At 37.9% G+C, this 288,358-nt stretch overlaps 3 protein-coding genes across 6 annotated transcripts in view; 1 reads left to right on the forward strand and 2 right to left on the reverse strand.

The window, feature by feature from the left end:
- Positions 1 to 18,803: 18,803 nt before the first annotated feature.
- Positions 18,804 to 174,788, reverse strand: GSTCD (glutathione S-transferase C-terminal domain containing). 3 transcript variants are annotated; one of them, XM_061419470.1, is made up of 12 exons: positions 174,563 to 174,787; positions 161,506 to 161,946; positions 160,378 to 160,845; positions 148,492 to 148,743; positions 142,858 to 142,951; positions 56,937 to 57,052; positions 56,732 to 56,776; positions 54,494 to 54,622; positions 38,040 to 38,173; positions 35,805 to 35,835; positions 31,349 to 31,418; positions 18,804 to 27,246 (listed from the first exon to the last, which is right to left on the reverse strand). In XM_061419470.1, the coding sequence occupies exons 2-12, from the start codon at positions 161,923 to 161,925 to the stop codon at positions 27,110 to 27,112; spliced, it is 1,896 nt and encodes a 631-aa protein (XP_061275454.1). In that variant the 5' UTR covers positions 161,926 to 161,946; positions 174,563 to 174,787; the 3' UTR covers positions 18,804 to 27,109. The 3 variants fall into 3 exon arrangements, with proteins under 3 accessions (XP_061275454.1, XP_061275455.1, XP_061275456.1); XM_061419471.1 differs by lacking the exon at positions 174,563 to 174,787 and adding an exon at positions 171,074 to 171,649; XM_061419472.1 differs by lacking the exons at positions 18,804 to 27,246; positions 31,349 to 31,418; positions 35,805 to 35,835; positions 38,040 to 38,173 and adding an exon at positions 49,195 to 54,280 and having other exon boundaries at positions 174,563 to 174,788.
- A 32-nt stretch (positions 174,789 to 174,820) lies between these two features.
- Positions 174,821 to 199,201, forward strand: INTS12 (integrator complex subunit 12). Of its 2 annotated transcripts, none has more exons than XM_061419473.1 (7): positions 174,821 to 174,947; positions 181,840 to 182,004; positions 184,536 to 184,688; positions 185,726 to 185,913; positions 187,365 to 187,524; positions 194,845 to 194,991; positions 198,514 to 199,201. In XM_061419473.1, exons 2-7 carry the CDS (start codon positions 181,849 to 181,851, stop codon positions 199,096 to 199,098), a joined length of 1,389 nt encoding a protein of 462 aa, XP_061275457.1. In that variant the 5' UTR covers positions 174,821 to 174,947; positions 181,840 to 181,848; the 3' UTR covers positions 199,099 to 199,201. The 2 variants fall into 2 exon arrangements, with proteins under 2 accessions (XP_061275457.1, XP_061275458.1); XM_061419474.1 differs by having other exon boundaries at positions 174,929 to 175,014.
- A 4,131-nt stretch (positions 199,202 to 203,332) lies between these two features.
- ARHGEF38 (Rho guanine nucleotide exchange factor 38) overlaps positions 203,333 to 288,358 on the reverse strand; it is a 156,704-nt gene continuing 71,678 nt past the window's right edge. Inside the window, exons 3-14 of the mRNA XM_061419469.1 lie at positions 279,151 to 279,274; positions 259,164 to 259,311; positions 252,089 to 252,106; positions 238,307 to 238,506; positions 234,820 to 234,953; positions 228,756 to 228,860; positions 226,489 to 226,611; positions 222,437 to 222,748; positions 217,644 to 217,787; positions 216,620 to 216,818; positions 216,216 to 216,475; positions 203,333 to 207,268 (exon numbers count right to left, since the gene is read on the reverse strand). Coding sequence (XP_061275453.1) covers positions 207,083 to 207,268; positions 216,216 to 216,475; positions 216,620 to 216,818; positions 217,644 to 217,787; positions 222,437 to 222,748; positions 226,489 to 226,611; positions 228,756 to 228,860; positions 234,820 to 234,953; positions 238,307 to 238,506; positions 252,089 to 252,106; positions 259,164 to 259,311; positions 279,151 to 279,274 — 1,953 coding nt within the window. The 3' untranslated portion in view covers positions 203,333 to 207,082. The remainder of the gene's footprint in view (positions 207,269 to 216,215; positions 216,476 to 216,619; positions 216,819 to 217,643; positions 217,788 to 222,436; positions 222,749 to 226,488; positions 226,612 to 228,755; positions 228,861 to 234,819; positions 234,954 to 238,306; positions 238,507 to 252,088; positions 252,107 to 259,163; positions 259,312 to 279,150; positions 279,275 to 288,358) is intronic.

Raw genomic sequence — 288,358 nt, forward strand, 5'->3', positions numbered from 1 at the left:
GAAGCAAAAAGAGCTTTCTTCTCATGCACGCCGTCATTTTATGAGGAGGGACATCCTCCCAGAAGCTGTAAGCAGACTTCCTCTCATCTCTCACTCCCAAACAAGAACTGGCTCCTAGCCCTAGACCCACCATGGGCAGAAGAGAATGAGACCCATGACTGATTTAGGTCCATTGTAACTCCTCCCCTGGGTTGGCACATGGCTGCCTCAACATAACCAGTGTTCTGTTGGCAAAACAGAAAGGCAATGGCTATTTGGCAGGCCACTGGTGATGACCACAATAAAAATGATCAACTGGGTTTTACTATCTGCCCAGAAATGTTGTATATTATGTAGTTAAGTAAATACACTATAAGTACTATGTCATGTATCATTATATGAGTATGCCATATACATGGTCACATACCTGTTTGTATGTGTATACACAAAAATATCCACACATGATACTTGCTTAGTATCTTACATTTTTAGATAAATGAAGTACCCTATGCATAGTGCTTTGCATACAACTAACACATAGTTGGCTTTCCTGGTGGCTCAGATAGTAAAGAATCTGCCTCAATGCAGGAGACACGGGTTTGATCCTTGGGTCGGGAAGATATCCTGAAGAAGGAAATGGCAACCCACTCCAGTATTCTTGCCTGGAGAATCCCGTGGACAGGAGAGTCTGGTGGGTCACAGTCCATAGGGTTGCAAAGAGTCAAACATGATTGAAGCGGCTTAGCACGCACACACACACTTTTAAAAGAGAATGTGGATCATTTTCTAGCAAACACTAAATTTTATTTTACTAGTACTTTAAAAAATTATGCCAGCACCTTTATTTTGGACTGTTGAATATTCTTGAGGATATTAGCTGCATAGCTCCTTTTAAGAGAGATAAGAATTACTGTGGTCAGCAATAAATTCCATTTAAACATAGTGAAATAATTTTGTGAATAACTGCTAGGTGACTGAATGTTTACTTTCTGATGACTATCTAGCCACAAATATTTTCTAATCATGTTAATATGCAGGCAGAAGTAAGAAGTTAGATATTAAACATTTTTTGGTGTATTTGCATAAAATATTGTGTTAGCAAATGAATTTTGCATTATTGACAGGCTTTTTTTGCCTTTTCATACTGTTCATGCTGATGCTGAAGCTGAAACTTCAATACTTTGGCTACCTGATACAAAGAACTGACTCATTGGAAAAGACCCTGATGCTGGGAAAGATTGAAGGCAGGAGGAGAAAGGGATGACAGAGGATGAGATGGTTGGATGGCATCACCGACTCTATGCACGTGAGTTAGAGTTAGCTCCAGGAATTGGTGATGGAGAGGGAAGCCTGGTGTGCTGCAGTCCATGGGGTCGCAAAGAGTCAGACATGACTGAACAACTGAACTGAACTGATAGGCTTTTTGCAAGAAAAAATAACTTCTCTACTATTTGCCTAATTTATGCTGCACAGAGAATATGAGAGTTGTCTGAGAAAATCTTATTGGAAGAGAAAGCCATTATAGATAATTTGTGTGTGTGTAAGTCACTTCAGTCATGTCTACTCTTTGAGACCCTGTGGACTGTAGCCCGCTAGGCTCCTCTGTCCATGAGATCTCCAGGCGAGAATACTGGAGTGGGCTGCCATTCCTGTCCAACCCAGTGCTTGAACTCATGTCTCCTAGGTCTCCTGCATTGGTAGGTGGGTTCTTTACCACTAGCGCTACCATAGATACTTTAAGTAAAAGCAAAACATTTTCTTCAAGTATTTGACATAATTGGATGCAAATCTGTGGGAGAAAAGGGAGCAAAGGAGGGTGGTCTCCTTAGTTATCTCTGAACTAGTGTCCTGACCAGGAGTCTCAGGTAGGTGAGTACTGTAATGAGTCTGGCTTCAAGTTGTCTTTCCGTTGACCTCTTATAGTCCGTAAGGCCAAGTTGTAAAATGGCTTGTATTTAAGGTAAAAACTATATCTTTCAATCCAAAATATATAAATAGCTCATGCAACTCAATATATATATATATATATATAAAACTCAATCAAAAAATAGGCAGAAGACCTAAGTAGATATTTTTTCCAAAGAAGACTTACAGATAGCTAACAGGTACATGAAAAGATGCTTAACATCAATAATTATTAGAGAAATGAACATTAAAACCACAATGAGGTACCACCTCGTACCACTCAGAGTGAGCTATTAAGGAAAAAACCCCCCAAACCACAAATAACAAATGTTGAAGAGGATATGGAGGAAAAGGAACTATTGTACCCTGTTGGTGGGGGGGGGGGGCATATAAATTGGTATATCCACCATGGAAAAACAGTAGGGAGTTTCCTTAAAAAACCAAAAATCAAACTACCATATGGCCCACAATTCCACTTCTGAGTATGTATGCCGAAAAAAATGAAAACACTAATTCAAAAAGATACATGTACCCCAGTGTTCACAGCAGCACTGTTTACCATAGCCAAGCTAGAGAAGCAAACCAATTAATTGCCCACCGACAGATGAACTGATAAAGAAGATGTGGTAGATACATATACACAGTGGAATATTGCTCAGTCATTAAAAAGAATGAAACTCTGCCATTTGCAGCAACATAGACAGACTCTGATATTATGCTTAGTGAAGTAAATTAGAAGAAGACAAATACTGTATGATATCACTAATATGTAGAATCAAAAAAATACTACAAATGAATGTATATGGAATGTGCATGGACTCACAGACATGGAAAACAAATGAGTAGTTACCACTGGGGAGAGGAGTAATTTAGGGGTATAGAATTAAAAGATACAAACTACTCTGTACAAAATAGATAAGCAACAAGGCTATATTGAATAGAACAAGGAATTATAGCTATTGTAATAACTTTTAATGGAGTATAATCACTAAAAACACTAAATCACTATACTGTACACCTAAAATTAATATAATATAGTAAATCAACTATAATTTTAAAAAATCTTTAGCCATGTTGGCATTTTAACACGCCACACACACAGAAAAACTGTATCTTTTTGTCTCCCTTTCTCCTTGTTTCTCATCATTTGTCCTAAAATAGATTGCTAACTATGAAAATATGATTATACATAAGTTATTTAATGGCTAAGACTTCATGTTTTTTTACTTACAAAGCAAGTGGGTTGAATTAAATAACAGCTAAAATCTCCTCCAGGTCTAAAATTCCAAATGAAAATCAGTGATTCGAGAAGTTATTGGTCATCAGAATCAACTGGAGCCCTTATAAAAATACAGGTTCCTGGATTCAACCTTCGGACATTCTGATTTATTCGTTCATCAAATGATTATGGCAGGCCATAATGTGTGTAATGCATTACATCCTGGGTACACAGTGATGAATGTAACAGATGGAGTCCCGCCTTGCCCCATCCAGCCTCTACAGGAGAACTGAGACTGAGGCCAGTAATCTGTGTTTTAAAAATGCTCTCCAGGCAATTCTGACAACTGGACAGTTTAGAAGAGCAATGTTTCAGACCAAGTGCAAAAAGAGACATTTCTGGGGGATTGTTCTAATTCTGTTTGGGATGAACTCAGATTTACACTCTCGAAAGACTTCTATATGAAAAAATCTTTAGCTTCTCCAAAGTGTGTATGTATCTTAGATTGAAACATAAATGTTAACAAGAAGAAAACACACACCAGTTGTAGTTACAGAATGCTAGTATGGGTGAGATTTTAGCAAATTAACATTGCTAATTCATACACTAACTACAGACACCTGCACAAGTTAAAAAATAATATTTGATTTGAAATACTGAGAGTTAAAGCTCAGATGCTTATGCAAATAAATGAATTATTCATTTTGAATTCTATTACTGACTTTGATTTGATCTTTGAAGAACTTTAAAGCCTTACCTACTTTAATGTCCAACAGTTTGATATTTGCTTAACTTTGACTTAATGACCAATGAATGTTGAGATATACAAATATACAATTTATGCTTGCTCTGATCATATGACTCTATTTTTCTTTAAATAATGCCAGACTTAGAATTTACCAAAAATGAAATTAATGAAAGAATCCCTGTTTGTGTGCCACTAGATTATAAAACAATTTGACCTAACTCCAGGAAGTTAGGTAATTCTAGGACACCATAAGGATAAATGTTAACAAAGGAGCAATTAATAGTCAACTTTTAATTGTTTCATTTTTAAGTTAGTCAGACTCTTTATCACAAGTTTTTTGCCCCCATCAACATCTACATTCCAATATGGCCATTAAAAAAGAAAAAGATACCATTTGAAGCAGTCCATGTCTACTCATTGAAGTTTTTTGTATCAACCAGGGTTCCAGCAGGTGGTTCAAATGAAGAGGGATCACAAGCAGCTGAAGGCTGGGGGAAGGGAATAAGGAAGGGATGTGAGAAGACAATTCAGTTCAGTTGCTCAGTCGTGCCCGACTCTTTGTGACCCCAAAGACTGTGGCACACCAGGCTTTCTTGTTCATCACTAACTCCCGGAGCTTACACAAACTCATGTCCATAGAGTCAGTGATGCCATCCAACCATCTCATTGTCTGTCATCCCCTTCTCCTCCTGCCTTCAATCTTTCCTAGCATCAGGGTCTTTTCCAAAGAGTCAGTTCTTTGCATCAGGTGGCCAAAGTACTGGAGTTTCAGCTTCAGCATCAGCCCTTCCAATGAATACTCAGGATTGATTTCCTTTAGGATTGACTGGTTGGATCTCCTTGCAGTCCAAGGGACTCTCAAGCGTCTTCTCCAACACCACAGTTCAAAAGCATCAATTCTTCAGTGCTTAGCTTTCTTTATGGTCCAACTTTCACATCCAAGGAGGTGGTTAATGTGGAGGAAATAAGGAAAATCCCCAGACTCTTTAAGAAGACAGTTTATAGTGGTTGTTTACAACTCTGCGGCATGCTTCATGCATAGACTATTTACTTTGTGGATCCAGGACTGTTTTCAAATCTAAATTCTGTTTTTGGTTTCAAACAACTTTTTATTTTCTGTTTTCACTAAACTCTACCTGCAAGAATTACATGTTTTTATGCTGCCTCCTCTTCACATTAGTTATTATATTATTAGTAGTAAATTATAACAGCCAAATCTAATACAAAAAATTATTTTGGATTAACTGTAAATTGCTCCTTTAATTAAGTAAAGATAATCCAGAATTTTATTTTGGTGATTAAAATAATAGGATTAAATCATAATTCAGCTTATACGTACATTCTCTCTTATTATGGGGAGTTGGCCGCGTGGTTACAGAACCTCCGTCACTTGTGTGGGTGTGGGCCTGAGTCAACACTCACACAAAAGCTTGTCTCCTTGAATGCCTGGGTAATTGAAAATGCCAAGACACATTTTATAAATTCAACAAGGAAAAGAGTAATCATCGTTAATGTTGCTGAAAACCTGGAGGAAAAATTGGCTTTGATAGGCTGCAAGATGAAATGACAGCAGCTCAAATGTCATTGCCTAGAGGAGGACAACCAGAGTTAGGCTAGCTGCCACTCATGTGGCTTCACGAAAGGTTACCCAGAAGGGATGGCACCCACTGCAGGAAGCAGAAATGTCATTGTCAGGACCTGACGTTCTTGGAGTGCAGGATATAAAAAACCAAAGGCAATTTGATCCAGAATTTGATAGATTGTGCACCATATAAACTGATCTATACATCCGGAAAGCAAGAATACCTTTCCCAAGAAAACACGTGAACAAGAGCACGGGAACACTAGTATCAAAAAGAAAGATGCTAGTTACTAGTTTTAAGGGCAAAATTTCCAAATTCTTTTTCTCATGTGTGAAAGTCACCACAGGTAAAAGGCAGAGGGTGGGCTGTAGGAAAGCCCATTCAATTCTATTCTATTTGCAAGTTTAAAATTTAAGGTAGATTTTGGCCATATGTATATTTACAATTATTTTCAAGTAACCTTAGCAGACTTTATTTCACAATTATTTCATTGTGAAATAATTACATCGTGAAAAGTTTAAGGCTTGATTCTGTTTGCAGCAAATGTTTCCCATTTTTTAAAACAAATACTTCCATCCTTCACTCCCTTCCAAGAACTCAATGGCTTCTCACTGCCAATAAGACTGTCACATGATAATGTATTTAGGAATTAGTTAATGATTTGGTTCTCTTTACCCAAATAGATTCAATAGGTTCTCTTTACTACAAATAGATTCAAGGGTTTAGATCTGATAGATAGAGTGCCTGAAGAACTATGGATGGAGGTTCATGACATTATACAGGAGGTGGTGATCAAAACCATCCCCAAGGAAAAGAAATACAAAAAGGCAAAATAGTTGACTGAGGAGGCCTCACAAATAGCAGAGAAAAGAGAAGCGAAAGGCAAAAGAGAAAAGGAAAGATATACCCATCTGAATGCAGAGTTCCAAAGAATAGCAAAGAGAGATAAGAAAGCTTTCCTAAGTGAACAATGCAAAGAAATACAGGAAAACAACAGAATGGGAAGGACTAGAGATCTCCTTAAGAAAATTAGAGATACCAAGGGAACATTTCATGCAAAGATGGGCTCAATAAAGGACAGAAATGGTATGGACCTAACAGAAGTAGAAGATATTAAGAAGAGGTGGCAAGAATACACAGAAGAACTATACAAAAAAGATCATCGTGACCTAGATAACCACGATGGCTCTCATCTACAGCCAGACATCCTCGAATGTGAAGTCAAGTGGGCCTTAGGAAGCATCACTGTGAATAAAGCGAGTGGAGGTGATGGAATTCCAGTTGAGCTACTTCAAATCCTAAAAGATGATGCTGTGAAAGTGCTGCACTCAATATGCCAGCAAATCTGAAAACTCAGCAGTGGCCACAGGACTGGAGAAGGTCAGTTTTCATTCCAATCCCAAAGAAGGGCAATGCCAAAGAATGTTAAAACTACCACAATTTCATTCATCTCACATTCTAGCAAAGTAATGCTCAACGTTTTCTAAGTCAGGCTTCAATAGTACGTGAACCGAGAACTTCCAGATGTATAAGCTGGATTTAGAAAAGGCAGAGGAACCAGAGATCAAATTGCCAGCATCTGTTAGATCATAGCAAAAGCAAGAGAATTCAATAAAAATATCTATTTCTGCTTTATTGACTGTGCTAAAGCCTTTGTGCAGATCACAAGAAACTGTGGAAAACTCTTTAAGAGATGGGAATAGCAGACCACCTGACCTGCCTCCTGATAAATCTATATGCAGGTCAAGAAGCAACAGTTAGGACCAGACATGGAACAATGGACTGATTCCAAATTGGGAAAGGAGTATATCAAGGCTGTATATTGTCACCCTGCTTATTAACTTATTATATGCAGAGTACATCATGAGAAATGCTGGACTGGATGAAGCACAAGCTGTAATCAAGATTGCTGGGAGAAATATCAATAACCTCAGATATGCAGATGACACCACCCTTATGGCAGAAAGCAAAGAGGAATTAAAGAGCCTCTTGATGAAGGTGAAAGAGTGAAAAAGGTGGCTTACAATTCAACATTCAAAAAACTAAGGTCATGGCATGAGGTCCCATCATTTCATGGCAAATAGGTGGGGAAACAAGGGAAACAGTGACAGATTTAATTTTCTTAGGCTCCAAAATCACTGCAGATGGTAACTACAGTCACGAAATTAAAAGTTGCTTGCTCCTTGGAAGAAAAGCTATGACAAACCTGGATATGACAGCATATTAAATATGACAGCATATTAAAAAGCAGAGACATTACTTTGTTGACCATCTAGTCAAAGGTATGGTTTTTCCAGTAGTCATGTATAGATGTGAGAGTTGGACCATAAAGAAGGTTGCTGCTGCTGCTGCTGCTAAGTCGCTTCAGTCGTGTCTGACTCTGTGCGACCCCATAGACGGCAGCCCATCAGGCCCCGCCGTCCCTGGGATTCTCCAGGCAAGAACACTGGAGTGGGTTGCCATTTCCTCCTCCAATGCATGAAAGTGAAAAGTGAAAGTGAAGTCGCTCAGTTGTGTCCGACTCTTAGTGACCCCATGGACTGCAGCCTACCAGGCTCCTCCATCCATGGGATTTTCCAGGCAAGAGTACTGAAGGGGGGTGCCATTGCCTTCTCCCTAAAGAAGGTTGAATGTGAAAGAATTGATGCTTTTGAGTTGTGGTGTTGGAGAAGACTCTTGAGAGTCCCTTGGACTGCAAGGAGATCAAACAAATCAATCCTAAAGGAAATCAATCCTGAATATTCATTAGAAGGACTGATGCTGAAGCTCCAATACTTTGGCCACCTGATGTGAAGAGCTGATTCACTTAGGAAAGACCCTGATGCTGGGGAAGATTGAGGGCAGGAGGAGAAGAGGACAACGGAGGACAAGATGGCTAGATGGCATCACCGACTCAATGGACATGAGTTGGGCAAGCTCCAGGAGTTGGTAAAGGACAAGTAAGCCTGGCGTGCTGCAGTCCATGGGGTTGGAACGAGCTGGACACGACTGAGTGATTGAACAACAACAACCCAAACCCATGTATTACCCTCCGACTCCACATACACACACAAATGACCCCGTTTGTATTTTTTCTTTTTGGCATAAGGGTTTGTTTAGGGCCTAAAACAGATACAACTTGAAAATAACCCTCTTTATTTCTTTTTTGAAAGCCTGAATTCATTGTTAATGCAGAACTATTTATCAAAGCCAAGGAGGGGAGGAGAGGAAAAACTCTGAGGAAGGCACTGGTGAGAGAATTTTCTCCAGACTCACTTTGCAGTCAGTGAGTTCTTTGAAGAGCAGAACCCTCTACTCCACTCTCTAGAAGTGATCTGAGTTCAGAGGGAAGAGTTGTGTACCTGTCCTCATGGGGATGGACCTCAAGCCTTGTGATGCCTAGTGGAGCCACAAGGGAAGATTTTTCTCAATTTTAAAAGTAGCATTAAACTCCTTAGCAACATGTCATTGACAATGTATGATAATGTAAGAATCTTTGGTGAGGAGGGTGTGTGGTACACAGTCCGAGGAATCATACGCTATTTCAAATCTTACTATTACTCGCTATTGTTAATAATAAATTTTGTATTCTCAGTGAGCCTTAGTTCACTCTTCTGTAAAATGGGGTATTAAAATCCATCAGGCAATGTTGTGAAAATAAGACATCATGAACAATATACGGCACAGAATCAATAGAAACAAATGACTTAACTCTGGAGTGTTAGGAAACTGTTTCTCTCACACACAAAATTCCCTTAGACAACAGTATTTACTAACTTCCCCATCCTTTCAAAAAAACCTTTGGGTCAGTTTTTCATTTATTATTATTGTGGCAGGAACTAATGTGAGATCTACCCTTTTAGCAAAATGTTAAGTGCACCATGCAGCATTGTTAACCATAGGCACAATATTATTCATCAGATTTTTAGACCTTATTCATCTTGGATAACAGAAACTTTGTACCCAGGACCAGCAGCTCTCGTTTTCCCTCCTCCCCAGCCCCTGGCAACCATGACCCTGTTCTCTGTTTCTGTGAGCTTGACTAGTTTGGATAGCATGTATATCTGACATCGTCATTCAGCATTTGTCCTTGTGTGCCTGGCCCTATCGCCACTTGGTACAATGTCCGCAGGTTCATCCATGTAGTCACAGATCACAGACTTTCCTTCTTTTTTAAGGCTGAATGTTATCAATATCACATTTTCTTTATCCATTCATCTATTGATGGGCATTTAAGTTTCTTCCAATCCAATAGTTTGGCTATTGTAAATAAACACTGCAATGAACATGGGAGTGCAGCTATCTCTTTGAACAACTGATTTCATTTCTTTCTACACTCAGAAGTGGGATTTCTTGATCATATGGTAGTCCTATTGTAATTTTTTGAGGAAACTGTACTGATTCTGTTAAGGCCACCAATGCTGTACAATGGTTCCAATTTCTCCGCACTTGCCAATACTTAGCTTTTTCTTCTTTTTGGATAATAGCCATCCTAACACATCTAGCATGACATTTCATTGTGTTGAGTCAGTTCTGTGAACTGCTATTTCTTTTAGACCATTCATTTTTTAAAATATAAATTTATTTTAATTGGAGGCTAATTACTTTACAATATTGTATTGCTTTTTTCCATACATCAACATGAATCCGCCATGGATATACACGTGTTCCCCATCCTGAATCCCCCTCCCACATCCTTCCCCACACCATCCCTCTGGATCATCCCAGTGCACCAGCCCCAAGCATCCTGTATCATGCATCGAACCTGGACTGGCGATTCGTTTCTTATATGATATTATACACGTTTCAATGCCATTCTTCCAAATCATCCCACCCTCTCCCTCTCCCACAGAGTCCAAAAGACTGTTCTATACATCTGTGTCTCTTTTGCTGTCTCGAATACAGGGTTATCACTACCATCTTTCTAAATTCCATATATATGCGTTAGTATACTGTATTGGTGTTTTTCTTTCTGGCTTACTTCACTCTGTATAATAGGCTCCAGTTTCATCCACCTCATTAGAACTGATTCAAATGTATTCTTTTTAATGGCTGAGTAATACTCCATTGTGTATATGTACCATAGCTTTCTTATCCATTCATCTGCTGATGGACATCTAGGTTGCTTCCATGTCCTGGCTATTATAAACAGTGCTGCGATGAACATTGGGGTACACGTGTCTCTTTCAATTCTGGTTTCCTGCAATCATTCAAAAGAATAAATAAACAATATTCACCTAAATTATTAGTTCTTAACACATTTTGGGTCACAAGACCTCTTGGAAAATCTGATAGACACAGGACTCTTTTACCAGTAAAATGCACACATAAAATAAAAAATACAAATCATTTCTTGGAATGACAGATCCTAGATACATACTTATGAACCCCAGTTTAAGGTCACTTACCTAGATTAACTGATTCTCCAGCTTTTTTGACACCTAATAATCAAACTCTGGGATTGGCAAGCATATTCTTTAAAAAGTAGGAGGCTACATATTTTCCACCTTTGGGAGCCAGCCTCTATCCAAACTGCTCTGCATTTGTAGCACAAAAATTGCTATAGAACATATATAAACAAATGAACATGACTGGAAATAAAATTTCCAACAAAATTTTATTTGTAAAAATAGGCTGTGGGCTGGGTTTGGCCTTTGGGCTTCAGTCTGGCAATCTATGATTAATTATTTCAAAAAGATTGAATGGATTGCACTAGTTAGAAACTGGGAAATTGAATACACACACACATACACACACACACACACACACACACAAATATGAAGGCCATACAAACCCACCATAAGGGTAGAAGCTACTATATTTCCTTTCCTCTGGAATGCCTAGGATGGGATAAGAAACCACAGGGATGATCTTCCTCTCCTGTTGTATTTGATAAGAATCTTTTTCATTTGCATCCGATGGCAACTGGTATCTTCTTTCAAATGTCTTGGAACACCACGAGAGCCATCTGTTGGTGCTTGCTGTCAGTGACATAAAGTCATGTGCTTAGTCGTTCAGTCATGTTTGATTCTTTCCAACTCCATGGACTGTAGCTCTCCAGGCTCCTCTGTCATGGGGTTTTCCTGGAAAGATTACTGGAGCAGGTTGCCATTTACTCCTCCAGGGGATCTTCCTGACCCAGGAATTGAACTTGGGTCTCCTGCATTGCAGGCAGATTCTTTACTGCTGAGCACTTTAATTTCTGACTGGAGAGATAGGATTTAATGCACATTTGTCTACAACTACATCCTACCATGTCTTGCTAAGGACAACATGCCTTCTTTTAGGAGTCTGTTCAGGGTTCCATTCTATTCTCTACTTTCTATTACTGTTCCTGAAATTTGTTCTTGAAAAGCACTTTTTATGACATTCACAGGAAAATCCTCCAAAAACTTTAGCAATGTGAGTATAAATTCTATACAATAAATGTCTGTACATTTAAACATCATTGAAAGAAAAACTTTCAAGCATCTTGCTGATAGCTGCCAGCAAGTCCTCATGAAGAATAAACACTGTCAGACTAACCTGATATATTAGGATAAAATTCCCAAGTAGATCAAGAAAAAGAGATAGTTCTAATTTATCATGGCTCTAGGAAGGTTAGGTGATTTAGTTGTATGAGGCAATAAATTTAGAAAACATGGTCCAGACAGCATAACTATTAGGTGAGAATACAAATTGCTAGAGGGTCAAAAAAATAATATAAGGTGTTTTTCAAAGTCAGTTAGGAGCCTAAGTTTTTTTTTTTTTTTTTGCCTTTTTTTTTAAGTTTTCATCACCAGCATAGATAAAGAAATAAGAAAGTCAACCCAGACAATGTCTTAGAAAAATACACCTTAGGAAAGAGATTTAAGAAGAAATGAAAAAATCTAAATATGCCAATAATCACCAAAGACATTAGTAAGCAGGTTAAAATCTAATTCCTATTAACCTGTCCCCAGATATAGTACATGGTTTTAGAGGCCAGGGAACCAAGCATTTGAAAAAGACAACCTCTAGCTTATAAAAACAGTTCTAGAGAATAGAAAATGATATATTTTCCATATCAGTTAATGGTGCTAGAGTAGCCTTTATCTTGATACCTAAATCAGATCAGGATAACATCACAAGATGATTATCACATGATAATAAGACTTATGAATAAAGGTGATAAATTAAAAATAAAACATTAGTAACTGGGGAAAAAAAACCTCATTTTGAGCAATTTAAGTTTTTTCCCAAGAGTATAAGGACAGCTCAACATTAGAAAATATGTTAATGGAATTAGCCTCAAAGGTGGGACTTTCTTTGTGGTCCCCTGGCTAAGACTCTGAGCTCCCAATGCAGGGGCCCCAGGTTTGATCCCTGGTCAGGGAATTAGATCCCATGTGCCACAGCTAAGAGTTCACATGTCTCAGCTGAAAGATCCTGCATGCCGCAAGTAAAGATTCCAAGTGCTGCAACTGAGACGGGGTGCAATCAAAATTAATAAGAATTAAAAAAAAAACAGTAAAAGGAGGAAAACTAGATGATGATCTCAGTGGATACAGAAAAGGCATTTACTAAATCAGCAATCTATACAAGATCAAGGTGGAATTGAAGGGAACTACCTTCTTTATGTGCTTTCCAGGTGGCACCATGAACTTCCAGATGTTCAAGCTGGATTTAGAAAAGGCAGAGGAACCAGAGATCAAATTGCCAACATCCTCTGGCAAGAGAATTTCAGAAAAACATCTACTTTTGCTTTATTGACTACGCCAAAGCCTTTGACTGCATGGATCACAACAAACTGTGGGAAATTCTGAAAGAGATGGGAATACCAGACCACCTGATCTGCCTCCTGAGAAATCTGTATGCAGGTCAAGAAGCAACAGTTAGAACTGGACATGAACAACAGACTGGCTCCAAACTGGCAAAGGAGCACATCAAGGCTGTATATTATTACCCTGCTTATTTAACTTCTACGCAGAGTACATCATGTGAAATGCCAGGCTGAATGAAGCACAAGCTGGAATCAAGATTGCTGGGAGAAATATCAATAACCTCAGATATGCAGATCTGCAGATTCTACCACCCTTATGGCAGAAAGCAAAGAAGAACTAAAGAGCTTCTTGATGAAAATGAAAGAGGAGAGTGAAAAAGTTGGCTTAAAACTCAACATTCAGAAAACTCATGGCATCAGGTCCCATCACTTCATGGCAAATAGGTGGGTAAGCAATGAAAAGTGTGAGAGACTATTTTTTTGGGGCTCCAAAATCGCTGCAGATGGTGACTACAGCCATGACATTAAAAGATACTTGCTCCTTGGAACAACAGACTGGTTCCAAATAGGAAAAGGAGTACGTCAAGGCTGTATATTGTCACCCTGCTTATTTAACTTCTGTGCAGAGTACATCATGAGAAACGCTGGGCTGGAAGAAGCACAAGCTGGAATCAAGATTGCCGGGAAAAATATCAATAACCTCAGATATGCAGATGACACCACCCTTATGGCAGAAAGTGAAGAGGAACTAAAGAGCCTCTTGATGAAAGTGAAAGAGGAGAGTGAAAAGGTTGGCTTAAAACTCAACATTCAGACAACTAAGATCATGGCATCCGGTCCCATCACTTCATGGCAAACAGAAGGGGAAACACTGAAAAGAGTGAGAGACTTTATTTTGGGGGGCTCCAAAATCACTGTAGATGGTGACTGCAGCCATGAAATTAAAAGATGCTTACTCCTTGGAAGGAAAGTTATGACCAACCTAGATATTAAAAAGCAGAGATATTACTTTGCTGACAAAGGTCCATCTAGTCAAAGCTATAGTTTTTCCAGTAGTCATGTATGGATGTGAGAGTTGGACTATAAAGAAAGCTGAGTATCAAAGAATTGATGCTTTGGAACTGTGGTGTTGAAGACTCTTGAGAGTCCCTTGGACTGCAAGGAGATCCAACCAATCCTTAAGAAATCAGTCCTGAATATTCATTGGAAGGACTGATGCTGAAGCTGAAACTCCAATACTTTGGCCACCTGATGTGAAGAACCAACTCATTGGAAAAGACCCTGATGCTGGGAAAGATTGAAGGCGGGAGAAGGGGATGACAGACGATGAGATGGTTGGATGGCATCACTGATGCGATGGACATGAGTTTGAATAGGCTCCGGGAGTTGGTGATGGACAGGGAGGCCTGGTGTGCTGCAGTCCACAGGGTTGCAAAGAGTTATGACCAAGTGACTGAACTGAATTGAGGTGGCACTAATGGTAAAGAATCCACCTGCCAATGCAGGATACCCAGGAGACTTGGTTTGATCCCTGAGTTGGGAAGATCCCCTGGAGGAGGGCACGGCAACCCACTCCAGTATTCTTGCCTGGAGAATCCCATGGTCAGAGGAGCCTGGCATCCATGGGGTCGCAAACAGTCGGGCACGACTGAAACGATGCAGCATGCATGCACGTACCTTGTTCACATACACTATGCTCAGAAATAAGACTGGACATTGTTAAGATGTTAATTCTTCTGCACGCAATCACTAAGTCCAATAAAGGCTTTTTCATGGAACTTGACAAATCAATGTTAAATTTTAGATGGGAAAGAGCAAAAGGGCAGGAAGAGCCAAGATTATTTTGAGGGAGAATAAGGCAGGGCTTCTTTCTGCCAGACATCAAGACTAAGAAAGCTGTGTGTAATTAAGAGAGTAATTAGCATTAATGATTCTGTTCAGATTGTTTCTGTAAAGCATCCAAAATTTATGGCCAAGGAGGAGGTGGAAATTGGGCTAGGTTTGGAAGCGAGCCTTAGAAATAATGAAAGACTTAGGACTCAAAGGGTAAAATCAGGAATCTTTAGTCTGATGATTCTAACAATACTGTACAAACAATGATAAACATGTTAAAAGTAATACTTTAGAGATATATCCAAATTTAAAGCAACGAAAGTTAGTTCATAGCTGATGTTCCTTTCCACTGACATAAACACCTGAGATGCCTTTTAAATGTAGTACCAAGAAATTTGGCCAAAATAGAATTTCTGTGAAGTGAGATATGGAAAATATAATAAAGATTTACTGAGAAAGGAGCTAAAATGTCTTGCTTTGGATGTCTTCAAAAATCAGACTGACTTTTAGTCTGTCAGGAAACGTCGGTGTTAAATTTACTAAAGGTGTTGAAAGTCATGTTTGGCTACGTCAACTGTTTCTAGTCATGAATTCTAGGTATAATGTGAAGATGCTCTCTTTTGTTGAGACTGAGGGGAAAATTGAATTGCACTAATTTATATACATTGTTTTATCTCTCCCCATGACCTTCTTTCACTTCCCCAAATACAGACACACACATGCTTTTCCAAAGTAACTGCTCTCATTCAGCAGCAAACATGTCTCCAGGTACTCAGTTAAAAATCTACTCAAGGAGTATCATTGTCATCCCTACATTGTGGAAGCTCTAAACTCAAAATATAATAAGGGAAGGACAGACACCATTTACCCAGGCATGTACTTACGTATTTTTAGTCTCATTAAATTCAAAGCAAACTGTGGGATGATTTATGAAGGATAAATAATAGGTTTGAAACAAAGAAGTCAGATGATTATTTAAAATTTGCAGTGAAAGTAAATTTGGTTATATAGAAGTCACCTTTGTTACTATTATATATAATCAACATCTAGTTGGTTATGTATATAAACCATGGTTTTAACTATCTATGGTAATTTTTTACCCCATACTGGATTTCTTTGCCTATCCAAGAAGTTCTAGCTAGCTTTTGTGTGAGTTACTCGCTCAGTCGTGTCTGACACTGTGATGTCATGGAGTATAGCCCACCAGGTTCCTCTGTCCTCAGAATTTTCCAGGCAAGAATACTGGAGTGGGTTGCCATTCCCTTCTCCAGGGTATCTTCCTGACCCAGGGATTGAACTGGGTCAACCACTTTGCAGGTGGATTATTTATCATCTAAGCCACCAGGGATGGAGAAGGCAACGGCACCCCACTCCAGTACTCTTGCCTGGAAAATCCCATGGATGGAGGAGCCTGGTAGGCTGCAGTCCATTCTAAGGGTCAGACACGACTGAGCGACTTCACTTTCACTTTTCACTTTCATGCATTGGAGAAGGAAATGGCAACCCACTCCAGTGTTCTTGCCTGGAGAATCCCAGGGATGGGGGAGCCTGGTGGGCTGCCGTCTATGGGGTCGCACAGAGTCGGACATGACTGAAGTGACTTAGCAGCAAGCCACCAGGGAAGTCCCTAGTTGGCTTACTTTCCCTAATTCTGAGAACTTTGCTGTTCTCAATAAAGTATGTGCTGCTTTCCAAACTTATACTGGGCTATCTATTATTCTCAGATAATTGAGCAAGCTATATTTTATGCAAAGGAGGAACCGTCATACAAGGAAAATAGTCTGTGGGACTCCCAGGCTGTGCATATTCTTCTCTTCTGACTGAAATGCAGGCAGATGGTGAGAACTGATCTGTGATTTGAGCCCAGTCATCAGACATGTGAAAAGTAAGCAACTCTTTTCTCATTGAAGCAGCCCTGGTGACACAGAAATACTATCTTCCTACAGACTGCATGGTCCCTGGTTTTATTTTTTTAATGGTCATTCAGTAACACTGATTTAACATCTATTTACTCATCACCTTGTGTGAATCTTGCTCTAGGCTGGGACAGGTTTATAATGGTCAACATCCACTGACATTTATGAGAACCTTCTCTTCTCACTCCCTGGTGGTCTAGTGGTTAGGATTCAGTGCTCTCACTGCCGTGGCCTGGGTTCGATTCCGGGTCAGGGAAACCTTTCTGAGGGGCTTCCCTGGTGGCTCAGATGGTAAAGAATCTGCCTGCAATGCAGGAAACCTGGGTCCAGTATTCTTGCCTGGAGAATTCCATGGACAGAGGAGCAAGATCACAAAGAATCAGAGATGACTGAGCAACTAATACACTTTCTCTTCTCACTTTAGCTTAAGCATATTCACTTTTTCCTTTCCTCCTTAGGCAGGGAAAATAATTTACCAGTAACTTCTGCATAAAAACTATTCAGATGACATAGGCAATAACAGTCACTGCTTACTCTTCTTTAGAACTGGATTTGCTAATTGAGTTTTAAGAAAAAAAAACAAAATAAAAACAACATTAAGCCCAAACAATAAGAAAAGTCCGCAGGCCTGATGCCTGGATATGTCTATAGATGGTAAAGGAAAACCTTATATGTATTTTTACGCCACGTGGAAGGTATTAAAATATATTATTCATTCTGTGAACAGTTACTGAGTTCCTACTATGTGCCTGACATTGGACTAAGTACTGAAAGTGTAATGGTGGATAAAACAGACTGCTTGGAGCTTAAATTCTACGGAGAGACACATGATAAACATACACAAACGTATTCCATGGAGAAAGCGAGTAACCAGGAGAGGCCACTGTGGATTAGCTGGGCAGAGAGCTTCCTTCTAGAAAGTGACAGCAGCTAACACAGTATCTGACTCACATTATAGAAATGTTCAGGACACTGTAGATTAGTCATCCAGTAAATATTCTCCTCTGTTTGCTGCTGAATTTTGTTTTCTTGCTTAATTATAAACTGTTGTTGTTTAGGTCAGATTAACTAGATCTAAAAGCAAACAAACAAATACAAATGAACAAAACCTGGCTTCTTGAGAGAGCTATGAAAAAGAAGTCAGGAAAAGCAAATAATGATTCTTTTATCGTAAATATTGAAGAAAGATTTTAGTATTTGGCTAATTCTTTCTGGTAGAACATTGAGTTCTGTTACATTTTTGCTTCCTTTCGATCAGTGATAATGTTATTTGGGGTCATGGATTCTTTAGAGAATCCAATTAAGAGTCTAATAAAGACTAGGAAAACACATGTCCATTTGAAACATGGGGTGCAATTTCAGGAGAGGTTCACACATTATCTGTCTCAGGTCACAAACCCTTTAAATTACTACCAAAGATAAAACTTACCTTGCTAGATGTCAAACCGAGTGTGATTCTGGCTGGTACTAGAATTCAAATGGAAAGAATAAAAATGAAGAAAGCCTAACACATACTTAATATTCTAAAGGCATCTGGAATAAATGGAAAAAGTTAGATTTTTATAATAGTATGGGGAAAAGTAACTAATAACATGAAAAGAAATATTGAATTTCTACCTCAAACTACCCCCACAAAAGAAATTCTTGCTGAGTAAAAGTTTAAATGTAAAAACTAAGAATTAGAACATCAAAAATATAGGTATTTTTTTTTAATCACTGTGTGTGAAAAATCTTTCTAAGCAGAAATCACAAGAGTGACAATATATGAACAAATGTGTATTTTAAAATTTATAACTAAACAAAAACAGACACAACTCCTTCCTCTGGAAAGGCCAACTTAAACTGCAATATAATTAACAAAAGTCCTTAATCCATAAATAAACCTTTCAGTTCAGTTCAGTTCAGTCGCTCAGTCATTTCCGACTCTTTGCGACCCCATGAATTGCAGCACGCCAGGCCTCCCTGTCCATCACCAACTCCCAGAGTTCACTCAAACTCATGTCCACCGAGTCAGTGATGCCATCCAGCCATCTCATCCGCTCTCGTCCCCTTCTCCTCCTGCCCCCAATCCCTCCCAGCATCAGAGTCTTTTCCAATGAGTCAACTCTTCACATGAAGTGGCCAAAGTACTGGAGTTTCAGCTTTAGCATCATTCCTTCCAAAGAACACCCAGGACTGATCTCCTTTAGAATGGACTGATTGGATCCCCTTGCAGTCCAAGGGACTCTCAAGAGTCTTCTCCAACACCACAGTTCAAAAGCATCAATTCTTCGGCGCTCAGCCTTCTTTACAATCCAACTCTCACATCCATACATGACCACAGGAAAAACCATAGCCTTGACTAGACAGACCTTTGTTGGCAAAGTAATGTCTCTGCTTTTTAATATATTATCTAGGTTGGTCATAACTTTCCTTCCAAGGAGTAAGCGTCTTTTAATTTCATGGCTGCAATTACATCTGCAGTGATTTTGGAGCCCCCAAAAATAAAGCCTGACACTGTTTCCACTGTTTCCCCATCTATTTCCCATGAAGTGATGGGACCAGATGCCATGATCTTCGTTTTCTGAATGTTGAGCTTTAAGCCAACTTTTTTACTCTCCACTTTCACTTTCATCAAGAGGCTCTTTAGCTTGTCTTCACTTTCTGCTATAAGGGTGGTGTCATCTGCATATCTGAGGTTACTGATATTTCTCCCAGCAATCTTGATTCCAGCTTGTGCTTCTTCCAGTCCAGCATTTCTCATGATGTACTCTGCATATAAGTTAAATAAGCAGGGTGACAATATACAGCCTTGACATACTCCTTTTCCTATTTGGAACCAGTCTGTTGTACTGTTTATCAATTATACTCCAATAAAAATTAAAAAATAAAACTCATACTATATACTAACACATATATATGGAATTTAGAAAGATGGTATCAATAACCCTGTATGTGAGACAGCAAAAGAAACACAGATGTATAGAACAGTCTTTTGGACTCTGTGGGAGAGGGAGAGGGTGGGATGATTTGGGAGAATGGCATTGAAACATGTATAATATCATATAAGAAACGAATGGCCAGTCCAGGTTGGATGCAGGATACAGGATGCTTGGGGCTGGTGCACTGGGATGACCCAGAGGGATGGTACAGGGAGGGAGGAGGGAGGGGGTTCAGGATGGGGAACACGTGTACACCTGTGGCAGATTCATGTTGATGTATGGAAAAACCAATACAATATTGTAAAGTAATTAGCCTCCAATTAAAATAAATAAATTTAAATTTTAAAAAACCTCATAAATACATATATAAATATATACAAAGAATAAACCTTTACTAATCTTTATGTAAAAGATGAAGGTACTAGATAAAAAATGAGCCAGAAATATGTACACAATACTTGGTCTTAATGCAAGAGGTCAACATATGTGTTGATTAAATGAATAAGTTGATGAATAGGCAGAATTTAAATGGCCAGTAAACATATGAAGAGTATGCAATTATGTGAATAATGTCAAGAATGAATATCAAAAGAAAATAGGATTTTGACCATCAAATTGGCCAAGATTAAAACAAAATTCTGATAACACCTATGTTGGTTAAGGGTGGTGGTGGTGGTTTAATGGCTAAGTCGTGTCTGACTGTTTGTGACCCCATGGACCGTAGCCTGCCAAGCTCCTCAGTCCATGGGACTTACCAGGCAGAAATATGGGAGCAGGTTGCCATTTCCTTCTCTAGGGGAACTTCTCCAAACCAGAGATTGAACCTGCTTGGAAGGTGGGTTCTTTACCACTGAGCCACAAGGGAAGCCCCAGTTAAGGGTACAGGGATATAATCTTACATTCCTAGGTGTGTAAACTCATACCTTACGGAAGGAATACCTGGCATTATATAGATCAAGCACTTTAACAAAGGAGGCAGAATTTGCAAATCTGAAACTCCTTTTAATAGAAATTTCTCCAACCTTTGGCAACAATAAAAACAACTCCTTTGAGTGTTTCTTTCTGGAAAATTCCTTTCTGAAAGTAAGTATGAAAAGTCCAGGGACTTCCCTGGTCGTCCAGTGTTGAGAATCCACCTGTCAATGCAGGGGATACAGGTTTAATCCCTGGTCCCCGAAGATACCACAGGCCATGGAGCAACTAAGCCTGAATACTACAAGTACTGAGCCCATGGGCTGCAACTACTGAAGCCCTTGTGCCTAGAGTCCAAGCTCTGCAACAGGACAGCTACTGCAACGAGAAGCCCACACACCACAACAAAGAGTAATTTGGGTTGCAGCCCGAATTTGCTGCAACCAGATTTAGACACTTTCTCAACTGGAAGATGCAATGGCCTTTTCTTTGTTTACTTCTTCCTTCCTTCCTTCTTTTCCTTTTCTTCTCTTTCTCCTTCAAATACATTGCTGACGGTACATTATTGTTTGAAATTACCTGCAACCTCCACCCCAAAGGGTTTATATATGTATCTCCCCACCTTAAACTCAGGAGGGGCTATGTAATTTGCATTAGTCAACAAACTGAGGGAAGGGAAGTACAAGAGACTTGAGCAGAATCTTTAGTAGGGGGCTGATAGTGGGCCATGTCTTTTCTTCTTTGCCACCAGACTAGCCATGTTCCTGGTAGAGGCTGCTTGGTCAGGCATGATAGTGTAGTCAGCGCTAACTTGGATGGATATGTAGTATAAGCAAAAAATACATCTTTCTTGTGTAGAACTTCAAAAGGTACAAGGATTTAGTTACCATAGGTTGTTTCAGCCAATCCTAAGAGGATTGTTGAGGAGCCTGAATTTGAATAGTATCTCTGCCAATTACTGGTTAAATTCAAACCTAGGTCTGTTCTTACTATGAAACATTGGTCTTAGTTCTGTAAGATGGGATTACTAATGGTGGCTACCTTTGAGGGTCATTATGAGGATTGAATGACTTTAAAAAGAGACTAAGGTATTTGTAAAGGGCTTAGAATAGTACCTAGCAAATACAGTATTGTTGTTTTTTAGTTGCTAAGCTGTGTCTGATTCTTTTGTGACCCCATGAAGAGATAGCTCACCTAGCTCCTCTGTCCATGGGATTTCCCAGGAAAGAATGCTGGAGTGGGTTGCCATTTTCTTCTCCAAAATACAGTATTCAGTTCAGTTCAGTTCAGTTCAGTCGCTCAGTCGTGTCTGACTCTTTGCGACCCCATGAATCACAGCACGCCAGGCCTCCCTGTCCATCACCAACTCCCGGAGTTCACTCAAACTCATGTCCATTAAGTCGGTCATATTATCTAGCCATCTCATCCTCTGTTGTCCCCTTCTCCTCCTGCCCCCAATCCCTCCCAGCATCAGAGTCTTTTCCAATGAGTCAACTCTTCACATGACGTGGCCAAAGTACTGGAGTTTCAGCTTTAGCATCATTCCTTCCAAAGAAATCCCAAGGCTGATCTCCTTCAGAATGGACTGGTTGGATCTCCTTGCAGTCCAAGGGACTCTCAAGAGTCTTCTCCAACACCACAGTTCAAAAGCATCAATTCTTCGGCACTCAGCTTTCTTCACAGTCCAACTCTCACATCCATACACAACCACTGGAAAAACCATAGCCTTGACTAGACGGACTTTTGTTGGCAAATAATGTCTCTGCTTTTCAATATGCTATCTAGGTTGGTCACAACTTTCCTTCCAAGGAGTAAGTGTCTTTTAATTTCATGGCTGCAGTCACCATCTGTAGTGATTTTGGAGCCCCCCAAAATGAAGTCTGACACTGTTTCCACTGTTTCCCCATCTATTTCCCATGAAGTGATGGGACCAGATGTCATGATCTTAGTTTTCTGAATGTTGAGCTTTAAGCCAACTCTTTCACTCTCCACTTTCACTTTCATCAAGAGGCTTTTGAGTTCCTCTTCACTTTTTGCTGTAAGGGTGGTGTCATCTGCATATCTGAGGTTATTGATATTTCTCCCGGCAATCTTGATTCTAGCTTGTGCTTCTTCCAGTCCAGCATTTCTCATGATGTACTCTGCATATAAGTTAAATAAGCAGGGTGACAATATACAGCTTTGACGTACTCCTTTTCCTATTTGGAACCAGTCTGTTGTTCCATGTTCAGTTCTAACTGTTGCTTCCTGACCTGCCATATAGATTTCTCAAGAGGCAGGTCAGGTGGTCTGGTATTCCCATCTCTTGAAGAATTTTCCACAGTTTATTGTGTTAAATAAATCTGTGTGTGTGTGTGTGTGTGCAGAACAAAGTCTAGGAAGGAATATAATACAGGATTAACAGTTACCTTAAAGTGTTTCCTCTTTTTGTTTACCACATCTTTTAGTTTCTGCCCAACACACATGTATTTCTGGTATAATTTCAAAAATCTATTCAAAACTACTTTTTTTTTAAATTGTACCTAAAAAAATGTATGTTTTATTACGATTTCATTACTTCCACAGGACTGTATCTCTAATTGTGAAAATCAACAGGAAAACAGGTGTCACTATATGGAAGTTCTATTAATGCCAAATTTCTGGAACCATGGAGTAGGCAGCACTTGAAGCCAAAATCTTGAGAAGGAGGTGAAATAATTATCATCACATGCATTTCATTTTGCATGCATGGACTGAAAATACTGTTTTCTAATAGAACTGAAATTTGTCTCCTTAAATAAGATAAGGTTGTTTAGTCATTAATAATTATATCCCTGCTTCTCTGGGCCAGGCTCAAAAGTCAATAAACATTAAGCTCTGGCTTCTAATATTACCACCATGGCAGGAGATAAATTAGTGAGGAGTAGCATTATTTTTGATGGACGGAGGTAGGGGTGAGACCAGGTCACTTACTCAGATTGCTGTCACTGCAACAGCCTTCCTGTTGCCTGCATCCAACTCTTTTTATTTGCTCTGGCTGAGAAGAAATCCTGGCAAGAATTTACACAGAAAAATCATGATCCAAGGGCAATTGTTAATACCCATGTCTAGGACTGGCCTCAGCCATCCCAGCTGGAAAACCTCAAGGTGACAGCATCAAAACTATTGATATCAAATAGTAATAAACAAAGCATCTACACTGAAAATTACAAAATACTGCTGGGAGTTATTAAAGAAGATCAAAATGCATGGAAAGGCACGTTATATTCATGGATTGTAAGATTCAATATTGTTAATATGTTCATTTTCCCTAAATTGATCTAAAGATTCTAGGCAACACCAAAAATCTCAGCAGGCCTTTTGCTTTTAAAATAAACTGATAAGCCAATTAAAAATTTATATGGAAAAACAATGGATTTAGAACAGACAAAATAATCTGGAAAGTAAAAAAAATTGGAAGACAAGCTATCTAATGTCAAGACTTACTATAAAGCTCCAGTAATCGAACAGATTAATGGAACAGACTAGAGAATTTAGAAACAGATGCATACATATACATCAGCTGATTTTCAACTGAAGTGCCAAGTAAAGTCAATAAGGAAAGGTTTTTAAACAAATGCCACTGAAACAACTGTATGTTCCTCAAAGCCTACCTGTGTAAGTGAATATTGATTTGAGATGAATCACAGACCTAAATATAAAAAGCTGGAACCATAAAGTTTCTATAAGAAAACACAGGAATAATTTTTATAATCTTAGGATAAGTAAAGATTTATTAGAGAGGACACAGAAAATATTAACTATAAAAGGAAAATACAGATAAATTAGGCTTATTAAAAATTGAAACATTCATTATGAAAATGAGTAAGTAAGCCACAGACTGGGAAAAATAGTCTCAATATATGACAAAAAGACTCAAATTCAGAATACATGATAATTAAAAAACCCCAAATTACCTGTTTAAAAAATGAGCAAAAGACTTGAGAAGACTCTTTAGAAATGATACTTCACATGCCAGTTATCAGAGAAATGAAAATTAAAACCACGATGAGATATCATTTCACATCCACTAGAGCAGAGAAAGCAATGGCACCCCACTCCAGTACTCTTGCCTGGAAAATCCCATGGATGGAGGAGCCTGGTAGGCTGCAGTCCATGGGGTCGCTAAGAGTCGGACACGACAGAGAGACTTCACTTTCACTTTTTTACTTTCATGCATTGGAGAAGGAAATGGCAACCCACTCCAGTGTTCTTGCCTGGAGAATCCCAGGGACGGGGGAGCCTGGTGGGCTGCCATCTATGGGGTCGCACAGAGTCGGACACAACTGAAGCGACTTAGCAGCAGCAGCAGCACAGTGGTAAAAATTTAAAAAACTGACAACATCAAAAGTTGGTGAGGATGTGGAGAACTAGAGCCTTTATACATTGCTGGTGGGAACATATTTAAAATGGTACAACCACTTTGGAAAATTGTTTGGCAATTGACATTCACTTCCTCAGCAACCCAGCAATTCTACTATGGGGTATTTATCCAAGAGAGAGGAAAATATATGTCTACATAAAGGCTTGTAGAAGCATATTCATAGACCTTATTCATAACATCCTCAAAGTGAAAACAATCCATATAAATACAAATAGGAGAATGCATAAACACATTGATACATTTATACAATGAAATAACACTTAGGAATAAAAAGAAAGCATTGATACACACAACAAAGTGGATATTTCTCAAAAAATACCATGTTGAGCAAAAGAAGCCAGACACAAAAGACAGTATACTAAATGATTTCATTTACATGAAGGACAAACATAGGCAAAACAAATGTAGGATGATAGAAATCAGAGAGTGGTTGCCTTTGGGGTGGGGGAAATCGGACAGAAAGCAGATGAGAGAATTTTTGGGCTGACAGAAATCCATTATATCTTATTTCTGGTGGTGGTTGCACAAACTGTATTAACTATACTTAAGTAAGAATACTTAAAATCTGTTATTTTATTGTCTGTAATTATACCTCAATTTAAAAAAAGACATTCTAGGATAAAAGAGCATGGTATGTTTACCGGTGCAAATGACTAAGATACTTAGGGCTGATGGTTGCTTTTTTAATTTAATTTTAGCCTAGAAAGCAAGAGTTCAAACCCCTGTCCCTGTGATAAATTATTCCTGTGTTTTAATCCACAGTAATGAAATAGTTATTTATTAAAGCCCTTTCTTATCATGATACGTGTCATATAGGGGACAGGGGTTGAAAACATCAAAATCTATGAAATAAATTTTATCTCAAGTGGAATACTCAGGACATGTAAAAAAAATAATCAGCAGCATGTGAGAAAGGACATGGCAGCTGGTTTTAAAAACTCTGGCTGGTGGAATAAGAACAATTTGAGTGGGGAGAATTACTCAAATAAGCCTCTGTACTCTATTACTTCTACCTCCAAGTTATACTCAGTAAGTTTTACCCCCCCAAAAAAATTAATAAAAAATGATTGGTATCTGAAAAACAAATCCTGGGACCACACATTACATTACGATATAAAGAACTTCATTCATGAACCTTTCTTTTGAATCATGATTTACTTCTACAGGCAAGGCACTGTGTCTCCTGCAACTCATCTTTATATCCTTAGAAGAACCTAGGCCAGCATCTTGAAATTAATGGATCTGCAATAATTATTTATTGACTTGAATTAATAAATCAATGTACTGACTAATTAGTTAGAATTTAAGTCCCAATTACATGTTCTTGTAATGGGAAATTTACCAAAATTATTTTATAATATCTTCATGTAAATTGTTTGAACCAGCAATGATCTCATTTGGTAATTTATGAGAAGTATATTTAAAAGGAGTACATGAAATGATATAGAAGTCCAACTCACCCCAGCTTAAAAATACAAGCATACTGTAACTATCTGCCTGGGTTTTTGAAAAAAAATTATTTAAAAAGTACAATTGCTAAAAATATAAAAAACAAAAAAACCCACCGAGTCAAGTTTTGGTCTCCATTTGAATCTCTAAATGATTATAAGAGTGTGAGTACACTATTTTGCACTGAATACCACACTGGCAAGATCAGAAAAGCTGTGAGATGAGAAGGAAATTGTTATTCCAGTGATGGAACCTCCTCTCCTGAGTATCACTCTGCCAGCAGCTGAGACTTCAGAGGATTCTCACTATGAAAATCAGCAGTCCTTTAATCACACATTACAAGAGCATTTGTGATGCTTCGCAGGCAGCCCTCTTCTAAGACTTTCCTGCTGGGTTCTTTCCTGAGCACAATAGGATCAAGATGGCTACTGCTGTTTCCTAGTTATGCTAAGACTCTCCTGAATGCCACCGGGCTTTTATCACGGAGAGGGATGGCAAAACATCAAATGTGAATATCTTGCTCTAAATGGGGACTCCCACGATCATGTTATTTTTGGGAGAGCAGCTCTCTGGCTCCATGGATATCACTTGAACAGAGAAGCCATGTTCTTCTGCAGCTCTTGCTCGATCCAGGTCCACCAGGCACATGCACTGTTTTCCTGAAATATGTAAAAATGGTATCATGAGATGCCCTTCAGCTAACAGTGCAGAGTCAGTCTGTTTAAGGGGCTCTACACAATGACAAAATCTATTATGTACAATGATGTTTGCCCCCACATCCTGTTTGGTCTCTTTCAATTTAATTCTTGATCAGTATGGAGAGAAGACAATAACAAATATAAGACAATTTCACAGATTTATTGCTGCTAGTAATTTAAACAACATTAATCTTTTAAGATGTATTTATAAATAAATCTCAAATAAAAAAACTACAAATTCCCCACTTTGGTAAAAATCCATGTTAAGACCTTTTCTCTTCACCCTCTATGAAAAGACATTATCTGCCATATTGTAGAAAAAGAAAAATCTGTCTTTAAGAATGTCCAAAATAACATCCAGACAAAGGGACACTTCGAAGACATATTATATTTTGCAGTTGGAGTTTTCAGGATACAATGAAGAAATGAGAAATAGAATATATTTGAGAAAATTCTCAATTGTGTGTTGATTATTTCAGGTGGATGTGTAATGCTGAGTGTAATATTATCTTAATTTAATGGAGTGTCCACACCCCTATGAAACAGTGGTATTCAATTTTCTTTTTAATCTTGGAAAACAAAAAAGGAAACCTGACTGGCAAGTAAAGCAGTTATTTTGTGTCCTTTGGCAAATGCAAACTTCTATTTCAAAGTAGCTAGGGGAAAAAAAAAAAACAACGGACTGATTTGAGGTTGAATACATTCAAAGCTAAGGTTTGCTTTTATACTTTCCATTTCTTTAAATTCAATATATAAACTTTTCATCATCTTGGAAAAAAAGGTTATTGACTATGCGGAACTTCACTCCATTTTTTCCTCAACAATTATAATAAGGCCTATGCATCATTTTAAAATGATTTGTTTGAATGACCGTAGAAATTGCTAAGCTAAAACAGCCTTAGAAGTGAAGGCAAAACTGAAATAGAAAAGTTCTTCTGTGGAAGACATGAATCCGCCCAGAAAAACAGAGGAAGGTGAAATTGTTAGGGGAAGCACACTGATTGAAACCGCCCGCCCTGGCCAGGCACCATAGTAACCATTTGCATGAGTTGTTTTATGACGGGAGATCCTGGTAAGGAATACGGAACTAATAAGCCACCACCACCTGGAAGAGTTCGGGAAAGGTCGAAAGGAGACACCGCGTGTGTCCGTCCACTTCCCAGAATCCCTCTTGCTAGCATCCATCTTGGCTGAGTGATGCGTGCGCCACCAGGAAAGACTCTGAATTAGAACGATTGGCCAAAGACAACCCGGAAACTAATCCCATCACCAAAAAACCGGAGACTGCGAGCCACGTGGCAGAGCAGTTCTCCTGGGTTCCCTTACCCTGCTGCTCTCCACCCGGGTGCTGTTTCCCAATAGGATCTCTTGCTTTGTCAGCACATGTGTCTCCTCGGACAATTCATTTCCGAGTGCTAGACAAGAGCCCAGTTTCGGGCCCTGGAAGGGGTCCCCCTTCCTGCAACAAAATCAGTAGCTAAGAAACTGACAACGAAAGATTCAAAATATTTTGTATATTTCTCTTAAAAGGCCCCATGCCATAAAGGATGGACTGTGATGGAAATGTTATAAAAAGAGATGTCTAGAATTCCATTTAGGCTAAATGGCCCCTTCATCAACAGCTGCATGGCTGTCAATTCTTTTTTTTCCTTAAAATATTGTTCCTCCTTTAAGACATCTGTAAATGTGTCCCCCTCCACCCCACCTACCCTTCAATTTAAAATGAAACATTCTCTGTCAGAAAGGGATGCTCTGCATTCCTTCAGTACCCACCCTAGGTTTACACTGCAGCTCATTTACCCTTGGCTTTGATCCCAGTCTGGATAATTTTTCCTTTTGCATTACATGGAAGAGTCTCTTGTTTTTACATGTTGAAGAAGTGTCTTCACAACTGAAATTCAGATGTTGGTAGTCTACCTTTTAGGGTCTGGGGAGCTTCCTCAAATGTTTACGGAACAAAACTATGGCTTGTGCCAAGAAGAGATGTAGAATTGATGGAGTCAGTGACTTTGAACCTGACTTTCCCTGCCTTCATGCCAGCAATCTTGCCAAAGGCTCTTCCTCAACTCCAGCAATTTCCCTTCCAGCCACTCCCTTCTCATTTGATGCCTAAAACATCAACAGGTACACCCCCACCCACCACACCAATTATTCTTTCATTGAGTCTAGTGGAGTTGTAGCAAATGTAACTTGATATATATGTATAAATGGTATCTCTCTCTCTCTATATATATATATACACATATATATGTGTGTGTGTGTGTGTATATATATATATATATATATGGAGAGGGCAATGGCACCCCACTCCAGTACTCTGGCCTGGAAAATCCCATGGATGGAGAAGCCTGGTGGGCTGCAGTCCATGGGGTTGCCAAGAGTAGGACACGACTGAGCGACTTCACTTTCACTTTTCACTTTCATGCATTGGAGAAGGAAATGGCAACCCACTCCAGTGTTCTTGCCTGGAGAGTCCCAGGGGTGGGGGAGCCTGGTGGGCTGCCGTCTATGGGGTCGCACAGAGTCGGACACAACTGAAGTGACTTAGCAGATATATATATATATATATATTTGACTGCATTTAAATATGCATTCAGCTACTCAAAATGTGAGGATGGGAAAAAGAGGAAGAAGGAAAAATAATCAAAGAGGGAGATTACAAGCTTCTTCCGTATGTTCACGCCCTAGAGTGTGAGACAAAGAATGAAATCTCTTGTCCCTTCAGGCTCAGGTCTCAAATGCCTCTCCAACCATGATGATACAGCTATGCTGACTTGGACTTTAGAGTTTACAGATAACTATTTCACGTACAATGTGGTCTCTGAATGCAAGCTAATTACTACACCCAGCGCTGGGCCAAAGAATCAGCAATCCGTTTTCTGCTCCATCATGACAGTCTTCAATGGGCGGCCTTTTGAATCATTTTTAAGATTAGTTTTGACTCCATTTGATCATGTTAAGCCCTAATTTTGGAACCTAACCTTCCAGTAATGTCACTCTGTCACTGATGGTCACTGCAGAAATGGAGCTTTAAGTCTAGAATCAAATAAATTGGGTTTACAGTGTGGCTTCACCATCTACCAGTCCTGGGCAAGATTTTGCCCCATTCTCCTACCTGTAAAATGTGAAAAAACAGCACATATTCCACATGTATTTTTATAAGAATTTACTGAGATAGTGGGTGGAGGACATTTAGCTAAGCTAAAATGTGCAATAGCTATTAGCTGCTGCTGCGTCACTTCAGTCGTGTCTGACTCTGTGCGACCCCATAGACAGCAGCCCACCAGGCTCCCCCGTCCCTGGGATTCTCTAGACAAGAACACTGGAGTGGGTTGCCATTTTCTTCTCCAATGCATGAAAGTGAAAAGGGAAAGTGAAGTCGCTCAGTCGTGTCCGACTCCTAGCGACCCCATGGACTGCAGCCTACAAGGCTCCTCCATCCATGGGATTTTCCAGGCAAGAGGATTGGACTGGGGTGCCATTACCTTCTCCTGTTAGCTGCTATTATCTTTCTAAACATGATTTCTCTTTCTAAAGCAAAGTCTTGGATAAATTCATTACTTAAACTTGAAATACTATTTTTCTTCCAAGTTAGGTAATGTTTAATATTATAAATGTCAAATAAATTGGTCTATGATTAATATTATACGAGTATATATTTTCTGTGAAAGAAAACATTATCATCCTTGTTTATACATTTTGTAATACATCAATTTTGGTACGCATAGTTGATTTTTCCATCTTTAGTATTTTCTTCTATGGCTTTTGAGAGATTCTTCAGTTTGTTTGTAACAGTAAGAAAAATATTTAACATAAATCTACTCAACATATGAACACTGAAAATACATTTGGAAGTATTAATATTAACAAAAAATGGGATAAAATATTCTTATAGTTAGAGCTCTTTTCAAGTTGGATTTTTTTTCTGGGAAAAACAACTTGAGTGTCTCACTGATAAATGGACCATGCAGTGGCTTCCCACTTTCCCGTATAGCGTTGGTTCATTCATTCCTAGGCATCGTGGACATAATCTACGCAACAGCTGCTCTGGGAAAACCCATACCTATGAGCCTTCGCTGGGGTGGAAGCTGGACAGCTGTCTGGTCTGCAAATCTGCATAGAATCATGTGTTCCTGAAAGAAAAAGCAATAGAATGTGGCTTTTAAAAAAATCTTCTTTAAAGTTAAAAAAAAAATTCACTTATTTTTCTGGAACTCTACATCGCTTAATTAAATAAAGTGCTGCACAGATCGCATTTTCAGAAAACAGCACTCAATAATTTTTCTCCCTTTAAGTAGAGTGGTCTTCAGATGTAGTTCTTAAGAACAGATGCATGGAAGGTCCTCAGGGCTCTTTAACCTGCTGCTTTTAGCCAAAATATGGTTACAATTTGTGGTTATAGTGTGTTAAACTCAAAGACCTAAAAGTCACTTATATTTCCCTTTTAATAAAATTTGAGTCTCAGGAACATGGCTCCAGGAAGACATTCTAAGTGGCTTTTCCTCCACTACAAGAAGGAAAGGAAGTACTCGAGAAGATCATGGCTGTGGCCTCTGCAGTTCTCCCACGTCCCGGCACAGTGCTGTACCCTTCTGTCCAGTCAGTCCCTTCAGAGGAAAGGAGGCTGGCTCACCCTCCTCTCACTCACTCCAGAGGCTGCAGGAAGTGCATCTATTTAGATGCACATAGATGTGCTTAGCACCTCCCAGGCGGCACTAGTGGTAAAGAACCCGCCTGCCAACGCGGAAGACATGAGATGCTGGTTTGATCCCTGGAGGAGGATAGATCCCCTGGAGGAAGGCGTGGCAACCCACTCAGGCACGCAGATGCACTGTACATAGACTGTAAAGGGGACTGAAAAGAACGGAAGGGACATTATTGCTTTTGCTTCACAATTTTAGGAAAGATTACCTTACTGAAGAACAAGGCTTTAAAGGGACAGAGAGGGGAAGGGTCTGCCCTGCACTCTTAAATCTGCAACTACACAAAGGTGAGTGATTAGGAGCTAAGATAACTGCAGTGTTCCCATGACAACTGTTCATTCCGAGCAGCTGTGGTTTCCAAGTGTGTAAATGATCTTACCTGACAGTTTAGCAAACTCGCTACACTCAGATCTATCATTTGTCTCCTTGGGTTTTTGGACATTCAATTTGAGGACTCATTTTTTTCTAAAGGGTTATTCTGATTAACTTATTAAATACGTTTTTGTGAGATGCTGTTTCTTTTTGAAGGGTTACTTTTGTCTCAACTTTTACACATTAAAAAACAAAAACACTTTAATGCTCACTATAAAATTTAGTGGTAATGGGTGGTGGTTTAGTCGCTAAGTCGTGTCTGACTCTTGTGACCCCATGGAGTGTAACCCATCAGGCTTCTCTGTCCATGGGATTTTCCAGGCAAGAATACTGGAGTGGGTTGCCATTTCCTTCTACAGGGGATCTTCCCGACCCAGGAATTGAACCCGGGTCTCCTGCATTGCAGGCAGATTCTTTACCAACTGAACCATGAGGGAAGCCCGATACTAATAAAATGATTCAAATGAATAACTTTTATTAAGGTCCTGCGAACTGGCATAAACAAAGGGGAAGAAGAAAAGCTTATAACTCTATAATTGGAAGAAAAGTCAATGCAAAGCCTGCCCTTTGTCCACATGTTTATAAATTAAGATTCACTTTAAGTAAAGATGATGTTGCAACAATCAGAACCTCATATGAGGTTCGTTTCCCTTGTCCTGATAAGTCTCACCATATTTTATTGGAATTACCTGTGTATGTGTTCTTCCCAGTAGAAGTAAAATTCTGAAAGGGGAAGGCACATAGGAGGTACTCAGTAAGGGTTTGCTGGTTAAATTGGACTGTGGAGAAAAACACTTCCAAAGTGACTCTCAAGATAATAGGGCACTAAGTCCATTTGGTTCTGCCTTCCACCCACCTGCCATGGTTAAGAAATACTGAGATATCATCTTGCAGCAGCATGCAAGAGGTTTAAAACTTCATAGTGCATTCACACTTAAAAGATACTCAAAGGGCAGGTGGGGTGGCCAAGCAGATTTGGGGTGTTGGAGGAAGAGGAAATAAACAGAACTGGGGTACCAGGGAGTTTTATGTTCTCTGAAGTGCCTGGGTGCCCTGTGCCTTCTGACTCCAGAAATGTTAGATTTCTTTTCCCAGACAATGAGGCTGTGGCACCCTAGGTTTTTCACTTAGCATCGAAGAGGAGGGATTCAAGCAAGGCTCTAGTGTTTGTTCTTTGTTTATTTTTCAGTTCATTTTTTATTTTAAGGCCTTTGGCAAAAAAGATGAGGTGTTTTAAATATTATGAAAATAAAGTCCCTGAGGTCCTGATGTTTCCCAAAAAACCTATAGTTCTCTAGAATATGAAGATTTTAAACCCAGTAAGCAAAGATGAAATAATTCTGGTTCTGGATGAATGCGTGAACACTCAAGTTCCGTACTTGGATGGATGGGGGTGGGAGAGCTGGGGAAGGGGGAGAGGTGAAGGCAGGCAGGAGACAGAACTAGAGACGGGTGTTTAAGAGTTGCAAAGTAGAGGTGAGGGAGACATAGAGGCCAAGGTGGAAGAAATGAGCATTTTTAGGTTACTTTATCTCACAGTTTCTCTGTTGGAAGGGGAAGAAGGTAAAATTCCTAGAAAGCAGGGGCTGGTATATAAAATGAGACTGAGATTGCATATTTTTAGTGAGTCTGTGCAAGAAGTGGAATTAACCAAACCAAGAATACAGACTAATTTATTAGCTTTTAATGGGATTATTTGTATATTTCTCTCAAAATCACCATTTCTTAGATTGTATTACATCAACATCACTGATCAATTAATTAGTTCATAGTGATGGTCAGAAAGCTGCAAACTGTTTTGCTCAGACTGGTGACTCAAAACTGTGCAATGTTCTGACTCTTGCTGGAAGACAGTTCTCTGTGGGTCTCTTGTGTTTCTTTACATCTTATGAGAAGAGGCACTGTCTTTGTTCCAGACCAGGAACTGGCAAACTATGTCTGGCCCATTGGCCAAACTCAGTCTATGAACTGTTTTTGTATGGCTTGCAAATTAAGAAGGGTTTTCACACTTTCAAAGAGTTGTATACCAGTAACAACAATGACAAGGAGGATGTAGAATATGTGGGAGATTTCCAAGTGCCCAGCAAAGCCTAAAGTATTTACTACCTTTTACAGAAAAAATGTGCCTCTGTTCCAGATAATCCTTTCAAAGTGAACAGTCCTGGAAACTATACAGACTTGGAAATTCCCCTCTCTCCCTCTGCAGAAAAGGGGAGGCATGCTTACTTAAAGATTACATCTTAAAACATTCGGGTTTCCTAGCTCAGGTTTCCTCCTTATAATGCAATTCACTGTACATGTAGGTGTCACCTGGCCCTTTCTGTGCCGCCCTGTGGGAACGGGGGCTCAGGGAGTCACTGTGAAACTGATGACAGTCCAGCTACTCCTACTGCTCTGAGCAATACTGCCCTTTGCCTCTGACTCAGGGGTTTCCTATCTTCTGCTAGCATCCATGAAAACTGTGCCAGGCCAACTTGTTAGCCTCTGAGTAGGGTCAACTCTCAGACTTTTTGCAAATCTTGTCAGCTACTTGAAGATTAATCTTGACTGGCCAAAAAGAAAAAAAAAATCTGTGTTAGATGCTCATGAGTGATTCAAGTGTAAGTAGATTATATACTCCATTAGAAATTTGAGAGAGAAAATATAAAGAAGGGATAAAAAGTATATGAGCAAAACATCTAGATCTTTTAAAAGTTTCCTTGTATGATAGTGTTCAGTTTAGTTCAGTTCAGTCGCTCAGTCGTGTCCAACTCTTTGCGACCCCATGTATGATAGTGTGTTCGACCCAGCAATCCCACTGCTTGGCTGACACACTGAGGAAACCAGAATCGAAAGAGACACGTGTATCCCAATGTTCATCGCAGTACTGTTTACAATAGCCAGGATATGGAAGCAACCTAGATGTCCATCAGCAGACCAATGGATAAGAAAGCTGTGGTACATATACACAATGGAATATTACTCAGCTATTAAAAAGAATGCGTTTGAATCAGTTCTAATAAGGTGGATGAAACTGGAGCCTATTATACAGAATGAAGTAAGTCAGAAAGAAAAACACCAATATAGTATATTAATGTATATATATGGAATTTAGGAAGATGGTAATGATGACCCTGTATGCGAGACAACAAAAGGGACACAGATGTAAAGAACAGACTTTTGGACTCTGTGGGAGAAGGCGAGGGTGGGATGATTTGAGAGAATAGCAGTGAAACATATATATTATTATATGTGAAATAGATTGCCAGTCCAGGTTCAATGCATGAGACAGGGTGCTCAGGGCTGGTGCACTGGGATGACCTTGAGGGATGGGCTGGGGAGGGAGGTGGGAGGGAGGATCAGGATGGGGAACACATGTACACCCATGGCTGAGTCATGTGAATGTATGGCAAATACACAATACTGTAATTAGCCTCCAATTAAAATAAATAAAAAAAAAGTTACCTTGTATGATAATGTTTTCTTGAATAGTTCACTGAAATAGAAAAGAAAAATGAATTACTTAAATACCAACGATTAAAGAGTGGAAATAGTCTTGCAGAAATTAAACTATAAACAAAAATATGTATTTTATCTGAAGGGTATCATGCTATCCTGAACTAAAAACAATGCCAGTTTGAAGTATCTTCATAAAATGACAAAAGCACATTATCTGTATGTGATTCATTTTAAAGAATTTCTTTCAAAGATAGAGAAGCACAATCACTATTTTCTCTTCCTTGCATGGGTGCACACAGATTCAGGCATGTTAAAAATGTAGGTTTTATTGTTATTCAGCATAGGGGCTGTCCCAAGTTGTCTGGTACCTGGCCCTAGGGTGATTAGGGCAAGGGGACAGTGGGGCCTGGAAGTGGTTCCCCTAATGACAAAGGGGGCAAGTGTCAGTAAGTCCACAGAGAAGTGGAAAAGTTGACAGACACTAAACTGAGACTTTAAAATCAGTTAAGTGAGATTGTAGACTGAACAACTCAAAGGAACATATTTAATCTATCCTATATTTAACAGGATATTTAATATCCTATATCAACATTCAGAAAATGAAGATCATGGCATCCGGTCCCACCACTTCATGGGAAATAGATGGGGAAACAGTGTCAGACTTTATTTTTCTGGGCTCCAAAATCACTACAGATGGTGACTGCAGCCATGAAATTAAAAGACGCTTACTCCTTGGAAGAAAAGTTATGACCGACCTAGATAGCATGTTCAAAAGCAGAGACATTACTTTGCCAACAAAGGTTCGTCTAGTCAAGGCTATGGTTTTTCCTGTGGTCATGTATGGATGTGAGAGTTGGACTGTAAAGAAGGCTGAGCGCCGAAGAATTGATGCTTTTGAACTGTGGTATTGGAGAAGACTCTTGAGAGTCCCCTGGACTGCAAGTAGATCCAACCAGTCCATTCTGAAGGAGATCAGCCCTGGGATTTCTTTGGAAGGAATGATGCTGAAGCTGAAACTCCAGTACTTTGGCCACCTCATGTGAAGAGTTGACTCATTGGAAAAGACTCTGATGCTGGGAGGGATCGGGGGCAGGAGGAGAAGGGGACGACAGAGGATAAGATGGCTAGATAATATCACCAACTTGATGGACATGAATTTGAGTGAACTCCGGGAGTTGGTGATGGACAGGGAGGCCGGGCATGCTGCGATTCATGGGGTCGCAAAGAGTCGGACACGACTGAGCGACTGATCTGATCTGATATTTAACAGGCCTAATATGATCAGCTGGATTCTCAATAACCATAAATCAAATGAAATGTCATAAACACCAAGAATGGCCCTCCACTAGGGGGAGTGCAGGGCCTTCCAGGTGGCTCAGTGGTTAAGAACCCGCCTACAATGCAGGAGACATGGGTTTGATGCCTGGGTGGGGAAAATTCCCTAGAGGAGGAAATGGCAACCCGCTCCAGTAATCTTGCCTGGAAAATTCCATGGACAGGGGAGCCTCGCGGGCTACAGTCCATGGGGTCACAAAGAGTCGGATGTAACTGAGCGTGCGCGCAGGTTGACTTAAAGTGATGACAATGCAAATGTCTCCCTTTTCTGTGTGAGGTAAGGAGGACAGTAAATATGGCCATTGAGCTTGCAGGTTAATCATCACTAGCCTCGGGAAGAATTTAAACTATTGCTGTAGTTAGCAACAGCTCGTGTTTACTGAGTACTTACTCTGTGCCACTTCTAAGTGATTTACGTGTATATCATTCAATTCTCATAAAAACCCTGAGGTAGATATTATTATAATCTCCCTTTTGTAGATGAGGAAAGTAGGCAAAAAGAGTGAATTTAAGTGAATTGCCTGAGGTGGGACAATTTACAAAAGAAGGAGGAGCCAATATCAGTACCAGGACAGAAAACTTTCAGCACTTGACCACTGCCCTCTATTGCCTCTCACGGGTGATGATTTTCTCCGAGTACAGAGGAGTGCTGACTGCCAGTCAGATCTGCTCTTCCTCGACAGATGTGTTCTAAACTTTGGCAAGAGCTGGATCCAGGAGTAGATATGGAGGGGCAGACATGGAGGAGAGCCTCTCTTCCTTATGCAGCTTATAAACAATGCTTGCCATTGTGGAAAAAGGAAATGAGCTGGAGCCTGAGATCTCACTGCAACTTTATATCAAAAGAGTTTTGTGTATTGGCTTAACATCCATATTGATACCTTGTGGCAGAACACAAGATTTCACCTTTTGGGAAAATTGACCTTGGAGGTGTTCTGAATGAAACCGTAACAGCAAGGGCACGTGACAAAGGAGGCCCGTGTTTTGAGGCAGTGTTCGATCACCATGTCTGTCGCCACTCCACACGCGTGCAACGCCACCTGGAAAGTAAGACCAGACCTCAGCACTACGTTCTTTTTAACTAACAGTGCTACTTTGTGCCATTAGAAAAAAAACAACAAAACTGTAAGGATTGTTCCTGAAGAGGTTTCCCGTTACCAGAAAGTTATTTCAGAGTAGTTTAAATAGTTCTCATTTGGACATGCCAAAGGACTAATTAGGTATTTGTATTAATTAAGAAAATTAAGCAAGAGGTTGAAATATTACAAATGGAACATTTATAACGGAGCATAAGATTCATCCAATGGAAAAGTTGATGTCATGTTAAACATGGAAGATTCAATATGTATGCAAGTCTAAACTAATGCTCTTACTGATTGAAACTTTAGTTCAGCTGTGGCATCCTGGCAAGAACTCTACTTGGAAATCAGAATTTCTAGTTCAGAACTCTAAATGGCTTAGTGATTCTGGGCTGCTTGAAATTTAAAATCTTTGGGCTTCAGTTTCCTCCACCACAAACTATGGTTAATAATACTAACACATCACAATGCTGTTGCAACACTAAACAGAAGTGTATTTGAAAACACTTTTTCAAATGCCGTCTGAATATATTCTCATCAGTGTTGTACAAAACTGATCAAATCATATTTATGGAGCTCCTTTTTATATTCATAGAATTACAATTCTTAACACTGAATGATGATTTGTGTGAAATATTCTTAAAGAGTTTATTTAAAAAGGAAAAACATTGTGGACTGAAGTCATGATTAGTGCATCAATAATTCATGAAAAGAAAAAGAAAATGATTTTAAAATGTTTTTAGAATAAATGCCTTAAATGTATCTATACTGTACCATTATCTAAAGTAGACCATTTTGAAAATTATTAGGCTAAATAAGGAAAATTAGGACTCCAAAAGGAAATTAGATGTAGGGATCCTGAAAGATGAAGCATTTTGTCAGAAAAATGCTCAGATCTCATTCTGAACAGAGGCAAGTTGTACTGGATTATAATTGTCCTTTCTAGACACAAATCTTTCAACTTCAGGGTAGGGAGAGGGCTGAAGGGCTTTTAGGGTGAAGACAAGGAGGTTTTCTGGAAATTCCTGGATATTAAGTAGTGTAAGTCAGATTCCCCTTTTGAACTGGCAGACCAAAGACAAAGCTGTATTGAGAAGAGGAAAGCAGGCTCTCTGCTCTCAGCCCTGCTTCTGAATTCTCCCCTCCTTGCAGGCTTCCCTCAACTCCACAGAGGTCAACTATCTCCGTGGTTGCTGTCAAACCACCGTTCCCGCCTCACTCGCGAGTATCACCCAGGCAGGCTGCTGTCCAGTGAAGGGAGCAGCAACTAATGGATCGAAAAGAACCTGGATTTTTTCATCTGCCCACTTTTTTAAAAAATCAGTTTTGCAGGGTGAAATTCAGGCTAGTTCTTATTCGCATTGGGTGGCTGGAGAAAACCTCATAGTAAAAATTATAGATGCACCTTCCCCTGGAGGGAGAGAGAAGAGACCAATACTCACCCCGTGCCCTTTATGTGTTGGCAACTATGCTGGGTGATGGCACACACATCCTCCTATGCTCACAACAGCCCTGAAAGATTTTATTATCTCCATCCAAGAAGTGAGGAAACTCAAGCTTGGGGCAATTAAGTATATACTCTCAACAAAGCAGCTCCTGAGGGGCAGGATCCTGACCCCCAGCCTGACCCATGTAGTTCAAGGGTCAACTGTACTATGCTTATTCCTATATTGGTGGGGGGAGAATGTATATCGCGTGAATACCCTGGACAAAGGAATGATTCATGTCCTGGGCTGGTTGGAGGACAGTGTATAATTTCAAATTTAGGAATTGGGTTTTTTTTTTTTTTTTTTTGAATTTTCCATTTAATATTTCAGACCATAACTGACCACAGGTAACTGAAACCAAGGAAAGCAAAATTACAAAGATGGGGGTTGGGGGTATACTGTACATTCCTTCTCATTTTCTTTATCTCACTGGTCCTACTATCCTCTGGAATTACACCACCATAGGGAACTAGCATGTATTCAGTGTCTGCAAGATGTAAAAATCTTTACATAGATTTTTTTCTTGTTTTAATTGCTTGATTCTTTTCTTTTTAAAACTAATACTTTAAATAGCTCTTACTATGTCTCTTGCAACATCATGACAAGGTCACCTAGACAGCAAGCATTCCAGATGAACTCTGAATCCAGGTCTGAAGCTCACAGGCTTTCCACTACATCATGCTATGCCTTCCCTGACCAACTTATCTGGAGCTGGAAGGACCCCTTAGAGACCATCTGTTTCAATGAAGAATTTCTGGGTGTCACGCTTAGGTTCACCACTGATTTAAGAGAAGAAGGAATGGAACATGTTCTAGTTACACATAAAGGAGTGACAAGGGAAGGAAGAGACAAAGAGAAATACATCTAATTTTTTTTTTCTTAAACCATTACTATTTACAGAAACTGGTATGAAATCTAATTTCTAAGTACATTTTAAACATATGACCAGAGAGTTTGTAATATAATATATAAAGGATGAATAGATTTATTAGTATATACACTGGATAGATCTGACAACTGTAGAAAGAGCATAAAACATAAACTATGAGTATCTAATAAAGGTTACCGTGCTGGGGGAAAACACCATACTTAATCAACAACTAGTGGAGAACACAGCAAACAAGTGCTTCACTGATTCCCAAAATTCGGTATTGTGGTTCTCTGTAAATACACTGAATTCTAACAAAAGATAAAAGTTGAATTGTAAAAGTATCCATCGGCCAAGGTAATGCACATTCCAAAGTATATGTAAATATTATTGATCCAAATAAATGCTGAAGAATTCAGAGACTATAAATTAAGGGCTTTTCCCTTACTTTTCCTTACTTCAATTAATCTATTTAATACATGTCCTAAAAATTCTAAGTATAACACATCCTATGATGTTAGCCAGTGAAATATAACTGAACAGCCAAGAAACTTCAAACCATGTATCTTTGCTATATGTGGTAGTAAATAAAAGAAATTAATCATCACTCACTCTCAGAATGTCTTTCAACTGGCAGCTTCTAAAAAACAAGGCAAGATTCTAGGCAAAGCTGATTGATTCTTCTCTAAGAAAATATATGTTGATAAAGACACATATATTCTAAAAGAATATATGTTGGTAAAGACAGTAAGCCTATGCCTTATTCATACCCCCAAAACTAAGCTTGTGCTAGATTTATGATTTTACTAGGCATCCTATCCTTGGGGTTGTTTTTCTTTGCTTTGTTTTTTTTTTTTTTTTTTTAAGATTAATTTAACATTTAATAGTCTTTTCTTAGTCCAAACCACAGATATAGATGTTGTATTCCCCATTTTACAAAAAGACCAAGTGGCTAATCCAAGGTCATAAATGACGAAGACAAGATTTAATCTCAATCTCTCTGACACCATTATTCTAATTCTCTATGTTCCTTGTCTACTTCTTTCTTTAGATGTGAGGAGCAAACAGGAAGTCACTCCAATCCCAGCTCTCACATTAACTTGCTACGTTCCTCTTCCCCAAGTGCAGCCTCAACTTTTGTATCTACAAAAGGAGAAAGCTAAACTGAATCATCTCTAAATTTGCCTCAACCCAATCATGCTCTGAGCCACTGCTTCTCAAAGAAGGATTCTTAACCAGATATCTTAGACAGAAGCAAGCTTGGTCTCAACTGATCTCCTGTTTTCCCTCTTTAAAAACTTTCACGTAATATATTATAGGCAATTGGCTTTAAAATTTAAATAACGCTAAGGAGGGAATGACAAAAACAGTTCCTTGTTCTGTACACACTTCACTCAAAGAGAAAATCTGGTGAACAGATAGTGCTTTTCAACTCATTTGTTTTCTTTCCTGAAATCCATCTCTGTTTTTCTATACAATAAATGTATATTGCTTCTTTCAAATCAAAACTATAGTGAGGTATCACCTTACTCCAGTCAGAATAGCCATTGTCAAAAAGTCTACAAATAATAAATGCTGGAGAGGGTGTGGATAAAAAGGAACCCTCCTACACAGTTAGTAGGAAAATAAATTGGTGCAGACACTATGGAGAACAGTATGGGGGTTCCTTATAAAACTTAAAATAGAGTTACCATATGATCCAGCACTCCCACTCCTGGGAATATATCCACAGAAAACCATAATTTGAAAAGATACTTGCAGCTCAATTTTCACTGCAGTACTATTTATAATAGCCAAGACATGGAAGCAACTTAAGTGTCCATCAACAGATGCTGCTGCTGCTAAGTCGCTTCAGCCGTGTCCGACTCTGTGTGACCCCATAGATGGCAGCCCCCCAGGCTCCGCCGTCCCTGGGATTCTCCAGGCAAGAACACTGGAGTGGGATGGACAACAAAGATGTGAGATAGGGACTTCCCTGGTGGTCCCGTGGCTAAGACCCCAGTTCCCAATGTAGAGGGCCAGATTCAATCCCTGGTCAGGGAACTAGATCCTACATGCTGCTACTAAGTTCACATGCTGCAACTGAAAGATCCCAGATGCTGCAATGAAGATCAGAGATTTCAAGGGCTGAAACTAAACAAAGACCCAGCACAGCCAAAAAAATAAACATGTTAAAAAAGAAAGAGCTGTCTGCCCTCACAGCTCTTTCTGCAGAGGTTCTGACACCTGAGGGCAATTCTGAAAAACAAAAAAAGAAGATGTAACATAGATATAATATATATACACACACACATTATACATATATATAACATATACATATAATATATAACATAGATATGTTATAATTTATTATATAGATTTAATATATTATATGATATATGTGTGATTAATATAATAAAATATTATATACTAATTATACATTATATATTAATATGTATGTATATGTGTGTGTGTGTGTGTATATATATATAAATATATATATAAATATATATATAAAACATATGGGCTTTCCCGGTAGCTCAGCTGGTAAAGAATCCACCTGCAATGTGGGAGACCTTGGTTTGATCCCTGGGTTGGGAAGATCTCTTGCAGAAGGGAAAGGCTACCCACTTCAGTATTCTGGCTTGGAGAATTCCATGGACTGTATAATCCAAGGGGTTGCAAAGAGTTGGACAGATTGAGCAACTTTCACACATACATATAACATATACATATAATATATAATTATATATGTTATATATATATGACCCCTGATGTGCTACAGTCCATGGGGTTGCAAAGAGTTGGACACACTTAGTGACTGAACAACAACAATGTTCTATATAATATATACAGTGGAGTATATACATTGCTTAGCCTTTAAAAATGAGATAGCATTTGCAGCAACATGGATGGACCTACAGATTATCATGCTAAGTGGAGAAAGTCAGGCAGAGAAAGACAAATACATGATATTGCTTATACGTGGAATCTAAAAAATATATATATAAATGAACTATTTACAAAACAAAAATACCCACAAACAGAAAACAAACTTACAGTTATGAAGGGAAAAGGAGGGATAAATTAGAAGACTGAGATTAACAGATACACACTACTATATATAAAATAGGTAACCAACAAAGACCTACTGTATAGCACAGGGATCTTTACCCAACATTTTGTAATAATCTATAAGGGAAAAGAATCTGAAAAAGAATATGTGTGTATATATATATATTTACATAAATATATGTATATCTGAATCACTGTGCTATATGCCTGAAACTAACATGACATTGTAAATCAACTATACTGCAATTAAAAAACGTACACTGCTCTTTCGATTTGTAAATATTAGACACCATCTATTGATTTTCTGTTTCAGGAGATAAAGTGGGGTGTTTTTTTTTGCATAATTAATATGCCCTTTCCCTTTGGTCATCCTCTTAATATTACCTCTAAATTTTAGTTAAGTGTTCATGCAGTGTCTTTTATTAATATTTCTTTGTATATTAACCATATGTATAGTTCACTGCTGAGCTAACTATGCTGTAAAATTTTTTCTTCTTAACATCCAAGACTTTCCCTGCACAAAAGTTCTGTAAAATGTTCTATGGTACAATTTTCCACTATGTGAAAATTGTCAAATAATTGGCCTGTTCCATTTTTTTTTCCTGAAGACATCTTTCCTGGGCCTTCTGACCTTTTACTAAAACCTGGATTCACAGCTTTCTAGGCCTAACACCTAGCTCTGTCTGGTCCTGTGACTTTCCTTTGCCATCAGACTAAGCAGTCCCTTCACCCACTCTTGTATTAGATACCACTTATTCCTTTTCACTTTCATGCACTGGAGAAGGAAATGGCAACCCACTCCAGTGTTCTTGTCTGGAGAATCCCAGGGTTAGCGGAGCCTGGTGGCTGCCATCTATGGGGTCACACAGAGTCGGACACGACTGAAGTGACTTAGCAGCAGCAGCAGCATTCCCTTTTAGTACATCTTTCATCCAGCCAAAGACGGAGAAACCCTGTACAGTCACCAAAAACAAGACAGGGAGCTGACTGTGGCTCAGATCATGAATTCCTTATGGCCAAATTCATATTTAAATTGAAGAAAGTAGGGAAAAGCACTAGACCATTCAGTTCAGTTCAGTTCAGTCACTCAGTCATGTCTGACTCTTTGCGACCCCATGGACTACAGTACGCCGGGCCTCCCTGTCCATCACCAATTCCTAGAGTTTACTCAAACTCATGTCCATTGAGTAGTCTAGTGGTTTTCCCTATTTCTTCAATTTAAGTCTGAATTTGGCAATAAGGAGTTCATGCTCTGAGCCACAGTCAGGTCCTGGTCTTGTTTTTGCTGACTGTATAGAGCTTCTCCATCTTTGGCTGCAAAGAATATAATCAATCTGATTTTAGTATTGACCATCTGGTGATGTCCATGTGTAGACTCTTCTCTTGTGTTGTTGGAAAAGGGCTTTGCTATGATCAGTGTGTTCTCTTGGCCAAACTCTATTAGCCTTTGCTCCGCTTCATTCTGTACTCCAATGTCAAATTTGCCTGTTACTCCAGGTGTTTCTTGACTTCCTACTTTTGCATTCCAGTCCCCTATAATGAAAAGGACATCTTTTTTGGATGTTAGTTCTAGACCATTCAGGTATGACCTAAATCAAATCCCTTACAATTATACAGTGGAAGTGAAAAATAGATTCAAGGGATTAGATTTGATAGACAGAGTGCCTGAAGAACTATGGACTGAGGTTTATGACAATGTACAGGCGGCAGTGATCAAGGCCATCCCCAAGAAAAAGAAATGCAAAAAGGCAAAATAGTTGTCTCAGGAAGGCTTACAAAGAGCTGTAAAAAGAAGAGAGGTGAAAGGCAAAGGAGAAAAGATATAAACATTTGAATGCAGACTTCCAAAGAATAGCAAGGAGAGATAAGAAAGCCTTCCTCAGTGATCAATGCAAAAAATAGAGGAAACAATAGAATGGGACTAGAGATCTCTTCAAGAAAATTAGACATACCAAGGGAACATTTCATGCAAAGATGGGCTCAATAAAGGACAGAAGTGGTATGGACCTAACAGAAGCAGAAGGTATCAAGAAGAGACGGCAAGAATACACAGAAGAACTATACAAAAAAGATCTTCATGACCCAGAGAATCATGATGGTGTGATCACTCACCTAGAGCCAGACATCCTGGCATGTGAAGTCAAGTAGGCCTTAGGAAGCATCACCATGAACAAAGCTAGTGGAGGTGATGGAATTCCAGTTGAGCTATTTCAAATCCTAAAAGATGATGCTGTGAAAGTGCTGCACTCAATATGCCAGCAAATTTGGAAAACTTAGCAGTGGCCACAGGACTGGAAAAGGTGAGTTTTCATTCTAATCCCAAGAAAGACAATGCCAAAGAATGCTCAAACTACCATACACCTGCACTCATCTCACACGCTAGTAAAGTAATGCTCAAAATTCTCCAAGCCAGGCTTCAACAGTACATGAACCATGAACTTCCAGATGTTCAAGCTGGATTTAGAAAAGGCAGAGGAATCAGAGATCAAATTGCCAACATCCTCTGGATCATGGAAAAAGCCAGAGAGTTCCAGAAAAACATCTACTTCTGCTTTATTGACTATGCCAAAGCCTTTGACTGTATGGATCACAACAAACTGTGGAAGAGTCTTAAAGAGATGGGAATACCAGACCACCTTACCTGCCTCCTGAGAAACCTGTATGCAGGTCAAGAAGCAACAGTTAGAACCAGACATGGAACAATGGATTGGTTCCAAATAGGAAAAGGAGTACGTCAAGGCTGTATATTGTTACCCTGCTTATTTAACTTATATGCAGAGTACATTATGAGAAATGCCAGACAGCATGAAGCACAATTTGGAATCAAGATTGCCAGGAGAAATATCAATAACCTCAGATATGCAGATGACACCACCCTTATGGCAGAAAGCGAAGAAGAACTAAAGAATCTCTTGGTGAAAGTGAAAGAAGAGAGTTTAAGTTTAATCAGCAGTTTAATTTGGCTTAAAACTCAACATTCAGAAAACTAAGATCATGGCATCTGGTCCCATGACTTCTTGGCAAATAGATGGGGAAACAGTGGAAACACTGACAGACTTTTTGAGGGGGGGGGGGCTCCAAAATCACTGCAGATGGTGACTGCAGCCATGAAATTGAAAGACACTTACTCCTTGGAAGAAAAGTTATAACCAACCTAGATAGCATATTAAAAAGCAGAGACATTACTTTGCTGACAGAGGTCCATCTAGTCTAAGCTATAGTTTTTCCTGTAGTCATGTATGGGTGTGAGAATTGGACTATAAAAAAGCTGAGTGCCGAAGAATTGATGCTTTTGAACTGTAGTGTTGGAGAAGACTCTTGAGAGTCTTTTGGACACCAAAGAGATCCAACCAGTCCATCCTAGAGGAAATCAGTTCTGAATATTCATTGGAAGGACTTTTGATGAAGCTGAACCTCCAATACTTTGACCACAAGATGCAGAGAACTGACTCATTGGAAAACACCCTGATGCTGGCAAAGATTGAAGGCAGGAGGAGAAGGGGACGACAGAGGATGAGATGGTTGGATGGTATCACCGACTCAATGTACATGAGTTTGAGTAAACTCTGGGAGTTGGTGATGGACGGGGAGGCCTGGCATGCTGTAGTCCATGGGGTCACAAAGAGTCAGACACAAGTAAGTGACTGAACTGATTCCTTTTTATTATTATTTATTTATTTTTTTTTAGGATATGATAAGTCCAACTTTTTTTTTTTTTAATTTAATTTTATTTTTTAACTTTACAATATTGTATTGGTTTTGCCATATATCGAAATGAATCTGCCACAGGTATACATGTGTTCCCCATCCTGAACACTCCTCCCTCCTCCCTCCCCATACCATCCCTCTGGGTCGTCCCAGTGCACCAGCCCCAAGCATCCAGCATCGTGCATCAAACCTGGACTGGTGACTCATTTCATATATGATATTATACATATTTCAATGCCATTCTCCCAAATCATCCCACCCTTTCCCTCTCCCACAGAGTCCAAAAGACTGTTCTATACATAAGTGTCTCTTTTGCTGTCTCGTATACATGGTTATTGTTACCATCTTTCTAAATTCCTTATATATGCGTTAGTATACTGTATTGGTGTTTTTCTTTCTGGCTTACTTCACTCTGTATAATAGGCTCCAGTTTCATCCACCTCATTAGAACTGATTCAAATGTATTCTTTTTAATGGCTGAGTAATACTCCATTGTGTATATGTACCACTGCTTTCTTATCCATTCATCTGCTGATGGACATCTAGGTTGCTTCCATGTCCTGGCTACTATAAACAGTGCGGTGATGAACACTGGGGTACACGTGTCTCAATTCTGGTTTCCTCAGTGTGTATGCCCAGCAGTGGGATTGCTGGATCATAAGGCAGTTCTATTTCCAGTTTTTTAAGGAATCTCCACACTGTTCTCCATAGTGGCTGTACTAGTTTGCATTCCCACCAACAGTGTAAGAGGGTTCCCTTTTCTCCACACCCTCTCCAGCATTTATTGCTTGTAGACTTTTGGATCGCAGCCATTCTGACTGGCGTGAAATGGTACCTCATAGTGGTTTTGATTTGCATTTCTCTGATAATGAGTGATGTTGAGCATCTTTTCATGTGTTTGTTAGCCATCTGTATGTCTTCTTCGGAGAAATGTCTATTTAGTTCTTTGGCCCATTTTTTGATTGGGTCATTTATTTTTCTGGAGTTCAGCTGTAGGAGTTGCTTGTATATTTTTGAGATGAGTTGTTTGTCAGTTGCTTCGTTTGCTATTATTTTCTCCCATTCTGAAGGCTGTCTTTTCACCTTGCTTATAGTTTCCTTTGATGTGCAGAAGCTTTTAAGTTTAATTAGGTCCCATTTGTTTATTTTTGCTTTTATTTCCAATATTCTGGGAGTGGGTCATAAAGGATCCTGCTGTGATGTATGTCGGAGAGTGTTTTGCCTATGTTCTCCTCTAGGAGTTTTATAGTTTCTGGTCTTACGTATAGATCTTTAATCCATTTTGAGTTTATTTTTGTGTATGGTGTTAGAAAGTGCTCTAGTTTCATTCTTTTACAAGTGGTTGACCAGTTTTCCCAGCACCACTTGTTAAAGAAATTGTCTTTAATCCATTGTACATTCTTGCCTCCTTTGTCAAAGATAAGGTGTCCATATGTGCATGGATTTGTCTCTGGGCTTTCTATTTTGTTCCATCGATCTATATTTCTGTCTTTGTGCCAGTACCATACTGTCTTGATGACTGTGGCTTTGTAGTAGAGCCTGAAGTCAGGTAGGTTGATTCCTCTAGTTCCATTCTTCTTTCTCAAGATAGCTTTGGCTATTCGAGGTTATTTGTAATTCCATAGAAATTGTGAAATTATTTGTTCTAGCTCTGTGAAGAATACCATTGGTAGCTTGATAGGGATTGCATTGAATCTATAAATTGCTTTGAGTAGTATACTGATTTTCACTATATTGATTCTTCCAATCCATGAACATGGTATATTTCTCCATCTATTAGTGTCCTCTTTGATTTGTTTCACCAGTGTTTTATAGTTTTCTATATATAGGTCTTTAGTTTCTTTAGGTAGATATATTCCTAAGTATTTTATTCTTTCCATTGCAATGGTGAATGGAATTGTTTCCTTAATTTCTCTTTCTATTTTCTCATTATTAGTGTATAGGAATGCAAGGGATTTCTGTGTGTTGATTTTATATCCTGCAACTTTACTATAATCATTGATGAGTTCTAGTAATTTTCTGGTGGAGTCTTTAGAGTTTTCTATGTAGAGGATCATGTCATCTGCAAACAGGGAGAGTTTTACTTCTTCTTTTCCAATTTGGATTCCTTTTATTTCTTTTTCTGCTCTGATTGCTGTGGCCAAAACTTCCAATACTATGTTGAATAGTAATGGTGAAAGTGGGCACCCTTGTCTTGTTCCTGACTTTAGGGGAAATGCTTTCAATTTTTCACCATTGAGGATAATATTTGCTGTGGGTTTATCATATATAGCTTTTATTATGTTGAGGTATGTTCCTTCTATTCCTGCTTTCTGGAGAGTTTTTATCATAAATGGATGTTGAATTTTGTCAAAGGCTTTCTCTGCATCTATTGAGATAATCATATGGTTTTTATTTTTCAATTTGTTAATGTGGTGTATTACATTGATTGATTTGCGGATTTTGAAGAATCCTTGCATCCCTGGGATAAAGCCCAACTTGGTCATGGTGTATGATCTTTTTAATGTGTTGTTGGATTCTGATTGCTAGAATTTTGTTAAGGATTTTTGCATCTATGTTCATCAGTGATATTGGCCTGTAGTTTTCTTTTTTTGTGGGATCTTTGTCAGGTTTTGGTATTAGGGTGATGGTGGCCTCATAGAATGAGTTTGGAAGTTTACTTTCCTCTGCAATTTTCTGGAAGAGTTTGAGTAGGATAGGTGTTAGCTCTTCTCTAAATTTTTGGTAGAATTCAGCTGTGAAGCCGTCTGGACCTGGGCTTTTGTTTGCTGGAAGATTTTTGATTACAGTTTCAATTTCTGTGCTTGTGATGGGTCTGTTAAGATTTTCTATTTCTTCCTGGTCCAGTTTTGGAAAGTTGTACTTTTCTAAGAATTTGTCCATTTCTTCCATGTTGTCCATTTTATTAGCATATAATTGCTGATAGTAGTCTCTTATGATCCTTTGTATTTCTGTGTTGTCTTATTTTGGTGAAACACATCTTCTACATAGTTTCCTGATGTACATTTTCTTGAGATCTTGACATTTTCTTTATTACTTGCATACATGATTGTTGATTGGTCAGGCATAACATTTTAGGTTGGAAAGTGTCTTTTAGAATTTTGAAGGCATTGCTTCAGTGTCTTCTAGCTTTCTATGTGGCTATTAAGAAGTGTGATGGCATTTTGATTTCAAATTTTCTGTTTGTGACCTATTTGTTTTTTCTCTTTGGAAACTGTCAGGAACTTCTTTTTATCACAACAGTCTTCCCCTCCCCCCGCCCCCCAACAATGTGCCTTGCTTTTGGTCATTTATTTAAGTGGGCTTTTTCAGATAAAAGAAACATATTTTTCATTACTTACACATTTTCTTATGTTAATTCTTTGATATTTTTCTCTCCATCATTTTATCTGTTTTCTATATCTGGTTCTCCTATTATTGACGTATTGGATTCATAGACTAAATCTCTATTGGAAAAAAATGCTTCTTTCAGTCCATGTCATTTTTTTGTCCTGTTTTTTCAAATGATGTCCTATACTTCATGCTTTAGATTTTCCACTTGCTTTTTATTTGAGCTAGCATGTTTTATTCTTTCTTGTTCTCTGATGGTTCACTTCTTTTTCATTTTACCTTTGTTTCATTCATGCAGTATCTTCTCTGAGCTCTCCTTGAATAAAAAGGAGACGCTTTGTCATGGTTTTTGCTTTGATCTCCTCTATTTTGGAAGTTTTCCACACTTGATATTCCTCAGTTGCCTGTTCATACAAGAGTGAATCTCTAAAAAGTTGATGGAGGTTTGAGTGAAAGGCTTGAAGGTAAACTTCCTTAGTGACTGTGTAATCAGGTGGTCAGCTGTTTTTTTCTTTTTTTTTTTTTTAATTATAGCTATAGTATTTTCTCTGGGGATTGTTCTGATTCTGTAGAGGAGGCTCTTTTAACCTCTTTGATTAAGGAGATGATTCTAGCTTCTGAAGGAATCCTGGAATTACAACGAGTAAGTGGCAACTCTGAGACTTTAGCACAAGTTAAATTCAATTTTAAAATGCATTCTCTTAACCAATATGTTTCCTCGGAGTAGGAAATGGCAACTCACTCCAGTATTCTTGCCTGGAAAATTCTTGCCTGGACAGAGAAGCCTGGTGGGCTACAGTCCATGGGGCTGCAAAGAGTTGGGCACGATGAGTGAGCATGGATGCACAGAACAATTATGTTAATAAAAATTTCTCTGTTTACCATTATAACTAACATTTCATGTCATTAACAAATCATTACAAATATCATGTTAATGAAAAGTTTCAAAGCTCCTATATGATGTGGGCTCCTCACAGAAGTCTTACAGTCAATGAGTAATATTTTTAAAATCCTTGCAAATACTAAGAACAAGAACAGAATATCATTGTTGTTCAAGTTGAAATGCATTTGGTTACTAGAGACTTTGAATGTTTCTAATAAGCATATTAGATATTTGTATTTCTAAGCAAATACATTTCTCAAATAAACACAAGGGAAAGTCAGAAACTACAAATGCTCTTTGGAATATGGTGTTACCTCACTGATTCTGGTTACAAGGGGGAAGCACAGCCCTTGGGGTGATGGAAGACCTTGTTGAAAGACCTAAAAGTATTTAGATTTGTTTTCTTCCATTATTTCAAGTCACACTAGTTTTACAAAGTTAGTAAATCTATTCATTTTTGCCTGATACAGGTCATTGTATTAATGGAGATAAGACAAATAATAAGTATTTCAATTCTTACATATAATTGATTTGTTTGACGTTTCTAAAGATAGTTGGTTTGAGGACTTTAAAAATCTCCCTTTAAAATCTTGTTTACAGCATTGATTTTTATGTCCAGAGAAAAATAGCAAAAGAAAAGGCATTTACTAAGCAAAGATAAACACTAACTAAGCCCTTATTTTGGAGAAGGAAATGGCAACCCACTCCAGTATTCTTGCCTAGAGAATCCTGTGGACAGAGGAGCCTGGTGGGCTGCTGTCCATAGGGTCGCACAGAGTCAGACATGACTGAAGCAACTTAGCACGCATGCATGCATTAAGAAGGAAATGGCAACCCACTCCAGTGTTCTTGTCTGGAGAATCCCAGGGACAGAGGAGCCTGGTGGGCTGCTGTCTATGGGGTCGCACAGAGTTAGACACGACTGAAGCGACTTAGCAGCAGCAGCAGCAAACCCTTATTTGAAATACCACAAAACTGAATTAATAGAGCTTTACTACATTCCCAATACCTGGTTATTCTGATTTCCTCTCTACTTACAGTGTTTTCACTAGAGTCTATTTCATATAAAAGAGCCACTGATGCATTTGGTTTGATTTATCTACTGACAATACTTCAATTAATCCTCCTAGGCAAATTATATTCTTAAATCTAATTTTGGTTTAATCCTCCAAGTAATTTTAATTTATTTTCCATATATCTTAACAAAGATAATTATGAAAGAAAAAAAAAACCATTATGGGTATATTATTATGAGATATAGAGAAAAATGTCACTTCCCAAAAGACATATACTTTGCTAGTTGGTGTTAGTGAATTACACGACCTTGAAAGGTATAAGAATGTGCCAGAATGATTTATCACCTACAAGCCATGGAAGGGTAAAGAGATACATGGTTGATCGGCTGGGAATTTTGTGATTTGAGAGGTGAGTAAATGCTACCTTATACACTCTTCCTGGTGTACTGGTAACATGGGCATTGGTTTAATGGCCTGTTTTAGGGAGAAGCTTTATCTTCCACCTCAACATTTATGTAAAATTTAGGTGGTACATAAATATATATTTAATTTGAACTTGCTGTACCAGATATCTATATTTTCCTGAATATCCTTCCTAACAGGTTTCTTAAAAGTTTACTTCTCTTTCCATAAGCTTTGCTTGAGATAACCAATCTATATTATATCCACAAAGGAAACACATTGCATTCTTTTCAGGCTATATAACAATAAGTCTCACAATTTTACAGAAGTTGGTATTTAAGAAATGAATTTCACTGACTGAACAAAAATCAAAAGTACTATGAAAGGTCTGGACTTCTAAGATTGGACAAGAATTTCAACTAGACAAGCCCATTGTATATGCTATGTGACCATATCCAGTTGGGAATGCAAGTTAGCACAACCTTCCTGTAAAGTGATTAGGCAAAGGAATCAAAAGTCTTAATTGATACATCATTAGACACATATAATAAATAACAAGTATAATAACAATAGAAAAGGAACATGATTAATGAGTAGGGAAAGTATTTATGACAATTTCAGGTAAAGCAGGATCTCAAGGTGTATGTAAATATGCATTTGTTTGTGTGTATAAATACACAAAGACCAAAGGGTTTTGATAGTATTATCTCTCACTAGCAGAAATACTGGTGATTCTTCCTTATATTATTATGTAGCTTTCTACATCAAGCATTTAGTACTCTAAAAATAAGGAAAAACATTCAAAACAGATACAAGAACAGCAGCAATGCTAACATCTTATTGAAACTCAACTTCCACCAGAGTGTACAACCCTGGATTTAAATGAACTGACACAATCACATTATCTTTGGTCTTCTAGTGGTATCAAACAACAACAATCTGATTTGAAGGTTTCAAAAACATCACCGATACATTTTATACTAGAAGCTCAGAATACATGAAAATATCAAATCCTTGCTAAAGAAAGAATTATCTGAAAGCAACTCAAGTATTTGCAGCTTATTTTTTTTCAATTGGAGTATAGTTGATTTAAATCTGTTAGTTTCAGGTGTTCAGCAAAATGAATTAGTTACACATATAAACAAACTCTATTATATTCTCTGTTTTTCTTTCACTACCTTCTAAAAATGTAGAATAAACCAACGGAAGTCATCTTCATTAGAATTCATTCAATTAGTGACTATTTTTAAAGTACTTGCCATGTGTCAAACATTTTTTCAGGCACTGGGGATTTTGCAGTGAAGAAAATAAAGTTCTTGTCTGGTAGAGGAACAAATATTATCTTTACCATATAATAATAAAATGCTGTGAATGAAGTAATATTCATTAATAAGGTATACTTTATAGATAGTAGAAAACAAAAGTTATAAATTTCTTGTTTAGCAAAGAAAATAAATGTATCTCCTTTATTTACTCTAGGACATTTCATTTCTCTTATTTAGTTAAAGAAACTGAAATTGCGTGATTACTTACCCCAATATTAAACATCCCTGTAAAATACTCCATATTTGCTTGAATGAACCAAATGTTGCTTAAACCTAGTTCATCACTTCTCTTCTTAGCACGAATTAATGATAATTCCTTGTTTTCTATTAGTATAACCTAGATTTCACACAGGAAACAATAGTATATTCAGTAAACTAGTTTAGACATTAAAGCCAACTATTATTACTGTATTTACTAGCTTTAATAATGTTGATCATATTATGTTGATCCTTATTGTTGTGCTGTGGGAGACCTGGGTTGGATCTCTGGGCTGGAAAGATCCCTTGGAGAAGGGAACAGCTACCCACTCCAGTATTCTGGCCTGGAGAATTTCATGGGCAGAGGAGTCTGGCAGGCTATACTGTCCATGGGGTCGCAGAGTCAGACACGACTGAGTGATTTTCACTTTCACTTCATTTTCTCTATCCTGTGCTAGGACATATGCCAGATAGTACAGTACAAAAGCAAACAAGGTCCTTGAACCCTTGGAGCTTATAGATATGGTGATACAAGTGAGACAGGTAATTATAATACAGCGAGCGGTGAGTGCTTAATCAAAGACATATAATGTGTTATCAAAGCATGTAAACTTGATGACTAAGAGAGGTTTTAGTCATTTAATATTAAAGAATAACATATTAATTGAGGCCTGAAAAATGAATAGAAATTAGCTGGAGGAATGAAGGAGTGTTTCTGGTGGAGAGAGGGACATGTATAAAGGCCCAAGGTGAGAAAGATACAGTGGGTTTGAAGAACTGAGAAGACTGGTATAGTTGGGGTACAGTGAGCGATGCTGGAGCTTGGAGTGGGGAGACAGGGTGTGGAGAGTAGAAATCAGACTGGAGAGGTAATGGGAGTCAAGATCACACGGGATAAAAGGACAACCAGTTGCTTGCAATGCATAGTATGGATTGGTGGGGCCAAGGCAAAAGGCACGGCAGCAAGTTACAAATTTCTGATAGTAAGCCAGGCCAAGGAAGACAGGAGACATCACTGATTTGGATGAAGAAAAGTGGGCAGACTTAGGTCACTTTCATCATTCTCATTCTTAGTTTGGTCCTTATTTTGTCCTTACTTTTGTCTTTATGGAAAAATTCTGGACCTTTTTGTATAAAAAGCTTGTCAGAGGATATTTGGTGTCAAAGGTTTCCAGCCTTTATTCTAGCCAAGATTTTCCTTCTCCAATTTCAACATCTCTAAGTTTCCAGACCTTTTAGGAAGGGAAAAAAAGACACCAGACCCTGACTCTGCATCTCCAGGATTCTGCTCTGTGAGCTCTCTTCCTCTTACTCCAACCATGAAATTGTTGTTTTCCTTGGTGATGAAACAGATGCCTGCCTCTTTCTCCTCATAGTCCTCATTTATTTACTAAGAAAGATAAAGAATAATGTCTTCCACTCTCTATCATTCTGGCCAGTTTATGAATTCTTCCACATTTTTCCTTCTGAGAATAATCACTTTAATTATTTTGTAATTTCCAGAGAGCTCACAAGCAAAGAATTGTAATTTGAAAAAATGACATTAAGTTCTAGCTTTTATGCTAAAAGCTGGGAGGAAATGATTTACTATGACAAAAGACTAAAAATGGCACAAACTTCTAACAAATGGTGATGGTGATTGTATAAATTACAGTACATTTACTCAAAAACATATTATGAAGTCACATTTCAGTGATGATATTTAAAACTACTTGCAATAGGAAAAAAAACATTTATGACATAAGATTGAGTGAAAGCAGGTGGTTGAAATTGTATTTGCGGTCTTAGAATTTGCAGCCACAAGCATCCTTCTGAACAATGGTTTAATGAGCACATGGGGGGAAATGCATTTGGTGGATCAGAGTGATAGAACTGGGGTTTATCTTTTTCTTTAAAAAATATTTTTACAATTCTGATACAATGACTAAAAACCAAGGCACCAAAGAATATGCTCAACAAGTTCCAGAAGCTAGTATTTCAAGTACAAAATAATGTTGACAATTAAACTGGTTTCATCATTAATTATTTAATAGTTAAATAATTATTTCTTTTATAAAAAATAAAAACTGTACGTGGCCCTAACTCTTTCCCCCTAAGATTCTGAATCTCAGAAGTGTAGTTCAACGAAAAATAAAATGCCTGTGCCTCATATCTGACCTCAGTGAATGATTATCAACTCAAAGAGGGATAAGCCAGACTCAGCTAATTGAACTGTGCAGTTTCTTATCATCTATCATTCAGACTTCACCTGGCATGATGGCAGCACGTGAGCTAGGACAATCCCAACATGGCCCTGAAAAAGGCAAGAAAAGGAACAAGTTAACTTTGGTCTCTCAGGCTTTTGTTTATTCTGAGACAACAATCTTGTCATATAAAAACATGTCCTTGAGTGTAAGGTAGTAAAGTCACTTCGTCTTGGAAAGGCTAAAGAGAATAAAGAAGAGATACGATACCCCACCACTGCAGAAATCCACAATTCTGTCTCCAGGTTTGGCTTGATTTGTCACCATATAAACAAGGTTGTTCAACTGTTGCTGCTTCCTCAAAGCTCGATCACTGGACATTTTACCTGGGAAAGGGATGAAGACAGTGACACATTAGGTATTGCAGGGACTGGGAAGGCACCGGTGCACTAGACCAGCAGCATATAGGAAGACTGGCACAGACGTAAGTGAGTACCATTCCATGTGACCCACCACGAGAGGATTAGAGAACTGGAACCCAGAGGTGAAATCTCTTTTTGCTTAATTTTACTTTTATTCTTACCTAACTATTCTTTTCGAGGAGGAAATGGCAACCCACTCCAGTATTCTTGCCTGGAGAATTCCATGAACAGAGAAGTCTGGTTGGGCTGCAGTCCGTGGGGTACCAATGGGTCAGACGCGACTGAGTGACTAACACAACTATTCTTTTAATTGTCATTGACAGAAAAATCTATGAAAAAATGTCTTTGAAAGAGAGGAAAGAATAAGTGTAAAACTAACTTCAGAGTCATAAATAGTTTAATAAATGTTCAGTTCAGTTCAGTTCAGTCACTCAGTCATGTCCAACTCTTTGCGACCCCATGAATCGCAACACGCCAGGCCTCCCTGTCCATCACCAACTCCCAGAGTTCACCCAAACTCATGTACATCAAGTTGGTGATGCCATCCAGCCATCTCATCCTCTGTCGTCCCCTGCTCCTCCTGCCCCCAATCCCTCCCAGCATCTGAGTCTTTTCCAATGAGTCAACTCTTCACATGAGGTGGCCAAAGTACTGGAGTTTCAGCTTTAGCATCATTCCTTCCAAAGAAATCCCGGGGCTGATCTCCTTCAGAATGGACTGGTTGGATCTCCTTGCAGTCCAAGGGACTCTCAAGAGTTTTCTCCAACACCAAAGTTCAAAAGCATCAATTCTTTAGTGCTCAGCTTTCTTCACAGTCCAACTCTCACATCCATACATGACTACTGGAAAAACCATAGCCTTGACTAGACAGACCTTTGTTGGCAAAGTAATGTCTCTGCTTTTCAATATGCTATCTAGGTTGGTCATAACTTTCCTTCCAAGGAGTAAGCGTCTTTTAATTTCATGGCTGCAGTCACCATCTGTAGTGATTTTGGAGCCCCCCAAAATAAAGTCTGACACTGTTTCCACTGTTCCCCCATTTATTTCCCATGAAGTGATGGGACCAGATGCCATGATCTTAGTTTTCAGAAAACGGAACTTTAAGCCAACTTTTTCACTCTCCTCTTTCACTTTCATCAAGAGGCTTTTGAGTTCCTCTTCACTTTCTGCCATAAGGGTGGTATCTGTTACTGGAGGAATAAAAATTAACAGTAATAGTCTCTTCCCTCTATCCCTCTTAGAGACATAGTATAAAGATTATCTAATTTCAGCACATATTTAAATCTCCTTGGAGAAGAGAGACCTATAATAATAAAAACATTTTTATTCTCTAACTGGCACATCTGTGAACTCTTAATTCTTCTGGTTAAGACACTTGGAACACAGGTGTCACATTGTCTAAAATACATCAATTGTTATTGCATTTAGAAATAAATTAGATTTTCTTATTTCTGCTTTGAAGCTTCCTTTCCTCATGAGTCAGACACAGAAATTTAATGTAATTAGAGATAGAAGATAGGGCATTTCCAAGTACGAAACGCCTTGGGCCTAGCAATATGAAAACATCTTAACTTTCCTTTCAAAAGCCATCGGTCAAGTCCACTAAAATATCTTCAGAAAAATGAATACAAGTATTTGTTTTAACATATTTCTAATGCACTGTTCATCAGAGCAAGATTTAAAAAATATAAGGGTAGCTTTCAGTGAAGTGTGTGTGTGTTAGTTGCTCAGTCTTGTCCGACTCTTTGCGACCCCACAAACTGTAGCCTGCTAGGCTTCTCTGTTCATAGAATTCTCCAGGCAAGAATACTGGAGTGGATTGCCATTCCCTTCTCTGGAGGATCTTCCTAACCCAGGGATCGAATCCTGGTCTCCTGCATCACAGACAGATTCTTTACTGTTTGAGCTACAGGGAAGTTCAGTGATAAATATAAAAGGAAAAATGCAGATAATCTTTTGGGCGTGATCAAAAATTATTTACAGATAACAAGTTTCCCCACTCCATTTTCACAGAAAAATATTATGCTTTTTTCTTTTGTATTTTCCTTCTTTTTTCCATTACTAGAATTAAAACATTGGGAAACTTTTAGGAAAAAACAGAAAATGTGAATTTAAAAAGATCTATATGAGATAAAAGTCATTTTTCTATGTACTTTTCTATTTTTAGTATATGTACTTCCAACTATACCCGTAAGTTCATAATTTTCTAGACAGCATAGAAAACATTATAAATCTTTCTGTGTCTATGAATTTGTTTTTACACTGTAAGTTTTAATGGCAGTGAAAATTTTATTAACTACCTATACCCAATTTATTTAACCAATTTCCTACTGTAACAACATGGTCATTATCATACACCTGACTCATTGTGTGCATTCTTAATTATTTAGCATGGCCTAATGTGAATTTCAAACATGAAAAGCATTGAAATCAATAGTTTGGTGACTTCATTTGTGAAGACTGTTTCATGTACTTATTTTAATTTTTATCTAATAGCAAACTATTTAAACAGTTAGTAAAAGCCCCTGTGATTTTGTGGACAGCCATTCCTAAGAGGTTTTATTATGACAGTTTTTAAACACAAGGCAAAGTTGAAAGAATCAACATTCAGTGAATGACTTTGTACCCTCTACCTAGATTCTACCATTAACAGCCTACTAGAGTTGGCAATGGCACCCTACTCCAGTACTCTTGCCTGGAGAATCCCATGGACAGAGGAGCCTGGTAGGCTGCAGTCCATGGGGTCACTGAGGGTCGGATACGACTGAGCGACTTCACTTTCACTTTTCACTTTCATGCATTGGAGAAGGAAATGGCAACCCACTCCAGTGATCTTGCCTGGAGAATCCCAGGGATGGGGGAGCCTGGTGGGCTGCTGTCTATGGGGTCACACAGAGTCGGACACGACTGAAGTGACTCAGCAGCAGTAGCACCAGAGTTGGTTCATCACACTTCTATCTTTCCATCCCTCTATGCATCCAGTCATAAATCCCCCTAATTGTCTATTTTTATTATGGCAGTGTAGTTTTTATTTGGCAGAAGAAGAATAAGAACAAGGAAGGGGAAGAAGGGGCAGGAATCAGAAGGCAAAAAGGAAAAGTACTTTTGAGGCCCTTGGGAGAGTGAGAGTCACAACTGCTGCTATTAAATGGAGCCATCAAGCGGCAAAGAAACTAGCACTGGCATTTGAGTCTTTGGTGTGTTTGCGGATTTCTTAACAATTCTTAGCCAAAGGATTTTCAAAAAAGAAAGTGAAAAGGAATTATCTTTTGTTAAGAATAAGGAGATAAGAAAATAAAACTTACTTAATGGAATATCTAACAGTAAGTTCTGTACTGTACTTCTATCAGATATTTAGAATGGCCTAACTTTCTCAGGTTTGTTTCAAAAGCAAATGTTGATGAAGATCTGTTTTACTTGCTAAACCTGCCTCTTTGCATATGAAGAATCTGTGCTTAAATAAAGGCAAAAAGGGACCTTTCAGGGTTCTGTTTAAATACAGAGACTATTAAATTGCCCATAACATTCACAGGTTGAACTAAAAATACAGTAGCATGAGGCCTAGGTGCTTCATGGAAAAACTGCATCTAATAAAGAATTCCTCCTCACCATTCTAGTTTTATAAATATTATGAAGCTCCTGGAAACATGAATAGGATCTTTAATATGTTAAACCAGGTAAGAAAGTGGTATTTTGATTATGCTTTGTCAGATGACAATACATTAATAAATTTGGTGTTTTAAGGGCTGTTATAACTCTAATAAAGAAACTAAATCAGAAAAAAAAGAAAGACATATTTTGAGATATGGTATTCATTTAAAAACCAAATTGTACTTTTTATTTAAACCCAATATTCTTGTGCCTGATGCCATTTACATGTATAAAAGTATTTTTTTTTTAACTTGACTAAAAATGATGGTTCTTTAGGTGTCATCATGAAAAAACAAAACCCAAGAAGCAAGTGTTTTAATATAAATGATCCTATTTATCCTGCAATGTAAATTTTTCTACAGTAGAGTCTGTTGTCTAAATCAAGTTAGGAGGAACCTGATTATTTAGACAACTTCATTGTTCGCATTACACAAAAATAAAGTACAGGGTAAAGGAGCCAATTTTTAAACTAAGGAAGCACCATATTAGGATACTGGTATTTTTGGTCAGTTCAAAGCATCAAATAAAGCAGGACCGAAAAAAAAAAAAAAAAAAAAGCCATGGATGGAAAATGTGCATGTGTGCAGTCAGGACACCTGCTCAGTCTAGCATCAATAAATAGTGCTCAAGATCAGGCAGCTTTTTTAAAATAAATTTTTTATTGCAAGATATTTGCTTTACAATATTGTGCTGGTTTCTGCCATACACCAACGTAGGCAGCTCTTAATTTATTCCTTCTCGGTCGGAAGCAACAAAGTACCTTGAATGTTATAAATTACTGGTAAAAAGGAAAATGGATGGGTGCTTGGATACATTTTAGCCTTAAAAAGATTCATTTGCTGTTTTGTTTTCTAAGTATTTCTTTGAGATGTAGCACACCACTCTCATTCTGTGAAATTTTTTTTAATCATTAAATATGGAGATAAAGGAGATGGCTAAAACTAATGGTGCAGGGATTTTTTTAAAATACATTTTTGTTTGGAAAGTTATCAAATCAAGAGGGCAAGAGTAAATTTCCCCAGCAGAGACGCCTGTAATAGGTTGCAGAGAAGGTACGAGACAGATGAATACACAGGGTGCACCAATAGGGCCTTTGGCAGGTGAGAAGGAACGTAATAACTACACATGTTCATGTTTTCAAGAAGCCCAAAACATTAAGACAAATATCATGTTTCAAAGGGTAATGGCCAGCGATGCCCAAATTCCACCTTCAGGGTAGCCGTGGTTTTCATGCTGCGAAGAGTCACTAGGCTCCAAGTATATGCCCAGGAGTTGTCTACAGGCTGAGGACACAATGCAAAGTAAGACAGTCCCTGTGTCTAAGAAGTGCCTAAGAAGGGTGCCTAAGAAGACGGTATGCAGCTATGGGTATTCATTATGTGCAAAGTATGTGCACTGCAGATACAGAACTACCTGTTTGAGACATCACTCGGGATTTTACTGAGATGTGGGGTATCTCAGCTGAGTCTCTGAGGAAGAACAGAAACCTGCCAGGTAGAATGGGTGGGGAAAGCATGCTAAAAATGACACGGCAGGGACTTCCCTGGTGGTTCAGTGATAAAGAATCTGACTGCCAATGCAGGTGACACAGGTTCGATTCCCGGTCCAGGAAGATCCCACACGCCACTGAGCAACTACGCCCATGGGCCACGAGTTCTGAGCCCATGTGCCCTGGAGCCTGTGCTCTGCAACAAGAGAAGCCACTGCAATGAGAAGTTCACACGCAGCAACAAAGAGTAGCTCTGACTTGCGCAACTAGAGAAAGACTGTGCAAAGCCACAAAGACCTAGCACAACCAAAAAAATAATAAAATGAAAAAAAAATTTTTTAAGTGTGATATGGTATATTTAGGGGAGAAACTGCAATTAGCTCACTTGTGCTTGAAAATGAGGATCCATGAGAAAGTGGTAGAGCATGGGATAGACCTGAGAATTTGGCAGGGCCAGATGGGAAAGGGCATGCTTGTTATCTTGTCTCTTTGTGCTGCAGAGAAAACAGTCTTACTTTATACTTAACATGTATGCTTAGAGCTCCTTACAGACAAGTTCTCTTTGAATAGACAGCTTTGTTATTTTTACATTATTCCATATTAAGATGTTCTTTTATACTGCTCTCCTGCAACATTTTAAATTCTGGATAGAGTATATCCACAAATCAGATAGAATTATTCATAAATTCATGTGGAGCATTCAACCTCAACTGATACTAATGTCATTAAATGATGTAATTAAGAAAATAAAATTAAATAAATTGAACTCACTGAATCATTTCAAGCTCTGCTGTTCTAGACCAAGAATGCCTTTGGATCCTTACTGGATTCTTCTCACTCTCCTTCCCAGGCTTCTCTCCCCATGGCGGTCCCTGAAATGCTGTGCACACCAGGTTCTCTCTCTCTTTCATAGCTCATCACTATGGGTGATTTTCTGGAGTATATTACTAAAAAGTCCCTTCCAAAACTACCCATGAAAATACCTGTCCTTACTTAAAATACTTTTAAAGGTTCCCCTCTGCCTTATGAAAAAAGGCCTAACTTCTTGGAAAGAAAGCAAGGCCTTTAATGATCTGGGCCCTGTTAACTTGCCGACCCTCTTTCTGCTACGTTCATACTATACCCTCTATGTTCCAGCCTCTCTGAACAATGGCTATAGTTCCTTGAATATATCACTGCCGGTGAGTCAGCTGCTTTATAAATTTTGTTCTCTTTGCTTGAAACCTATTCTTCACTCCTGGCTACATGGACATGAATTCCTATTATAATAGGTTTTTTTTTTTTTAAAGACAAAAACAAAAAAGTTACTTTTTTAAACTCCTTGTCACTATCCAAAACACTTTTATACTATAAAGGCTGTTTTTTTTTACATTGTAAAGGCTGTTATTATTAACTACTGAAAAAAGTTTTCTTATTTTAAAATGATTACTAAGGCATTATTCATTATACCAACTATCCCAAAAAGGACTGTTAGCTGAAATTGCTTCTGTTTACATGAAATAGATACAGATGATTTTTTCTGGAATTACATAAATTTGGGCCCAATTAAATGGAAAGACTATTAGGAGACTGACAGGCACATAACACGTGCTCAATAAAAGTTTAATGAATGAATTTTCTCTATAATTATGACTTAAACAGCATTTTAAGGCAGTTAACTTGTGAAGGTACTAAGTATGAAAACAAATTCAATCATATTTGAAAGTATACTGTACTGAAATAGAAAAAGGAGTCAACTATGAAACAGTGTTTTAGGTGGGGATGGAAAAGTTTCTGAAAACTTTTAAGAGGAAATAAGAAAGCTGCCGTTTAAAGCTATACCAAAAACTAGAAAAGCATGAATACAATTCCTAAAGAAATGCCTGAGAAGATGCATGAAACTAAGCAGCAATGTGAAGCTTATACTTTAGGTTAGGGGAAACTTGTTTAAATTTTGGAAATTACTTATTGGAAATACTGAAAATTAGAATTGTCTGAATTTGCAATTTTTAAAGCCAGTTGCAGGTTTCACTAATCCTCTTGGCCATACTAACCTCAGAGTGGCAGTATTCTTCTAACAATAGACACTAATCATCTATTACCTTTGCCCTCTGTCTCCCACCCCCAGCCCATCCACACATCTCACAGTGCAGTCTATGAAATCAACAATAGTGTATCAGTGCGAAGGCATTTTCACTCTGATAGTTTTGTTACAGATATTATTAGAGCAATAATTATTAGTTAGAAATTCAAAATGCTAAAAGAAGCCAATTTATTCTTCTCTAAATTGAGGAATATTGACCTCATAAACTACCTCAATCAATCATTTAACCAACAAATCAACCAACTAAACTGACCTACACAGACTTGTTCTAGACAACGTTAGGGACACAAAGATGCCTATCACTTGATTTCTGTCCTTCATGAACTTACACCTTATTTAAAATAGTACAAAAACCATTACATTTGGCCTTAGGAGACGAATATTATTAACCACATTGTACAATAATTTTATGACATTTTAACAGCCCTAACTTAAAAATTCATAGTTCTTTCATTAAAGTTTCTAAGATGATTGATAACAGTTTCTGTTTATATGATGCTTTGCAGTTTATTAAGCACCTGCACATTTGATAGAGCATCTAACTTCAAGACTGTTAGGTTGTCAGGTGGATAACCTGTTTTTCACAAATGAGGACACAGCACTGAAGAGACTGCTCAGACTTAGCACTTGCTAAAGACACACAGCTGATAGGCAGAGAAGCTGGGTTTTTAACCAAGGATTTCTAAACTTTCAGTTCAGTTCAGTTCGTTTCAGTTGCTCAGTCATGTCCGACTCCTTGTGATCCCATGAATTGTAGCACGCTGGGCCTCCCTGTCCATCACCAACTCTCGGAGTTCACTCAAACTCATGTCCATCGAGTCGGTGATGCCATCTAGCCATCTCATCCTCTGTCGTCCCCTTTTCCTGCTGCCCCCAATCCCTCCCAGCATCTGAGTCTTTTCCAATGAGTCAACTCTTCACATGAAGTGGCCAAAGTACTGGAGTTTCAGCTTCAGCATCATTCCTTCCAAAGAACACCCAGGACTGATCTCCTTTAGAATGGACTGGTTGGATCTCCTTGTAGTCCAAGGGACTCTCAAGAGTCTTCTCCAACACCACAGTTCAAAAGCATCAATTCTTCGGCACTCAGCTTTCTTCATAGTCCAACTCTCACATCCATACATGACTACTGGAAAAACCATAGCCTTGACTAGACAGACCTTTGTTGGCAAAGTAATGTCTCTGCTTTTCAATATGCTATCTAGGTTAGTCATAACTTTCCTTCCAAGGAGTAAGCGTCTTTTAATTTCATGGCTGCAATCACCATCTGCAGTGATTTTGGAGCCCCCCAAAATAAAGTCTGACACTGTTTCCGCTGTTTCCCCATCTATTTCCCATGAAGTGATGGGACCAGATGCCATGATCTTCATTTTCTGAATGTTGAGCTTTAAGCCAACTTTTTCACTCTCCTCTTTCACTTTCGTTAAGGGGCTTTTTTTAGTTCCTCTTCACTTTCTGCTATAAGGGCGGTGTCATCTGCATATCTGAGGTTATTGAGATTCCTCCCGGCAATCTTGATTCCAGCTTGTGCTTCTTCCAGCCCAGCGTTTCTCATGATGTACTCTGCATATAAGTTAAATAAGCAGGGTGACAATATACAGCCTTGACATACTTCTTTTCCTATTTGAAACCAGTCTGTTGTTCCATGTCCACTTCTAACTGTTGCTTTCTGACCTGCATACAGGTTTCTCAAGAGGCAGGTCAGGTGGTCTGGTATTCCCATCTCTTTCAGAATTTTCTACAGTTTCTTGTAATCCACACAGTCAAAGGCTTTGGCATAGTCGATAAAGCAGAAATAGATGTTTTTCTGGAACTCTCTTGCTATTTCCATGATTCTAACTTTAGGTTCAGTCTTCTTTCCAATAGAGTTCTATTTCTTACACAGATGACTTTGTGATTTCAGAATCCCAGGCCTGGTTCCCTTTCTTATGTGTTCAAGGAAACAAGGTTATTTTCTAGCAGAGAAATGAGGGAAACCTCTAACAATCATATCTTAGGGAAAAAAGGTTAATTCTTCAGAATCAGTCATAAAATGTATTTTATTTCAGTTTTCCTCTAAATAAAATTTCCCAAAAGCAGGCTTACCAGTAAAAAGGATCAATTTAAGTTCTGAACTTCAATATTGCAGAATATATCACTAAGGTATTATCTGAAGGTCTCATAAGTCACTCTGTTTAGTGAGTTGACCTTTGGTTGTCACCCTTTCCAGAAAAAGACCATTTCCTCACCTTGTACCATAGCAAAATTTTAAATTTTATAGAAAAGTGACATGGGGAGGCTGAGCAATCAATTTGTTGCAAAACTGGATTATCCAGGAGAAAAAAAAGAAAATAGATTGGGATGATCTTTCATGTTATAGTACTATAGATGCTGACAAATATAGCATGCACCTTCACCCTTCTATATCTAATTCCAGAGCATCTTTTTAAAAAATAACTACTAAAAGTATTCAAGCAAGATACAGAATTGAGGGATGAAAATCGAAGAAAGTATAGCCACATTGTTTGCCAAATCAAAACTTAGATACATTGAATAGTGGACATTTTTTAAAAAACTTCTTATTGCTGCTATTTTCTTCTCTAAGATGAATAAAACTTTTGACTTCAGAATACCACAGTTAATTGAACACATATATTTTCATTTCATTCAAATGTTATTTACACCACACAAAATAAACATTTCTTTGCCCTGGAATTTAGTGAAAAAAAAAATTCACAATATCTTCCAAGTTGCCCACAAGACCAAATTGAAATGCTTTAAAACAACGAAAGTTAACTCTAGAATATAAGTATTTATTTCTTTTCCAGGGGATTAAATTAACAAAAGTAAGAGCTTTTAATACTTCCATTAACTTTTGAGATCATTCAAGTAATCCTCAATTTGACTTTTCATTTGATGTTTCACTGTATTTAGGTTAAATGATACACTAGTAACCTGAATAGTGAGTGTTAACTTTCCTGAAGTTAAACTTTCCTATTTTTAAAAATAGCTTCTCATGTGCATAGTATTCCAACTTCTACTATGATACTACTCATAGGTTTTCTTGTTTGATTTTTTTCAAATATTTCATTTTGATTAAAAAAATGAAAATGGTGTATATCTAAGGTGGTATGGTCCCCAATTCTTTTATAATATTAATACTATATTAATATACAGTATTTCCCTCAAGAGGTGGCATCCATGTCTGCTCCCTTGAATTGAGCTCTGTGCAGATTTGACTGGCGTAACCGAGAAGAAACACTGTGCACGCTTCTGGTCGGTTCCACATCCTATCTTTTGAGACACTTGCTCTCGGAACACAAACCATGCTTTAGGAAGCCAACTCTCTCCAGCTGATGATGTATGAACAAACAAGTTCTACCATGTCCTACCTGAGTTGTGTGTATGTGTTCACCTGCTCAATTGTGTCTGACTCTTGGTGGCCCCATAAACTGAAGCCCACCAGACTCCTCTGCTCATAGAATTTTCCAAGCAAGAATACTGGAGTGGGGTGCCATTTCCTACTCCAGGGGATCTTCCTGACCCAGGGATCAAACCTGCATCTCCTCTGTTTGCAGGAGGATTCTTCACCGCTAGTACCAACTGAGATGACCTTCTGAGTTGAGGATTTGTGAATAAAATACATAAGTGTTGTTTTCAACTCACTAAGCTTGTTGGTACATTTATGCAGCTATAGATCATACGAATGACATCCTAACACTGGATTTGTGAGGATTATCATAATTGAACAGTATTTATTCAGGCATCTACCTATACATGAACTGTGAAGTTGGAGAAGACTCTTGAGAGTCCCTTGGACTGCAAGGAGATCAAACCAGTCAATCCTAAAGGAAATCAATCCTGAATATTCATTGGAGAGACTGATGCTGAGGCTGAAGCTCCAATACTTTGGCCACCTTATGCAAAGAGCTGATTCATTGGCAAAGACCCAGATACTGGGAAAGATTGAAGGCAGGAGGAGAAGGGGACAACAGAGGACGAGATGGTTGGATGGCATCACTGACTCAATGGACATGATTTTGAGCAAGTTCCAGGAGATGGTGAAGGACAAGAAAGTCTGGCATGCTGCAGTCCATGGGGTTGCAAAGAGTCAGACATGATTGAGTGACTGAATAACAACAACCTATACAAGAAATGGTGCTGGATACTATGACAATAACCAAAATAGAGGACTGTTATTATACATAAGAATTAATAGCCCAAGGCAATGGTATTCATTACAAGTTAAGAGAGGGACTCCTCTATAAACCTCAGAGGTAGTCTTGAATTCCAGTCCTACTATTTCTTTTCTCTTTCTGATAGTCCTAAACCTTATGAGCCTAAATGTAAAGAATGTTGGGATCTAAGCAGCAAGGGATGGTGGAAAGAAAAAGACAATGGTAAGGAACCCAGGTATAGGCATGCGTAGAGATGGGGACAATGATCCAAATACATATTCAAGAGATACCAAATGTGGTATCGATATTCACACAGGTCTAGAGAGAGTGGTCACCAGCAGACCAACGGGGGTCTCCAGACAGCAGCGTTGAGGGAAAAGTAGGTTTATCAATGGGCACTTGTGGGTGGCAGAACTTATACTAAGTCACAAGAGATGAAAGATCTAAAAGAATAAGGCTGCACTGAAACTGTTCCATTTGGGAGGTTGGAGTTTACTGATATATGGATACACTAGTTCAGGGCCTGGGTAGAGCAGGCGAAGGCGGCTGCAGCTGCTAAGTCGCTTCAGCTGTGTCCGACGCTGCGTGACCCCATAGACGGCAGCCCACCAGGCTCCCCCAGCCCTGGGATTCTCCTGGCAAGAACACTGGAGCAGGTTGCCATTTCCTTCTCCAATGCATGAAAGTGAAAAGTGAAGTGAAAGTGAGAAGTGCTCAGTCATGTCCAACTCTCAGCGAAGGCAGGTACTGACATTTTTCCCTAAACTGGAATTTCGTTATCTTCCTCCCTCTCTCTGGTTCTTTCATTATAACCTCTGCAGAGTAGTTATTAATTTAGCAAAAAAATTTAAGCACTCATTATATATCTAGTCCTGATCAAGGAGCTAGAACTCAATGGAAAGCAAGAGAGATTCTGATATTTCAAGGAAGAGAGTTTGACAACAAACAGTTAAATCAAGTGATAAATGATATGAAGGAAATGAAAATAGAATGATATGGTTGAAATTGACTTGGTGGAATTTTAGATTAGGTGGCTAAGAAAAGTCCTATTGAGCAACAAACAAAACTGAGATCTGAACGACAAGAATCTAGCCATGTGAAACAAGAGGAAAAAACACTTCATAGAGAAAGAACTACTGATGTGGTCATCAGGGAAAGAATGTTTGAGGAAGATAATTATAATTATACAAATATATATTTCTTCATCACTAATATATAAATAAAGTCACTGATGAGATATTCTTATTTGTTGGTATTAGCACAACTGAATGATTATTATGTGCTAAAAATGTTTTATTTATTGTTTCAGTCCTTTGTCAGGAGGTTGGTGCTGTTACTTCATTGTGAGATGAATAAATCTTACAAAAAAAAGAGTAACTTGCCTCGGTCATATAGTTATACCACGGTACAGCCAAGGTTAAATTCTGCCAGTCTCACTGCAGGGCCTAGGCTCCTACCCACTACCCCAGGAATGACAAATCTTTATAAGATTTTTTGAACAGGACACAAATATATACAGGGCTATCTATCTGTTAAACACTGTTTTGTTAAAGTTACTGTCTTTTTTAGAAAAAACAAATACAACTTTTTTTTTTTCTAGTTTAGTATACACTGCTGCTTTCTTTGTGTGGTATAAATATATATTTCACCTGTATTTCAACACAAGATTTCTACTCATCATTATTGAATATCAGTCTTTCGTATTTTGGTAATATACAGCATTCCAATCTCAAAGTCAGCGTGAAATGCATGCTAAAGTCAACTTTTAAGAAGAGTGTCATGCAATGAGAGTGCTGGAGTTGAATCATATGTACATAAATGTCTTTAACATAGTAAAATAACTTATTCAAAACTTGACTGGGTGGTTACTGTATATTCAGGGAAAGTGTTTCTTTTGGTCATAACCAAAGTTTGATAAATATTATTTGTAGGTTTTCATTCAAATCCCTAAGAAAGGCAATGCCAAAGAATGTTCAAACTACTGCACAATTGTACTCATCGTTAGCAAAGTAATCCTCAAAATTCTTCAAGAGAAGCTTCAACAGTACGTGAACTGAGAAATTCCAGATGTACAAGGTGGATTTAGAAAAGGCAGAGGAACCAGATACCAAATTGCCAACATCTGTTGGATCATCGAAAAAGCAAGAGAGTTCCAGAAAACATTTATTTCTGCTTTATTGACCATGCCAAATCATTTGATCGTGTGGATCACAACAAACTGTGAAAAATTCTTAAAGAGATGGGAATACCAGACCACCTTACCTGCCTCCTGAGAAACCTGTATGCAGGTCAAGAAGCAACAGTTAGAAGTGGACATGGAACAACAGACTGGTTCCAAATAGGAAAAAGAGTATATCAAAGCTGTATATTGTCACCCTGTTTATTTAACTTTTATTCAGAATACATCATACGAAATGCTGGGCTGGATGAAGCACAAGCTGGAATCAAAATTGCTGGGAGAAATATCAATAACCTCATACAGGCAGACGACACCACCCTCATGGCAGAGAGCGAAGAGGAACTAAAGAGGCTCTTGGTGAAGATGAAAGAGGACAGTGAAAAAGTTGGCTTAAAACTCAACATTCAGAAAACTAAGATCATGGCATCCGGTCCCATCACTTCATAGCAAATAGATGGGCAAACAATGGAAACAGTAACAGACTTTATTTTCTTGGGCTCCAAAATCACTGCAGATGGTGACTTCAGCCACGAAATTAAAAGATGCTTGCTCTTTGGAAGAAAAGCTATGACCATCCTAGACAGCATATTAAAAAGCAGAGACATTACTTTGCCGACAAAGGTCCATCTAATCAAAGCTTTGGTTTTTCCAGTAGTCACGTATGGATGTGAGAGTTGGACCATGAAGAAAGCTGAGTGCTGAAGAATTGATGCTTTTGAACTGTGGTGTTGGAGAAGATTCTTGAGAGTCCCTTGGACTGTAAGGAGATTCAATCAGTCAATCCTAAAGGAAATCAGTCCTCAATATTCATTGGAAGGACTGATGCTGAAGCTGAAACTCCAATACTTTGGCCACCTGATGCAAAGAACTGACTCCCTGGAAGAGACCCTGATGCTGGGAAAGACTGAAGGCAGGAGAAGAAGGTGACAACAGAGGATGAGATGGTTGGATGGCATCATTGACTCAATGGACATGAGTTTGAGCAAGCTCCGGGAGTTGGTGATGCACAGAGAAGCCTGGCATGCTGCAGTCCATGGGGTCGCAAAGAGTCAGATACAACTGAGTGACTGAACTGAACTGAATGGAATACTTCTAGCTGTACATTGCTTAGACTTTCAAGTGCAAAAGTCATGGTCAATAGTGAATTAAAAACTACAGTGTGTGAGTATGTACAAATGTGCATACACAAAACCAACCAACCAACCAACCAAAGAACCAAAATAATCACAGCATGCTTGACATTTACTTGTTAAAGGAACGCTTCCTGGATTCACATAATCATTAAAAAGAATTTTCAGAAATTCAGAACAGAAGAACTTGGAAGTAAATTTGAAGTAACTCAGAATGGGTAGACTTCTCTTATTACAAAGATGTTTCTTTTCTCTCCTTCCTCCGGTAGTTTAAAATTCCACATCTCTAGCAAAGACATTCAAATCTATAATTCAGCTAACGCTGTCCTCTGAAACTGTGTATCAGATCTAGATCAAGTTTTCTAATTACATCCTACCTATCTCTGTTTATGCCATTCAGGGACCTCAAACCAAACATATCCATGAATCAAACTCATTTGGCTTCCATTATGAAACCTGTTTCTTTTCTGGAATCCTATTTGTTAATGATACCACCATTTTATTCATCACCCAAAGCCATATCCTCATTTCACAGTCTTTTTATTTCTCACTTTTACTACTGCCACTGACTCAGAATTAAACACTGTCCTATATTCTCAACCTTTCACACCTATCCTTGAAAAATGCCAGTGTATTCGTGCTGCTTCCCTTCTTGCAAGTCTTCAATGGCCTGGCAGAATAGATGTTGAAGATCGAGACCTCATTGTCTGACGCAGTTTACTTCCTGCCGCCTCTTTGATCCTGCACTCTCACCATTCTTTGGTCTGATGGAACACTTAGATATTGTCTGAACGTATCATGCTATTTCACCTTTCTGAGTTTTTAAATGTATTGTTTTGTCATGCATACTACTGTCTCAGAAATCACTAACTGTTTCTGGAACATTAGCTCCTCAAGATATTAAGAGCTACTGGGAGGGAAACAAGGTCACATCCACAATCAGGTAGCCTTAGGCAATTCATATATTATTTAATTTTTTGGAGAATCACAATGCTCATTAGCATAGTGAAGGCTCTACAGAGTCTCGGAGTAGAAATACAGTGTTCTCCCAAATTATTTGACAACTGAATACCTTTACTATCTGATTCTCCTTAGGCACTATTTTAAGAACCCACTTCAGAAAACATTGCTTTATCTACTTCTTCACTTAGAAATGCCTATTCATCCTTCGAATTCACTTCCAATGAATGCAGTGAGAAAATGAAGACACAGACCAGATTCTTCAGACTACAAACTGTCTACCTCAGGACAAGTGTATCTCTTCCCACGGACATCCAGAAATTATTAGTATACAAAACTTAGTCACATACTAGTTAGGCTCAATTCACTAAGTCAGCAACAAAAAGCAACAAAAAGCACCTAAAACATATTCCTTGAAAGTGAGTTATGAAAAATATATTTAGAAGCATGAAGACAATAGTTATTACAATATTTCTTCCTAAATATTAATTTAGAAAAAGAACATGGCATATTTAATGTAAACTTCTGAAATATTCTGAGAACACAGAGTCATAAGTAGTGGTCACCACAGTTAAAACAGATGCTTTGTTTAGTTATATACAGAAACAACGAATTCCTTATGAGAACCCTTGAAGATAATGTTTAAAACTTAACTTTTCTAGATACCCAATGAAACATATATGTAATATAAACATCAAAATATCTTCCCTAACAAACAGCCCCCAAATATATCATCTGACGTTTGTGATATGGACATGGTGGCATAGGGCATTTATGAGTAACACCTACACATTTCCATACCCACAAAACAGGCAAGTGAATCTCCTCATTCTTTAAAACAGGGAGACATATCTGGGTCACTTTCAAGAATTGTTAAAGTCAGGTTTGAACTCATGTATTTCCACCTATTATTTAGAACACACATATACGATAGTCAGAGACACCAAACATACAGAACAAAAAACATCTGGAGATGGTAGTTAGTCAAAATTTCCATCAATTTCCATTAGTTTACTCAAATCTTACAAGCCTGCGATTAGTTTCTACTTTCAAGTTAATAAAAGAAGTGAGAACTGCTCTCTTCATAAGCTAGTAAGAAACAGGTAGATCTCCTAAAGAATGGGACATTAAAATAAACAATTGTACTGATGGGCTTTAAAATTCACATATGGATGATTTAGCAAAAGACTTTGTACTTCCATTTATAATAAAAGAAACAACACAATGTTAACATTTGAGAATTTTAGTTGCCTTTTAAGGAATTATACCCAAACATCAAGAAAAAACATACTGGGATTAGGAATAAGAAGCAGCAAAACTAAAAATAATCCATTAATTTATACAACCCACAAAAAGTAATTTCTTTGCTAAAGTATATTTTGAAACATTGCAAACATTTCAAGAGGAAAAGAACAGCAGTTATAAAACTAAAACTGTCACTAGAAGTAGGGGAAAAAAACCCAACACATTTTCTTTCTATCACTAACAGACAAGTAAGAGAGCCATTTCAACAGCCAACTGACAAATATTTGTAGGGTGCTAAGCACTGACTCATCGGAAAAGACCCTGATGCTGGGAAAGATTGAAGGCGGGAGGAGAAGGGGATGACAGAGGATGAGATGGTTGGATGGCATCACCGACTCAGTGGACATGAGTTTGGGTAGGCTCTGGGAGTTGGTGATGGAGGGGAAGCCTGGCGTGCTGCAGTCCATGGGGTCACAAAGAGTCGGATACGACTGACTGACTGAACTGAACTCAACTGAAGCACTGCTCTCAGGGTTGGGAATATAGCAGTTCGGGCTGCCACAGAAGACGTACTCCAGTGAAGGTAGACAGATGATACACACAAAACAAACATATTGCATCAGGGCTAAAAAGAAACATAAACAGAGAAAGGGGTCAAAGAGTAAAAGAGAGGAGACTTATTTTAGACAGGATGGATGATCTGAAAGGCACTTTCTGATAAGGTGACATGCGAGATCTGAATGAAGTGACCGAGTCAGCCATATGGATTGTTTGGGGAAGAGTTTTCCAGGCAAAGGGGATAACAGATAGAGTTAGTAAATAGGAGATGGACAGAAGATCAAAGAAATAGCCAGGGGTCAGAGTACGCAGGACTGTAAAATCTATGTAAGAACTTTGGGTTTTGAGTTAGATGCATTTTGTGACATTATTTGACATTTTAGAAAAAAATCTCCCAAGTGGCGCAGTGGTAAAGAATCCACTTGCCAAGGCAGGAGATGCTAGAGATGGGGGTTTAATCCCTGGGTTGGGAAGATCCCCTCGAAGAGGAAATGGCAACCCACTCCAGTATTCTTGCCTGGAGGACCCTGATGGACAGAGGAGCCTGGAGGGCTACAGTTCCTGGGGTTGCAAAGAATGAGACACGACTAAGCACGCATGCACCCATGTATTATAATGCAGGGCAAGTGTGTAAAATTCATTCTCTTTAAAAACGTGAAGACAACAGGTGCTCCAGGCCTCAGCAATTCAGGACAAATCTGATACAAGGTCAAAAAGAATCACAGAATCTCAGATTTGGAAAGACAACTAAAGATAATTTAATCCAACCACACCTCTAACGCTGTTACTAAAACCAATCTCTGTCTCTATAGTTTCTTCAGGATACAGTTGATGATAATTCACTGCCTGATATTAAAGTCACTTATGGAAAAAAATATATTGAAGATGGCGGAGGAGTAGGACAGGGAGAACACTTTCTCCCCCACAAATTCATCAAAAGAACATTTAAACGCTGAGTAAATTCCACAAAACAACTTCTGAATGCCGGCAGAGGACATCAGGCACCCAGAAAAGCAACCCAAGTCTTCGAAAGGAGATTTTGAACTTTTGCTTTTTGGTATTTGTTATCAATTTTATACCTATATTTTCTTTATAATTTTTGCGACTTTGTTTTTTTTTTCTCTCTTTCTTTTCCTTCTTCTTTTCTTTAACATTGTATTTTTTAAATTCCAAACTCTACTCTAGATTTTTAATTTTTGCTTCTATGTATTTGTTACCAATTTTGTACGTTTAAGAACCCAACCTTCAGTACCCATTTTTCACTAGGGAGTGAGATTACTGGCTTGACTGCTCTCTCTCCCTTTGGACTCTCCTTTTTCTCCACCAGGTCGCCTGTGTCTCCTCCCTAACACCTCTCTACTCTACCCAACTTTGTGAATTTCTGTGTGTTCCAGACGGTGGAGAACACTTAGGGAACTGATTACTGGCTGGATCTGTCTCCCTCCTTTTCATTCCCCCCTTTTATCCTACTGGCCACCTCTGCCTCCTTCCTCCTTCTTCTCTTCTCTGTATAACTCCATGAACATCTCTGAGCATCTCTGAGTTGTGGAGTGCACATAAGGAAGTGATTACTGGCTAGCCCACTCTCTCCTCTTTTGATTCCACCTCATCTCATTCGGGTCACCTCTAACTCCCTCCTCCCTCTTCTCCATGTAATGCTGTGAACCTCTCTGGGTGACACTCACGGTGGAGAAACTTTTCATCTTTAATGTAGATGTTTTATCAATGGTGCTGTATAGAAGGAGAAGTTTTGAAACTACTGTAAAAATAAGACCAATAACTGGAAGCAGGAGGCTTAAGTCCAAACCCTGACTCCAGGGAACTCCTGACTCCAGGGAACATTAATTGACAGGAGCTCATCAAACGCCTTCATTCCTACACTGAAACCAAGCACCACACAAGGGCCAACAAGTTCCAGGACAAGACAAACCAAACAAATTCTCCAGCAACAAAGGAACACAGCCCTGAGCTCCAAGATACAGGCTGCCCAAAGTCACCCCAAAACCATAGACATCTCAAAACTCATTACTGGACACTTCATTGCACTCCAGAGAGAAGAAATCCAGCTCCACCCACCAGAACACTGACACAAGCTTCCTTAACCAAGAAACCTTGACAAGTCACCTGTACAAACCCACACAGAGCGAGGAAATGCCACAATAAAGAGAACTCCACAAACTGCCAGAATACAGAAAGGACACCCCAAACTCAGCAATTTAAACAAGATGAAGAGACAGAGGAATACCCAGCAGATAAAGGAACAGGATAAATGCCCACCAAACCAAACCAAAGAGGAAGAGATAGGGAATCTACCTGATAAAGAATTCCAAATAATGATAGGGAAATTGATCCAAAATCTTGAAATCAAAATGGAATCACAGATAAATAGCCTGGAGACAAGGATTGAGAAGATGCAAGAAAGGTTTAACAAGGACCTAGAAGAAATAAAAGACAGTCAATATATAATGAATAATGCAATAAATGAAATTAAAAACACTCTGGAGGCAACAAATAGTAGAATAACAGAGGCAGAAGATAGGATTAGTGAATTAGAAGATAGAATGGTAGAAATAAATGAATCAGAGAAGAAAAAAGAAAAACAAATTAAAAGAAATGAGAACAATCTCAGAGACCTCCAGGACAATATTAAACGCTACAACATTTGAATCATAGGGGTCCCAGAAGAAGAAGACAAAAAGAAAGACCATGAGAAAATACTTGAGGAGATAATAGTTGAAAACTTCCCTAAAATGGGGAAGGAAATAATCACTCAAGTCCAAGAAACCCAGAGAGTCCCAAACAGGATAAACCCAAGGCGAAACACCCCAGGACACATATTAATTAAGTTAACAAAGATCAAACACAAAGAACAAATATTAAAAGCAGCAAGGGAAAAACAACAACTAACACACAAGGGGATTCCCATAAGGATAACAGCTGATCTTTCAATAGAAGCTCATCAAGCCAGGAGGGAATGGCAAGACATACTTAAAGTGATGAAAGAAAATAACCTACAGCCCAGATTATTGTACCCAGCAAGGATCTCATTCAAATATGAAGGAGAAATCAAAAGCTTTACAGACAAGCAAAAGCTGAGAGAATTCAGCACCACCAAACCAGCTCTCCAACAAATACTAAAGGATATTATCTAGACAGGAAACACAAAAACGGTGTATAAATTCAAACCCAAAACAATAAAGTAAATGGCAACGGGATCATACTTATCAGTAATTACTTTAAACGTAAATGGGTTGAATGCCCCAACCAAAAGACAAAGACTGGCTGAATGGATACAAAAACAAGACCCCTACATATGTTGTCTACAAGAGACCCACCTCAAAACAGGGGACACAAACAGACTGAAAGTGAAGGGCTCGAAAAAGATTTTCCATGCAAATAGGGACCAAAAGAAAGCAGGAGTAGCAATACTCATCAGATAAAATAGACTTTAAAACAAAGGCTGTGAAAAGAGACAAAGACGGTCACTACATAATGATCAAAGGATCAATCCAAGAAGAAGATATAACAATTATAAATATATATGCACCCAAAACGGGAACACTGCAATATGTAAGACAAATGCTAACAAGTATGAAAGGAGAAATTAACAATAACACAATAATAGTGGGAGACTTTAATACCCCACTCACAACTATGGACAGATCAACTAAACAGAAAATTAACAAGGAAACACAAACTTTAAACGATACAATAGACCAGTTAGACCTAATTGATATCTATAGAACATTTCATCCCAAAACAATGAATTTCACCTTTTTCTCAAGCGCACATGGAACCTCCTCCAGGATAGATCACATCCTGGGCCATAAATCTAGCCTTAGTAAATTCAAAAAAATAGAAATCATTCCAAGCATCTTTTCTGACCACAATACAGTAAGATTAGATCTCAATTACAGGAGAAAAACTGTTAAAAATTCCAACATATGGAGGCTGAACAACACGCTGCTGAATAACCAACAAATCACAGAAGAAATTAAAAAAGAAATCAAAATTTGCATAGAAACGAATGAAAACACAACAACCCAAAACCTGTGGGACACTGTAAAAGCAGTCCTAAGGGGAAAGTTCATAGCAATACAGGCATACCTCAAGAAACAAGAAAAAGTCAAATAAATAACCTAACTCTACACCTAAAGCAACTAGAAAAGGAAGAAATGAAGAACCCCCCCGGTTAGTAGAAGGAAAGAAATCTTTAAAATTAGGGCAGAAATAAATGCAAAAGAAACAAAAGAGACCATGGCAAAAATCAACAAAGCCAAAAGCTGGTTCTTTGAAAGGATAAATAAAATTGACAAACCATTAGCCAGACTCATCAAGAAACAAAGGGAGAAAAATCAAATCAATAAAATTAGAAATGAAAATGGAGAGATCACAACAGACAACACACAAAGGATCATAAGAGACTACTATCAGCAATTATATGCCAATAAAATGGACAACATGGAAGAAATGGACAAATTCTTAGAAAAGTACAACTTTCCAAAACTCGACCAGGAAGAAATAGAAAATCTTAACAGACCCATCACAAGCACGGAAATTGAAACTGTAATCAAAAATCTTCCAGCAAACAAAAGCCCAGGTCCAGACGGCTTCACAGCTGAATTCTACCAAAAATTTAGAGAAGAGCTAACACCTATCCTACTCAAACTCTTCCAGAAAATTGCAGAGGAAGGGAAACTTCTAAACTCATTCTATGAGGCCACCATCACCCTAATACCAAAACCTGACAAAGATCCCACAAAAAAAGAAAACTACAGGCCAATATCACTGATGAACATAGATGCAAAAATCCTTAACAAAATTCTAGCAATCAGAATCCAACAACATATTAAAAAGATCATACACCATGACCAAGTGGGCTTTATCCCAGGGATGCAAGGATTCTTCAAAATCCGCAAATCAATCAATGTAATACACCACATTAACAAATTGAAAAATAAAAACCATATGATTATCTCAATAGATGCAGAGAAAGCCTCTGACAAAATTCAACATCCATTTATGATAAAAACTCTCCAGACAGCAGGAATAGAAGGAACATACCTCAACATAATAAAAGCTATATATGACAAACCCACAGCAAATATTATCCTCAATGGTGAAAAATTGAAAGCATTTCCTCTAAAGTCAGGAACAAGACAAGGGTGCCCACTTTCACCATTACTATTCAACATAGTATTGGAAGTTTTGGCCACAGCAATCAGAGCAGAAAATGAAATAAAAGGAATCCAAATTGGAAAAGAAGAAGTAAAACTCTCACTGTTTGCAGATGACATGATCCTCTACATAGAAAACTCTAAAGACTCCACCAGAAAATTACTAGAACTCATCAATGATTATAGTAAAGTTGCAGGATATAAAAACAACACACAGAAATCCCTTGCATTCCTATACACTAATAATGAGAAAACAGAAAGAGAAATTAAGGAAACAATTCCATTCACCATTGCAATGGAAAGAATAAAATACTTAGGAATATATCTACCTAAAGTAACTAAAGACCTATATATAGAAAACTATAAAACACTGGTGAATGAAATCAAAGAGGACAGTTATAGATGGAGAAATATACCATGTTCATGGATTGGAAGAATCAGTATAGTGAAAATGAGTATACTACCCAAAGCAATTGATAGATTCAATGCAATCCCATTCAAGCTACCAACTGTATTCTTCACAGAGCTAGAACAAATAATTTCACCATTTGTATGGAAATACAAAAAACCTCGAATAGCCACGGCTGTCTTGAGAAAGAAGAATGGAACTGGAGGAATCAACCTACCTGACTTCAGGCTCTACTACAAAGCCGTAGTCATCAAGACAGTATGATACTGGCACAAAGACAGAAATATAGATCAATGGAACAAAATAGAAAGCCCAGAGATAAATCCACACACATATGGACACCTTATCTTTGACAAAGGAGGCAAAACTATACAATGGATTAAAGACAATCTCTTTAACAAGTGGTGCTGGGAAAACTGGTCAACCACTTGTAAAAGAATGAAACTAGAACACTTTCTAACACCATACACAAAAATAAACTCAAAATGGATTAAAGATCTAAACGTAAGATCAGAAACTATAAAACTCCTAGAGGAGAACATAGGCAAAACACTCTCCAACATATATCACAGCAGGATCCTCTAGGACCTACTCCCAGAATATTGGAAATAAAAGCAAAAATAAACAAATGGGACCTAATTAAACTTAAAAGCTTCTGCACAACAAAGGAAACTATTAGCAAGGTGAAAAGACAGCCTTCAGAATGGGAGAAAATAATAGCAAATGAAGCAACTGACAAACAACTAATCTCAAAAATATACAAGCAACTCCTACAGCTCAATTCCAGAAAAATAAATGACCCAATCAAAAAATGGGCCAAAGATCTAAATAGACATTTCTCCAAAGAAGACATACAGATGGCTAACAAACACATGAAAAGATGCTCAACATCACTCATTATCAGAGAAATGCAAATCAAAACCACTAATGAGGTACCATTTCACGCCAGTTAGAATGGCTGCGATCCAAAAGTCTACAAATAATAAATGCTGGAGAGGGTGTGGAGAAAAGGGAACCCTCTTACACTGTTGGTGGGAATGCAAACTAGTACAGCCACTATGGAGAACAGTGTGGAGATTCCTTAAAAAACTGGAAATTAGAACTGCCTTATGATCCAGCAATCCCACTGCTGGGCATACACACTGAGGAAACCAGAAGGGAAAGAGCCACGTGTACCCCAATGTTCATCACAGCACTGTTCATAATAGCCAGGACATGGAAGCAACCTAGATGTCCATCAGCAGATGAATGGATAAGAAAGCTATGGTACATATACACAATGGAGTATTACTCAGCCATTAAAAAGAATACATTTGAAATGAGTTCTAATGAGGTGGATGAAACTGGAGCCTATTATACAGAGTGAAGTAAGCCAGAAAGAAAACACCAATACAGTATACTAACACATATATAAGGAATTTAGAAAGATGGTAACAATAACCCTGTATATGAGACAGCAAAAGAGACACTGATGTATAGAACAGTTTTATGGACTCTGTGGGAGAGGGAGAGGGTGGGAAGATTTGGGAGAATGGTATTGAAACATGTATACTATCATGTATGAAACGAGTTGCCAGTCCAGGTTCGATGCACGATGCTGGATGCTTGGGGCTGGTGCACTGGGACGACCCAGAGGGATGGTATGGGGAAGGAGGAGGGACGGGGATTCAGGATGGGAAACACGTGTATACCTGTGGTGGATTCATTTCGATGTTTGGCAAAACCAATACAATATTGTAAAGTTTAAAAATAAAATAAAATAAATAGGGATAATAACACCTAAAAAAATATATATATATATAGTTATCTTTCTGAAAATTGGAATGTTTTTGGTATTTGTTAGCTTTAAATTTTTTAAGTGTATTATGATTTTGTTCAAAATAAAAATTCACATTGGTTCTAAAAAAAAAAAAAAATAAAGTCACTTATGAAACTAGAATCAAGTGCACCCAAAGTTAAATAGCTGGCTTCCCAGATGGCTCAGTGGGTAGAGAATATGCCTGCCATGAAGGAGACATAAGAGATGCAGGCTAGATCCCTGATTGGGAAGATCCCCTGGAGGAGGAAACAGCAACCCACTCCAGTATTCTTACCTGAAAACATCCTGTGGACAGAGGATCCTGGCAGGCCACCGTCCATGGGGTCACAAAGAGTCGGACACGACTGAGCAACTGAGCGGAGCACACAAGCACAGAGAGGAATATAAGCCACCCACTGGAATCCTCTGACATGACAGTGCCATGATAAGTACTTTGTCTACACCATCTCCTGTGCTGAAAACTACTTATATAAAAGGTATTGGGGACATATGTATACCCAGTGGCTGATTCATATTGATGTTCGGCAGGAACCAACACAATTCTATAAAGCAATTATCCTTCAATTCAAAAAAATAAAGTTTTTAAAAAAGGAATACATTTTACCTTCGATTTTCCATGTAAATAAAGGAGGTTCAAAAAGTTTGGATACTATCCCCAGAGTCATATAGCGATTTGCATCAGTTGATGGAATTTACATGTGTGCTGTAGTTATTGCAATCTTATTTTAAGGACTTCTCAGTAAGACTTCAAACTTTAATCTTTTCCAACTCGATACTGATTTCATATTCCCTTGTACCTAGTGGATTTTCAAGTATGCCTATTGAATTAAACACTTCAGCAAACTTAAATCTCTTAAGAAATCTACGACTATTCAGGACATGGTGCTGATCACCAGGTACTTAAGAGGAAAGGAGAAGTGAAAGAAGAAGAAACAGTAGCAAAAACTGAAGAAATGAATATTATACAGAATCAACCTAAGTTTCTCCACTGATTAAATACACAGATGAAGTAAAGTGGACTCTATGTTGATATTAAAAAATATCTAACAGTAATGAGAACATTTCTAAGAAAACAGTGTTTCATACATACATGGACAATAAAGGCTTACATGCTCAGAGGCAAGCTAGAGTAGGCAGAAGGAAGGGGTCTGAACTAACTGGTAATTTATAAATTCTCACGTAACAAGGGAGAGCTTAAAGAGTGAAACTTTCATTGCTTCACTTTAGTGCAGTGCCAGTCTTTTAATCCCTTCCTGACCTATTTTCATTCAGTGCTGAAAAGGGTACATTGTTTGATTTGGGTATTAGCTTTTAAGGAGATTAGTTTCCAGGGAAAGTAAAGCATTTTGCATATAAAGAGAGAACCTCATACAAGGCATCAGAGTGCACTCTTTTCCCAAATCACCTGTTAAAAACAAATAAAAACAAAACAGTATTCAATATTTATTCCCTCCCAAAATTAGAGATGAAATTAAAATTATTTTGTATGAGAAAATATTTCTCAGTGAAAAATATCTGAAAATCTTGCAAAATACATATGTGCTTTTTAGCATTTTAACCAGAAAGATGAATTCGTTCATGCATAAGCAGGAAATGAAAATTAATAGATCTATCCTTTTAATCATGGATGTCAATCTGCATTAATTATTAATTATGGATTAAAATGCAATTAAAATTCAAACAATGGGGAAATACATAAAGCTTCCTAAATATTCACATAATTTAATTTTTCTTAGAGACTTCTGGCTTGATCTTAACCCTTCAGAATAATTTGTCCATATATCTAAGTGGGTACAGATTACTTTTTTCTCAGCCCTAATAGTTTTAATACCTCTTTTATAACAAATATTTTATAATATACTCCTTAACTATTCCAAAGTAAAATGCAAAGATAATATAGCTTGAAAGTGAAGTCGCTCAGTCATGTCCAACTCTTTGCAACCCCATGGACTGTAGCCCACCAGGCTCCTTAGTCCATGGAATTTTCCAGGCAAGAGTACTGGAGTGGGTTGCCATTTCCTTCTCCAGAGGATCTTCCAAACCCAGGGATAGAACCTGGGTCTCCCACAGTGCAGGCAAACGCTTTACTGTCTGAGCCACCAGGGAAGATCTATATAATCTAAATAAAAATAATCACTTGACTATAATATAAAGACATATATGCTGCTGCTGCTGCTAAGTCACTTCAGTCATGTCCGACTCTGTGCAACCCGAGACAGCAGCCCACCAGGCTCCCCCATCCCTGGGATTCTCCAGGCAAGAACACTGGAGTAGGTTGACATTTCCTTCTCCAATGCAGGCAAGTGAAAAGTGAAAGTGAAGTTGCTCAGTCATATTCAACTCTCAGCGGCCCCATGGACTACAGCCTACCAGGCTCCTCCACCCATGGATTGTCCAGGCAAGAGTACTGGAGTGGGTTGCCATTGCCTTCTCCGAAAGACACATATAAAGACACATAAATATAGGACAGTATTGTAACATGCTCAGTCACTTCTAGGGACCAAAATGGCCACTCAGATTTCTAAAACATCCTCAGGGCTCAATATTAAATATCATAACATGTAAATTCTTTGTATTGGGTGAACTTTTCTCTATAATTTAAGGGGTATTTTGTTACTGGAACTTTGTTCCTTATTCACCCAAAGTACCATAAGTTATAGAAAGCAGATTTTCTCAGAACATATCATAATAATTTATGGGATTTGACTTCTATTTCAAAAATTTCCCCCTATAGAAACCACCTTCTGTACATTAGTACTCAATGGTCTAATATAAAGGAGGTATCTGTAGGTAAGTAAACCAATATATTTTGTTTTTTAAATGAGCTCCCTGATATAGCCATCTGGTTATTTTTATATTTCTTTTGTAATAATAATAATAATAATAATAATGAATCACATATCTGAAACCTTTGGAAATATTTCTCATAAACCAAAATTTTCTAGATAACTAAAACATAACCTTCTTAAAAAGTAAAATTTGTGTTATTAAATATCCCCTACGTAAAAATGTATTTTATATGCATATATTATAAATAACACTATTGGTAATAAAATGATTACTGGATATCCAATGTCCAGCCTAAGAAATAAAACATTACTAATACTCTTAAATCCTATATATATTTCCCTACCCAGTTGTATCTCCCTCATCTTTCCCTGCCCTGAGACTGTCACTATTCTGAATTTTGTGTTTATCATTGCACTGGCTTTCTTTTTTTGCTACATGCATGTATAACCCTAATGCTATATTATTTAGTTTTGAATACTTCTAAACTGTAGGTAAATGGAATTGTATTTTATACATAATTTATGCAAATTTCATTTCTTGCTGTTTTCTAACATTCATCCATGTATATATATATAACTGTACTTTGTTTTTCCATTGTAGAGTTTTAATATAATTTATCTATTTTCTTGTTGCTAGTCATTTGAAATGTTTCATTTTTGCTTTTGCTTTTTTCAATTACAAACAACTGAAAACATCTACAATTTTGGAATTTTTTAAGCTGGCTGCATATTTGTTAACCTTTTAAAAACTTGAATATAATTTAAACTTTCTTTACTGAGGCCAAGACTATGACTATCAATTTTACACAATACAGCATTATAACAATGCCTTCAGAGGTTATAGAGATGTATTTTCTAATTTTTACTAGAATTAGTATATTTAGTCTGCTTTTTGTAGTTCTTCTCTCTTAATCTTCAGCTATTGGCAAGAAACTTCTCATTGCTACAATGTTTATTCTAACATTCTCTATTTTCAATTTCCTCTCCATAGACCTGGAGCCTAGCCAATGAAATGTGAGTGCAGTGCCAACAGGAAGAAAAAATAGGTTATGACTGAAAGGCCAAATGGGAGCTTTTCTAGAGGGAATGTGTACAATCATGAGATAAAATGGTATTATGGGAAGAACAAAGATTTTGGTATTTCAAGTCTGGCTCAGGCATTTATTAGTTGTCTGACTTTGTTGTTACCAAATCTTTCTCAGAGTATCTGCTTTCTCATCTTTAAAATGCACATAACAATCCTATCTGATAGAACTATTGCAAGAAATAAATAGCACCATAGCATACATAGTCCCAGCTAAGTCACTGGCTTTCAGTAAATGTAGGTTGCTTCTCCTTCATATCTACTTTACATTAGAGCATGGTATTTGCCCAGCTACTTCAAGAGACCAGAGTATTTTTGGCTCACCCCCGGCCCACAGATGTGTTCTATCTAATTCCAGACATACGATCTCCATGGGAGCAGGGTATTATTATAGCTTTAAAAATCACAGCAAGCACTTCATTATAAATGTTAGCAGAACTGCTACTACAGAAAAATTGGTTTGTGACTTAAACACTTCTCAAATGCAAAAAAGAAACACAGAGAAAAAAAGTTAAAGAAAGAGCTGAGGAACACGGTAAAGGACAATGAAAAGTCCATTGCGGACAACCAGTCATCCTAAAAAGAAGACCAGAATAAACGGAACGAAGATTTTATTTGAAGAAATATTGTCTTGAGGGACAGAAATTTTCCCAGACAGAAACAGAACCATCTTCTCTAATATACAAGTGTCTAAAGAGTCTACTCACCCTCTTTGGGAAATGAAAAAACAGGGCAATGTCAGGCTCCAGTTAGCCTACATAGTTTTTATATAGTATCTCATTTCATCCTCATACTATTATCTTCATTTTATAAGTGAAGATATTCTCATTAATATTATTCTCATTTTACTGGGGAAATCCTTCATTATCTTTATCTTGCAATTGAAGAAATAGGATGCTCAGGAAAGTTATCAACTTGGCCAGTCACATAGCTATTAATAATAAGTTCAAAAAAAGAGGGCAAGGCAATGGCACCCCACTCCAGTACTCTTGCCTGGAAAATCCCATGGATGGAGGAGCCTGGTGGGCTGCAGTCCGTGGGGTCGCTAAGAGTCGGACACGACTGACTTCACTTTCACTTTTCACTTTCATGCATTGGAGAAGGAAATGGCAGCCCACTCCAGTGTTCTTGCCTGAAGAATCCCAGGGACGGGGGAGCCTGGTGGGCTGCCGTCTATGGGGTCGCACAGAATCGGACACTACTGAAGTGACTTAGCAGCAGCAGCAGCAGAAACCATGTCTGTTAGACTCCATCAAATCATAAGCATCCACTGAATGTCTCTTGGAAGAAAAATTATAAAAAGAGAAGATAGAAAAGTAAACATAAATCATGACAAGATAATGACAGGTGGTTTTATGTAATCTTGGTGTGGGTAGCCTTCCTAAATAGGGCATCAAAAGCTTGTTTCTAATTTTAGTTATTTAAATTTTTGTCCTGACGTATTATCCATTTTTTTTTGTTGTTAAAAAAACTATTTTGTTGTTCAGAGACTATTTCAGGTTTACTATGGCAGACAGGTAAATCAAATAATATATTGATGAACTTCATACAGAAGGGCTGCCCTGGTGGCTCCGCTGGTAAAGAATCTGCCTGCAATGTGTGAGACCTGGGTTCGATCCCTGGGTTGGGAAAATCCCCTGGAGAAGGGAAAGTTTACCCACTCCAGTATTCTAGCCATCTCAAAGGGTCACACAAGACTGAGTGACTTTCACGTTCACGTTAGTTGCTAAGTTGTGTCCAACTCTTGCGAGCCCACGGTCTATAGCCCACCAGACTCCTTTGTCCAAGGGATTCTCCAGGCAAGAAGACTGAAGTGGGTTACTATTTCCTCCCCTAGGGGATCTGTCTGACCCAGGGATTGAACCCGGGTTACCAACTGAGCTATAAGGGTGTATGGTAGACTTTGTAATTCAATGTTATAAAATTAGATCAGAGTTTAATTGTCATTTTATTAAAGAAATTTTGAAGAAGAAGGTGAAAACAAGAAGAGGAGGAGGAGGAGGGGAAGAGAGGGAAGACCATCTTAACACAAAAACCTTAACACAATTCATTTCACAAAGGTCTGCCCTCATTCATCTTGACATTTATCTGCCCTCATGGCCTAGCATTGAATGAAAAAATCAAATGGTGTCAACTGCATTGTTCACAGATTCTGTATTTGTGAATTATTTTTTATTAAATTTGTAACCTCAAGACTGACACTTGTGGTGCTTTTGTAGTCATTTGTGGACATGCACAGAGTAGCAGAGTTGTATAACACACATCGTCCAGTTGAGGTTGAATGAGGTGATGATCTGAAAATATGGGACCAAATAGACCATGAAAAGGAGACTTGTTTATAGTATGATAGCTGAGACACACTATAAACAAGTCTCCTGCTGCTACTGCTGCTGCTAAGTTGCTTCAGCCGTGTCTGACTCTGTGCGATCCCATAGACGGCAGCCCACCAGGCTCCCCCGTCCCTGGGATTCTCCAGGCAAGAACACTGGAATGGGTTGCCATTTCCGTCTCCAATGCATGAAAGTGAGAAGTGAAAGTGAAGTCGCTCAGTCGTGTCTGACTCTTAGCGACCCCATGGACTGCAGCCTACCAGGCTCCCCTGTCCCTGGGATTTTCCAGGCAAGAGTGCTGGAGTGGGGTGCCATTGCCTTCTCCATAAACAAGTCTCCTATTCATGGTCAATTTGGCCCCACATTTTCTCATATTTTCGTGCTTTTATTTTGTTGGTGATTTTGCAGCTTAAAGTGGCTCCGGAGCATAGTGCTGAAGCACTGTCTAGTGTTCTAAGTGCAAGAAGCTTGTGATGTGCCTTATGGAGAAAGTGTGTGCATTAGATAAGCTTACTCAGGCACGTATTACAGTACCGTTGGCTTTGAGTTCAATGTTAGACAAGAGTACATATTAAATAAAGTGTTTTTAAACAGAAACACACATAAAGTTATATATGCTTGCTTGACAAAAATGTGATCAGAGGCTTGGAGGAACTTAATCCAATATTTTTCCTAGAGCAGTGGTTTAGTACCTAGTAATTGAGTGTTTGCAATGATTTTATAGAACATGACTACTATGAATAACGAAATTTATTGTATCTATTGGGCAAATATTATGCATCAATAGCAACTGGTATTATTTTTTAATATTCCCTTTCACACTTTGCCTCTCTGGGAAATAATTTAAAATACTTTACCATTTTGACTCATTGGAAATTGGAAAGAACTGACTTATTGAAAAAGACCCTGATGCTGTGAAAGATTGAAGGCAGGAGAAGGGGATGACGGAGGATGAGATGGTTGGATGGCATCACTGACTCAATGGACATGAGTCTGAGTAAGCTCCAGAGTTGGTTATGGACAGGGAAGCCTCGGGTGCTGCAGTCCTTGGGGTTGCAAAGAGCTGGACACGACTGAGCAACTGAACTGAACTTACCATTTTGTGTCATGTGAATTTATAAAAATCATTATTTTACCTTGTAAGAATAAAATGTATATTTCTCACTTTTTCTTCATGTCCATATCTGAAAGATATTTTGAACTCAAGATTCTTAGGACCTAGTAAAGTCCCCAAGAAATCACAGTGATATCAGGGAAAACTGCCTATGTAGTATCCATAATTTTTTTTTTTTTTGGTTGTGTGGCTTGTGAGATCTTAGTTTCCTGACCAAGGATTGAACCTGGGCCTGCTACAGAGAAAGCACAGAGTCTCAACCACTGGACCACCAGCGGAGTTCCTACAAATTTTTATATAAGGTCAAAAAGAATTTTACAACCTTCTGTGAAACCTACTTCAATGGTTGATATCACTTGGTACTAATTTAAATTTATTCATAAGCATTTATTTCTGCCATGAATCATGCACTGTGATGTATCCAAGAGACTGCAAAGATAAATATGATATGTCATTACCCTTTGGGATCTCAAAGGGTGGGGAAGGCTATATATAAGACAGGTAGGTAAACAGACCATTATGATGCACTGTGATAAGTCCTAGAGACTCACAGTGAGGAGATGGAAAAAGGCATTCCACGTAAATGGAAATCAAATGAAAGCTGGACTTAAAAATAAAGACTGTTAGAAAAGACAAAGGACACTACATAATAATCAAAAGATCAACCCAAGAAGATATAATAACTATAAATATGCAACCAACATAGGAGCACCTCAATATACAAGACAAATATTAACAGACATAAAAGGAGAAATTGACAGTAACACAATAATAATGGGAGACTTTAATATCCCACTTATATCAATGGACAGATCATCCAGAAGGAAAATCAGTAAGGAAGCCTTAAATGACATATTAGACCAGATGAACTTTAATGTTTGCAAAGCGTTCCAACCAAAAGCAGCAGAGTACGCATTATTTTCAAAGGCACATGGAACATTCTCCAGAATGAATCACATGCAGGGCCACAAAGTGAGACCTGATAAATTCAAGAAAACTGAAATCACATCAAACATCTTTTCTGACCATGATGCTACATGATTAGAAAACTAAAAGAAAAAAACTGTTACAAACACAAACACTTGGAGGCTAAATAGTATGTTACTAAACAACCAATGGATCACTGAAAAAATCAAATATGAAATAAAAAAATACCTAGAGACAATGAAAATGAAAACAGAATGATCCAAAACCTATGGGACACAGAAAAAGCAGTCCTAAGAAGGAAATTTACAGTGATATAAGCTTATCTCAGTAAGCAAGAAAAATCTCAAACAACCTAATCTTATGTGTACAGAAACAAACGAAGAACAAAAAAGCTGAAAGTTAGTTAGTAGAAGGAAAAATAATAATGATCAGAGCAGAAATAAATGAAACAGAGGCTAAAAAAATGTTTAAAAATCAATGAAACTAAAATCTGGTTCTTTGAAATGATAAACAACATTGACAAATCTTTAGCTAGACTTTTCAAGAAAAATAGGGAGAGGGTCCCAATCAATAAAATCAGAAAATAAAAAGAAGTTAGGGATTTCACTGGTGGTCCAGTGGATAAGACTCCAAGCTCCCAATGCAGGGGGCCCAGGCTCAATTCCTGGTCAGGGAACTAGATTCCACATGCCAAGACTAAAACCTGGTGCAGTCAAATAAATTAAAAAAAAAAATAAATTTTTTTTTTTAAATGGGGTTCCCTGGTGGTTCAGTGGTAAAGAATCTGCCTGCTAATGCAGGAGACATGGGCTCGATCCCTGGGTCAGGAAGATCCCCTGGAGTAGGAAATGGCAACCCACTCAAGCATTCCTGCCTGGGAAATCCCATGGATGGAGGAGCCTGGCAGGCTGAGATCCATGAGGTCACAAAAGAGTTGGACAGCACTTAGCTAAGAAGAAGTTACAACCAACATCATAGAAATACAAAGGATCATAAGAGAATACTATGAGCAACTTACGCCAACAAAATGGACAACTTCAAAGAAACAGACCATGATCAAGTGGGCTTTATCCCAGGGATACAATAATTTTTCAATATTTGCAAATCAATCAATATGATACACCACACTAACAAACTGAAGACTTAAAAACCATACAATCATCTCAGTATATGCAGAGAAAGCTTTTTATAATATTCAACATCAATTAATGATAAAAGCTGCAAAAAGTGAGCAAAGAGGGAACATACCTCAACATAATAAAAGGCATATATGACAAACCCACAGTTTACATTATACTCAGTGGGTGAAAAGCTGAAAACGTTTCCTCCAAGGTCAGGAATAAGATAAGGATGCTCACTCTCACCACTTTTATTCAACAGAGTTTTAGAAGTCCTAGCCACAGCAATCAGAGAAGAAAAAGAAATGAGAAGAAGAAGTAAAACTGTCACTTGTTTGCAGATGACATGATGCTATATACAGAAAATCCTGAAGACACTACCAGAAAACTACTAGAGCTCATTGATGAATTAAATAAAGTTGCTGGATACAAAATTAATACATATAAATCTCTTGCATTTCTATATACTTAACAACGAAAGATCAGAAAGGGGAATTAAGGAAGCAATCCCATTTAGCATCACATCCAAAAGAATAAAATACCTAGGAATAAACCTACTTAAGCAGGTAAAAGACCTGTATGAAAATTATATGATGCTGATAAAAGAAATGGAAGACAACACAGCAGGTGGAAAGATATACTCTGTTCTTGGATTGGAAGAATCAATATTGTCAAAATCAGTCTACAGATTCAATGCAATCACTATCAAATTATAAATGGCATTTTTCATAGAACCAGAACAAAAAAATTTTAATGTGTACAGAAATACAAAAGACCCTGAATAGTCAAAACAATCTTGAGGAAGAAAAGTAGAGGTGGAGGAATCAGGCTCCCTGACTTCAGATTATACTACAAAGCCACAGATATCAAAACAGTATGGCACTGGCACAAAAACAGATATATGGATCAATGGAATAGGATAGAAAGCCTAGAAACAAACTCACACACTTATAGTCAGGTAATCTATTACAAAGGAGGGAAGAATGTACTATGGACAAATGATAGCTTCTTCTACAAGTAATGTTGGGAAACCTGGACAGCTACCTGTAAAAGAATGAAACTAGAACATTCTCACACACCATAAAACAAAAATAAACTCAAAATGGATTAACGACCTAAACATAAGACTGGATACTATAAAATTCCTAGAGGAGAGCATAGGGATGACAATCTCTGACATATATTGCCAGCAATATTTTTTGGACCTGTCTCCTAGAGTAGTGAAAATAAAAATGACCAAATATAAAAAATACAAAAATAAACAAATAGGACTTGATTAGATTTAAAAGCTTTTGCATAGCAAGTGAAGTGAAGTTGCTCAGTCATGTCTGACTCTTTGTGACCCCATGGACTGTAGCCTACCAGGTTTCCCCATCCATGAAATTTTCCAGGCAAGAGTACTGGAGTGGGTTGCCATTTCCTTCTCCAGAGCAAAGGAAACCAAAAACAAAATGAAAAAACATCCTACAGACTGGGAAAAACTATTTGCAAACAATGCTACCAACAAGACATCCATGTCCAAAATATATGAACAGCTCATACAACTTACCAAAAAAACAAAAAAACACACAAACAACCCAATTGAAAACTGGGCAGAAGACCTAAATAGACATTTCTACATAGATGACATATAAATGGCCAAAAGGTACACAAAAAGATGCTCAGTATCATTAACTATTAGAGAAATTCAAATTAAAACCACAATGAGATACCACCTTGTACCAGTCAAAGTGGCCATCATTAAAAACTCTACAAATAACAAATGATGGATAGGGTATAGAGAAAAAGGAAACCTCCTACATTGTTGGTGGGAATGTAAATTGGTGCTGTCACTATGGAGAAAAGTATGGAAGTTCCCTAAAAAGCTAAAAATAGAGTTACCATATGATCCAGCAATCCTACTCCTGGGCACATAACCACAAAAGATGAAAACTCTAATTCAAAAAGATACATGCACCCCAATGTTCATAGCAGCACTATTTAAAACAGCCAAGCAACCTAAATGTTCATCAACAGATGAATGGATAAAGATGTGCCCTATATAAACAATGGAACACTACCCTCAGCCATAAAAATGAATGAAATAATGCCAACTGCAGTCCAATGTGCATGGACCTAGAGATTATCATATTAAGTGAAGTAAGAGAAAGACAAAACATATATGATATCCCTTAAATGTGAAATCTAAAAAAAAAAAAAAAATGATACAAATGAATGTATTTACAAAACAGAAATAGACACAGACAAAGAAAACAAACTCAAGCTTACCAAAAAGGATGGGGGGTGAGGGGGTGGAGAAGTAGAGGAGAGATAAATTAGGAGTTTGGGATTACTATATAAAACAGATATACAACAAAGAACTTCTGTATAGCACAGGTAACTACATTCAATATATTGCAATAATCTATAATGAAAAAGAATCTGAAAAAGAATATATATATATATATATATATAACTGAAAAATATCTAGGATTAAAATAGTAATAAAAATGAACTACATACTATTAACAAATGGATAACAATGAGAACAGTATATAAAGATTTATGAGATATAGCCAAAGCAGGTCTCAGAAAAAAAAGTCTAGCACTTTTATTAGAAATAAATTTATCATAAAACAAGAAGCATGGATCTGTACATGACTAAAGCATTTGATCCATGAAATCAAGGAAATAATAATCACAATACATAAAGAAGAAAATACTATGAGAAAAACAGAAATAATCTAAAAACATGGTGGAAAGGAAAAGAAAAATCCAACTCAAATTTTAGAAATGCAAAAGATTGCAGTAATTTTCTCCACATATGAATATACTTTGTTGGCACGAATATAACTTACAACAAAGACATTCTATAGATTAGAGTAGTTTAAAGTTCTGGGGCAATTCAGGAAAAAAATACACTAAATATAGTATTATATTTATGCTTTATGAACAATTTTAGGATAACAGCAAAATTGAGCAGAAACTGCAGAGTTCCCATAGTCCCTCATCCCCTCCACATGCATCCCCCCCACTACCAACATTCCATACCAGAGTGGTACATTTGTTACAGTGGTACATTTGTTATGAACCTATGTTGTTTCCAAGGCAAACCATTCAATATCACAGTAATCCAAGTCTATGCCCCAACTGTGGTGTTGGAGAAGACTCTTGAGAGTCCCTTGGACTGCAAGGAGATCCAACCAGTCCATTCTGAAGGAGATAGGCCCCGGGATTTCTTTGGAAGGAATGATGCTAAAGCTGAAACTCCAGTACTTTGGCCACCTCATGCGAAGAGTTGACTCATTGGAAAAGACTCTGATGCTGGGAGGGATTGGGGGCAGGAGGAGAAGGGGACGAGAGCGGATGAGATGGCTGGATGGCATCACCGACTCAATGGACGTGAGTCTGAGTGAACTCCGGGAGTTGGTGATGGACAGGGAGGTCTGGCATACTGTGATTCGTGGGGTCGCAAAGAGTCGGACATGACTTAGCGACTGAACTGAACTGAATTACGTCAGTATAGCCCCAAAGTCGGAAGTGTTCACTCTAATGTGGTGTATTCTATGGGTCTTGATAAATGTATAACGACATGTACCCACAACTGCAGCATCATACACAACAGTTTCACTGCTTTAAAAATCCTCTGTGTCCCACCTATTCATCCCTCCCTCCTAACCCCAGAGCAACCACTGATCTCTTTACTGTCACTGTAATTTTGCCTTTCCCAAAATGTCATGCAGTTAAGAAGTGTTTTTAGTGTTATATTTCAAGAACGTGAATAAGAAAATATTCTTACATAGATTAATAAGGATTAAAATACTTTATGAAATGATAATTTCCTATATAGTTCTCAAATTCCCAGAGTACAAACAAATCTTTTTTTGACATAGCAAGCAAAGCAGCTCATTTCTTTTCATATCAAATTAACCCACAAACACAGTTTCACAGGAACATAAGTTCTCAAATTCTTTCATAGTAGAGCTAATCCTATTAAAACCCTGAATATCAGCAGCATATGCTTCTAGGATTCAAGTTTTTTGACATTATAATTTAATGGACACACCCAGCTTACTGAACCCTTCATCTAACTTATCAAAGAGCACAGCATAGCTCTGGCAGGGAGGGCTTTGTGCTACACTCACATAATTCATACAGATAAAAATATCTAGCAACCAATCAACCCCTTTTACTGGTTAAGAGAAAAAGGACAGACTTTTACTAGTGTGGGTAGGGGTGGAGGGGCAAGAAGCAAGATTATTTGTTTGCTGAGATTTGAGAACGAATATACATGTTGTAAAACACTTCCCCTTAGTTATGCAAGTAGAAATATAGGTATGTTGTTAGGAAAGGCAAATGTGAAATAGAATATGAATTTAAAATAAAGGCAAAGTTTATTTTCAACTCAATTCAACACCAAAATAGTAAGTACATTACAGTAAACTTTGTTGTTTTTCACTTCTCTCTCTTCCTTCCTCTCTGTTATTTTTCTCTTCCAATATTTATAAAGCTCCTAACGAATAAGACAGGCATTATCCCTGATCAAGAAGATTATGGTCTTGGTGAGTGTAAAGCACTGACAAGAAAACACATAATTAAAACACATGGTACTTAGAACTATGATAACAGAAATACCTAGAACAGGGAGAGCTCGTAGGAGAGTCAACACTTAAAGATAGGGTGAAGGGGGTTGCGAATGAGTGTTTCAGGCTGTAGAGCTGAAAATAGTGCAGCAAAGGTAGAAAGAGTCAGAGAGAATGGAAAGAATTAGGCAGGAGCAACACACAGAAGTCATGTTAAGGAAGCAGGACTTTATCTAAAGGCACTGAAGACTTTTAAAACATAGAAATGACAATATTCAGATTTGTGTTTTTAAGGATCAGCCTAGATGTGAAGTAGAGAATGGATGATGGGCAGTGAGAGCTACTAATAGCCTGTTGCAACAAACCATCTGAGAGACAATGACGGCCTTTAACAGAGGAATGGCAGAGACACAGGGTGTGAAAGAATTTGACACATATAATTCAAAAAACAACCCAACCATATAGCACAGTGATTAACTGGATAGGGGAAGGGTGAATGAGAGGAAGAGGGGAATCAAGGATAATGCCTACCATTGTTACTAGCCTTCACTGTGTGCCAAGAGCTGTGTTTTATGTACATTCTCTCATGTCATCCTCACAGCAATCTTATGACCAGGCCCATTGTGAGCCTCTCCCATGACTTGGGAAGGGGGCTGAAGCTCTCCCATGTCATTACCAACTTACTGAACAGAATCAAAAGACGAATAATTTTGCCTTTAATTCCCATTATAATTCTTACTTCCTCTTTTGTATCTTCTCTGTTAGTGATCACTAGTTAAATATTTATAGTGCCTCAGCAGGGTTCGTCTTACAACCGTGAATAAGTAATGCTCCAAAGATGAGGTGCACAGTTGTCGGTCTTCAACATAAAAAGTAAAGTGGCTGCTTCTGTGGAGAATTTACCTTCTTCTTACTCAGAGTTTACCAAGGCAAATCTCAGTTGAGGATCATGGAACTGTGTATCACACCACTGATTTCAGTGATATCCTGGGGCATAAGCAAGGAGATGTGGTTATGCCCCAGATAGCACTGTGCCTTGCTTTCCCAGTAGATAAGCATCCAGTGAAAAGCAAGGCATTTGAACCATATAATATATTCAAGAGGGGTTTTATCTCAACTAAGAGTACTGGAGTGAAACCTTTCCAAGTGTATAGTTCAGTCTAAGAAGCAGACATGTCAAGCAAAGCACAAGTCTTGGTGCACAAAATAGAGCAATTCCATAGATTTTCACATTCTTTAATCTTCTCTCAATACCACTCTCTCACATACCCAGCTGCTGATGTTATTGGTAAGTCGTGTCCAACTTTTGTGACCCCATGGACTGTAGCCCACCAGGCTCCTCTGTCCATGGGATTCTCCAGGCAAGAATACTGGAGTGGGGTACCATTTCCTTCTTGAGGGAATCTTTCTGACCCAGGGATCGGACCCATGTCTCCTGCATTGCAGGCGGGTTCTTTGCCACTGAGTCACCAGGGAAGCCCTACATACCCAGTTAAGGAAATACATTTTATATGAATCAAATATATATTTGAGTGAACTAAAAACTAATGGTTAACTATTCTTTAAAGTCCAAATAATAATTAGGACTTTTGAGAATATGTCTGATATCCCTTTGTCAATGTACTCATGAATAAATGTACTTTTCAAAAAACCTGTGAGGTTGCAAGGGATTTAAGATAAATTTGGAAGATGCAAATGAAATAACTATAAGTGAAAAAAATCACAGATGTATTTTGTCCGTATGAATGCATCATATGCAAATAGAAAGACTGGAAAGAATGATACATAAATGGTACCAGTTGTTTGGGCTTCCCAGGCGGCGCTACTGAGAAAGAACCCACCTGCCAACGCAAGAGATGCAGGTTCAGTCTCTGGGTAGGGAAGATCCCCTGGAGGAGGGCATGGCGAAGAGCAGCCTGGTGGGCTACAGTCCATAAGGTCACAGAGAGTCAGACACCACTGAAGTGACTTAGTATATTTGGTTTACATATTATTTTCTCTTTTCAAAAAGCTATCAGTTATACTATTATGCCATTTGAGCAATATTAAAACTAAACCTAAGATACAGTTTTTTTAAAAAAGAAAACATTTCTTTTAGAACGGATATAAAATAGCTGCTAAGCATAATTTTTGAGTTGACCGAAGAAGGTCTCGGGTAACATCTTCCATGATGTTTTTATCATGTGTCTACAGCTTTACTATATATGAAATTAGCCGTCCCATGAGAATTTTCTCACCTGAATACAGTCACATCTGGTCCCAGTCAGTGATGGTCTCTGCAATTTAGTTCTGTTTCATCACGCACTCCCATCTGTTCCTGCTTTTCCCTCTCCACATTAACCATGATTTTGCCTAGTCTCTATTTTGTTCGATTTTATTTAAAATTAAACTTGAAGATTAAAAGATTACACACAGAGATAAGTTTTGGAAACTAAATAGATAGGAGGACATCTTCATATAAAGTTAATAGTAAAGATTTTGGTTCTGTTCTCTACCAAGAAATATGGGCTTTTCAAAGAAAAAATAGACATTTTCTCCAACAAGGCTGCAGAATATCTGAGGTTAGACTCTAACTCTGAAACCATCCTGTGGTATAATTAACTTTGCAACTGATAACCACCAACAACCATGATAAATTTTTTGCTGAAAGTGGCTAACATTGTTTCTCAATTTAGAAAAGATAAAAATGAGAATTTAAAAACATACAAAAGTAGACAGCATAGTATAATGAAATTCTACATTACTTTAACCCAGCTGCAATAAATAGCACTATTTTGCAAATCTTATTTCATCTACCTCCAACCTGAATTTTCCACCAATGTAATCATAAAGAAAATTCCAGACAATCATATTACTTTATCTGTAAAATATTTTAGTATGTATCTCTAGTTGATAAGACCCTTCTTTCTTCTAACAAATTCATAATATCCAATAAATTAATATCAATAATTTCTTAATATCACCTAATATCTAATTTGTGTGCAAATTCCTCAGCTATCTCAAAATCGCATTTTTGCAATGTATTTATTACTTGAATCAAGATTGAAATGAGTTCTTTATTGATTGAGTCAACATATCTCTTACTCCTCACAAAAGTGGCTGGCTTTACCTATTCATTTTCCTTCTGGACACTTTTGACTGGTTTTAAACAAAAGTAGATTATACAGCTAAGAGGAACCAACTGACAATAACATCTCTTGCTGTTGCCACTCAAGCTTTTTGGTTATTTATTCTCCCAGTTTTAGTCTATTAATCAGTTCTCATCCAACTAATTTATCATTTGAAGTAGAAATCAAGACAAATTTTTAAACAAAGTGGTATTAAATTCTTTGTTTTCCGGAGGATGACAATAGAGGTCCCATTCAGAAAGTTTCTCAAAAAACAGTGGGGCTGGGGACAAGGGCATTGAATTTCCAAGCATAAAGAGAGACGTGGAAGAAAGCTGCTGCTTTTCAACTCTCCACATCTTTTCTTGCCCTATTTAACCAAGTTACAAGGCAGGTGGTAAGAGAAATGGCCAGGATCCACCCATGTTAAAAAAAAACAAACATTTAAAATGTGTTTGCTTGAACACATTTTGATTACAGATAGAATTTGGAAATAAGCTAACAGAATAAAAGAACCTTTATTAAGATCTTGTTAAATGATTCAAGTGGAGAAGGCAATGGCACCCCACTCCAGTACTCTTGCCTGGAGAATCCCATGGACGGAGGAGCCTGGTAGGCTGCAGTCCATGGAGTCACTGAGTGTCGGACATGACTGGGCGACTTCATTTTCACTTTTCACTTTCATGCATTGGAGAAGGAAATGGCAACCCACTCCAGTGTTCTTGCCTGGAGAATCCCAGGGAGGGGGAGCTTGGTGGGCTGCCATCTATGGGGTCACACAGAGTCGGACACGACTGATGTGACTCAGCAGCAGCAAATGATACAAGTCTAGTGTTAGTGAATGCTGAACACACTAGCAGGCATCTTATTGTAAAAGATTGTTACAAGTTAGGGTGCTTCAATTCGAATTAATTGGTATTGGCCCATTAAAAAAGGGTTAAAAATTAGACGACAATTGCAAAGCCTAGCATATAGTAAGAATTTAATGCACATCAGTTAGTATTATTTTTATGCTTTTATAAAAAATATTCACTATAAGCTTGGTTATTTTAACCAATTCTAATCTAAATTTATGTACATTGAGATTACAGATTTAATTACATCAACAATTACAATATTTAAAAGTCTTATATCATGAAAACTGTAGGCTTTTCTTGTTCATAAAAGCAAGCTTTTTGAGTTTCAGTGTGATGCTGACTGCTGGGCTAAGCATCATGACAATTAGAATAATGTAGAGGAAATGTGGGATTCCCTGGTGGCTCAGATGGTAAAGAATCTGAATCATTTAATAAAGGTTAACACAGCTGGTTGTTTGGGAGAAGATAAAAATACACCCATATCACATGTCTTATGAAATACAGTACTGACATATTAAATAATATGCTAAAAATACAAAAACACTGCTGTAGTTTATATATGAAATTTTTAAGAGAACAAATCCTAAGAGCTCTCATCACACATACACACACACAATAATTTGCTCACAATGAGGGAGACCTGGATTCGATCCCTGTGTTGGGAAGATCCCCTGGAGAAGGAAATGGCAACTCACCCCAGTATTCTTGCCCAGAGAACCCCATAGACGGGGGAGCCTGGTGGGCTATAGTTCATGGGATTGCAAAGAGTCAGACATGACTGAGCAACACATACACACACACACACACACACACACACAACACATACACACACACACACACACACACACACACACACACACACAGAGGAAATTTAAGGAAGAAATTTAAGGAGATGATTCCTAAGTTTCCTTCTATTAGAAAAGACTCAAACGTATAAAAAATATTGCCATATTATGTAGATCATAATATTGCCATATTATATAGATCATTGATGTAAAAGAGATTTACAAAGGATCTTACGGGTCATCTGGGCCAATCTCATTTTCAATGCAGGGATATCCTGCTCAATATGATAACAACACTTTATACTCAGATGTTAATTTTGACACTTACAGAAACTCATCCTAGCCTACTCTGTTACAACTTACAAGGAATTTTCTTGTTTCATATTCCTAATATTTCTATGAGATAGTATTAGCATGTCCATTTCACAGATATGAAACAGACTGAGAAAGTGGCTAGCCTGAACCACATAGCCAATAAACAGAAAAGAATGCAATGTATCAAATTCTTCTGAGTTCATATTCTACGTCCTTTGTGCAATACAGGTACAACTTTTAGAAATTATTACCACAATACTGTGAGGTAACCAAGGTAGGAAAACTGCTGACTTTTACAAATGAGAAAAATTATGCAAGATTATAGCCATGCTGGGATTCCCAGGTGGCGCTACTGGTAAAGAAACTGCCTGCCAATGCAGGAGACATGAGACATAGGTTTGATCCCTGTGTTGGGAAGATCCCCTGGAGGAGGGCATTGCAACCCAGTTAAGTATCCTTGCCGGGAGAATTCCATGGACAGAAGAGCTTGGCGGGCTACAGTCCATAGAGTTGCAAAGAATCGGATATGGCTAAAGTGACAAAGAATGGTCAAACAATTGCACTCATCTCACATGCTAGCAAAGTAATGCTCAAAATTCTCCAAGCCTTTCAAAAGTACATGAACCGTGAACTTCCAGATGTTCAAGCTGGATTTAGAAAAGGCAGAGGAACCAGAGATCAAATTGCCAACATCTGTTGGATCATAGAAAAAGCAAGAGAGTTCCAGAAAAACATCTATTTCTGCTTTATTGACTATGCCAAACCATTTGACTGTGTGGATCACAACAAACTGTGGAAAATTCTGAAAGAGATGGGAATACCAGACCACCTGACCTGCCTCTTGAGAAACCTATATGCAGGTCAGGAAGCAACAGTTAGAACTGGACATGGAACACCAGACTGGTTCCAAATAGGAAAAGGAGTACATCAAGGCTGTATATTGTCACCCTACTTATTTAACTTATATGCAGAGTACAGCATGCAAAATGATGGGCTGGATGAAGCACAAGTTGGAATCAAGATTGTTGGGAGAAATATCAATAATCTCAGATATGCAGATGACACCACCCTTATGGCAGAAAGTGAAGAGGAACTAAAGAGCCTCTTGATGAAAGTGAAAAGGAGAGTGAAAAAAAGGACTAAAAGCTCAACATTCAGAAAACTAAGGTCATGGCATCTGGTCCCATAACTTTATGGCAAATAGATGGGGAAACAACGGAAACAGTGAGAAACTTTATTTTTTTGGGCTCCAATATCACTGCAGATAGTGACTTCAGCCGTGAAATGAAAAGATGCTTGCTCCTTCGAAGAAAAGCTATAACCAACCTAGATAGCATATTAAAAAAACAGAGACATTACTTTGCTAAAAAAGGTCATCTAGTCAAAGCTATGCTTTTTCTAGTCGTCATGTATGGATGTAAGAGTTGGACCACAAAGAAAGCTGAGCACTGAAGAATTGATGCTTTTGAACTGTGGTGTTGGAGAAGACTCTTGAGAGTCCTTTGGACTGAAAGGAGATGAAAACAGTCAATCCTAAAGGAAATTAATCCTGAATATTCATTGGACGGACTGATGCTGCAGCTGCAACTTTGGTCACCTGATGCGAAGAAATGACTCATTGGAAGAGACCCTGATGCTGGGAAAGATTGAAGGCAGGAGGAGAAGGGGATGAGAGAGGATGAGATGGTTGGATGGCATCACCAACTTGATGGACATGAGTTTGAGTAAGCTCTAGGAGTTGGTAATGGACAGGGAAGCCTGGTGTGCTGCAGTCCATGGAGTTGCAAAGGGTTGGACACGACTGAATGACTGAACTAAAATGAACTGAAAGCAACTTCACATGCACTCATAGCCATGTCCAAAGTTAAGGCACTTATGAGCACAGAGCTGGGGTAGGGCATGGATTTTGTCTTCTAAAATGTTCTTTCTACCACAGCAGTGTGCATCTGGCTGAAAATTATAATTTAGGAAGTTCTCTTTTTTCTAGCAGAAATATATTTATCACTTGACTCTTTGGGAAACAGTTAAGATTATTTCACTCTCCTTGATTCAATGCAGTTTAATCTTTAAAGTAGTACACATCTATGAGTTATACTTTATTCTTAGAAAAGCTAAGATATACATCAACTTTAAGTTAATACAGAAAAGTTGATATAATTATTAAGATATATATTAATATAACCATTGAAGACTTTGCAATTAAACTGTTAGAAGGGAAATAAATGAAATTATAAATCGATTAAAGTGCTTTGAGTACAGAGTTGAATATTAATTTGACATTTTATTAAAACAAAATCAAAGAGAGGAAAACCATGCACTTGGTGTTGCAGCATGTTTGGAAATACAAGCTATTTAATTCTATGTTTCATAAAGAATTTTAATCTGTATCTATCTTAATCTTCATTACAAACATGATCCTGTGCAGAAGGCAGGGGCGGATGGGGGTGAGGAGGTGGGGCAGAACACTGAGGGAAAATACTCAAAAAAGAGCCAGGGAAGAAAGATCCGTTAGGAGGCAAGGTGCCAGGCCCTCCTCTCAGATGCTGGTTGAAAATAAGCCCAGAAGTCTCTTTATTATACAAAGACCAGCAAGTTTACACATCTACCTATCAACATCTTAAATTTTGGTATTTTACTCACTTCTTAGGAAGCATTACTACAAACAAAGCAAGTGGAGGTTTCTGAATTCCAGCTGAGCTATTTAAAGTTCTAAAAGATGATGCTGTTAAAGTGCTGCACTCAGTTCAGTTCAGCTCAGTCATTCAGTCATGCCCGACTCTTTGTGACCCCATGCACTGCAGCATGCCAGGCTTTGTGACCCCATGGACTGCAGCATGCCAGGCTTCCCTGTCCATCAACAACCCCTGGAGCTTACTCAAACTCATGTCCATTGAGCTGGTGATGTCATCCAACCATTTCATGCTCTGTTGTCCCCTTCTCCTCCCGCCTTCAATCTTTCCCGGCATCAGGGTCTTTTCCAATGAGTCAGTTCTTTGCATCAGGTGGCCAAAGTATTGGAGCTTCAGCTTCAGCATCAGTCCTTCCAGTGAATATTCAGGATTGATTTCTTTTAGGATTGACTGTTTTCATCTCCTTTCAGTCCAAGGGACTCTCGAGAGTCTTCTCCAATACCACAGTTCAAAAGCATCAATTCTTTGGCACTCAAGCTTTCTTTATAGTCCAACTCTCACATCCACACATGACGACTGGAAAAACCATAGCTTGACTTAGACGGACCTTTATTGGCAAAGTAATGTCTCTGCTTTTTAATATGTTGTCTAGGTTGGTCATAGCTTTTCTTCCAAGGAGCAAGCGTCTTTTAATTTCATGCTGCACCCAATATGCCAGCAAATTTGGAAAACTCAGCAGTGGCTATAGGACTGGAAAAGGTCAGTTTTCATTCCAATCACAAGGAAGGACAATGCTAAAGAATGTTCAAACTACTGTATAACTGCACTCATTTCACATGCTAGAAGATAAGGCTCAAAATCCTTCAATCGAGGCCTCAGCAGTATGTGAACCAAGAACTTTCAGATGTACAAGCTGGATTCAGAAAAGGCAGAGAAACCAGAGATTAAATTGCCAACATTCCTTGGATCATAGAGAAAGCAAGGGAATTCCAGAAAAACATCTACTTCTGCTTTGTTGACTATGCTAAGTCTTTGACTATGTGGATCATAACAAACTGTGGAAAATTCTTAAAGAGTTGGGAATACCAGACTACTTTATCTATCTCCTGAGAAACCTGTATGCAGGTCAGGAAGCAACAGTTAGAACCAGACATGGAACTGACTGGTTCCAAATTGGGAAAGGAGTACTTCAAGGCTGTATATTGTCACCCTGCGTATTTGACTTATATGCAGAGTACAGCATGTGAGATGTGGAGCTGGATGACTCTCAAGCTGGAATCAAGACCGTCAGGAGAAATATCAAAAACCTCAGATATGCAGATGATACCACTCTAATGGCAGAAAGCAAAGCAAACTAAAGAGCCTCTTGATGAACGTGAAAGAGGAGAGTGAAAAAGCTGGCTTAAAATTCAACATTCAAAAAACGAAGATCATGGCATCCGATCCCATCATTTCATGGCAAACAGAAGGGGAAAATGTGGAAAGAGTGGCAGATTCTATTTTCTTGGCTCCAAAATCACTGTGGAAGGTGACTGCAACCATGAAATTAAAAGATGCTTGTTCCTGGGAAGAAAAGCTACGAGAAACCTAGACAGCATATTAAAAAGCAGAGACATTACTTTGCCGACAGAGGTCCATCCAGTCAAAACTATGGTTTTTCCAGTAGTCATGTATGGATATGAGAGTTGAGAGTTGGACCGTAAATAAGGCTGAGTGCTGAAGAATTGATGCTTTTGAGTTGTGGTGCCGGAGAAGACTCTTCAGAGTCCCTTGGACAGCAAAGAGATCAAAGCAGTCAATCCTAAAGGAAATCAGTCCTGAATATTCATTAGAAGGTCTGATGCTGAAGCTCCAATACTTTGGCCACCAGATGTGAAAGTCAACTAGCTGGAAAAGACCTTGATGCTGGGAAAGATTCAAGGCAGGAGAAAGGGGCAACAGAGTATGGGATGATTGGATAGCATCACAGACTTAATGAACATGAGTTTGAGCAATTCCTGGGACAGTGTGAGGGACAGGGAACCCTAGCGTGCTGTAGTCCACAGGGTTGCAAAGAGTTGGACATAACTTAGGAGATTATACAACAACAACTCACTTCTAGACTTAGAGGTTCTTGAGTTGTTTGGGAGCCTGACTCTGCTCTAGAATTATTTAACATGTCCTGATTTTATTTAGTTAGGCATTTACTAAGATTGATTCTTTCTAGGTCAATACATTGGGCCCTGATCTGATACTGACTGTGATGCTTACTGGATCGCATGGCTTCATAGGAAGAGACTGAGCCTCCTTCCTGGACATCCAAGCTTTTAACTTATGGCATTAACAAATGAGATAAACCATGTTAGATTATGGTTCCCCAGGGAGCTATAGTGAACTTACTACAGTAGTATTGTGGAATATGTTACATTTTTTAAGGAAACATAGCTATACTGAACATCTGTTGGTTACCACACAAATTACTAGATGAAATAATTCACAATTTCAACAGTAAATCACACCACATTAATTTCACTGGTTTAGAGGTGCTGTCTAAAAAACTATAGGCATGCTGAGGGTGAAAGTCTGGAAAGCTCTGACATATAGATTCTTTTACTGCAGTGTGTTTGGAATACTGTATTTATTCATTCAACAAATAAGCATAAAATGCCTACTATCTATATTCCAGGTACTATTTTTTTCATAAATTAATTAACTTTTTGGCCACACCATAGGGCATGTGGGATCTTAGTCCCCCCACCAGGGACTGAATCCGTGCCCCCTGTGGTAGAAGCGCAGAGTCTTAACACTGGACCACCAGGGAAGTCCTTTCCAGTTATTTTAAATTCCGGGAATCCAGTAGTGAATGAGATAGAAAAGCTATCTGGTCTCAGACGATTTTAAAAACTAGATAACTGCTAAGAAAAATCACACAGGATAACCTGATAAAGACAGTAAAAGGGGAAGGAATAAGTTTAGACAGAGTGGTCAAGAGATATTTCTCTAAAGAAGTAATTTTTGCATGGAGACATATCAGTGACAAGAGGGAGTTACTCAAAACATTTTTTTTTTTTAAACATGTTTAACTCATCAACCAAGTAAGTTCTATATCTTAGCATTTCTTACGCTTTTTTCTTAGCAGTCTCCACAATCTATAACAGAGGAATGTCTGTCTTCTCTTTTTGTCATGGCCTATTTTTCAGACCACAAAAAAAACTCAAGTTCTTGTGAGAGACATAACATTGTTTGCCGTGTATATTAGCTTGCTGTTGTTGTTTAGTCTCCATGTTGTGTCCGACTCTTTGTGACCCCAAGGACTGTAGCCTGCCAGGCTCCTCTGTCCATCAGATTCTCCAGGCAAGGATACTAGGTTGCCATTTCCTTCTCCAGGGGATCTTCCCAACCCAGGGATCAAATCTGTGTAACCTGCTTTGGCAGGCAGATTCTTGACCACTGAGCCACCTGGGAAACCAGTATATTAGCAAGCCGTGCTTTATTACAGTGATTAAACAATAAGTTCGACTGGATGTTGACTCTTACCACTTCTTCTTGAACTAACAACTGCTCTAAGAACAATGGTGATAATTTGTGTTGCTTATTTTTTTTATGCATCTATCCTACAAGTTGCAAATGGATGCATCTTCCTCTGTATTCCAACTCCCAGCACGCTTTAAGGTTTATTCCCCAGCATTTGACGGCAACAGCGCCACTGGATTCAAGCACAGTATTACTGATGCCTTTCATATTTTTAAATTATATTAACACTCCTACTTGCCTATATTTTATTGGTGCTGTAATTTAATTTATGTAAGGACTTGTGGAGCATACTAATGTGCTCATCAATCATTTTCTTTTAAAATGTGAGCTTATTATAGAAGTGCCCAACTAACAAATCTGGGTCTAGTTGCATATTTGAAAGGCTTAGCTGGGAGATCTCTAAGCTCTCCCTTATGGCCTTTAAACTTGGCATGATTTCCACTGAGTAGGAAAGCAAATTCAGTAATATTATTTATGCTTCCCTCTCTGCATCTTTCCCCTACTGCAATATTATATGTAATCTCATGAGCTGGAGGAAATTAAAAGTCATTTCTCTTCTCAAAGAGAAAGAGTTATGTCATCAACTCCTTTTTAATGACTAAAATGCAAAAGCATGGTGGACTGGGAATTGAGAAATCAGAGAGCTGACCCTATGCTTCTACTGAGAAACTGTATAACTTGGGATGCTTCACTTCTCTGGATCTCTATGGGAGGCACTTCCAAATGGTGCTCTACAATCACCCCTCCCAGTATTCACACCTTTGTGCAATCCCCTCCCCTTGACTGTGGGCTGAAACTAGTGACTTACTTCTAATAAACAGAATACAGTAAAGGTGACACAATGTTACTTCAGTGCTTAAGTCATAAGACGACTGTGGTTTCTCTCTTTAGCTTGCTGTCTTTCTGGCTCATTCTGAGAGAAACCAGCTGCCATGCTGTGAGCTGTCCTATGGAGAAGCCTATGAGAACAAAGCTCAGAAGTCAGTGAGCGCCTGGGCCTCCACTCCAACAGTGCTCGAGAACTGAATCCTGCCAACTGGCATACATACAGGTGTGGAAGTAAAACATCTCTAAGTTGAGCTTAAAGTGAAACCACAGCTCAAAGCAGCCTGTGAGAAGTTCTAGGCCAGAAGACCCAACCAAGTTCCATCAGGTTCCTAAACCACAGAAACTGTGATGTAATAAATGTTCACGGTTTTCAGCCACTAAATTTGGGGGTGCAGCAATACATAACTAATACATCCTGTTTGCTCCTCTATTAAAAAAAAAAGTTTAGTGATTTTTTTTAGCCCCTTTATAGCTCTGTTTCAATGACTATATGTTGATAGCAAACACATAGAGAAATCACATATAATCACAAATTCCAATTTCATGTTCTTATAGTAAAATTCGTAGTTCAAAATGCACAATAGCTTTGAAGAAAGATTCAAGATTTGCTCATCTGTCTTTGGATATATTACAGCCCCAAGTCTGCTTAGCAATACTGCAATTAAGAAGAAAATCTTGAAAAAATTTTCCTCATAAAGTATGTATTATTAATGGGTATGTCTATAAAGGCTAATTAAATATTCCAAAACTCACATTTGTCCACTTTAGGAATTGGATGAGGGAACAAAGCAGGTTTGTGAGCCTTTGTATTAGAAAAAATTGGGACTGACATGAGAAATACATTTATTTTACTATTAAAAGTCAATACTACATTAATTCTCAAAAACCAGTGTTTTGAGATAACTCATTCTTATAATTATGTGTCCCTAAACAACAGAGCATGATCAATTTAGTACATCCCCCTCTGTGAAGCCTGCGTGTTCTCAGCCTTCACTCTATGAAGAAAACCAGTCCAGAAAACTGTTATGCAGCCTAGTAATTTGGTCAGTTAATAGAACAAGCATTTTGCCAAGATTTGCAAAGAAGAATGGAAGAAAGAGAGAGAGAGAGAGAGAGCAAGAAAGAAACAAAGACAAAACAAGGGAAAATTCATGTAGAAAACAGTGTTCTAAGTCAGTAAGGGCTGTCTCAAGAGATAACAGCCTCCTGACATTGAACTTGGAGAGTCAACTTCAGTAGCAGGATTTCCTATTTGGAAGCCCATAAGAGGAGATAGCTCCAGTAAATCTACATGCTTTGGAACAGACGACTTTCAGAACTTTCTTTTCAAGGAAAACAGATCTAAAAGATTTTTTTTTTTCTTAATACCCTGTTTCTATGAGACTTTGATCTTACCAGCTGGGTCTGTCTTGCCAACTGTATTACATTTTAGGAACACAATTTCTGCAGTGAAAGATTACTGAATTGGAAAGACTGAACAGTAGGTGTTGGAAAAGGCCAGAAAAGAAGGATGCTGATTTTCGGTTGGGAAAGGTGTCAAGCTGGTCAAGCAGTTCTTGAATTTGGCCTTGAAACAGAATAAACTTTAGATTAAAAGAAAGAAGAATGTGAAGTATTTTACTGAGAGGGAATAGCATTAACAAGACTAGAGAGAATGGGTATGGAAAGGGAATTTCAAGTGAATGTCAGAAAACTAGTTTTATGAAGTAATGCCAACTGTGGATGATTGGTTAAGGCGAATCAGCTCATTGACAGCCTTTAATGTCATACTTTATGCCTTTTCTCTCTTGTAATAAAAGCCAATTTTGTGGAGCTTTTTTTTGGGGGGGTGAAGTGGGGTGGCTGAATTTGAATTCTTTTGATTTCAAAATCTTATCATTTCAGAACTCTTAAGGGCAAATAACAATAATTTTATGTATCTCTTTTGTAGGTTTACTTGTTAATTCCTAAAAACGAGTTTTCCAGAGAAAAACAGAGGCAGTACTGATACAATCTACTAGTTTTCTGGTCCTTTGGACATTAATAAGTGACATTCTAGAGTATGAGTACTGGAGACCAATAACTTATCTATTAAAAGGGCAGAGTAAATAATCTTTCTCTGTGAGAAGACTACAGTAAATTTGCTATATTTATTGAATATGAAGCCATGTTTATCTGGCTTCTTGATTCTGCAAATCTTTGACTCTGCCAGCTGTCTTTCACTTAAGGGCTAAAGCATTTTTATGGACTCCTCCTTGGCCGCCATTTGTTGATGATATAATAAAAACCTGGTATTTCAGTGCAATGGACAGCTAGCTGGCTTGTTTGCCGTTTGTTTCTGGGGTGTAGCAATGTGCGCACACACCAGGGAAAGAAACTTGACCAAAAGCACATGGAGAGAATTCCACCCTGTTACTTTTGCTAAGGGCTCTGGGCCTTTTTGTGTGCCTGAAGTCTAAGTCACCTTTTTCTGTGTCTGTGTGCTTTATCACCCTCAATTATATCTCCTTAAGTTTGAAAATTCTATTTCTGGAGTTGCTCTTTACTTGCATATCACTGACAGACCTCATTTACTCATGTCAGGGAGGGTCTGGGTAGTGCTGGGTACCCCACAGCCCCAGTTTCCCTGAGGGAGAAAATTCCCCAGAGGTTCTGAGTAAGACAGCAACACATTCTTCTGCTTTGTTGTCAGACTGGAAGTATCTTTGCCTTCACTTCCTGAGGCCAGATTGCAAGTGTTTTCCCCAAAGAACTTCTCATATGGAAAATAGTCAGCTCTCCCCTGAATAATTGTTATCACCTAATAAGTGATTCAGACTGGAGCTGTCAGCACTTGGTGGGCACCTGACTGCAGAGGGTATATGAGTGGCAGATTGCAGCAATAGGTTATATATTTCGGCCGTCAGCCTGAAATCCTAGATGAATATGTTCTAACTCACTGTAAGTTCCCCCACCTGCTTTCTTTAGGATATTCTTAGCATTTACTTGTACTGAGCCAAACCATGGAGTTGTTTGGAGTTGGCTGCTTTTCTAGGTCAATTAACACATCTGATTTAAAAGTGATAAAACACTGAAACAGATGGAAAATGATTCCTGAGTGGTAGGTCCTAGTGGAGGCAGTTTTGTACCTGACCTGGCTAATATGTCTGACCTATTACTCCAAGGAATGTAGCGTCAGGTGTTGATATTTTTCCAAACAGCAGTTTGGTAGTGTTTGGAAGGATATGCTTAGTGCAGTGTGAAATTGACATTTCAGAGTTCCATGTTGCCATTTACAGTGATCGGTTTCTATTCATGAACTTTTTGCTTTTTCTTTTTACTTTCAGACCCACATAAACTTTTAAAAATTGATTCTCGATTTTCAACTGATTTATGCCTTTATTTCAGATAAGGTTATCTGAATTTGTCTGAACATTTCTATTCTTGAGAGTAATAACTGATGTCTTCCATTTTACTCTTTCCTGCATATTTCTAAGTAAAAAGAAATTTTATATTTTGAAAGGTCAATTAGTCAATTCAGCTGTTTTCAGTAATGAACAGTCTTAATTCATCTCAGAAAACACATTCTACCTCATTAAAAAAAATATATTCTAGGTACAAACTTCCAGTTATAAATGTCAGGGGATGTAAAATGGACAGCATGGTGACTATAGTTAATAACATGGTGTTGTATTTTTGAAAGGTGCTAGGAAAGTGTGTATTAAAAGTTCTCATCACAAGAAAATACTATTTTCTATGACTATGTATGGTGAAAGATGGTAACTAGACTTAGCGGAATGATCATTTTGCAATATACACAAATACGGAATCATTAGTTTATACACCCAAAACTAATATAATGCTAATGTGTCAATTCTATCTCAATAAAAATGTATATCTACACTGCTGCTGCTAAGTCGCTTCAGTCGTATCTGACTCTGTGCGACCCCATAGACGGCAGCCCACCAGACTCCCCCGTCCCTGGGATTCTCCAGGCAAGAACAATGGAGTGGGTTGCCATTTCCTTCTCCAACGCATGAAAGTGAAAAGTGAAAGTGAAGTCGCTCAGTTGTGTCTGACTCCTAGCAACCCCATGGACTGCAGCCTACCAGGCCCCTCCATCCATGGGATTTTCCAGGCAAGAGTACTGGAATGGGGTGCCATTGCCTTCTCCGATATCTACACTATACATGGCCAACTGTGTCACTCCCTGACATGAGGACAGAGAGCCACAGAGGATCAGTCTTTGTGGACTGCCTATTGGGGAAGGAAGTAGACAGTAATGCATGGGTAAAACTAACATATCATTGGTGACCACATTATGAATCCATAATTGGAAGTTGCAGTTTATTATCTGTTGTGTCATCTTCCACTATCTCCATGTCTTCCCCAGATTCGTATTCCAACTTGCTATTTTCAGATCTTTGAAAGGCCCCATATGATTCCTTGGCTCTGTACCTTTACAACTGCTGTTTTTTCCTCCCAGAATCCACAGAATTGTTACTAGTTCTTCAAGCCAAATTGTTAAGAGTAGCTGCTTTGGCTGGCAAATTTTATAGTTGATTCTCTCATTTGTTTGGTTTATTTTTGGTGAATTGGTTTTTCAAATTTTCTGCCATTGGTATGTATATGTAACTTTTACAACTGGAAAACAGATTTGTTTATCCATATCATTTTTACAGGCACGACAGAGACTGCTGGGAAAGAGGGGGGACTGGTGTAAAATTCCATTTAACTTAACTTTAGAGTGGCAAATTGTATTGAACATGAAGCTCAGGCATCTCTTAAAAGTTCAATGCAGGCAGATCTTAAAAGTTCTTTCTGTGTTCTGTGTCTTATATTTGCCTTCCATTTAGTCTTTAGTGCTCAGTAGATTCTATTTCAGCATTTCCCCACCTGAGAATTACTTGTTTGACAAAAGTTAACTATTAATATCTGCTATTTATAATCTTAAGGATTCTGTTTATCTTGGTTTCCTCATCTGTGGGACAAGAAAATTTCGTTGGATGATCTTTATGGGGCCATCTATCTCTAATATGTTACAGCACGATTTAGGGAGTCATATTACTTTATAATTGTTCCCACAACCTTCATTTTCTGCTTTCCTCCAACTCACTGTAAGACTGCTGTCAGATTTATTTTCACAGTGTATATAACTCTGATCAAATCTAATGGCTGTTCTGGAATGGAAAAAAACTAAAATGGTAGTAGCTTTCTTCATGTATTGGGATTCTTATTGAGTACAACTTATTAAAAGCCTGTTGAAAAGCAGAGACATTACTTTGTCAACAAAGGTCTGTCTGGTCAAGGCTACGGTTTTTCCAGTGGTCATGTATGGATATGAGAGTTGGACTCTAAAGAAAGCTGAGCACCAAAGAATTGATGCTTTTGAACTGTGGTGTTGGTGAAGACTCTTGAGAGTCCCTTGGACTGCAAGGAGATCCAGCCAGTCCTTCCTAAAGCAGATCAGTCCTGGGTGTTCATCGGAAGGACTGATGTTGAAGCTGAAATTCCAGTACTTTGGCCACCTGATGCGAAGAGCTGACTCATTGGAAAAGACCCTAATGCTGGGAGGGATTGGGGGCAGGAGGAGAAGGGGACGACAGAGGATGAGATGGCTGGATGGCATCACCGACTTGATGGACATGGGTTTGGGTGGGCTCTGGGAGTTGGTGGTGGACAGGGAGGCCTGGCATGCTGCGGTTCACGGGGTCTCAAAGAGTGAGACACGGCTGAGTGACTGAACTGAACTGAAATACCTGTTAAACAAAAATATGTTTTTGGTACATAATATATTTTGTCTGGTACGTTTTTAGAGCTAGGGATATTGAATTGATTTCAAGTTTATGCATCTCACACTACTGGGAAAGTTCAAATCCTATAATTTTGTATTTAACTTTCATAAGGGATAAATGTGCTTGTCTTTCTAGTGTTAATATCCCTTATGCAGACTATGGACCCTCCAAACATTCCTAGAATTCCCAACACCTCTCCATCACTGCCAGTTCAGAATGGCTTTCTTCTCTTTCTCATTTATCTATTTATCTTTCAATACTCATGTTACCTATAAGCTTTTCCTTAACCTCTTTTTTTAAAATAAAACATTACTTTTTCATTGCGCGCTATAATATAGTTAGATGCGTGTTTTCTTCTCCACTGAACCATCAGCCTGAGGGCAGTAAATAGTTTAAGAGCACAGCCTTTAGACACAGACCAGGCTCTTTCATTTATCAGTTATGCCTAAAGTTCATTGTTTTCTCTAAGATTTAGTTTCTTCATCTGCAAAAGGAAGATGTTAATAATGACTTCTTTATAGGGTGATTAGTACCCTGCTGGGCATATTGATAAGTGTCCAGTAAATTCAAGGACTTCTTAATAACACCAATGTTTTATTATATAACTAAAATTATGTTAATAATTCCGCCTTCTTCCCCATGACCCCGTGCAAATAGCTTAGTGTCTAATGCATATTTTTAGAAAACTTTTAATTAATGCTAATGAATAAAGAAAGGCTTATAGAAATTAAGAAGAGGGAGTCATTAATTTTGATTGTGGGATTGAGGAACACTTGATTGCAGTTGGCATTTGAACTTTGTATCTGAGGCATGATTTTGATGAGAAGAAATGAGCAAAAAAGGGCATCTGAAGCCAAGACAATAGCATGTAACTTCAGAGAGTAGTGTAGTCATAGCTTAACAGTAATAATAGAGACTACTTCATAGGATTATTTTTGGAGAATAAAATTATCTAAAAGTACTGGCTTAGTAAGAATGCAGTATTAGCTGCTGTTTTAATAAGCCATTTATAGACTATGTGTTAAATGACAACAAAAACACATATATGTATATGTGTGTGTGTGCATGAAACACACATTCCTTTATATAAGCTTGAAGGACCTCTGTATGGCAACATTTGTTTAATATTTTTGTTTGCAATACCTGTTAGAAAGTAACAAGATAGCATTTATTCCAGCTATACACTATTCTTCCTGTTTATTTGAGTTAGTGAGATAATACTTTGCAAATGGTTTTTAAATTATCAGCTGTTTGGGATTATCATGCCATTGTTTCCCGTTGGTTTAGCTAAATTTGAGAAAAAACTATTTAAGTGACAGCTATGACAGCTGCAACTGCATGATATGTGAAAACAATCAAGGGATATATATTATGTGAACCTTACAGTCACTTTATTTTAATTAAAATTGCTGTGAATTATAGTATTTTCCATAACAATGTAACTAAGTTTTTGGTTATAGTCTCTTTAAACTTTTTATTTTGATATACTTTCCAGACTTACAAAAATTGCAAGAAGAGTACTAAGAAGCTCTCAGATACCCTTTACCCAATATTAACATTTTGCCTTATTCTCTTTCTCTTTCCCTTCTCTCTCTCATTCTCTCTGAACTATTTAAGATTCTTGAAGGCATGATGCCCCTTATTTACTCCTGAATACTTCAGACTGTCTTCTGAAAATAAGAAAAAAACAATTACATTTTCTTAAACAACCAAAAAATAATCATCGAAATTAGAAAATTAACATTGATACAGAACTACAGGCCCTGTTTGAATTTCACCATTTGCTCCAATAATGTTCTTTAGAGTAACAGAAAAATCCCATATTACCAATTGCATTTACTTGTCACATCTTTATCTTTTCATCTGCAACACTTTCTCAGTCTTTGCTTGACACTTTTAAGGAACGCAGGCCAATTTCTGTGAAGAATGCACCTCAATTTGGATGTCTGTTTTTTATGATTAGATTCAGGTGATGTACTTTGAGCAGGAATACTACAGAACTGATATTATTTTCTTCCTAGTGTGTCATATCAAGAGGATACCAGAAGTCTTAAAGATGAATTTTAGTTTGGAAAAGAAAGACCATTATAATTTTTAGTATATTTGCAAATTTATAGTTCTCAATTCTTTTATTTTTATTTCATGTTTCTCATTTTTTAGCCTATTAGTAAAGTATTAGTATTGTATACGGAGAAGGCAATGGCACCCCACTCCAGTACTGTTGCCCGGAAAAGCCCATGGATGGAGGAGCCTGGTAGGCTGCAGTCCATGGGGTCGAAAAGAGTCAGACACGACTGAGCGACTTCACTTTCACTTTCCACTTTCATGCATTGGAGAAGGAAATGGCAACCCGCTTCAGTGTTCTTGCCTGGAGAATCCCAGGGACGGGGGAGCCTTGTAGGCTGCAGTCCATGGGGTCACACTGAGTCGGACACGACTGAAGCGACTTAGCAGCAGCAGCAGCAGTATTGTATAACACTTTCCCTGCAATATTCTGTCAGATTGTTGCAGTTTGTCAAGTATATTTATTGCTATTGTGTTGTTGTTTAATTGCTCAGTCATGTCTGACTCTTGTGACCTCATGGACTATAACCCACCAGACTCCTATGTTTATAGAATTTCCCAGGCAAGAATACTGGAGTGGGTTGCCATTTCCTTCTCCAGGAGATCTTCCTGCATCTCCTGCAAGTCCCCAGTGTTGCAGGCAGATTCTTTACCACTGGGTCATCGGAGAAGCCCTATATTTATTGTTAAATGAAGGTAAAGGTAGAGACTCTTTAGAAAGAAACTTAGTATCTATGGCAATAAGTAATGACATGAATTTGAGATGAAATAGAATATTATGGCAAGTTTTTCTTTTCTTTTTGTCCGAAATCAACCAAAATGTTGAAGGAAGTAAGTAGTTTGAGGGAATTTATTTTTACCAAAATTTGCCACCAAATTCTAGGGCCACTGACAGGGAAAGAATTGAGGTATCTCCCTAATGTTCAGTTAGTACTGGTTAGCTTTCCAGAGACGTTCCAGAAAAGCTGTTTTATGTTAGGTCAGAATGAATTTTAAATCAGTGGTGCTCTTTATATAAATATGTAATACTCAGACTTTAAAACTGAATCTTTCTTTTTTTTTCCTTATTTTCCCCTCTACAGAGAATAGAGTCCTGCTTGAATAGAAAACCTGCTGCACAGATGTTGTATCTAATTACATGTTCCATATTGTTCCTTGCCAACAAATACATGTTAATAATAATGAATAATCAACCTTGCTTAACAAGGGCAGCACAAAATATGTATCTGCCATTTCCCATGATGGACAGACTCAGGGTTTCTTCAGAAATGGTGCCCTCACCATATTGGTGGCCCATGGCTTATTAACAGCAACCTGCTCTAGATGATGAACTGTGAAATTGATGGCCCTGCAGGGAATTCAAACTGAGCCTTTCAGACTAGGGAAGAGCTGTCTTACAATATTCAACCGCTGTGTTCATTGGCTCACTGCTCTCCCCTAAGGCCTCTCTTCATGATGCTCTGGAAAATTTTTCCTGGCTAAGTTAACATATGTGCTACTGAATCTGGCTATCAACCAGACTGCTAGGATAAAGCTTCTAGGAAATTTTACTATGTCCTGTTCCCCAGCTGGTAACAAGAAGTCTGAGCCGTACAAAAGCTGATTGGACAGAGAATGAAATATTTGAGTGAGTCATAATGTAGAGCATACTTTTCACCAAGGAAGATATTGTAACATCAGAGGAAATGCACTGTTATCACCTCCTACCCTTTTTAAAAAAACATTTACAGATAAGTCTGTTACTGATTCATACAGTTAACATGAGTCTGGACATTCTTTTTCAATAAGAAGTATTAATTTTTAGTGACTTATCAAGTTGGTCAATTAGTCAAATTACATACAGATTAGTCTGTCAGAGAGTCTGAAAGGCCAGTATATACTAAATTCTGAAAATTCATTTCAAACTTTTTACTTCTAGAGTTATTTTCCTCCTGGTTTATTTGAAAAGTCAAGATATTCTTATATTACTGAGATATTTAGAGAAATTCCAGGGAGGCAGGAGAGAGGCATACAAGTGTAAACTTAGATTTCATGTAGGCCTAATTTTAGAGCCATTTCCTAGCTGTATAATCTCAAGTAAATTATCTAATTTTTCCAAGTCTCAGTGCTCAGAAAACCATAATATTTACCGCACATCATTAAGTAAAATAATACGTAAAGTATCTTATTCAGTGCCTAGCTCTTACTTTGTCCTCTCACCCAGTACTGTGGTATTTTTGTTGAGACACAGAAAATGGAAAAGGAATGTTAATTTACCCAGTATTTTATGCTAAAGATTTTTCTTTGAACTTTTAAAATTTGATTTTCCTTTCTTTGAAACAAAAATAACTTTGTGAATCTATTAGCATTCCTAGAAAGTATTCTATTAGCATTCCTAGGAAGTAGAACAAGCAGGGAAAGGTGAAAATATTTGTTACTAAGGGAAGAGAGACCTATAACACAAATGTCTTTTTGGGAAGATTAACAATCTCACCAACAGGAAATCTAAATTTTCAGGGGTTTTGTTTTTTTTCTTTTTTTTGGTCATTTATGACTCTGCCTCATAGTCTCTTAACCTATTTAAATTTTTCTTTGACAAGGACAATACAGGTTTGGGGAAAGCAAATGTAAATCAAAGTCCACCTTACACAGCTGTCAGAGACTGACATGGTGCTGCTGATCCGAAAGGTACTTCGTTTAAGCTCAGCAGGAGGCAGTTCACAGTCTGAAGCCCACAGACTTCCCAGCAGGAACTGTTTTTCATTAAGATGCTCGGAAAGATGGTTTGCTTCATGTAAATGCCCTGTCAGAATAAATGTGCCACTTCTGTGCCTGCCTTGTACAAGGTCAGCAACCTCTGTAGCTGATTGTCCCTGGCCATGGTAAGCCATGCAGGTTAGCCTGCACGGGCAGGGTAGTTGAGAGAAAAAGCAAGGAAGAGAATATGAAGAACAGGAGAAGAGAAAAACAAATAAAAAGGAGCCAGACCAATCTTTTATGGCTTCACAACACATAGGAATTATGATTGCTTCAGAATTCTTAATAATCACCTCTGATCTGTTGCCTTAATAAATATACAAAGAATTCACTTTGGGTTTTTCACTTAAATCTATATAAAAAGAATTATTGTGTTTTTGTTTGCATGTTGTCTATTAAAAAAAAAAAAACCAAGTGCCAATTTAGCGGAACCTCAAGTAATTTTTTTCTTTAATGTCAAAGTCATCTCATTGCTAATAGCAACCGTGCCAGAACACAAGTGCACCTTATTTGTACAGAGCACTTTTCACATTCTTTCTTTCTTTTTGTTTGAAATGGACAATTTGTACGAATTTTGACCTTTCTTGCTCTTAGAAGCATATGTTTGGACTGATTTATTTGGATAAGATGGGATATTGCACCTGGTGTGGATAAGACTAGATTACATCTTCAGGAAATTGAACTTTTTCTTTTTACTCTTTAGAACAAACAGCTTTCTGAAATAAATATGTTGGGTACAGTGTTAGCTTTTTTTTTTTTTTAACTTCACTATGCTACATAGAATCTTTGGTCTTACAATAAAGTGGTTTCCTTTTGCTTTAGCAAAGTGATATATGCATTTTCTGAAATTTAATTCCTTGGCATGTTCTTGATTAAATTCAATGTTTTTGGGGAGTTGTTGGCATGTGGGCTTTAAAACTTTTTATTTTAATATAATTCAAGCTTAAAGGAAATTGCCAAAATAGTGCAAGAGATATCCAGATTCACCAATTATTGGCCCCATTTGCTTTATCATTTATACTCTTTTCTTTCTCTCTCTCTATATATGCATGTGTATATACATATATATATGCATATTTTTTCAACCAGTGAGAAGTTGAAGATGTTTTGCCCCTTTTTAATTCCTCTACCCATTTTCTTATGTAACCACAGTACAATGATCAAAATCAGGAATTCATATACTGATACAATATTATTATTTCAATATTCTATATTCAAATTACATCAACTGTCCCAATAATATCTTTTATATTTATTTTTTATCTGGTTCAGAACACACTCTAGGATCATACTGTATTCAGTTTTTATGTGTCTTTAGTTACCTTTAAGCTGAAATGATTACTAGACTTTTGTGTATTACCTATGATCTTGATTTTTTTTTTTTGGATGAGACATTTTTGAAGAGTATAGACAAGTTATTTTGAAGACTATTTCCATCAAATGTCAATTTGTTTGACATTTCTTCATAATTAGATTCAGGCTGTAGTAGATTTGGGGCAGAAGTACCACAGAAGTAATGTGCACAGAACCCCTTCGTTGGTAATGGTGATGTTGGTTACCTGAATTAAGATGGCATGTGCAGGCTTACCCAGTATAAAGTCACTATTTTCCCCTTTGTAATTAACAAGTAATTTTCAGGGAAGTACTTTGAAGCTGTACCTTTTTCTTCATCACATTTCATTTACCATCCATGAATGATTCTTGCCTGAATCAATTACTATTAACTACTACAATGTTTAAAAATGGTGATTTTCTGCCCTTCACAATTCCTTCTATATTTATTAACTGGCAATTAAGGAAAAGTTTTCCTTTCTCCCTCATTCATTTATTATCATTCTCTGTATCAGTTTGGATTTCTGGATTCCAACTTTTTCAATCGGTTACATTCCATTACTATTGATTTTAATATCCAAATTGTCCCAGATTTGGCCAGTAGGCACCCTTCAACCTGACTCTTGCATCCTTTTGATGTTTTGACTACTGTAGCTTTGTAGTATTGTCCAAAGTCTGAAAGGGTTTTGCCTCCTGTTTTGTTTTTTCCTCAGGATTGCTTTGGTAAATTCTGAATATGGGATTTTGTGGTTCCATATAAATTTTAGGATTATTTATGTGAAAAATGTCATGGGACAGTACTAAATTTATAGATTTCTTTGGGTAGTATAGCCATTTTAAGAAGAACGTAATTTTTATTTTCTTCCTCTGGGGACCTGCAGTAGTCAGAATCAATATTATATTTGCAACTCCAATTGATTCCTATTTCTAGTTCTCCTCATTTGATTCATTTATTATTTCATTCAGGAATTCATTAAATCTCTGCTCTCTTTATGCTGGTCACCCAGCCAGGGATGAGTTCCAAACAGGAATACCTTTTCCTCCCTCAAAGAGCTGTCTGGTTAGGGGCGGGATAGTATCTGGGAAGGTAAGTAATCACCTTCTTTGTTGAACTAAAACCAACTAGTAACATTTAACACTCCAGGTGTAGGACAGCTGGACAAAGTGGCTTCCCTGTGTCCCCTTCAGCTTCACCTTTCACATGGGTTTCACTTGAATTATCACCTCCACCTTCATGCTCCCTTCTCAGGGTATGTTGCTGCCGCTGCTGCTAAGTAGCTTCAGTCGTGTCCGACTCTGTGCGAACCCATAGACAGCAGCCCACCAGGCTCCCCCATCCCTGGGATTCTCCAGGCAAGAACACTGGAGTGGGTTGCCATTTCCTTCTCCAATGCACGAAAGTGAAAAGTCAAAGTGAAGTTGCTCAGTCGTGTCCGACTCTTAGCGACCCCATGGACTACAGCCTACCAGGCTCCTCTGTCCATGGGATTTTCCAGGCAAGAGTACTGGAGTGGGGTGCCGTTCTTTCTCAATTAAAACAACAATAATAACAGAAAAATTTTTCTTTGGCTCCTATTAGCACAATGGAGACAGGCTGCCATTTTTAAAAGACTTTGCGAAATACTCCAGGTAGAACAAATAGGAAATTAATTAAAAATATGCAGGGTAGAAAACAATCTCAGATTTCTGCTTTTACCATTGCTAGCTGGCTTCTAGAGCTTACAGACCCTGTGCTAGTGTTAAGACTATCTGAGACTGTTGTTCTCTTAAGGACCTACAGAAACTGTCCACTTCTGCAGTAGTTTTCTGTTTACAAAATAGAACTAAAACCTGTGCAATTACTCAGGTTTAAGAAAAACATGTTGATAATTAAAATAAAAAAGGCAAGCAATAACCTGAGAAAAACATATCTTTAGCAAATAAACAGAAGATTGATATTTTTATTGAGCAACTCTTTCAAACTGGCAAGAAACAGATACTAAAGCAAAATACTGATTAAATGAAAACATTTAACCTTGCTATGATAACACAAAATGAAACAAGGTATGTCTATTAGTCTGGGAAAATTACAAAAATTATTTGGTGAAACAATGCCAATGAAAGTGGGAGTGATGCAGGGGCTCTTAAGCATTGCCATGGTAAATAAACAAGTTAAAACCCTTTTGGGGTATCTATTAATATACATCATCAGTGACAAAAATGTTCACATTTCCTTTGATCCCATAAATCTCACTTCTGAGAAATAATTCAAAGTGTAGAAAAAGTTATATGCAGCACATATCCACTGCAGTGTTATCTGTAGTGTGAGGACTGAGAGTAATTTTAAATTCAACTACAGATAATTAGGCAAAATACATTACATCTACTCAATGAAATATTATGGAATCGTTAAAAAACAAGGTGTTATGAGAGGACTGTTGTGTTAATTTTCAAAATTCTGAAATTTTTTCAAAGGCAAACATTATAAATATATTAAAGTAGCTGAAATGTTTAATATGGTTTGACATTCAATGACAAGATCTATCACACTGCCTGATAAAAGGAAAAATATGAAAGGAAAATGTTTAAAGATCCAGGGAAAGTATTTATGAAGCTAGAGTACATTTTAGCTAAGTATAGTTTATTGCATTCTAAAAAGGAGAATATTCTGCATTTATACTCAGTTTTTTTTTTAAATCAGAAACTTTTATATTTTATAGATATTTAAACCTTACTAGTAGAAAAGCAACAGAATGTATCTCTTATAAAGTAGGTAGGGTACAATGCAGCATTTACAATTAAATATTACAACCATAGACACAGCATCGAAGTCCAGATGACACTGATGACTTCTAATCTTAGATACAGAGATATAAAAGACCTTAGCGATAATCTAGTGTTTTGGTTTAACAGTTTATACATTATACTCACATAAGCTATATGAGAAAGGATGAAGAGACTTGGAATACAAGATCATTTATGTGAAGAAAACATAAAAATTTCTGTTCACAAAAATAATTTCTAATGAAAAGTACATTTCAATCAAGAGTTTCAGAACGTAGGGAAAATTTGAAACAATGCTCCATAATCTACCACTTTTACTTCTAGTAAAATACAAATGCATTTAACAAGTGGAAAATTACTTGAGATAATATGGCCAGATGTATTAACAGAATAGTGAAAAGAATAAGGTAAAAAGCAGCTGAAAATGTTACAAGTAAAGAATACACAGGAGACCTGTACAAAAAAGATCTTCACGACCAAGATAATCACGATGGTGTGATCACTGACTTAGAGCCAGATATCCTGGAATGTGAAGTCAAGTGGGCCTTAGAAAGCATCACTATGAACAAAGCTAGTGGAGGTGATGGAATTCCAGTTGAGCTATTTCAAATCCTGAAAGGTGATTCTGTGAAAGTGCTGCACTCAATATGCCAGCAAATTTGGAAAACTCAGCAGTGGCCACAGGATTGGAAAAGGTCAGTTTTCATTCCAATCCCAAAGAAAGGCAATGCCAAAGAATGCTCAAACTACCGCACAATTGCACTCATCTCACACGCTAGTAAAGTAATGCTCAAAATTCTCCAAGCCAGGCTTCAGCAATACATGAACCGTGACCTTCCAGATATTCAAGCTGGTTTTAGAAAAGGCTGAGGAATCAGAGATCAAATGGCCAACATCCGCTGGATCATGGAAAAAGCAAGAGAGTTCCAGAAAAACATCTATTTCTGCTTTATTGACTATGCCAAAGCCTTTGACTGTGTGGATCACAATAAACTGTGGAAAATTCTGAAAGAGATGGGAATACCAGACCACCTGACCTGCCTCTTGAGAAACCTGTATGCAGGTCAGGAAGCAACAGTTAGAACTGGACATGGAACAACAGACTGGTTCCAAACAGGACAAGGAGTACGGCAAGGCTGTATATTGTCACCCTGCTTATTTAACTTATATGCAGAGTATATCATGAGAAATGCTGTGCTGGAAGAAGCACAAGCTGGAATCAAGATTGCCGGAAGAAATATCAACAACCTCAGATATGCAGATGACACCACCCTTATGGCAGAAAGTGAAGAGGAACTAAAAAGCCTCTTGATGAAAGTGAAAGAGGAGAGTGAAAAAGTTGGCTTAAAGCTCAACATTCAGAAAACGAAGATCATGGCATCTGGTCCCATCACTTCATGGGAAATAGATGGGGAAACAGTGGAAACAGTATCAGACTTCATTTTGGGGGGCTCCAAAATCACTGCCGATGGTGATTGTAGCCATGAAATTAAAAGATGCTTACTCCTTGGAAGGAAAGTCACGACCAACCTAGATAGCATATTCAAAAGCAGAGACATTACTTTGCCAAAAAAGGTCCATGACAAAAGTCAAGGCTATGGTGTTTCCAGTGGTCATGTATGGATGTGAGTTGGACTGTGAAGAAAGCTGAGTGCCAAAGAATTGATGCTTTTGAACTGTGGGGTTGGGGAAGACTCTTGAGACTCCTTTGGACTGCAAGGAGATCCAACCAGTCCATTCTAAAGGAGATCAGTCCTGGGTGTTCTTTGGAAGGACTGATGCTGAAGCTGAAACTCCAGTACTTTGGCTACCTCATGCGAAGAGTTGACTCACTGGAAAAGACTGATGCTGGGAGGGATTGGGGGCAGGAGGAGAAGGGGACAACAGAGCATGAGATGGCTGGATGGCATCACTGACTCTATGGACGTGAGTCTGAGTGAACTCCAGGAGTTGGTGATGGACAGGGAGGCCTGGCATGCTGCGGTTCATGGGGTCGCAAAGAGTTGGACACGACTGAGCGACTGAACTGAACTGAAACATTTTCCAACAGTGAAAGACAGAATTCATCTTAGGAACGGAAATTCTTAATATGATAAGAATTTTACAGACTGCTTTTAATTTTAATCAAACGAGTTTCAAATTTTAAACCTCTAATGCAAAATTCCAGTAGTTAGAGAGTTATTCTCTCTATCTTACCACCACAGTTCTAGGATTTAAGAAAGTCACATTAAGGAACAATTTTCTATAACAGGTATGGTCACTTAAAGTAATTTTCAGGCAATTAGAGTAGGTGCTGATATAAGCTTTATGGGGCAAACTATTATTCCAAACCATTTCCTCTAATAAGTGCAAATCCTACCTGCCAGGTAAATAAATTTCAAATTTTATTAATTTTGTTAAGATGGCAGCAATACAAGTCAGTTTAACTTTGCACAAGAGATCTGCACAGATGCTTAAGAGCACACTGGCATAATTACAAAGCATAGTGGTTGCAGAGCTCCTGTTCTGGACACAGCAGACTGATAGACAATGTGTCTTGGTTGTATGTTACCCAATGCATGCTGCTTAACCTCTCCACAAGCTTCAGATTTCCTCATTCTCAGTTCAGTTCAGTTACTCAGTCGTGTCCAACTCCTTGCGACCCCATGGACTGCAGCACGCCAAGCTTCCCTGTCCATCACCACCTCCCAGAGCTTACTCAGACTCATGTCCATTGAGTTGGTGATGCCATCCAACCATCTCATCCTCTGTTGTCCCCTTTTCCTCCCGCCGTCAATCTTTCCCACCATCAAGATGACCTCTAACGTCTCTCTCAGCTCTGAATTACTCTGCCAGATATCTTAGGCTTGCCTCCTCCAAATTCAACTAGCTCTCGGCCCAGACAGTGACCTGCATCGGCTACATCTACAGACTTCCTTGCCCACTGGCATCTAGAAGGGTTTAGTCAGCGAGAAGCCGCAGCAGGAGATGAGATAGAAGGCAAATGATATAGAAGAATGAGGGCAGGGTAATTTTCTTCTGCTCTCACCCCTACAGACACTTGAGGCTGCCTCTGTCTCTTGCCTGAAGGTTACTGCCCCTCTCAAAGCAGCTTGCTCTATGGGACTTTCTCTCTTTTCTTTTACCTCTCCAATCAGGATTAGGGGTAGAAACAGCTTTGTGGCTACTTACTGATCTATCCCTTCAGTTTAAGACATCCTGCCTATGACTTTATAGTTAATATCTTTATATATAAATCCTCCTAGAATATTTCCAATTTGAATGTGCCATCTTTTCCCATTTGGAATTTGATTCATACAATCACTTTTAAGAATTTGATCAAAGATGTAAGTCAGAATCTAATATTTATTGCTTATTGATGAGATTTAAAGTCACTTGAAAGAAACACTGAAAACACTATTTTACAAAAAAATATTATTTTAAAACTTTTTTTAGTTAGATTATTGTAATCCAAAAATTACTCAATTTTACAGTAAACCATTTAGATTAGATGAAAGCAGATAAGCATGACTCGAAAGCAATTTTCTGTCATTTTCTCTAACACTGCTTTTGGCAGCTTGATTTTCTTTCCTTTCCTTGTTTTGCTGAAAAAAAAAAAATTAAGTATGAATATGTCCCCAAGGGCATGAAAGTGTTTAGTCAACGAAGTTTGTTATCTTTTTCTTTTTTTAAAAAGAGGGCTTAGCCCCATCTAATCTCTCTCCTTTGCAAAAAAAAAAAAAAAAACCCTGCAGTTTTTCATGTGTAGTTTGTTAGATGTGAACACTGCCACCAAAATTCTTCTGTTTCCTCACTACAGAAGACATGTCAGAATAAAACCATCATGTAAAATAACTGGTTTTAGAGTTCATTATGCTAAGTGATACAAGTCAAAGGCAAATGCTGTATGATCTCAATTACATGTGAAATATTTTTTAAAAAACTCAAAAAAATAAATAACTCTTTTAAAATAAGGAATTGTCCTGGAAATTCGGCTTTCCCTAGTATTATAAAATATCTGCTATGGGATTATATGCAAAATTCCTATTTTTTTCCCCTAGGAAGCATATAAGTTCACACTTCTAATATAGCCAATATAGAATATAGCCAATTTCCTAATCACTGGTTTCAGCATAAAACTACTTTAATAATTTTCCACAAATAAATATATTCATATATACAAACACTATGCTATTGATTACCAATACTATATATTTATGCTCTTTAAATGACAGTTTTATATTAATGACTACACTTTTGTCTTATGCTGCTGCTAAGTCACTTCAGTTGTGTCCGACTCTGTGTGATCCCATAGACAGCAGCCTACCACACTCCTCCGTCCATGGGATTTTCCAGGCAAGAGTACTGGAGTGGGTTGCCATTTCCTTCTCCCCTTTTGTCTTACAGGTAAGGGTAATCTTAAAAAATTCTCCCAATGATTCAGTTTTTATTGAATTTCTTTTTTCATTAATTTCGTATTCTTACAGTCTGTGAGCTACTGTGATTGCATAACTATTAGGGAAATTTCCTTGCTTCAGATATCTCTCCAATGTGAGTCAGGCTTAATTAAATAAAAATAATGAAAGGATTTGGGTGCTGAGAGGAACCTGTGCAAAGCACAGAATAAAACAGTTCATTGTACAGCCAAGCTGATTTTAATCATAAATATCTGGAATAGTACAGAGAATGCTAATTTAAATGGAAATAAATAACACTAATTAGTTTACATTAGCAGAAAAATAAGGATCTACATCATTAGTCTTCCCTCTCTCTCCTAAATGTGATTATAAACATTTATCATTTAAAGAAATAATTCTTGAAAGTTAAGCAATGTCAAGAAAAGCAAGTCAAGTTTTTTAAGCTTAAAAAAACTAAGTTACTTGGTGTGAAATATTCAAAAGTAGTCTGGAAAGTCAATCCAGGAGGTAAATTATATGAAGAAATACCTCTTGGCAAATGCACAAAATGGAATTAGTGTAGAGCTGGTTTTGCATTAATTATAAACAGAAATTGTTTTTCAGAGCTTTCAGAGTAGTTATACATAGCTTATCTATAACTCTGAAAATAAACGTGACAAGTGCTTTGGGTTACTTGTTAATTTGTCTTCATTAGAAATGATGTTAAAGGCTGAACTAAACCTTTTATTACACATATCTTTGCTTCTTCTCTATTCTTCATTGCTTCTGAATGACACCAATAGTAAGTCTTGCTCTACTTAAATTATTGAAAATTTAATTATTAATGTAATTTTAATTATTACTGTTAATTATTAATGTAAAATTTCTATAAATTTTTTTTATCCAAAGCTGCCTCATTCTAAAGCATCAAAGCCTTGACAAAAACAGACAAAACATAAAGAAATGCTTAGGAAAAGTCTTATCTTGAAATGGGTACACATCTCCATCCCTAAGAGAACTTGAAAGTTAAAGTGGCTCAGTCGCATCTGACTCTTTGCGACCCCATGGATAGTCTATGGAATTCTCCAGGCCAGAATACTGCAGTGAGTAGCCATTCCCTTCTCCAGGGGATCTTCCCAACCCAGGGATCGAACCCAGGTCTTCTGCATTGCAGGCAGATTCTTTTTTTTTTTTTTTAATAAAATTTTTAAAAATTTATTTAATTGAAGGCTAATTACTTTACAATATCATAGTGGTTTTGTCATACATTGACATGAATCACCCATGGGTGTACATGCGTTCCCCATCCTGAACCCCGCTCCCACTTCCCTCCCCATCCCATCCCTCTGGGTCATCCTAGTGCACCAGCCCTGAACACCCTGTCTCGGGTCTGCTTCACATATGATAATATACATGTTTCAGTGCTATTCTCTCAGATCATCCCACCCTTGCCTTCTCCCACAGAGTCCAAAAGACTGTTCTTTACATCTGTGTCTCTTTTGTTGTCTCGCATATAGGGTTATCATTACCATCTTTCTAAATTCCATATATATGCATTAGTATACTGTATTGGTGTTTTTCTTTCTGGCTTAATTCACTCTGTATAATAGGTTCCAGTTTCACGCACCTCATTATAACTGATTCAAATGTATTCTTTTTAATAGCTGAGTAATACTCCATTGTGTATATGTACCACAGCTTTCTTATCCATTCATCTGCTGATGGACATCTAGGTTGCTTCCATGTCCTGGCTACTATAAACAGTCCTGCGATGAACACTGGGGTACACATGTTTCTTTCGATTCTGATTTCCTTGATGTATATGCCCAGCAGTGGGATTGCTGGGTTGTATGGCAGTTCTATTTCCAGTTTTTTAAGGAATCTCCATACTGTTCTCCATAGTGGCTGTACTAGTTTGCATTCCCACCAACAGTTTAAAAGGGTTCCCTTTTCTCTACACCCTCTCCATCATCTATTGTTTGTATATTTTTGGATAGCAGCCATTCTGACCTGCGTCAGATGGTACCTCATTGTGGTTTTGATTTGCATTTCTCTGATAATAAGTGATGTTGAGCATCTTTTTATGTATTTGTCAGCCATCTGTATGTCTTGTTTGGAGAAATGTCTATTTAGTTATTTGGCCCATTTTTTGATTTTGTCATTTATTTTTCTAGAATTGAGCTGCAGGAGTTGCTTGTATATTTTTTAGATTAATTCTTTGTCAGTTGCTTCGTTTGCTATTATTTTTTCCCATTCTGAAGGCTGTCTTTTCACTTTGCTTATAGTTTTCTTCGTTGTGCAAAAGCTTTTAAGTTTAATTAGGTCCCATTTGTTTATTTTTGCTTTTATTGTAGGCAGATTCTTTACCAGCTGAGCCACCAGTGAAGCCCAAGAATATTGGAGTGGGTAGCCTATCCCTTCTTCAGCAGATCTTCCCGACCCAGGAATCAAACCAGGGTCTCCTGCCTTGCAGGCAGCTTCTTTAACCAGCTGAGCTAGTGCTGCTGAAAGCAAAGCAAGAGTGGAAGGGGTGCTCCAGATCTGTTCACCAGAAAGGTCCTGTTGAATTAAAATGGTACCATCCTAACTACATTTCAACACCCTTTGAGATCTGAACCTCTGCCTGGTACTGGTTTTCAGAAATAAGTATTTTATTACTTACACAAAGCTATTTGATAAAGCAATTCGATCTCTGAAACATACTAATAAGCAATATTCATTTGAATAGGTAATTTGAGGTTTCTCATCAGTGAATTCATATTCTTAAAACAAACCATGGTAACTTTCAAACTTGCTTGCTGCTAAGTCACTTCAGTCGTGTCCGACTCTGTGCGACCCCATAGACAGCAGCCCACCAGGCTCCCCTGTCCCTAGGATTCTCAAGGCAAGAACACTGGAGTGGGTTGCCATTTCCTTCTCCAATGCATGAAAGTGAAAAGTGAAAGTGAAGTCACTCAGTCGTGTCTGACTCTTAGCGACCCCATGGACTGCAGCCCACCAGGCTCCTCTGTCCATGGGATTCTCCAGGCAAGAGTACTGGAGTGGGGTGCCATTATGACCTAGTGGAGTCAGGAATAGATTTTAATATCCTTGACTGTTCAATAACTTCTCAATTTGCTCATTTGTACACAAAAACTTTTCCAAATAATTTTATACTCCATATGTGACCTAATTAAATTCTGATAAAATCACTTACTCATATATATATATATATATACTTCTTCATGTCAAATACTTTTATTTGTCTTATCAAGCAACACTATCAAAATAGTCTATGTAATCCACCTTAAGTAAACTGGCCATTAAAACCTTTCTTGGTAACCAGTCATGGGCTCTGCTTGCAAAGTACTAAAAACATGGTCTATAAATAGGGTGCTTGAAATCTAATTCTAAAGGATAGAACAAAGCATAGCATAACAGTGGGAAGAATTATAGCAAATGTAACTCCAGGAGAAAAAAAGACTTTTAACTTTTTCTTTAATCACATGCCATAGTTCAGAGTACTATGAAATAAAGAAAGGATTGCATTTTTCTAAGACAATCTGGTTTCATGGCTTAAAAACAGCAAAAGAAATAAAGAGAGAGACCCAGTGAGCCCAGTGCTGTGCAGACATAAGGTCCCGAAGCTGTGAGCCCACTGCACCAGTGCTCCCCTAGTTAAAGAACTGTGCCTCTGTGTAGATACTGGCTCAGCACTGATTTTTGTTGAGGACATGGAAGCAATAAAACTTGAACTTAATCTTGCTACTCTTTGTCAGGACTTGCTTACCGCAAAGTGGTTCCAGACAATTTAATTAGTGGTACAATGTTGTACAACTGGATCATTTCCACACCTGAGCTGATCTAAAGTATAAAATAAACTTATTCACACAACCATTTTGACAGCCAAAACAAAACCCTCAGTCCTACTTTTCAGTACTTTGTATTGCAAGTATAAAATTGAAATTGCACATAACTAAGCTTTCAGTATGAAAGAACTTTCTCTGCAACATCCCTCTCTATCAACCATAACATATGTAACACCATGACATCTTCAAGGAAACTTGAAATTTTCTGGTGACTGAGCGTGAGCCTTAGTGCAAACTATCAGCCAGGATTTATACTAGGGCTATTTCAAGATCAAACCAATCACTCTCCTGAAGCAATCTTGATATAAAAACTTCAAATTATGTTACGTTTGACTTTCTCCATTCCTCTGCTGCTGCTGCTGCTAAGTCGCTTCAGTCGTGTCAGACTCTGTGCGACCCCATTGATGGAAGCCCAGCAGGCTCCCCCGTTCCTGGGATTCTCCAGGCAAGAACACTGGAGTGGGTTGTCATTTCCTTCTCCAAGGCATGAAAGGGAAAAGTGAAAGTGAAGTCGCTCAGTCGTGTCTGACTCTTCGAGACCCCATGGACTACAGCCGACCAGGCTCCTCCATCCATGGGATTTTCCAGGCAAGAGTACTGGAGTAGGGTGCCATTGCCGTCTCTTCCATTCCTCTAGGAGCTTGAGAATAGCAACTTATGAAATGGACTTTCAACAGTGAAAATCAATGTTTAACTACATATTATAGAATTGCATTGCAATTTGAGTATTTTACAGGTAGGGTCTTGTATCAAATTATCATTTGACTTACAGACTCCAGAAGTCTTCTGTTATTTTTCAAAAAAGATGAACTGAGAAACATTGCAATATTCTTTATTTTCTAGATCATTTCCAACTTCTACTTAAATTTTACTTTTAACTTTTTATTTTAAAATAGTTATAGATTCACATAAAAGTTTTAAAAATAGTACATAGACTTCTGTGAACCCAACTATTAATAGCTTCCCCAATGGTGGCATCTTATATAATTACAGTACAATATCAAAGCTAGAAAATCATTTTTATTACAACACTGTTAACCACAGACCTTGCTTAGTTTTCATCAGATTTAACATGTCTGTATTCATGAGCATATGTATAGTTTTATGGAACTTGATCCCACGTATAGGTTCATATGGGCTTCCCTGGTGGCTCAGATGGTAAAGAATCCACCCTCAATGCAAGAGACCTGGGTTCGACCCCTGAGTCAGAAGATACCCTGGAGAGGGGATTTTTGCCTGGAGAATTCCATGGACAGAGAAGCCTGGCGGGCCGCAGTCCATGAGATCACAAAGAGTCGGACACAATGGAGCGACTAACACATAGTATAGGTAATCTTTTGAGATGGCCCTTTTCTCATTAATCATGATGCCCTTGGGATCCATCCAAGTTGTTACAAGTATAACCAGTCCGTTCCTTTTCATTGCTGAGTAGGATTCTGTAGCAAAGACACATCAGAATTTGTTTAATGATGTATGCATTGAAGGACATTAGGGTTATTTACAGTTTGGGGCTATTATGAATAAAGTTGCTATGACAAGCACGTGCAGGTTTTGAATGAATATGTTTTCCTTTCTCTGGGATAAGTGCCACTGTCTTGTGGTAACTGTACCTGTAGTTTTATAAGAAAGTAACACATTATTTTTCAGAGTGGTTGTACCATTTTACATTCCAACCAGCAATGTATGAGTGATTCAGTTTCTCCACATCCTTGTCAATGCGTGGTCATGTTACTTTTTTTATTTTAGTCATTCTGATAGATGTTAGCTATCAGATAGCTCATTGTAGTTTTGATTTACATTTCCCTGATTGTTAAAAAGCAGAAAGCTTTTTCACGAGCATGTGTACCAACTGTATATCCTCACTGGTAAAACGACCATTTATGTCTTTTGCCCATTTTCTAACTGGACTCCTTTTTGTTTGTTTTTTACTTTCAAATTTTGAGAGTTCTTTATACACTCCAGATCCAAGACCTGTGTCAGATTTGCAAATATTTCTGGTTTGCAAATATTTTCTTCTAATCTTTAGCTTGTTTTTATCACCCTCATAATAGTTTTTGGCAGAGTAAACATTTGAAATTTTGATGAAGCCCAACTTACCAAAAAAGTTTTAATGCACTGTGCTTTTGGTGTCATGTGTAAGAACTCTTTTTCATCCCCAGATCCCAAAGCTTTTTCATATTTTTCTTCTAATGTTTTATAATTTAAAAATTTACATTTAAAACCATGATTCTTTCTGAGTTAACTTTTATATAAGGGATGCAATTTAGATATTCATTTTCTTTGTCTATGGCTATTCAATTGATCTAGCAACATTTGCTAAAAAGACTATCCTTCTCCAAATGAGTTGCTTTTACGCCTTTTTGTAGGTTCTCTATTCTATTCTATTGATCTATATGATATCTCTCCAATTACTGTGGCTACACAGGAAGTCAACATTGAGTAGAACGATTCTCTCTACCATTCTTTTCCAAATTCTTTTTTCACATAAAACTTAGAATAAGCTTGTCTATATCTACTAAAAATCTTGGGATTTTGATAAAAGTTATGCTAAACATATAGGTAAATTTGAGGAGAATCTGATTAAATTATTTAAAGTGTTCTTCACGCGAAACTTTAACAGGTATTGGTTGCTGTTGTTCTTGTTTAGTTGCTAACTCATGTCTGACTCTTTTGAGACCCCATGGACTGTAGCCTGCCAGGCTCCTCTGTCCATGGAATTCTGCAGGCAAGCATATTAGAGTGGGTTGTCATTTCCTTCTCCAAAAGATCTTCCTGACCCAGGGGTCAAATCCATGTCTCCTGAAGTGGCAGAAGGATTCTCTACCACTGAGCCACCAGGGAAGCCCTTGAACAGGTATAGCATTTTTAAAAGGTTTAAATTAAAAAGGCTTAAATAAATATAAATGAATGTGTTATTACTATACAAGTACTGTGGACTTGTTAACAACTTGGGTTTGAACTGCGCAGGTATGCTTACATGTGGATTCTTTTCATGGTAAGTACTGTGGTTCTAACTTAATCTGTAGTTGGTTGAATGTGTGGATGCAGAACTGCAGGTATGAGAGGACCCCTTGGATTCCCAAGGCGGACTGTGAGCTATACGGGGATTCTCAACAGCAAGAAGAACTGGCACCCAAACCCCTGCATTTTTTAAAGGTCAACTGTGTAATAAGAGTGTGTATTTTACATGGTTCTCTTTTTCTTATTTAAACTTTTGACATTTCACACAAAGAAACTTTAACCTTTTAAAATCCCACATGAAGAAAATAACACTGAAAAAATAGATACCTTTCCACTAGTTCTCTACCTCTTTATGTCACCTTCATTTCAAATAAAGATTACAACACGATGTATTAATTCATTTTAATTAAAATATTCACCTAATGGTTACTCATTCAAATTTATATAAAAATATTCCTACTACCAGCCCTACCTCTTTTGATTACAAAGTACAGTTAACTAGTAGTTTATAAAAGACCAACATTTTTATATGAGTGTTTAATGCTATAATTGGAAGAATTTGCCAGGTAAAAATTTACACATCTCTGTCAGTTTCAGTTCTTTCTGCTATTACATTAGCTGACTTCTCTCACTTTCTACTAGAAAAAGAGATGAATTTAACACATGGTTTGCTTTACATCATTCATATATACAATATATAATAATATAATACATATGTGATATACCTCTCTGTCTCAGACTCTGCACCTATTTGTATTCGTGTTTGGCACTAAACCAAGAGCACCACTAAGCAAATAGCAAACTTGTTCTTGGCAACTTTGTTATATTTTAAACCGTTTAATATAAATCCCCCCTCTCTCTCTCTCTCTCTCTCTCTCTATATATATATATATATATATACACACTATGCTTTAGAGGCTTTTAGCTTTGGATTAAAATGCAGTTCAAATACAAGATTGTATTACTTTTGGTAAAGCACCAAAATGCTTGAGAACTTCACTCTTGAAAGAGAAAACAGTTATAAATTTGTAGCATTCTGAGTCAAATATGGTCAAGTTTTGAGTTTCACAGCTAAGTATAACTTAGAGAAATGAAAAACATTTATGTTAGAGAATTTTTTTCCCATAAAAGTCGGAAGAAAAAAAAAAGCCTTTGATCTCATTCTCTTGGTGCACTTTTAGTATGTTAAATGCCAAAAAGTTCAAAATGTAACTGCCTTATAATATAAAGTTACTCAATATAAACAAAAAAGTGTTAAGGAGACTATATCTTTACACTGTCTCACTGGAGAATAATTTTTAAAAGTAGGAAAACAGTGTGCTAATTTTGAATCTCACCTTAAGAATCTAAGACCAGCATTTCAAGAAAAAAAATTTCCTGAAAGAGACAGTTACTTTTATTTATATTATCAAGATATTTCTACTTCCACTTATATTTGCTAGCATATTTCACTTAAAGTAGAAGTTTTCATGGTTACCAAATGGTTCAACGGTATGCACAAAGGCTTATATTTGATGGACTTTGTGCTTAGAGGCAAAAAATAAATTTTTGGGTTGTTAAGAAAAAAAAAAAACCAGAAAACTTTGATCTTGCTCATCTTACTTTGGAATCAAAGCAGCCCATGTGCTCACTGTACCAGCTACCTGGGGTATAACTTCGCACCTGTGGTCCCTAAAGAATAAGAAGCAGCACGTGGTGATACTTCTGAGAAATGAAAACTCTAGGGCCTGGCCTCAGACTCTGGGGTAGGGCCCAGCATTCTGTTATAACATGCCATACAAATGATTCTGATGGATGTCCTAGTTTGAAAAGCAATGGTTTAGAACAATATAGCATTCTTACATTCTGACTAAAGATGCTAAAACAAACTTTTATGTTTCATTTTCCCCAAAGGAGGATGATGTTTGTATTACAGATGAGACAGTTCTTCATTATGGTGAACTTTTAGCATCCCTGACCTTCCGGCACCAAGAGCAATAAATAATGCTGTTTACCATACCCCTTAAGAGTTTGGTAAGAACCTTAAGAATCACTGATAGAGGAAAAGGCTCTATTTGGGTCCTTCCATTCTCCATCTTGGCTACAACTCTATCCAAAGACCTTGACCACATCCTTCCCTTCCCAGTCACTTCTGCTGGAAAAAGAAAGAGTGATCCCTTTGGTTTCTAGAAGCATATAACACAAGGATCAGGGAAAAGCAGAGACTTTGCATTGAGGCCCACTTTTACTAGCTTTATCATGTATCACCATCTTATTTTACATTTTTTCCTAATGTTAAGATCAATTATTCTTTTACACCCCAAATACTCTCTGGAAAACAATTGGGGAAATAAAAATTGGTATTTACATAAATGATCCTCATCAGAATAAGCTTTCCAATTTAAAAACCTTAGTCATCTACTGTAAACAGAAGTTGATAAAAAAGTATGCCTTACCACTAATTGAATAATCTGCCACTAGGACTGAAAAATTATACATTCCCTTAGAACCATAAATTTAATCAGTGAGTTACATAGCAGGAACTAGAATACACAAGTTTGTAATTCTTGTTCTAAGAATTCATAAATATCTGTCCCAAGCAAATGAAATCTATAACATTATTATATTATATATATTATATAATACAATACCTCTAGATAGATGAGATCTTACTATCTCCTTCTAGTAAAACTCTAACATCAATTTTTTGGTCTTTTTTCTCAACTGATAAGTATATACTCTAAACTGGGTGGCAGGGGGTAAATGAGTGGAGACGTTTAAGGTTTTAGATGTCACCCTCATATCCGTCTCCCTAGGAGTTAGTGCTCTCATGCAGCTCAAAAGCAAAACCAAGGCCACATGAATACCTAAGTGGACCATATTTCTAAGATAGTAGAACTCTGAATATAAGGAAAAAAAAGGGATTATAAACGGAACAATACCTAAGTAACTATCTTCTTCTATTGCTTTTATTTCCTATAAGGTCATGCTTCTGACTCCTCCCTTCTATATGACTGATATGGTTATTAGGGACTAGGAGCCACTCCTAATACAGGAACCATCCACCTAAAACTATCAGAGAACAGAAAGGATGCAGGGAAATCTCGATGGAGTAAGTGTCTTAAAGCAGCTCTATTCTAGGTCTTCAGGCAAAAGACTATATCTATTCTCCCTTTCATACTCAGAGGGAAAAAATTCCAAAGGCAAGCACAGAGTCTTGGACTGTACTTTTTTTGTTTTGACAAAACAAAACTGGAGTTTTGTCTCTGGACTTAACAAAAGTAGTCTTCAGGTTCACAGAATGATACTAGTTCATTAAAGTAGGAAATCACAGGTATTTGAGGACAAACGGGAATAGGGACTATGCTATTGCCCGGGTCTTCTCAGTGCAGACTGTTGGTTGAAGATTTTCTATCAGGGGACAATGATTAATACTGACTCAAACATTTCACTTTTCACAATTCATCTTCTGTAGAACCATGTGATCACAACTACCTGCATGAGAACTGTGACCATACACACTCAATTCAGAAGTGAAAATAACCGCAAACAAACTGGAACTCAACTTAGCAGGTATATTTTTCACATAGATATGGGCAAAATAATTCTGAAATTACTGTCTAAACACTGAGGGACTGAACAAATGAGCAAAAACACAGGTGATATTGGGTGCTATAATTTTTACTGTTGTGAAAGGTAGATACAGATACTGAATTCAGAAAAACTAGGAAGAATCTTATGGTACTGGATTGGGATTAGAAGTATCAGTATAAAATCATGATTTTCAATATATATAGCTTATAGACATTGATATATATATATATAGCAGTAGATGCTGATGTGTATGATTATGATGTGTGTGTACATAGATGTGTAGACACATACATCTATTTCCTAATGGATCAATCTATATCTCTCTGCTGTGTGTGTGCTAAGTGGTTTCAGTAGTGTCTGACTCTGCGGCTTTATGGACTGCAGCCTGCCAGTCTCATGTGTCCATAGGATTCTCCAGGCAAGAATACTGGAGTAGGTTGCTGTGGCCTCCTCCAGGGGATCTTCCCGACTCAGGGATCGAGCCTGTGTCTGTTACTTCTAACCTGCATTGGCAGGTGGGTTCTTTACCACTAGCGCCACCTGGGAAGCCCACAGCTCCCTGCCAAGAGAACCTAGAAGCAACACTGCTAACAATGAGCATACCTAGTGCCCAAATCTTAGTTTCTAAATACCATTCTCTACTAAAAGGAACCTGGGTTCCTTGGAGAAACAGTTGATTCTAGGGCTGGGGCAGGGAAATGACAAAATGAGCCTGTAATATTTTGTTATACCCAAAATTAAGGACATCGTCATAGAACAATTGGGGCATTTCCAAAGGATTAGGAGCTAACCTGAAGGCAGCTACAACAACTTGAGCACTGAAACTTAACTTAAAAATTTTATGAGTAGAAAGGAAGAAAGAAAAAAAGGAAAGATAGAAGAAAGGAGAAAGAAGACTTCCTCACAGTGCAGTGACAACTAATAAATATAGAAATATGATGGAGTTGAAAAATCACTATTTTGCAACTATCACAGGCAAGAAGCATCAAATGAATATAAACTAGTAAGTGAAAGATTGAAAAGAAACAAGTTATTATGTAGTCTTATATCTCCCTACAAACTACCTAAGTCAGTATAGCAAAATAGTAATATGACAGAGACCCCTGGCAGACCCCAGCTTAACCAAATGATTAAAGTTAACATAACTGGGCCCAAACAGATATAATATGCCTTCTGATAATGAAGCACTGAGAAGGACGCAACATCATTTTTGTAGCATTCCCACCAAAAATGTGTAAAGTGAATCTGATTATGAGGAAACATTAAACAAATCCAAATTGAGAGACAGTCTACCAAAAACTTGGCCAGAACCCTTCAAAAAAGTTCATGTTATGAAAGACAAAAAACATCTGAGGTCTGAGAAACTATTCAACATTAAAGGAAACTAAAGAGACATGACAACTAAATGTACTAGAATCTTCTGAACTCTACATTAGATAAAAGTATGTACTAAAGTAAATATCCTGTTTTGATCATTGTACTACAGCTATATAAGAAAATGGTCTTGTTCTCAAAGGTAAGTACAGAGAAGTGAAGTCATGATGTCTGCAACGTACTCCCCAACAGTCCGTTTAAAAACACACACTAATAATAGTAACAACAACAATAAAAATAATAATGTAAATTAAATATCCAGTTCTCTTTTCTTAAAACTAAATAATCCCAACTATTTTAGCCTTTTAAATCTCAATGAGACAAAAAAGTTGCCTGGAAGTTTGAAAAAAAGAAAAGGATCTGCATGGTTACCACAATTCTGGGAACCTCTACAGGTCCAGGACTTTAGTTGGCTTAATTTTCATCAGGACCAGAAATTAAATAGTAAAGACAGGCCCCCAGACATATCTTTTGGGTGTAACTCCATTCTAGGTGTCACAGTGCCTTTGTCATCTGGATTGACACAAGTTTTGTCCTGACTCAGAAGTCCCCAAACTCCCCAGTCAAAAACTTCCTCCTCTCCAGGAACGTCTGGGGCCAAGCAAAAAACTCACTCTCACGTGGATGGAAAGTGGTGTTGGAGGCAGAACACTCCTCTGCAGACCCCAAAGCTGTTCATTTTTCTCAGTAAATATTTACTGAACACCAAGGGGGAAAAAACGGAGAAGGGAATAGCAACCCACTCCATTATTCTTGCCTGGAGAATTCCCTGGACAGAGGAGCCTGGCAGGCTATAGTCCATGGAGTCGCAAAGAGTTGGACATGACTGAGTGTCTAACACACTCAGACAAGGGGGGATAAAAAAGGATCTACAGTTTCAATCCAGTTCAATTTTTTTAAAAAAAGTATTGAGGACCTATTCACAGAAGTCCTATATTTAAAGAGTTCACAGTTTATTGGAGAAGGAAAATATGTATGTAAACGTAGTATAAGAGAAGTATTCTGTAAGTATCAAAAATGAAGTATGAGAAATACTAAAGGAATATTGAAAGGAAGTGATTAATTCTGACTACTGTATTAGTACTTTTTAACAGTTATTACTTATAGTTTGGCACTGTACTTTTTTTATATTAGTTCACTGAATATACCAACAGTCTCATAAGGTAAGTAGTATTATCACTATTTACAGATAAGGCCATTGAGGTACAGAGAACTGTCTGTTGAGAATACAGAGAATTCAGACATTCTCAGAAAGGGATCGGGCCATAGGTTATCTAGCTAGCTATTAGGCCAGGTTTCAAACCCAGGCAATCTGATTCCATAACTGATGAAGAAGCTTTGTTAATTCTTAAAAGATGAATATAATTTCAAGAAATGGGAAATAGAGGAATATTTAAGGCTGCAAGAAAAATAAAGGTGAAGGCATGGAGAGAGAAAATACAGATCTTAGAAGGAAAATAGCAAGAAACTTAGGCACTGGTACATAAGATAGAGGGGGAGAAACGGGTGAGCAGAGTGAATGAGATTAGATAGGTTTATGAACTATGTTAGACTCTTTTATGAGAATTAATACAGTCTCTGATAGTAAAGAAGCTGATTCTCATGCACCATAATCTTGATGTAAATAGAGTTGATTTCTGACACATTAAAATGAACCAAGTACCAATAATATCTTAGTAGAATTTAATTTCTCCTAAAAGATAGTACCAGAGCACAAATCATGAGAACACATTCATAGTGACATCTGCACCACGATGTACAATAATTTCATTTCACAAAGATCCTATTAACTGTGCAATATTGAAATCACCAGAACTCAAAATAGAACCTTGAAAAATACCACAACTCTACCTTAGTTAAACAAGACTACAAACCTTTTACAGTAAATGAAATGTGAGTATACCATGAGATTCACTGTTCTAGCTCCATCTTTGTCATAATATTTATTAAAACAAAGTGATCCAATTAAAGGAATAAAATGAGTAATATATTCCATGAGCTCCATTAGATATGCACTTCTAACCAGTAAAACAACCAGACATGAATGCTTAATGTCAAATTTCTGAGTTGTTAGCAGATATAATTGAGTGTTCATATTAATAAGTGAAAATACCATTTTGCCTTCATAGTAAATTAATTATAGTTAAAGAAAAACATGCCACACTTAAAAGGCTGTTTTCATTTTAATATAAGTATTAATAAAAATTTGACTTTTATTTAGTAAACTATAGGTTTAACCCATTCAAAATCTATAACTGAAGAGTATAGAAAATTTAATTGCATGTATAATAAAAACATCTAAGCTTTGTAAAATGCCAAAAAAATCGAAATTAAAACATTAACAAATTCACTAGTGACTATTTTTCATATAGTTAATAAAAACAAAAAATGAATTTCATTTTTATAAAATATCTTTGCAGCAGCATTCTTAACTATCCAATATAATCTTCTTCCATTTTGGAAGAATTCTAAAATGTTTCCTTGATTAACAGAACAGAAGTGATTAGTGAGATACAGGAATGTCAGGATGTATCATAGAAGAGAAGAACATGAAAAAGGAAGGCAAATGATTTTAAAGAGTGCTTTAAAAATCAAAACTTATATTTAGATTGCTGCTGCTGCTAAGTCGTTTCAGTCGTGTCCGACTCTGTGTGACCCCATAGATGGCAGCCCACCAGGCTCCCTCATCCCTGGGATTCTCCAGGCAAGAACGCTGGAGTGGGTTGCCATTTCCTTCTCCAATGCATGAAAGTGAAAAGTGAAAGTGAAGTCGCTCAGTCGTGTCCGACTCTGTGCAACCCCATAGACGGCAGCCCACCAGGCTCCTCCATCCATGGGATTTTCCAGGCAAGAGTACTGGAGTGGGGTGCCATTGCCTTCTCTGATATTTAGATTAGTATAAAACTAAAGAACACATAAACAATTAAAGAAATAGAATGCTGAGCTATGAAAATGTTCCTCCTCTAAAAATGCCTAAAATGGCATTTAAACTTCAACTATTATCCTTTACCTGTTTAATTGGACTTCTGAGAGTAAGGAAAATCCATAGGACCTGATAAAGGGGGAAAGGGACTAAAAAGCAGTGTAATGATCTCACTGACACTACAGCTGCCTGGAGGGTATCTACTGATAATAGGGCTCTAGGCTTTAACAGCAAGAGAAAGAAGAGAGGCTAGTCCTTGATCCCTAGCATGGTGGAGAGCTGAAACTAGTATCACTACATGGAAGCAGAAACCTTGAAAAGCTATATTCATTGTGAAAAGATGTTTTTTTTAAAAGCTCTATTCAACAACAAAGAAAGGTGAAAAAGTTAATTTTCTGTGTAAGCCTCAGTTCTAGATAGAAAAGGCCGAAGGAATCGCAACCTGAAAAAATAAGTTCCAGTGCATTAAGTGCAATAGTTTAAGATGTCTGGCATACACAAACATAAATTCTAACTATGGGAATTCATTTCTAACCAGGTCTCACAAGATTCCAAAATTTAGGGAACCCCAAAAATGAATTCAGCATCTAAAATTACAAAATTGACAGGGATGTGAGACACCAGGAGTGAAGTCAACAGAAACAATGAACAGAAGTATTAGACCTCAATGAATATCAGCTATTAGAAATAATATATGCAGTATACAAAATCACTATGTTTAAACAATTATAAAAAGAGAAAATTGAAACATGACCAAGGAAAATATATCATCAAAATAAACAAACCAAATGTAGTTTTTAGCGATAAAAAATATATTTAACTAAAAAATCTATCAAAATATTTTTTCAAATAATATTTTAAATAATTGGGGGAAATTATTATGAAGTGGTTATTAGATGATGAAGGAATTTTTGTTGATTTTTATTAAGCATGATAATGACATGGTGATTATTTAAGATGTCAATATTGTTTAGATGTGTATTATGGGTGACATATTATCTGGGATAGGTTTCAAAATACTTCAGCAAAGAAAAAACAAAGATCAGATTTGGCAAACGTGGGAAATACTAAACTAAAGCAATGTGTATATGTAAAATTTTTGTAATAAAAATAAAATGAAAACTCAGTGGATAGTATGATCAGAATGTTAGAGATAGCCAAAGAGAGAACTAGAGAACTGGAAGATGGGTCAGAGGAGGGTATCCAGAGTATGAATGAAATTTAAAGAGACAAAACAAAAAACAATTTACCTTCCTTTGGGCTCACTGCTGCAGGAAGTGTATCCCAATCAAGGGTCCAAGTAGGGCAAGGGTGGGGAGAAAACATCACTTCAATGCCTTTTTCCTGGAAAAGGAGACAGGCCCTTTCCAAATTAATGAATTAATATAATCCTGTTATATTCTAGAACACCAAATTCTATTTTCTACACTGGCAAGGTGAAATACAGATTCTAATAAACATCAAGCATTCCTCAAAATATTGTTACATAAGAGATATATGTTGAAATATATATACTCTTTCAAATATCTCTAGCTATTCCATGACTGCAGAATATCACAAGATATTTCAAAGAAGTAGGAACTTGTAATAATCATCAGAAAAATATTTCATATATAGCCACCCAGAGAGAAAAGTAAAATATCTGTGAAGAGATATAATTGAGTTCCATAGGCCATACTAATACATAGTTGAGTCTGATGCACTGCCTGGTGTAACACTGAATAAATGCTTGGTGAATGAATGAACAGGTGGTTTATTCTTTTTCTCTAATTGTTATCACAGTGTATTCTATTTTTTTGTTTGTTTGTTTGCTTGCTTGTTTATGATCTTAAATACAACCCTAATAGATTCTCTTCTTTAGATTCACACTATGGGATCTGAGACTATCACGAAAATTTGTATTTGACCTTGTTCCCTGCTTACTGTTAAAACTCTTTAAACACTTACCCTGACTTCTGCAAAAAGAAGTCAGAAACAAGTAAAAGCAGAAGAAATAATGATCAAGATGTTTTTGAAAAGTATTCTTCCCCCCAAAACAAGAAATAAATGTTGAGTTTCTTAACAGTATGGTTACTTTCCTATTAAACTTTCTACTAAAATTATTACCTGAAGTGACATAGAAGTAATAAGCCACCTAGAAATGTTAGGTGTCAAAGAGAAAAGTCACCTGAGAATAAAACTTTTATCAAAAACAATCCACATAATCAAAACTAACTCTGCATACATCCATCAAGGTCTGTCATGTATTATTCAAAAGTTGCTACAGCCTAGCAGCTATATTTAAAGGATCAGAAAGTCCCCACTTTAACATGCACCCCAAATATCATCATACTAGTCTCTTACGAGGACCTACAAAATCTCTAGAAAAGGATCCCTTTTGTTTAACCAACTAGTTCCCAACATTTAAAAAAATGATTGTCCCTCTTCCATATACAAAAAAATTCTCAGGTTCCTTCCTCATGTTGAATGTTGTATATTTATTTATTTGATCTACAGACAGTGGCATGGCTTACTCATGGATTTCCAGACCCTTTGTAATAACATTCGGTGTCCACAGCCCACAAGATAGATATCCATGATTCTGGAATTGGTTTTTTTTTTAATCTCCAGGAATATCTTATTCAAAAGAAAAATCCCTGAAAATCAATCATTAACCCCTTTGTAATCAGTTAGTTTAGGAGATTACTTTCCATCATGAAGACTAGCTGAATTCCAGTCCAAAAGGAAATGGTAAAAAAGATTCTTTTGTTGGGGTATGTATATAGCTACAGGTATAGAGGCCAGAGTACTCACCTGCCTCCAGAAAGATAAACACATCTCTTTGACATCATCACCTCTTTCCTAAAACTCCCTTAGTCCAATCTAGCCACACTGAACTTCTTGATATTCCTCATTTTACCATACTCATTCTTAACTGAGGGTCTTTTATAAAATACAACTATTTTGAAATATAATTTCTGTGCCATAAAATCTGTTCCTTTAAAGAGTACAATACAATGGTTTTTAAAATATTCACGGTTGTGTAACCATCACCACTATCTACCTTGAGAACATTTTCATCATCTCAAAAAAAGACATCCCATATCCATTAGCAGATATTCTCTGTTCTCTGCCCATAGCTCCCTGGCCTGGGCAACTACTGATCCATTTTCTGTCTCTGTAAATTTGTTCAGGGTCTTCTACTAGCTGGACTATATGCCTAGAACATATCCTCCAAATCTTCAAATGTTCATTCTGGTCATCTGATCAATGTCTTCACCTCATCAGTTAAGACTTCTTGACCACCTTATCTAAAATACGATCATGACCTCCATCATCTCCACTCCCCTCATCCCACATTATTTTTATAACACTTATCATTAGCTAATGTGTTACATATTTACTTGTGGTTTTTATTTACCTATCCCCACCAGAATGTAACCTCTATGAGGGCAGTCCAATTTGTTCTTCATATATTCAACATTCAGAACAATGTCTGGTGTTTAGTAAATACATGTACATTTTTTGACTGACTGGATGAATAAATAAATTTAAAACCTCTCAAGAATACGGGAGATTTTGGAGGCAAGACTGTGCCAGAGAAAATAGAAGGAAAAAAGGGTGAGATGTGAGCATTACCAAGAAAATTTTTTGTATTTTACACATCTGCTGCTGCTGCTGCTGCTGCTAAGTCACTTCAGTCATGTCCAACTCTTCGCTACCCCATGGACTGCAGCCTACCAGGCTCCCCCGTCCATGGGATTTTCCAGGCAAGAGTACTGGAGTGGGGTGCCATTGCCTTCTCCGATTTTACACATCCACTTAGGACCAATTTCATGTGTCATCATGCAATTGGCAAAAACACACACACACACACACTCTGACTATACAGAAATGAAAAACTACAGTATAAATAAATACATTCACAGAATATGTTAATTTGATATAATATTGTCTTTCAAATATATGACAATGAGAAACTTAGCAAAAACAATGCCCTATTAAAAAGGAAAATGTTACTTAGGTGAACTTTAAAAAAGCTGGGAAAGTGATAAAAAGAAAAAACGTATCCAATACACACAATCAAGGTAGAATTAAAAGAAAATTGACATTTTAGTTTATTTTTAGATTTGAAAACTTTGTTCTTTTAAAATTGCTGATGTGATGTCCCAGTCAACTTTCATACAATCATAAAGATTTAAAATTAAAAATGACTCATATACAAATGTATCAGATCAGATCAAACCATTCAATATCATAGTAATCCAAGTCTATGCCCCAACCAGTAATGCTGAAGAAGCTGAAGTTGAATGGTTCTATGAAGACTACAAGACCTTTTAGAACTAACACCCAAAAAAGATGTCGTATTCATTATAGGAGACTGGAATGCAAAAGTAGGAAGTCAAGAAACACGTGGAGTAACAGGCAAATTTGGCCTTGGAATACGGAATGAAGCAGGGCAAAGACTAATAGAGTTTTGCCAAGAAAATGCACTGGTCATAACAAACACCCTCTTCCAACAACACAAGAGAAGACTCTATACATGGACATCACCAGATGGTCAACACTGAAATCAGATTGATTATATTCTCTGCAGCCAAAGATGGAGAAGCTCTATACAGTCAGCAAAAACAAGACCAGGAGCTGACTGTGGCTCAGACCATGAACTCCTTATTGCCAAATTCAGACTTAAATTGAAGAAAGTAGGGAAAACCACTAGACCATTCAGGTATGACCTAAATCAAATTCCTTATGATTATACAGTGGAAGTGAGAAATAGATTTAAGGGCCTAGATCTGATAGACAGAGTGCCTGATGAACTATGGAATGAGGTTCGTGACATTGTACAGGAGACAGGGATCAAGACCATCCCCATGGAAAAGAAATGCAAAAAAGCAAAATGGCTGTCTGGGGAGGCCTTACAAATAGCTGTGAAAAGAAAAGAAGCGATAAGCAAAGGAGAAAAGGAAAGATATAAACATCTGAATGCAGAGTTCCAAAGAATACAAATGTATACCTCACTCTATAAAAGGAGAAATTGAGACCATTTGGTTAAATGCTTTACTGAAGGTATAATACTAATGTTAGCTTGACTACAAAGCTGGGTAGAACCCAAGTCACCTGGTCTCTAATATAGCCTTCCCAGGGACTATGGCCAAGTCAGTGACTAAGTCTCAGGCACAGAGACTGAGAGTGCAGGCCACTTTTGAGAAACATGGAACTCTGTGACAGAGGATTGAAGCTCGAGGATTCCTCACTACCTTGACCAAACCTTCACAGAATTGCACGGAAGTCTGACTTTCCTGATGCCACCTTCCTTCCTTTCCTGTTTTCATGCACAGTGGTCAAACCTGCACCACCTTTGAAGGCTCATGCACCCTCCTCTGGTGCCCTTCCCCTCCCCTCACAGATGTTCCCCTCAGTGTTCCTGCAGCACATCTAACCCTATCTTGGAATTTGCTTCTTGGAGGACCTGAACTAACTCATCCCCTGTAATTTAAAAGTTCAGGATTCCTTTATATTTTTAATATTATTACAAAGGGCTAATTTTTATGATTGTTTAACTTTTCTCTGAATATATTTATCTCTTTTATATAAATATTTTAAAATGGAACAAATGCAAATGTCTTTCCTAATATCATTTTGTTGCTGGAAAAGCACAGGCAGAAAAATCTGAATTACCAATCTTTTTTCAAGACTCTGTAAAAGTATGAATTCAAATAAAAGCACGGATTATTGGTTTGCTAAAATTTTAGAAATTAGTATTTTAATACAAAGATTACTCTCCTGACAATTAGTTTTACAAACAAAAACAATCAGGAGGTAAACGAAAGATTGCTGAACAATATAACCATCTGATCAAGACACATCAAACTACTATATCTTCTAAAATCAACTCCTGTTTAATTGTTTCATCACTAGGCTAACAAAACTTAGCTGAAGAGATGAGGAGCTGGTGTTACTACTAACATCTTCTTGTGCTTTTCTAAATCAAAGAACTTTTTTAACACTAGAACTCAGATACTTCCTAACCCAAGTAAGAAAAATATACTAATTTTTTTGCCAATACAACTCAGATGACTAGCTCAAATTAATTCATGAATTCCCTATTCAAATAAATCTTCAAGTAGTCTCAGTTAAAAGCAAGCCATTTTTGTAAATATTTTAAAGTATTTATTTATGTGGCTGCACCAGGTCTTAATTGTAGCATGTGGTATCTAGTTCTCTGACCAGGGGTTGAACCTGGGCCCTCTGCATTAGTAACGCAGTCTTAGCCACTGGACCACCAGAGAAGCTCCTCTGCAAATTGATTTGAATGATAGTGAAAAGAAAGCCTATTGGTGAAAACATATACACTTAGTACCATTAGAAACAAATTATGCTACAAACAGAGAAAAATAAATGATATGCATTCTTATTCTATATAAGGTAATAAAATCAAGGAATAAATTAAAAACAGAATTCAAAAATCTTAAATTTAGACAAAACTTTGGCAAATAAATTGAGATAATCATTCTCATATCTTTAATTCAAATCATCACCTCAAAATTAAAAAAAACAAGACTAGTTCCTTGCAACAGAAAAACATCAGGTTAAAACAGTAAACTTGACCATATGAGATACGACTTTGGTGTATCAAATGTAAAACAAAATGTTTTGAGAAAAATACTCTTAAAAATATATATTCTGACTTATCTCCAAAGACACATAATAGTAAACATCTTCAATTTACTGTATTTCACTTAAATGAAAAGACTAGTGGAGAGTGTGATTGGTTAAGAGTGATGTAAATAAAATTTATAACAAAAATGTCAATAGATAATTACAAGTTGGGGTAGTATACTAAGCAACTTTTATCACATGGAACCTTTCAAACAAAATTTTAATAAAAACAACTGAATTACCATTAATTTAGTCATAGTGGGTCTTGGTCCTCCAATAAACGAAGGATCATTTTGCTCCTCTGCACTTGGGGCCTCATCCAAGTTTGGGGGCTGTTGACTTGAGGTGGTCTGTAATTCTGGTAAACTGATAAATTGGATCCCACACTGAGAAGCTGCTGTTTGCACTCTTGGCACTTCCTGAATCCTCTGGTACCAGGCAGCCAGCAGTGGAAATTCTACCAGCTTTCCAGAAAGTTTCCTGCAGATAATTACCTAGGCAGAAAAAGAACAAAACATATTATTATACATAATTTTTGTTTGTTATAAGAGCTGATTGAAGTAACCTTACATACCATAAAATTCACACATTTTAAGTGTACAGTTCACAGAATGAGTTTCAGTAAATTTAAGCAGTTGTGCAACTATGATAACTTCCTACTGGAATGCTCAATGTCACAGAGGAAAGTTCCCTTGTGACTGCTGGCAACCAGTCTCTGCTCCCCAGTCAGTTGCAGGCAATCACTGATCTGCTTCTCATGTGTATAATTCTGTCTTTTCTAGAACTGCATGAAAATGGGATCACAAAATGTGGTTTGTTTCATTTAGCAGTATGATTCTGAGATTCATCCACGTAGTTGCATTTATCAGCAGTTTGTTGCTTTTTATGAGGATGCAGCATTTAAAGAAAGACTTTTCAAATTAAAAACATTGGAAACCATTACCCCTGATGTAAATTAACGTTTATTTTGCCTTGGTCAGATGCTTTCTCCCTAGCACCACCACCAAACTTCAATTTCTTTAAAAATTAGAATGTTCTTCTTCTTTGTAAGACACTGAATGCTGTTTCCATAGAAAGTTATAATGTTACAAACAGATTATGACTTATAATTATGAACAGAAAAAGTGAAAAGGACAAATCACAGAAAATCTCTACAGATATATCTAGTTATCAGTTCAGTTCAGTCAACCAGTTGTGTCCGACTCTTTGAGACCCCATGAACTGCAGCAAGCCAGGCCTCCCTGTCCATCACCAACTCCCGGAGGTCACCCAGACGCATGTCCACTGAGTGAGTGATGCCATCCAGCCATCTCATCCTCTGTCGTACCCTTCTCCTCCTGCCCCCAATCCCTCCCAGCATCAGAGTCTTTTCCAATGAGTCAACTCTTCACATGAGGCCAAAGTACAGGAGTTTCAGCTTTAGCATCAGTCCTTCCAAAGAACACCCAGGACTGATATCCTTTAGAATAGACTGGCTGGATCTCCTTGCAGTCCAAGGGACTCTCAAGAGTCTTCTCCAACACCACAGTACAAAAGCATCAATTCTTCGGCGCTCAGCTTTCTTCACAGTCCAACTCTCACATCTATACATGACCACTGGAAAAACCATAGCCTTGACTAGATGGACCTTTGTTGGCACAGTAATGCCTCTGCTTTTCAATATGCTATCTAGGTTGGTCATAACTTTTCTTCCAAGGAGTAAGCATCTTTTAATTTCATGGCTGCAATCACCATCTGCAGTGATTTTGCAGCCCCCCCAAAAATAAAGTCTGACACTGTTTCCACTGTTTCCCCATCTATTTCCCATGAAGTGATGGGAACAGATGCCATGACCTTTATTTCCTGAATGTTGAGCTTTAAGCCAACTTTTTCACTCAGCTCTTTCACCTTCATCAAGAGGCTTTTGAGTTCCTCTTTACTTTCTGCCATAAGGGTGGTGTCATCTGCATATATGAGGTTATTGATATTTCTCCCGGCAATCTTGATTCCAGCTTGTGCTTCTTCCAGCACAGCATTTCTCATGATATACTCTGCATAGAAGTTAAATAAGCAGGGTGACAATATACAGCCTTGGCATACTCCTTTTCCTATTTGGAACCAGTCTGTTGTTCCATGTCCAGTTCTAACTGTTGCTTCCTGACATGCATATAGGTTTCTCAAGAGGCAGGTCAGGGGGTCTGGTATTCCCATCTCTTTCAGAATTTTCCACAGTTGATTGTGATCCACACAGTCAAAGGCTTTGGCATAGTCAATAAAGCAAAAGTTGATGTTTTTCTGGAACTCTTGCTTTTTCGATGATCCAGCAGATGTTGGGAATTTGATCTCTGGTTCCTCTCCTTTTCTAAAACCAGCTTAAACATCTGGAAGTTCACGGTTCACGTATTGCTGAACCCTGGCTTGGAGAATTTTGAGCATTACTTTACTAGCATGTGAGATGAGTGCAATTGGGCGGTAGTTTGAGCATTCTTTGGCATTGCCTTTCTTTGGGATTGGAATGAACACTGACCTTTTCCAGTCCTGTGGCCACTGCTGAGTTTTCCAAATTTGCTGGCATATTGAGTGCAGCACTTTCACAGCATCATCTTTCAGGATTTGAAATAGCTTAACTGGAATTCCTTCACCTCCACTAGCTTTGTTCATAGTGATGCTTTCTAAGTCCCACTTGACTTCACATTCCAGGATGTCTGGCTCTAGGTGAGTGACCACACCATTGTGATTATGTTGGTTGTGAAGCTCTTTTTTGTACAGTTCTTCTGTGTATTCTTGCCACCTCTTCTTCAAACTGCTGCTTATGGCCCATTAAGAGATTTTGCTAACAAGTATGAAAGGGGAAATTAACAATAACACAATAATAGTGGGAGACTTTAATACCCCACTCACACCTATGGATAGATCAACTAAACAGAAAATTAACAAGAAAACACAAACTTTAAACGATACAATAGACCAGTTAGACCTAATTGATATCTATAGGACATTTCACCCGAAAACAATGAATTTCACCTTTTTCTCAAGCGCACATGGAACCTTCTCCAGGATAGATCACATCCTAGGCCATAAATCTAGCCTTGGTCAATTCAAAAAAAATGAAATCATTCCAAGCATCTTTTCTGACCACAGTGCAATAAGATTAGATCTCAATTACAGGAGCAAAACTATTAAAAATTCCAGTATATGGAGGCTGAACAACACGCTGCTGAATAACCAACAAATCACAGAAGAAATCAAAAAAAGAAATCAAAATATGCATAGAAATGAATGAAAATGAAAACACGACAACCCCAAACCTGTGGGATACTGTAAAAGCAGTCCTAAGGGGAAAGTTCATAGCAATACAGGCATACCTCAAGACACAAGAAAAAGACAAATAAATAACCTAACTCTACACCTAAAGCAACTAGAAAAGGAAGAAATGAAGAACCCCAGGGTTAGTAGAAGGAAAGAAATCTTAAAAATTAGGACAGAAATAAATGCAAAAGAAACAAAAGAGACCATAGCAAAAATCAACAAAGCCAAAAGCTGGTTCTTTCAAAGGATAAATAAAATTGACAAACCATTATCCAGACTCATCAAGAAACAAAGGGAGAAAAATCAAATCAATAAAATTAGAAATGAAAATGGAGAGATCACAACAGACAACACACAAATACAAAGGATCATAAGAGACTACTATCAGCAATTATATGCCAATAAAATGGACAACGTGGAAGAAATGGACAAATTCTTAGAAAGGTACAACTTATCCAAACTGGAACCAAGAAGAAATAGAAAATCTTAACAGACCCATCACAAGCACGGAAATTGAAACTGTAATCAGAAATCTTCCAGCAAACAAAAGCCCAGGTCCAGACGGCTTCACAGCTGAATTCTACCAAAAATTTAGAGAAGAGCTAACACCTATCCTACTCAAACTCTTCCAGAAAATTGCAGAGGAAGGGAAACTACTAAACTCATTCTATGAGGCCACCATCATCCTAATACCAAAACCTGACAAAGATCCCACAAAAAAAGAAAACTACAGGCCAATATCACTGATGAACATAGATGCAAAAATCCTTAACAAAATTCTAGCAATCAGAATCCAACAACACATTAAAAAGATCATACACCATGACCAAGTGGGCTTTATCCCAGGGGTGCAAGGATTCTTCAATATCCGCAAATCAATCAATGTAATACACCACATTAACAAATTGGAAAATAAAAGCCATATGATTATCTCAATAGATGCAGAGAAAGCCTTTGACAAAATTCAACATCCATTTATGATAAAAACTCTCCAGAAAGCAGGAATAGAAGGAACACACCTCAACATAATAAAAGCTATATATGACAAACCCACAGCAAACATTATCCTCAATGGTGAAAAATTGAAAGCATTTCCTCTAAAGTCAGGAACAAGACAAGGGTGCCCACTTTCACCATTACTATTCAACATAGTTTTGGAAGTTTTGGCCACAGCAATCAGAGCAGAAAAAGAAATAAAAGGAATCCAAATTGGAAAAGAAGAAGTAAAACTCTCACTGTTTGCAGATGACATGATCCTCTACATAGAAAACCCTAAAGACTCCACCGGAAAATTACTAGAGCTAATCAATGATTATAGTAAAGTTGCAGGACATAAAATCAACACACAGAAATCCTTGCATTCCTATACACTAATAATGAGAAAATAGAAAGAGAAACTAAGGAAACAATTCCATTCACCATTGCAACGAAAAGAATAAAATACTTAGGAATATATCTACCTAAAGAAACTAAAGACCTATATATAGAAAACTATAAAACACTGGTGAAAGAAATCAAAGAGGACACTAACAGATGGAGAAATATACCATGTTCATGGATCGGAAGAATCAATACAGTGAAAATGAGTATACTACCCAAAGCAATCTATGGATTCAACGCAATCCCTATCAAGCTATCAACGGTATTTTTCACAGAGCTAGAACAAATAATTTCACAATTTGTATGGAAATACAAAAAACCTCAAATAGCCAAAGCAATCTTGAGAAAGAAGAATGGAACTGGAGGAATCAACCTACCTGACTTCAGGCTCTACTACAAAGCCACAGTCATCAAGACAGTATGGTACTGGCACAAAGACACAACTATAGATCAATGGAACAAAATAGAAAGCCCAGAGATAAATCCATGCACCTATGGATACCTTATCTTTGACAAAGGAGGCAAGAATATACAATGGATTAAAGACAATCTTTTTAACAAGTGGTGCTTGTTGGGAAAACTGGTCAACCACTTGTAAAAGAATGAAACTACAACATTTTCTAACACCATGCACAAAAATAAACTCAAAATGGATTAAAGATCTAAATGTAAGACCAGAAACTATAAAACTCCTAGAGGAGAACACAGGCAAAACACTCTCCAACATAAATCACAGCAGGATCCTCTATGACCCACCTCCCAGAATACTGGAAATAAAAGCAAAAATAAACAAACGGGACCTAATTAAACTTAAAAGCTTTTGCACAACAAAGGAAACTATAAGCAAGTGAAAAGACAGCCTTCAGAATGGGAGAAAATAATAGCAAACGAAGCAACTGACAAACAACTCATCTCAAAAATATACAAGCAACTCCTACAGCTCAACTCCAGAAAAATAAATGACCCAATCAAAAAATGGGCCAAAGAATTAAATAGACATTTCTCCAAAGAAGACATACAGATGGCTAACAAACACATGAAAAGATGCTCAACATCACTCATTATCAGAGAAATGCAAATCAAAACCACAATGAGGTACCATTTCATGCCAGTCAGAACGGTTGCAATCCAAAAGTCTACAAGCAATAAATGCTAGAGAGGGTGTGGAGAAAAGGGAACCATGTTACACTGTTGGTGGGAATGCAAACTAGTATAGCCACTATGGAGAACAGTGTGGAGATTCCTTTAAAAACTGGAAATTAGAACTGCCTTATGATCCAGCAATCCCACTGCTGGGCATACACACTGAGGAAACCAGAATTGAAAGAGACATGTGTACCCCAATGTTCATTGCAGCACTGTTTATAATAGCCAGGACATGGAAGCAACCTAGATGCCCATCAGCAGACGAATGGATAAAGAAAGCTGTGGTACATATACATAATGGAGTATTACTCAGCCATTAAAAAGAATACATTTGAATCAGTTCTAATGAGGTGGATGAAACTGGAGCCGATTATACAGAGTGAAGTAAGCCAGAGAGAAAAACACCAATACAGTATACTAACATATACATGGAATTCAGAAAGATGGTAACGATAACCCTGTATACGAGACAGCAAAAGAGACACAGATGTATAGAACAGTCTTTTGGACTCTGTGGGAGAGGGAGAGGGTGGGATGATTTGGGAGAATGGCATTGAAACATGTATAATATCATATATGAAACTGATCACCAGTCCAGGTTCGATGCATGATACAGGTTGCTTGCAGCTGGTGCACTGAGACGACCCAGAGGGATGGTACAGCCCTGGGGTTCAGAATGGGGAACACATGTACATCTGTGGTGGATTCATGTTGATGTATGGCAAAACCAATACAATATTGTAAAGTAACTAGCCTCCAATTAAAATAAATAAATTTATATTAAAAAATAAAATCAATATAGCTGTTTTTTTTTAAAAAAATGAAATAAAATAGAAAATAACAGGGTAAATAGCAAGTAGTAAGGCAGATTATTTTGTATTTATATGTATAATGTAAAGATGTATACTTGTATGCTCAATCATCTTGTAAAATGCATCATTTACTATGGAAACTAAAAAAGTTTGAAAAATACTGTCTAAATGGTACTCTGGGAGTAAAAAACTTTCTAACTCTCAACAAAATACTTAGTTGCCTGAAAACAGATTATGAGCTAAGGGAATTGAGCTTTAAACTATGATAAATTAATCAAATAAGAAATGTTCTCATTTCCTCACTTTCCTTTACTTCCCTTGGTAGTGATTTATTCTTATTTGTTAGAGGCATATGACATCTTTCCCTCTTTTTGAAATAAATTGTAATTAAGCACCAGTAATTCATGTTTAAAAAAACTGAGGACTTTTACTCTACATGACAAGTCATTCCAGTTAATCAACATGCCAGGCTGCTCTGCTATTATCCAGACAGCTCAGGAGGTACCGCACCACATTTGTTAATTACACTTGAGAAAATGTATTTAAGGAAGAAGCTAATGAAAAATGTGTGAAACAAGAATTAAATTTGTCCCCAAGAAATGATTTTTTAAAAATGTTACCTGGCTGATAAGATCAAAATCATTATAAATTTTAATCAAGTTACTTAAGGACAAGAAAACTAGAGAATTCATTTTTTAAATAATGGTTAAAAAAAAAACACACAACAACTGCTACAAAGAGCACAAAATCAAATCCTAGTGGCTTTATGAAAGAGTTAGTTGCTCAGTCGTATCCAACTCTCTGCCAACCCATGGACTGTAGCCCACCAAGCTCCTCTGTCCATAGAATTCTCCAGGCAAGAATACTGGAATGGGTAGCCATTCCCTTCTCCAGGGAATCTTCCCAACCCAGGGATTGAACCTGGGTCTCCTATATTGCAGGCAGACTCTTTACCATCTAAGCCACCAGGAGTGGCTTTGCAGTTAATTACAATTAGGGGCAGAAAAAACTTGCATGAATAAAAAGAGAAGATATTATACCTATCCAAAAGATCTCTGTATTACTTTCCATAACTTATTAGAGTATGTTGTAATTCTTTCATGTCACTTCCTTAGTCACGTCTACTCTTTCAAAAGCATGTCATAACTAACAAATGTTTAGGTGAGCAGCGTAAGCAGTGTAAAAAATAGTAAACTAAGTGGAAATAAAATCCCAGTTTAGTGCTTTTCTAACAGTCTAGAACTGGTGAGTTAAAACTGAAAATTCTTAAGGACCTAAGACATAGGATAGGATATAGAAAATATAAATTAACTAGAGCATTCATGATTTTTGCAATATGTCAACCAATAGCCAGATTCCCATTTTATTCTCAATTTTATGCCAATGAGAACAATGAAACAGGTATTTAACATAGGCATTTTTGCTGAAAAATCAATTTATACAATGTTTTTACTTTTGTAACAAATGTCATACTTCTAAAAGCTAAATTCAAAGCATTAGAAGTTAAAATGTAGTATGTTAAATCATACATATGCAGGTTACAAAAATATTTCATAAAGTGGCAATTTGTTTATATTCCAGGAGTAGAACAATCTTTTAAACAGTTCGATCAAAGTGTCCCTGTTTAGCAACAGTAACTTAAAAATAACTATAAAATTTTCTGGTATCTGAAGATTATCTGGTATCAGCAAGATTTTACCTTAGTATGGCTATTCACTGTCAATTTTCCCATCTGCTTGCTCTTCTGTATACTAGAAGATTCTAACAATTAAAGGGAAGGGGAAATCATAAGTAGTATGCATTTTAATTTATTCTTTTTAAATCCATTCCTGAAACTTTCCAGATGAGAGGATTTTATCAAGCACCTTCCAGGAAGCAGTGTTGGGCTATCAGGGGTTACCTTTGCCAGCTAATATCCTATGAAGAGGAAAAGGAGCTTGGAGCTGAGGTTTAGATGTAACACTGCAGCCTCTCCTAGCTATTGTTCTGCATATTTGGCTTTATTCTGTTTAGCAAAATTGGGTATTTTCCCTTGCTTGCTTGCTCAGTTGTGTCCAACTCTTTGCTGTCCCATGGGTTGTAGCCCACCAGATTCCTCTGTCCGTGGAATTTTCCAGGCAAGAATACTGGAGTGGGTTGCCATTCTCTTCTCCAGGGAATCTTCTCAACCCAGGGATCAAATCCTGGTCTCCTGCATTGCAGGCAGATTCCTTACTGTCTGAGCTACCAGGAAGCCATCATTTTGTTTAGCAAAACTGGGTATTTTCCCTAACTCTTCTAATTTTGACCTCTGGTATACCAAACCTTGAATCAGCAAAATTGACTGCTCTTTTGTATTCTTGATCTCATTTCTATGGCTAAATATTTTGGCCCTAGACGCAGTTCTCTGATTCTGATCCAAACCTAGTAACTTGACCTTCATTCCTGATCATGATCTTGATCCTGATTCTGATCGTTTGGACTGCTACTTCATCACCTCGATGTGAGTTACTACAAGTATAAAGGCTTGGCATCATCGCCGCCATCTGAACTACAACGGCTGCTTCATAACCCAAGATGACTTATAAGAGGAAAATAAATATAACAAAAATAACATCAAAGCTTTGGCAAAGAAAGATTAATTCCTGAAAGAAAATGTGATGATCCAGGAAAAATACAAACAAACAAAGGAAAATATTTAGAGAATTAGTTTACATATAAATGTCAAAAGAGAAGAATTTAATCACAGAATACATGTAATAGAAAAGGCTGAGTGTACAAGTTTTCCACTATTTTAAACTGAGACAGAGTTCCTTAGTTGTATTAGGTAGATTTACACAGCAGTGGTCAGGCTGATGTCCAACCTGATTGAAGGGGGAAAAAAATCCTCTCAATTATGAACACCTTCACCTCAGTTGATCCTAATCAGGTAAACAGTATTAAATTAAACTAAAATCAAATGGCTGGATGGCATCACTGACTCGATGGACGTGAGTCTGAGTGAACTCCAGGAGTTGGTGATGGACAGGGAGGCCTGGCGTGCTGCGATTCATGGGGTCGCAAAGAGTCGGACACTACTCAGCGACTGAACTGACTGAACTGAAATGTAAAAGATGGATGTCTGGATAATGATCTAAAAATCATCTTTATTCAGGTGAATCCAATTTTTTATGTCTTGTTACATTTGAAAGCAAATACTCAAGTCTTCTCTATCAACTTGTTTTATTTCCTTTGTAGTACTCACCATTATTTAAATGTATATTATTTATTTGTCTATGTGTTCGTTTCTATCTTTCCTATTCTGCTATTTCTACTAGAATATTAACTCCATAAGGGCTAGGACTCTTTCTCTCTTGTTCATCACTGTATTCCTAGCATGTACAACAGAGCATGACATACACAGTAGGCTTTCAAGTAAATTTCTCAAGTGAATGAATTAATGGTTGTACCACTTAAGAATCAATTTTTAAGAAATTAGAAACAAAGAGTTATCCAAGAAGACCAAGAAGCCATGAATATCAACAGTATTTTATAATATGTACCAAATGACTGCTTTAATGACTAAAGTTGGTAATAATGGTGACAAGAGAGTTTAGAAATGATTTGACTAGGAAAAAAAAAAATCTATGTTTGTCTCCCCATCCAGCTCCAGCTCCAAGGACAGTAGGAATACACGTGACATTTACAATACTAATCAACATCCAAACAATTCCTAAATCTCTTGTTTTTACATCCTTTAATTCTGAAGTTATTTTGGTTTCTAATCTTGTTTTGCTCCCATTTTAAAGAAGAGAGAAATGTTCTTTAATAAAACACCAACTGATTGATGCCACCTAACTTATTAGTGAAGCACTGGTCTCCAAATACATAGATGTTCAAATACATAGCTGTTCATTAGAAATATTTTCTCCATTGTCAGTAAACGTACCTGAAGTATTGGTGATATATAATAAATAAAATCTGATTATCTGATTCCTTAGTAAAGGAAAAGGGTGAAATGCTTCAAAGTGGGAAAAATGCAGTTCTGGAAAACCAATAAGAAAGCTACAAAGAGCTCTAGCTTTTCAGGTTCACTTGATACTGTTTATACCTTGTTCTTTGTGCCTCCCACAGACAGGGGAGGAAAAAAAAAAATATCCGAGTTAGTGGTAAAGAACCTGCCTGCCTATGCAGAAGACTTGAGAGACATACGTTCAATCCCCGGTTTGGGAGATTCCCTGGAGGAGGGCATGGCAACCCACTGCAGTATTCTTGCCTGGAGAATCCCAAGGACAGAGGAACCAGGAGGGCTACAATCCATGGGGTTGCAAACAGCTGGACACAACTGAGGAGACTTAGCATGCATGCATATGTATGTCTATATATATATATATATATATATATATATATACACCTGAACTAAACATGGAAACTTTCCATTTATAATCTTCCACAGTACTGAATAGGACTGACTGTTCTGTTCCATAACAGAGAGATGTGGGCACAACATTTCTGATTTAACAATGTCTACCATAATGAAATCAGTGGTTTCCCAGGTGGCGCTAGTGGTAAGGAATTTGAAGTGACCTGTTTAGTTGTAAGTCACGTCCAACTCTGCGACCCCATGAACTGTAGCCTGCCAGGCTCTTCAGTCCATGAGATCTCCCAGGTAAGAATACTGGAGTGGGTTGCCATTTCCTTCTCTAGGGCATCTTCCTGACCCAGGAATCAAACCCACATCTCTGGCATTGCAAGGAATTCTTTATCACTGAGCCACCTGGGAAGCAAGCCATTTGAAGTGACTACTCAATTATAAAATATAGTTGACCAGAGACTTCAGTATTTTAATAGTGGAACCTCTAGTATTAGAAGGTAATCACAAGAGAATTTAAGCTTAATAACCATGTACTGTGTGCTGTGCTTAGTTGTTCAGTTGTATCCGACTCTTTTCGACCCTGTGCACTGTAGCCCGCCAGGCTCCTCTGTCCATGGGATTCTCCAGGCAGGAATACTGGAGTGGGTTGCCATTCCCTTCTCCAGGGGATCTTCCCGACCCAGGGATCCAACCCAAGTCTCCTGCATTGCAGGTGGATTCTCTACCATCTGAGCCACCAAGGAAGCCCAAGAACACTGGAATGGGTAGCCTATCCTTCGCCAGGGGATCTTCTCCGAGCAGGAATGGAACTGGGGTCTCCTGCACTTCAGGCAGATTCTTGACCAGCTGAGCCACCAGGGAAGTCCCTAATAATCATAACAAATGCTAATATTTTAGCAACTCAAAGCTAAAAGTCATACTAATTACTAACATTTATTGATAGCAACTATGTCTAAGCGTTGTTCCTACTTTGCACAAATTGTCATTTGTTCCTCACACTGATCCAAATAGATGGGCGCTACTATCATCGCTGTTTTACAGATAAGGAAATGCAGACAGATATTAATAACTCACCCAGAAGCATAATAAGAAATGGAATAGGAATTCAAACCTGGGAAGCTTTATAGACTGAAACCTACAACAGTGTATCGACTCCTGATAAACCTTACCAAAAAATGATGGATACAGGGCAAGAGCACAATATCTGCCAAAGTGAAGTATAGGCCTTCTGCAAACACGTGATCCAGAGGTGGCAGGTCAGAGGCTTTTGCTTTTCTGACGTAAGAAGGCTCTCTGTTGGCAGAAGCAGGTTCCTTGTGTATTGTGAGCTTTGAGAATGCCACTTTCAGTTCCAGGCTTGCAGATGAAGAGTCCCCCTCTTCAGATGTTTCCTGCCTATGACCCTTGCTCTTCGTTTTTTCCTTAGCAAGGGAAGGTCCAACCCCAGCAGCCTTCTGTTGCTTTAGCTTCTGCCGCCGGAGTTTGTCATCATTATGCACTCTAACGGGTTCACTAAGCTTTTTCTCAAGCTCTAGTATTGCAGCAGGAATGGTCGGAGGTTGATCAAAAGATTCTTTGAGAAAATTCTCAACAGCTAAAGGGACAGTAAGTTCACATAGCCTGGTCCATTGACTAACCTACAAAACAAAACAAGAAATGAAACGATTCTTTACTTTCAACCGAACTTGAAGAAAAATAACTTCATATTGGAAAACAAGACTGGTTTAGAGAATTAAAGTCTTGAGCTAAACCATTCCTGGGCTAGACTTTATGCTCTACCAAGAGACATTATCACAGCGCTTCAGAAGTGATAACATTAAACAATGTAGGTTTAGCACTCCTGTATCTGGAAATATATGCTATTCTCTTATATCCTCTTACTGAGTAAATCCTCACGTCCCAAAGCCTCTAAAGTATACTCTCCCTAAAAAAGCTGGGTTTCTGAAACATTGCTACTTGAGCTCCTTTAATCCTCAACATAATTAAAATAAAAGGTTAAAAAAAATCTTTTCCTAAAAATAATGTCTCTAAATCTCATAAATTAAAGCTTTACTTCTTATTTTCTAATACTGCACTGAAATACTGGTACACATGAAAGGCTACTGTAACTCTTTTATTGGCTACTGTTTTTTTTTTTTTTCCAGTAAATTAAACTTTATTTTCCAACAGAGAGTTAAATGAATATTCAAGTGAATGTGTTATCACTTATGGCCTTCCCCTGTGGTTCAGAAGACAAAGAGTCTGCCTGCAATGATTACTTATGGCTTTAAATAACAGAAAAGAGGCATTCTACTTACTTCAGCACAAGCTTTCAAGCAAGTCTTCTTAAAACCCAGAAGTTCCAAAATTTCCTTCTTTGAGGGGTCTGCTTCATATGACTTCTGGATTATGTGTCTCAGAACAACAGCAAGTCCTGCTCTACAGAAATTGTCTGGTCTTTCTACTACTGCAGGTAAACAGCAACTCTGGACTATTGGTGGAAGCTCTTGCCTTGAAATAATCTGTATTTCAACACCCTCAGATGGTACATTTTTAAGTAGTGAAATACCTGTGCTTTCTCCAGGGAGGACTAAGAAAACTTTAAAGACTGTGCAGTCACAGTATGATAACAAAAATAAAGTTACAGATGTATGAAGAGGAAAGATGCACCCTTCTTTTTGGTGAGAAAAGTCCAAGTACAGATATTCTTCTGTAAGGCTTTTCTTAATGCCTTTCATTTTCTTCTTTCATTGGGTTACCTGAAGCATAAATTGAAGTGGTTTTAGGTCTTAGGATATAGTCGTTGCAAAGCTAACATAAAAGATGAACACTTTAAAACTTTTTCTAGAAATCAGCAAGGATTTGAGATCGATACGATTCTACAAAAATTTGTTCTTGGCATGAATAAATGGCTTCCAAAAGAATGAGGCCCACATTGTGCAATTAACTAGTCTTAAGAGGATTTTAGGACTTCCCAAGTGCTGCTAGTGGTAAAGAACCCACCTGACAATGCAGGAGACGTAAAAGTTGCGTGTTCGCTCCCTGGGTTGGGAAGATGCCCTGGAGGAGGAAATGGCTACCCGCTCCAATATTCTTGTCTGGGAAATCCCATGGACAGAGGAGCCTGGTGGGCCAGAGTCCTTGGGGTTGCACAGAGTTGAACATGACTGAAGTGACCTAGCACGCATGCACGCAAGGGGATTTTATACACAGCTCCTTTAAAATGAGCATACCTCAGGTGCTTTGCAATACAGCCCTCCCAGTCAAGTACTTGTCGGTCTCACTACAGGTGAGAATAAAAGATGAACAGAATAGGACACAAGAAATAATCAAGAATACCTAGCATTTATCACTATTGCAACATATTATATATCTATTCTTGTCTTCCTCCAATAGCATGTTCCACGAGATTATAAATTTCATTGTATTCACTGTAATATCTAAAACAAGGTCTGACATTATATATATATATATGTATGTATGTATAATCAAAAAGCACTGAGTGAATGCATAGATGAATAGACATGTTCATTATTTTAAAGATGAAAACATACACAATCTTGTGGTCAAATTATTGACGGGTGTTTTCAAGTCATAATCCTTAAGACTTTGGTCAGTTATGACTTTTTGCTTGAATTCTACAATTTCTGGGTCTAAAATTCCCCATGTTCAAATCCATAAATCAAAATTCCCAAACTGACACTAGATGGCACCCTTTAAAAGCATTAGCCACATACTAACTGGTATATTAAAGAAAAAATATTTTAAATTAAAAAAAAATATTTTAAAAGCCTTTAAAAAGTATACATGCAACTCTTTAAGTATATTTGAAATATCAGTGTACCCCAAAATTTAGGGTATTAAAATCAACTAAATTTTCTTTACATTGTAAGTTCCTTAGTTTTTTTTTTGTAATTAAAAGCAAAACAAGTATTCATTAATCTTGGTCCTCAACTTTATTAAAGAGCTAATAATTCATTATAACAAAGATATAGTTAGTAAAGATATACACAGTAACATTACTGTTTTGGAAACTTCTTGGTAATGCAAACAATCACTAGTGTTTATATTTCTTTTATTAAAACGTAACAGACCTGCACCATGGCTTGTTACTTAAGATTATCTAGGAGAAAATTATTTCATGTAATTTAAAAGCAACAACTTTTTAGCCGAAGGAAACTATTTTCTTCCTGAGCTAACTTAATTACCTTTTGGATTTTTTTCTTTTCTCTTCATCTAGAGCTGATTTTAAAAGAAAGCATTAAAGGGCATTTGTTAAAGCTCACAGGCAAAAGAAACCAACCTTTTGTAGAAAATTGATAGTCTCTTTGGAGATAGTGGGTTGCTATTTCTATACCTAAACTACATAGATATAGTTTGCCCCTCTATATATTTTGCTGATTAATTTACCAATCTTCTTAACTCCTTTTGTTGACACTATAAAGATTACTTTTTAAAATAGCAAATAACAGTTTTATTGTGCATATATGTCACATTTGTCATATCCTACCTTCCTTTTTAAAATTTTTTTTAAACTTTTTATTTTGTTTTGAGGTATAGCTGATCAACAAAATTGTGACAAAGAGTTTCAGGGGAACAGTGAAGGGACTCAGCCACACTATAAAGAAGGTCCCTAAGTGCCTTCCTAAGGAGCAGATTGGAAAGAAAACATAATCAATTTCCTCATGGAATTAGCAGAAACCAGTCCTGTCAACACTTAAAAAAGACACACAAAACGGAAGACTAAAAACAACATCATGCTATTTTACAGCTTTTGATTCAGGATATGCTAAAATGTTAATATTAAAAAATTAGAGTACATATATATTGCCACTTCCTGAGGCTGTGAACTTCCAGATGTTTAACCTGGTTTTAGAAAAGGCAGAGGAACCACAGATCAAATTGCCAACATCTGTTGGATCATCGAAAAAGCAAGAGAGTTCCAGAAAAACGTCTATTTCTGCTTTACTGACTATGCCAAAGCTTCTGACTGTATGGCTCACAATGAACTGTGGAAAATTCTGAAAGAGATGGGAATACCAGACCACCTGACCTGCCTCTTGAGAAACCTATATGCAGGTCAGGAAGCAACGGTTAGAACTGGACATGGAACAACAGACTGGTTCCAAATAGGAAAAGGAGTACATCAAGGCTGTATATTGTCACCCTGTTTATTTAACTTATATACAGAATACATTATGAGAAACGCTGGGCTGGAGGAAGCATAGCTGGAATCAAGATTACTGGGAGAAATATCAATAACCTCAGATATGCAGATGACACCACCCTTATGGCAGAAAGTGAAGAAGAACTAAAGAGCCTCTTGATGAAAGTGAAAGAGGAGAGTGAAAAAGTTGGCTTAAAGCTCAACATTCAGAAAACTAAGATCATGGTATCCGGTTCCATCACTTCATGGCAAGTAGATGGGGAAACAATGGAAACAGTGACAGACTTTATTTTTTTGGGCTCCAAAATCGCTGCAGATGGTGACTGCAGCCATGAAATTAAAAGACGCTTACTCCTTGGAAGGAAAGTTATGGCCAACCTGCTGCTGCTGCTGCTAAGTCACTTCAGTCATGCCCGACTCTGTGCGACCCCACAGACGGAAGCCCACAAGGCTCCCCTGTCCCTGGGATTCTCCAGGCAAGAACACTGGAGTGGGTTGAGTACTGGAGTGGGATGACCAACCTAGACAGCATATTAAAAAGCAGAGACATTAGTTTGTCAACAAAGGTCCGTCTAGTCAAGGATATGGTTTTTCCAGTAGTCATGTACGGATGTGAGAGTTGGATTATAAAGAAAGTTGAGCACCGAAGGATTGGTGCTTTTGAACTGTGAGCTTGGAGAAGACTCTTGAGAGACCTTTGGGCTGCTAAGGGATCCAACTAGTCCATCCTAAAGGAGATCAGTCCTGGGTGTTCATTGGAAGGACTATTGAAGCTCAAACTCCAATACTTTAGCCAGCTGATTGGAAGAGCTGAGTCATTTGAAAAGACCCTGATGCTGGGAAAGAGTGAAGACGGGAGAAGAAGTGGACAACAGAAGATGAGATGGTTGGATGGCATCACCGACTCAATGGATATGAGTTTGGGTAAACTCTGGGAGTTGGTGATGGACAGGGAGGCCTAGTGTGTTGCAGTCCATGGGGTTGCAAAGAGTCGCACATGACTGAGCAACTGAACTGAACTGAGGCACGTAAGTCCCATGAGAATTAACTTTTACACATTTCATAAACTTTTTTTTTTTGCTGTGAGCACTTAATAAATGCTAAATGTCAACAAAAGAGAATAGCAATAATCTGTCCCTGGAGATAACTAATAATTAATGAGATGCCTAAGAGAAAATGCAAAGTACTGTTGACTCAACATAATTAACTTTTTAAAATATAAATATTGGTATTTTCCCCCCCCTTGATGACTAAAAATATTACTTAATGATCTTGGGGTTTAAAAAACCAATCACTCTCCCTGGGCAATTTCTCCACATTAAATTTTACTATAATTTCTAAAATAAGTATTAGCAAACCTGTAAAATTTTGATATCTGTTTTTGGCATGTACCATGTCTAATTTTTCAAGAAAGTAGAACACATTTTTTGTTTAAAGTTTGCAATACAGTAAAATAAACCTATTTTCTTCTTCATTTCTACCTAGAGAATTCCTCATCTTATCAATTTTATGTCATGAGCTTTTAAAAGGTAGGTACTGTAGAATCATCCTTGGGGTCTCCAAGGCATGGAGCTGGGGTACAGATCTTGTTACTCCAGATTACATTTCTGCCTAGCATGGAAGTGCTGTCATCTGCTCTTTCTCAGCTTTGACAGGTGCCACACTGCACTTAGAGGGAGCGAGAAAGCAGAAGATAAAACCACAGGCTTGAGATGCCTGAACAGAGCTGAGGGAGTGTGCATCTCCTCCCTTGCTTGGGAATGTTGCAGAGGGAATAAAAACAGGTTGTGGTTTAGTCACCAAGTCATGTCCAACTCTTTTGCGAACGCATGGACAGTAGCCCGTTGGGCTCCTCTGTCCACAAAATTTCCCAGGCAAGAATACTGGAGTGGGTTGCCATTCCCTTCTCCAGGGGATCGTCCCAACCCAGGGACTGAACCCAGGCCTCCTGCATTGACAGGAGCAATCTTTACCACTGAGTCACCTGGGAAGCACAAAAACAGGTAAAAAGTAAATATTTAAGCCTTGGTTTCATTAATTGGCAATTTTCAAAGATATTTTTAAACAAATGTAGTCATAGGTTTAATATTTCAGGAATTTAACATTTTTATTCATTTATCATAATCAATGTATCATGGTGCTGATAAAGTGAAACATTTCATACATGAAAGGGGAAATGCGTTTTATAGTGATTTTCTTATTTGAAGCCATTTTATTATCAATAGTTTACTCGGTGCATATGTATATAAAGAAAGAAAAAAACACTGTAAATATTGAACATAAGCATACTTCTCTGGAAGCTAGAAAAAAAGTTTAAAATTTCTGTGCTCGAAATTCAAGTCTGGATCTATGGCAACTACACATAACAGATAAATAGATAAGTTACATATTCCATGTGTGTGCTCATGCTAAGTTGCTTCAGTCATGTCCAACTCTTTGCCACCCTATGGATTATAGCCCACCAGGTTCCCTTGTTCATGGGATTCTCCAGGCAAGGATATTAGAGTGGGCTGCCATACCCTCCTCTGGGGATCTTCCCAACCTAGGGATCGAACCTGCCTCTCTTATGTCTCTTGCATTGGCAGGTGGTTCTTTACCACTAATGTCCTGGAAAGCCCTATTTATTACATAATAAAGTCCAAAAGTACATAACTGCAACAAAAATATTAACCAATTGACTGTATTTTTTAAGTAAGAAATTATTACTGTGGCTGGTTTTTGATAAGAGCTTAATAAATGTTAAAGGAACAAAGAATGCAATTCTAAATAATATTATGTACATTTTATTGCCTACCAAATATGTGCTTAATAAGCACCTGGAATTTTATGCATTACTTCAGCCCTCATAATCCTTAAAGTACATTTTACTTCCACTACATGAATAAGAACTGTACTTCAATCCAAAAGCATTATTTGAATCTATAAAGGGATCTTATGGGAAAACATTAAGGAATGGGTATTTTTCTAACATAAATAGCACTACTTTATAAACTTCATAAGTAGAACCATATTGCAATTTTATCACAGCCACAATTTCACCACAGTGAAAATCATCAGAAACTATGTTATTCTTAGCAAATTTCTCAGGTGGCTCAGAAGTAAAGAATCCACCTGCCCGTCCAGGTGCCGCAGGAAATGCAGGTTCCATCTCTGGGTCTGGAAGAACCCCTAGAGAAGGAAATGGTAAGCTACTTCAGTATTCTTGCCTGGGACGAGTCATGGACAGTGGAGCCTGGCGGGCTACAGTCCATGGGGTCGAAAAGAGTCAGAGACACTGAGTGACTGAGCATGTACACTCTTGATAAAAACCTCCATGCTAAAGACAGAGTATCTGACAATTCTCAGCACTGGATTAAGTTTTTTGATCATTCCTTCTTAAGTTTTATTGGATCCTCCTCAGACCTCTTAGTGACCTGTAGCTTAGCACCTTGCCCTATTCTCAACTTAAACTCACACCTTTGATTACCGGCTTTCACACTTTTGATCATGCCATACAATAAGAAATAAACGTTAATGAAGGTCATTATACACAGAATAAAACTGAAACAAAAGACTCACAAAAAACTACTCTACCATAGGAGATATAACAAACAGTTTATCTTTTCTTCTTTTTTTTCCAGGGTTGCTTTTTGTTTGTTTGTTTTTAATGTTGGTTAGTGCTCACTAAATTGATTCCAAGATCCATGAGCTACAACTTATACTATGACAACACTGTCCAAGGTGATTCACAGTGCTACAGGTTTAAATAGTACTGATGACTGATTTTATCTCTGCCGCAACCTTTCCCCTGAACTTTAGACTCCTGTAGCCTACTTGATATCTTCACTAGGACACTTTTCCAAACCTGTTCCTCTTTCCTCAAGTAATCTCCTTCTTGATAAAATAGCAACACCATTTACCCAGATACTTGGGCCCATAATTCTGAAGTGTTACTCAATTCCTTTTTTTCTCTTACTTTACTATTTATGCCTTTGAAATACATGGTAATACTAACTTCTTGCTGTTGCTGCTAAGTCGCTTCAGTCGTGTCCGACTCTGTGTGACCCCATAGACAGCAGCCCACCAGGCTCTGCCATCCCTGGGATTCTCCAGGCAAGAACACTGGAGTGGGTTGCCATTGCCTTCTCCAATGCATGAAAGTGAAAAGTGAAAGGGAAGTCGCTCAGTCGTGTCCGACCCTCAGCGACCCCATGGACTGCAGCCCACCAGGCTCCTCTGTCCATGGGATTTTCCAGGCAAGAGTACTGGAGTAGGGTGCCATTGCCTTCTTCAAATAAAGTCTAGAGGTGCATTAATTATGGGCCTTCTCCAAATAGATCACCTTGACTCGAGCTGGAGAATTGACTGTTGTGTAGGAAACAGTTAATGGGCTTTTGCAGCAGTCCTTGAAAGAGCTAGTGATGACTTAGATTAAGGTGATATTGGTAGGGTAGGTTATATCACCTTAATCTAAGTCATCACTAGCTCTTACAAGGACTATTGCAAAAGCCCATTAACTGTTTCCTACACAACAGTCAATTGTCCAACTCGAGTCAAGGTGATCCTTTAAAAACATAAATCAGACCATGTCTCTGCTCACAACCATTCAATGGCTCCCCAGCACACTTGATAAAATTCAAATTTCCTATCATGGTCTCTGGGTCTGTCATGACCCTGGCTGTCCTTCTTTTCTGACCTGATCTCCCTCTTGTTCACTTCCCTCAAGCCAATTCTCCTTGCTGTTCTGGTGCAATGCCAGCAGTGCTCCCACACTTGAGAATTTGGGTGCTTGCAATTCCTTCTGCCTAGAATATTCTTCTTCAAGATATTTACATGGCTTGCTCCTTTATTTCACTGTGGTCTCTGAATATTAACTCAGAGCAGTCTCTCCTGACTACCTGAATTGAAAAAGCACTCCTAACACTTTTTAGCCCCTTATCCTGCTTTCTTTTTCTTTACAGCACTTATTACTGCATGTCTCCAATGGTAAACAGTACTCAAATTTTAGTTCAAATGAATAAATGTACATAAATGATTGTCACTAATCCCTGTAAAGACAGTATTTTTGAGAACATTAGTCTTGGTACAACATAAGCTTCATTCTTCTTGACACCATTCTTTCTCTTCCAAATAAATCTATTTTAAGAGCAAACTAGGTATAAATTTGGAGAAGGCAATGGCACCCAACTCCAGTACTCTTGCCTGGAAAATCCCATGGATGGAGGAGCCTGGTGGGCTGCAGTCCATGGGGTCGCTAAGAGTCGGACATGACTGAGCAACTTCACTTTCACTTTTCACTTTCATGCATTGGAGAAGGCAATGGCAACCCACTCCAGTGTTCTTGCCTGGAGAATCCTAGGGACAGGGGAGCCTGGTGGGCTGCTGTCTATGGGGTCGCACAGAGTCGGACAGGACTGAAATGACTTAGCAGCAGCAGCAGCAGGTATAAATTAAAATGAAGAAACACACCACCATGAGCTGAGTTGGAAAAAGTATAACTAGAATCCACTCAAACTTGTAAATATAGCATAAACTTTTTTATGTCTACTGATATTTAGGCAAGAGAATTAGGAACCTAATGAGATTCTATATATTTACTTAACAAGTAGAATATTCATACACTGAGTAATGAATAAGAGTCTAGACTCTGGTGCAGACTGATTGGGTTTAAATCTTGGCTCTGATATTTAGTATCTAGTAATATAAATTTTTTCTATGCCTTAGTTTTCCCATTCATAAAAAGAGATAATAATAACAACAATATTTACCATATAGGATGTTGTGAGAACTAACATCATCTATCACATTAGTAATCCTCTAAATAAATACTATTGTTATCTACTTGTAATTTATCCCCAAATTCGTTATGCATTGATACTGTCAAAATACACCAAGTTTGATGGGCAAGTCTTCAATTACGCTTTATATTTCCAAACTTCTCAATAAAAATAAGAGATTTTGTGTTGAGTTGAAAAGATTTTCTCTATTAACCAACTACACTCCAATATAAAATAAAAAGATTTTTTAAAAACAGAAAAGATTGAAACCAAATATTGAAAAAAAAATCTGTTTGTTATTTAAGGCTGAAAAAAATTCCGGAGTATAAATGGGATATCTTAAGTTCACTTGAATATCAACTGCTTATATCGAATAGTTTAAAGCAATTTATAAGCATAAAAAATGACAAACTTACTCTTCTTAAAGATTCAAGTTTAAATTTAAACTCATTTGAATTCCCCACTACATCAAAACGTTCAACATTATGAGTATTAGAACCTAGCTTGTATTTTATACATAAAAATAACAAGGTTTTTTGTTTTTTTTTTTCATGCCATGTGGCAGGTGTGATCTTTGTTCCCCAACCAGGCATTGAATCCACACCCCCTGCACTGGAAGCAGGGAGTCTTTACTACTGGACAACCAGGGAAATCTCCAAAATAACAGTATTTGGTTGCAAATATCTCATTGTTTTCTTTCAATAATATAGATCAAAAAAAAAAAAAAAAAGAAAGAAAGAAAAGCCTGCCTCTACAGAGTTAAATAGCAGCTTATTATCTTAGATATTAAAGGTCAAAAAAGAAAGAAAAAACCGAGCTATTCAGTGCTCCCTACGTTGTGAAACATCGAGACACATATCACTAAGTGCTAGAGGACAAAATCCTATGATTAAAATTAGCTGTTTTCTTATCCAGGCAAGAAGTGGGGAAAAACTATTTAAAAATAAGAAAGCTTACTACAACCTTAGCCATAAGGGAACTGTGGCATCTTCTCTCCATAGAATTAGGGAATCATCTGTTGCCATAGAATCATAATGCTTGCAGATAAGCTTGACCTCACAATTAACAAGGAGCCACAGCATGAAATGCTAACCTGTTAGAAACATCAGCAAACCTGAAATAAAATTACTGAATCTCCACAGTAACTAATATCTGTGCTCATCATGAACTGAATGGTATAAATCCTTGCTTTGCAAGTACTAGTCATAACAGAATTCAGTAGGCTAGCTAAAAACTTGAAGATAAAAACAACATGTGCTAAGGAATTGTGTATACTAGAGATGTTTTAGTTGACTAGCTTCCGAATTTGTTCAGTTTCAAAGTCTGCTAAATTGTTGGTTAGAAAGATCAATTGGATAGTCAGCATTTATTCTTACTTCAAATCACAGGTGATAGAAAAGTTACAAACACATGTTCAGATAAACAAACAAAAACAACCCCTCCAAAACCCTTGATGGAGCCTCTACTACAAAAGTTCAAGTTTGAGCTTTGTTTAAAGCAGACAAACATATAACGGAAGTGTAAAACAATAAAGGAATTGATAAAATAATTTTCAAATCTCATTGATTTTTCCAGATTTATTTCTGAAGTTAGACCTCTTAAAATATTGCCTTCAGGTATAACTCAAACATAATTTCCAGGACTTCTCTGGCAGTCCAGCAGTTAAAACTTCACCTTCCAATGCAGAGGGTACAGGTTCTATCCCTGATCAGGGAGCAAAGATCTCATATGCCTCATGGTCAAAAAACCGAAACATAAAGCAGAAGTAATATTATAACAAATTCAATAAACACTATGAAATTGGTGCACATTAAAAAAATCTTAAAGAAAACACAATGTGGAATAATGAGATATGCTTAAGGCAATCCTTTCAGCAGTAAGGACCTGACAAAAGCAGAAGAGATTAAGAAAAGGTGGCAAGAATACACAGAACTATACAAAAAGAGGTTTTACTGACCCAGATAACCACAATGGTGTGGTCACTTATCTAGAACCAGACATCCTGGAATATGAAGTCAAGTGGACCTTAGGATGCAATACTACCAACAAAGCTAGGGGAGGTGATGGAATAGGTGAGCTATTTCAAATCCTAAAAGATGATGCTGTTAAACTGCTGCACTCAACATGTTAGCAAATTTGGAAAACTCAGAAGTGGTCATAGGACTGGAAAAGGTCAATTTTCATTCCAATCCCCAAGAAGGGCAATGACAAAGAATGTTCACACTGCCATACAATTGTGCTCATTTCACATGCTAGTAAGTTATGCCTAAAATCCTTCAAGTTAAGCTTTAGCAGTATGTGATCTGAGAACTTCCAGATATTCAAGCTGGATTTAAAAAAGGCAGAAGAACCAGAGATCAAATTGCCAACATTCACTGGATCATAGAGAAAGAAAAGGAATTCCAGAAAAATATCTATTTCAGCTTCACTGACTATGTTAAAGCCTTTGACTGTGTGAACCACAATAAACTGGAAAATTCTTAAAGAGATGGGAATACCAAATCACCTTATCTGCCTCCTGAGGAACCTCTATGCAGGTCAAGAAGCAACAGTTAGAACCAGACATGGAAACAATAGACTGATTCAAAACTGGGAAAGAAGTATATCAAGGCTGTATATTGTCACCCTGCTTATTTAACTTATATGCAGAGTACTCTGCATATAGTGCCAGGCTGGACGACTCACAAGCTGGAATCAAGATTGCCAAGAGAAATATCAACAACCTCAGATATGCAGATGATATCGCTCTAATGGCAGAAAGCAAAGAGGAACTAAAGAGCCTCTTGACGAGGGTGAAAGAGGACAGTGACAAAGCTGGCTTAAAGCTCAACATTCAAAAAAAAAAGATCGTGGCATTGGGTCCCATCACTTCATAGTAAATAGAAAGGGAAAAAGAGAAAGCAATGACAGATTTTATTTTTGTGGGTTCCAAAGTCACTGCAGATGGTGACTGCGGCCATGAAATTAAAAGACACTTGGACAGAGAGCTGTGACAAACCTAAACAGCATATTAAAAAGCAGAGACATAACCTGGCTGACAAAGGTCCATATAGTCAAAGCTAGCATTTTTTCCAGTTGTCATGTATGAATTTGAGAGTTGGACCCATAACAAAGACTGAGAGCTGAAGAATTGATACTTTTGAACTGTGGTGCTTGAAAAGACTCTTGAGAGTCACTTGGACTGCAAAGAGATCAAACCAGTCAATCCTAAGGAAAATCAACCCTGAATATTCATTGAAAGGACTGAGGCTAAAGTTGAAACTCCAATACTTAGGCCACCTGATGTGAAGAGCTGACTCACTGGAAAAGACCCTGATGCTGGGAAACACTGAAGGCAACGGAGAAGGGGGTGGCAGAGCATGACATGGTTAGATAGCATCACTGTCTCAAGGGACGTAAATCTGAGCAAACTCCAGGAGATAGTGAAGGACAGGGAAGCCTGGTGTGCTGCAGTCCGTGGGAGTTGCAAAGAGTGTAACACGACTTAGAAACTGAACAACTACAAATACTACTCACCAGGGAGTTAAAAAAAAGTCACATAGCTTGATGTTTGATTTACTCAATATGACAGCAAATTACTCGGTGGTATTTATAACAAAGATTTTATTCCACATTATTTAAATGACCATGGTTAAAGTTTAAATTGTCATACTACTAGTTGTTGCCTGCTTTTGCATGTTCCCTTTTAAACACTGTTTCTAGATAAGCTTAGGGAAAAAGTACTCGATCTCCTCTAGCAATACTTTTGCCAAGATGTATTATTAAGTGTTGGCATTTTCTTGATATCCAAGATAGGATCATGACATTAAGAATGAAGAAAAAAAACCAAGTCACCTAATCCTAAACCAAAGTGAAACACAGCTTTGATGATGCAATAGAAGCAAACGGCCCCAAATGAAGCAAGTTCATTGGAGCAACAGTTTGCTAATATTCACAGACAACTGCTTTCTCCAATGAGGTAGGGCTGGGAGAGAAAACTAAGTTCCAAAAAAAAAAGTTCAAGACGATCCAAGAAATCTACACAAACTTGAGTGTGTTAAGTCACTCAATCGTGTCCGACTCTTTGTGACCCCATGCACTGTAGCCCACCAGGCTCCTTCATCTATGGGATTTTCCAGGCAAGAATAATGGAGTGGGTTGCCATTTCCTTCTCTAGGAGATCTTCCCGACCCAGGAGTTGAACCCAGGTCTCCCGCATTGTAGGCAGACGCTTTACCGTCTGAGCCACCAGCGAAGTCCACACACAAACCTAGCAACAAATGGCAAACGACCCTTTAGATTGCTGCAGCTGGAAGCTGCTCCATTCCATTGTCAGAGAAAGCCACGGCCACTGGTCTTGGAAAAACTGGGAAGGGGACGGGAGCCTTCCCACCCTTGCCCGCATGGTGCATCCTGTTTCCCCCTATGCTAAGAGGCGGTTTTTCGGGGTCACGGGGACTGCGCCCTCCTTACCTGGTCGCAGAGGCGCGGCCAGGCAGGGAGGGTGCGTGAGTGGGTAGGCGACAGGGGCCGCCAGCGCATTCCAGCCCCGCCCGAGCCGAGTTTCCCGAGGCCACTTCAGGGAGTCTTCGTCTGCTGACCACTCGCTGCCAACGAGGCCACGAGAGAAAGAACGCAGAGTGCTTCAAGGAAGCAGCGGCGGCGACCGTCATTCATAATCCGGCGGACCGGAAAGAGAGGGCCACGTCACTTCCTACCGTCGCACAGTCAAAACGTTCCCCAGCCGAGCCTCCTGCGGGAACCTTTGTTTTTCCGCTCTCGGAGCGGACTGGTGGTGTTGGCACCGCTTCGCCAGGCCACCGGCAACGGACGGAGCAGCTGGGCGGAGCGGTGAATAGTGAGTAGTGACCTGCTGCCGGCTCTCAGCCGACTCTCAGGGGCTTCAGACCTCCGCGAGGGGCGAGGTGGGAGAGTAGTTCCGTGGGGTCTTAAGAGTTTTCTCGCTCCCTCTCACTTCGCTGTCTACAGGCGGTCGAGTGCCCAGGCTGACCGCTTTCTCCTTACAACGAGGGTCGTGCTTCCTCGGAGAGTAAGCCCCAGGGACTAGGTCCTTGGAACCCTTTCTCGGACCTTCCTTGGCAGGTTTTGGCGACTTCTCTGTACAGCTTCTTCTGTCTGCCTCTCACCTCTCCGGCTCACTTGTCATAGGCCTTGGGTGTGTCACGACTTTGGTCAAAATATTGGCATTCTTGTTCTGCGCCTCTCTGGTCACTGTTTAGATTCTCTGTCACTTGATTGGTTTGGAATCAAGGTCTTTCCGCCTCACCTGTGTTTCCGGACGTGGGCCTAAGATATCAGTATAACCTAGGGCCAAGAACTCGGTGAAGGAATAAAAAGGGTAGCATCTTTGAAGGGATGGGTTACAAGAGCTTGCAAAGATGAAGAGGCAAAGCTATCTAGAGCCGTTCTGTGATGACAACCCTAATATTGCACTTTGTGTGAATAGGGTCAGTTTCCTGCATCTCGTTCACATGAAGACCAACTTTGCACTTCTTTTAAGATCGGCGTGTTAAAAAAAAAAGATCGGCGTGTTGAGTGGGAAATGGAATCTAGAGGAAAGCATATATTAATATATGAATACCCAACTTAGTTTGGAGAAATCACAGAAGCCCTCAAAAGTGACATTTAAACGAAACCTAGTTCAATGACTCAACAAATAATTGTGAGCGTCTGTTAAGTTCCAAGCACTAGGTATATAACAGTGACTAAAACAAGTCCCTGCTTGCATGGAGTTTACAGCCTAGTGAGATTAAAAAATTTAAACCAGACAAAGGATTGGCAAGAGAGTATTGCAGATAGGAACACTGTACAAGTCCCCAGTCTTGAAAGAGGTGTTTTTGTTTTGTACTGCCTTTCCCTTTTTGATGTTTTAGGATTTGGGCCAGGGCGAGGCAGTGGGGATGGCTCTGAGTTTCTTTTTTGTCGCTTTTTGTTAAGGGACTTTGGAAATGTTTAGAACTGTGTAGAAGCAGAGAAAAGATCATTATACTTTGACCTCTAATAATTCTGTGGCCATTATATTGTGGTACTTTGCAAAATAGCAAAATGGTAGGCAACAAAGATAGGAAGGGAGCATAGCAATCAACTCCAGTATTCTTGCTTGGAGAATCCCATGGACAGAGGAGCCTGACAGGCTACAGTCCATAGGTTCACGTAGAGTTGGCCACCACTGAAGCCACCTAGCACACAAACACACACAGGCAAAAAGGATAGCTTCTCCGCTTACAGTACTGAGAGTTTTATAGAGAATATAACAAATGTCCAAAAAAATTAAAAAGTGTGGTTCAAGGTAGAAAACTCCCATACCATGAGAATGCGCTGCTAGATATCCTTGGAGAGCAGGATTCGTAGTCCAGGGAATAGAGCAGAACACTGGCTATGAGTAAAGTCCTTATGAGAAGTAGTATTTGAACCAGGTCTTGATAGAATTTGGAAATATAAAAAAAGGTAAAATGCTTCTCAGACAGACAAATTGAGAAGAAGAGAAGAAGAAGATGGTGCCGGAGAGGGCGATGGCATCCCACTCCAGTACTCTTGCCTGGAAAATCCCATGGACAGAGGAGCCTGGAAGGCTGCAGTCCATGGGGTCCCAAAGAGTCGGACACGACCGAGCGACTTCACTTTCACTTTTCACTTTCATGCATTGGAGAAGGAAATGGCAACCCACTCCAGTGTTCTTGCCTGGAGAATCCCAGGGACGGGGCAGCCTGATGGGCTGCCATCTATGGGGTCGCACAGAGTCGGACACAACTGAAGCGACTTAGCAGCAGCAGCAGCAAGCCCAGCTAATGACTCTGCCCTACTGAAAATCTAGGAATGAAGACTTAAAGTTTTTGTGCCAGTTACTGAATCTTTCTTAATGGTAGGCCAAGAAGTTAGGCTTAAGGCAGTGGGTTGCCTTAATTTTCAAAGAAGAAAGAAAGAAAATGTGTTGCAGGAACATTAATATGGCAACTGTCTTGATGTCAAGGAGAATAACCAGATTATTACTGTAGTACAAAAAGCAAGTGAAAACCTGAATCTGAGTAATAGCCTTGGAAATGAAAAGCAGGAACAGATGTGAGAAATGTTGCAGACTCAGAATTCACAGGAAAGGCCTGCTGATTGTTCAGAATAAGGAATGGGGAAGGACTCAGTGAGCAAAGGTTTAGGCCTCAGACCTGATTAATGGAGAGTGTGTCATTTATTGAAAGTGCAGGACAGGGAAATTTGGGGGGAAGATATTCATAATTTCAAATTCAATCATAGCTGAACTTGAGATACATTAGGGCAACCAGTTAGATATGTCTACTAAGCAGTTGGAAATATGGGGTTTAAGCTTAAGAGAGATGGACTGGGAGTAAACGTATGAAATCATCTGTCTACAGTTGCTAGTTGAAAACCTGATATATAAAGATTACCAAATAGGAAACTGGTAGCAGAACTAAAGAAACTAGACGAGGACACAATTACTTCGGCAATACCAAGATCAATGGAGTTGAAAAGATGACCCACAGAAAGAGGAACCTGAGATAGAAAAGGAAAACCAGAAAAGCTGAGTGTTTCTCATGGAAAAGAAAGGTTTTTGAAAGAGACAGTGAATTCTCTTGGCCAGCATTACTGAGTGATAGATTTACACCACAGTTGCTGACCTCTTTAGGACCATAGAAGAAAAAGAAATTTCTTTCACTATTCAGTAGTCCCTTCTTATCCATGTAGGATATGTTCCAAGATCTCCAGTGGATGCCTGAAACCATAAATAGTACCACACCCTATATATACCATTTTTTTTCCTGCATACATACCTGTGATAAAGTTTTATTAATAAATTAGGCACAGTAAGAGATTAACAACAACTGATAATAAAATAGAATGATTATAACAACATACCATAATAAAAGTTATGTGAACATAGTCTCTCCCTTCAGCTTCTTTAACTCTGCCTGAAATGTGACAGTGGGTTCTTCATTGGCAGACATAGCCTCTCCAGTAATTTATATATTTTTCAGTCTAAACCCAAATCTATGTAACCATCTCTTACTTTCAGTAAATGGCTGGTGTCACTCATTTCAGGGGATCCCTTGCTGAAGTTTTTGTAGATGCTCAATGCTTTCTGGCCCAACGCATTTCTGTCAGTTTGAACACATATTCTGTTCATGTCCACCCACAAATTTAATGGCTTTTCCAATCTAACTAAGCACTTAATGTGCCATGGCTATAACTCTTACAGCTTGAGGTACAATAGCAAAACTAGCTCAAATTTCTTTTTCCTTCTTCACAATTTCACAAATAGAAGACTTGTTCTTACATAGATTTTAGCAACCTCATTATATGAGCATATAACTTTTTTCTTATTAAGTTGAAAACATCCACCTTTTCACTTAGAGGATGCACTTTGCAGCTTCTCTGGCATATCTGAATTGTATGCCTTACTACTCTGGCTCTTTGGGGCCATTAAATAAATAATAATAAGGTAACATGAACACAAGCACTGCAGTACCCTGGCAGCCAGTCTGATAACCTAGCTGGCTAGTGACTAACAGATGGGATTCACTGGACAAAGGGATAATTCACATCCCACATGGGATGGGCCAAGCTGGCGTGTGACTTCATCACGCTATTCAGAGTCCACATACAGAGGATTACTAATGTGTATTTGCCAGTAAGAAAGGAGAAGTAATAGAAACTGGAGAAGGCAATAGAAACTGGAGAGGGAAAGTAAGGTAGAAAGCAAAACAATAAAGGATAAAACATATAACGATGAGTGTTTTATTTTAGGCCCAACTCCTGTTTTTTTCTGTTGGATGGGGAACAGAAGTTGGGTCGAGAAAGTGCTAATAAAGAGGAAGCAGAGGAAACAAAAAAGTGGAGGCCCCTATAAATTCAAAGTACAGGTGGATGGGAGTAAAGAAATTTTTAAAAGAAAGAAAAATTTACTTGGTACCCTGAAGAGGTTCCTGGGTCAAAGCAGTAGAAGAGATTAGTAGAGTGGTGGAAGATTGTAGTTAAAAAGGAGAATTGACTGTAGTCAAAGAGAAGAGTTGTGAGTTCCAGGTTTCAGTAGCTAAAGATGAAGCTCTTTGAGGTTGAAGATCTAAATAAACCTAGCACAGGAATTTGGAGAAGAACACCAGTATAGACGCTAAAATTACCAGAGATAATGGCAAGGGGGAGAGGAAGAAGATGAACCTGGTACAAATGTTCTGTCCATTAGCAACAGTGAACATGCAGGTGTGGTTTCAAGAGACGATGTTGATCAATGATGGTCGGAGTATTCTCCCTCAAACAGCAATACGGAGTAAGGTCTCTGTAGACCTCTGTTTGGTCTTTGAATAGGAACAACTCACTACTTGGGAAGGCTGTAAAACAGGTGAAGTCTGTGTGTATGGGAGGCGGGGAGAGCGGATAGTCAAGGTAAAGCAATAAAAGGAGTGCTTGAGAAAACTATGGAAAAAGCTAGGGGAATATGTTGGTAATAAGTAGGGGCTAGAAGATGCTGGGGAGCTAGCAATGAAATTAACGTGGAGGGGGGAAGGACTGAGCTGAATGAGTGCATGCTTGCGTGCTTCATTGTCTGACTTCGCTGTCCAACTGTTTGCAACCCCACGGACCACATCCTGCTAGGCTCCTCTGTCCGTGCGATTCTCCAGGCAAGAATATTGGAGTGGGTTGCCATGACCTCCCCCATGGTTGATCTTCTCAACCCAGCGATCGAACCCATCACTCTTATGTCTCCTGAATTGGCAGGCAATTTCTTTACCACTGGCGCCACCTGGGAAGCCCTGAGCTAAATAAGTACTGGAGGGATTTTCAAGGGGGAAGTAAGTTTGTACCTTAAAGTAACCATTATGTATATATAATAGGAAAAAGGAAACTGGAAATTGCTAGAAAGGCTAACCCATTGGTCTCCAAACTTTTCTCACCATTTATTCCATGAGTAAAAAAGTAAGTACACTTCTTTATGTATGTATTTAGCTACCAATTATACGGGCTTCCCAAGTGGTGCTGGTAGTCAAGAATTCACCTGCCAGTGGGGGAGATGTAAAAGACGAGGTGCTGGCTCTTGTTACCTAATCTGTAATATAAACCTTTTTCTATCTGTGATTATAGAAATACTTTGCTTCTAATTTTCAACATAGAAGTTTGAAGTAATGGTTTTTCTAGTATATTAAAAGGATTCTTCTAAGTTTCAGTCCTTTCAGCACCTCAAAATACAGACTTCTCTGGATAAGTAAACTACTGTGTTCCTGAGCTATAAAAACTTAAGTCAGTAGAAAGTCTAGGCTGTGTTTCCTTGTACACTCAGGAGGAGTGGCAACTTCACTCCTTTTCATTGTGGACATTTTAATGAGGAACACTTTTCTCCTCATGAATAATTAAAAAAAAATACACCTTTCTGTACCTATCATTATATATGGGTAATGTATGTAATAATACAGTCTTAAGAAGTAACAGAGGTTGCTTCTCAATTTTTATTCAATTATTACCCATACAACTGTTTGAGGTAGATTATTTTTCTTTTAATATTGAGCTTTGGACCCCTGCTCTTGGGTGATTGAGTAGAGCACAGAATTTGACAATAATTTTGTGGCCATCAGAGGGGTATCTTATACCTTCTTTAAAAAAAAAAAAAACCATTCGGAGTGTGTGTATGTGTGTTTCCTATAAAAACTGAAGAAGTATTAGGAGGAAGGTAGATAGGGAAGGAACAAACAAAATCCATTTTCAGGGTGGTCTTTCATATACCAAGATTAAACCTACAGCAAGTTTTAATGGCTTTATAAATCCCTGAAAATGAGAGATTACTGTGGAATTGCTGACAGATCCCTAACTCTAGCAAGTACAAGTGTGTTGCATTATTACAGTATTAACCTCAAGGACAGAAGACAGTTTCAAGCTCTAGAATGTTGATCAAAGGATTGAATACAAAGTATACATTTTTATTTTAATAATTCCTTGCCTGGAGAAGTATTTTAAAAAGTGACACCAAAAATAAAACAACATAATAGCATTGGTATTAACTGAAAAGAAAACTTTTTAATGTTTTAGAATTTCATAAGCCTTTGATGTATATCTTCACTATTTTTTAAGCTCCTTAGGGCACAGAGAATATCATAGGCCATATATATATATATATATCCTTCGGCACCATTTGTCACAGACTTTGCTTTTTAAAAATAGGTTAGTGCATGAGATACCACAAGCTAAATGTGATGCAATAAAATTATCATAAGTGTATTTTCTGAGGCATTCAAGATTGGGGCTGAGGACTAAGGAGGCAAAAAAAGATAACTGAGGTTAAAATTTCAGCACTAACTTTTATAGCTTATTGCTTAATGTATGCTCTAACTGTTGTCTCCCGTGACACCCTTCCCCCAGTCTGTGTGTGGGGGGTGAGGGGTGTATAAATAAGGTTTGAGAGAAGAAATTTTGATATACCGTAAACTTGACCTAAACACATCAAGTTTCTCTGTACTAAATTGTAAGTGTATTATTTGAAAACTATATTAGGAAGAGGCTCTGTGGAGAGCAGGAGCTTATCTGAAAGCTGATAATACTCTTACTTTAGGAGAAGAGAACTAGATAATTCCAAGTAGGGATAAGAAGGAAATGTATCTGTAATAACCTTTTAGACAGTTTGAATTTTGTATCGGGTGCACAGTAATACATTTAAACAGAACAAGACAGATAAATTTCGACAGGTAATTGCCCATTGTCTGTAAATTACCTTCTTTTTTTTTTTCCTTCAGGTGTTTGGGATGGCTGCTGCAGTGAACTTGGAACTTGATCCCATATTTTTGAAAGCATTAGGCTTCTTACATTCAAAGAGTAAAGATTCTGCTGAAAAGCTAAAAACACTACTTGATGAATCTTTGGCTCGGGGCATTGATTCAAGTTACCGTCCATCTCAAAAGGTATATAACTGAATTAGAGGCTTGGAGGGAGTTCTGTAAAGTCTTTAATGTTTAGACCATCTCAAAACAGTCTGCCAGATAATCTTCCCTTGTGGCATGAAGAACTTTACAGTGTTCTTTTCTTTCTCAAGCTTTCAGAGAACTATTCCACTGTATAGAAAAGTTAGCTGAGAGTGGACAATATTTTGTTCTACTATTTTCTGTGTATAGAAACCCACTTATGTATTATAATTTTAATTCTTTATGATTAGGATTTTTTTAATCTGCTGAATGAAACCATAGCTTGTAATTATTCTCTAATGTTTTAGGGGCAAAAAAATAAAAGGGCAGGAATTCTACAATGAAGTGAATTACATATAGATAGGATAATTTAAGGAAAAAGGAGGTATGGATAAACTGTGAGAACTGTGTCACTCCCATTGCAAACAAAGTGGCCAAGCAGCTTTCTGTGAAAAGAATATACATTTTGGAACCAGACAGATCTGTTTTAAATCCCAGCTTACGTCTTACTAGTGTGATGACAGGTAACATATCTTGAACATTTACTGTGTCCTAGGTACTTTTCTCAGTGATATAGGTGTATAATTAATTTTAATTGTGATAATGATCCTTTGAGATAGGTATTATTTATTTTTATTTTACAATAAGGAAACTGAGGTACATAGTAACTTCATTTCACCCAGCATCTGTTTCTCTATTAGTAAAATGAGGATAATGAGAACTACCTTGCAAAGTAATGAACATTAAAAGAAATAAAGAACATTGGTACACTACACCTAGTGTAGTGTCTGCCTGGTATATAATAAGCTCTTAGTGAATGACAGCTCTTACTATATTCTTTATACCTACCTAAGACATTCTTTCAAACCTGTCTAAAACTCTAGCCTTGAAACTTCGAGTCACCCAGGTCTATGAACACCTGGATACCAAACTGATAAGGAGAAGACCAAACTACCTGACTAGCTCAGTCTAATCCAGAATCTCAAACTCAAGACAGGGCCGAGTCCCAGACTCACAGCCCAAGTAAGCAGTGGTGTTTTCCCCCAGACCTTCTTTCAAAATAAGCTCTCGTATTCTCAGACCTTTTTATTGTCCTTTGAATAGTGGAGCCATCCTGACTTCATTTATTTTACCATTCTCATTCTGGAGGTTTGGTGAGCTCAAACCAACCAAATTAATAAAACTCAACAAAATGCACTAACAAATTTGTTCTGCTCCGAGTATTGATATTGTCCAAATAGGAAATTCCTATTATTACTAAAGAAGCAGTATTTTTCTAAAAATTTATTTACTTATTTTACTTTTGGCCACACTGGGTCTTCACTGCTGCACTCAGGCTTTCTCTTAGTGTGGCAGGTAGGGGCTACTCTTCATTGCTGTGCATCAGCTTCTCACTGCAGTATCTTCTCTTGTTGCGGAGCGCAGCCTGTAGGGCGCAGGGCTTCGGTAGGTGCAGCTCACGTGCCCTAGAGTGTGGGCTCAGTAGTTGTGACGCCAGGGCTTAGTTGCTCCATGGCATATGGGATCTTCCAGACCAGGGACTAAACCCATGTACCCTGAATTGGCAGGTGGATTCATAATCACTGGACCACCAGGGAAGCCCCAAGAAGCAGTATTTTGAGATTCTAAAACAGAAGGAAGAGCATTTGTTAAAGTACATGAGAAGTTGATTGCAACTAAACCGTCTCCTGCCCTTACATTTTTAGCCATTAGAGAAATGTAAATTAAATCTACAATGATATGCCGTACATATCTATTAAATGTCTAAAATTAAAAAGATTAGCCATACCAGGTATTGGTGAGGATTTGAAGATAGGATTTGAAGATAGGAACTGGGACTCTCAGGTACTCCTGACAGTTTCTTAAAAAGTTAATCATAAACCTACCATACAATCCAGACATCCTACTCCTAGACATTTATTCTAAAGAAATTAAAGTATGTGTCCATGTAAGGGTTTGTACGTGAATGTTCATAACATCTTTATTTGTAATAGCCCCAAACTGGAAACAACCCAGTAGTCCGGCAGTAGGTAAATGAATAAACAAATCATGGTATATTTGTTCAATGGAGTACTATTCAGCAACAAAAGGAGGGAACTTTTGTTACACTCAGTGACATTCATGAATCTCAGAATAAATATACTGAGTGAAAAAGCCAGAAAAAGTATATCCTGCATGATTCCACTTATGAAAATTTCTAGGAAATGCAACCTATATAGTTACAGAAGATGGATCAGTGGTTTCCTGAGAATGGGTGGCTTAGTTTTCTAGGATGTCTGCCTCTAAGAGTGATTATAGAGGGCAACAAGGAAACTTGGCAAGATGATGAATATGTTCATTATATTAATTGTAGTGATGGCTCACAAATGTGAAACCATATAGTGAAACTTACTGAAGAAAAAGACACAATATGTTGGCACATTTGATGTCTTAATTTTTAACTGATAATTTAGATTTGTGATCTGGTTTTGTTTTTAATAATATACTAGTCTGAATATTTCTTTATAGGTATCTTTTAATTTCATATACAGGATGTGGAGCCACCCAAAATTTCAAGCACAAAAACTGTTTCTGTTAAGCAGGAGCCCAAAACATCATCTAGTCTTCCTTCTGGCAATAATAATGGCAAGGTCCTCACAACTGAGAAGGTAAAAAAGGAAGGTGAAAAGAGACCTGCTGATAAAGTAAGATTTTGCTTTACTCTAGTAAATCAATCAATCAGTTGTTTTTTGCTTACTTTTTGTATATAATAATTGGTAAAAGTATGTAATAATCACTCAGTAAATATATTTTGGTTATTATGGATTTTTTTTAAATTAAAATTTAGAAACATTTTAGAACCATTTATTGAAATCATTGTCAACAAATATTTGAGCCCTAGAAGATATACTAATTTCATGTGTAAACTTTAATCTATAACTCAAATATTTTATATTGAACAGTTGTTGAAAAGAAAAGATGGCAAGGAAAGAATAAAGATGTAAATCACTAGACATGAAATTTGCAGAAAAGCATGTACTTTAACAGGGTTACAGAAAACTCTTGGATTGTCTACTGTGAATGATTTCTGCACATGGTTAATTATTAGGATTTTAGAACTTAGTAAAAAAAACATTTAAAAAAACTTTAGTAATACCTGCCCTCAAGGGGTTGTGTTTCCATACTTTTTCTAAGTACTGGCTCTTTATTACCTATATTATATTGTTCTCTTTATATTTTAAAGAAAGGAGCCAGAATTTGCTTTGAAACAAATATGGCAATGTGTTAAGCCTGAGTTACTAGTGGAAGTTCATTATTCATTTCTTTTCAATATAAAATATTATTAGTTCATAATTTAAAATATTTTAAAATAGCCTTAAAAATATCCTTATTAGTGCTGTGGCTTCTCAATTCAAAGCATCCAGTGGTGGGTAGGAGGGCAGTGTAAGTAAATCCATTGAACTTCCATGATTCTTTAATGAATAAAAGAGTACAAAGAGAGATACAGATGTATGCTGAACTGTTCTGATTTGTTTCTTTTTACCTTGTTGGATTCTTCTAACATACTGAGTACGAATTTCTTATACATCTTCTACGGGTCTTTAGTGGGTGCTTTTGTCCCTAACTATGTGAAAGTGTCTGCGGAGTGGACTTGGTCATTGCACACTGTCTGTCTTGTACATCTCTCAGTGATTTAAAGTTCATTTTAATGTGTTACTTTTTGATTGGGTGCCTTTTATAGATGAAATCAGACATCACTGAAGGAGCTGATGTCCCAAAGAAACCTAGACTGGAGAAACCAGAGACACGGTCCTCTCCCATCACTGTCCAAACCAGCAAGGATTTAGCCATGGCTGACCTTTCCAGCTTTGAGGAGACCAGCGCTGATGATTTTGCCATGGAGATGGGATTGGCCTGTGTTGTTTGTAGGTAAGTTGTACCTTGCCACATAGATTCTTTTGTTTCTTTGTAAAGAACAAACAATTTTAAAAAGAAAAAAAATAGACCAATCGTTGGGTGTTTTTTAAATTCCGTTTACATTATTTGGAGGTGGATAGGAGATAAACTGCCCATGTGGCAATTTAATGTCTAATAAATTTGTCAAAAATTTATATTACTAACAGGTATCTTTATAATCAGTTATGTTATAATAACATTTTCTGCATTCTTGGCTTCTAGAGTAAAAGCACTTATTTCTTTAATTTTTAGTGAGACACTGTTTAGCAGACTAAATTATTTCCACCTTTCTTTTTAAGAAGACTATGTTGCTTTTTTTTTTCCTGAAGTGTTCATAGAATTTATAAAGTAAACGGTTATACCATTTTCTAAAATAGCATTAAATCTTTTCCTAAGGATAAGGAAAATGAAATTAATGGATCATGTAGGTTATTCTGAGAATTGTTGTGAAACATGGATGCATAATTATAAAAATAGATAATTCTGCTTAGTAGAAGATTCATCTTAAAAATAAGAATAATTAGATTTTAAATTCCTTGATACCAGGGTCTCCGTCTTTAGTTGTTAATAACTTTCATTGCCTGGCACAGTAGAAGAGATTGTCACCTTTCCTGCTATTCACTTCATGAAAATATTAAATTCTGGTGCATGGGACTGAACACATAGCTCTAAAATTTTGTGAACATTATACAGCATCAGTTAATGTACTTCTTAATAGGATTATTTTGTTAGAGCTTCATTGCTTTAACATATATTTGTTTATTTCAACCTTTATCTACTGTAAGGGTTGCCATTTTCATGTAAAGAAATAAATGGTAAAGTAATAAGGGGGAAAGAACTAGTAATTGTAATCCTCCATAAGAGGATTTGTTATGATGGTCTGAGGCTGTTGCTGTTGCAATTTTTACCTTTTTGATACACTTATTAATACATTCTATTTTGTTAATTAAGACATTTATTTATGGAGCACCCCTTGTCTGTGTAGTAATGTGCTAGGCACTGTAGATAATTAGGTTCATTTTCTACCTTTAGGCCACTCGTGTATTAATGAAGAAAATAGAACAATATGTAGGCAACAAATATAAAGGAATTTAATAGAGGTACAAAGAAGATGTTATGAGACTGTTGGAGGATGAGCCAAGGTCTACTGCCTTCTGGGAAAAGGAAAAAAATTACAATGGAAAATGCTAAGAAGAAGAATATAGCCAAGTTTAGTCTAAGTCGCCTTATATATTTCTTACTGGTTAAACATAACCTTTAAAAGAAATGAATTGTTTGTGCAGGCTACACGTTGGGATTTGTTATTTTGCTGTTTGGCTTCTCTGATATATCTTTAAGATATCAAACTTCACCAGAAGAACCCTAGAGTGGCTTTAAATTGTTGCATTCAAATAAGTGTCATATCTAATGATATATTTTCATAGGCAAATGACAGTGGCATCCGGTAACCAATTAGTAGAATGTCAGGAATGCCATAATCTCTACCACCAAGATTGCCATAAGCCCCAGGTGACAGACAAGGAAGTGACTGACCCTCGCCTTGTGTGGTATTGTGCCCGATGTACCAGACAAATGAAAAGAATGGTAGGAATTACTTTTCTCTATTTTAAACAATCTCTGTCCTTTTCTTTGTTAATATGTGGTTGTTAAGATAAAAATCTGAACATTTATGCTATTGAAAAAAATCTTATAACCTGATTATTTTAATGCTTGTTTATATAGTATAAATGTGTGGTTTATGTGTCTGTGCCTAAGTGGACCAGACCATATATATGTATTTTTCTCTGCTCAGCTTTTAGCTTGTTCTAGTATAAATGAACAGAATTGGAGACCCACAAATTGGGACTGTTTCCTACTGGTGTGTCAGTGTATTTGTGCACATTTAAAGTACTACAAAGCACTATGGGGAGTCGTGAGATACGAAGCCCTAGTCTTTGATGAGTCTGTTAAGGAAATATTGAAAATGTCTATTCCTGAGTGAGTGCAAAAAACCAAACTTACATGCTGTGTGCAGAGCCATCTCTGTCTTTCCTTCTGTGTTTCTCTCTTTATGCCTTGTCTTTCCTTCTCATTGTCTTCAAGTCACCATTTAGCCTATTTTCTCAAGTACTTTCTCAGTTTACTGCTCACAAACATAACTGCCTTTAATATCATACTGAAACATTTTCATTTGTTATATTGGATTTGTTTTCTAACTTTTATTCATTTAAAAGTAGATGGATGAACGTTATCATTTTCCTTTTAAAGAAATCAAGTTGTTATTTACTTCAGTGTCTTGTTTACTTCCCCCATCCACGTTCCCCTACCTTTGATTAGGGACTCTTTTTTTTTTTTAATTTATTTTTTACTGATCAGATCAAATCAGTCGCTCAGTTGTGTCCAACTCTTTGCGACCCCATTAATCGCAGCACGCCAGGCCTCCCTGTCCATCACCAACTCCCGGAGTTCACTCAGACTCACGTCCATGGAGTCAGTGATGCCATCCAGCCATCTCATCCTCTGTCGTCCCCTTTTCCTCCTGCCCCCAATCCCTCCCAGCATCAGAGTCTTTTCCAATGAGTCAACTCTTCGCATGAGGTGGCCAAAGTACTGGAGTTTCAGCTTTAGCATCATTCCTTCCAAAGAAATCCCAGGGCTGATCTCCTTCAGAATGGACTGGTTGGATCTCCTTGCAGTCCAAGGGACTCTCAAGGATCTTCTCCAACACCACAGTTCAAAAGCATCAATTCTTCGGCACTCAGCCTTCTTCACAGTCCAACTCTCACATCCATACATGACCACAGGAAAAACCATAGCCTTGACTAGACGGACCTTTTTTGGCAAAGTAATGTCTCTGCTTTTGAATATGCTATCTAGGTTGGTCATAACTTTCCTTCCAAGGAGTAAGCATCTTTTAATTTCATGGCTACAGTCACCATCTGTAGTGATTTTGGAGCCCAGAAAAATAAAGTCTGACACCGTTTCCACTGTTTCCCCATCTATTTCCCATGAAGTGGTGGGACTGGATGCCATGATCTTCGTTTTCTGAATGTTGAGCTTTAAGCCAACTTTTTCACTCTCCACTTTCACTTTCATCAAGAGGCTTTTTAGTTCCTCTTTACTTTCTGCCATAAGGGTGGTGTCATCTGCATATCTGACGTTATTGATATTTCTCCTGGCAATCTTGATTCCAGTTTGTATTTCTTCCAGTCCAGTGTTTCTCATGATGTACTCTGCATATAAGTTAAATAAACAGGGTGACAATATACAGCCTTGACGAACTCCTTTTCCTATTTGGAACCATTCTGTTGTTCCATGTCCAGTTCTAACTGTTGCTTCCTGACCTGCATACAAATTTCTCAAGAGGCAGATCAGGTGGTCTGGTATTCCCATCTCTTTCACAATTTTCCACAGTTTATTGTGATCCACACAGTCAAAGGCTTTGGCATAGTCAATAAAGCAGAAATAGATGTTTTTCTGGAACTCTCTTGCTTTTTCTATGATCCAACGGATGTTGGCAATTTGGTCTCTGGTTCCTCTGCCTTTTCTAAAACCAGCTTGAACATCAGGAAGTTCACGGTTCACATATTGCTGAAGCCTGGCTTGGAGAATTTTGAGCATTACTTTACTAGCGTGTGAGATGAGTGCAATTGTGCGGTAGTTTGAGCATTCTTTGGCATTGCCTTTCTTTGGGATTAGAATGAAAACTGACCTTTTCCAGTCCTGTGGCCACTGCTGAGTTTTCCAAATTTGCTGGCATATTGAGTGCAGCACTTTCACAGCATCATCTTTCAGGATTTGGAATAGCTCAACTGGAATTCCATCACCTCCACTAACTTTGTTCATAGTGATGCTTTCTAAGGCTCACTTGACTTCACATTCCAGGATATCTGACTCTAAGTCAGTGATCACACCATCGTGATTATCTGGGTCGTGAAGATCTTTTTTTACAGTTCTTCTGTGTATTCTTGCCGTCTCTTCTTGATACCTTCTGCTTCTGTTAGGTCCATACCACTTCTTTTCTTTATCGAGCTCATCTTTGCATGAAATGTTCCTTTGGTGTCTCTGATTTTCTTTAAGAGATCCCTAGTTTCCCATTCTGTTGTTTTCCTCTATTTCTTTGCATTGATCGCTGAAGAAGGCTTTCTTATCTCTTCTTGCTATTCTTTGGAACTCTGCATTCAGATGTTTATCTTTCCTTTTCTCCTTTGCTTTTCACTTCTCTTTTTTTCACAGCTATTTGTAAGGCCTCCCCAGACAGCCATTTTGCTTTTTTGCATTTCTTTTCTATGGGAATGGTCTTGATCCCTGTCTCCTGTACAGTGTCACCAACCTCATTCCATAGCTCATCAGGCACTCTATCTATCAGATCTAGGCCCTTAAATCTATGGATTATACACTTCCACTGTATAATCATAAGGGATTTGATTTAGGTCATACCTGAATGGTCTAGTGGTTTTCCCTACTTTCTTCAATTTAAGTCTGAATTTGGCAATAAGGAGTTCATGGTCTGAGCCACAGTCAGCTCCTGGTCTTGTTTTTGCTGACTGTATAGAGCTTCTCCATCTTTGGCTGCAAAGAATATAATCAATCTGATTTCGGTGTTATGACCAGTGCATTTTATTTGCAAAACTCTATTAGTCTTTGCCCTGCTTCATTCCGTATTCGAAGGCCAAATTTGCCTGTTACTCCAGGTGTTTCTTGACTTCCTACTTTTGCATTCCAGTCCCCTATAATGAAAAGGACATCTTTTTCGGGTGTTAGTTCTAAAAGGTCTTGTAGGTCTTCATAGAACCATTCAACTTCAGCTTCTTCAGCGTTACTGGTTGGGGCATAGACTTGGATTACTGTGATATTGAATGGTTTGCCTTGGAAACGAACAGAGATCATTCTGTCGTTTTTGAGATTGCATCCAAGTACTGCATTTCAGACTCTTGTTGACCATGATGGCTACTCCATTTTTTACTGAAGTACAGTTGATTTATTATGTTGGTTTCTGATGTACAGCAAAGTGATCCTGTATATTGAATATAGTCCCCTGTGCTATACAGTAGGGCCTTGTTGTTTATCCATCCTATACATAATAATTTTTGTCTGCTGATTTCGACTTTCCAGTCCATCCTTACCTCACGCTCCCACCCCTTTGGCAATCACAAGTCTATTCTCTATGAGTCTGTTTCTGTTTTATGAATAAGTTCATTTGTGTCATATTTTAGATCCCATGTAGAAGTGATTATCATACGACATTTGTCTTTCTGTGTCTGACTTGCTTCTCCTATATGATAATCTCTAGGTCCATCCACACTGCTGCAAATGGCATTCCTTTGTTCTTTTTTATGGCTGACTAATAGTCCGTTGTATATGTCTATACTATATCTTTGGGACTTCCTGGTAGCTACCATGGAAGGGAACTGCTACCCACTCAAGTATTCTGGCATGGAGAATTCCATGGGCTGATCCACTCCTTTGCTGATGGACATGTAGGTTGGTTCCCTGTCTTGGTTATTGTAAATGGTGCTGCTGTGAATATAGGAGTGCCTATATTTTTTTGAATTATAGCTTTCTCCAGAAGATTAAGGACTTTTTATAGAAGAGTTCTCATATTGTTAACCAAGTCAATTTCTACATAAATTTTTGTGACCAAATATATCTTTTTAAAGTCAGAAGTACTTAGTTAAATAAAAAGAAACTTTAATCACTAAATCAGAAATAGGTTATGTTTTTATTCCTATGAAAAGTAATAAAATTTCAGTAGTATTTATACTTTGTTTGTAACAAGAAAGTTCTGTGACATGGTACAGTATTTTTTCTGCTCTGTCTGATTTTTATTTAGTTTATTACTTAAACTACCCTCCAGGACTTCAACCCAAGTAATTACGGGTGAGCAGAATAGTACGTTCCAGCACTTTGGCACAAGTAGTCACTAAGTATTGCTAGTCAAAATAAATAACTTGTGATAGTGATCTTTCTTTAACATAGCTTCAAGGTTTATTATTATTTTATTATAAGTCTCTCAATAAAGTAAGTGCTGTTCTCTCCTACGTTTTTCTCCCTTATATTTTGTGAGTTAACTCATACCAAATCTATATTTATAGTTCTTACCCTCTTTCTGAAGTGAATTTTGGCAGATGACCAGATATCCTACAGTTACTTCAAGTGCAATATTTTTTAAATTAAAATTGTTTTCTTCTCCACTCAGTTTTTCCTCATTTGCCTGAACTGATAATATTATCCTTGATGCCTCTCTTAAATCCACATCCCTTTGTTTACCAAACTTGTTAATTCTACCCCATATGTATTTCACAGATCTGCTCATTTCACTTTTATTACCCTGTTCCACAAATTGCTCATTTCTTGCTGTTGTGTTAGCTCCTTGATTCGCTTTAGTCCACTTTATACACTACAAATAGAATATTCTTCTACAATAATTACCTAACTTTATCTGTTTAAGTGTGCCCAGTGGCTCTCAGTTACCTATATAATGAAGTTATCCTTGTTAGGGTGGATTATGGACCTTCTCTTTTTGACCCAGTTCTACCTTTGTATCCTTCTCTTCCCACCACTTCACCATATATACCACATACTGTGGCCACATAAAACCAAATGGTTCATTTCCTGAGTATGTGGTGAACTTTCATGTTCCCATATGTCCTGTTTCTCAGCTTCTCCTCATCCTGATACATTTTATTCTTTATCAACTTTGCAAATTAAATGCCTAATTAATTTGTATTAAGAGCAAGTCTCATTCACTGACAGAGCACCAGAGCAGAGCTCAGGACTGGACACATCCCACATTCTGTTGTTTCATTTTAAGATACATAAAAATAGAGGAAATACAGATTTGGGCCAGAAATCAGCAGTCAAGAAGTTCAGTCTGTATGTCCAAGAGTCAAGTGCTGAATGACCAATGTCAGAGCATGATTAAATACACCAAGAGTGGACCTGGGGAAATACCAACTGCGTGATCTGAAGTGAACCTGAAGATCGGGATCCAGGAAACACAAGCTTTAGTGAGAGAAACGGGTTTGGAAATGGAAGGGATGCTAAACTGAATTGCTTTCAGTGAGGTTCTCATATGTGCATTGGTTATTGCTCCAAGGTATCTCAAAGATACCTTAAAAAGCATCTTGTATCCTCTTTCCCCTTGCACTAATTTATTCAACTATGGCAGGTTCTACAGTACAGAAAGATGGGAAGACAGAGATAAGAATGGTGTGATAGTGGGTGGCAGGGTCCAGAGTTATTCTTTAGTTCTGCAATTTTCTTTCTACCAGGCAATGGGATTTGCCCCAGCACTCATGACTAATTGCAGTGGTTCTCAGTCTAAGGTGGCAACACACTCCTACTCAGCAGTAACAGAAGTACGTGGTATTTTTGATTGTTACTGTACTGGCCATATTGCCTTGAGTGGTGAATTTCATACATTCTACACTATGTGAGTCAGTCTCCCAATAAAAAAATTAGAGTGCCTTTGTTGAGCAATACTGAATCAGTGATAATATCCTAGTTCCCTAAACTAGTATACCAGCAAAGAGCAGAGGGTTTTGGGTATCTCTTAGGTTCTAAGATGGGTAGGTGAAATAGCCAGGAAGCAGAAGAAGATCCAAACATGATCTCCTAGGCAGAGGTTCTTTCTGAGCTTCATAGTAATGAATCTTCATCTACTAAACCATACAAGTTAGGTCGGTCTTCAGAGTCTAACCTCATCTACTGATGTGGGTGGGGGAAAGTGTAAGATTAGAATACCATGTACTCCTGATACTCTGAAGGCTACATTTTCATAACATGGTTTGCAGTACAAGGTATGATAATCTTTCTTGGTAGTAGATATTTTACCATAGATATCTTCCAGCATTCTTTATAATATTCTTGATCTAAGTGTTGCTTTATAACTGATGTCTGAAAGTAGGTATACTTTCATGTGGAAAATATGTAATATAAAAAATGGGATGAACTGAGACTTAAGGGTGAAAATATATTATATGGCAAATCATAGCACAAGAAAGTCTAAACAAAGATAAAACATTCAAATTTCCAGAAATGGGAGCACATCATTAATAAAGTTTTTGGTATAGTCTTGCGTGACGTTATTAGGATTGTCAAAAACAGTGGAATGGCTGGGAGCACCATTACTCACCTAATAGAGAAGTGTTCTTCTGGAATCAGTAAGAAAAGTTTGTTTTCTTACCATTTGTAAATAATGATGATGAATGAATAGTAACTGTTATTATCTGCACTTAACATGTACCAGACACTGTGTAAACTCTTACATAATCACTGCATTCTCATAACCCTCCTTTAGAACAGAAGATTTTATCCACATTTTGCAGATGAAAAATGAGACTTCTGGAAATTTACATATTTTACCTGAGGTAACATAGATAGGGAAGTAGTTGAGCTGGGCTTTAATTTTAGTTCTGTTTGATTCCAAAAGCTGTCCTCTCGAACACTACACTATTCCGTTTGTATAGTTAATATTATCTAGCTGGAAAACACTAAAGAATAAACTAAAAAATGATTCATGTACAAGAGAATTTAGTAAAGTACCTAATATAAAGGAAAAAGATCATTGTTGGTCAAAATAAAACTGAAAATGTTTATATGGTTTTTTTCGTTTTCTTTTTAATGATTTTGGACTGTTTTGTTAAAATATTTAATTAACTCCAGTCTGCATAATTTTTAAAACCTCATGTTATCTTTACAGTTTAGAAACTAATAAAATCTATAAAGTCATTAATTGATATGATGAAAATAATTTGTCCAAGAGTTTATATTTTCCATGTCATCACAATGTTGTATTTTTTTAATGTTAAATGTTTATCTATATTACAGTTCATTGAGGAGTCCTGTGGTAGATTTTGTTGTCTTTTTGTACATTTAACTAAGACTTTGTAGCTAATTTAATTTTAACACTGATTTTTGCAGGCTCAGAAAACTCAGAAACCACCACAGAAACCAGCCCCCACAGTTGTTTCTGTAGCTCCAGCTGTTAAAGATCCATTGGTTAAGAAACCAGAAACTAAACTCAAACCAGAGACAACTTTTCTAGCATTTAAGAGATCAGAAGTCAAGGTATAGTACATTCTATTTTTATCTAAGATTGGATTTAAATTTAGTTGACTTAGTTACTTGAAAACATTAATCAGGAACTTTGTAGACTAAATGGCCATATGTTGGAAATTAAGACTGTATTACTATTAACGTTGGCTTCCCTGGTGGCTCAGTGGTAAAAAATCCGCCTGCCAATGAAGAGACAAGGGTTCCGTCCCTGGGTCCAGAAGATCCCCTGAAGAAGGAAATGGCAACCCATTCCAGTATTCTTACCTGGGAAATCCCATGGACAGAGGAGCCTTGTGGGCTGTGGCCATAGGGTTGCAAAAGAGTTGGACATGACTTAGTGACTAAACAACAGCAAACTGTCAACATTAAGTAGAAAGAGAACATTTATGTAATTATCTTGAACTCTGCTGTTTCTTTTTTTATCGTGGTTAGGAACTATCTGTGAGCATTCTAAGATAACATTCGTTATCATTCCTGTGTAGTCAGCCAATATTCTGCTCTCAGGAATTTGGTTTCAATTCCAAATGCCTTTGTCCTCAGTAGCAGTAGTTTTGCTCCTCACATCATTTGTGAGCTTTCTTCGCCCTACTTATTGGCTATTTGAAGTTTTCTTGCTTTCTCTTATTTCTTTCTATTATTATGAATTTTCCCATGAAGTGGCTCTTTCTCATTCCTTGACATCATGCTACATTATTATTATTATCCTGGCATTTTGATATCATAGGATAAAATATTTTTCTAATCTAATTTTATAACAAAAGGAATGCTTTTATTGAGTTACACATTCTAATTTTAAGCAGAATATTAAAGATGGAAGAAAAAATGTTAGCTCCAGATTCTCAAAGGTTACTCCCAGAAAATTCTAAAGATATTGCCTTGTCCAATTGGCTATAGGTAGTGAAAATCAAGAATATAAATATAAAGTACTCTTGAGAAAGGTACTGATAATTTTATTTGCAGAGCATTTTTAATTTAATTTAGCTGGTGGCTTAGAGGGTAAAGCGTCTGCCTGCAATGCAGGAGACCTGGGTTCAGTCCCTAGGTAGGGAAGATCCCTGGAGAAGGAAATGGCAACCCACTCCAGTACTCTTGCCTAGAAACTTCCATGGATGGAGAAGCCTGGTAGGTTACAGTCCGTGGGGTTGCAAAGAGTCGGACACGACTGAGCAACTTTACCACCACCAAGGAAGAGTTGATATCCAAGGGATAGCCCTTATTGGTTTATCACATAGAGACTTGGTGAGCTAGAGTAGAAGTAAGAATAATTTATTGAAAATAATTAGAGTTGCTATATTCCTTGTGGCTCAGCTGGTAAAGAATCTGCCTGCAATGTGGGAGACCTGGGTTCAATCCCTGGGTTGGGAAGATCCCCTGGAGAAGGGAAAGGCTACCCACTCCAGTATTCTGGCCCAGAGAATTCCATGGACTCTATAGTCCATGGGGTTGCAAAGAGTCAGACACGACTGAGCAACTTTCATTTCATTTCATACTTAAATTACTTTCAGATAGATTTTTATACTAACCTATTACTGCTGCTGCTAAGCCGCTTCAGTCGTGTCCGACTCTGTGCGACCCCATAGACGGCAGCCTACCAGGCTCCCCCGTCCCTGGGATTCTCCAGGCAAGGACACTGGAGTGGGTTACCATTTCCTTCTCCAATGCATGAAAGTGAAAAGTGAAAGTGAAGTCACTCAGTCATGTCCAACTCTTTGCGACCCCATGGACTGCAGCCTACCAGGCTCCTCGGTCCATGGGATTTTCCAGGCAGGAGTACTGGAGTGGGGTGCCATCTCCTTCTCCAACCTATTACTACCAAGGCTTATTTTTAGGAAACTCAATATGAAATTATTTTGCAGCAAATAAATTAAGGCCTTGGCTGTCATGTTTGTTCTGATTAAGAGGTTTTGATATTTTTCTGATAAAATAGAATAAATGTTTACTATGAAATTTAATAAATTGAAAAGCAATACCAGTAACACCAAACCATTAAAATAAAATGTCATATACACAGAACTTGCTTTGTACTTCATAAGTTGTGGTCTTTTTGATTACTTCAGATGGGTTTTCTTTTGTAAAGTTTATTGAAAGATCATTTAGTCAAATGGCAGGCAGTTTTATATTTATTAGAAAGAAAAGGAAAAAATAACATCTTTTATAATTGAAAATTAAGTTTACTACGCCTGTGTCCTTTGCTACCTTGGCTAACTTTTTCTCATTAAATATATGCATTTCTCTAGGAATTTGCAATTTATGTAAAGTTTATCTTCTTTGCATAACCTTATGAGATAGTCATTATATGATGTAACTAAAAAAATCCTATCATTTTTCACAGTATGTGAACAATAATCTGGACCTTCCTCTTCTAAAGACCTCAGAGCCCTCTATTTTCAGTATTTTTCTCATTGGTTTATAATGTTTAATGCAGACAACACTGAAGACTACTTTGTTAGAACTAAAAGCATTTTTATCAACTCATTCGGAATTCAGTTCTAAAATATAATTGGGTGTATGTTAAGCATGATAATTAGCATATTAAGTCAGATACTATTTGTAAGATTTTTATCTTTTACATATTTAACACTTTTGTGACCCATGAAAATAAGATAGAAAAATTCAATTCACAATCAATTTGAACAAAGTGCATTTTCCCCTAAATGTTAATATGAAAAAAAATTGTTTTTGTATGAAGAAGAACAGTATTTATATAGTGACATTGGTATTCTATTAGCTTTTGACTGTCCAAGGAAGTTAATTAGAGAAATTTAATATGTGTTACACCTTTAAGGAATAAATCTGGGAGTGAGTCAGGCATACCCAAAATGTCACTATGCAGCTTATTGAGGCAGTTTATAAAAAATCCTTTATATTGAAACAGGGATCTCTTTGTGATAGTTTCAGTGGAAACATGGATAAATTGGAAAAATAAAGTTATGAAACGTTTTTAGTATTATCACCAGTTGTATAATTTCATGTAGTTAATGCAGTATACCTGTATATATGCAAGTATTTGCTCAAAATTTAGGGGGAATTTTTTTTTAATAGGTTCAAAATCTCATCTCAGACATCTACTGAGTATCCTGGGCATAAGCATTTTTGTCCATTAAGAGTGGATTCTGTTTTTTGAATTGATCCACAAGTCATCTGGAGCAAGGTCTAAAGAATTAGATGTTTTACTAAGCTAAATAATAACCTTTTTACATGAAAAACAACTTAAAGCATTAAATCTGATTTTCTGATGTGGCTTGTGACTGAATCTAGAAGCAGTCCTCAAAAAGGAAATTTTTTTCTGAAATGATTAGAATAAGAATATGACATAGCATAATTCCTGCTTTGGAAATGGTAGCACCGTTAGCTATGGATAGGTTTTCTTCTATGTGTTTTGTCATATCAGTTTATCAGAACTTAATTTTGATGATTTAAATTTCCAAGATCACTATTTTTGTATAAAAAGTCTTAACCATTAATCTTCTTATGTATTTAAGAATATTAGGTATTAATTATACTTGCCTCTAATATTTATCTTATATTTTTTAGGCATCCACAGTCGTTTCAGGAAATTCTTCTAGCACCAATGTTTCCTCTTCAGCAACTAGTGGCCTGATTGGATGGGCAGCTTTTGCAGCCAAAACTACTTCTGCTGGTCCATCAACAGCAAAATTGAGTTCAGCAGCCCAAAACAATAGCGGGAAACCTGCTACCTCTTCTGCTAACCAGAAGCCCGTGGGTTTGACTGGTCTGGCAACAACATCCAAAGGGGGAATAGGTTCCAAAATAGGTTCCAGTAACAGCACTTCCCCCACTGTACCGTTGAAACCACCTCCACCTCTCACTCTAGGCAAAACTGGCCTTAGTCGCTCAGTTAGTTGTGACAATGTTAGCAAAGTAGGTCTTCCCAGTCCAAGTAGTTTGGTTCCAGGAAGCAGCAGCCAACTCAGTGGGAATGGAAATAGTGGGACATCAGGGCCTAGTGGAAGTACCACTAACAAAACCGCTTCCGAACCGAGCACCTCTCCGTCGGCATCCCTTAAAGGTCCAACTTCACAAGAATCACAACTCAATGCCATGAAGCGATTACAGATGGTCAAGAAGAAGGCTGCCCAAAAGAAACTCAAGAAGTAATGTGGCCAAGTAGGTTTTTATATCATATTATCCTAAAGATTAAAATCTTATTAAGATATAAATTGTAATATACTATAATTTAATAAAAATCTTCATAATGAAATTTCTATTATTTCTTACCTTAAAATGCTAAATAGTATTTAGTGAAACTTGGAAATGTTTATCTTAAATCTGTTTTAACATTTTTATTTTGACAGTTTTCATAGTGTGTGAAAACAATCATTAGAATGACTAATTCTTAATAAAAACTTCTGAAATCCCAGAAGACTGGTGCATCTGCAGATTAAAAAAAAAGAAAAATGCATCTTCTAACACAGTCCCAATAATTATTTTTTTTAATTTTATTTTGTTTTTAAACTTTACAATATTGTATTGGTTTTGCCAAATATCGAAATGAATCCGCCACAGGTATACACATGTTCCCCATCCTGAACCCTCCTCTCTCCCCATACCATCCCTCTGGGTCATCCCAGTGCACCAGCCCTAAGCATCCAGTATCATGCATCGAACCTGGACTGGCGACTCGTTTCATATATGATATTATACGTATTTCAATGCCATTCTCCCAAATCATCCCACCCTCTCCCTCTCCCACAGAGTCCAAAAGACTGTTCTATACATCAGTGTCTCTTTTGCTGTCTCGTATACAGGGTTATTGTTACCATCTTTCTAAATTCCATATATATGCGTTAGTATACTGTATTGGTGTTTTTCTTTCTGGCTTACTTCACTCTGTATAATAGGCTCCAGTTTCATCCACCTCATTAGAACTGATTCAAATGTATTCTTCTTAATGGCTGAGTAATACTCCATTGTGTATATGTACCACAGCTTTCTTATCCATTCATCTGCTGATGGACATCTAGGTTGCTTCCATGTCCTGGCTATTATAAACAGTGCTGTGATGAACATTGGGGTACACGTGTCTCTTTCCCTTCTGGTTTCCTCAGTGTGTATGCCCAGCAGTGGGATTGCTGGGTCATAAGGCAGTTCTATTTCCAGTTTTTTAAGGAATCTCCACACTGTTCTCCATAGTGGCTATACTAGTTTGCATTCCCACCAACAGTGTAAGAGGGTTCCCTTTTCTCCACACCCTCTCCAGCATTTATTGCTTGTAGACTTTTGGATCGCAGCCATTCTGACTGGCGTGAAATGGTACATCATAGTGGTTTTGATTTGCATTTCTCTGATAATGAGTGATGTTGAGCATCTTTTCATGTGTTTGTTAGCCATCTGTATGTCTTCTTTAGAGAAATGCCTGTTTAGTTCTTTGGCCCATTTTTTGATTGGGTCATTGATTTTTCTGGAGTTGAGCTATAGGAGTTGCTTGTATATTTTTGAGATTAGTTGTTTGTCAGTTGCTTCATTTGCTATTATTTTCTCCCATTCTGAAGGCTGTCTTTTCACCTTGCTAATAGTTTCCTTTGTTGTGCAGAAGCTTTTAAGTTTAATTAGGTCCCATTTGTTTATTTTTGCTTTTATTTCCAATATTCTGGGAGGTGGGTCATAGAGGATCCTGCTGTGATGTATGTCAGAGAGTGTTTTGCCTATGTTCTCCTCTAGGAGTTTTATAGTTTCTGGTCTTACGTTGAGATCTTTAATCCATTTTGAGTTTATTTTTGTGTATGGTATTAGAAAGTGTTCTAGTTTCATTCTTTTACAAGTGGTTGACCAGTTTTCCCAGCACCATTTGTTAAAGAGATTGTCTTTAATCCATTGTATATTCTTGCCTCCTTTGTCAAAGATAAGGTATCCATATGTGTGTGGATTTATCTCTGGGCTTTCTATTTTGTTCCATTGATCTATATTTCTGTCTTTTAACACAGTCCCAATAATTGATCCTGCCGAATAGGTGCCTTACAAGAAGACAAGGATGGCCCGATAATAAAGTTTTCTATTCCTCGCCCACCATAGCTAAATGTTCATTATCAGTCCCAGGCTCATTTCAACTGATTCTCCCTCTCCCACCAAATATTTCAACTTCTTCTTTTCAAAAGTAATTTTTAATGTTCTTGTGTTATGCTTTTATCTTTTTATCCCCTCATATCAATTATTTAGGCATTTATCTCTTCCAATAGATTGTGAGCCCCCATGCCCTTTAAGTGCAATACTTTTCTCACATTTCTCTCAGAAATTGTGAAGGATCTGAGTTGTTACCTTATTCTGACAGAAGACATAAGGCTTTCTGGATCAGAGGAATAATTCATTGTTCACAGCAAAATGTAGTAGTCATTTTATACTTCATGAATACCTCATTTCATTCAGAAACTACACGTCCAGCAAATTCTTACATTCACTAAACTTGAGCAGCCTGTTCCTTCAGCTTTGAGGTATGCTACTAAAACTATAAACTTCTGAACTCAAACCCTTGCCCATAATTCCTATATTTTTCTCACATTATTGTTCTAAAATATATTAGTAAATGCTTTCTGTGATGTTAAAACATTTTAAAGTAAGCTTGGCCTTTTTTAAGGAAAGACATTTTAAAGTGCTTTGTTAAATAATGGCACTGAATTCATGGTAAGTTACAACTCAAATTTGAAATAATACTTACAATGTGCAGTAAACATCTATTTACATGCTTAAAATCTGCCTGCATATGTCTTTGTTTTGAAACTCAGGTTTCTGTTGATTAAATATCAATTTGGCATCAACTCCAAGTCCCCTTTAGTGTCAAAAGACCAAAAAATATATGTATATTCATTATCATTTGTTTATATAGTTCAGGGTCATTTTGAACTGAACTGGATAAAATGATATGATACAAGCTCAGTTCAACAACTGTAATAACTAATATAACCTCAGTACCTACAAGAAATTAAAGCAATAATGCAAACAGTTGCATGTAGTTAATATTTAATTACCAATGACATCTGCTGGATAGAGTTGAAAAAAAGCATTTTACTTTCTATAGTATTTCAGAGAGGACTTAACTTGTTTAGGAAGTAATTTAACTTTTATTGAGCATGGTTCTTTTATAGATTGTCAGTTTAGTTCAGTCGCTCAGTCGTGTCCGACTCTCTGCGACCCCATGAATCGCAGCACACCAGGCCTCCCTGTCCATCACCAACTCCCGGAGTTCGCTCAGACTCATGTCCATCAAGTCGGTGATGCCATCCAGCCATCTCACCGGCTGTCATCCCCTTCTCCTCCTGCCCCCAATCCCTCCCAGCATCAGAGTCATTTCCAATGACTCAACTCTTCGCATGAGGTGGCCAAAGTACTGGAGTTTCAGCTTTAGCATCATTCCTTCCAAAGAACACCCAGGGCTGATCTCCTTTAGAATGGACTGGTTGGATCTCCTTGAAGTCCAAGGGACTCTCAAGAGTCTTCTCCAACACCACAGTTCAAAAGCATCAATTCTTCGGCGCTCAGCCTTCTTCACAGTCCAACTCTCACATCCATACATGACCACAGGAAAAACCATAGCCTTGACTAGACAGACCTTTGTTGGCAAAGTAATGTCTTTGCTTTTGAATATGCTATCTAGGTTGGACATAACTTTCCTTCCAAGGAGTAAGCATCTTTTAATTTCATGGCTGCAGTTACCATCTGCAGTGATTATAGATTGCATGTGTGTATAAATATATATTTAGAATCTGGACATATGTGTAGGATACATACATCGAGTAGTGTATAACTAAGTTTGGTATTTCATAGAGGTATATTTGGTATTAGAGTTTATCCCAAGTAGCTCTTAGACCTTGATTTTTCCATATCATTAAGTGAACTTTATAACTGAGCATGTGATGAATGTAGCCAGCTTTATATTAAGAGTATTTATCATTTGTTTTATTTTGTTATGTTGTTTGTTTTTGGCACAGAATTTTAAGTTGTGTGAGGGCAGGGATTTTGTGTGTCTTGCACATCATGGTGTTCCCACTGCAGCTCTTGGCTCAGTGAAAGAATAGACAGATACATAGGTGAGCCAAAAAGCAAGCTTTTAGGATTGTAAGTTCAAATCCCATTTTAGTAGAAATTTAGCCAGTCTCACTTTTCTGTTTTGCATATTGTGCTTTTCTGTTAAGATTATTTAATCGGAGATTTTAGTGACTTAAAACTCTAAAAGGACACTGGCTTAAAGTCAGAAGACCTGTTTTTGAATCCCAGTCTCTCCATGTGTTAGCTATGTGATCTTAGTTTCCTCCTCTTTAAAACATAAATGGTAATGAATGAGATAAAATGGAAGGCCTCTAATATTCAAAGGTTAGGTGATTCTGACTCTTAACAAGGATGTGGTAGTACTGTTTATTAGTAACAGATTGTAAACTATGGTAACCATAGGTTGTATAGGAAATACATCATTTTACGGAAATACATTTGGCGCAATAATTATAAAAATTATAAGCAAGTAGAGAAAGCCATGTTTACATACTGTAATATTTCTTTAAGAGAAGCTGTTTTTAATTTACTAAGAATACATTCACAAGATTTTTGAACAAGAACATCTTGTTCTGGCATATACTAAAATGTGACTTATTTTCCTGAGAAATTAAAGCAAGTTTTGTCTGTATGTAGAGTGTAATATTGTGAGCACAGTTATTGGCTCACAGAGATTCAGCTTGAATTCCTGCAGTAAATATTTTTATATTGGAATGATTTTGTAGGTCACAGAGAATTTAGTGACTTTTTATATATACTATCTAGTATATATATGAGAGAGGTAATTGAAAAAAACAGACTTTAAAAATAATAGCATTCTATAAATAGTAGGATATCTCTATAAAGCATATAATATCTAGTGTCCTTCCAGTCAGTGAAATTTAATTCCTTCCTCATCACTATAATGTAAATGCACATGTCTTAATTTAGCTTAAAATGTTGTGAGGTTTCTCAATGTATTCAAGTATTGAACCGTGTACTGAGTACCTTAAGAAGCCATATAGTTTTGACAAATAGGATCTAAATAAAGTGGTTTTGCCATCTTAGGATATAAAGATTTCCTCTCTTTAATTCACAATAACTTTGAGAGGTTTTTGCCATTGACAGAAGTCAAAGAAGTTGATGGAAAAATGGAGAGTTTTTAATTCCATGTTTACTAAATGTTTGTAAATTATCTAAATATTCATCACAAATAGTGACAGGCACTTAATAGCCATTATTTCTAAAAGTCCAAGTTATATTTTAGGGAAGATATGGAATATACCAGTACTTAAAACTGTTCATGCAATGCTGCATTTATATGACTAACAATGTGCATGACATTTCTTCTGCACAATTCTTCCTTCATAGAAATGTTTTATTAATAAATACTAAGACCAGATATTTTTCTAAAATACAAGAAATGTTCACATAGTGGCTTTGTGACTCTTTCACATGATTTAAGTGCCCATGGCAACTTTGTATTACTAGAGTTTAAAATATAATTTCTAAATTTTATTATGTATATTGCTTAAGGCATCTGTATTTAAAAATAAATACTAAATAAAGTGTATACATACACCTGTTTATTTGTTTCATAAAGAAAAACAGCCACAAAAATTTCCCCTTCATTCTTAGTAAAAATACCTATTTCAGAGAATTGTCTACTATATAATAACATTTGATTTTAAAGACATAAAGAAAGAACAGAATTACATTAGCATTCCTTTCCTTATATGCAGGGATGTCACCAACAGGCCTATTTTTTTAAACTTCTTGAAGACTTACACACATATGGGATTTTATTTCCCTTAGACCCAACAAAATAATGCCTGACTAAAAAATTACAATTACTTGATTTTAAATAATATACTTTTAAAATGTATATATTGTATAATTTTTTTAAAAAAGCCTAAATAGCATATGAAATGTAGGTCGTATTTTTAAAATAGCAACAGCATTGCTTTATAGTAATGCATATTTGCCACAATAGTGGGGAACTGCAGAAGGTGGCTTCACTGGAAGTCTTGCTCAGTTACTAACTGCAGCTGTGATTTCAGTGGTGTGGTTTCTTCTAAGGTCAGACAGGAAGCATCAATCTTAGGACTACACAGGTAGACAGAACTTCTCCTATACATCTACATCTAGTCACTTATTTCAGCCAGAAAACCAGATATGTGTTGTTTATATAATTCTTCATTTCAGGGAGGAGTATTTAGGTCACAGCTAATTTATATAAAAATTCCTCACTAGTTGTTGGTAGATTCATGATATGCCACAAGTTACAAGTTTGGATTTCCTTTTGCTTTATCCTAAGCAAACTGGAATTTACTTATGTTTCACTATTGAATACAAAGGACCCTTTAAAAGACAAAAAGTTGCTGTACATCCAATCTTTTGGTACCCGACTCAAAACAAAGTTTTATGCAGAAACAACTTATAAATAGAACCTGATAAATCTTGTTTAAGAATTTTAGAAACAATATCATAAAATATAAATTTTTCTGTCATGTAATGTCTTCTCATGAATTTCTATGGTTGTACATGCCCTGTGTATGTTAAAGGTCAACAGCTCTCTGAAAAACGGCATTCTTCATTTTTTTGTATTCCTCAGTAATAGATGTAATAATATGTATTATTGAGATCAAATCTTTGAGAGTAATTTTAACTTTAAAATTTTAAAATTTAATATATTAACACATTTTATATGGACAATGAAAATCTACCTTAGTTTGGTTTTTAAAAGAAACCACTTAGTCAAATTTAATCTTTATTTCTATTCCAAAGAAACATCTTTCGTTCAATAAAATGTCTTGAGACAAAACATGCCTGAAATCTTAGAGGACAGTTCTGAGCTATTCCTAAATGAAAGTTCAGTGTCCCGGGACATTGTGTTACAGCAAGTGCTATCCTCAATGCCTGCCTTGTCTAAGTACAAATCAGCAACTAAGAATATTTACATCTTGGCTCAGAACACGGAACACATATTCCTCATTCATCATCTACATGATTGAGTGATCCAAAAATATTTTCTCATTAAAGTATCGTTAGTGATCATGTTGGATAGTTTTTAAACAATTTCACTTTCAACAATGTTTAAGCAAAAAATAAAAATAATAAACTTAGGTACTTCCTATTCTCTAAGCTAATCATGGAAGTTCCAATAGCCCTTGATTTTGAAAAGTTTCTCAATACTTAAATATGGACCTAAGAGGAAAATGGTCCTCATCAGCATTGATTATTTTTATCACTATGTTCTTTGCTGATAGTAAATATATACCATGTAATGTTTATGGGTATGGACCTCTATAACTAGATCTAGGTTTGAATTTCAGCCCTGCCACTTACTAGCAATGTAACTTGGGCTAAATAAATTATTTCATCTATTTAGGCCATAGTTTCCTCATAATGTTTTGAGTATCAAATAATTTACCACATATAAAGCATTTATAATAATGTCTGGCACTTGATATGCATTCAGTAAATGTTAGATGTTACCATTATGTTAGTCAGGGTTCTTTTAAATTCAAAACTTCCATTAAAGAGAGAGTCACATAATTAAGTAATCGATTTCTGTTCTTATGTCTTTTTAGTACACTCCCTGGTTCATGCATATATATGTATAATCTGTACCACATAGTACACATACATGTGTGTAAAACCATGTAATGTTATGGTATATGTGTGTGTGTAGGTATATACATGCATGCGTGTTCACAAGAGAAAAATATAAAAACAAAAACATTTAAGGCAAAATATATAATACAGAAAAATAAAATACAGTAAATTGAAAAACCTTTATCCTTAGACCCAGCCTTTCATGATGATAAAGAATACATTTACCCTTTCGGAAGATCACTTTTAAGGAGTTGATAGTTGGAGCTTTGGCTGTTTGTTTCGCCGTTCTGTGTGTTTGGTGTTTCCTTCAACATGCATTCCTAATTGTACATTTTGAAATAATCTTGTTTGGAAGCATAGTCTTCCTTAAAATCTGAAATGGTGTCAGCTCTTAAATTAATAGTTTGGAGGTTTCTTGATTTCTAGGCCAACATGTTGTAATGGCAGTTTTATGAGGTAGTCAATCAACAACTTGCCAGAAAATGAAAGTCAAAGGCTTATTTTCTTAAGCATAAGTCATCTTCCCAAGGTAGTTAGCTGGAACATAGCCTTTCTGTCCTTGAACTTCAGCTAACCACCACTCTTTATTACCACTTAGGTCACAAAATCTAAGTATATGAACTCTTTGGTATTCCTGAAGGCTAAGTTCATGGTCACTCCGTGCTTGAAAGGCATGAACTGCATAGAAAATCTAGACAAAGAAGCAAATGATATTATTAGAAGCAGAACCTAAAAATTTAGACAAACATAATAAAGATTTCCAAGATTTAGAATTTCATAAAGTTCCATTTCCCCAACTCCTTGGTTGGATTTATTTTGCCAAAGTATGGTCCAAGATGAAAACAGTGAAATTGCCATTCTTATTGTTCTGTTGGAAGGAGTCTAAATTATTCATTCTTGAAGGCAATTTGGAACTTTTTATTAAATCTTTTTAATGTTAGCTTTTTTTGATTCAGTAATAGCTCAAGAGTCTCTTCTACAGAAATGGAAACACCGGAAGAGATTATTGCATCATAATGTTAATGTAATACCCACTTATAAGGTGAAAAGTGGGAGGGAGGTGGAATAACATTAAAGGTTCAGTAAACAATAGTTAAATTCTAGATGCTTACACTAAGGAAATTTGTAGTCATAAAAATACTGTTTTCTGAGACAACACAGGAAAATGCTTCTGATAAAATACTCAGTCAAAAAGAAACCAGATGTACAATATAAGTCTAATATTGTTAGGTGGTTTTCTTTGAATAGTACAATTATTATAGACGAACATAATAAAGATTTCCAAGATTTAGAAGTATTACTAAATTTTTCTTGTTTTTATTTTCTTATTTTATAAACTTTTATAATGACAGTGTATTAAATTTATAATTTTAAATTCTTTGAGTGACCATAATTTTTCTTTAACCTTAAAAGAAAACTTCATAATTATTAGATGCAGAAGAAGCCTCTTAAGTGTTTAGTCCCTCTTCCACCAAGACTGTTAATAAAAATGTTTAGTTATGTTATAAAATTAAGCAGTCAGCTAACAATATTTATTCATTCATTTATTTAATTAAAAATTACTATGTATCTATTAGTTGCCAGATATTATATTGTCAGAGCACTTATAACCCCACTAGGGAAAAAAATGCCAAAAAAATGGGAGTACATGCAAAAACAACAAAGCAAAACAAAACAAAAAAAACCATGCAAATGCAGGTGATACATACACACATAAATACACACATATATATGTGTGTGTGTGTGTGTGTGTGTATATAAGCTAGTTTGTGAGCTGGGTTTTGGAAGAAGTAACCTTTTATAGGTCACAAAGTTAATAAAGAGGGTAGATATTTCCTATTCAAAGGTACAGAGATGAATACACGGAAACAGTACCTGGAAAAGGCAGGCAGATTCACTTTCTCAAAACTGAGGGTCAGGATAAAAAGGAAACGAGAAATAAGATAAATCCATTGAGCAGGAGACTGGGTTGTGGAGCGGGGACTACAGTTAATCCTTGGGCAATACCCAACTGAGTGGATCCACTTACACACTTTTTTTTCAGTAAGTATATTGTAAAAAAAATGGGGAGATTTGTGACTATTTGAAAAAACTCACAGATGAACCACATAGTTAAGAAATATTGAAAAGATAAAAAATAAGATGTCATGAATGTATAAAATACTAAATTACTAAAGCAGATGAGTGATATTTAACATAAAATTAATAATGTTATAATGTTTTCTTACTGTTTGATAACTTTGCTTTCAAAGAATTATATTACCATTCAGTATGCCTCTCATAACTGAAGAGACTGCATATCAGCCTATCATCATAGGTAAGTGATTTTTTTAAAAAGTGTAACATTTCCAGTTTGTATTAGTGGGCAAAAAATTTGTTTGGGTTTGTTTGGATTGTTCAAAAAAACTTTCTGGCCCACCCAATACTATGACTATGACTGTAATACTGTATGCCAAAAAAATTTTATGATTTAGTCATTAGTGAATGGGTTAGGCTACTGTGAAGCAATCATACTGATTATACTAAGCTACCATAAAACAATCCGAGTGCTGCTTTGTTTTCAATGCATAAATTGTTATACCTGTAAATAAATATGATTTTCTTTTTTATATAATTTTTTCATTTCTGATGTCTAGCATTAGTAATGCAAATAAAATTACATTTGCTTTATATCATATAATGTTGATGTATTAAGAAATGATTCATTTTGTAAATAAATGACATAAACTTACATATTGGTAAATACAGTATTTTAAATGTATTCTTTTCCTTATGATTTTCTTAATATTTTTTCTAGCTTTATTGTATGTATATATATAAAATACATAAACATAAAATAAATGTTAATCAAGTGTTTATATCATCATCAAGGCTTCTACTCAAAGTAGACTATTAGGAATTAGGTTTGGGGGGGAATCAAAATTTTTTGTGGATTTTCAGCTGCCCAGGGGTCAGCTCCCTCACCCCAGAGTTGTTCAAGGGTCAATGGTACAGATACAGCGTAAGCTATTCTTTAGAACTTGAACTATTTAGCTTTTGATGGTATTCTGACACCACTGACATGTATCATTTCAACAGCTCTAGCATGAGCTAGAGGAGACGAACCACATTTTAATTTTTCTCCATTGACCATATCAATGATATATAGTAGGAATTCAAATATGTGTTGGTTTGTTTTGAAAGTAAGGCTGAAAGGCTTGAATATCATATGAGAACACATGAGATTATCTTGAGTCATACAAGATACATACAAGACAGACTGGTGGGTATGTATCATTTTGCAAATTAAAGAAGTAAAGAGAAAACTAAAAAGGAGATGCCATAAATTCTTGAGCAATGGAATGGTAACAATCAGTTCAGTTCAGTTCAGTCACTCAGTTGTGTCCGACTCTTTGTGACCCCATGGACTGCAGCACACCAGGCTTCACTGTCCATCACCAACTCCCGGAACCTACTCAAACTCAAGTCCATCACGTCAGTGACGCCATCCAACCATCTCACCTTCTGTCATCCCCTTCTCCTCCCTCCTTCAATCTTTCCCAGCATCAGGGTCTTTTCCAGTGACATGGTTCTTCACAGCAGGTGGCCAAAGTATTGGAGTTTCACCTTCAGCATCAGTCCTTCCTATGAATATTTAGGACTGATTTCCTTTAGGATTGACTGGTTGGATCTCCTTGCAGTCCAAGGGACTCTCAAGAGTCTTCTCCAACACCACAGTTCAAAAGCATCAATTCTTCAGTGCTCAGCTTTCTTTATAGTTGAACTCTCACATCCATATCCATACATGACTACTAGAAAAACCATAGCTTTGACTAGACAGACTTTTGTTGGTAAAGTAATGTCTCTGCTTTTTAATATGCTGTCTAGGTTGGTCATAGCTTTTAGGAGCAAGCATCTTTTAATTTTATGGCTGCAATCACCATCTGCAGTAATTTTGGAGCCCCCAAAAATCTCTCAATGTTTCATTGTTTCGCCATCTATTTGCCATGAACTGATGGGACCAGATGCCATGATCTTACTTTTCTGGAAGTTGAGGTTGAAGCCAACTTTTTCACTCTCCTCTTTCACTTTCATCAAGAGGCTCTTTAGTTCGTCACTTTCTGCCCTAAGGGTGGTGTCATCTGCATATATGAGGTTATTGATATTTCTCCTGGCAATCTTGATTCAAGCTTATGCTTCATCCCGCCCAGCGTTTCTCATGATGTACTCTGCATATAAGTTAAATAAGCAGGGTGACAATATACAGTCTTGACATACTCCTTTCCCTATTTGGAACCAGTCTGTTGTTCCATGTCCAGTTCTGTTGCTTCTTGACCTGCATACAGATTTCTCAGGAGGCAGGTAGGGTTGTCTGGCATTCCCATCTCAGATGAGAGATGGTAGCAATAATGACCACCTTTTATAGCTCTCACAACAGTTTACATGTCAAATGTGCTGTCTCCTTAACAACCCTGTGAGATGAAACTTGGAGAAGTAACATGCTCCTAATCATAGAGCTAGTTGGTACTACTTGGACTGTATCTTCCAACTCCAAATCGTGTGCTTCATTCATATCTCATAGTACTTTAGGAACCAAACTCTTCTTCTAGCAAGGATGTGCAGAGTGTATTCTTGTAGAAAGGGACTTGAATCTCTAATATACTGTTGCTGCTGTTTTTGTTGTTTAGAAAGTGAAGGCATTGAATATACCCATAAGAACAGAGTGGAAGATATGGTTTGCAAAAGCTTTCAGGAATATGATATATTATAATACAGCTTCTGAAATAATCTTTAAGAGCCCACATTAGTAGTTGCTAGCCATCTTTTGCAATTTTTATACATATTATGGGGCTTCCTAGGTTGCGCTATTGGTTAAGAACCTGCCTGCCAATGCAGGTAGACATAAGAGACATGAGTTTGATCCCTGGGTCAGGAAGATCCCCTGGAGGAGGGCATGGTAACTCACTCCAGTATCTTTGCCTGGAGAATCCCATGGACAGAGGAGCCTGGCAGGCCGTAGTCCATAGAGTCGCACAGAGTTGGACACGACTGAAGCAACTTAGCATGCATACATGCATACATAATATACATACTTTATCAGTGCAGCTATAGATTTTTTATCAAGTCAAATTACCTACTAATAATATGATTCCTAAATATTTGTGGTGGTCTTTCAATTTGGGAGATATACTCTCAGGGGGAATATAAAATCTACCTAGCAAAGCTTATATTTTAAACATTCAATATAAACACTCATAAAATTTTAAAGTTAAATTACAAAATTATACACTTTGAATACTTTAGATGATCATAGTCCATAGTTACCTTAGGATGAGAATTTTTCAATTTTTAGATATGTTTGTGCCTCCATTTAACACAAGATAAATATTCAAAATGGAAGTAAATCTGCTTTTAAAGAGACAGTAGTTGATAACATTAGACTACAAGTTAGAAATTTTCAGTTTGTTATGGATTTAAGAGCTAAAGGTTTTCTCTCTTTTTAAAAAATGTTTTCATTGTTCTAAGCCATATCCTTCAACTTTCAATGTTACTATGTTTTGGTCCAGACACATTTATTACAGTTTTAGAAATTTAAGCCATAATCATCTGATCCTTTCCTTGGCATTCAGTAAAATATATTTTATTAATTACTTCTTTGCAATATATAAAGCTCTGGTTCATTTTATGTACAATATTCTGTGACTACAATCCAGTTCTCCACATTTCCTTTTTTAATAACACCCTGTATTATTGTATTATTGACCGATACCCAATGTATTACTTGCTGTTTACAACCACCAGCTCTTTCCTTGCGGTGCCACTGCCAATTCGCCATTTCCTAATTCTGTAACTGTGCATTTAATTATTCCTCGCTTAGTGAGCCACTCTACCTATCTTCACTCATTTTACTGATTTCATCCCAGTTCTCTAATTGGCAGCAACTAAAATCATAATATATCTTAATCTTCCTTTCCAAAACTAAAAATCTGCAAAATGAGCATTTACAATATTACATCATATTAGCTCAGGAAGCCAAGATAGTCATATTGCGTGAAAAATGCTCATTCTCTTTCACCCACAAAAGCAAGCCTTCATGTTCTTTAGTTAAAAAATATAAATTGTTATCATGCAAGTAATTTTTGTAAAAGAAAAAAGTTTCAAATAAAGGTAAGCACACAAAAATTTACCCAATTTCTGTGAATACCTTGTTCTTTTATCCTTTATTCCTTGTCCTCTTCTTTTCTTTCTACCTACCTAAAGTGGTATTAAGTATGTAATTATAGTACACATAATTTTTGCAACCTGCTTTTTCACTTCAAGATATATTTTAAAATCTTTTCATCTCAATAAATAGCTCTCTAAAGCATCATTTTAATGACTAGTTAGATACATTATGTTACAGCCTTCTAACTTTTGAAGCACTTTTTAAATGATTACATGCTAGACATATAGCATTATTATAAGCAGTTGAAAAACGTTAAGAGGGGGGATCAGATAGTGAATCTAGAATTATTACAAAACAACCAACTTTTCAGAAGTCAAAAATTATGTTCTCAGTATTATTCACATGGAAAAAGAAAAGAGCACTGATTCTCAGACATTACTTCCCTCTAGAGCTGGATTTTAGCCATTATTAAACTTGGTCTTCTTTGAGAAGTACCAAAGATTGTGCCAGCAAGAAAATGGAAGCCTTGGTCTTACTGGAACAAGGAACTAAATTCTGCCATCACCACGAGCTTGGAAGAGGATCTTGAATTTCGGAAAGAAGCACAGCCAAGCAAACGTCTAGACTGCAGCACTATGAGATTCCAAGCAAAGCACCCAGCTAAGCTGTGGTCTGGACTGCTGACCAAGAAAATGATAAGATAATAAATTTATGTTGTTTTAAGCTACTTAGTTTGTGATAATTTGTTATGCAGCATAGAAAACTAATACAGACCATGCCATTATTATTTAATGGAAGAAATCTGAAATTTGAGTTGGGTTATTTCAAGTCAAAGGAAGGGTGCAGGGGATCCTATGTGTTCACAGATCCAAGCTGCCTTTTCTAATTCAGTTGTACCAGTAATAATATTTGTATTTATATCCATGACACCATAGTCTATTTTGAATTGGTTTGAATCTCAGAGGAAAAGGAGAACAAACAGCACTTTGGGAAGATGTCATTAATATACTTTGTTTTGAGCAAAAGAAGATTCTTATTTTCCCCCTCAGTAATGGAAACTTCTAATGGACCTAATTCCCATGATGCATATTGATAGGATTACTCAAAGCAATTAATTACTCTGCAGTGACAGTAGCTACTGGCACTAGATGCAGTGTTAAACTACAAAATCCATGCTGAGCCTAAGTGAGGCACTTCATCTAAAAGTTCCTATAAAGCCAAGTAAAAACTAGAACTCAACATCTAACCAGCTTTAGGGTGTCTTCACAAATTTCGTCCTCCAATGTCTGTCCTTCCAGGTTATTGAGGTAAGGCAAAGTCAGCCAGGACATTTAATCAAGTATATGGATTTCACTAAAAAAAGTTCATTAATCAGTTGGTATTGTAACATTATATAGTCTTATAAAAACTCTGAATAAGCTGAGAGTGAATAAGTGAAAAAAGGGTTTTGAAACTTCAAGACAGGAAAGTGGTAAAAACACACAGGAATGTAGAGATGAGTTTAGAATCAGCCATGGCTGGGAGAAAATACTTGCAAATTACATATCTGATAAAGAACTGTATCCAGAAAAATAAAGAATTCTTAAAACTGGATAATAAGAACAGAAGTGAACCCAATTTTTTAAATGGGCAAATACCCGAAAAGACATTTCATCAAAAAAAACAACCAGGAATGGTCAATAAGAACATGAAAGATATTCAACAGCATTAGTCATTAGGGAAATGTAAATCAAAACTACAATGAGATACCACTTCACTTCCATTAAGACGGCTGTGATAAAAAAAAAGAAAAGCAATAAGGCAAGAATGTGAAGCAACTGCAGTTCACAATCCTTACGGATTGTTGTTGGATACATAAAATGGTGCAATCACTTTGAAAAACAGCTTGACAGTTTTCTAAAAATTTAATGGTACCAATAAGCAACTCCACTCAAGAAAAATGAAATTCACACAAAGACTTGCACAAAAATGTTCATAGCAGGATTATTCATAATAGAAGTTATCCCAGATGTCCATCATTTGGTGAATGGATAAACAAAATAAGCTATATTCGAAGAATAAAATACTATTAGGCAATAAAAAGCAACAAACTACATATCCATACTACTACATGGGTGAATCTCAAAAACATTATGCTAAGTGAAAGCAGCTGTCTGTAAGACACCACATACTGTGTGGTTTCATTAATACAAAAAATACAAAGAAGGCAAATCTATGGAGGCGAAAAGTAGATTAAAGATTTCTTGGGGCTAAAAGTGGGAAACAGGAAGGGCTCCAAATGAGTGCAAAGAATCTTTTAGGGTAAAGCAAATGTTCTAAAGTTGGATTCAGGTAACTGTTAGTATACTAAATGTCAGTGAATTGTATATTTAAATTGTATAAATTTTATGATATGTAAGTAAGTACTTAATGAAACCATTTTTAAAGTTTCAGACATGAATTGGACAGCATTCAGTGTATTGTTGAAAGAAATTGAATAGATAAAATATTTTTGAAGAGCAGTATGGCACTGTCTATCAAGACTTTATATCTCCTTTGACGCTCCAATATTTTTAGGAACTTGCCTTATAGATATACTCATTTAAGTGTATAAAAATAGATGAATAAGGATCTTGCCTGAAATATTGTTTGAAATTTTTAAAAAGCTCAAAATATTCTGAATGTCTATTATTATGGTAATAGTTACATAAACTGTGATATATCTGAATAATGAAGTGTTATGCAGAATTTGTTAAGGAAGAAGGTAGATATTTAAGTATGGTTGTGTCTAAGATATATTGTTAAGTGAAAAAAAATTATGTACAACATATATGTTCCCACTCATGTAAGTATAAACATACTCAGATAAATACAGTATTTGAAAAGATATACCTGCATGTTATCTCTGCAAAGTAGGACTGAGGAGAGAATAAAGATCTTTACTTTTAATTTACGTATATTTTTCTACTATTTTGACTTTTCACAAATAACATGTATTAACCTTATTTTTTTAAAGAAGTTAATATTAATTAATAAAGCCAGTAAAGAAAAAAGCAAGTTTAAAAAAAGGAACCAGTTAATTGGTCACCACTGGGGATTAACAAATATACCGAAACTTTCTGAGGTAGCAAAAGGAGCCCTATATAATAGTTAACTTACCATTTTGGGAAAGGATTATGCCAATAGACTTTGCACTGGTTAAATGGGGGAATGGTAGCTTTTCAAAGTTTCAGTATATAGTATATGTCATTATGTGGTGGTGTTATGCTAGAGATTAAAAACAACCGATTCATAGATAGCTCACTTACACATTATTTCTAATCCTCGCATCAACTTGGCCAAGTGGGAATTACTGTCTTCTTTTCCTCATTTGAGGAAACAGGCTCAGAGAATTAAATCCCTTGAAAAAGGTACACAAAACGGAAGCTGACACTTCCCGAGTCTCATGGTAAGAGAGAACATATTTCATGATTTGAACAGCCAAGCCTCTTCACATCAAGGTTCAAATTCTTACCTGTTCATCTGCCTCTTGAAGACTGTCAGCATCGGTACCATTTGTTTCAGACTTCCCACATGTTCCACTCAGAGATGAGCTGCTACCACTTATGCTACCTTCTGGGGTGCCTGCGACACTGTCCCTGGCTGGCCGTGAAGACACAAAGAGGCTGATGTTATCAAAATCATCATCGCAGAACCTGTTCTCAGCATCCACCTTCTGCACTCTTGCTGGATTGTAGGGTTTTAGGAAGGAGGAATACACATATCCTTTTATAACTGCGTAGGAAATAAAAAGAAGAAACAAGGTTATTTATATACTCTTTCCAAACAGTTGCACTTGGAGAAGCACACAGAGGCCCCTGGGAAGATTTCAAGCAGTAGAGAGGTGGAAGTTCTTTGCATCTTATGCAAAAAACTCACTTCCTGTGTCAACTAGCCACCTGCTGGTACTCCCCAGTGGATCTTTTTGTTCGATCACAGCCACCAACTCCCCTTCCAGAAGATTGATGTCATATTCTTGGGTGGCATTGCACTTGCGCTTAGCTTGGTAGAGTTCCTCTGTGCTGTATGTGGATAGAAGTTTGGAGCGGTGAGTGTCCGTCTGGCGTGGCACTTCTGGCTGGAAAGTTAGGAGAGATGTTTATTTAGACAGATGTATAATAAAATCCTCACAAATAAATACTGGTAAGTATTTCTTCTCTGGAGGTTTTTTTAAATGTGGAACCCAAACATTAATTTGGGATTATTTCAATGTTGAGGCATAGATCAGGTATTATTGTGAAAGTATTTAGCTGACTTACGCAGTGAAAAATTTTCTAGTTAGCACATGAGGGCAGTGTTGTCGAGAAGAAAGAAAATTTGGCTGAGAATAAAAAGGCAGAGGTTCTAATCCTTCTTGGTTGTTGAACATTTTTAAATTTTTTGCGATGTTGTAGGCACTTATGTATTAAGCACTTGATAAACAATATTTAATTAATTACATTGTATATGTGCATGTATTTTTCTGGGAAATAGTATTAGTAAATTAGGCAGGAGTCAAGAGGCTTGGCCCCTGTCCCAGCTCTACTACTAAGTGACATTGAAAAAGCCACTTCATCTCTGCAGAATAAGATTCCTTATCTCGAAAAATGTAAGGTTTAAACTGTAATGATTTTGCTCTGTAAAATTCTGTTCATTCACCTACCAGATATTTATACAGTGCCTACCTGCATCAAGTACACTTAGGCACTTGTTCTGTATACATCTTGTACAAAACAGATAAAAACCTATGACCTTATGGAGATCATAGTGCAGAAGGTAGAAATAAATGAGAAATTCTATGTGTAATAAGTAGGTAATTATAAGATACTAGAATGAAATAAGTGATATGAAAAATAACATACTATGATTTGAACAAGGAAAGCAAGTGATAGTCATCATTGTTACTGAATGCTACCAAACTCACCAGAGTTTGCACAGGCTTCTTCTTTTCAAAACTAAGTTTCCTCTCAATAAAGGTAGCACTGTTATCCTTTACAAAATTCAGGTTTTGAACCTCTTCTAGTACTCGATTCTGAATTTCAGAGATGCTTGAAGCCAACTGTGGTACCTAAAGGTAGAAATGATACAACATTTCTCTTGGGACACTTTAGGGAGACTCTAGTCACTATAGAAGAAGTCCAGTTGCACTGGCGTCACCATATTAAAAGACCATCTTGAAAGATCCAGTGGGAGTGGGGTGGAAGGAGTGGGGTATCTGCAACCCCAGCTATTCCAATCTCCAACTGCTTGAGTCTTCTATCATCGTCCAACCACCAACCTTAGACAATGGCCTGAGAAAATCTTTGTGACACTTCAGCCCCAGTTATTATCTGACTGAGACACTGAGAGTGATTACCTGACCCCAGTGAACCCCAGAACCATGAGAGACCATAATAATAAGTGACCATTGGTTGTTTCACACCACCATGTTTGGTGTAAACTGTTATGCAGATATAGACAATTGGAACTGTTCTGAAGCATTTGGATCCCAAGATTCCTTCTCCATCTCAGTGAATCTTGGTGACTTTCAATACTTGAGCAGAAGATGGAAGTTTTCTTCTCTGCAAATGGTAAAATGGAGAGTCTCTAGACTGGGACACTAGGCACAAATGACAGTGGGGACCCAAGTTAGAAAGAGGGTGATTAAGTGAGTGGATATAGACTGGATCCAGAGACCCTGCCAACCGGGCTTCACAGTCAACCATTACCCTATAGACAGAAAACTTGAAAGGACATCTCTGAAGATTCTGAACAACACAAGAGGAAAGACCTGCTGATGGCTATCACCAGGAGTTCCCGAATGAAATTGCAATCAGATCGCTCCACACACTAGTGGACACTCAGAAATCTCTCCTAAAGATATTAATACATTTGCTCACATATAAAATCACTCTTGCACTATTTGTAATAGAAAAAGATTGGAAATAACCCAAATATCTATCAATCAGTTCAGTTCAGTTCAGTCGCTCAGTCATGTCCGACTCTGCGACCCCATGAACTGCAGCACGCCAGGCTCCCCTGTCCATCACCAACTCCCGGAGTTCACCCAAACCCACATCCATCGAGTCGGTGATGCCATCCAGCCATCTCATCCTCTGTTGTCCCCTTTTCCTCCTGCCCCCAATCCCTCTCAGCATCAGAGTCTTTTCCAATGAGTCGACTCTTCACATGAGGTGGCCAAAATACTGGAGTTTCAGCTTTAGCATCATTCCTTTCAAAGAACACCCAGGACTGATCTCCTTCAGAATGGACTGGTTGAATCTCCTTGCAGTCCAAGGGACTCTCAAGAGTTTTCTCCAACACCACAGTTCAAAAGCATCAATTCTTCGGTGCTCAGCCTTCTTCACAGTCCAACTCTCACATCCATACATGACCACAGGGAAAACCATAGCCTTGACTAGATGGACCTTTGTTGGCAAAGTAACGTCTCTGCTTTTGAATATGCTATCTAGGTTGCTCATAACTTTCCTTCCAAGGAGTAAGTGTCTTTTAATTTCATGGCTGCAGTCACCATCTGCAGTGATTTTGGAGCCCCCAAAAATAAAGTCTGACACTGTTTCCACTGTTTCCCCATCTATTTCCCATGAAGTGATGGGACCAGATGCCATGATCTTCGTTTTCTGAATGTTGAGCTTTAAGCCAACTTTTCACTCTCCCCTTTCACTTTCATCAAGAGGTTTTTTAGTTCCTCTTCACTTTCTGCCATAAGGGTGGTGTCATCTGCATGTCTGAGGTTATTGATATTTCTCCTAGCAATCTTGATTCCAGCTTATTCCAGCCCAGCATTTTCATGATGTACTCTGCATATAAGTTAAATAAGCAGGGTGACAATATACAACCTTGACGTACTCCTTTACCTATTTGGAAACAGTCGGTTGTTCCATGTCCAGTTCTAACTGTTGCTTCCTGACCTGCATATAGGTTTCTCAAGGGGCAGGTAAGGTAGTCTGGTATTCCCATCTCTTGAAGAATTTCCCACAGTTTATTATGATCCACACAGTCAAAGGCTTTGGCATAGTCAATGAAGCAGAAATAGATGTTTTTCTGGAACTCTTTTGCTTTTTCCATGATCCAGCAGATGTTGGCAATTTGATCTCTGGTTCCTCTGCCTTTTCTAAAACGAGCTTGAACATCTGGAAGTTCACAGTTCACGTATTGCTGAAGCCTGGCTTGAAGAATTTTGAGCATTACTTTACTAGCGTATGAGATGAGTGCAATTGTGTGGTAGTTTGAGCATTCTTTGGCATTGCCTTTCTTTGGGACTGGAATGAAAACTGACCTTTTCCAGTCCTGGGGCCACTGCTGAGTTTTCCAAATTTGCAATAGGGACAGATTAATATACACAAGAATACATGCTGTGTGATTTCATTTATATAAAATACAAACCGGGCCAAACAGTGTATGGTAATATAAGTCAGAAGAGTGGTTACCTTTGGAGGACTGTAATCTGGAAATTATAGTTCCCTAACAGGGAACTACAAAAGGCTTGTATCTAGATCTGGGTGGTGGTAACTCAGATGCATATATGTGCAAATATTCATTGAGATATACACTTCAGATAGATGCATTTTATTGCATATAATCTTATAAGCTACACTTCAATTTTAAAAGTTTAAAAATGGGGGGGGGATTAAAAAATTAAAATAGGGGACTGATCAGAGAAATGCAAATCAAAACCACAATGAGTTATCACTTCATATCCATTAGGACAGCCATAATAAAAAGACAGATTGAGGAAATTGGAGCCCTCAGTCATAACTAATGAGAATGTAAAATAGTGCAACCACTTCAGAAAACAGACTGGCAGTTCTTCAAAAGGTTAGCATAGAGTTAGCTTATGATCCAGAAATTCCACTCCTAGGTATGCACCCAAGAGAAGTGGAAACATATATCTATTAAGAACTTGAATGTTCATAGCAGCATTATTCATGATAGCCAAAAGGTACAAATAACCCAATTGTTCACCAACTGATGAATGGATACATAAAATGTGATATACCCATAGAATGTAATATTTGGCAATAAAAAGAATTAAGTTGTAAAACACATCTGCAACATGGACAAAACTTGAAAACATTATACTAAGTGAAAGAAGCCAGTCACAAAGAACCACATGTTGTAAAATTCTCCTTATACCAAATGTCCAGAATAAGTATATCTGTTGAGACAGAAAGGAGATTTGTGGTTGTCTGGGACTGGGGAGGCTAGGGGAAAAGTGGAGTCACTGCTAATGGCACAGTTTCTTTGGGGGGTGATGACCATTTTCTAAAATTGTGGTGATGGCTGCATGATTCTTGTGAATCTACAAAAATCATTGAATCATTATATTTTAAACAGGTGGAGTATATAGTATGTGAATTATATCTCAATAAAGTTGTTACCAAAAAATATTGTACAAGTATGCAGTAGACATATAAAGATGTAGAAGAAATGATGAGGCTATGTACTGACATGGATGTTAAACACAAGTTGCAGAAGGGTACTACAGTTTGCTAGTTTGTGTAAGAAATAAAACACATATTTGCATTTATTAGACTTTTAATGGCACAATAAAAATAAACTAATATCAATGGGGGTGAGAGCAGGAGATGAGGTGGTTTGGAGTCAGAATGGGTGTGAGGCTGCTTATACATTTTTATATAGCTTTTTCTCTTGAGCCAAGTAAATGTAGCACCTATTTATCCAACTTAACTTAATTCAGAGGATAAGTTAAAAGTTAATTATACAATATATTTTTCTCCAAATGTCCATTAGATATCTAACCAGCTGAAAGATAAGTAATACACTTGAAAGGCCAGGTAACAAAGCTAATTTTTTTTAAGTTGATATTAGGGTGTAAATATCTTTCTTCTTCTTCAGAAAATGATTATAAAATTATACCCTAATGGAAAGTTAAGATATATAGGTATAGATATATATTTTTCATACTACTATATCTATGTTTTATATACACATGCATGCTCAGTCGCTTCCGTCATGTCCGAGGCTTTGTGATCCCATGGACTGTAACCCACCAGAGTCCCCTGACCATGGGATTTTCCCCACAAGAATATGGGAGTGGATTGATCACCATTTACTCCTCCAGGAGATCTTCCTGACCCAGGGGTGGAACCCACATCTGCATTGCAGGCGGCTTCTTTACTGCTGAGCCACCAAGAAGCCCTGTTTTAGATATATGCACATATATATGCACATATTTCTCTCTCACACACACACACACACACACACATACACACACACACATCAGGCTTCTATTCCTCAGAGAAACACAAAAGCAAAACAAAGACTGGTTTGACGGATATCCTATTTCTGTCACTACACTGAGATGGCCTTATTTTTGGATCCATGTCTTAGTCGTGGTTAACATTTAGAAACTGTTGAATAGGAAGATAATACAAAATATAAATTGATAAGCTTCAAGATCGCATCAGGCAGATGGAGCTACTTTGGCTCTGCCAACAAAGGGAGCCAAGCTGAAAGATGTTCGGTGTTTGAAAAGGAATCTCCAAAAAGAACTCCGTGTGTGTAAGTCACAGTAAACCCGCACCAGGAAACTTGCTTTTAGCTTCCTGTGGGGAAGAGGGATAAGGAGCAGAACACTCTCTGCCTGGCTTCAGTTAAAACGGACACCACACACATGCACACCACACTCAAGCACGCTATGAGCAGGCTGTTTTGCACGGCGTGGTTTCTGACAGATCGTGCTGCTGTGCTTACCGGCACCGTGGTGGTGTGAACCCGCTGGGCCACGATCATCAGGTCCCTGAGCAGGGTGACGAAACTGCACAGACAATTGAGGAGGATCTTCCGCGCGGCCAGATTGAACACCTGGAGCTCTTCCACCAGCTGGGCATTGAGGGCCTCATATTCCCTTTTGGCCAAGTCTGACTCATCCGCCGCTGCCCGCTGCAAGTAGCTGTTATAGTCCAGCAGTTTGTCATAGCGTTTCTGGATTAGCTTCTGAGGCCCTGGGAACAGGGACAGCAGGGCTGACAGGGGCGTCAGGACGAGCTTCTGCAAATGAGCTGCCTGCCAAAAGAGCAGAACAACGCCATCACGGAGTGAACACCCGATACCAAGCCCAGAGCTGTTAGCAACAGGCTTACTTCCTCTTTGCTGGAGCACAAAGGAAGGCAGAAAAGTACCCAGCCAAGTTCGAAGAGCAAGGGATCATGTTGTGTTTCTTTCTTTCTTTTTTTTTTGTCTAGCTAAACCTGTGCAAGGACCTAAAATAGCAACTCTAGACTCTAACGTTGGAACTGACGAGTGAACAGGAAGAAGAATACAAAAGTTGAAACTTGCACACCCAAACTATGCTCCAGTCTTCTCTCCACAACCATTGGCTTTGTCAGTGGGGTCATCTCCCTCCACACTTTCCCCTTCCCCTTCTTTCTAATCTCAGAGCCAAGTGGAGCTCCTCCCGAATATAGCATTGCAGGTAATCTCCACCTTGGACTACCAAACCTGTATTATTAATAATGCACATATCATTCGCCTCCTTTGCTAGCAATAAAAGGAGGACAGTTGGTCTTAGGAGAGGCTGTGTCTGTTCCTCCCACACCTGCAACGCCCACCCCTTCCCTGTCTACCCTGCTGGTTAAATTTGGTAGTGCAATTGTATCCTCTATACAGAGAGTACCCCCTTATTACAGGTATTTTGTTCCTGTTACGGAAATGGCTAGATAGTTATTGCTTCCTCTTTAAATACCTTGCAAGATTAAGCTGATGCTGATCCTGTATCCTAAATTGTTCTATTTGTGGGTCTGAGGCATTGAAAATGAACACTGAATCACTGTTTAGCTCCATGCCAGCACCCGAGCAGTCTAGATTTAATTTCTTTTGTTTCCTCTTGCCTCCCCTCTGTTCTAAGTCTCCTATGTTTGCTAACTACCCAATATTTCCCTTTATTATATAGGCTTGGGTGTCATGATTAGGCTATAGCAATTTGGAAAAAGATTTCTCTTTTGTACCCTGAAAGATGTTCTAGTGAATCAGCATCAGAGTAGCTGCTGCTGCTGCTGCTAAGTCGCTTCAGTTGTGTCCGACTCTGTGCGACCCCAGAGACGGCAGCCTACCAGGCTCCACCGTCCCTGAGATTCTCCAGGCAAGAACACTGGAGTGGGTTGCCATTTCCTTCTCCAATGCATAAAGTGAAAAGTGAAAGGGAAGTCGCTCAGTCACGTCCGACTCTTCGTGACCCCATGGACTGCAGCCTACCAGGCTCCTCCGTCCATGGGATTTTCCAGGCAAGAATACTGGAGTGGGGTGCCATCACCTTCTCCGTCTGAGCAGCAGTTTGTATTAAATAACTTATGTGATCCCTGGTAGGGCTTCCCAGGTGATGCTAGTGGTAAAGAGCCTGCCTGCCAGTGCAGGAGACTTGGGTTAGATCCCTGGGTTGGGAAGATACCCTGGAGAAGGACATGGCAACCCACTCCAGTATCCTTGCTTGGAGAATCCCATGCACAGAGGAGAGTTGGACATGACTGAATGACTTAGCACACACTCATGAACTCTGGTAACTTTGTCTGAACTCATGGGAACTGGAAAAGAGGAGGGAAACCAATCTCATATTGGTGCCAGCAATAGCCAGCACAGATTAAATTTGATATCTAGCTTATAAAATAATCAATATACACCTTCAGATTATTTAATGAGTCTGTCAACTAAGCAAAGAATCTGTTTACTGTTCTGGGATGAATTACTGTGTTTGTGACATAGTTGAATGAATAATCTAATTACAATGCTCAGTCACTCAGCCATGTGCGACTCTTTGTGACCCCATGGACTATATCCTGCCAGGCCCCTCTGTCCATGGAATTTTCCAGGCAAGAATACTGGAATGGGTTGTCATTTCCTACTCCACTAATTACAATATTAGAATATAGTTACAATATATATGTTCTGTGACCCACAGACATGAACCAGTTCATCTGTACATAGGAATTATGATTGGAACAGATAAGAATCAGATTTTATTCTCATATTTTGTGCTATACAAAATGTGTAGATAGATATTCTCATGGTTAGATAAAAATAATTGCTCTGCCTTTAGATAGATTTGAGTGCTTAATATTTGATGTTTTTAAAGAGAGTTCAATACACTTTGTTCATACAAAGGTACTTTTATATTGAGCTTTCTAATTTAGCCTGATTTATCATCCTGTGGTTTTATGCAAGGTAGGGAAGGATACCTTATCTCTTCATTCTGTCAGGTTCTGGAGCATGCTTGATGATGGGGAAGCTATATACTATGGTCTTACAGGGTGTTCAATAAATATTTATCACCTTAATGAGTCAGAATTAAACCAGAGAGCAAACCCATGAGGACTTTTCTAAAATGTGCTCACTGTAATTAAGTCCAGAAAACATATAAAGAACTAGGCACATTTTTTCCATTTAACATGTTATAAAAACCCTCTCCTTTCTCCTTGCCTCTCCCACCCCCTTCCTCCCTCCCATCCATCTAATCTGCCATGTTAGTTTCAGATGTAATCATGACTTTCCATTACCCAGTGCCAGGAAAGCTAGATGTCTCTGGATGTTTTTCTACTGGAGTGGGTGCTGTATCACTTCCCAGGATTCGAAAATATGAGATGGCAGACATTTACTGGGGTTCAGAGCCTGGTAGGAAAGCTAAATATCCTCCAATACAAAGGCCACTCAGTGAAGATTCATCTGACCCCAAATGCCAATAATACCAATACAAAAACAATGTCATTTTCAAGGACCTTCAGGATGATGGAGGAGTCTATTATATCTTTTATATAATACTTGAAATATTATTATGAAATAATAATACCTATCTAGCCCAAGATACTAAATTAAAATAAATATTACTCAGACTAGTTTGCTGCCCAAATACTTTCTTGCCTCAAGCATGTTTCTAATGATTCCCAATTTTTGCTTTATAATTCTGTATATTTTATATAAGTCTTAGGAAACAAATATTTTACCACAGAACAGAAGATCTATGACTCTTAAATAAAAGCCCCTTGTGAACAGAAAGATCTTACTTTGCTTCACTGGTAGCTCAGCTGGTACAGAATCCTCCTACAATGCAGGAGATGCCTAGTTGATTCCTAGTCAGGAAGATCTCCTGGAGAAGGAATAGGCTAGCCACTCCAGTATTCTTGGGCTTCCCTGGTGACTCAGATGGTAAAGAATCTGCCTGCAATGTGGGAGACCTGGGTTCAATCCCTGGGTTGGGAAGATGCCCTGGAGAAGAGAACAGCTACCCACTCCAGTGTTCAGGTCTGGAGAATTCCATGGACAGAGCAGCTGGGCAGGCTACAGTCCATGGGCTCGTAAAGAGTTGGATACAACTGAGTGACTATTACTCTCTTACATTCCAGTGTATAGTATGTTAATAAAAGTCATCCTCACAGAATATCTTCACTCCTCCTGTAAAAACTCTAGGCATTTCCAGAGATTCCTCTAAGAAAATCACAGCTTCCTAACTTAATAAATCCCTAATATACCATTTGCAGACTTAAACTAAATGTTGATTTTAAAAGCTGCACAGACACTGGATATCCTACAAACACAGTCTGGAGCCCTCTTAAATTTTGATTATAATAAAAACCTCACAAATCCACTTCAAAATATTTAATGATTTAAAAAACTCCTGTTTAAATCTACTAATTTTCACATTAGTATTTGCTTTAGTGCACGTTTTATTTTTAGTTCCAAAGAAGTAAATGAAAAGCAGCTTTTCTTCTCACCCTACTATTTCCATTTGCATTCATCTGTGAATATAAATAACTTACAAAGTCTTCAGAGGGATTTGGGGCATTACTTGGAGACTCTGAATAGCTGCTCTCCTCCTCATCTTTGTTGTGTGAAATCTCCTGGAGCTCCATCATGCTCTGCAGAGCTAAAGGCATGGCATCCTGGAAGCCAAGAGCAAAGTTACCAAAAGTGCAAAGTTCTGAAGTGAGTACAAGGAAGTGCATCCTAAATCTGCACTTCATCAATATAACTGGTACCACCGAGAGAAAAAGACAAAGGGAAGGAAAAATTCTGTAAACACTTTGCACAATCACGTTACTTGTAATGACCTATATCCTTACTTTTCCCTTTGTCGCTTTCTCATATTGCTCCGTTGGTACGATGCCCTTTTTTATTAAGTAGAATCCATCTTAAACCCCCTTGTTGGCTATTTTTAATCATTCAATTCTTATAGATCTCTTATTTAAAAAATCACTCCTTTTTGATTTATGTCATCAGTTTTCCTTGATGAATTTAATCTTCTTTTTGAGAGAAGATGATCACACTTTTGTTGAATCAGTTAGTGGAAATAGAAGACTTCTCTGTAGATGTTCCCAGGAGACACTGACTTCTTGAAAAGTGTTTCAGGCACAGGGTTTCCACTGCTCTCTGGATGTTATAACTATGGTTTGATTTTCCTTTCACAGAAATCAGGGCTTTAGGAAGAGATTAGCAAATCTGACTGCAAAATCAGGTTTTGCATCAGTTAATAAAAAGAATATGGCTTGTTGGTTATGTAACATAGAAACTTGTCTCCAAATCACTATGCCTGTCAGCTTAATCTTCTGTATGATCGTCTTTTAAAGCATGCAAACATCTTCCAAAACATATCCAAGAGAAAAACTAGAAAATAGGAAGGGACCATTTATTAACTAGGACTTCCTAAGTGTCTCAGTGGTAAAGAATCCACCTGCCAGGGCAAGAGATGTGAGTTTGATCCCTGGGTGGGAAAAATCCCCTGGAGAAGGATCAGAACTGTAAAGGGGGTGTTACAAATTACCAGTTATAAAATAAATAGAGATATTTGGTTTGTCTTAAAATTGCATGATCATATCTCCATTTTGGGGTTGACTGGGAGGTAGCCTACAGCTAAATTTGAGATGCACATGTGGGTTTTTGTGGTTTTTTATGATCATGGCATCTGGTCCCATCACTTCATGGCAAATAGATGGGGAAACAATGGAAACAGTGAGACTTTCTTTTCTTGGGCTCCAAAATCATTGAAGATGGTGACTGCAGCCATGAAATTAAAAGACACTTGCTCCTTGAAAGAAAAGCTATGACCAACCTAGACAGCATATTAAAAAGCAGAGACATTACTTTGCTGACAAAGGTCCTCTAGTCAAAGCTGTGGTTTTTCCAGTAGTCACAAATGCACGTGAGAGCTGGACCATAAAGAAAGCTGAGTGCCAAAGAATTGATGCTTCTGAACTGTGGTTTTGGAGAAGACTCTTGAGAGTCCCTTGGACAGCAAGGAGATCAAACCAGTCAATCCTAAAGGAAATCAACCCTGAATATTCATTAGAAGGACTGATGCTAAAGTTCTAATACTTTGGCCGCCTGATGAGAAGAACTGACTCGTTAGAAGAGACCCTGATGCTGGGAATGATTGAAGGCAGGAGGAGAAGGGGACAACAGAGGATGAGATGGTTGGATGGCATCACCAGCTTGATGGATGTGGGTTTGGGCGGGTTCCAGGAGTTGACAATTAACAAGGAGGCCTGGTGTGTTGCAGTCCATGGGGTCTCAGAGTCAGACACGACTGAGAGACTGAGCTGAACTGAACTTATGGCCTTTATATTATGCACTTTTTACTTTTTAATTTCTCTAGTTTTATTTTTCCCCCTCTTTTGGTTTTCTTTTTTCCCTCAGTCCTAATCTTAAATTTGCAAATATGTGTTTTCAGGCCAGGAAAAACATATGTTGGTATAATCAAACAAATAATGTTTCCACCTCGTCTGCCATTTAGCATATTATAAAGAAACTATGCTAATGGTCCGGCCCCATGTGGCAAGCATGTGAACCATGCTTGTCCCACTGTATGATGACTTAGATTAGGGGAAGGATGGAAGAGGAAGGGGACAGAGAGCAAAATCCAAGTCTTTGTATTTGCTTCCTTCACCAGCACCTTGGAGCCTCCCAAATTTGGTCCAATAGGTGTCATCATATAAATGAATGAACAGTCACATCTACTCCTTATTAAAACCAGAGACATCAAGACCTTCTTGTAGAGAAACATTGAAAAAGACAGTGGTATCGCACCCACCTGTATGTGTTGGAGACAGGATGAAATGTTCTTCACACAGTGCCTCACAGTCTTTTCTAAAGATCGAAATAGCTTTTCTTCTCTGTTAAAGGTATTGTCTTTCACCTAAAATATAGATGAAATTATTTTTATAATTCAGAGGAATCTGGTTTTTTTTTTTAAGAAAACCACAAACCATGTTGGCCCAGCATGTTACGAAAAAACTCCTTGTTTAGATGAAAACTTTTCATACTATGCTGACTGTCTTAACACAGTCCTTTCTTTGTCCAGCAATTGACACAACTGATGTTCAATAGTGCAGCAGAGCTGTGTGCTTCACCCAGTCACAGTAGATGTGGGATGCTAAACTTCCCTCTAGGGTTTTTAATGGCATGTAGTTATTATATGTGTTCTCCTAAATTACACTGCATTTGTAGGTCTATCAGATAATTAATAAAATGTAAAATGAAATTAAAAATTTGATCTATTGAGTAGAATTTATCATTTTGCTGATATGATTCATCCCTATTTATTTCCCAGTGGTTACTCAGAAAATATTCTTAGGGTCTTGGCTAAAGAAATATCATAATTCGTTACCAGCTCAAATTTGAAAGATGATGAATAATCTTAACAAAAGCAGTTCCAGTAGTAAAACTCTGCAGAGTTAAGATGGTGCCCACATGTGTTCAGTTTTTTGTTGTCATTGGTATCTTACATGTATACCTGTTAGCATTCAGAAAAATATGCTTTTTATGTGCTTGTGGCAATTTCTAAGAAGACATTATGCTGTTAATGACTAGAAATATATCTTGACATTCAAAATTATACAAAAAAAGATCAGAACCAGCTTTGTATTGGCAAAATCTGTGTGAACACACGCCTGTTTTATGGAATATGGTATGTCTAATCAGTTTGGTACTGGCTAATAACTGAAGTTGTTCTCAGTTCTTACATCCATTAGTTTACATGGTTGACCTTAGAACTGAATGCATAGAAAATGGTGACATTTTATTTTAATATTTTTAAGTCCTTTAAAATTGTTTATCTGCAAAGCTTTTCTTTTTTTAATTATTATTATTTTTTTTTACTTTACAATATTGTATTGGTTTTGCCATACATCAACATGCATCCACCATGCGTGTACACGTGTTCCCCATCCTGAACCCCCCTCCCACCTCCCTTAGCCTCATTCTTTGTAATCTGCACAAAATTCCTCACCCTCTACCCTAGGAGCTCTATGCTCTGAGCCAGTTTGAAGCATAATGCTTGGACAGATTTCTTTGAAATGTAGTTTTCAAGGACCAACTACTTTACTCTGTGTGTCCTGGCTGGGACCCAGATGATGCTAAAATAAGAGTTTCAAGGATCATGACATGAAAAATATTTCCCAGTTCCACTTCCCTATTTCCGAGCCTTCTCATGCTGTGCTATTTTGCTGGATTATGCTGCTGTCCCTTTTCTTCTCTGCAAAGTCCTGTTTATTTTTTTTAAAGACTTGCTCAACTGTCACCCCTGCTACAACTCCTTCCTCTAATTCCTGTTCTTTCCACTCCAGAAAATTAATTGCGCCATCCTATGTGCTCTCACTAGTTAATGATTTAAGCAATTCTCTCCATTGATGGGTTGCAAGCATTGGAAAGGAAGTATTTTTTATTAATAATAATAATCTGTAACATTTACTAAACACTAACTATGTTTTCAGACAGTAAAGAGCCTGCCTGCAGTGTGGGAGACCTGGGTTCAATCCCTGCGTTGGGAAGATCCCTTGGAGAAGGAAATGGCAACCCATTCTGGTATTCTTGCATGGAGAATCCATGGACTGAGGAGCCTGGTGGGCTATACCATAGGGTTGGAAAGAGTCGAACATGACTGAGTGACTGACACTTTCACTTCACTTTCAAATGTGTTTTAGACACTTATGCTAAAACCTGTCTTCCGTTTTCTCATTTAAGTCTTACACAACCCTATGAAGTAGATACTATGATTACCCCCATTTTAGAGATAAAGAAACAGAAGTTCCAGGAGGTGTGGCAGACATTTTGAACATTCCCCATGTCGACCTTCTACCGATAGAACCTGCCCTTTTAGTTTAAGATGGACACACAGCTGCCCTGGTAGACAGCCCTTCCCAGACTCCCTTGCAGCTGGTTCTGCCCTGGTAACTGGGTTACACGGCAAATTTGGGCAAATAGGATGTGAGCGGAAGCGATGCATTTCATTTCTGAATCTTGGCTTACAACATTGTCCTTGGGACTTTGACTGAAGACATGGCAGTGACCCAGCTTTAATGAGGCAGATGAAGACAATATGTTTAGGGAACAGCACAGCATAAAACTGGGAACTGGGATCCTGGAGGATCTTGTGCAGCACAGCACATCTGGATGATTATAAGAGAGAGAATCTCTCTGTGACCTAATATAAAAAGCTAAAGAAACTTACCCATGTTAATAGGACTAGGATTCCAGCCCAAACTGTCTGAATTTAGAACTCATTGCATTTGCAATCTCTAACAGTGTTGGGTACAAAGGAGTTCAATATATGTGTGATGAATGGAATAGAATCTTCCTCTTGGGTAACAGTTTTATACCCTAACTCCACCAAATATTTCACTTGAGCTGCTGACAAGTGCAAAATTGACTGATTTGAGATTTATCTTTTCTACAGTCCAGCATATGCAGCTGATTTTCTGATTAACAGTGAAATGCTTCATTGCTGACAGGACATCCTCTCAAAAGATTAATGGGAAAAAATCTAATTAATATCCCTTCAGGCTACTTTAACTACAATTCACTTTAAGTTTGCAATTGGAAAATATCAGAAGTTGATGGCAAATGCATTAAAGACTGGAACAGCTTCTACAGGAGCCTGCCCAGGATTAAGACCTGGATATTGTTCCTCAATAGTATTGTCTTGGATCAGAAGCAACATTCTAAAGAGTAGAGGAGAATTGTTTACATTGCATTTACACGTGTTCATGGAGGCTACGGTCTCTTCTTCAAATGAATTCCCAATTCAATTCTGTTACTATGACCACACGCCATAAATGTCCCAAGCTTCCCATGTTATAGTTCCACATTGAAGAGAGGGAGGCCTGGAATTATCTCCTCTATTCAATGGAAGAAAAGCAAGAAGTAAATACAGGATGATATAAGCCATATGTTGTAAGAATATCCATATTGGGTATGGTAGGGAACGGACAATGCAGCCACAGGAGGAAAAGAGAATGAAGCTTGGAGGTTGATTATACTCACAGGTCCTAGAGAAGTGGTCACCGTATGTCATGCAGGATCACAGGGCAATCAGTGAGATTGCGTCATTTGGCAGGAAGGAGCAAGGGAAAAGTCAAGGCTAGAGTCTTTATTGGAGTTTCTGTGAGAAATCACAGAGAAGGAGCTGGGGCAGGGTAAAATGTTTAGAACTAGCCAGTTTGAATAATTCCAGCAGGCTTTGGGCTATAGAAGTGGTTCTGGTTGCCTGGTACCTGGCCTTGGAATGATCGAGGGCAGAGAAATATTGGTTTCACCTGTGAGATTTAGATAAGGAGATGGTTGTGGCTCTAGACCCAGGATTGGTTGGTCTGCAAATGAAAGAAGCAATTCCAGCTGAGTTCTTTGCCCTCTGTAAGAGTGGGTTAGCCCTACCAGTGGCATTTTCTTTGGCCTGCAAGCTTTTTTAAGATGGCAAAACATCATAAAACACAGGAAGTATAAGATATGATTAATACATTAAGCATAAAGAAGTTTTATCTGCAAGGGAGTAAAAAGTCTGCAGGTTAAAAGATAAATAACCGTATTTTATATGCAAAATAAGATAGTGATGATGATAGCCAATATATTGAATACTTACACATTATGTTAAGTACTTTTTAAAATATGTATCATTTCATTGTGTTAGGTAGTTAGAATAGGAAAAAGGAGTCCAAAATGGCAGTGGCTAAAAGACAAAGAGAGGAAAAAAACCTGCAAATATGGAACAAAAGAAAATCCGAGGACAGGAGTGAGAACCTCAGGTGAAACAAACAGGCCCCCTTCTCAGCCAGCCCAATTTGCATAGGGCAGGCTCAAGGGGTGGAATAGACAAACATAAAAAAGAGGAATCCAAGACGGATAGATGCCTCTCCTTAGGGCGTCTATCCTTTGGGGTCAGCCTGCCCTCATGCCTTGAGGGTGTACTATCCTTTGCCAAATAAAACTCTGAGCTATAACACTCGTCTGCCATTTCAAATCTTTGCTGCGGCAAGACAGAACCAAGGCCATTACACACTCCCCCAACAATTGAATCCTCACAACCACTTCCTGTATTAGGTCCTACTATAATCCACTACTATAATTTACAGATGGTTACAAGGAGATCCAACCAGTCCATTCTAAAGGAGATCAGCCCTGGGTGTTCTTTGGAAGGAATGATGCTAAAGCTGAAACTCCAGTACTTCGGCCACCTCATGCGAAGAGTTGACTCATTGGAAAAGACTCTGATGCTGGGAGGGATTGGGGGCAGGAGGAGAAGGGGACGACAGAGGGTGAGATGGCTGGATGGCATCACCGACAGGACGGACGTGAGTTTGAGTGAACTCCAGGAGTTGGTGATGGACCGGGAGGCCTGGCGTGCTGCGATTCATGGGGTCGCAAAGAGTCAGACCCAACTGAGCGACTGAACTGAACTGAACTGAACTGAATATTTAATTTATGCACCTAAAGAAAAATATTTATTAAGTGGTAAAATTGAGGTTCAAACCCAGGTCTGAATGACTTCAGAAACTTTGCTCTTAATTTCTGTGCTGACTCCTGCGAATACTAACAGGGCCAAGGCTGAGATACATTGAGTAAGTGTGTCAGGCGTTCAGAAGAGAAGAGACCACTTCTAGCTTAGTGGTCTGAAAGCTGCAAAGACTTAATGAAACGAAAAAAAAAAACACAGCAGCCAAACAGTGAGGTAGATAAGAAGAGTCAGAGCTGAACCAGTTGCCTCTAGTTCAAAGTAAAAACTTTTGTTAGAGATGCTAACATAATGAAGAATGAAATCAGGCACAGGAAAAGGGGGGCCGGGAAGTACTATCTAGTATCTTAAGAACTGTTCTGCCTACTTTTGGTTAGAGGCCCACTGTATTACCACTTCTGGGCCTTGACCTTTCTATCTTGTGATTTTCAATTTCCAGATCGATCAGCTTAAAAGTATCTGGAGTCTTTATAAAAATACAAACTTTGAGGTTACACGTTTGAACCAAGTGGAACCCAGGAATTTATATTTTGGCAAGTTCCTCAGGTCATTCTCATGCACATTAAAGCTTGAGAGGCTTTGCTAATCCATTAATTGTTTATTAGGGATTCAGATGAAAGTGTTCAGGATGACACCAAAGAGTTACCCAGGAATATACTGCACCTGAGAGTAGGGGAAGAGGAAAGGGATAACAGGTAGGAAAAATCACACTAAGATAGGCCTCCAAACACTATAGGTGAAATAAATATAAGATGAACACGAAGGGTACTAAAAGAAATGAGATTTTAAAAAGCAGAAAGGAGACAGATGAAAGGAGGGCATTGCCTTGGGTGAGATTATGTGCTAATTTGGATTCCCCGGTGGCTCAGATGATGAAGAGTCTGCCTACAATGCGGGAGACCTGGGTTCGATCCCTGGGTCCCCTGGAGAAGGAAATGGCAATCCACTCTTGTAATCTTGTCTGTAAAATCCCACGGATGAAGGAGCCTAACAGGCTACAGTCCACGGGGTTGCAAAGAGTTGGACACAACTTTCTTTCATGTGCTAATTGATGGTGTAAGGACTCCTGGGGCATCCTTTGTTGATCCCTGTCCTGTCCTTATCTCTCTTTTGTCCTCTCCATGAATGGAAGCACCACAGCTAAAATAGAGTCAAAACTACCCTCTAAACCACCACCACCCAATGCATTATCCCACAGGAGGGAGGGAGGGGGCGGGGAGAGAGAGAAAGAAAGGAACAGCTCTGGGCAGTTACCTCGATTGTCAGTGTGTTCCAGAAACAGCTCTGATAACAATAAAACGAAATCTCACAAAAGTATCAGTGTTCGTGTTCCCCAGGAAAATGTTTGTGGCCCAAGAAGAAAATTTACCTGTGATTCTCCTCTGGTCAGAATCTTTAGGTGATTTGTCACTCTTTTTGATTTCTTGCTAATTGAATGAATATTTAGTTTAGACAATTTATCTTTAAGTGATTCTTCCTCATCATTCTTCTTGTATTTCAGAACTGAAATGGAAGAAGGCAATAACATATTTGAACACATGCGGTACAGAAAGTGTGTGTTTCATCCGAAGTATTTAAGAATAATATTTATATTTGAGATAAAACTCTGAGTTTTGGCTCATGCTTGTTGCTCTTCCCCACCACTAACCTTCAGAAACCATCCTAGGACTTGAGCTCCTCAAAGCCCAACTGCATTTACCTCCCACATTAGAGAAATTCCTGATACTGGGGGAAAAACTAAGCTCTTTTCTCTCTTCTTAGACAATACGCTTGTTATTTGGGATCTCCAGAATGAAGCATCAAGACCTAATGGAAAGACAACTGCAGCCAACATGAGACCTCATATCCATCCTAAAATTGTCTCCACTAGCTGAGAGATTTAAGGTAAGTTGAGCCATCCCTCTGAGCTATACTTTTTTATCTTTAAAATTATTTTCCCTCTCATATTGTTCAAAATGTTAACTATCCCCAACCTTCAGCTTTGGTAAGGATGTGGTGAGAGTGGCATACTAATACACTGTTGATGAAGAGTAAATCAATATAGTTTTTGTACAGAATAATTTGGCAGAACCTTAAATATAACGATAGTATAGTCTATGACCAGGAAGTCCATGTAGAGAAATATACTTCCCATAATCAAGCCTACAAAGTTTTATTTGCTAGAGCATTTTTCCTAATGGCAGAATGTTGGAAACAATCTAAAAGTTTATCCATAGAGGTATAGTTTAATAAATTATGACACATTTTTAAATGGACTACTATGGAGCCATTTAAAAGAAGACCACATTAACTTGAAAAATGTTCATGATATACAATTAAGTTTTTTGAAAGACCCAGAAAACAGTAGTGTCATACATATTGCAGAAGGAAGGGAAGAAGGAGGAGAGAGATGAAAGAAAATAGAAAAAAAAAGGATATGAAAATTCTAAAGAAAACTTACTAAAATGTTAGTATGCAAACTGGAACCATGGAGTAGAAAAATTTTCCTCATTAAAACTTTGAAATTTGAAGATTAAGCAAACAGCAAAGTTAATTTAATACAACAGCTATTGTCCATATCCCAGCTTTATCAAACCCTCACATTTTGCCTTGTTTCTAATCTTTTTATTTTAAAAAAATCACATAATAGTTGAAGCTTCTCTGATCCCCATCTTTGATCCCTAAATGGTGATACTCAATTATGAGCTTTATTATATCTGTATCTATTTTCATGCCTTTACTTTGTAGGTATGTAGTCATATACCATATAGTATTATTTTGAATATTTTCAGTCTTTTTTAAAAATGGTACCATATTGCATTCATTCTTCTGTCACTTGCTAGTTTACTTTTTTTAAAAAGTCAACATTGTGTTTTCAAGATTTATCCAACTGATACATGTACTTTAATTTTATGCTCTTATGGTATCGTAGTTTATAATACACAGTTTATCTATCTGAATTAATATGGAAGCCACTCTCCATTTTCTTTGTGTGCTTGTTTCTTTCTTTTTTTTCCTTTTGCTATTATGAACATTGCTAGTTACTTGTATACCTCTCCACCAGCATATGAGCCAGTTTCTCAAATATCTAGAAACTGATTTTCTGTGTCTTCGGTGTATGCATTTTCAACTTAATAAGTATTGTCAAATTGTTCTCCAAAGTGGTGATTCCAATTTACATCCTTCTGTTCAGTTCAGTTCAGTCTCTTGGTCATGTCTGACTCTTTGCAACCCCATGGACTGCAGCACACCAGGCCTCTCTGTCCATCACCAACTCCTGGAGCTTACTCAAACATATGTCCATTGAGTCAGTGATGCCATCCAACCATCTCATCCTCTGTCTTCCCCATCTTCTCCTTCCTTCAATCTTTCCCAGCATCAGGGTCTTTTCAAAGGAGTCAGCTTTTTGCATCAGGTGGCCAAAGTATTAGAGTTTCAGCTTCAGTATCAGTCCTTCCAATGAATATTCAGGACTGATTTCCTTTAGGATTTACATTCTTACCTGCAAACTAATACTCAGCACTTAACATTATTCACTAAAAATCTCATTGCCAATCTTATGGGCTGAAAACACTTGTCATTATGTTTTTAATTTGCATTTCCCTGATTACTAGTGGATATTAGCATTTAAAAATGTATTGGTTTTTTTTCTGTGAGTTGCTCATTTTTATTATTAACATTTTTTGTATTAGAATATTTTTATTATTTATTTAGTATCAATAATTATATATTCTAGATAGTAATCCTTTGTTTATGGGCTATTTTTTTATGGCATCTTTTGTTCTGCAACTTTCCCTTTTCACTCTATGCTCTTCTTTATAGTTACAATTTATTAATACAAATACATACAATTTTTAAAATAAAAATTAGAAAATAAAGGCAATAAAAATAAACACAGTGGTTGGATCAATTAGCTCCACAGTTCTACCATTGCTCTAAATGTTGAACTGAGATTTAAAGTTAGAACTACAAAGCCAATTAAGAATTTATGGACACAAATCACACTGAGAGAGGACCCACGGTCTACCCCAATGCACTGCTAACTCTGAGAAGATAGAAACCATCTAATTGTGCTTCCTGTTTTAAAATCTACATTCTCCTTGAGAGGTGAATCTTACCTCTTAGCTGGGCTTCCCTGGTGGCTCAGATGGTCAAGAATCTGCCAGCAGTGTGGGAGACCCATGTTCGATCCCTGGGTTGGGAAGATCCCCTGGAGTAGGAAATGGCAACCTGCTCCAGTATTTTTGCCTGGGAAATCCCATGGACAGAGGAGCCTGGCGGGCTATAGCTCATGTTGTTGCAAAAAGTTGGATACAACTGAGTGACTAACACTTGACCTCTTAGTTAATGAACAGTTAAGAATAATTTGTTAATCTGAGAAAGAAATATAATTGCTCCCTTCATGGAGCAATTATTGCCCAAAATACCCATTCTCTGTGTTCCAGAACCACATAAGCCTGTTGTTTAGCCAGGTCATCCTCCCTGTATCCACCTTTCTCACCACCGCTTTTCAGCTCTAGCTATTCACTGCTCCCAACTACCTGGCCATTCCTTCTGCCATATATATATAACACCAAGAACAGGAGGATCATATGCTGTAGGTTTCTTCAGCCCATAATATGTCACCAGGCATGTGGTGGTCAAAAGAGGTTGAGTGTAGGGCTGTTTGATGAAAAGTTGTCAAAGTTTGTGTCTCGTGATCTTCTTCAGAACCTAGCTAGAAAGGCAAAACCATCCTCTCCTCCCTGGCCTGTATCTCTAGATATAAAATGATCATTATCACGGCACCTTCTGTAACTTCTGACACATTCTGATCCTCCAAAAGATAAACAGAAGATTCCAACCCAAAACTCCCACTTCATCATATCTCCTCTTACCTAAATCTTTTCGTCTTTTGAGTTCATTAATGTTTACATTAATGTGTTTCACGGCGGCATAGGCATCTTCCAGTGCTTGGAAGTCTGGGTGAGAGGAAGGGGTGGAATTCCGGAGTTCACACAGTAATAGAGGGTACTTCATCACTCGCTGAATTGGCTTGATCATCAAAGAGCCCATGTCCAGTAAGTTTGGTTTGCCTCTGCAATAAAGATACATCATATCAGTTTCACAAACATTTGTCTTCTTAACTCCTTTTTATTTTTGTGATTTTTTTTATGATTAATCTTGAAGATGATTTTCACCCTTTTCTTCTCTGATTTGGCTATGTTCAATTTCTAAATGAAGCAAGGGCAATAGGTGACAGAAAGAAGCAAGGCTGAAAGAGTCTACTTCTAAACAAAATTTAAAAGAAAACAAGTATATTTGTCTACCTAAAAGGACTGAAAGCATGATTTCCAACTATGTTCCACTTACAGGTTTTTTTAAATAACAGACTTTATAATAATAGTGGGAAACAATTTTAGACTGCACTTTTCCATGACAACGAAGAAAAATGCATTTTCTTGATGTTATTTTTGATATTATTAAGTGAGGAGAATAAAGTCATCATTTAAAAATCTAAACACAAAGTTTGTTTTCTTTCTTCTACCAAATTGAGAAGTTGAACTTACAGTGTTCCAGAGGTTCCACCACAGTCCCCAAAAGAGATTTATAATAAATGCAATGCTGCTGCTGCTAAGTCGCTTCAGTCGTGTCCGACTCTGTGCGACCCCATAGACGGCAGCCCACCAGGCTCCTCTGTCCCTGGGATTCTCCAGGCAAGAATACTGGAGTGGGTTGCCATTTCCTCCTCCAATACATGCATGTGACCCTACAGACGGCAGCCCACCAGGCTCCTCCATCCCTAGGATTCTCCAGGCAAGAATACTGGAGTGGGTTGCCATTTCCTTCTCCAATAAATGCAATACTTCTCTAGATATTATTAATGCCATGACTATCACTGATCATTACTAGTACACAATGCCTTTCCATGTGGACTTCCTCTTAGCCCACAGGTCTTCAAATGGCTACACAAAAGTGAGCACTCACCCCTGGCTATCCCCTTCAGAGCTTCTGAGATGAGCCTAGAGTCAATCCCACTAGCCGAGAAGTCTACAGGAAAAGAAAAAGCTACAAACTTGATCATGCCATTGTCCACTGGACATCCATTGTCCAACCAACTGGATTCATTTTTTTTCAGCCAGAAATCAGTGGTTTCTAAAAGCCTCTTTATGCAAAGAGGCAAAAAAAGAGACACTGTAAGAGGAACATGGATGAAAATTGTGTTTTTAGCCCCTTCTGATGGAAAGATATACTCATTGGTTTTCCTTTAGATTTTTATTTAGAAGACAGAGAATACAGACAGACATGGCTTTCAAATTCTGATGGGTGAATGTTTCATTCTTCAATTATTTTTCAAGTACTTTATGGGTAGACAACAGACTACATAATTGAAATGGTGAAATGGATCTAAAAACTTGGAACAAAGTTAGCAAAGTTACATCACTAGAAAAGAAATGAAGATACCCCAGAGATCATCTATTTGAACTCTTCATTTGATAAATCAGAAACTAAGGAAATTTATCACACATAAGTGCAAATATGGTGCACACACACACACCAATCACTCTGTCACATGTGCTCATTTTATTTTCACTACAGCACTTAGCACTATCTGGAATTGTCTTTTTTTCTCTATTGATCAGTTTATATTCAATTTGTCTGTCACCATTATATGTCCAACATGACATATAATATTCTCTCAATGAATATTTGTAGCTTGAAATAATAGATTACTTACATTTTCTGTAATGTGCTGTTATTTTACATTGAACTTTTTCCCCAAAAAACTTGCACAGTAGTCCTGAATAAATGACTGAGTTTTATTTACATGTTGAGAAAATAATTGGTATCCATAGAGACAAACGGTGAATCAACCCAAAAGACAACATTTTTTAAAGGAAAACCAAAATAAATGTTAAAGGTTTGCAAGGGAGTAAAGAATTGCTTTTTATTAGCTTAAAATTTCTTGAAGTATAGTTGATTGACAGTGTTGTGTTAATTTTTACTGTACAACAAAGTGACTCAGTTATACCTATATATTCTTTTTCATATTCTTTTCCATTGTAGTTTATCAGAGGACATTGAATAGAGTTCTGGTGTTACACAGTAGGACCTTGTTGTTTATCCATCCTGTATATAATAGTTTGCCTCTGCTAACCCCAAACTCTCAGTCTTTCCCTTCCCTATACTCTCCTCCCGATTGACAACAAGTCTGTTCTCTGTGAGTCTGTGAGCCTGTTTCTGTTTCATAGTCGAGTTCATTTGGGTCATATTTTAGACACATATAAGGATATCATGTGGTATTTGTCTTTGTCTTTCTCACTTACTCAACTTAGCATGATAATCTCTAGATTCATCCATGTAGCTGCAAATGGCATTATTTCATTTTTATGGCTGACTGATATTCCATTACTCAGTGTGTATTTATAGTGTCTTCATTCATATGTTGATGGACATTTAGGTTGTTTCCATGTCTTGCCTATTGTAAACAGTGCTGTTATAAACATGGGAGAGAATGTATCTTTTCAAATTATAGTTTTGTCTGGATATCTACCCAGGAATGGGATTGCTAGATCCAATGGCAACTCTATCTTTAGTTTTTGGAGGAATCTCCATACTGTTTCCACAGTGGCTGTACCAATTTACATTCCCACCAACAGTGTAAGAGGATTTCCTTTTCTCCACACTCTCTACACCACTTATTATTTGTAGACTTTTTAATGATGGCCATTCTGACTGGTGTGAAAGAGTACCTCATTGATTTTGATATGTATTTCTCTAGTAATTAGTAACATTGAGCATTTTTTCCTGTGTCTATTGGCCATCTATATGTCTTCTTTAGAGAAATGTCTATTTAAATCTTCTGTCCATATTTAAAAATTGGTTTGCTTGTGTTTTTTTGTTGTTGTTGTTGTTGAGTTGTGTGAGCTATTAGTATACCTTGAAATTAAGCCCTTGTCAGTCCCATCATTTGTGAATATTTTCTTCCATTCCATAGGTTGTCTTTTCATTTTGTTTATGGTTTCTTTTGCTGGTTACAGTTTTCAAAGATTATAAGTTTGATAAGATCCCATTTGTTTATTTTTACTTTTATTTCTACCTTGGGAGATTGACCTAAGAAAACATTGGTACTATGTACATCAGAGAATGTTTTGCCTATGTTCTTTTCTGGGACTTTTATGGTGTCTTGTCTTATACTTAAGTCTTTAAACCATTTTGAGTTTATTTCTGTGTATGGTATGAGATGTGAAGTTGCTCAGTCATATCTGACTTTTCGCGACCCCATGGACTGTAGCCTACCAGGCTCCTCCATCCATGGAATTTTCTAGGCAAGAGTACTGGAGTAGGTTGCCATTTCCTTCTCCAGGGGATCTTCCCAACCCGGGGATCAAACCCAGGTCTCCCACATTGCAGGCAGATGCTCTACCCACTGAGCGACCAGGGAAGCCCATCTGGTCTGAGGGTGTGTTTTAACTTCATTGATTTACATATGGCTATCCAACTTTTCCAGCACCACTTGCTGAAGACACTGTCTTTTCTCTGTTGTATCAATACATTCTTGCCCACTTTATTGAGAAACTGTTGCTTTAGTATGATTTATCTTGCACTTTCTACTCATATGCACCAAATCTACTAAGGAAGGGAGGTAAGGAGACAGGGTGGAAAGAGGAAATGAGGGAAAGAAGGAGAAGGAGAAAGAGATGTTATTGGTTTCCAAGAGGACTGGGTAAAATGGATGGGAAAATATGTAATCTTTTATGAATACTAAAAAATAATAACTAAAAACATATTTTCTAACTGCTATATCAATAGCAGAACTTTTGAATCTGAACTATAGCAGCCTTATATATCTTAACTGTAAGTTCGTCAATAATACAACAATTTAGACACTTAAATAGAAATAATTTCCTTAAATAAGAACAAGTCAGGAATACGGAAGGTACTAACTTGAGTAGAAAAAATCATATTATCCTTATGAATATGATCAGATTTCTTCTGAGTTTTTCTTTTTACTATCACAGATATTAATTTGAGCTTCCCTGGTGGCTCAGATGGTAGAGAATCCACCTGCCATGTGGGAGACCTGGGTTTGATCTCTGGGTTGGGACGATCCTCTGGAGGAGGGCATGGCAACCCACTCCAGTATCCTTGCCTGGGCTACAGTCTATGGGGCCACAAAGAGTCAGACACAACTGAGCAACACAGCACGGCACAGGATTAGTTTATTATTATTATTAGTTTATTATTCAGTGATCTTCTCAAATCACTGAAAGTACTATCAAAAGGTAGATGTAATCAAACAATTTGATCAAATAAAGTCAATTTTATTAAGATAGTTTATCAGTGTGGTCTATTGTTATACACATATTTTAAAACTTTTAATTACAAAAAGTAAATCCCCAGATATATTAAAGAATGTACTTGTATCTTTGAGCTGCTCTCCTTCTTCCCTTATCAGGATCCATCAAAAACCCAACCTAGGCCCTTTAGTTCTGTCCACATCTAATCATTACTTTTTTGTATCACTCTTTGGCATAAAAGTTCTATTCTCTCCTTTTCAGGCTTCAAATGAAAGCAATAACAATTATAAATAATAACTGTTTCTCTTAAAAGCATCACAAATGTGAATACTAAAAAAAATTTTTCTCAAAAGTGAGAAATCTCCCAGACACCTTTGTCTTAAGATAAGCACTTTGGACAGTTGCCCAAGTGATGAGCAATGATGCTCTGATACCTGCATTACACAGACAAGCAGCGTGGTAGAAAAGATAGAATGTATTACTAGATAATGACGCTCCAGGCATTCAGTGCCACAATTCTTACCCAGTCTAATTCCTCCCAGTAAGACTGAGTCTGACAGCTGTGCAAGGTAGATGAGTCTTATATGTGATATAACTTTCTTAGCCAAGCAGCCAATTATCACTAGCCTACCCCCTAGAAAGTAATCAAATGCATCACAATTCCCCATTTATGTTGTGCTGAAAACTAAGGTAGTTATTAAATTGTAATTATGTTTCATATTCTTCTACATTATCATGAACACTTTGGCAAATATTTAGTACCAAAAGTAGCTACACTAATCTCATTACAAATTATTATCAAAAAATTACAAAGTCAAGTAAACACAGCTGGCTTTGTTTTAGAAGCATCCAGTTTTGCTATAAAGATTTTGCATCAAGTATAAGAAAACAGTTGCACAATGAAAATTAAAGTGATATTTAGCAATGTAAAAACTATGATGAAAACAAAAAATCAGATTCAACACTGAGATATATCTATATTTCTTAATATGAAGGAGAAAATGAAAAGAAAACTAATCATGTAGCTATTGATCAAACTACTTTGAATTTCCTCTATTTTATGGCCACAAGAATCCTAAATTTAATATTTAATCAACAGAAGCTACAAACCATCCATACTGCTATCGAATTTTTTTCCATTTACTCTTCTTTAAAAACATCATAAGTCAACTTGAGAGGAAACTATATACTGCTGCACAAATAACAAACAAATAGCACTTGTCATAATTTTAAAATAGCTTTGAAAATAAATACAGAACCACTAGCAAATCTTAGAAGATTTAAAGGAGATGAGCAAACGGTAATTGACATAGCAGACCAGAAAGAACCAGTAATATGAAGTAGTTATTTCATCACTCCTCCAAAGTTTCATTAACTAGAGCCCTTGAAAATATATGGAAGTAAAGGGAGAAGGGTGTGGGTTTTATAATAAAAAGAACCAGTTGAAAACCTCTTTAAGAAACAGTGTAATTCTTAAGGTGCTATACAAATAAGGGAGATCATTTGGAGGATTAAGGAAGAGCTCTTGGAAACTAAAAGGATAACAGCAGAAATAAAAACTCGTAAATGTTGGAGAAAATGTTCAAGAACTTTCTAGAGGGAAGAGCAAAAATGCAAAAATGGAAGAAAATATAAGAAAATTAGAGGATCAGCCTAAAAGGTCCAATATCAAAATAATAAGTCCCAGAGAGAAAGAATAGGGCACGTATGGGAAGGAATTCATCTGTAAGATAATTCAATGCAAATGAGTTAGCGCTTTGAAAGAACTTGCTGAGGTCACAGCACAGTGAATGAAACTGCCTCACACCTCGGAATTATTAAAACTTCAAATTATCAGGGACAAAGAGAAAAGCCTACAGTCCTTCAGAGAAACGTGTAAACTAAGCAGTTACAAACAATTAGGAGTCAGAAAAACCGTTGAATTTCTTGTAGCAACACTGAAAGTTAGAAATGATGAAGAATTACCTATATATTCTGAAGATGAATGATTTTCAATTTAGAATTCTATTCCAAACCACACTATATATAAGTCAAGTGTGAGGGTAAAATAATGACCTTTTGGATGTAAAGGTTCTTAAAATTTCCTTCCCATGTATTCTTTGATGAATAGAGGAAATTATTGAAGGATGTCCTCTACTAAAAACAGGCAAGAGACAAAGAGAAACTAGGTATGGCAGTTTGTATGTATGCGCTGAGTTGCTCAGTTGTGTCTGACTCTTTGTGATCTCATGGACTGTAGCCCACCAGGTTCCTCTGTCCTTGGAGTTTTCCAGGCAAGGGGAGTTAGTGATGTCCAGTGTAATTTGTCCAAACTCATTAGGTCAGAAGTCTCTAGGAAAGGGTTTTACAGAGAGATGAAATGGATAGCCTACAAATTTCATCAGGCTGACTTTAAGATGATTAGCTGTGAGTTTGGCATTAATGATTACAAAGAAAAGAAAAGTAAAGGGGAAAAAGATAATAGTTAATTCCCAGCAAAATAAGTATTTGTTTATTCCAAGGTTTATCTCTGAAAAGAAATTTACTCAGGTATAACAATTCAAACACTAATTATTGCTCTTATCCAAATTATAATGTAACTCCATAGGGAGAATGGAGAGGTGAGAAGGATATGTGTGTGTGTGTGTGTGTGGTGGAGATCAGCTAGGGAAGAAAGATAAATTCTTGTCTTCCATAGAGAGAAGTGAATACATAAGAAGGAAGAGTCAAATGTGTTTTTAGAGTCATGAAAATAAATACCAAAATTGTCAACTAAATGAATATACTTGAATTCTAGTGAGGAGCATTTAGGGGAAGGGGAAAAGGATTAGTGAAAGGGATTAGTCTTTTCCTTTTCTTTTTTAAATTAACTAACTTTTTGATTGAAGTATAGTTAATTTACACCATTGTGTTAATTTCTGCTGTACAGCAAAGTGACTCAATTATATACATATATACATTCTTTTTATATTATTTCCCATTATGGCTTATCCAAGGGGATTAAATATAGTTCCCTGTGCTATACAGTAGACTACTATTTTTCTTAAAACTTTTAGAACTATTGGGCTTTTCAAACCATGTGTGTGTTAGCCACTCAGTCATGTCCGACTCTGCAACCTCATGGACTGTAGCCCACCAGGCTCCTCTGTCAATGGAATTTAGGCAAGAATACTGGAGTGGGTTGCCATTGCCTTCTCCAGGGGACCTTCCTGACCCAGGGATCGGACCAGGTCTCCTGGATTGTAGGCAGATTCTTTACCATCTGAGCCACCAGGGAAGCCCTTATAAACCATGAGTAGATATAATTTTAACAAAAGAGAATGTTTTTAAAGAAGGAAACATGCAAGAATATTCAAGAAAATTTTGAAAAGGAAGAATACTAAGCTGAGATTAGTTGTATGCGTGTGTGTGTTTGTGTGTTTAGTCGGTAAGTCATGTCCAACTCTTAGAGGCCCCATAGATTGTAGCCCACCAGGCTCTTCTGTCCGTGGGGTTCTCCAGGCAAGAAAACTGGAATGGACTGCTTTTTCCTTCTCCAGCAGATTTTCTTGACCCAGGGATCAAACTCACATTTCCTGCATTGGCAGGTGGATTATTTACTACTGTACTACCAGGGAAGCCCAGAGATTAGTTATACCTGATATCAAAATATAAAACTACAAAAATGAAGGCAATTTGGTATGGACATATGAAAATCAAGCACAAAATAGAAAATCAAGGAATAAATACAGGTATGTATGGAAATTAAGTACATGGTAAATGTGACATTCCTCCTCAGTAGAAAAGAGGAACTATTCAATATCAGGTATTGTGATAATTAGCTAACCATATAGAAAAATAAAAATTAATTCATTACAGCAAAATAATTTCCAGATCAAAAATTTAAATGTTAAAAATGAAACTATACAAGACCTTTGGTGAAAACATGGGATTACAGTTTAAAAACAAACTTGAAGTTTCTAAGTGAGATACAAAATCCAAAAGCTACAGTACAAAAAGGTGATCAATGTATTTTAAAATTTAGCTCTGTAAAACTGAACAGATAAAAACATAAACAGAAGCAACTATTGTTGTTGCTGTTGCTGCATCGCTTCAGTTGTGTCCGACTCTGTGCAACCCCATAGATGGCAGCCCACCAGGCTCCCCCATCCCTGGGATTCTCCAGGCAAGAACACTGGAGTGGGTTGCCGTTTCCTTCTCCAATGCATGAAAGTGGAAAGTGAAAGTGAAGTTGCTCAGTCATGTCTGACTCTTCGAGACCCCATGGGCTGCAGCCTACCAGGCTCCTCCATCCATGGGATTTTCCAGGCAACAGTACTGGAGTGGGGTGCCATTGCCTTCTCCCGGAAGCAACTATATACTATGTTAAAAGTCAAGTAATAAGAAGGAAAATTATTTACAGTACATAAGATAGAAAAATGGATAATACACTCACTAAAGAGCCATTATCAATATTTTAGAAAAAGACAAACATCTCCAAAAAAGTGAATAATCAATTAAAATGATAATTCATTAGTGGTGAAATACAAATGGTTAAACACATAAAAATGCTCAAGATCATTTTTAATGGTAATGAAAACATTACAATGCTATTTTTGGCTTATGATATTGCCATAAATTGTAAGGATCCAAATATTTTATCTAGTGCTAGCCAGTAGTAGATAAATGGGCAACTCATACATAGTAGTAGGACTAAAACTTAGTTCAACTTCTCTTAAATTATCTGGCAATAAGTATCAAAAACACTTTGATCTGGAAATTCCAGTTTTAGAAATTCATCAAAAGAAAATAAGCTGTTGTTCCAAAGTTTATGTAAGAATAAACACATAAAGTCATCTGCAAGACAGACATAATTCAAGTATCTGTAAGAGTTTGGTAAACTAAATTATGGTACATACATCAAATAGAATATTATGTAGTCATACAGCAAGATGGATTTATATTTACTGACATAGAGAGATGTCCATGATGTATTGATGAAGAGGTAGCAAGTTGACATACAGGAAATATATAGCTGTCCTATTTCAGTCAACATGTATCTGTATAGAGGAAAAAATGGCAGGAAAGTGAGGGACTCATGTCATGTTAAAGTAGTTCACTCTGGAATGTAAGAACCAATTGTTCTTAATGTCCTCATTTTGATTTTCTATGTTTTGCAGTGTTTCTTCAATAATTTAAAAAATAAAAACCTTAACAAACAAAATAACTTATAAAACTTTTGAGATTGATTAAAATCCTGCAATGCAAAGGTAGAAATAGCTGGTCAGACTACTTCTAAGCATATAGAAGAGTCTAAATAATTAAGATAAAGAAGTTTATATCTGGAGGTAAATTTATAATAGGGATATTTTTCTCGCTTTAGAACATGGTACTTGGATCAGATGCTTTGAGGGAGACTCTGGTAGAAGAATCTATGATTCTTGTCACTTTAATACTGTCTTTGATGTTTGCATAGGATTATAATTCAAAGTAAACCTTTCAGAAGTTATAATATCATTGCCTTTCTGTATTTTTAAAAGTGTAGATTGCAAAAAAACAAAAAGACCGTTTTCAGTTTCAGTAAGTAAGAGATCTTTTTTTCAAAAAAGTCATAAAAAACCCACATCCCATAAATGCCACTCTAAGCTGCAACATTTTGGCCTTGGCTACTGAGGAGCTCAACAATTACATAACATTTGACATTGCCTTTTACCCCTTTATGTAGTAGCGTGTGTGTTGCCTGACCTGAATGAAAGAATCAGGAAGGAAAATAACTCAAGGCAAATGTGGCTTTGATGTTTGTCCAGTTACACACTGTGATTCTTCTTCCTCTTTTCGAGTTCTTAAGGTATAGAACAGGCTAGAAGGGCACATTCAGTTGGCTAGTTCCACACAGCAGGACTGTGGCAAAAGCTAATGCAATTTTCAAGCAGCATTTCAATACAAGGTACTATTTGTTTTAAGTAGTCTGTATGTAGGAGCCTGTGCATGCTAACGTATTAAAAGAATTGCTCTGGAGAAGGAAATGGCAACCCGCTCCAGTATTCTTGCCTGGAAAATCTCGTGGACAAAGGAGCCTGGCAGGCTACGGTCCATAGCATCTCAAAGAGTTGGACAAAACTTAGCAACTGAATAACAAAAACACACAATCAGGTACATGGTGATTTGGGGAAATACTTTTTGATGGAAGTGCAGCATAAAATGGAGAGTGATGGGATCTAACAATAGGGGATATATAGTTTTGTAAGAAATTGAAATTTGTGTATAGAATAGTAGTTGCAAATATTTAAATAATAAAGTCTGTGGCTAAAGGAAAATTAAAATAAAAGAATTGCTCACTTTCCTCCTCACAATCTATCCTGTTGATGTAAATTTTCAGCAGTTTAGAATACATACAGATACACCTACACACACACACACACACACACACAAAGCAAACACACAAACACACTAGGAGCTCAGGACTTTAGATTGTTCCTGAGCATGCTAAGGCAGATGTGCTTCATTAAGTCGTGGTAAATCTGAGTTCATATTTAAGTCAATATCATCCTTTCACTATTAGGCTAGATATGCTTTCTTTCTATGAAATGGACATCTTTCAAAGTAGGTGTATGTGTGTGTTGCTTTTATAATTTCTATATTGCCCTCAGTTCAGTTCACTCGCTCAATCATCATCCGATTTTTTGTGACCCCGTGGAAGGGGCATGCCAGGACTCCCTGTCCTTCACAAACTCCCAGAGTTTGCTCAAACTCATGTCCTTTGAGTCAATGATGCCATCCAACCATCTCATTCTATGTGACCCCTTCTCCTCCTGCCTTCAATCTTTCCCAGCATCAGGGTCTTTCCCAGTGAGTAGTTCTTCACATCAGGTGGCCAAAGTATTCGAGCTGAAGCTTCGGCCTCAGTCCTTCCAATGAATATTCACGACTGATTTCCTTTAGGATTGACTGGTTGGATCTCCTTGCAGTCCAAGGGACTCTCAAGAGTGTTCTCCAACACCACAGTTCAAAAGCATCAATTCTTTGGCACTCAGCTTTCTTTATGGTCCAACTCTCACATCCATATATGACTACTGAAAAAAAACCATAGCTTTGACTAGTCGGACCTTTGTTGGCAAAGTAATGTCTCTGCTTTTTAATATACTGTCTAGATTTGTGATACCTTTCTTTCCAAGAAAAAAGTGTCTTTTAATTTCATGGCTGCAACCACCGTCCTCAGTGATTTTGGAGCCCAAGAAAATAAAGTCTGTCACTGTTTCCATTGTTTCCCCATTTATTTTCCATGAAGTAATGGGACTGGATGCCATGATCTTAGTTTTTGAATGTTGAGTTTTAAGCCAGCTTTTTCACTCTCTTCCACTTTCATCAAGAGGCTCTTCAGTTGCTCTTCACTTTCAGCCCTAAGGGTGATGTCATCTGAGGTTATTGATGTTTCTCCTGGCAATCTTGATTCCAGCTTGTGCTTCATCCAGCCTGGCATTTTGCATGATGTACTTTGCATGTAAGGTAAATAAGCAGGGTGACAATATACAGCCTTGATGTACTCCTTTCCCTATTTGGAACCAGTCTGTTGTTCCATGTCCAGTTCTAGCTGTTGCTTCTTGACTTGCATACAGATTTCTCAGGAGGCAGGTAAGGTGGTCTGGTATTCCCATCTCTTTAAGAATGTTCCACAGTTTATTGTGATCCACACAGTCAAAGGGTTTGTCATAGTCAATAAAGCAGAAGTAGATTTTTTCTGGAACTCTTGCAATTGATGTTGGCAATGTGATCTCTGGTTCCTCTGTCTTTTCTAAATCCAGCTTGAATATCTGGAAGTTCTTGGTTCACATACTATTGAAGCCTCGCTTGGAGAATGTTGAGCGTTACTTTGCTAGCGTGTGAGATGAGTGCAATTGGGCAGTAGTTTGAGCATTCTTTGGCATTGCCTTTCTTTGGGATCGGAATGAAAACTGACCTTTTCCAGTCCTGTGGCCACTGCTGAGTTTTCCAAATTTGCTGGCATATTGAGTGCAGCACTTTCACAGCATCATCTTTCAGGATTTGAAATAGCTCAACTGGAATTCCATCACCTCCACTAGCTTTGTTCACAGTGATGTTTTCTAAGGCCCACTTGACTTCGCACACGAGGCTGTCTGACTCTAGATGAGTGATCACATCATTATGGTTTTATGGGTCATTAAGATCTTTTTGTGTGTAGTTCTTCTGTGTATTCTTACCACCTCTTCTTAATATCTTCTGCTTCTGTTAGGTCCATACCGTCCTTTATTGTGCCCATCTTTGCATGAAAGTTTCCCTTGGTATCTCTAATTTTCTTCAAGAGATCTCTAGTCTTTCCCATTCTATTGTTTTCCTATATTTCTTTGCATTGATCACTGAGGAAGGCTTTCTTATCTCTCCTTGATATTCTCTGGAACTCTGCATTCAGATGGGCTTATCTTTCCTTTTTCCTTTGCCTTTCACTTCTCGTCTTTTCTTAGCTATTTGTAAGGCCTCCTCAGGCAATCATTTTGCCTTTTTGCATTTCTTTTCCTTGGGGACGATCTTGATCACTACTGCCTCCTGTACAATGTCACAAACCTCTGTCTGGAGCTCTTCAGGCACTCTATCAGATCTAATCCCTTGAATCTGTTTGTCAATTCCACTGTATAATTGTAATAGATTTGATTTAAGTAATACCTGAATGTCCTAGTGGTTTTCCCTACTTTCTTCAATTTAAGTCTGAATTTGGCAATAAGGAGTTCATGATCTGAGCCACAGCCAGCTCCTGGTCTTGTTTTCACTGATTGTATAGATCTTCTCCATCTTCTGCTTCAAAGAATATAATCTTTTTTTTTTTTTTTGGTGTTGATCATCTGGTGATGTCTATGTGTAGAGATGTCGTCCAATTATTTCATCTTCACACATACACATGTGTGTGCACAATTTTTTTCTCTGTAAATCAGAGTCTAAGTCAGAAGAAACTCAATATTTTACTACAATGAATAAGTAATCTCTTATACATTAATCTATATAACCTTAAAAAACATTATGGTATTAATCTAAAATTTTTTAGACTAATGTTTCCTTAGGAAGAAGTGTTTTTGGACACATTAAGATTCTTTAATAAATGTGTGATGAACAATTCCCAAAGAGTTCCTGTTACCAGCAAACTTGTGATTTAAGTAAATTATTCCCCAAGATTCTTCCAAAAAGTTTAATAAGGTTAAGATAATAATAATCTAATATGTAAAATCAGCTGAGACAAATTGGAAATAAATGCATCAAGAATGTCTAGGGTAAATGTCTTTGAAATCTTGACTTACTTATTAAAAGCAATGAACATCATTATAAAAACTAAAAATCCTAATTTGCACAGAAATATTCATTAGCTTTTTCCCTGATTTTTATATTTGCTATTATTTAAACAAAAGTACTTACTGTTGCATGTATATGTTCCTACAAGAGAAGAAAAAAAAGTAAATTAATATAAATCCAGTTATCTGAGGTAATGAGCAAAGATTATAAAAATTTTAAAATCTTATGTAAAATAGCAAGTCATTTTTATGAATGTTTTTGTAGAATTAGTCGTATAATCATGTCCCTAAAATTTTATTTTAGTATGCATCTACCATATTTGTTTCACACTTTATATAAACTTAGCAACTCTTGATTTAAACTATAGTTAGTAAATTTTAGTCTTTTGAAAATGGATTTAAATGTCAACATTTGTTTCTATTATGAAATAAGAATCTATTAAACATATTAATAGTAATAGGAGAAACAGATTACAAGATTACAAAGGAAAGTGTAACTGGCATGCAGAAAACTATGATCTCTGTCTATAAAGTTTTATGTAGATTGATTATAGACAATTCATCTATTCAGTGAGATAATTTCCATAGAAAATTTCACTCGGCATCGCTAGCTTTTGTGGCTTCCATTTCACTCAAGCAAAACTAAAGTCCTCCCAAGGCAATGCAGTCTGCCTCTCCTCCCCTTCTCTCCCTCGTTCCCTGTTGTTCAGCTACTCCCCGTCTGTGGCAATTGCAGGCTTCCCTGCTCTTTTCAAAGAAGGCAGGCAGGTTCCTGCCCTGAGGTCCGTGCACTTGCCTAACTGCCCTTCCTCCAGTTACCTGTAGGACTCCCTCCTTATCTCCTCAGGTCTTTGTTCAAATGCCCCTTCCCAGTGAAGCCTTCCCTGCCTGGCATTTTAAACATTGTACCTGCTTCTCATTGTAATCTTTATCCCCATTCCTTATGTTTATTTATCCCCATAATGCTTTGTCACTTTCTAAAATAATGTATTTATTTGGTTTATTGTGTTTATCTCTCCACTCCCAGATGCCAGAAAGGGCAAGGATTTATGTTCGTCTTGTTCTATGTTGTAGCCCCAGTTCCTGAAAAACTGACTGGCATATGGTAGGATCACAAAACATACTTGTCAAATTAATTAAACAATTAGAAAATGGGAATCTTTCAAGTTAAATTTCAAGGATAAAGGAGATACAAGCCTCATGTGGATATAGAGAAATACAGTAATAACCTGTATTTAAAACTGATCACCTTGACCTCTGCTTTTCAGTCTTTTGGAATACAATGATTGTTTCCAGCACAAAAACATTTTATGGGGACTTCCCCGGTGGTCCACTGGCTGAGACCTGGTGCTCTCAGTGCAGGGGGCCCAGGTTTGATCCCTGTTCAGGGAATTAGATCCCACATGCTGTGACTATAGATCCCACTCCAATGCAGCCAAATAAATAAATAAAATTAGAATAATAATAATAAACATTTTAAAAATAATAAATTAAAAAAAATTATGGTACCATCACATTCTACTAGATGGTCTTTTCATATTCAATGATTGAGAAAAAATTCAACAGCTGTGCTGAATTTCATAAATTTTAATGGACTTAATAAATTAAAAAAAATTAATCCTAGTACTTTATATATGTATAAAACAATGGTGTACATATATGTAAGGCAATTACCCTTCACTCTCCTGACATAGTGTATGAATGGATTCCTAGACATCTTGAAATAACTAGGTTTTACTGAATCCCAAACCTCCCAGCTGGGAATCCAACAAAGGATTATAAACTTTTAAAAATCAGCAGGTGCTACAATTTCAGACAATTATTAACTGCTGTTTGAAGAACTCTTCTATCTCAATGAAAGAAAATACTCCACCACTACCCCCTACCCAGTATTTCTTTCCATTCCTTTCCTTTAAACTCACATTCTTTCCCTGATTTCTATCTCCTTCTATTAAGGAATTTCCTTTCTCATTTTGCTCTGTGAGTCATAGATGAGAAAATTTGGGACAGAAGTTGAGTAAAAATAAAAATGCAGTTTTCTATGAAAACAAACAAGTGAAAATGTGATCATTTTGGAACCAAAACACATACTTTGAAGTTGAAAGACAAGATTGTTCTTTTTAACTCCTAGAGAAGACATGGACAATTTTTTTTCTCTATTTCACTTATTTCAATGAAATAAAGCCTACATATTATAACATATATTAAATACTGTATTTAATATAAATGCAGGCTTCCCTGGTGGCTCAGCTGACAGTCTGCATAATGTGGGAAACCTGGCTTCGATCCCTGGGTTGAAAAGATCAGAACCTGGAGAAGGGAAAGGCTACCCACTCCAGTATTCTGGCCTGGAGAATTTCATGGACTGTAGGGTCCATGGGGGAGAAGGCAATGGCAAGCCACTCCAGTACTCTTGCCTAGAAAATCCCATGGATGGAGGAGCCTGGTAGGCTGCAGTCCATGGGGTTGCTAATAGTCGGACGCGACTGAGCGACTTCACTTTCACTTTTCACTTTCACACAATGGAGAAGGCAATGGCAACCCACTCCAGTGTTCTTGCCTGGAGAATCCCAGGGACGGCGGAGCCTGGTGGGCTGCCGTCTATGGGGTTGCACAGAGTCGGACACGACTGAAGCGACTTAGCAGCAGCAGCAGCAGAGTCCATGGGGTCACAAAGAATCAGACACAGCTGAGCGACTTTCACTGCTACAATGTAAATACAACATTATATGAAAACAAACCTGAGATTTTCCAACAGGGAAATCTAGCTGGAGTTGTGGCATAGTGGTACTTTATTATAACAACTCCTTTTTACTTGTTTATCATTTAAAAAAAAAAAATCTCCTTTTTAGGCTAAAAGTTTCCAGGAGTTAACCCCAGCCAAGGACACTTCAGGAAAGAGGAAGTTAAGTTGGGTCCATTTACACTTTTGGGGCGGGTAAAGTAACTTAATATATTCACCACCCCACCTTACACCTTCATGGGCTCATTATAATTTGACTTACCATTAACAAAAGTTTTTATGTGGCTATTTCTTAAGGATTATCGTCTTTGTTCAAACATGATACCACATAACCAGGAAATGAATGAGTTTCCAAAAGAGATTTTAATTTTCATTTGGAACACCCTATTAGAATAATATTAAGATACATAAAACATGGTGAACAAATTTAAATCTATTCCTTTGATGCTGCGTTGCATGAGCTTTTAGCTTCCTTCCTACTCCCTGTATGGAGAAACTACAGCAGCAATCTGATCAGTCAAAGTGTCTAGATGACTACAGGTTGGAAGTTTTCCTCCTGAGGATGGTGACCTTGGTTAGGAAGAAGAAAAATGTAGATAAACTTGTCATAACTAGACATGAAACTAGAAATGCATCTTCCTGCTACCTCCCAAAAAACTTGGAAAAGTTCCTTCATTCTTATCCTATTACAAATAAGTCTCTAGGACCTCTGAAAGGCATCAGAGACTTGGTGGTATTTATAACTAGAAAAACAGACAAAGGAGGCTACAGACAGCCTATTCTAATTATAGCTACACTTGCATTCATGGCTGTTCTATTTTTCATTTTCCTCACACAGATCAGAAACCTTAAATAACTCCAAAGAGGCTAAGGAACTAGATCCTTAGCAAATAACTTGCATAAATTTAGAAACTGTACTGAATCAATATTTCATGTAATCTTAGAGGTCACTAATATGACTCCATAAATACTTATTGTTGAATAAATTAAAAACTTGCAGATTTCCAATTTATAGGCTATAGACAAAGATGTGGGATTGTGCTTCTGGATTGTTTTGGCCTTTTCTTTCTTAACGTCTCCAAATCCTGAAATTACTGCTTAGATTGTATCTACAGTCATGGAAACAGCTTCAGGGAAAGCAGGAAATGGGTACCGTGGGCATGCTTTCTCCTCCTAAAGTAGGTCTTTTTTTTTTTTTTAAGTAGGTCTTAATTTGAGTGTGTATGCACGATTACCCAAGGGAGCTTGTTAAAGCACAGGTTCATGGCCTGGATGCCCAGCAATCCTAATTTTTCTGGTCTGGAGCAGAGCATAGGCACCTGCTCCTTTAATACGCATCCCTTTCAGGTCTGATGCAGGAGGACTCACACAGCAAGAAACACTGCCCTGACCTTTCAAGGGGAATCAAAATTATTTTCTGGATACAAATATTATGTGTTCATTTGAAAGATACTGGGCTTCAAAGGATAGCCCAAGGTTATGAGCGCAAGTCTCCCGGTTACCGGACCAGGAAATCTTTCTACTCTCCTTTTGGAAATTAGTCTTGAACCTCACCGTGACAGCTTCTAGTATGTTATTTAAATTAACTTTTGTATTATTGTTAAGCTTTCCACATAGTTTTGTTTATCTACCAACTGGAAGGTATGTTCCCAGGAGGCAAGAATTATGCTTACATATTTGAAAAAAAATATTTTCAACATTATTTAGTATTTATAATAAATATTAATTAGGCCCTCAATAAACATTTTAATTTTGGTTAAAATGCAACCTCTGTGGCTTTAACTTCTGAGGCATAAAACCACCTTCTCCGTGGATACCGCTTCAAACACACTTGTTCCAATACCCTCCGGGCTGGTAGAAAATGGAGGCCATACCTAATACCCATTAGAAACTGGCAACTGTGTACTTGGGCTCTGTTATTTAGCCACAAGAAAAAGGCAGAGCCCCAGTAATAGCTTTGACTGATTACCTGGCAAGGGAAGTCAAGCCCTTGGGGTGTTCCAGACTCTCTTTGGCCTATAAACCTGTTTGAAAACCTGTTTCTCAGAATTTAAAGCTTAGCTCGTTTGAGGTCAGTATTATACTAATGTTAATAATTCTCCTGCTCTCAGCTTTCAGGCAGACTAGTACATCCATCATTAACTTTATTTTCATGGCAAGGCAACTTTGGAGAAAATAGATCTAACTTAAACTATTTTATTTTGATTTTCTTTCCCTGAAGAAATAGTCCTGCCAATATTACTTCCTTTGGATTTTGTGCTTTGTAAACCTTAGCACCTTCCAACACCTGAAATAATTCCCTAAAATCAGAATGGGGCAGAATATACAAGATTTGGGATATCACCAGGGCAAGAACTTGAGGCTTTTAGAAAAAAACATCAAATAAGCTGCTGGATCTGAAAGTAATTTTCAGTAATGAGGAAGTTTCCAAACCACCTCTGCTTTAGCTTACTTTTTAGGGGATATGATCCTGACCTGTACTGACTGATGGACTATTTTGACAGAGTTAATTTCTTCCTCTTAGGACTCAAAAGCTATTGTGCACCCCGCTCTGAACAGACTGCTTCACTTCTGGTCAGTTGTCAGAAGCACGTGCCAAAATAAACTACATCCTCTCCCCATATCGACTTCCAGTCCTGGGGTTGGGATTGGAGTGAGGATTCGAGGTGCTACTTTTCACTTGCTGTTAAGATCTCTCTCTTTTATTTCTGGAAACTGAAGAAGGAAAATGACTCAAGATACACATTTATTGGATCTTGTCACTAGTTTAAGATAAGAAAGGTCGTCCTTCACACTGAGGATAAAACTATTATTTCCTCTTTGGAAAAAGTACCTGTAAATTTAGATGTTGCTTCTAATATATGAATTTATTAAGATGGATACAACTTCAACTTTAAAGCTTACCTAAACTGATTTGCTAACACTGAACTAAACAGTAATTAATGGAGAAATGGTGAACTGAAATCACTCATTGCATATTATCTTTAAGAATTACCTAATCATATGGAGCTGCTTGTGGGCAGGGTCAAAGACTGATTTATTTTTGTATTTTCAGGAACCAGATCAATGCTTGCTATAACAAGTACTATGTAAATGCTTGCAATTTAGCGACTCAAAATTGTTATTTTTCCACAGCATGAAAAATGGTTAAAGAACTGCAGTTACTTAATGGCCAGTAGAGGGCAATAAAGTTAATTTTAAGAAATTTGTCAGGTCCAATTTAAACCCATTTTCAGTCCCAGTTCCAGTCTGGAAAGGCATTATCCAGAGCAGTCTCATTTAGCTTCCTGATTTCTCTCTAGTTCAGTTGTACCATATCAGGACCACCCTCTGCCCCCATAAGAGAGTACATGAAAGGGGAGAATCAGACGGGTTGGGGTGCATTGATTTAAATACCATAGCACTCTGCTTGGTTCATTCTTAGCCTAATCAAAACCATTTGACAATGGATAAACCTTAGAAGTGAAAAACCACAATAGAACCATTTGGTAGGATATAGACTAGGGCAGACATTTTGGCTTTAAACTTCATTTGGTAGAAAACTGTAGATAAAGCCAGATACCAATTCCATTTATAAGAATCAACCCAATACATCTTCATATTTATGCATACAAATAGGATCAGAAAAAGTGCAAACTGTGGTTTTTAATCCATGGTTAGTAAAGAATTAATAGATGGAATAGTAAGGTTTTATTTTTTAATCTTATTCATGCTTTTTAATGTTATTTTTTTCAGATTTTTTTTTTTGGAGGGGGCGGCATATATGTGGCTTGCAGCATCTCAGTTCTCTTACCAGACATTGAAGCTGGGCCACAGCCTGGAATCCTAACCAGCAGGCCACCAGGGAACTTCCTTTTTCAGGTTTTTATAGCAAACAAATATTTCTACCAGATTAAAAAAAAAACAACAACACTGTACATAGCACTTCCTATGAACAATTTAGAGAAGAGGAAGGCATAACTAATTTTCCTGAAACTACCTCTAAAAGGGCCTGACTTGTCTTTGCCAGTCTCCCCTCGGGCCCCAAGTCTCGGAGCAGCCGGGGGCATTCAGAGGGTCCTGGGACATCCCCTAGCTCTATTATTCGACGTGCTCCCATGACCGTGGTGCCACACGGGCTTCCACTTATTTCTTGACCTAGGTGGGAGCAGACAAGTAACCACAGCCTGAAGAAAGGCTTTTCTTCTACGTTTCATTTTTTGATATTGCGTTTTTTCTATCTCTACAGAGCCCTGTATCTTTCCTGTGTTATTTTTAGTCATCCTTGCAGGGAAAAAAAAAAAGTCAATCAGGGTTTCTGGCATGTCAGCTTTTCATGAAGAGAACACAAAGTAGTGCTCCCAGCAAGCCTCATAAAACATAAGATTTATGGGAGACCTTTCATCTACATCCAGTTAAAATGTTCCCTGCTAGGCAACTGAGAGTGCATGGAAACCATCATTTGAAAAGGCCTTACTTTAAGGACTGGATACAGAGGCTCAAATGTTGCTTCAGCTCCTCTTCCTTTTCATAGGACTCCAGTACACTATGCGCTTCATCGTGGTGATAGCAGTAGATTTTATAAATATCTTCCAGTGGCCCTTTAATCTGCAAGAATACTTCTCCTGATAAATCCAAAACAAAGGCAAGATGACATCAAGTCAGACCAAACTGGCACTTCACGTATTTGTTTTGCAACAATGTTGATTAGCATTAAAAAGTTGGGCAGGCTGCATTTTATGCCCATGTTATGTCGGGGTGGCGGGGGGAGCAATAGACAACACTGAGTCACCTTCTTTTCTCCCTTTTTTTCTTTTTCTTTGCACCCTCCTCCTTCTCTTCTCTTTTCATCCCTTTCCTCTTCTCTTTTATAAAATAAAGGATAATGAGCTTAATGAAGATGGGCAGCAGAAGAAAGCTGGTTTTCTCAGATTATGCACTTGGCTGGTGTAGAGAGTTCTGGTGTAAACAGAGAAAAAGGGCATCCCTCCCCACCTGCTTCTATGAGGGCTGTCCCCACGCACCGTAACTGCCCACCCTGAGAGGAATTCAGGATGAAAAACCACAGAAGCACTTGGTTCTTTGGATAAACAGGCCCTTTGATAGTTGGGTGTATGTCTCAGGAAGCATTTCAATGACCCCAGACTCTTGCATCTTGCCGTTCATAGAAAAGCACTAAAATTATTAACTTGGAATATCTGTTCTTTGTGACTGGCAGCAATCTTTTACCAAGACGCATGCTTGATTGCATGTATTTCCTAGCTCCCAAAATCATGTATGAATTGGCTTCTCTTCCCCCTCTTTGGCATAGTTTCCTCAGAGCCACTGAGAGGCCATCTCCTGGGCTAGAGTCCACAGTAAGTTCCTGAATAAAACTTAAACTCATGACTCTTACTTTGTGGGTTTTTCTTACATTGTGGGTTTTTCTTTGACATGAGTTAAAGCCTACACTTAGACTCAGTCTGTATGGTACAGGCCAGGCCGTGCAACAGACTTGGACAGGTTATGACTTGGACAGGTTATTTTTTACTCTTTGAACCTGTTTCCTCACATATAAAGCAGACATTAATAGATCCAGTTTCATAGGGTCATTACAAAATTAAAGAGATAGTGTATGCAACAGTCAGATTACAATACATAGATAGCAAATGCCCCAAATGGAGCAGATATTGTCAGTTTGTTAGAGTGAGTGCATGCATGCTCAGCCGCTTCAGTTGTGTCCAACTCTTTGTGACCCTAAGGACTGAAGCCTGCCAGGCTCCTCTGTCCATGGGATTTCCCAGGCAAGAATACTGGAGCAAGTGGCCATGCCCTCCTCCAGGGGATCTTCCCAATCCAGCGATCAAACCTGCATTTCTTATGTCTCCTGAAATGGCAGGTGGATTCTTTACCCCTAGTTAGAGGTATGGAGAGTGAAATTTCAGGGTCTAGGTCAATTATTTTTCTGTTTATTTTACTAACATTTCCTGAGTTTGTCTGAAACATGCAATGAAGTTGAGGAAAATATTTTCTCTTACATGATAATAGAATTGGCCATCATTCCTGTTATAAATCAGTTGCATAATACTATAAACCAGTGTTATGACTATTCATAAAGCAACTTGGGCTAATTATGTCCAGGCATTTAAGGAGTCCTTTTTGGTATTTTGATATATGATAAAATGGGATCTATCACTGATGGCTCAAGTCCATATTGGACAATAGTTTGATTTAATTGTCACTTCATCTAATAAAAATGCATCCACTATCCAACCCAGAATTGTGTTAAGGTGATTTGGGAAACACAGAAGAAATATGTAATAGATCTGCTCTCAAAAACATTGTGAATTTGGGATTGATAATGATTGGGACTGAACTGATTGCAAGTGATATGGACCTGCTAATCTGGGTCTATTATAATAACAAAAGGCATTCTTCCTACAGAAAAAGAAGTGCCCTTTAGATTTTCAACATATTTTGGTTACATTAACTACTTGAATCCTTATACATATGAGGAGAAAGGGGCTTATTTATCCATATTAAATAAGAATGGACAAATCTAACTTCAAAACAAATACATGGTTTTTCCACAGTTCTATCAGGAGGTGGAGAGCCAGGATTAGAGGCCATATTCTCCTCATTTTCTCCTTAGATTTTAGCCCTTCCCATAGGAGAGTTTTGCTGTATGCAGGACACAGTGACGAGTTGGCAGAAACACTGGAGTCAGAATCAGAAATCATTGTCTAGGATTGTGTGGTGACTGCAGGAATGACTTTAAAAAAAAATTCTTTGAGCCTTAATTCTTTCAGATGTAAAATGGAGATAATAGTTACACTTGAGATGAATTTGAGAATTAAATGAGATGCGGATGTTAAATCAGCTGGCACTGACTAGTTCCTCCATATATGTCACTTGCTTTCTAATGCTGCTCTACTGTCTCGAGAATTAAAACACTAGGTCTTCAACTTTTAAAAAATTTTATGGAAGTGTAGTTGATTTATAATGCTGTGTTAGTTTCAGGTGTACAACAAAGTGAATCAGTTATATACATATATGACTGGTGTATATATATATATCCATTCTTTTTCACATTCTTTTCCCATATAGCTTATTACAGAATATTGAGTAGAGCTCCCTGTGCTATACAGTAGGTTAGTTATCTATGTTATATATAGTAGTGTGTTAATATGTTAATTCCAATCTTCTAATTTATGACTTCCCATCATATTCTCCCTTTGGTAGCCATAAGTATAATTTCCAGATCTGTGACTCTGTTTCTGTTTGTGAATAAGTTCATTTGTATCATTTTAAAATTAGATTTCACATATAAGTGATATCAGGTGGGATTTGTCTTTCTCTGTCTGACTTATTTCGCTTAGTATAATAATCTCTAGGTCCATCCATGTTGCTGCAAACGGCCTTATATTTATGGTTGAGTAATATTCCATTGTATATATGTACCAAATCTTCTTTATCTGTTCTTCTGTGGATGGACATTTAGGTAAATTTCATGTCTTGGCTATTGTAAATAGTGCTACAATGAATATTGCCATACATGCATCTTTTCGAGTTATGGTTTTCTCTGGATATATGCCCAGGAATGGGATTGATGGATCATACGATGGGTCTATTTTTCATTTTTTAAGAAACCTCTATACTGTTCTCCATAGTGTCTGTACCAAATTAAATTGCCACCAACAGCGTGGGAGGGTACACTTTTCTCTACACCTTCTCCAGGATTATTGTTTGTAGATTTTTGATGATGGCAGGGCTTCCCTGATGGCTCAGATGGTAAAGAATCCTCCTGCAATGAGGGAGACTTGGGTTCAATCTTTGGGTTGGGAAGATCCCCTGGGGGAGGGGCATGGCAACCCACTCCAGTATTCTTACCTCAAAATTTCCATGGACAGAGGAGCCTGGCGGGCTACAGTCCATGGAGTTTCAAAGAGTCAGACATGACTAAGCAACTAAGCACCTTCTGACCAGTGTGAGATAATACCTCATTGTAGTCTTGATTTGTATTTCTCTAATAATTAGTGATATTGAGCATCTTTTCAGGTGCTTTTTGGTCATTTGTTTTTTTTTTTTTGGAGAAAAGTCTATTTAGATCTTCTGCCCATTTTTTGATTAGTTTTTTTATATTGAATTGCATGAGCTGTTAGTATATTCTGGAGATTTACCCCTTGTTGGTTGCTTTATTTGCAAATATTTTCTCCCATTCTGAGGGTTATCTTTCCATTTTATGATTTCCTTTGCCGTGCAAAAACTTTTAAGTTTAATTATGTTCCATTTGTTTGTTTTTGTTTTTATTTTTACTAAGATACTAATAATTTTAAAGTATTATAAAGTGTTATATTATTTTCTAATTTGTGCATGCTAACTCGTTTCAGTCACGGGCAATGATTTGCAACCTCATGGACTGTAGCCCACCAGGCTCCTCTGTCCATGGGATTCTCCAGGCAAGAATACTGGAGTGGGTTGCTGTGCCCTCCTCCAAGGGATCTTCTGGAACCAGGGATCGAACCCACATCTCTTACGTCTTCTACATTGGCAGGCAGGTTCTTTACTACTGAGCCACCTGGGAAGCCCATTTTCCTAATTTACATACAACTAATAAAAGATGTTTCTTTCTTTTCACTTATGGGATTTCCCTATGATTAAAATTAGACTCTGCATGTGTGTATATGTTTTACTTTTATTTTTTTTTTATGTTTTTTTGGACTTGTAAGAAAATGCAGTGACTGTAAGCATTTTGGGAACTGAAGGGATGAGGGCTTCTTATTCGATTTCTGGGATTTTACTGAAATGATCCTCTTGCCAGTGGAGGTCTTGTAGATTCACCCTTCACGACAGTTAGCAACACAAATAGTAAGAAAAGAGAGTAGTTAAAGGAGGAGAGAATAAAATAGGACAGTGGCTAAATTTAGTGTTGGGCATAAAAAAAGGCAAGCCTTGCAGTCACTGCAGCAGGCAGCAAATAGGAGCGAGGGCTTTGGCTGGCCTAGGGAGTCAATGCTCAGATGGGCTTGGCAGTAAGTCAGGAAGGGTGAACCTGAATACCTGCAGCCCAATGCCAGAGGAAATTGTAAATACGTATGTTCACTACAAAGCAGCTTAGAGTACAGACAAAGGAAGAAAGAGGTCTGGACAATCTCATAAATCCACAATGGGATCAAGTCAGAAAGTCAAAACACAAAGGACAAAGGCATTTATTTTACACGCAATGAAACCATTAATTGTAAATTCTCTTGTATTTTCTTTAAGAGAAATGTTCTAGCTTGAAAAAATTTATAGCTCTCTCCTGAACAGCAGAGTTGAATTTTTTACTCTTTTCCAAGAAAAATTCTGTTGGGCCTCTAATAACAATGATTAAAGTTAAAAGATATTTAAGCACTCTAATTGAAAGTCATCTATTCACCCAGAGGCCAAGCACAATACTGGCGGGCAGAATATTTGATTCCCCTCCCAGCCCTACCAATGTATTCTGCTTCATAATAGTGCAGATGAAGCGATGTGTCTTGCAGCAAAAAAAAAAAAAAAAAAGATTCTGTTTCCACGGTAACGTAACTCTGGGCTGCGTTTCTTCAGTGGTGAAGGACAACTGCTCTGTCTACTGTATGTGAGTTTGAAGGGATGATTAAGAATGGAGAAGGGACTGAGCCAAGATTGGCGAAGGTAATTTCCCTCCTGGATATCTGTCACAAAAGCACCAGAATCCTATGTAATAAATATAACTATCGTGTGCTTCTCTTTAAAAAATTCTGCATCCCAAGACTTTCTACATTGGCTTCCCCTCAGAATAACTGCCATGCAAAAGGAGGAAGAAAATGCACTTTTTAAAATGCACTTACTTATCTCCTTTAAGAACAACTCTCAGGATTATTGAACACATTTTATGTCCTGGCATCACTATCCTGTGGGGCACATTGCTCCCTTCACTAATGTAAACATATTCATGTTCTTCTTGGCCCACCTCTTTACCTCCAGACTCTCATGTCCATCCCTAAGATGTACCAAACCAAGTGATAGGCGTCTATATTATTCTGACCCCACATCTAGATGAATTTCCCTTGCAGGTTAGTGATCCAGGGTGAAACCAATGATGCCCAAGAAGCCTATCAGAGGCCTTGTTTAGGAAAATGGCATAAAAGGAAATGAAGCAATTATAGTCTTTATTTAGTTCATCCTAAAATTACTGCAGATGGTGACTGCAGCCATGAAATTAAAAGACGCTTACTCCTTGGAAGGAAAGTTATGACCAACCTAGATAGCATATTCAAAAGCAGAGACATTACTTTGCCAACAAAGGTTTGTCTAGTCAAGGCTATGGTTTTTCCTGTGGTCATGTATGGATGTGAGAGTTGGACTGTGAAGAAGGCTGAGCGCCGAAGAATTGATGCTTTTGAACTGTGGTGTTGGAGAAGACTCTTGAGAGTCCCTTGGACTGCAAGGAGATCCAACCAGTCCATTCTGAAGGAGATCAGCCCTGAGATTTCTTTGGAAGGAATGATACTAAAGCTGAAACTCCAGTACTCCGGCCACCTCATGTGAAGAGGTGACTCATTGGAAAAGACTCTGATGCTGGGAGGGATTGGGGGCAGGAGGAGAAGGGGACGACAGAGGATGAGATGGCTGGATGGCATCACTGACTCGATGGATGTGAGTCTGAGTGAACTCCAGGAGTTGGTGATGGACAGGGAGGCCTGGCGTGCTTCGATTCATGGGATTGCAAAGAGTCAGACATGACTGAGTGACTGAACTGAACTGATTTGATAGCCATTTAATGAGTGACTATGATGGTGCATGCTCAGTCATGTCTGACTCTTTGCAACCCCATTGTAGCCCACCAAGCTTCTCTGTCCATGGAATTTTCCAGGCAAGAATACTGGAGTGGGTTGCCATTTCTTCTTCCAGGGGATCTTCCCAACTCAGGGATGGAAGCAGGGTCTCTTGCATCTCCTGCTCTTTGGCAGGTGGATTCTTTATCACTGTGCTACCTGGGAAAGCCAATGAGTGACTAGCATGCCCTAAGTACTTTGGTAGGTCTGCAGAGAAAAAGAATCAACACTTCCCTCAAGGTCAGTAAAGGATAGAGAAGAGTAAACTCCATTTAGCATGCTATGGGAAAAGTATGACAGTAACTATAAATACAGAGGGTGAGCCATTCTGCTCTTGAGAAACTTTGAGCTCTTTCCATAAGAGTCTAACCTTGAAGTAGGAGCTATGAGTGAGTACAAAAGCACAGAGATGCATGGAGGAAGCAAGTTCTGCTCAGAAACTGCAAGTGATCTCAGTTGGCTGGCTGGTGCCACACCTGGGGGGAGGTTTCAGAAGAAGCTGTATAGGTAGGCAGGGGCCAGACCATGGAAGACTTTGTGCATCATTAAGAAGCTGGAACTTTAACCTGAAGGTGATGGAGAAGCACTGATGGATTTTAGGCAGCAGATTAACATGATGAGACTGTATTTTAGAAAGTTGTCTGTGGGAGTTAGTCATCTGAACAATGGAATTTCGGGGAGGAGTTAGGGAGATTGGAAAAGAGAAACCAATTGAAAGGCTTCTATAAATATTCAAGAAATAAATAATAAGGGCTAAAGTAGAATGTTATAGCGGTTGAGAGAATGCTCTCAAATCAACTGCCTGGTATCAGATTTTGGTTTTACCATTTACTCATGTGACATTTGGGAAAATTACCTGATTTCTCTGTTTCTTAATTTCCTCATCTGTAGTAAGAAATCATCATAATGGAAGAGTTGTTTAATGATTAAATGAGTTAAAATATGTAATGTGTCTATATGGGCATGTGCAAATGTTCATTAGATGTTAGTTATAACCATGAGAGCAAAATCAGGGAGGATGAAGAAGAGAGAACAAAAAAAGGACATTGAACATGTAAGAGATGAAGAGGATAACTCCATGCATATCTCAGGAAGCTGATTTCAGTAAACACGTGGATAGACAATGATGAGAAGATAAAGAGGGTGTTTTTATGGGAAGACAACAAGTTTAATTTTAGAAGTATTGAATTTGAGTCACCCATAGTATATTAAAGTGAAGAGCCCTTTATAGAATTGCAATATGAGTCTGGGATTCAGGAAATAGAAGATCTAGAAAAGAGATTAGGGCTTCTCTGATAGCTCGGCCGGTAATCCTCCTGCAACTCAGGAGACCCCAGTTTGATTCCTGGGTCGGGCAGATCCCATGGAGAAGGGATAGGCTATCCACTTCAGTATTCTTGGGCTTCCCTTGTGGCTCAGTTGGCAAAGAATCTGTCCACAATGCGGGAGACATGAGTTCAATCCCTGGGTTGGGAAGATCCCCTGGAGGAGGGCATGGCGACCCACTCCAGTATTCTTGCCTGGAGAATCCATGGACAGAGGAGCCTGGCAGGCTACAGTCCATGGGGTTACAAAGAGTTGGACACTACTGAAGCAACTTAGCACGCATACATCTTATTTGAGCTGGTAAGGTTTTGTTCTTTGATTTTATGTTTAGATAAGAGGATGGGTGTTCTGTAAACTCATTGTGATAATCATTTTATGATGTATGTAAATGAAATCATTATGCAATACACCTTAAACCTATACAGTGTAATATATCAATTACATCTCAATGAAACTGGAAGGAAAAATTCTCAAGCATAAACTGTGATCTAAGATCTATCCCAAAAGGCAGTTCTGCAGTTCTGAGTAAAACCTGATTATCAGGACAGAGCATTCAGAATACAGAGACAGGAGTGGGACCTCTCTGAGGACAGAGCATAGGTATGACCCCCTTCCAGAAAAGAAGTTCTGAGATCCGAGTAAGATAATACAAGCCTCTGAATGACACTTCCTGGGTGAGTAAATATGCCATCATGAGATGACAAAGCTCTCCTGGCAGCTTGCAGCAGACTGACTGGGAGAGTTTCTCATGGTCTGCTGTCCTCCCTGGACGGAAGCCCAGCCACTGGGACGAAGCAAGGCAGCAGCTCAGCCAGCCCATATGCCAGGTGCATACATTTCATTCCTTTTATTCTGAGCCTCCTCTGTTCTCCAGGGGAAGGCAAAATGAGGAGGGAGGTGAGAAGGAAGAGGTTAAAGAGTAAACGCTGCTTACAGAAGCCACTATCCTTTGCCTTTGGTCTCGTTCAGTTCCTGCCTCGCCTGGGGATAACACTTAGTACTGAGAGATACTCCAGGGACGCTGGTTAGGGTTATGAAATTCAAACCCAAGTGCCAGGTGGAATATGCAGCCACAGGATTCAAACGAGCATGTCCCTTGAGTATGAATTTTATAAAGATATTTGAAGAAAAAAAAACATTATTTTCATGTGAAAGGATAGCATGGAAAATTTACTTGAATTCTTAAGATAAAATGAGATTTCAAATTATTTCATGCCTGTGGCTGTGGCTTCAGGTTGGAACTCCACATTCCCTGGGGCTCATGAAATTTCTCTTCTGATGTTAGGAATTATTCGGTTAAAAATTTTCAGAAGTGCTGCTGCTGCTGCTGCTGCTAAGTCGCTTCAGCCGTGTCTGGCTCTGTGCGACCCCATAGACGGCAGCCCAGTAGGCTTCCCTGTCCCTGGGATTCTCCAGGCAAGAACACTGGAGTGGGTTGCCAGTGCCTTCTCCAATGCAGGAAAGTGAAAAGTGAACATGAAGTGGCTCAGTGGTGTCCGACTCTTAGCGACCCCATGGACTGCAGCCCACCAGGCTCCTCCATCCATGGGATTTTCCAGGCAAGAGTGCTACCATATGATAAATTCAGAAAAATGTGTTCATTGGATTTGACAATTCTGAGGTCTCTGGTGATGTGGTAATAGCAATTTTAGAGTAGTGGTTTTAGGAGGGAACAGGGCAATGGCACCCCACTCTAGTACTCTTGCCTGGAAAATCCCATGGACGGAGAAGCCTGGTGGGCTGTAGTCCATGGGGTCGCTAAGAGTCGGACACCACTGAGCGACATCACGTTCACTTTTCACTTTCATGCATTGGAGAAGGAAATGGCAACCCACTCCAGTGTTCTTGCCTGGAGAATCCCAGGGACAGTGGAGCCTGGTGGGCTGCCATCTATGGGGTAGCACAGAGTTGGACACGACTGAAGCGACTTAGCAGCAGCAGGGTAAGACCAGTAAGAGACTGATAGACCATAAAAGGAAAAAAAGAGAAAGGAAGGGAGCCAGAGCAGACTGTGGGGTCCTGTCCCATGACCACAGTTGTGTCCAGTGCCACAGAGGACAATGTCATAATTGTGCTGGGGTCTCTCAAAGGAAAGGCTATTCCATCACTGACAGTGTAACAGATGGGCAGGATAAACTGGGGAGCAATAGTAGGCAGTAGTGATGGGCAGTATGTAATATGTAATAAGACCTATGTCAGGAAGAGCTAGGGCTCCCTTATAACTGTATCTGGAATTAGTGATGCTATTTGGAGAAACTCAGGCTCTTAGCTTTTTCATCTGAACAGTGAGATGGTTGGATTGGAATTGGGCTTCCCTGGTAACTCAGATGGTAAAGAATCTGCCTGGAATGCAGGACATGTGGTTTCGATCTCTGGGTTGGGAAGACCCCATGAAGGGAATGGCAACCCATGCTAGTATTCTTGCCTGGAGAATTCTAGGGACAGAGGAGCCTGGTGGGCTACAGTCCATGGGGTCACACAGAGTTGGATAAGACTGAATGACTACACTTTCTTTTCTTTTTAAGTATTAGTCAAGAACTAACACTAACACTCAAGGAGGAGAAGGCAATGGCATCCCACTCCAGTACTCTTGCCTGGAAAATCCCATGGACGGAGGAGCCGGGTAGGTTGCAGACCATGGGGTCGTGAAGAGTCGGACACTACTGAGCAACTTCACTTTCATGCATTGGAGAAGGAAATGGCAACCCACCCCAGTGTTCTTGCCTGGAGAATCCCAGGGACGGGGGAGCCTGGTGGGCGGCCGTCTATGGGGTCGCACAGAGTCGGACATGACTGAAGTGACTTAGCAGCAGCAGCAGCAACACTCAAGGATAAAACTGTTGATTTTGATAATAACTCAAGGTCTCCTCCTGAACCTTTTTGACTTCCTGGATACCTTAACTCTATGATGGGCTTTTTATAACAACTCACACATTAAGGAAACATTGGTTCTCTGAGAGTTGAAAGTTAAAACGTTTCTGCTGCCTAGGTTGGGAAAAGGTACAATAACTTTTCCCTCCTCAGGATTGATAATGCTAAAGACCCCATTCTCAGCCCACCTTGGTAAATACCTCTCTTGAGAATGCTTGCCTCTGCTAGTTGCTCTTCACCACCTACCAGCCTTGGAAAACGACACAGGAAAAACCACAGGAGGACTTGGTAACAACAAGAGCAATGACAATGACTGTATTCCCTCAGTGTACCAACTGGCATCCTGGATACTGAGCATTGTCTCCGCCATTCATTTCATTCATTCACCAAGTACTTATTGAGGACACTGTTCCAAGTGCTGGTAATACAACAATAACAAAACAGACAAGAAAGTCCCCCCACCTGGGGCTTGAGTCCTAGACAGGTGCACTCTCTGTCTCTCCCCTCTACCACCAAGGTCTGGCCATCCCCATTGGAAAAAATGAGCCAGTGAACCTGCTTTCTGTTGCCAGTTGCTTATCTATTCTCTCATTTCCCAAACTGTTATTGTTTGGACCACACATGCACCCAGTTAAAAATACTAACATTTTCCCCAGTCTCTGGTAGTTCAGGTGGTTAGGTCTCTTGTGTGTGTGTGAGAGAGAGAGAGAGAAAGGGAGGGAGGGAGGGAGAGAGAGAGATGGAATAATGTGTGTGTAAAATGAGATCATGAGGTATAGGAGAAGTCACTGGGAAAGCTTTCTATTTCCCCCAAATGAAAAGAGCCAGAGCAGGAGATGGTTTTGCTCTTATTACCTGCAGGAAGCATGCTTGGCAGTGGAGTAACCATCTTGAGGCCATGAAGCCAAATACCACAAGTTAAGTACTGGGAAGGAAAAAGCTGGAAGTAGCCAGCAAGTAGCTGTCTCTGTTCTAGGCTATTGAGTTATGGATTTTTTGTTATGTGAGGGAAAAAGCTAAGTCCTTTTGGTGAAGTTTCTATGCCAGGCAGGCGAGGGCAGTCCCCACTGATCAAGCGACTTGCCCCAACACGGGGGTAGAAGTGATGGAGCCGGTGTCAGGGCACCGATCTGGCTCCCTCCTAAGGCTACATTCCTGCCAGGCTCTTGTACCCCTCAAGTGTGGCATCCCTGCTAACAGCTTCTCCTCTGACTTCCTAACAGTTGGGAAAGTGTTCAGGGACTCGCAGCACTCTTACACTCACAGAAGTTTAGGACTTCTGTGTGTATTCTGTACAATATCTGACTTTCCACAACTCCTTTCAAGTCTAACAGCACAACTCAGCCACTGACCCCCAGGAGCCAGCTCCACATTGTAGAACTTCACTTTCTCCTCAGAGAACAGAACTATAGAACTTGTTACTAAGCCCTCCCGGTTTTCTTTTTATTATGAGAAATAAGTCCTGGTAGACCTGGGGCCCACCCTGACCTCACTCAGGAGACTGGAGGTCCAGCTTCTGCATTGTACTTGTGACTGCCTCCTGCTGATTTTTCCTTTCCTCTGTGGATTTGTGTGTACTTGACCTTGAACCACCCCCTCCACCTTTTTTTCTGTCCTGTTTTCTGAAGCTGACAGCTTTCTTGTTACTGACAGTTTTTGGAATAAAACGCCCTGACCTTTCGCTGCTGTGTCTGGATCTCTCTCCACCTGCTGGCCTCACATATCCCACTGAGCAGGGGGGACGCTCCCAAACCTGCCCTCACTGGTCAGGATGAACAAGCCAGGCCTTTCCATGTTCTGAGTAACACACACACACACACCCACACACACACGTGTGCACACGATATAATAGTACCAGAACAGTTGTTCAGGTGAACTACTTTGTGGCATCTCCCACACAGCATCATTGTCAATGACTAATCTCTTTTCACAGAATCACTGCTAAGGGCACAGATTCCTGCTTCAGGGACATACAAGAGACACAGCTTCAGGAGAACAAAGGACTGCCACAGAGTAACAGTGCTTCACCCACTCCATCTTCAAAGAACAGAAAGCTCTATACCGTCTTTGTCTCCGAGGATAAACTCACCCTGAGGAAAAGCATGTGAGAAACTGTAATTCCTATACCACAAGCTTCTGTCAGCTCTGGTTCTCTTTACCCTGTGTGTGAAGTAAGCAGAGAAAGTAACCTCACATGTGTTCATAACTCAGTCTTTTAAAAATACTTTGAAACATTACAACATTGTTGAAAATTTATAGAAGAGGACACAGCCCTGTTTTGGTTCTCTGTCATTATGTAACAAACCACCCTGAAATTTAGTGCCTTAAGACCAGAGACCATTTGATCTTCTCTCCTGATTCTGTGGAGAAGGCAATGGCACCCCACTCCAGTACTCTTGCCTGGAAAATCCCATAGACAGAGGGGCCTGGTGGGCTGCAGTCCATGGGGTCACTGGGAGCCGGACACGACTGAGCAAATTCACTTTCACTTTTCACTTTCATGCATTGGAGAAGGAAATGGCAACCCACTCCATTGTTCTTGCCTGGAGAATCCCAGGGATGGGGGAGCCTGGTGGGCTGCCGTCTCTGGGGTTGCACAGAGTCGGACACAACTGAAGCGACTTAGCAGCAGCAGCAGTAGCAGCCTGATTCTGTGGGTTGGCAGGTATCAGCTCAGTGGTTCTGCTTTACTTGAGATTTGCTGGGGCTGCACTCATTCAGAGGGTTAACTGGCTGGATGGTCTGAGATGGCTCATTCCCAAGTCTGGGTGCCTTGGCAGGGAGGCTGGGACAGTGGGACCACTTTCTCACTAGATAGTCTCAACTCTAATCTTTCTCCATGTGATATTCCACTGGCGTAGCTGGATTTCTTAAATGGCAGGCTCCCCAAATCAACAAAATGTAGAAACATCCAGCTTTCTTAAGGCCATGCCAGACTTCGGCACAGGGTCTCCTCCTATGCATTGTATTAGTTGATGACTCTCAGGGCCATCTAGAGGCATTATGGGACCAGACTGCATGGCAGTGTGAACACCAGAAGGCTCAGTTCCTTGAGGACCACTACTGCAATTGCTGTTCACTTTATCAAATGTGGAAATGATACTTGGTATCTCAAATCATCCTGCATAGGAGGAAACATGTTGCCAAAGTATCAATAGATAGATAAATGGTCAAGATGCACACATATGGGGAACACCTGGAAACCACACAGGCCATGAATCTTTGAAAAACATGATCAGGATCTCTAAAAAGTTCACATTTTGCATATAAGAAATCAAGCTTTGTGAATAAGTGGGTATGTTTAATATTCTCAGGGTCCTAACAAGTTAGTAACATCATGCATTGGCTATTGATGAAGGATGAGCACTGGTTATCATTATATACATTATTTTATTTAATCTTCATAAATGCTCTGTAGGGTAGGTATTATTGCCTCAAATTTAGTTCAGTGGGGCTTTGTGACTAGCCTACAAGCCCACATCTAGCAACCGCTGAGCCTGGATACAAACTAAATCAGCCTGAGATTGCAGCCTGTGTGTTCTTCAACTCTGCACTACCACTTCACTTGTTTGGTCCTTGTTCACTATTCATTTGTTACAAAATGATCTTTAAGTGGAAACAAGAGTCACTTCTCACACTCCCATCCCTAAAAATTTCAAACCCATTTCCTGTCTAGGCAGTTTGCCTCAGTCAAGATTTTAAAATCCAGTTTCTATCTTGGTATGATAGTCCAGACAATTTCCCAGAGTTCTTGGATCTACAAACATGTGCTCCGCTGTGCTTAAACTTGAACCTCATCCAAATCCCAAGTTCTTTTTTTTTTTTTCTAATTGAGTAAAGCTCTCCTGGCTTATCTATGTATCAGGAAAGTTTCTCCTTTGGCATTAGAACTATGAATCACAAACTCTTTCATGCGATCTAAGGACAAAGAAATGGAACAGCTGTGCTTTTCATTTTTTGGCAGCATGACTTTGGAAATCTCACCCCAAATCGGTTTACCTTTTGGAAAGCAAGATGAAAGATTTAGTGATGGCAAGTGCCAGTGAACTCCATTGATATGGCTACTTGTACTCCTTGTCACTGTGCTCCAGTCACATTGAACTGCTGTCCTCTATAAGAACTTCCCGTACTCTTCTGCCTTCTGCCTCTATGTCATTTGAGAAGTCTTTTGCTCAAATCTCCATCTTTGTAAATTCAAGTCCTCGCTTAAAAGCCACCTTCTAAATCAAGTTTCTCTTTATTATCTGAGCTGAATTAGTTAATTTCTTCTCTGTATCTGTATTAGTTAGCTGTTGATGCAGGAAATCACCCTCCTTCCCTGCCCCAAGAAAATTTTAAAGGCCTAAAACAACGCTATTTATCTGCTCATGATTCTCCAGGTTGATGATATGAGTAGAGCTCAGCTGGGATGGGGAGAAGGCAATGGCACCCCACTCCAGTACTCTTGCCTGGAGAATCCCATGGGTGGTGGAGCCTGGTGGGCTGCAGTCCATGGGGTCGCTAAGAGTTGGACACAACTGAGCGGCTTCACTTTCACTTTTCACTTTTGTGCATTGGAGAAGGAAATGGCAACCCACTCCAGTGTTCTTGCCTGGAGAATCCCAGGGACGGGGGAGCCTGGTGGGCTGCCATCTATGGGGTCGCACAGAATCGGACACAACTGAAGTGACTTAGCAGCAGCAGCAGCAGCTGGGATGGCCTGTTTCCTTGTGGTGTTAATGGGATTTACTGATAGGTTTGCAGTCTGTAGCATGAAGTCAGCTGGCCAAGGAGGGCCTGACTCACATGTTCAAGGCCTTGACCGTGTTGACTGGCCTGACTGGGTTGTTTGAACCTTCTCTCTCCCTGAGCAGACAGTGACTGTCACAAGGCCATTGTAGAAGATCACTTTGCTGCATTTTATTGGTCCAAGAAAGTCATGAAGCCAGGCCAGATATAAAGGGTAGGGAAATTAAAATTATGCCTCCAACTCTTTCTTTTAAATTATGGTCTTACTGGTTTACTTTATATTTTCATAAATTTTCTATAATTTTCCTCAGTATTGCAATTTATCATTAGTGAACTTGAAATTGCGAACAACTTCAATTGGGTTTTATCTGCAAACCATTATATATTAAGCATTTTGAATTAATTTTATGTTTTATAGGAAAGTTGCAAAAATAGTACCAGTAGTTTTCAAATATCCCTCACTCATTTTCCCCAATATTCCATCGACATAGTACAATTTTCAGTAAAAGGAAATGACATTTGCTCTAATACTATCCACTAAAAACTGTACTTGGAATTGTGACACTAATGGTCTTTTCCCATTCTAGTCTATATAGGCTCCCACTTGCATTTATTTGTTACTCCTCCTTCATCTTCTGCAGTCTTCAAGAGTTCCTCCTCAGTCTTACAATGTCTTTAATGACTTTGGCATTTTAGAACCATATTAATCAGTTATTTTCAGTGTCTTTCACTGAATTTGCTATTGTCTAATGTTTTCTAATGATTGGACGTGATTGCACATCTTTTTGGACAAAAGTACCACAGATATGATGTTGTGCCCTGTGTCACAAGGTTCGTGATATGAATGTGTGTTATTTCCTGGTACTGTTGACCTTGATCACTCGCTTGGTTAAGATACTCTTTGCCTGGTTTCTCAGTGAAAAGTTACCATCTTTCCCTTTGAAGTTAACACTTTTGTTGGAGACAGTTTGAAACTATGAAAATATATTTCTCCTCAAAATTTCACTCAATAAATCTGGCATCACTCAGTGGAGTCTTCGATAATAATTATGACTACAGTTTTTACCTAATGGAGATTTAAATTTTTCCTCTTTCCTTTATATTTACTTGCTGATATTTAAGTAAGGAAGAGCTTTCCTTTCTCCTCATTTATTCATATCAGTGTGGACTCTGTTTTATTCTATGGTTAAAATCTAATGCTAGTATTATTTATTTGGCTGCTCAAATATATAAACCATAATATTTTTAATTGTGGAAATACTTTCCTCCTAACACAAAGGTACCTCATAAGCTAGGAGAAAATTCTACTAAATGTAAGATATTAAAATTCAGATTATATATTGCTCTATATTAAAATATATAAATATTTGAGTTTAAATATTTTCAAAGTTCTGTCTTCTTGCTTCCATTTTCTTTTCTCTCTTTTTGCAAAGTAAAACTCATCAAACAAGTTGTTTCTATTTGTGATTTTTAGATATTTTTCTAGATGTTGTAAAATCTGGTACAAAGTATATTACTTTATCCTACTAAATAGAAGTTCTGCCAATAGCTTCTTTTCATAATTCAAGTTTTCCAAAATACAATTACAAAGTTTCACAATTAAATCTGTTATACAGTATAATCTCTCATTGTTTAATTATCTTTCAGTTAATTCCTTGTTTCCATAAGGGTAAATTTTGTTTTCAGTAATTGCAATCATGAAGACTAACAAACTGAAGTTACTTTTTCCATCTGTTTGTTGAATATCTTAACTAAAGACTTCTACTGATTTTGAACAAAATGCAATTTCTAAAAGCTAGTGACCAACACCAAAAAAAGTGTGCATATTCTCTGAATATTATATATAGTTCACTTCAATTTTATATACGTAAAACTGCATGTGAGCTTTAACTACAGTTACCATTTCAATTAATAAAATATCACAGGTCTATTACATACACACCACAATACTTTTGTTTCAGAGATTTCTTACTTTAGTAAAAAGCATTATTTTACTCTGATGCTCCACCAAAATATGTATTCATATGATAATCTACATTAACGCATTTTCCGAAGTAAAGTTAACAGTAGCATTTACAATATGGTCAGAAAATTCACCTTTGACACAAATGGCCTCCACTTCCTACACGTATTTCATTTGCATCTAATCTTTAATTCTCTACGTATCCCTCTAAACCCACTGACTGTCATTCTAGGGGCTTGATGCCTCCCACTAGTCATGGCATAGGGCATAAGCCACCCAGTGTGGGTCATGACCCCACTTACTGCTCTACCCAGTGGCTGCAGGACTTACAGCATCAAGTACATCTCCCACCCTCACCAGAACAGGAAGCAGTTAGGTCTTGCTAGCTATTCATTTCCAAAAGTCTTCATTTTATCAGTCGTTTCCCTTCAAAGGAAGATATAAGTATCCTTGAGACTAGAAAAAGTTGGGAAAAGAGAGACGGGCTCTCTTTTAGAGTTTACCACATAAGAACTCTTTAAAATGCACCTGACTCTTAACATTCTGCTAAGAGAAGCCATGTCAGAAATTAAAGCATGATGAAGAGGTCTTACCAAATCTCTGTGGCGCAACTATAAATAACGATCGTCCTTAACAAATGAGGAAGTCCAGGACAAATGCTAAACTGGACTGGATGCTTGAACAGGCTAAAACCAAGATGTTCTACACAAATCAGAATACAAGACTTTTTACACCTGGAACTGTTTTTGATTCCAGCAAATACAACCAACCCCTACATTTTGTTTGTGCTTTTTCTACATTTCTCTTGAATCTGACACCTATTTTCTATTCTCAGTGTATCCACCTTAGCCTAGCTGCTTCTTACCACATGGCTAAATTATCTATGACTTGTTTACTGGTCGAGGACTCATTTTCTCTTTCTATCCATTCTTTTCATACCTGCCATAGTTTCTTTTCTCCAGAAACTTTTGTGTCTCATCACATCCTTGCTGAAAAATCTTTTAATGGCTCCTCATTATCTGCAGAGTAAATTCCAAACTTTGATTCCAAGTACAGCTGGTCCCTGTTCTACACTTAACAGATTCATTTCTCACTCCTCCCTATGTGATTTCTTCACTCCAGCTCAGCTTGGTCACTCACCGTTTCCTAAACACACTTGGCATTTTCTGTCCATGGTTTTGTTCACGCTATTATTTCCACTTAGTCTTCTCAACATGGACCTCACTTGCTGAAATCTGACTTAATACTTTAAGCCCAAGTAACATTTTCAAGAATTCTCTGATTCCCCATATAAATGTATTCTCTTTATGGCCTGAAGTTCTGCAGTATATAAGGGGGACATTTAATCACAAGAAACGACAATTAAAAACTGTGGGGGAATATTTTTAAGTGGGGTGGCCTTTTGACATGTAAAACACTACAAATGGCCCAGGTTGTTTCACCTTTGTGTAAGATCAATCTTGCTTATTAAATTTTGGATCTTCCTTAAATATGAAACAAAATCAATTTCATGCCATTTTTCCGTTGTGTGTGTGCATGCTAAGTCTCTTCAGTTGTGCCCAACTCTTTGAGATGCTATGGACTGTAGCCTGCCAGACTCCTCTGTCCATGGGATTCTCCAGGCAAGAATATTGGAATGGATTGCCATTTCCTCCTCTGGGGGATTTTCCAGACCCAGGGATCAAACCTGCATCTCCTGCAGCTCCGACATTGCAGGCAGGTTTTTACCGCTGAGCTACCTGGGAAGCCCCATTAACAAACACATAATGAGGGGGAATAAAAACACAAGGTGTGAGTGTGTGTGTGTCTCAAAGGAAGGATGCATATCAAACTACAATAATGGTTATTTAAGGGGATGCTCGTTGCGTTGGTGGGTTGAATTACACTGTATACTCCCAAATTGTTTTAATATTTTGTAATGAGCATATATTAAATATTTTTTGTGAAACAGAAAAAAAGATTACAGCACATTAAAAAATGTTTGGCCTACATGGCACTGTGTCTGTGGTATCTTGGTTGTGGCAATCGCCTTCAAGTAGTTCACAACACAGTATTCCCTTGAAGCTCCTAAGAATCCTGGCATATGCTACTGCTTAATAGATATTCATTAGGTGATTTGATACATAAATGCCCAATGAATGGAGAATATAGAGGGAACAAAAATTTGACCCAACCCTTTTTCAGTGATTTCTCTGTATTTTTTTTCAAAATCTTATCAGAATAAGAAAATTATCTATGACTGTGTGAGAGTAGAAACATATTTGAAAAGCAAATAATATAGAGAAAAAGGAAAAGCATGGAAAAGTCGTTAAGTTGTTTTAATAATCATATAAACTCTCCTTGCAAATGTTACAATCCCAAAATAAGTGGATTCCTAGTCATAAGATGAATAAGAAACATTGTGACTAAAATCAGTAAAGCTATTAAAGTATTTAAATGTTTAATTCTTTAAGAATCAAGTAACTGTTGGCCATAAAACTAAATAAGAGAACATCTGGAAGGCAAAGAGGTTGAAAGATTGGAAATTAAAAAAGCAAATGGTGTGCTTAGTGCTACTGAGGGACTTCGGCAAATGGATATAAACCCATGTGAAAATAAATACAGAGTGTGTGTAATTACAATGAGCCCTAAGATGCGTTAAGCGTTTATATATCTCCTGGGAAGCTTGGTGAGTCAGAAACATAAAACCAAAGCAACGGGAGGCTATTAAAATATTATTTCCTGTTGTATTGGAGAACTTGAGAAGAGAATAAACATACCGATTACTTGCATGGCTGGTTCTACGTCTGTCGTGGCCTCTTCCAGCAATGACAGCAGCTTGGCTGATATCTGATGCACCGATTCGATGTTACTAAACAAGCTATCCACATCCAGCCGATCAACCTGAAGAAACACAAACACTGAGCACCAGCTGATGGAGAGAGAGATGCACGCTATTTAAGACGTTTCCTCTTGCTAAACAGTAAGCATTTTATATGCCAGCCCATACTGCTTTCATCAGCTGCTTCTGTAAACATTCTTATTTGGGGTTCCTAGAGGGAATGTGCAGTTCTTCATGCAAGATATTGGGATGGTGCATCTGTTGTTACCTTCCTCTTTTTCTTTATTTTGACTTAATTTTAATGAGTTGAGTATACATCTACATAACCCCCTGTAAGAATCAGAGTGTGAAGAAGATATGGGGTCCATAATTGGTATTTTATTAATTGCCCTCTATGAGGGTATGTATGAGTACATATGAATTTAGAACATTTTACTGCTTATACAGCAGAAGTCAGACCTTATACTCTAGGCAAGTGACTATTTTCAAAGTTGTTTTAAAACCACAGATGTTCTGAAAGTGATGACAAGTAGATGTGCTGAGTTGTTTCCTGCTTTCTTTCCTTAAAAGAAATGTAAATGGAAATCTCCACCAAATATGTTCTACTAATTAAAGATTCATCATATTTTATAAATTCATGCACACCTTCAAAAGTGCTTCCCAGGTGGCGCTTGTGGTAAAGAATCTGCCTGCCAATGCAGGAGATGCAGGTTTGATCCCTGAATTCAGAAGATCCCCTTGGAGAAAGAAATGACAACATACTCCAGTATTCTTGCCTGGAAATTTCTATGGACAGAGGAGCCCGGCAGGCTACGATCCTTGGGGTTGCAAAGAGTGGGACACAACTGAGTGACTAAGCACACACACACACAACACACCCCCTCAAAAACCAGTGTAATGGGTTCTAGATGTTATAGCTGGTGCTTATAATAATTTATTCATTCTTTTACTAAATAATTTCTGAAGTCCTTTTATGTACTAAGAATTGCAATGGAGGCCAATCTCTGTCAAAGGCATTGTGTGATTAGTAAGGGATGGCCCATGATCCTAACCTATCCAGGAAGAGCATGATGAGCTATGTGCCAGATTTTGCTGGATCCTACTCAAAATCTTTTTGATGATTTTAAACCAGATCTCATTTCATAATCAAACAGCATCTTGGTTCAGGCTCCACTCGGCTGCCACAGGGAAAAGGAGCAGATGTCTTTTATTTATGGTTTTTTTTGTACATGAGGAATAGGTGGATAACTAAGTCATCAATAGTCAAGTCATGGAGAAGCTTAAAAGATGAAAAACAGAATTACTTGTCCAAAACAAGGCTGACAAAATTAAGGGTGAGAAAGAGACAGCAAGTTCATCTAAGGATCAGAAGAAAAGGAGTCAAGAAATGAAGGGAAATTGGGAACAGGATATAGAATAAGAGACAGACCTGGAAGAATTCCAGGAAATCAAGGCCAACAATTGCCGCTTCTTTTTTATGCTTTCAACATCAGTTTCTTCTGTGAGTTAAGAAGCAACAGTTAGAACTTGACATGGAACAACTGACTGTTTCAAAATTGGGAAAGGAGTACAACAAAGCTGTATATTGCCACCCCGCTTATTTAACTTACATGCAGAGTACATCGTGCAAAATGCCAGGGTGGATGAATCACAAACTGGAATCAAGATCGCTGGTAGAAATATCAGTAACCTCAGATATGCAGATGATACCACTCTAATGGCAGAAAGTGAAGAGGAACAAAAGAGCCTCTGGATGAGGGTGAAAGAGGAGAGTGAAAACCCTGGCTGAAAACTTAACATTAAAAAAAAAAAAAGAACATCATGGTATCTGGTCATATCACTTCATGGCAAATATTAAAAGTGGAAATAGTGACAAATTTTATTTTCTTGGGCTCCAAAATTATTGCAGACAGTGACTTCAGCCATGAAATTAAAAGACGCATGCTCCTTGGAAGGAAAGCTATGACAAACCTACACAGCATAATCAAAAGCAGAAATATCACTTTGCCAACAGAGGTCCATATTGTCAAAGCTATGGTTTTTACAGTAGTCTTGTACGGATGTGAGTGCTCGACCATAAAGAAGGCTGAGTGCCAAAGAATTGATACTTTTAAGCTGTGGTGTTGGAGAAGACTCTTGAGAGTCCTTTGGACAACAAAGAGATCAAACCAGTCAATCCTAAAGGAAATAAACTCTGAATATTCATTGTAAGGACTGATGCTGAAGCTCCAATACTTTGGCCACCTGATGCAAAGAGCCGACTCACTGGAAAAGACTCTGATGCTGGGAAAGATTGAGGGCAGGAGGAGGAGGGGGCGACAGAGGATGAGATGGCTAGATGGCATCACCAACTCAGTGGATGTGAATTTGGGCAAACTCTAAGAGATAGTGGAGGACAGCAAAGCCTGGCATGCTGCAGTCCATGGAGTTGCAAAGAGTAGGACGTGACTTAGCGATTGAACAACAACAGTTTCTTCAGGAGTGCTGCGTATATTTAGGAGGCAGGGAGGAGGCAGGCTGCTCATTTTTTATCCCATCCTTTTTTGGACATTGATCTTATTCTTGAAACCTTGTTCCACAACTGGACATGGATATTAGTTTGATCAGGATAGAAGTGAAAGCCACTCAGTCCTGTATGACTCTTCGTGACCCCATGGACTATACAGTCCATGAAATTCTCCATGGACTTTCACGGAGTCCATGAAATACTGGAGTGAGTAGTAGCCTTTCCCTTCTCCAGGGGATCTTCCCAATCCAGGTTGCAGGTGGATTCTTTACCAGCTGAGCTACTAGGGAAGCCCAAGTTGATCAGGATGTTCTGAAACATGAAAGCAATACTACATATTGCACTTTGCTTAAAATTTTGTGACTATGTCAGTTGCTTCCTGTGGAATATATTCTGGCTGGATATATGGATTTCAACCATCTTGGGAAATTCCTCACCTTATTATCATTAGTCTGGTCCTCAAGAAAACTATAGGACAGGGCACACGTGGCTCTTCTGCCTAATATCTATGGGTTTTCAAGACTTTATTTTATATTAGTAAGTATGTTTAGTATTATACAAAAATACCTAAAAGGCAGATAACAATCATATGACTTTTTGTTAATTATAATTTTAAATGACACATATCTCTTGAGTACACATATCAATTGAGTAATGTATTGAGCATTAATTAAATCACAAAGGTATAACTGCATAGTGCAAAATACGTTTAACAAAAGTTCTGTATGAGTCAATTTTTTCTAGATTGATTGATTCTAGATGTGCTAGTTTAACATTTTGTAAAATCATATTTTGAAATAAATCCTTCTAAAGTATCAAATTTCATCCCTAATTTACTTGTTTTATAAGGAAGTATTTCATATAGTGTACCCTATTATTTGACCATAAAAAAGGCTGATGCTAAAGAATTGATGCTTTCAAACTGTGGTGCTGGAGAAGACTCTTGAGAATCCCTTGGACAGCTAGGAGATCAAACCAGTCAATCCTAAAGGAAATCAACCTTGAATATTTATTGGAAGGTCTGATGCTAAAACTGAAGTTCTAATTGTTTGGCTTCCTGATGTGAAGAGCTGACTCACTGGAAAAGACCCTGATGCTAGGAAAGATTGAAGGCAAGAGGAGAAGAGGGCAACAGAGGATGAGATGGTTGGATGGCATCACCGACTCAACGGACATGAGTTTGAGCAAGCTCCAGGAGTTGGTGATGGACAGGGTGGCCTGGCGTGCTGCAGTCCATGAGGGTCGCAAAGAGTTGGACACTGAGTGACTGAACAATAACAACAACCTTACTATTATTTCATTTATTTGGGGTCTTCATTCAGAAGGACATAAAGTGCTTAATATTTATTATTTCCTATATTGTTCCAACTTCTCTGTAAAATATGAATCAGTGTGAAAACAGGGAAATTCATGCAGAATGAAGAGAGTTACCATGCCCCAAATTATGAAGTTCAAGACAGAGTTTGAGCTGGAAATTGACCTTTTATTTCTATGCTACAGTCCATAATAATACATAATAATAGAATACTTCATCATCTCTGTTTGGATTTTTTAGCTTGAAGTTTTCACAAATTTGTCACCTCTACAATTTATTTCTCAAGGTCAGAATCCCACATATCTAATTTATATTTTAAATTCATTTAGTAAGGATCTAATTCTGTATTCTATCTACAATCAGAGCTTGATGCAATGAATTCTAAATTAAAAAAACATAGGTTTTGATTTCTTTTATTTCTGAAGGACAGAAAGTATTAAAACATCAATTGGTACAGTTTCAATCACCAATATCACCATAGCCCATGGGGATCTTGTGAATCATGAGATGAATTCACATTTAGTCTCTACTATGCCAAGGAACAAACAAATGTCTCATCCAAATAGGCTTTTAAAACTGGTAGATGATTTTATAATTACTGATGTAAGTTCAAGGAAGCATTTGTATACATTTATTATTTACTAGAAATGGGCAGTACTCAGCCTAGGCTGAGTTGTATTTTAAATGAAATAAAATTCACTTTTTGATAAAGAGATTTAGTTTAAGTGTATACATTATTCTAAGCAAAGTCAATATATAATCTTTTGAAAATACAAGACAGAAATATTAAAGGTCAGTGTTTTGGTGACAGTTTAATTTTTTGCTTCACAAAAGTATTCGCAGGATATACTTCAAATAGTAAGTTCCCGTTACATTTAAATAATTGCTGTATGTATGGTTGCATGTATATGCAAATCTGCCCAGCCATAAGTGTCTAAGTAAAAGAAAACACATCATTAAAATTTTCTCTGTTCAGAGACTGTAATCATCAGTATAGAATTCCTCTGTCACCACCAGCATCTTGTACTCACTCTTTTCAAAACGTATTTTGCATTTTCCCACGATCACATCCCAGCCCCAAGCTCTTTCCTTTGCTCACAAAGGCTTTGCCCTCATATACCTTACAACACTCTACCCATCTGAAATGAAATATGGTAATGGTAGCATTTGCCCAGCAGTTTTGCTCAGCTCCCTGTACTTTCTGTTGCTTCTGGGAGAAGCCACGGTTGCCCAGTTCTACCTGATCTGGTGGAATTATCAGTCATGGTGCCTGCCCCTGCCCAACTCCCTCCAGTGGTGAGCATGTGACCCACTGCCATAGCAATTGGCCTAGGATGGCAGGTTGCTAAGCAGAGCCAATGAGAATCTTCATTGATTTTTAATCAATAGTTGTTGGGAAATAGAAGAGCCTAGATTGCCAGCCCTAGGAATATAAGTTTCTGTCTTTAGCAGTCATCCTTGTGGAGAACTTGACTGCTGCAAAGCCAACACAGAGAGGGAAACTGAATCTGACATCATCATGTTAGCTCCTGTATCTACCTTGCCTAAAGCAAGACATCCTTATTATAGAAGCTGATGAGCTGATTTTTAAAATTCAAGTTAGTTGGAATTTTGTTTCAGTAACTAACAGGGGACTAACACACTTCTCTTTATTCAGAAGTGAGCCAGAATCTCACTTCCTCTAAGAAATCTTTCCTGCTCCCTTGGTTGGAATTAACCTCTCCCTGTCCTGAGCTGCCATGACTCTTGCTCTGATGACCCAGTGCTTATATTGAAGCCCATTTTATATTTAGGAGATATTTATTAATTTGTCTGTCTTTATGTAAAAACTGTGAGTTCCTCCAGGACATTTGTCTTCATGAGTTATTTGAATGCCCCACTGTTTCTAATACAGTGCTAGACTCCCACCTAGTTACTCAATAAAAGTTTGACAATTTGAATTGAATTAAATCACTACAATTGAAATGATTGATTTTCTCTGTGGGAACCATCAATAAATATCCTTTTTCTCTACTCTACTGGGCCTTGAGTCACAAGTATGAGGAGATCAAAGTGGTTTAAAGAAAAAAAAATCAAAATCATCTCATTTGGTTGTTCAAAATATCACATTTAGTGGCTATTTTATAATTTTCTGCTAAATTTTATCTGCAAAGAAAACTGTTGTGCTCAGTTTGGCCATTACTAAACCTGGAAGATTTGCTAACAAAGGCTACACTTCCTCCTTCATTTACAGCTGGGAAATCCCTGTTTGTTGTCTTCTGTTTAATGAGCTTTGGGACGGTCAACCTACACACAGTCAAAGACAGGAATAACCAAACCTTCTCAGGTGTTGCGCAAACCCCAACCACAAACACCTTTAAAAGTGACCATTGAAAAGAAGTTGAGGAACAAAGTTAAAAAAAAATTTTTTTTTTTTCCAGAAAAGTAGTTCATGTACACTGTAGAAAATGGTTGCTCTAGTGGCAAAGAACCCGCCTGCCAAAGCAGGGAGACATCAGAGGCATAGGCTTGATCCCCTGGAGAAGAAATGGCAACCCACTCATTTCATACTGATGAGAAACATACTGATTCTTACCTGGAGAACCCCATGGCCAGAGGAGACTGGCAGGCTACAGTCCATGGGGTTACAAAGAGACAGATACGACTGAAGCAACCTCGCACACACAGATAACTAAAAGAAAGAAAATGCCATTGCGTATAATTCTACCCCACAGAAATGACCACTGACATTGCGAGGTATGTCCTGCCATATTGTTTTTCTCTGTGTGTGTGTACAACTGTACAAAAGATTTATATACTTTCAACCCTGTTATAAGTTGAGTTTTTTCAACTTAGTATAATATGAACATCTTTTCATGTCATTAATTTTTCACAGTTGCACTATTTTAAATGTCAATATTATATGGTAATACTGTAGTCTAGTTAATCAGTCATTAAATCTTTGAAATCTAGATAGATTGCTGTATTCACTATGATAAGCAGCTCTTCTGACTAAAACCATATTCACACACCCATGATTATTTCCTTATGATAAATTTCTTAAGTGTAATTATTGAGCTAATGTTATTAATATTTCTTAAGGCTTTCTAACTAGTCTTGGCAAATTATAGCAGTAATTACATTGTTTTCCTCTAAAAACCAATGAATTAAAAACCCACAGTTGGATATTACTGCCCTGACCTCAATGTGGAAATGTATTTTAAGCTTCTAATTTGATGATCAAAATCACACAACTTTAATGTTCAATGTATATACATACAACAGTTCTAGAATAAGGAAGAAAATAAACAACATTGCTTTTGAGGACTATTGTGATTGCCACCATCCAAATGCTTCTCTGGAAATTGTTTCTAGAGAAGACTTCAATATTTCTATTTGATGTGGTTTGACAATAAGTCTAGGTTCAATATGGGCTTCCCAGGTGGTAAAGAATCCACCTGCCAATGCAGGAGATGCAAGAAATGTGGGTTCAATCCCTGGATGTGGGTTGGGAAGACCCCCTGCAGTAGGAAATGGCAACTTGATCCAGTATTCTTGCCTGGAAAATTCCATGGACAGAGGCGCCTGGTGGGCTATAGTCCGTGGGGTCGCAAAGAGTCAGACACAACTGAGTGCGCACACATACAAACACAAACACACACACACACAAAGTAGGCTCAATATAAGGTCCAACTCTGAACCCTGTATTAGAGTTCATATAGAGGAAATCCATCTTGGATATCATCTGACTCAGTCTCAGAAAACCTGGGTCCTATCTGTCCTTTCTACAAGCCAGTACCATGCACACAGCATTATGGTGAAGCCTGGGCATGGTCACTAAATTAGTTTGCTCCATTATTAATGTTGAAAGCTAAAAGCCCAATGATATTAAGATTTTAACTGTAACAAGGTGAGAGTGGAAGAACAGTGAAAATGTATTAAAAACAACTCTAGGAAGTGGGGACCCAGGAGGGATGTTCTGAAAGGGAAGAACCAGGTCTAGTTTTATTTTTTGGTGAGGCAACTGAGAAGAGGAAGCCTTGTGAGACAGAAACTGCAGCAAGTGGGGAAGAAGGATGTTGGCAGAAGGCCCTGGCAACCGCAGGGCTGGAATAATTATCTAATTACGATGGCATTTACTCAGATGGTTGGCTTCTAGATTGCAAAGCTTTTCAGGGTAAACTAGCCATTATTTCATCAGGTTTCTCAAAACTACTGATTTGTATGTGTGAACTTTCCTGCTGTGAAACTAGACTCTAAACTGGCTAATTGAGTTAAACTGCAAGTTAAGTCACTATCACAGCTAGACAGCAAGCCTTTTCACTAATCTCGCAGTTAAATGCCCCAGTTACTTGATACCTGCCCGGAAACAGTCCCAGGCTGGGAGACATTCACATGGAAAGGCCTGATCAGTGCAGAAAGTAAGGCTGGGACCCTGGGACAGACCCCTCAGGATGAGCAAGAGAAGGAGCACAGCCAAGAGAGGTGAGTGAGGAGAGTCTTCATTAGACCAGAGACTGTGGTCAAATGTCAGAGCTTTTTGGAGGACTCTGAGAGGAGCTACTCCATGTTCAAGATCAGGAGGGGCGGCCGTGAGGAGATACCCTCATCCAAGGTAAGGAGCAGCGGCTGTGCTTTGCTGGAGCAGCCATGAAGAGACACTCCATGTCCAAGGTAAGAGAAATCCAAGTAAGACGATAGGTGTGGCAAGAGGGCATAAGAGGGCAGACACATTGAAACCATAATCACAGAAAACTAGCCAATCTGATCACATGGACCACAGCCTTGTCTAACTCAGTGAAACTAAGCCATGCCGTGTGGGGCCACCAAAGACGGGAAGGTCATGGTGGAGAGGTCTGACAGAATGTGGTCCACTGGAGAAGGGAATGGCAAACCACTTCAGTATTCTTGCCTTGAGAACCCAATGAACGGTATGAAAAGGCAAAATGATAGGATACTGAAAGAGAAACTCCCCAGGTCAGTAGGTGCCCAATATGCTACTGGAGATCAGTGGAGAAATGACTCCAGAAAGAATGAAGGGATGGAGCCAAAGCAAAAACAATACCCACTGTGGATGTGACTGGTGATAGAAGCTAGGTCCGATGCTGTAAAGAGCAATATTGCATAGGAACCTGGAATGTCAGGTCCATGAATAAATGCAAATTGGAAGTGGTCAAACAGGAGATGGCAAGAGTGAACGTTGACATTCTAGGAATCAGTGAACTAAAATGGACTGGAATGGGTGAATTTAACTCAGATGACCATTATATCCACTACTGAGGGCAGGAATCCCTCAGAAGAAATGGAATAGCCATCATGGTCAACAAGAGTCTGAAATGCAGTACT

The sequence above is a fragment of the Bos javanicus genome, chromosome 6 (assembly GCF_032452875.1).
Source record: "Bos javanicus breed banteng chromosome 6, ARS-OSU_banteng_1.0, whole genome shotgun sequence".
Lineage (NCBI taxonomy): Eukaryota > Metazoa > Chordata > Mammalia > Artiodactyla > Bovidae > Bos > Bos javanicus.

What these genes read in the sequence shown, in the direction of transcription:
- GSTCD (XM_061419470.1), bottom strand. Translation starts at nt 161,925, where the DNA reads ATGAAAGGCATTAAGAAAAGCCTTACAGAAGAATATCTGTACTTGGAC. An exon ending in GCTTGAAAGCTTGTGCTGAA is followed by an intron (nt 160,846 to 161,505) that starts GTAAGTAGAATG and finishes TTTGTTTTGTAG; the next exon opens with GTTAGTCAATGGACCAGGCT. An exon ending in CAGGGATGTTTAATATTGGG is followed by an intron (nt 38,174 to 54,493) that starts GTAAGTAATCAC and finishes CTTACTTTCCAG; the next exon opens with GTGGCGTTGCACGCGTGTGG.
- INTS12 (XM_061419473.1), top strand. Translation starts at nt 181,849, where the DNA reads ATGGCTGCTGCAGTGAACTTGGAACTTGATCCCATATTTTTGAAAGCA. An exon ending in TTGGCCTGTGTTGTTTGTAG is followed by an intron (nt 185,914 to 187,364) that starts GTAAGTTGTACC and finishes ATATTTTCATAG; the next exon opens with GCAAATGACAGTGGCATCCG. An exon ending in CCAGACAAATGAAAAGAATG is followed by an intron (nt 187,525 to 194,844) that starts GTAGGAATTACT and finishes TGATTTTTGCAG; the next exon opens with GCTCAGAAAACTCAGAAACC.